The sequence below is a fragment of the Aspergillus ochraceoroseus genome (assembly GCF_002846915.1).
Source record: "Aspergillus ochraceoroseus IBT 24754 chromosome Unknown P175scaffold_2, whole genome shotgun sequence".
In the NCBI taxonomy this organism is placed as follows: Eukaryota; Fungi; Ascomycota; class Eurotiomycetes; order Eurotiales; family Aspergillaceae; genus Aspergillus; species Aspergillus ochraceoroseus.
In genome coordinates, this window is record NW_024468477.1 from 125,731 (window position 1) to 397,003 (window position 271,273).

Below are 271,273 nucleotides of genomic sequence, written 5' to 3' on the forward strand. Positions count from 1 at the left end.
TAAATTTATTAAGATTATAGTAAACTTAAGCTATAATATATTATTAAATAAATTAAATATAATAAGCTAATTAAAGAGCCTGCTAAATATTTAAAGAATATTTATTAACTAGTAAATAATTATTACTTCTATTATTTTAAGAAACTCTAGCTAATTCCTTTCTAGTCTTAATAAAGCTTAACTCTAAGGAAGGGGGTATTATTATAATATAAAGCTATAATATTTATCTAGTTAGATTTTATCTTAATTATCTACTCTTATTTCTATATTTAAGCTATATTATTCTTAATCTTATTATAGCTCTTTAAGCTATATCCTATCTATTATCTAATACTTACTATTCTACTATTCTGTCTGGTTAGCTCCTAGTCAATGAATATCTAAATCCAACTCTGTCCCCTGACATATTTTCTCTCTACCTATTTATATAACTTATATTATATATTAGGTTATATACTATAATTTATTATCTTTTATTAATTTAATAAGTTAATATAGAAGAGTTACTAGTATTATTAAATCTTTCTTAATAATAGTTTCTAGAACTATAATTATAAATTTTATAAAATTTAGATTTATTATTTCTTAAAAGAAGGAATAAATAATCTTTCTTATATTTATTATATTACTTTACTTAGTTAAAGAAGTACTTTAAATTATAAGTATCTTACTAGTAAGATGCTTGAGTATAAGTAATATTAATAAAGAAAGTAAAGCTATATAAAATATAAAAATAATAAAAAGATATTAAAAATAATAAAATAAAATACTTATCTTTTAATATTTTAAGAAATTATTATATTATTATTTATATTACTTAATTAAATTACTAGTATAGTATAAGTAAGTCAATTATTACTACTCTCCTGAGTATCCTTAGTTACTTGGCATGTGGTTTAGTATGTGGTTGCGTGTCACGTGGTCACCATGACAAGAATAAAAAATTAAAAAAGTTCTTAATTCTTATTAAGTTTATTAAGGCTATAATAAATTTAAGCTATAATATATTATTAAGTAAATTAAATATAATAATCTAATTAAAGAATTTACTAAATATCTAGAAAATATTTACTAATTAATAAATAATTATTACTTTTATTATCTTAAAAAACCCTAGCTACTTCTTCTCTAGTCTTAATAGAGCTTAACCTTAAGAAGAGGGATATTATTATAGTATAAAGCTATAATACCTATCTAGTTAGATTCTATCTTAATTATCTACCCTTATTCCTATATTTAAACTATATTATTCCTAATTCTATTATAGCTTTTTAAGCTATATCTTATCTATTATCTAATACCTACTATTCTGCTATTCTATCTGGTTAGCTCCTAGTCAATAAATATCTGAATCCGACTCTGCACCCTGACAATTTAATATAATATATTTTTTATAGTATAATATAGTACATTATTTCTAATTAAGATTAATTAAGACTAGTACTTACTTAAATAAAATATATATTTAGATTAGATTATTATAATTATTTTTTAAAAAAAACTAATCTTATTAATAATTACTAGTAATTACTAGAATTTCTAATAATTACTAGATATTACTAGTAATAACTAGAATTTCTAATTTTATTAGTATTTACTAGTAATTACTAGAATCTTTAGTTACTAGTATCTAGATAATAAGATATAGATTACTAGAAAAGATTAATATATATTTATTTTTATTAATTATAATTAAAGATTCTAGTAATTACTAGTAATTACTAATAAAATTAGAAATTCTAGTTATTACTAGTAATATCTAGTAATTATTAGAATCTCTAGTTACTACTATTTAGATAAAAAATATAGATTATTAGAAAATATTAGTATATATTTATTTTTATTAATTATAATTAAAAGTTCTAGTACTACTAGTAATTACTAGTAAAATTAGAAATTCTAGTTATTACTAGTAATATCTAGAAGTTCTAGTATTACTAGCCCTACTAGTAATTACTAATAAAATTAAAAATTCTAGTTATTACTAGTAATATCTAGATATAAATAAATATATTTTTTACTATAATATATTATAAAAAATATATTATACTAAATCTTATCTTATTAGATAGTATTTTACTACTTAAATTAGGTATGACTAGTTATAATTAATATTATTAGATAAATAATTTTAAATTCTATAACTTTATAAAATATATTACTAACTTACTACTAGTATTATTATATATAATAATAGAATTTGGTTATTACTAGTCCTAACTAGTTAAATTTGGTAGCCACCTGGCGACCTGGCGACCTGGCGAGCCGCAACCTCACCAAATACTCCTCCGCTCTCCAGTCTTGCGGTGTGACAGCTGCTCCTTTGGTCCAACCCCAGTGTTCCTCACTGACCCCAAGTATATATTTTCAAGCGAGCCACAGTTTTTCCTGTTCTTTGTCTTTGTCCTCTTCTTTCTTTGTTCCTTTGTTGCTATCTGATTTCTGAGACGATAGAACTAATATAGCACCGCTGTAGCAAACTATTCCGCAAGTCTGACATGCACAGGGTCCTATGTTTCAATCCCTATAGGCAGCACATGTGACAACTTGGGCGAGTCAAACTCAATTGCTACAGATCAGCTCTTGCAGTTAAATGGGTTGATCAGAGGTTGCATGAACTGGGGGGTAAATGTGACCCATACATCGTGCAGCAAAACAATACCTGTCTCAGTATGGCTGCCGCTCACGATATTACCTTGAGAGGTTGCGGCTCGCCAGGTCACCAGGTTGCCAGGTAGCTACCAAATTTGACTAGTTAGGACTAGTAATAACCAAATTTTATTACTATATATAATAATACTAGTAGTAAATTAGTAATATATTCTATAAAATTATAAGATTTAAAATTATCTATCTAGTAATATTAATTATAATTAGTTATACCTAATTTAAGTAGTAAAATACTACCTAGTAAGACAAGATTTAGTATAATATACTTTTTATAGTATATTATAGTAGAATATATATCTAGTTATTACTAGTAATATCTAGAAGTTCTAGTACTACTAGTAATTACTAGTAAAATTAGAATTTCTAGTTATTACTAGTAGGGCTAGTAGTACTAGAACTTCTAATTATAATTAATAAAAATAAATATATACTAATCTTTTCTAATAATCTATATCTTTTATCTAGATAGTAGTAACTAGAGTGTCACAGCGCGAAGCTGTAGTACCTATCTAGTTAGATTCTGCCTTGACTGTCTGCCCTTATTCCTATATTTAAGCCATATTATCCTTGATCTTGTTATAGCTCTTTAAGCTATATCTTATTTATTACCTAATACTTACTATTCTATTATTCTATCTAATTAGCTCCTAGTTAATAAATATCTAAATCTAATTTTATTCCCTAATATTATATAGCTCTACTCTATTAGAAGTTAATTATTACTATTATACCTGCCTTACTACTTATATTACCTAAAGATATAAAAATCCTCCTATATAATATTCTTAATAAATTAAGATAATATATTATTAAAATATATTAGTTCTTTATTACTATTATAGAAAAACTTTATAAATTATCTATCTTATATTCTATTATTACTAATTTTTTTAATTATATTTAATAAAAAGATAGTATAATTAAGTATTAGAAAATATAAATTAAAAAAATTTAATAAAAGTTATTTAAAATACTTATTTAGAATAATATATCTTTTTAATTATTATTTTTTTTTAAAAAAGATACTAATATTACTATCTCTCTTATTATTATTATTACTTTTATTATATTTATTTTTATTATTTAAATCTTTAAATAATTTCTTAATTCTAATAAATTTAATAATTAATAAAGTAATTTAAAATACTTTACTTTTTAAATTTACTAGAAAATAATTATAAATCTTAATTATTTCCTAATTTTAAATAGTAGAATAACTTATATAACTAGTTATCTTAAAGGAATCTTATATATTTAAATCTTATTATATATCTAAGATAGAATCTATAAACTAAGTAATTATATTAAAATTTTAAAAATTTTAGAGAAAGCTTTTAAAAATCTAAATTTAAAAATTAATATTTATACTAACCTATTTTATCTCTAATAAATTTATTATAAATTTAATATTTTTTTTACTAAATTTTAATATCTTATATTAGAAGAAAATATAAATAAAAATATTTTATTTATAATTTTAAAATAAATTATTAGCTAAAAATTTTAAGAAATATTAATATACTTTAAAATCTTATTATAATATTATAATTTTATTAATTATTTATAAAATTTAGAAAATTATTATTATTATTATATAAGTATTATCTTATCCTTATTTATAAAGAATTCCTAGCCTTCTTAATCTATCTTAAAATTAACTCTTACTATCTAAATTTTTATAATCCCTATTAATCCTATTATTACTATTACTCCTACTAAAGACCTAATAGATCTATCTACTATCTATTATCTTAATTATTAAACTTAATACCTATATTACTACTATAGTAGTACTAATTATCTAGTAAGTAGCTATCTATATCCTAACTAAAGACTAACTAGCTATACTTCTATATTTATTACTAAACTAGATCTATACTCCCTATTAACTAAAATCTTACTTATTAAATACCCTATATTCTCTAAATTAGAAAATAAAGTATTCCTAACTTAAATTATAATTAGAAATACTTCTAGTACTTCCTTTATTTATTAAAAGCTATAATAACTAGAATAATAATAAAGAAAGAAAGTTACTAATCTAAATTAATAATCTTATTTATTAATTTAAAAATTTTTAATAAAATTTTACTAATCTTTACTATAATTAACTCTAGAGCTAAGAATAAATATTTTATAGATTATAATTAAGCTATAAATAATTAATTAAAAATATTATTATTAAAGAATCTTATCTTATTAAAAAGATTTAATAATACTTTAGTAAAATCTAATTATATTATTTATTTTATTTATTTAATTTAAAGAATTTATAATTATACTAAAAAAAATATTACTTTTCTTATAATCTAACTTATATATTTTTTTATTATTTTTAGTTTATCTTAATTAAAGATTTATAATTTTTAAATTAGATTTACTAATTATATTATTTTATTTAAAAGCTTTTATTATAGAAAATACTATAATATATTTTTAAAATTTATAAAGATTTTAATATTATATAATATATTATTAAAAGCTTCTTTCTAATATCTTAATTCTTACCTTAAATCTCTAAAGAACTAAGATATTACTAGAGTTTTAGTTACTTATTACTAATATTAAAGCTACTTTAAATCCTATTATTATTATTAAATCTAAGTTATAAGAATAATTATTTCTTAAATTTATTAAATTCTATAATATATTTTTATTAAAGAAGGCTAAGTACCTACTACCTTACTAATCTAATAATTATAAGATTAAATTACTACCTAAAAAAATTCTATTTTTTAGAAGCCTATATAGTATATTTTAAAATAAATTAAAAATTCTAAAGAAATAGATTAAAGAGAATCTAAAAAAAGATTTTATTTATTTTAATTTCTTCCCTACTATATTCTTTATTTTATTTATAAAGAAACCTAGAGGAGGCTTATAATTCTATATAAATTACTAAGCCCTAAATATAATTACTATAAAAGATTATTATCTATTATTACTAATAAAAAAGATATTAAATAACCTAAAAAGAATAAAATATTTCTTAAAAATTAATATTATCTTTACTTTTAATAATCTATAGATTAAGAAAGAATAAAAATATCTTACTATTTTTTAAACTTAATTAGATTTATTTAAATTCTTAATAATATTATTTAAACTTACTAGAGCTCTAGTATTATTCTAGAGATTTATTAATAAAGTTTTATATAATTATTTAGATATTTTTTATATTATATATTTAGATAATATTCTAATTTATAGCTAAACTTATACTAAATATACTTATTATATCTAATGAATATTAGAATATCTATAAGTAGTAAGATTTTATACTAAATTTAGTAAATATAAATTCTTTATATATAAGATAAAGTTCCTAAAATTAATTATAAATAAAGATAGCTTCTAAATAAATCTTAATAAAATAAAAATAATTATTAAATAAAAAATACTAACCTATCTAATTAATATTTAAGCTTTTATTAGCTTTAGAAACTTTTATTACTAATTTATTTATAATTTTTTAAAAATTATTAGACTATTAATTAACCTGACTAAAAAAATATTAACTTTAACTAGATACCTGCCTGCTAAGAAGTATTTAAATAATTAAAAACTATTTTTATAAATATTTTAATACTAAAATTTTTTAACTAGTTAAAAAATATAATTTTAGAAATTAATATTTCTAATTATATATTTATTAAAGTATTATTATAATATAATAATAAAAATATATTATATTTTATTATATTTTTCTCTAAGAAATATTTTATAATAAAATATAATTATAAGATTTATAATAAAGAATTATTAATTATTATTTATTATTTTAAAGAATAATATTTTAAATTAAAAAAAAATTTATTACTTATAAAAATTATTATAAATTACTAGAATTTAGAATATTTTATATTAATTAAATTATTAAATTATTAATAAGCCTATTAATCTAAATTTTTATTAAGATTTAATTTCTAAATATATTATTATTCTAGGAAGTTAGGTATTAAGTCTAATATACTAACTAGGAGGTTAGAGAACCTATTTAAGAAAGGGAATAAATAACTTCTTTATTAGAGCTAGACTATCCTAAAATCTAAAAATCTACTACCTGAGACTATTACTAATTTAAGATTAAATATTAATAGTTAATATTAAGTATACTTTACTAAATAACCTATTACTAATAAATTAATCTTCCTGCTACTAATACTATAACTACTATTTAATAAAGCTTATTTATAAGATAAGAAGCTCTAGTTTATTCTAAATATTTTAAAGAATAATTTATTAAGATACTCTAATATTATACTAGCTAATTATAGATATACTAGTCTATATTTAAAATATTAAGACTAATTTTATATACTTAATTATAATAAAATAAAAATTAAAATACTAAGACTTTATTGTCACGGCGACCACGTGACATGCAACCACATGCTGAACCACATGCCAAGTAACCAAGGGTAATTAGGAGAATAGTAATATTCAAGTTACCTATACTATACTAGTAACTTAATTAGATAATATAAATAATAATATAATAACTCTTAAAGTACTAAAAGATAAGTACTTTATTTTATTACTTTTAATATCTTCTTATTACTCTTATACTCTATATAACTTTACTTCCTTTACTAATACTACCTATACTTAAGTACCTTACTAATAAAATACTTATAATTTAAAATACTTCCTTAACTAAGTAAAGTAATATAATAAGTATAAAAAGGATTACTTACTCCTCCTCTTAAGAAATAATAAATCTAAATTTTATAAAATCTATAATTATAGTTCTAAAAATTATTATTAAGAAAGATTTAATAGTACTAGTAATTCTCTAATACTAACTTATTAAATTAATAGAAGATAATAAACTATAATATATAATCTAATATATAATACAAGCTATATAAATAGGTAGAAAGAAAGTACCTAAACCTGAATTCTTTAAGATATAAAATCTAAAGAAATTTAGTATCTTTCTAGAAGATTTCTAAGATTATTTTAAGTTATAAGAAAAACTTTATAAGAATAATATAATTAAAATTTACTATATTATAGATTACTTAAAAAATAATATAAAGTAAGTATAATACTTTAAATATAAAGTAAATTTTAAAGAACTTATTTATATAAAATTTACTAAATTCTTATAAAATTTTCTAGAACTAGAGAGAGATTATAAATAAATAGTAGCTTACTAGCTTCTATATATAAAATAAAAACTATAATAAAGTATATAAATCCTAATAATCTAGATAGAAAAGTTTATCCTAATAATTAAAGCTAATCTTAAAGGATTCCTCTATTAACTAGTTATTTAAATAGCCTAGCCTAAATTATGCAAGAAAATTTAGCAGGATATAATAATATTATAAAATCTAGCTAAAGTTACTAAACTAGGAGCAAGATATAAGAAACTTTAAAAATAAGAAAAGTAAGAAAAGTTAAATAAAATATAATTAAACTAACTTCTAGGATCTTATATATTAAAGGATAATTTAAAAAAAAGAAAGAAAGATAATAGTAAAGTAATAAATTTTTAATTAAATAAATTTTAATAAAAAGAATTAAAGAAAAAGTAGTAGAATTATTAAAATTAATAAAAGAAAGACTAATACTATTAGTATAATTAAACTAGTTATATTATAAGGAAATGCCCCTAATATAGAGAAGATATTAAAGAAATAGAAGAATTAAAGAACTAGAACTAATAATAGTTAAATATTCTAGAATCTCTAGTACTCTAATAAGATAAAGAGGTACTAGTAGGATCTCTCCTAACTATTATAGCTATCTTAATAGGCAAGAAATAGATTATAATAAGGGTACTTATAGATATTAGAGTAAATAAGGACTTTATTTCTTATTATTTCTTAATTAAAAAAGAAATAAACTTTAATAAGATAAAGATAGAATAACTTATATATTTTACTAATAATTTAATAATATTATACTATATAAGATTCTAGATAAAGAACTAGATTATAGATAGCCTTAATAAAATTAGAAAATTTAATATAGAATATTATATAGTAGATTTAGAAGAAAAAAAATATTAACTAATTTTAAAATATAGCTAGTTAAGTCTAATTAACTCTAATATCTCCTTAATAGTAAATACCTGGCACTATTAAAAAAAAAAGTTAAAAATTAAAATTAAATTACCTAAGTAATTTAAGAGCATGATAAGATAAGGACTTATTATACTAGTCTTGAGCTAATTATATAATAATAGTAATATAATAGAGGCTCTCCCTAAATATTATAAAAAATAGAAATTAGTATTCTTAAAGAAAAAGATAAAGGTACTTTTCTTTAAAAAAGCTAGTTATAATATATTATTAGTTATTAATATAATATTACTAATAGGCTAGCTATATAATATATTAAGAATAAAGCTAGTAATTTTAAGGGAGTATATTAATTAAATATTAAAAAAAAAATAAATCTAGCCTTTAATAAGTATAATAGGCATGCTAGTACTTTTTATATAAAAGACTAATAAATTATTATAGCTTTATATAAATTATAAGGGCCTAAATATAATTATTATTAAGAATTAATATTCTTTCCTATAAATTAATAAACTAATAAACTAATTAGTTAGAGCTAAATAATTTATTAAACTAGATTTATAAAATATTTATTACTAGATTTATATTTATTAGAATAATAAGTAAAAAATAGTATTTTATATAAAATATAAATATTATAAATATTTAATTATATTTTTTAAATTATATAATACCCTAGCTACTTTTTAAGTATATATTAATAAAGTAATAAAGGAGATTCTAAATAAATTTTATATAATATATCTAGATAATATTCTAATTTATTTATAAATAAAAAAAAAATATAAATACTATATTAATAAAGTACTATTATATTTCTAGAAATATAATCTCTATATAAAACTTTTAAAATATAATTTTTACTAGAAAAAAGTATATTTCCTTAACTTTATTATAGGAATTAAAAAAATCTAAATAAATCTTAAATAAGTATATATTATAAGTAACTAGCTAGAACTATACTTATTCTATAATATTTAAGTATTCTTAGGATTTATAGAATATTTTTAAAAATTTATTTACTAGTACTTTAAAATTACTACCCTATTAAGTAACATGCTAAAGAAGATAATAAAGGGGAGAAAAAGTAGCTCCTTTAAAATAATAAAGAATAATTAAAGTACTTTTAAGGTACTAAAGTAAATATTTTCTAGACCTTTAATATTATAATATTTTAACCTAGAATAAAAGATACTTCTAATAACTAATATATTAAATTTTATAATTATAAGAATTTTAATATAATATAATAATATCTAGTCTATAAAGATATAATATATTACTTAATAACTTATAGCCTTCTACTTAAAAAAGTTAATTAAAATAAAGAAAAAATATAAAACTTATAATTAAAAATTACTAGTTATAATAAAATACTTTAAAATATAATATTATTATCTTAAAGATAATTTATATATAATATATATATAAATAGATTATATAAATCTAAAATATTTCTATATTACTAAGACTTTAAATTAATACTAGACTAGATAGGTCAAGCTTCTAGTAATATATAATTTCTAGATTAAATATTAGCTTAATAGCCTTAACCTAGCTAATATACCTTTAAAGTAAAAGAATTATAAACCTGCCTAATAAGATATAGCTAAGGAACTCTTACCTATACTTTAGGTAAAATTAGGAGATTTATAGAATAATTAAGATAAAAGTAAGATAGTAACTCTCTAAGAAATCCTAATTATATAGTTAAAAAATCTAGAATTTTTAATTTAAAGAATACTAGTATAAAGAGTAGCTAGTAATAAATAAGTCTATAGAATATTATTAATTATTTTATAAGACTTATTTTAAGAAATATAATATAAGGATACTTATATAAATTAAATTTAGAATAATATTAATAAGGAATATCTAGTATACTAGAAATATATTTAAATAGTAGGGAAATTACTTAAATAAAAAATAATAAAATAGCTTAGAAATAATATTAAATAAAAGTAAATTTATAAGAATAAATAATATATTAATAATAATAAGCTAGTATAATATAATAAGGCTATTTATATCCCTTTTAATTAAGTAATATATTAAAAATTATTAAGAATATATTATAATAATCTATATATAGATTATTTTAGTTAAGAGAAAATATTAGATTTTATTAAATAAAAGTTTTACTAGAATATCTTATAATATAATATTAAGAAGTATATAAAGAGCTATCTAATTTATTAAAAGATAAAAATATCTAGATAACTTTTACTAGGCTAGCTTATAAAGCTCCTAGTATTAGAATATTCTTAATAAAACCTAACTCTAGACTTTATTATAAGCTTATTACTATTAATATAAAAAGGGTATATATATAATATTATCTTAATAATTATAAACTAATATATTAAGAAAGTTAAATATCTCCTAATAATAAGGAATATTAATATTAAGGAGCTAGTTAATATATTTATAGAAGAGATTATACTTAAAATAGGAGTATTAAGGAGCCTAGTAAGTAACTATAGCTTATTCTTTATTAGTAAATATTAGACCTAGCTATACTAAGAGCTTTAAGTTAAAGAATAATTAAGTATTATATTTTATTTATAAATAAATAATTAAATAGAATATTAGAACTAGATATTAGAAACTTATTTAAAAACTTATATTAATTATTAATAAATTAATTAAATAAACTAGCTAGATATAATAGAATTTATATATAATAATATAAAAAATATATTATTAGGAATATCTCCTTATAAGGTATAATATAGTTACTAGCTAGTACTATTTAAGCTTGCTAATATTAAGGACTCTAGCATGATTATAATAGTAGAAGAATAACTTAACTAATTATAAATAAAATATTATTAATTAGAAGAGAGCCTATACTATATTACTAAATAATAAATAAGAAGTTATAATAAGAGGTATTATCTAATTAAATATTATATAGGCTAATAGATACTACTATCTATAAAAAATATCTATATATAGAGGCTTAGTAAGAAGCTAGATACTAAATATAAAGGATTATTTAAAATAATTAAAGTAATAGGCTAATAAATATACTATTTATAATTATCTAAATTATATAAAAAAATCTACCTAGTCTTCTATATATTATTCCTTAAGAAATAAAATATAAGAGATAGTAACTTACTAATACTACCCTAACTAGTTATTATTAATAATAAGAAAGAATAGGAGGTAGAATAAATTATTATATAATAAAAACTATATAATAAAGATTAATACCTAATTAAATAAAAAGGATAACTAATATATAAGAATACTTAATAATTAGTAAAAAATTTAGAAAATATATAAGATATCTTAAATAAGTTTTATTATATAAATAAGATATAGGTAAGGTACTAGTAAAATATTATAAAATAATAAAATATAAAAATAATAAATTAATAAAGTTAAAAAATTAAAAAAATTATAAAAATATATTAATAATACTATTCTTTCTTTTTTTCTTACTAGATTTTAAGATTTAATAAGAATATATTATAGATATTAAAAAATTTTAAAAAAATAACTTAATTTTATTATATAAAAATAAAAATAATAAAATATCTATATTATAATATTAGTAAACTTTTAATTATTATAACTATTTTAAATCTTCTTATTATTATTCTTTAATTTTATTATACTACTCCTAATATACTATATATTAAGTAGGTAAAATATATTATAATTAATAGATTAAAATAATCTTTCTATCTAGTTCTTAATCTTAAGATAATAAATAAAAATCTTAGTAATATAAGCCTATTAGGTACAGGCTATCATGCCTGCTACTCTACTAAATATTACCTAAATTTTCCTAAGACTAACCTATATAAGCAGGATAATAGAGAAGTATTTTTTATATAAATAAATATACTAAATATACTATTATTCTAGATTTAGGTATATATAGGAATAGGCTTTTATAGAATTATTATCTATATATTACTAAGACTTAGTATAATATAGGTAATATGGCATCCACATGATAGTAGCTAGGCCAGCAAAGATAACTAGAATAGTTAGAGTAGCTAGAGCTATAGTAATAATAAGAATAATAAGAGCCAGTACAATAATAGAAGCTAGTATAATAATAGTAGTAGAAGTAGCTAGAGTTATTATAGTAAAAAAAGTAAAGGAAGAGATAGTAGGAGTTACTATAATACTAGAAGTAATTATAGAGGATAAGGGAGATATAATCTTACTAGATAATAAAGTAATAATAGCAGGAATTATAAAAAATATACTAGTAATAATAGAAATTATAAGTATTATAATTAATATAAATATAAGGGGGTTTACTATAAGAGTTTATAAATAATTAGTATAATAAACTTATATTACTAGAATAAAGACTTTTATAAAAAAAAAAATAATAGCTATTAAATAAGCTCTTTTCTATAGAGATATAGCTAGTATAATACTTAATAAAGAATACTTAGAAAGAGTTATAAGATTTATAATATAGTTAGCTATTATTATAATACTTAAGTAATAATAACCTACCTAGTATAATATATTAATCTATTAGGAGAAACTTTTTAAAATATAGATTAGACTAGAAAGAATATATATAAAAAAGTATTTTCTTATAATATTTATATTATAATAATATCTTTACTTATTACTAGTATATTTAGTAAATTATCTACTCCTATCTATTATTTTATTTAAAGTAAAATATAATATTATTTATATTTTATTTAATAAAGTATAATTAATAAAAATAATATTATATATACTATTATTATCTCTAGTATTAAATAAAAAAATAAGTTATATTATACTAACTAAGACTAGCTCCTCCTTAATAGAGTACTAAGCTAGATCAGGTATAGTACACGCAGTGCGTGGACATGCTGCTAAGAAAAGAGAAAGTAATTATTATAGTAACTATATAATATATAACCACATGCTAAACTATATATTAAATAATTAAGGGTAATTAAAAGAATAGTAATATTTAAGTTACCTATACTATACTAGTAACTTAACTAGGTAATATAAATAGTAATATAATAACCTCTAAAGTATTAAGAGGCAAGCACTTTATTTTATTACTTCTAATACCTTTCTACTGCCCTTGTACTCTATATAGCTTTACTTCCTTTACCAACACTACCTATACCCAAGCGCCTCACCAGCGAGACGCTTACATTTATTATAAAAATCCTATTACTAGATATTCTAAAAAAATTAAAATATATAAATTAATATTATATAAATACTTCTAGTCTAAGATTTATAAATATATTAATTAATAAATCTAGAATTATTATCTTTACTATTAAATTATCTCTTTCTAAGAAATAAAATAAGAAATACTAAGGCCTTTACTAATTTCTAAATATACTTAATAAGATATAAGTATAGACTTTATTATATATTTATTATTAAGTAATAGTTATAATACTATCTTAATTATAATTAATTATTTAATAAAGATAAAATACTTTCTCTCCTATACTAAAATAATTAATACTAAAAAAATAACTAATCTATACTTTAAATATATCTAGAAACTCTATAGTATCCCTAAAATAATTATATTAAATTATAGAGTCTAATTTATTACTATTTTCTAGAAATACTTAATATTCTATTTAAAGATTTATAATTTACTATCTATTACTTATTATTTTAAGACTAATAGCTAAATTAAATATACTAATATTATTTTAAGATAATACTTATAAATATATATATTATACTTATAAGATAATTAGTCTAAATAATTATTAATAATTAAGTTTATTATTAACTCTATTTATTCTAAGTTTATAAGAATATTATTATTTATAACTAATTATAGATTCTACTTAATATTAGAATTTAAATTAAGTTACCTTACTATCTATCTTATTAAGAAAAATATTAAGAAATTTATTAATATTATATATAAAATTTATAAGTTTATTTATATTAAAATCTTATTTACTTAAGCTTATTATAAAATATAAGCTAATTATTAAAAATAACCTATATATTACTATACTATAGGATAAGAAGTCTAGCTAGATACCTATAATATTTAAATACTCTACCTATAAAAAAAATTAGATTAAAAAAACTTTAGATTATATTATATTAAGAAAATTATTAATTTATATATTTATAAATTTAAATTATCTAAAAATATAAGAATCTATTTTATATTTAATATATTTTTATTTTATTTTACTATTAATAATCTTCTACCTAATTAATATCTTAATTTACTATTATTTATTAAAGTAAAAGGATTAAAAAAATAAAAAATTAAAGAAATTTTTAATTTTTAATAGATTTATTAAAATTATAGTAAACTTAAGCTATAATATATTATTAAGTAAATTAGATATAATAAACTAATTAAAGAGCCTACTAAGTATCTAAAGAATACTTACTAACTAGTAAATAATTATTATTTTTATTATTCTAAGAAACCCTAGCTAATTCCTCCCTAATTTTAATAGAGCTTAACCTTAAGAAGGGAAATATTATTATAATATAAAGTTATAATATTTATCTAGTTAAATTCTACCTTAATTATCTACTCTTATTCCTATATTTAAGCTATATTATTCTTAATCTTATTATAGCTCTTTAAATTATATCCTATCTATTATCTAATACCTACTATTCTGCTGTTCTGTCTGGTTAGCTCCTAGTCAATGAATATCTGAATCCGACTCTGTCCCCTGATATAGAGATTCTAATAATTACTAGATATTACTAGTAATAACTAGAATTTCTAATTTTATTAGTAGTTACTAGTAATTACTAGAACCTCTAGTTATAATTAATAAAAATAAATATATACTAATCTTTTCTAGTAATCTATATCTTATTATCTAGATAGTAGTAACTAAAGATTCTAGTAATTACTAGTAACTACTAATAAAATTAGAAATTCTAATTATTACTAGTAATATCTAATAATTATTAGAATCTCTAGTTCTTTTTTAAAAATAATTATAATAATATAATCTAGATATATATTTTACTTAAGTAAGTACTAGTCTTGACTAGTCTTAACTAAAAATAATATACTATATTATACTATAAAAAATATACTATACTAAATCTTGTCTTGCTAGGTAGTATTTTACTACTTAAATTAGGCATGACTAGTCATAACTAATACTACTAGATAGGTGATTTTAAATCCTGCAGCTTTATAGAATATATTACTAACTTACTACTAGTATTGTCACATATGGTAATAGAATTTGGTTATTACCAGTCCTACCTGGTCCCAACTCGTCAAATTTGGTAGCCACCTGGCGACCTGGCGACCTGGCGAGCTGTACATTCTTACCTTGACCCAGTTACTATCTTGGAATCCCAGTATCGATCGGATTTGCGGCAACTGGGCGTCTCAAGTAGGTCATGTCGTTTGTGTAGGGAATCCTGTGGGTTACGTACAACTAACCGACGCGTCGACTACTTTAACAACAGCGACGGCCGTAGCCATACCTACCAATGTAATGCCCGGATCTAACACAAATTGTGCTCAATGGTATAATGTCAGCGCGGGAGACTGTAGGCTTCTCGTTTCTTCCTTTGTTGCACTGAACTGTAGAGATATACTATGAGGAAGGTAATGTTCTCTCTCTGACACATTGCTCGCTTATTACTGTAACGAACAGGATCACACTGACTGATTTCGATTTCCTGAATCCTGAAATCGACTCCAACTGTCCCAATCTCTGGGCCGGTAAGTACCTCCTTACCGGCGGTCATCAGTTGATCTCGAACGGAGTCCTCATTGCGCGGTTCTACAGGTCAATCCTACTGCGTTGAGGCCGTCGGAGACATTTCCACCTACTCGGGGTATGTCACCGGTACAAGCACCACAACTACCTCTATTTGGTACGTCACAAGCACCAGCATCGCCTGGACCGACTTTGCCACTGCAACCCCAGTAACATACAATATCACATCCACGACTTCCTCGTATCCCCTTACTAGCGGATCCCTGGAAAAATGTTTCAAAGTATTCGATAACACGTACGGAAATATTCGCTGCTACGACGCTGCATCCTTGTTTCGAGTCAGTATTGCCAATTTTGTGCTGTGGAATCCAAGCGTCCTCAACGGCCAGAACTACAGCATCACTGGCTGTACCCTGCAGAATGAAACGCAATATTGTGGTTCCTACTACAAAACTGGTCTTCCATAGACAAGGTCCGCAGGAGGAAAATTCTCATTCTGGGGGGCTTGTTATAAAAGGTAAGATCAAATCTCTGTGCTGATGATGGCCAAAGATGGAATGAGTTGGCCAATCCTATAACACGCCCAGATCAGATATTAACACAGAAAAAAAAAAGGGGGGGAGGAACCTTACCATCCTGATTATGCCTATGTAGCTCCCAGTTTCACTTTTCAGTATCATTAAGAGTAAGTTTTACGTTCTGTACCTGAAGTATTTTTGATGAAATAGTAGCAGATGCTGAGGGTCTGACGAGCCGCTGAGACCCAGTGATAACTAGTGTAGTTACTACTCTAACAGGCTGACGACCTTCCTGCATACACGGTCCCCATAGTCACTGGTGGACTGTTGCTGGAATTGCTGTCTCAATTGGCTCAAGCTTGGTCCTGCGTGCCAAGATATTCCCCGGAGCTTATACATATATCTTCCCGTCTCCTTGGCTGTTGCTATAGAGGTGGCATGTGTCTCTCTGCAAGTGGGTGAAATAGCTGCTGGCGATGTTTTTACAAACTTTTTCTTTAGGGAACATAGTCGCCCCAGGCTCTGGGAATTGAATGATTACAAAGCCACAATTCTGGAATACTATGTAGATTATTATGCTGAAATACCCAGCGTTTGGATCTCCCAACCCCACGGGGACCCCTTTTGGTGCTTCACGATGAAGTGTCTGATCGCCCGAAGAGCTGTAATATTTTGAGTCTGTTGCCAGGCAACATTATCACACGACATGCATGGGTTCATATTTTTTATGGATTGTGTTTGATGCACTAATGTAGCGGCAAGATATAAAGTTTTGTGTGGCTCACAGAGCAGGTACTCCGTAGTTGGGTAGGAGAGGAATCTAAAAGTGCCGGCTCGCTGAAGTAGGGTCTTATTATAATAAGATTAAATTAGATCTAACCATCGAGTAGGCACTGAGGTATGGAGTACTTGACTCCTATAGGTAACGAACTAGTCAACTAAAATGTTCAAGTTGGCTAATCTATTGCTAAGCTAAGTTTAGCGTCCTATAGTTATAACTAGTCACAGGCAACGCCTGTGTATTCTTTTCAATCAGGGGAATCCAATCTGTCCCATAAAAGCATGTAGTATATAGAAAGACTAAGTATAAATATACTAAATATCATCTCTAAATAGAAACATTTATCCCCAAGTTCAGCTTTCATCTTATAACAAACACATATCCATCTTCCAGTTGATCCTACTAATATCTCCCCAACATACCCTCAAGCCATATATCCGCCCAAATAAATCAAAAGGGCCAAGTCCTATAGCCTAGGATTCCGCAAACGCAAGGACCAAATATCTAGGCCCAGGTAAATTTGCAGTCCGCCTCTGTACTAAAGGATGTGAAGTTATTCACAATATTGTTGTAAGTGCCTTTGAACTCGTGGGAAGGCTTGTCTGCGAGTCTCGTACTACGCTTTTGGGACGATGTCATAGACACAGTCTCGGAGTTGATCAGATGGCGATCACAAGTTCCACCAGGGATGATGTGATCCCCTGCCTTCCACTCCAGTGTCGCGTACTGATGGAAGATTTTGCTCCAATTGGGCTGAACAGAGCCTAAGCCACCAGGAACCACTTTATCATAAACACTAACAACGGTATTTTGGGCAACGTTCTAAAGTTATATTAGCAAGGTAACATGTGTTTCGGGGGTTATAGACAGCTTTCTTTACCTCAACCTGATTAGTACGTGCATAGTTATCAGGCACATTCGAATCCTGGTTATAGTTGTCTAGCCAGGTTTGGCTTGCTTTAAATCTCTGTTAGTATTGGTTTTCCATGTTAGGAGAGCACAGTGCAAGGAGGAATAACATACAGGACAAAACTTCCCCATATGCACCAAGTAAATCAAGGCTGTGGCCTGACTCATGGATTGCAACATCAATATTGCCGGCTGTTTTGCCAGAAAAGGCAATATTGCCATTAGAGTTAAAGGCCCAGTCATTCCCTGGAATAGTCATAACATGTCGGACCTATTTCCTTGAATTAGTTACGATAATACCGTTAGACTTCCTGTACATACCCAACTACGAGTCCTGACAGGGAGTCTGCCAAAGATGTCAATAGTTGACACAAGATCAATTGACGAGCTTGTATGGCGGCAGAAAACCCAGGCATCGCCACACTGTTCGTAGCAAAGATTAGAATACCATTGACCTCTAAATAATACAAGTGCAGGTAGTCATCTTACATCAGTATAGTGCACATTGTACACCTCAAAGTCGCTGGGGCTGAGCCCCTGGCTCTCGGCAATACTCTTACAATCAGCAGGGATCCAACCGGAACCCCACTGATCCCAGGTGCTCTGAGTCGGATTCAGATTATTGATGTTTCCTTGCCACAAGTAGTCCAGGTTATCTGTCAGAGCTGGCTTGTCCAGAGTGGCCTGGCCCAAGGCACAGAGTGTAGAGACAAGGTACAAGTACTTCATGCTGAAGATAGTCGGCAAAGGGAAACAACAAGGCGCGAGTTATATAAAGACAGGTAGAGGTTGTACAGAATCTGCTGTTGTCTTGCTGCTTAATGTGATGGTATTACTACGCCTTTATATACCCTCGCCGGCAAGCGGCTTTCTTTTTCAGGTAATCCAAACGAGAGGCATTGCCTCATTGCAGATACCCACAAGCCACGAAGACAAACCGGTATATTCCAATTAAAAGCAGATATCTATACCATGTGGATGTTCCTTCTCACAGGATGCAAGCCCCAATGGGTATGGCACAATGGTCCAGTTCAAATGGTATGGCACAATGCTCCGGTATAAGGGTCCGGCACAATGCTCCGGCAAGTATCCATATCCTCAAAGCCCTGATTTCTGGCCCCCACAGTCGAGTACCCCATGCCAAGCGATCTAGATTCACGATGTAACTGTAATCAAGGGTCTGCTCAAATCATGTCCTCGCATCTAAGACAAAATCAGGGCGCAGCGCATATTCCATTATACTATACATATCTCCTTGGTTTATAACCACATACTGCGAATAATACAATATTCTATAAGCATATGACTATTTCTTTACAGTTTAAGATGCAACTAATTTTGAATCGGCCAGGTAACTTGAGAATATCATTACAATCTATAGAAAAGCACTCTGATATTCATACAGTGTATATAACTGTATACTCACAAACTGAAGAAAGAGTATCCCCCCCACACCCGAGTATCCACACACCAGATCGACCAGACCCGTGCAAAAACAAGATGTATCTTATCGATTGATCGGCTAAATCGGCAGCAGTAGTAGGCGCTTTCCAATTACGGTAAATGCACAATCTAGTACAGTCGCACTGGAGTAGTAGTGGACATCTTAGAGGCTGACTCCAAAACTCGAGGATCAATACCAGGTAAACAATGCCAAATAGATCATACCAGATACAATTAGTAGTTCCAAAACGTGCTTCTATATCATTCTGTACAGTAACTCGGGTTTTTTAATAAAGGGAAAAGCAGATGTAACCATGCTGGGGCGTATACAATGTCAGAGCGTTAGGTTAGTGGACTTCAAATTAGATCCATATGCACAATCAGGCTGTGTTTATTACCCTGCATTTCCTCAACGAAATTGCTTTTTTTGCTAAGGAGCAGACACTAGTCTCAGCTGTCGTATATTTCTCTCAATCGAGTGAGCGTGGATGAGCCGGAGATCCGCGTACACCTCCCGTCATTGAATATTTAAGTTGTTGATGAAACCCTTTTATACAACACTTGTATTTTTCTCACAAGCCAGAAACACTTGCCAACAGAGGAAAACTGAAGACAGGTCAGAAATACTGACTAGAATACCATGAAGTTCCCACTGAGCCTTGTTGCAAGCCTTGCACTGCTCGAGCACGCAACAAGCGCGGTTGTCGAACAGAAACGAGGAACAGAGGCTTCAGCGTACTGCTCCAACTCAGGCGGAAACTACAAACTATCCTCTGTAGCTGCACCAGTTCAGGGGTCAGGCAATCCTGGGTCAGAATCTACCTGGAAATTGAGTGTTGACGATACAGCTACCGGCCACAAACAGACCATTGTAGGATTTGGCGCTGCTGTTACTGATGCAACTGTTACTTCCTTCAACACACTTTCCAGCTCTTCTCTCCAAGAATTGCTCAATGAGCTGATGACGTCCAATGGCGCGAACTTTGCTTTAATGCGCCACACTATTGGGGCATCGGACCTTTCTGGTGACCCAGCATATACCTATGATGACAATGGGGGCACAGTTGACGAGGCGTTTACGGGTTTCAATCTAGGGGACCGAGGTACAGCCATGGCATCCTTACTAGCCACTATGAAGTCCCTCCAGCCAAAGCTGAAAATCCTTGGGTCCCCTTGGAGTGCACCTGGGTGGATGAAGATCAATGGTGTGCTTAGTGGAAATACTGCCAACAACAACTTGAACGATGGATACCTCACCAGCGCAGGTTTAGGGAGTGTTGGATATGCAAGTGCATTTGCTCGGTACTTCGTCAAATATATCCAGGCGTACAAGCAGCTTGGTGCGCAAATTGACGCGATAACTATCCAAAACGAGCCGCTCAATAGTCAATCGGGATATCCAACAATGTATGTCTACGACTATGAAGCTGGGCAGTTGATTCGGGACTATATTGGTCCGGAGATTAGCAAGGCAGGACTGAGTACCGAGATTTGGGCTTATGACCATAATACTGGTATTGTCTTCCCCTACTATACTCCACGGTTCCTGCTAATCACCCTATTTGGCAAGATGTTCCATCCTATCCCCAAACGGTGATAAACGAGGCCGGCCAGTACGTCAGCTCCGTGGCCTGGCATTGCTATGCATCAAATGTGGATTGGGGTGTGCTTTCAGAATTCCATACCACCAATCCTAATGTAAAGCAGTACATGACCGAGTGCTGGACCCCAGCATCGGCGGCTTGGAATCAGGCAGCAGACTTTACCATGGGGCCATTGCAGAACTGGGCCTCGGGAGTCGCAGCCTGGACTCTAGGCACAAATGCTCAAGATGGACCTCATCTCACAAGCGGGGGGTGTGATGCCTGCCAGGGCTTGGTGACTGTGGAAAACGGGAGTTACAGATTTAATATGGCTTATTATATGATGGCCCAATTCAGCAAATTCATGCCATCAGGTGCCATTGTGCTTAATGGCAGTGGCAGTTATACTTATTCCAGCGGTGGTGGAATTCAATCAGTTGCTTCGATCAATCCCGATGGCACGCGGACTGTGGTTATTACCAATACATTTGGAAATGACATTTACCTCAGTGTGTCCATGAAGAGTGGTGATGAATGGAGCGGTAATATTCCTAGCGAATCAGTCACCACATGGGTGCTACCAGCGGCCGAGTAACTTGGGCAATTCAATCCAAGCTGATGTCTCCTAAATCTGGGTACCTTCCATCTTTTTATTCAACTCAATTCGACTTCCTCTGCTACCCCTTCGTCTTCCACTTCCCGCACCGTCGCCACTAGTGCACTTGTCCGCTTGTTCGTTCTCATCGAGGCCAATGCGCAACGGCACCCAGGGGATGTCAAGGTCTATCACTGCGCGCTAGGGCCTCTTATTAGTTTAGCTTGCTTGGGTCCTGATATATGGGACCTTAGCAGCTTCCATGATGGTAGATCTGTACCTATCTAACTAGATATGTCAAAACATGGTTACAACCCACTCCGCATACATGACCCCAGTAATTCAAACTTTTTCTCCATAGTCTCATCCTTAGGATCCACACTCTTCGAGAAAATGACCTTGCACTTCCCAGCTTCCCAGCTTCCGCGCTCCACTGTTCATGCTCCTGCGACCAAAAGCTAAGAGCATATTTGTCCAACTCTATTTGGCAGGTTGCGGTCTAGCCCTGGTCCAGATAAACCTTGTTAGATGCCTCGAGTTTCTTTCTAAGACTCGGCCATCATTGTCGAAGAATATATCAGGGTCGACTCCGTGGAAGTCGAAGAAAATGGGCTCACTCCAGCGACCCATACACATATCTGAGGTAGAATGTGTCTTTGATATAAACGATTGATGGGTCCACGAAGCCGGGGATTATGGGATTCTTGTCATCTATGGTTGTTTTGGCTCTGTTGGTCTTATCTCAACACTGCCCGTTCCCTTCTCCCTTGCTGGATAGTTACGGGACGAGCGCTTAGAAATACCGCAAGGGTTTCCATTCCTGGCGATCAATCTTTCGAAAAGTTCGGCTAAACCCTAACCAATTCAGCCTAAAGAATGCAGGGATATTCGGTGTAAAAACGCCCGATTATGACTTGTTTAACATAGACCTCGGTAGAGTTTTACTATATGCTTTATCTTCGTAAAACCACCCATATTCTATACTATCATTTGGAGTAATTGGCGATTTTTGGGCCGAAATCCTATGTATTACTCAATTTTGTAATACAAAACTCCACCCCTGAATGTATGTGACTGAATCAAAGTTTATATGGTCCGAATACGACAATAATATCCTACCGAGGAAAGTGGTCCCCGAGGCGAGGATTTTGAGGTTGCTGGGGCTGGGGCTGGGGTTTCTTCTCTGGAGCTCGCTTCCTCGAGTATTCTTCGTATCAGTAGGAACATTAAACCTCGACGTTGACCTCCTCCGGTTTATTATTGATGGGTGCAGGAAACAAGGTGGTGGAGTTTGGTTGGAGTTGGCATTGGCTTGCACAATCATCGTGATGTCAAGATATATAATTACCTGGGACCAGGTCGAAGATAGAATCAAAACACCAGCTTAATACCCTCTCCAATGCTCATGTTAATTTGCATAGGGACTGATTAATAGGCAACTTTCTGCACAGTTATCAAGTCTTGCGCATTCGGAGGAAAGGGGATCAGTATATCTAATCTGTGGGTTAAACACGGTGCAGCATAAACAGTCAATGGGGCACTCACCAATAACGTTCCCCTTTCCCTTCTTCCGTACGTAGATTGAGTCAGTGACTTCATTTGCTACTCTCTCGACCTGGAGCTCGTAGCGATCGGTATTGCTCCAGGGCAAGCCGGCCACATGGAGATGGTATGCTTGACTAGTGTTATTGCGCACTGTAGCCTGGGGAAATGTCATGCATGCTATCATGATCATCAGTTTGGAGAGCCTAGAGACAGGTCCTTTTTTTTGGAAATCCTACCTCCAGTAACAAAACAGGTCGACTCCCCATTCAAAACTATATACGACGTTTGACTTAGCATAGGCGTAAAGGTTAGACACTCCGTGGTTACTTACGTCCATTATCCTGGAGAAGTGGATAAGCCGAGGCAGAGGTATTCAAAAGGGAAGCCTATTATATTGCGCAGGATTAAGCATAAGAAAACAAACTCACAATGAACATGTATTAACTCACCATCTGGGCTGTAATTTGCTTTGCAATATCATAATCGAGCTGGTAATTATTCAACAATATCTGCAATTTTTTGTCCTTAGTCGAGACCCCAGCAAGAGCCGCAAATCCATCCTCAGAACTTCCATCAACTTTGACTCGATGAGATGTCTCGGTAACCAGCTTTCCCTGCAGAAACCATGCCTTTGCCGCGTTGAGTGGGATGGGGCCGGATGAGCTTCGATTAAAGAAGCCCTGGAATGGCTGTTTACCGGCTCCGGTACCGTTGTAGCCGAGCCCGGGCCATGGGAGGACTTGGTCAATAGTTGTATCCTGGGCGTACATTGACTAGATGAATTATTAGTACCCTTGCATATGTTTTGGGGAAAGGAATAACTTTACCACCCCGAGAGTAAAACTTGCAAACCAAGCTGGGTCGTTGAAGGACGCAAGGGCACTTGCAGATCTTAATTGAGTCACAGTCAGTGTCTCCCACTTCCATGTATTGGAGAGCATTTTCTTTACGTGGGTAGAGCTGGAAACGGAGCTGGTTCGTATTCAGTGGCCCATATGGAGAGATTTGGCAACCCGGCAGGGACCAGAATCTCTGCGCGGAATTTGTCCGTTACCCGCTTGATATCGTATGCTGAGAATTTTTAGTATTCTGCAAGATCTGATACCTTGCACGAGAACATACGATCAAAGGAAAATTGTGTGTTTATAAAATGGAATGATGCAGCCCTGATAGGAACATTACGGTCGTGGCAGTCCTTGTAGAATCGAGAGACGTATGGATTGAAAACCTAGAAATTCAGTTCCTTGCATTGTGAATTCTTACGTGGATCTTACCGAATAGTTTGTTTTCACAGGATCTGGATATCATCAGGAATATGGTCTCGGGATGGGGACTTGGTGGCTTACATATCTGGTTGCCGCCCCATGCAGCGCTGGCAATTTATTTAGTCGAAATATTGGCAAAGAAAGGTAATCATATACATACACCCCAACCGCGGGACTTTGTATGATCAGTTAGGATTCAACTACAGAGAAAGAAAACCGACCTTGCGTTCGTGACAGCGCGGCTGAACGCAGCAAAATAAGAAAAGTACCCTTCGTACACATCATTAGAAAAGTAGCTCCTCAACTATCTCGATATTAGTTGTCAGGGCAAATAGGCATATGGGACGGAATACCTACCAAGTCCGTCTCTGGCAGAAACTCGAACAGCTCAAGCGCATCATAGAAGCCGGAATCATAGGCACCATTCCTTGGACCTATGATTAATCATTCTGCGGATAACTATTTCTTGTAGCGAGCACCTTACATGTAGCGATCTGTGACCATATAGCCAATCTCGCCCAGTACTTCCGGGGAGGAGACGTTGCTGTTAGTCCCGTTTGTCGGCTGAGCAGATGTCAGGAAAGTTTTTGGGCCACATTGGGAAGATAGACAAAAACTGTACCTGAAACTGGATCGTGGCCTGGAATTTGTTTAGTCTTTCGTTTTATAATGTTTGGACTGAAGGCTTGTACCTTGGCCCCGTTGCTAGTGACAAATCGCATGTAGTCATCGGCCTAGGATGGTTTCAATGCCAACTTCGTAAGGGTCATATTGGAAATAGGAAAAATCCTACCCCAGTCCAGTTATAATTGTCATTCACCATAGGATCCCCATCCACGCCCGTTTTCCCCCAGCCTAGGAAGATATCCGGAAAGTTGTCTTTCATCCAGGATAGTCAGGGCGCAGTATTCCGGCAGACAGGGGTGGAGACTCACATATAAGAACATTTTTGATTGCATACTCAGGGAATAGAGCTCCTATGGCAGGGTCCTTATTGTAGAAGGTGTCCTGGTTCCAGGGTCCGGGGGGGATATATGCTGGTAATGCCCGTAAGCACACTCTGCTATTTGGTGTGGTGGTTCATTTACCTACCGCTATCTGCACTGTTGACCCCTAGTCTACTGTTAGGTCCATTGTGTACGGAGTAATTCTATCCATCGGCAGTTAAGTGGGTCTTGCCTTGTAGGTTCTTTAGGGTACCGACGATCTTTGACGCGTCAACAATGATCTGCCGGGTACTTTGCGTCGCAGCGGCGACAGTAAGGACGGCCTGGGTGGAACCAATAATATTCATTATCTTCTTTACCGTGCAATAGTAATGAACCCGATCAGACCCTGCTACCTAGAAATGATAGATTTCCCCGCCTAGAAAGCGGGTGGGTGCCATAATATATATTCTGGAACCACAATGACGGTCAAGCATAAAATTCAAACCAAATTATATATCCACTTGCCTTTGCTACCAACCGCACAAATGCATACTCGGGGGCCCAACTGCCAATGCGTAACTATCTGGGGTAATTTGGTCCTGGAAGGTCATCAGGGTACAATTTAGCCAACCCGGTGATGGACATTTTTGGAGGAGAGGGGGGGAGATTTTTCAGAAAACCGTTGAAAAAGACGGTGAAAATTAAAATGAATCATCTTTGTACCTCCATCCTGGCATAGAAATCCAATAAGGAATAATTATCTGTCACCCGCTACCTGCTGTGGGAAATTGCAGGCTAATTGGGGTTAGGGTTAGGAGGTGGGCTCCAGTCTTGGATATTTTGGCGTGTTCGTATTGGGGTTTTCTTTCCACGAGACTATCCTCTGGGGTCTAATATTTTAGTACAACTGGTAGTGTACAAGGAAATAACTAATAATATACTCTGCTTTCTCACCCAGGCTACATTAGTTGAGGTAGCCCCTAGGGAGAGCAACGCAATGCAGCCCCCCCGAGTCTTTCGCATCGCCATCGAGCCCGATGACGCCCAGTCACTGGTCCGATTCCTGATATGGGGAAATGATTTCGATATCAAAGGTCCAGTAGCTTGCCCCTCGGTGCATCCGGAGGAAATGGAAGAAAAAAATCATCCACGCCTATGCATCTGTCGGCTCGAACCTGAACCCCCACGTCCACCCGAAAAATGAATCCCTACCCGCGCAGGATCTCCTCAATATCCCACGGACCGGGCTATCCGTGCCTTGGGCTCAGCTGTGCGGAACTTCTAATTGAATAAATTTCTGACTCCAAAGATCCCCTCTGGGCCCTTTCCTGGGGCGGAACAATTCAACAAACGTTCTTGCAACAAGCCCTACTTCGTATAATACCTCTACAAAACCGAATCTCAGTCAGACTGCTCCACTCGCCGCTCCCCACTAAGAGTCTACACCATCTCTGACCAAGACGACACATCTTTTGGTTGTTGATATGGTTGACACCAATACAGCACATAACCAAGATCCTGGAACCAATATGCGAGAACAACCCCCAATACCTAGGTAAGACAGGGGCTGGAATTTAGCCAAAAGAGGCCAGCTGTCGGATAAGACTCGGGACAAAGACAACCGACCTGTTGCGGGGGTGTAGATCATATATCCCCGTTATAATATGTTCCGTGAACCCCAGGAAATATCCTGTAATCACCCATTTCTATTAGTTAGGTTTATTTTTATTTGGTAATTCATTTCACTATGACCGAGGAAAACCCCCATTTAACGCCACCCTCCTTCGAGCAACATCCCACCGGATTTGGCATTGAGGTCGCTGCACCGCGCATTTCATGGCGTTTCCTCTCATCACCATCCACGACTCAAAATTGGGAACAGTCTGCGTATGATGTTGAATTAATTCATCTCCCCGGTTCCAAGGTCGAAACGTACCACATTTCCAGTGGGAACTCGGTACTAGTTCCCTGGCCTAGCCGGCCCTTGCTCTCTCGAGAACGGGCTCGTGTGCGAGTTCGTGCTTATGGGAGAACAAAAACCAGTGAGCATACAAAGGATTCAGGAGAAACCGACTGGTCCCCATGGGCGATGGTGGAGTGTGCTCTCCTGAACCGTTCGGACTGGATCGGACGGCCAATTACTATCGCGGAAGAACGCGAAGTAAACGGACCCCAGCGCCCACTGCGATTTCGAAAGACATTTACAATTCCATTGACGGAAGGTATCAGCAAAGCCAGACTGTATATGACGAGTTTAGGTAGCTACACGGCATATATCAATGGGCGGAGAGTCGGGGATGAATGCCTTGCGCCGGGGTGGACGAGTTACCATCATCGGATCAACTACCAGGTGTTTGATATCGCGACCCTGGTTGAACCAGCCCGAGTGAACGTCATTGCTGTAGAAGTCGGGGAAGGGTGGTATGCGACCCGGTTGGGGTTCCTGGGGGGGAAGCGCTGTATCTGGGGGAAGGATTTGGCGGTGCTGGCCCAGATAGAGATGGTTTCAGAGGATGGAGAAGAGTTCAGGCTTGTTTCCAATGATTCTTGGAAGTGCAAGTTGAGTGCTATTATCCGGTCCGAGCTCTACGACGGAGAGCTGTATGATGCGCGAGAGGAGGAAGAAGGGTGGAATGGGGGCGAGGCTTTTGATGACAGCTCGTGGCTGCGAACAAGGAGCCTTGCATTGCCCTCTGCCCAGTTAGTTATTCCCGATGCTCCCCCAGTTCGAGTTATCGAAGTGATCAAACCGGTTGAGATCTTCACTACGCCGCTGGGGAAGACGGTTATTGATTTTGGTCAAAATATGGTTGGAAAACTGTGTATCCATCATCTGAAGAAGCCATCAGGAACTAAACTGACGTTTGCGCATGCAGAGGTGATGGAGACTGGAGAGCTTGGAGTACGTCCTCTTCGTGACGCAAAATGTACTGATCAAATCATCACATCCGATGAAGACCTGGTGGATTGGTCCCCCAAGTACACCTACCATGGCTTTCGCTACGTGCAGGTGGACGGGTGGTCAACAGCAGACAAGATCTGCCCTCTAACAACATTGAGCGTGAGTGCCTTGGTGATGCATACAGATATGGTTCGCTCGGGTCATTTTTCCTGTTCCCACCCGATGGTGAACAAACTACATGAGAATGCTGTGTGGAGCATGCGTGGAAACTTCTTCTCAGTCCCTACTGATTGTCCCCAACGAGACGAGAGGTTAGGGTGGACTGGTGACATTCAGATTTTCTGTCCGTCTGCCAATTTTCTCTACAACACGGCCGGGATACTAGGGGATTGGCTAAAGGATGTAGCACTGGAGCATCTCTCCCTGGAGCACGCTATCCCCCCCCTTGTTATCCCGAATGCCCTTGAAGACCGCTGGGATGGGGATCCCCACGCAGTATGGGATGACGCGACTGTTCTAACACCCTGGGCACTCTATCAGTCATATGGTGACGTGGAGATCTTGCGCCGGCAATATCAAAGCATGATCACATGGGTTGACAGGGGCATTCCTCGCGGACCAGACGGGCTTTGGAACATTGAGCGCTGGCAACTAGGTGACTGGCTCGATCCCACTGCGCCACCAGACCAGCCAGGAAATTCCAGAACCAACGCGACCCTTGTAGCTGATGCATACCTGATCCGGGTTACCCTGATTATTGCGCAAGTCTCTGAGATCCTTCATGAAGAGTCCAACGCCACCCGCTATCACGATGACTATCTCCGTCTGAAAGCGATATTTCAACAGAAATATATCGCCCCTTCAGGTCTTATTATTGGCGATTCCCAAACAGCCCTTAGTCTCGCCCTAATGTTCGCCCTCTACGACACGGACAAGCAGAAGGCCACAGCAGGAGAACGGCTAGCATACCTCGTCCGTCTCGCAGCTTTCCGTGTATCGACTGGCTTCGTTGGCACCCCAATTATCACACACGCACTGACCAGTGCAGGGTACTCACAGCTGGCCTATCGAATGCTCCTTGAAAAAGGTTGCCCTTCCTGGCTGTACCCGATTACCATGGGGGCCACCACTGTTTGGGAACGCTGGGATAGCATGACACCAGACGGCTCTATCAATAGCGGCGAGATGACTAGCTTCAATCATTATGCTCTCGGGTCAGTAATTAACTGGCTGCACACCACTGTTGCGGGTATATCTCCAATTGATCCCGGCTGGAAGAAGATCAGGGTCCAGCCCATTCCGGGGGGTACGATAACCTCTGCACGGGCGACTTACGAAACTTCGTACGGCAGGGTAGAGTGTGCTTGGAAGGTGCAGGACAACGATATATTTGTTCTAGACCTCGCTGTACCACCGAATAGCAGCGCCCTCGTTATCCTTCCTGGTCGTGATGAGGAACAATGGGTGGGATCAGGTCGGCATTCGTTTTGTGGGGGATATGCCCCGGGGCCATGGCCACCAGAGCCGATTCGGGACTTTCTCGGTCAGCCCAGTGTTGAATTTATTGCTTAACTGTGGTGCGTATCATTGGAATAGGGCCGGGTACATGGCCAAGTATATTACTTGCGTTTCCTGCTGTTTGTTTGCTCTGCTCTTCGCTTCCAACTTCATCTGTTTCCTATTTACTCTTTGTAGTGTACCACAACACAGACATAAGTGATTGGTGGGCGCAAGAGATTAGGGGACTGAACAACCATGCTCCATACAGTAGTATCAGAACACCACGAATCAAATACTACTATGTCAATACAACTCCCTTTCCCGCCAGATTGGCCAGAAAGTGGTCTGTTCTGCCTTGTACACCGCTCAGCATTACCTAGGTAGGAGTCATTGTCTCCCGTTCTTGGTGGAGTTGACTTCTTGCTTTCTATTGTCTTCACCCTCTTACCTTTTCTTTCCTATCCAAACGGCATAAGTAGCATCTTTTGACAGCTGCCTCCTTCCTCGGCCTTATTATAGAAGAATATGACGCTTCCCCCATACCTCCAGGCCTCAGTGAATGCTTCTTGCGCAAATCCGTTGCCATGCAATGTTGTCAGCCAGTACGGAAAGCGCATTATCAGAATATCTGATCATCAAGTGGTCAAGTCGGGTCCAGATGTAACAAAAGAAAAAGCCGAAAATTAACAGATAGCCTATGAACTTGTGGACAGCTGCATAGTTTGTATTCCATGGATATATGGCTTTTTTCGGATAAACGAGGCTGGGGTTATAGTGTGATGGAGTTTCTAAAGGGGAAAGTCATTGACCTACTATAGTTGGTGATCACCTGATGCCCAGTCCCACCTGACGCCTGATTTCCCCTTACTAACTGTTTTTTTAATAATTTTTAATAACTTATATCTTAACTAATATAGGTTTAATTAAAGCCATAATAGAAGTAATTAACTTGTTAAAAATTAGTAATTTAATTAATTATACTAAGATTATAAAAGAGTTTAGTATTAATTAGATAATATTATTAAAATACTATTATAGAGTATAGCATCCTAAAAATTATTAATATAAGTAATAGTAAATTCTTACTAATTAATATAAAAAAAAATTAATAAGCTATATTAATAAGTTTATTAAGTAAAGCCTCTTTATATCTTATAAGATACTTTAGAATTTTATAAAAAAAATTACTAGTAAGAAGTCTAGAAAATACTAGTTTAGGTATTTTATAAAATATTATTAAGATAATCTTATTTTAATTTATATAATAGTTATTAATATTATATAAAAATAAGTTAATTCTATATATAAATATACTCTATATTTTAAGTTATTAAGCTAGAAAATATAATAATATAAGTTATAGCTAGAGAATATCTATAATATAAATAAGAAAGAATTTTTTATTAAAATACTAGTTAAAGATCTTAAGATTTTCTTAAAGTAGAAATATATAATTAAAGAAGAGTTTAAATAATATTTATAAAATAAAAATTATAAATAAATAATTTTAATTACTTATATTTATACTAATAGAATCTTTTTTTTACTAGATTTTATTTACTAGGCTTTTACTAATAATATATAAGATTTCTAGCTTTAAGACTTTAATCTTAAGCTTTATTCTTACTTCTTTACCTTCTCTATAAGTAATTAGACTAATAATAAGCTAGAATATACCTAGTTAACTAATATATTTAACTATAAAATTAAAAATAAGATATATAAGTAATAAAAGTTTCTTATTTTTAATAATTATAGATCTTACCTTATTATAAAGTTTATTAATTATTATAATACTAATAAGATCTTATTAATAATATATTTACTTTATTTAACTTATTTATTATAATTATTTAATATTAGGATCTTTAGCTCTCTTTTTATTACTTATAATAAGAATTTTAAAGACTTTCTATATAAATTAATAGGCCTTAATTATATTATTAAATAGGACTTTTTTTATTTTTTCTAGCTAGTTTAAAAATAAATCTTATTAATAAAAAATATTCTTTCTTTATAGTAAATTATAGGAATATAGCTACTAAATCTAGAAATAATTTTAATTTAATTTAATAAGTAGAATAACTCTAGATCCTTCTTAAGTAATTTCTTATATTCTATTCTATAGATAGAGGACTAGTAGAAAATTAAGAAGTTTTTAAATTAAGTTATTACTAATATATATAATAAAAATATTAAAAAGTTAAGCTTAATAATATATTATTTTTTTATAGAGAATATTATTCTAAAACTATATTATTAAAGCCTTAAATTAGCTCTCTAGAATAAAAAAAAGAAATTGTCATGGCACGAAGCCATAGTACCTATCTAGTTAGATTCTGCCTTAACTGTCCGCCCTTATCCCTATATTTAAGTCATGTTGTCCTTAATCCTATTATAGCTCTTCAAGCTATGTTCTATCTATTACCTAATACTTATTATTCTACTATTCTATCTAGTTAGCTCCTAATTAATAAATATCTAAATCTAATTCTATCCCTTAATATTATATAGCTCCTGTTTATTAGAAGTTAATTACTACTATCATGCCTGCCTTACTACCTATACTACCTAAAGATATAAAAACCCTCCTATATAATACTTCTAATAAATTAAGATAGTATATTACTAAGATATACTAGTTTTTTATTACTATTATAGAAAAACTTTATAAATTATTTATCTTATATTTTATTATTACTAATCTTTTTAACTATATTTAATAAAAAGATAGTATAATTAAATACTAGAAGATATAAATTAAAAAAACTTAATAAAAATTATTTAAAGTATTTATTTAGAATAATATATTTTTTTAATTATTATTTTCTTTTAAAAAAGATATTAATATTACTATCCTTCCTATTACTATTACTACTTTTACTATACCTATTTTTATTATCTAAACCTCTAAATAACTTCCTAACCCTAATAAGTTTAATAATTAATAAAGTAACTTAAAATACTTTACTTCTTAAATTTACTAGAAAATAATTATAAACCTTAACTATTTTTTAACCCTAAATAATAGAATAACTTATATAACTAGTTACCTTAAAGAAATCTTATATACTTAAATCTTATTATATATTTAAGATAGAATCTATAAATTAAATAATTATATTAAAATTTTAAAAATTTTAAAGAAAGTTTTTAAAAATCTAAATTTAAAAGTTAATATTTATATTAATTTATTTTATTTTTAATAAATTTATTATAAATTTAATATTTTTTTTACTAAATTCTAATATCTTATATTAAAAAAAAATATAAATAAAGATATTTTACTTATAATTCTAGAATAAATTATTAGCTAAAAATTTTAAAAAATATTAATATACTTTAAAGCCTTATTATAATATTATAATTTTATTAATTACTTATAAAATCTAGAAAATTATTATTATTATTATATAAGTACTACTCTATCCCTATTTATAAAGAATTCCTAGCCTTCCTAATCTATTTTAAAGCTAACTCCTGCTACCTAAATTCCTATAGTCCCTATTAATCCTATTATTACTACTACTTCTACTAAAGATCTAATAAACCTATCTATTACTTATTATCTTAATTATTAAACTTAATACCTATATTATTACTATAGTAGTACTAACTATCTAGTAAGTAGCTACTTATACTCTAATTAAAGACTAACTAGCTATATCTTTATATTTATTACTAAACTAGATCTATATCCCCTATTAACTAGAATCTTACCTACTAAATACCTTATATTCCCTAAATTAGAAAATAAAGTATTTCTAACCTAAGCTATAATTAGGAATACCCCTAGTACTCTTTCTATCTATTAAAGGCTATAATAGCTAAAATAATAATAAAGAAAGAAAATTATTAATTTAAACTAATAATCTTATTTATTAATCTAAAAATCTCTAATAAGACTTTATTAATCTTTATAATAATTAACTCTAAAGTTAAGAATAAATATTTTATAAATTATAATTAAATTATAAATAATTAATTAGAAATATTATTATTAAAGAACCTTATCTTACTAAGAGAATTTAATAATATTTTAATAAAATTTAATTATATTATTTATTTTATTTATTTAATTTAAAAAATTTATAACTATATTAAAAAGAATATTATTTTTTTTATAATTTAATTTATATATTTTTTTATTATTCTTAACTTATTTTAGTTAAAGACTTATAATTTCTAGATTAGATTTATTAATTATATTATTTTATTTAAAAGCCCCTATTATAAGAAGTACTATAATATATCTTTAAAATTTATAAAAATTTTAATATTATATAATATATTATTAAAAATTTCTTTCTAATATCTTAATTCCCACCCTAAATCTCTAAAAAATTAAGATATTACTAGAATCTTAATTACTACTTATACTATATATACCTACTATAGATACTAGATATTTACTATTATTATTACTAATATTAAAGTTACTCTAAACCCTATTATTATTACTAAATCTAAGCTATAAGAGTAACTACTCCCTAAGTTTACTAAATTTTATAATATATTCTTACTAAAGAAGGCCAAGTACCTACTATTCTATTAATCTAATAATTATAAGATTAAACTATTACTTAAAAAAACCCTATCTTTTAGGAGCCTATATAGTATGTCCTAAAATAAATTAAAAATTTTAAAAAAATAGATTAAAGAGAATTTAAAAAAAGATTTTATTTATTTTAGTTTTTTTCCTACTATATTCCCTATTCTATTTATAAAAAAATCTAGAGAAAGCCTATAATTCTATATAGATTACTAAGCCCTAAATATAATTATTATAAAAGATTATTACTTATTATTATTAATAAAAGAGATACTAAATAATTTAAAAGAGATAAAATATTTCTTAAAAATTAATATTATCTTTACTTTTAATAATCTATAAATTAAGAAAGGATAAGAATATCTTATTACTTTTTAAATTTAATTAAGCTTATTTAAATCCTTAATAATATTATTTAGACTTACTAGAGCCCTAATATTATTCTAGAGATTTATTAATAAAATCTTATATAATTATTTAGATATCTTTTATACTATATATTTAGATAATATTCTAATTTATAACTAAACCTATACTAAATATACTTATTATATTTAATAAGTATTAGAATACTTATAAATAATAGGACTTTATATTAAATTTAGTAAATATAAATTCTTTATATATAAGATAAAGTTTCTAGAATTAATTATAGGTAAAGATAGCTTCTAAATAAACTTTAATAAAGTAAAAATAATTACTAAATAAAAAATATTAATTTATTTAACTAATATTTAAGCCTTTATTAACTTTAGAAACTTTTATTACTAATTTATTTATAATTTTTTAAAAATTATTAGATTATTAGTTAATCTAATTAAAAAGAATATTAATTTTAACTAAATATTTATTTATTAAAAAATATTTAAATAATTAAAAGCTACTTTTATAAATATCCTAATATTAAAATCTTTTAACTAGTTAAAAAATATAATTCTAGAAATTAATATCTCTAATTATATATTTACTAGAGTACTATTATAATATAATAATAAAAATATATTATATTTTATTATATTTTTCTTTAAGAAATATTCTATAATAAAATATAATTATAAGATTTATAATAAAGAATTATTAGTTATTATTTATTATTTTAAAAAATAATACTCTAAATTAGAAGAGATTCTATTATTTATAAAGATTATTATAAATTACTAGAATCTAAAATATTTTATATTAATTAAGTTATTAAACTATTAATAAGCCTACTAGTCTAAATTTTTATTAAAATTTAATTTCTAAATATATTATTACTTTAAGAAGTTAGATATTAAGCCTAATATATTAACTAGGAAGTTAGAAAACTTACTTAAAGAGGGGAATAAATAATTTCTTTACTAGAGCTAGATTATTCTAAAATCTAAAAATCTACTATCTAAGATTACTATTAATTTAAGACTAAATATTAATAATTAATATTAAATATACTTTATTAAATAATCTATTACTAATAAATTAATCTCTTTATTACTAATACTATAATTATTATTTAATAAAACTTATCTATAAAATAAAAAGCTCTAATCTATTTTAAATATCTTAAAAAATAATCTACTAAAATATTCTAATATTATACTAGCTAATTATAAATATACTAATTTATATTTAAAATATTAAGATTAATTTTATATGCCTAATTATAATAAGATAAAAGTTAAAATACTAAAACTTTATTATAAAAATCCTATTACTAAATATTCTAAAAAAACTAAAATATATAAATTAATATTATATAAATATTTCTAGCTTAGGATTTATAAATATATTAATTAATAAATTTAGAATTATTATCTTTATTACTAAATTATTTTTTTTTAAAAAATAAAATAAGAAGTATTAAGATCTTTATTAATTTCTAAATATATTTAATAAAATATAAGTATAGACTTTATTATATACTTATTATTAAATAATAGTTATAATACTATCTTAATTATAATTAATTATTTAATAAAGATAAAATACTTTCTTCCTTATATTAGAATAATTAATATTAAAAAAATAACTAATCTATATTTTAAGTATATTTAAAAGCTTTATAATATCTCTAAAATAATTATATTAAATTATAGAGTCTAATTTATTATTATTTTTTAAAAATATCTAATATCTTACTTAAAAATCTATAACTTATTATTTATTACTTATTATCTTAAGATTAATAGCTAAACTAAATATATTAATACTATTCTAGAATAATACTTATAAGTATATATATTATATTTATAAGATAATTAATTTAAATAATTATTAATAATTAAATTTATTATTAATTTTATTTACTCTAAATTTATAAAAATATTATTATTTATAGCTAATTATAAATTTTATTTAATATTAAGATTTAAATTAAGCTACTTTATTATTTACCTTATTAAGAAAGATATTAAAAAATTTACTAATACTATATATAAGATTTATAAGTTTATTTATATTAAGATCTTATTTATTTAAGCTTATTATAAAGTATAAGCTAATTATTAAAGATAATCTATATATTATTATATTATAAAGTAAGAAGTCTAGCTAGATATCTATAATATTTAAATATTTTATTTATAAAAAAAATTAGATTAAAAGAACTTTAGACTATATTATATTAAAAAAATTATTAATTTATATACTTATAAATTTAAATTATTTAAAAATATAAAAATTTATTTTATATTTAATATATTTTTATTCTATTCTATTATTAATAACTCTTTATTTAGTTAATACTCTAATTTACTACTACCTATTAAAGTAAAAGAATTAAAAAAATAAAAAATTAAAAAAATTCTTAATTTCTAATAGATTTATTAAGATTATAGTAAATTTAAGTTATAATATATTATTAAATAAATTAGATATAATAAGTTAATTAAAGAGCCTGCTAAATATCTAGAAAATACTTACTAACTAGTAAATAATTACTATCTTTATTATTTTAAGAAACTCTAGCTAATTCCTTCCTAATCTTAATAAAGCTTAATCCTAAGAGGGGGGGTACTATCATAGTATAAAGCTATAATACCTATCTAGTTAGATTCTACCTTAACTATCTACCCTTATTCCTATATTTAAACTATATTATCCTTAATCCTATTATAGCTCTTCAAGCTATATCCTATCTATTACCTGACACCTACTATTCTGCTATTCTGTCTGGTTAGCTCCTAGTCAATGAATATCTGAATCCGACTCTGCCCCCTGACAGAAATATTAATATAAAAAATTCTTATAATTTAAGTTTATAATTTTTAAAAATAGTAATATAATTTTTTACTCTTTTTAAAAGATTTAACAGGCTTATAATCTTTAAATATAGAAGAATAAAAGTATATAACTTACTAAGATATTAAAGAAGTAAGAAAAGATTTATTAATAATTTATTAAAAAAAAGAAATAATACTTATTTAAAGAGTAAAAGAGAAATTAAGTATTTTAGTAAGAATTATAACTACTAGAGATAGAGTAAAAAAAATAATAAAAGAAGAATACTTATCTAGTAAAGGAGATAAATTACTAGCTTTAAAATAATTTCTAGTAAATAAAGAAGTTTCTAAAGAAGGTTTCTAAAATTTTATACTAGTAAAAATTTATAGAAATTAGACTAATAATATTTATAAAAGTTCTAGAAGCTCCTTTAATAATAAATTATTAAGATTATAAAATCTAGCTCCTATAATATTTTTAAACTAATTAAAAACTATATATAGAATCTTAATAATAATTATATTTATTTACTAAAAGATTATATAATAATAATAATTATATATAGTTAAATTACTTTATATTTAATATTGCTGGTAGTAGTGAAATCGGGCGTCAGGTGGGATTGGGCGTCAGGTGATCACCGACTGTAGAGGACGTTGCGGCCATCAAGAAGGTTGCGGGCGTGCTTGATCACTTCGCAACATTGAGACACACTATCCCTGGGTCTCTCTGCAGGGGCTTTTGCCGAGGCCTTCTGTTTCCCGAGACTGAAGATCTTATTTTCGACAATCTTGACGAGATGGAGAAGTGGTTTAATAGCCGACTTTTCGAGTACAACCCGAAACTGAGTTTCAATAATTGCAAGCTTGTCCTCTACCACTTAGATATAGCACCTCGAAATATCTTGTGGCAGGAAGACAGCTCGCTGTGCCTTATTAATTAGGCATCTGCAGGCTACTATCCTAGGTTGTTCGAGTTCTGCGCACAGTACAGTAGGTTATTGAAGGAAAAGACGGCAGCTTTAATTTAGTCCTCTTGAACTTGATGAATCCCCTCTTAGATAAAGAGATAGGACAGAAAGAGGCTATCTTGAGTGCTTGTAGAAATATCCAAAAGTATCCTTTGTAAGTGCACGCAGCTGCAGCTGGTTTTGATTAAAACTGATCCGACTAGTCAATACAAAAGGTTAAAGGCGTGTCGAATGGCATCAAGGAATTCGACGGATTTTATCCCTGTACCTCCGCCGCAAGCAAAATTAGCCCATATTTTATGGCCTGATGGGAACCAATATTCTTTAGTGTTATTCGTCAGGGTCCTCAAAGGAAGTATATCACCATACCCACGCGTGTGGATTCTCAGAATAGTTACTCATCGTCAAGGGTACGAAGATGACCTGTTGCTTAACTGTTCCTTGTGGCCTACAGTTTGACCTGCCCCTTCTGCCAGTCTTTCACCACCCTTTGGTCTCCTATACACGGATATATCTAGCCCCTTAGAAAAGTACATTGCTCATCCAACTGACTCGAAAGTAGGGTCCTCAAATATATGAGCTCATCAAAGGATCAAGACGAGCAGCTAGTCAACCTCAGTCGCACTTATTTCCACGAGCATCGTCCTAAATTAACCCGATTTTACAGATTAAATATCACACATCCCTTGTTCCATTTGCCAATATTTCTCTTGTTTCCCTGCCTCTCGGCACCATTGATTAAATAACGGGGTACCAGACCCGAGAAGGAGGAGTTTGAAGAGAGGCGGTATTATCCCTTGAGCACCGAGGTTGATGTCGTGTGATCGAGTCCGAGGACCGTTTCGCATCTCCCAGTAGTCTTAGTGATTAAGTTAGGATCGGTGGTGAGTTCGTCCGTTTTCCTGTATACTCCGGTAGGCGCTTTTTGACAGATAGTCTAGAGAAAAGCGCTTATCCTTATTTGCAGACCAGTAGCTAGGCAAAGAAAGAAAGCCATGGACAACATCCACATATCACGGTGCACCTTTACAACACTCAGCGACCCAGGGGTACCTTTGAAGAAGGGCCCAAATCGCTATAAAACCCAGTAATATACACATTTCAGACTTACTATTACGCATTCTGCCCCTCCCCCCCTCCTCTAATTATGTTTCAACGCGTGGCAAGCCAAGATAGAGGTACTGACCCCTAATCACCTACCTGGAGGTATAGACATAGCTAATTTTACATAGCTATAGGAACCCTTATCCTCCTCTAACCTATACACTATAAAGAAATAGTAAGGAAAGAGTATTCTCTATATACCTCCTCCAGTCTATAAAGGTACTAGTATCTTAACTACCAACCCAGGCTCTACCATAAGGACCCTTTAGGGTTACCTTGATAAGGAGGAATACCAGGCAAAGATATATTATAAGGTACTAGCTGAGCTAGCTACCATAATAGACAAGTTTATTAATATTTAGAAGAGTTAGAATAAGAGGGCCTATATAATAATAATTTATAATAAATTTATCTAGTTTATTATTATCAAGAACTATACTACTATAGATAATTATATGCCCATGTATATATACAGTCAGCCCATAACTATAATAGTATTAGTAACCTCAGGCAAGACCTCTAGCAAGTTTATAGCCTGGGGGGCCGCGCAGACCCTAAAAAACTTAGGGGGAGAACCCGCACCAGCCAGGGCACATAATACTAGGTAGCTTATACCTAATTTAGATAGGACTGCCCCCACTACCATAACAAAGTTAGCCTGGAGTAGGTCGACCATATTAATAAATACTAGAAATAACCACAGGGTTCTAATTACCCTACCAGGGAGGCTCCTCCTTACACACCCTAAAGCTTATATAGTATGTTAAGCCCTAGTAAAGTATATTCTAGGGCTCACAACCCTTAGTATAATACCCAGGATCAACCTAACCAGGACTAGGTAGGTAGTTATCCCAAATAACCTTACTACCTAGAATTTTCTAGTAATAAAGGAGGTAATAAATATTATAAAGAGTATACTAGATATGACTAATATCTATATTCTATAGAAATAGTATAACTATATAGTATCTAGAGTGCCTAGCATGGTAGTATCCTATAATAGCACGTGCCTGGAGACAGGCATACTAATAGTAGATAAAGTACTAGTATAAATAGGTATAAAGCCAGTTAACTACCACCTATTAAGGCATGGGCTGGACATGTAGATCAGGTATATAATCTAGATAGTCTCCTTCCTAATACCTGCCAGGAACTTTACTCTATTTAATAATAGCTAGTAGTCCTAACTTATTAAGAAGCAAGCCTCTATAGAGTAATATAACCCAGGCTGCTAAAAATACTACTACCCCCCAAGGTATATAAAACAGCCCTACTATGCCTGGTACAGCACACTAACCAAGAACCATGCTAGGCCTACAGGGCCAAACTATAGCAACCCTCCCTACTATACCAACTACTTTAGACTATTTAAGGTAGGGCATGAGAGCTACCTTATAGCCCTGTGCAGGATTAATAGTTCCCTTATTAAACTATCTAAATAGGACCTAGTATATATTAGGTGTTATAGGATACATACCTTCTAAGATATCTATAACTAGATAATAGTAATAGCCTAGCTATATATAGAGATAGGCAGGGCCTAATCTTTAAACCCTTGCAAGCATGCGGCAGAAGCGCCCCTATAGCTAGATATAAACGCAGAGGGCTTCTAGGTTATAGAATAATATTTAGCCTAGGCTATTATATATATAGGTAATATAAACCTAAAGGAGCTCTCTATCTAGAGCCTCTATACCTTCCCAAGCTTTAAGCAGGCAGTGAGTGTGCGGACTCTAGGAATAGAGACTAATACTAATAAATTATCTAGTATCTAATATTAGGGAGACCTAGAACAAGATATAGCAGGAATTATATAAAACAGGTCTAGTACTAGTAGGATTTTATAATTTACTAGGCTAATATTAGTAGATTAATACTAAACTATACTATAATTCTGCAGCTAGCCTATAAATAGGGCTGCGCTATAGCCTATATACAGGAGCCATGGACAGGCCTAGGAACTAAAATATAAAATTATCTAGTATTTAAATACTACTCTCTAGTCAATAGCTAGGGGGACTAGAAAAAATAGATAGAGAAATAACCCAGGGTACTTATATATATGTACCAGGACCCTAGCCTGGGGGTAGAGTAATATAGGCTAATTAAGAGCTAGGATCTACTCTAAATAATAGTAAATAGTACCTGGGTACTAAATATATATTAAGAACCTATTATATATAAAGTAATAGATTATATAGTAATACTAGTCTTTACCCCTAACTATATTATAGGGGGTGACTTTAATATTATATATAATATCTTTAAGCTAGGGGCATAAAACCTTTATAGGGGAGGAGAGCTCGTGTAGTAAATAATTAATAGTAAAATAAATTATATAAGAGAGCTAGGGGTAGCTACTTATATAATAAGATATATCCTAGACCTGACCTTTTCTAATATAGCTTTTGTACGCATGAAGGTCTATCTAGACCTATATTATAGCTTAAACTACCAGATATTAATTACTATAGTCCTAGGGCATACACCCGCGCCCCTAGAAAGATAATAACTCAGGATCCTAGATAGGGACCTAAAATAACTAGTAGGACTAGTATAGAATAGGATAATAGGTCTTCTAGACTTAGAAGGCCTGCTAAATAGCCTAGTACTAGACTAGTATATGGGGAACCTAGGGAAAATACTTTAAGAAGCTATTAAAATAGTTAGGAAACTTTCTAACCCAGGCTAAAGGGCTACCTCCTAGTAGATAATAGAGTGCGCAGACTCCTATAGTAGATAGCTAGTAAAATTAAACTTAGAGGGGAGAAAATACTTCTAGAATATAGTTTATAAAATTAAATACTAATATTAGATGGGTATTATTAATAGGGTTAGTAGTAATAAGAAGCTCTACTAGGTTATAGTCTAGTATAAATTAGGGCTAAGGATAAAGATACTACCTCTTTAGGTAGACAGCCACATAATTAAGAATATCTAGGAGAAAGTTAAGGTACTCTAGTAGGTTATTCTTAGATAATTTAATTTAGTAGATAACTTAAGATTTAACCCTGTGATAGAGGCCTACTAGATTAGAGATAAGTACCTCCCCTGGGGAGGGAGAATATTAGAAGAGGAGATAGAGAAAAATATAATTAGGGTAAGTAGTACTTTCTCTAGAATAAATATAATTATAGTGCAGGTCCTTAAAGCCTGCTAGGAGTATATAAGTAAGGTAATATATAAATTATATAATAGGTACCTATAGTTAAGCTACTTCCTAGTACTATAAAAAGTAGTAGAGGTAATTATACTTCTTAAAATAAGTAAGTAGAATAGAATCTTTTCTAGATCCTAGAAATTAATTACCCTATTATTAGTAATTAGTAAAGGCCTGGAAAGAATAGTTATCTAGAGAATTATATATATAGTACTTATATATAGAGTCTTGAGCCTATAATAGTATAGCATGCTTCCCTAATACTCTACTATAGATCTAGTTATAACCTATATATATAATATTAAAATAGCTCTTATCTAGAATAAAAAAGTAACTATAATTATAATAAATATACTAGGGGCCTTTAATACTCTCCTATAATATAGGCTACTAAAATAAATAGTAGAGTAGGGATAGCCCCAGGCCCTGGTCACCCTTATTAATAGCTTCCTGACCAGCAGGCTAGCTAGGGTCTAGCTAGAGATAATACTAACTAAAGCAGACCTAATACTCTATAGAATATTATAGGGCTTGCCTTTATTCCTAATTCTCTTCCTACTTTATATAGTAGAACTACTCCTGCAAGATATAATCCTTTATTTTAGGTATATAAATAATCTTTACCTGAGCCATACTACCTAAATACTAGAGAATAACTATAAGTAACTAGAGGCAGATATCTAGGGAATACTAGCTTAGAGTAACTAGAATAAGATGGCCTTCATACTAGAAAAGCTAGAGATAATCTATATTATAAGAAAATAATATAGTAAGGTACCTAGCCTGAGAATTAGTAACTATCTAATAATATAGCCTATTATGGAGGCACCAGGATAGAAGTAACCAGTACTTAGATAGCTAAGAGTCTACTTTAATAGGTAGCTCTCCTGGAGGAGGCATGTAATAGAAAAGGTAGCTAAGGTAAGGGTGGTAGTATAGTATATATAGGATCTAGTAAGGATAGTTTATAACCTACTAGCAGCCTTACTATAAAAGATAATTATTACTTATATCTTGCCTAGCGCACTCTATAATATAGAAGTATAGTATAGGGGCCGCATAAAGCTAGAATAGTATACTTAAGATATAGAGATTAGTACCTGCCTGGGCTAGTATATAAATATACTAGAGAAGATCTTGGTCCTAATTATTAGGGGGGTTTTCCTAGTTTTTAAGACTATACTAATAGCAACCCTCTTTAGAGATGCTAGCCTACTATTAGTAATAGTAGCCCTAGAAAAAGCATGCCTGTAGTTTATACTCTATCTTTAACTAGTAAATAAGAATAATCTCCTAGTTAAGAGAATTAAGCCCCCGCGTATATAGAGAGGTCGCGAGACAAGATTACTTTAAAGACTAAAGATTAAGCTCTAGATAATAAGGGCCCTCCTCCTAGCTATTCTCTAGCTAACCCTAAACTAACTATATTATATCCTAAGATATATGACAAATCCTACAGGGGAGATTAGAAAGAAGGAGGTAATAGAGGCCTTTAAGATATAGTAAGGAATACTACTAGTAGAAGATATAATTATTTTTAGTAATAGATTTAAGAAAAGCTACCAGGGCCAGTACTATATAGACTATAAATATATAGTATATACTAGATATAAGAAAATTATACATGGAAGAGTAGCTATTAACCTGTAATTATATATATTTAATATAAAGATTATAGGGGCTCTCTAGGATCTAAAGATAGTTATTAGGAAGTTACTAGGTACTAGTTATTACTAGCTATATATAGATAGTATCTTAGTAATATAGTATAATAGGGGAGAGACTATAATCTCCTCCTACTAGGCCTTCTAAGTACTATACTACCTAGTTAGGTAATATAGGGTAGAGCTCTGCTGGGCCCCAGGCCATAAAGGGATTAAAGGTAATAAGAGGGTAGACTAACTAGCTAATTAAGGGGCCTCCCCCAAGATCAGGGGCCCAGAATAGGGCTCCCTAGAGGCCATGCCTATTACTAGTAAGATTAGAATAATAGGCTACTAACTTTACTAAAAGGTATAGGCTAACTAGTAGGTAAAGATATTTCTAAAACTATTAAGCTAGTACTAGTAATAATAAATAAATAAGGTAAAGATATATAAGATAACTCTATTCTTAAAATTATATTTCTAGTATCTAAATCTCTACTACTAGCTAGTAATTAGATTCTTATATAAGGACTTTAACTAGTACTATAAATATTTCTAGTATAAGAATACCTAGCTTATATACTCCTATAGCAGGAATAAGAGCCCTAAGTACCTAATCCTTTACTACTATAGTAAGTAGCTCTTTACCTAGTAGCCCTAATAACCTCTATAGCCCCTAATAATCAAGTACAAGATAATTAGGTATTTAAAGTAACTAGAACTTAAGAACTTTACTTTACTTCTAGCTACTATAGGATTCTATAAAAATATATACCCATGCTAGAATAACCTAAGGCTAAGATATCTTAAGCTAGAGGCTAACTTAGGGTAAAATAAAATATAGGGCCTGGAGCCCTGTAACCCCCCCTAGTAAATACTAAATTAATACCTACACTCCCTAACCCTCTCTTTTATTTCTATTATACTAAGTCCCTCTTTCTAGATTAACTAGTCTTACCCCACACTCTTATATATAAAGAAGGGCCCGGCGCCTAAAGATACCTGGGACAGCCCTGGTAGCCCCCAACAGAGATTTCCCCATAGCAGCGGCCACATATCAGGATAATACAGGGACAAAGGCCTCCCCCCCCCTACATAAAGGTAGAGGCCCCCGCTCATGCTAGAATTATCTTCTAGAATGGCAAAAATATATACTATATCTGCTTAGATAGATAGGTAGATAGATGCACCTACCAGCTTGGCACGCCCCTATACCCCTAGGGAGGTCAGGAGCCTCGGGCTCACGCCCGAGGATGCCACGTGGCGTTAAGCAATACAACAACAACAACAACACATATCACGGTGTGGGGTATTCCCCAAGAATCGACCCGCTTGGCCAACAGATGCTTTATTGAGAATATGGATTTCTAGAGTAGTGAATGAAGCACTTTGAATTGGGAGCTATATGAGATGAGGTCTCTGGAAAGGTAACATGTATTAGAATGGATAGGATTGCTTGTACTATCCGCGCTGTTTTAGAGTAGCCATACCATGCTCCCTGACTCTATAGGATTTGTACCTCTTGTGTTCAGGCGTTTATCATAATATAAAAGCATTAGTGGTCAGTTTTCTTAATTGATGGGAGTTACCAGTAGGGAGTAGATATAAAGTATTCAGTGACAATCTCCAACACAAAAATATATTTCCATACCTATATAAATTATACTACCCTTAGATATGACCCTAATATGAAGTATCTAATCAAGGTTACCGACAATAAATAATATATGCTTGTATTCTACAGGAAGCTATCAGGACAAGCCGAAAATATAAAGAATATACAGGTGCCTTTACTGCCTATATTTTACCTATTATAAATCTTTAACTACTTATATTAAGGTAGTTTTATATCTTTAAACCACGCCAGAGGAATAAATTTTTGTACCGGAAAGACTGATATTGTCTAATTTAGATATTGTTTTCTATATATTCAAGAGGCTAAAATCTTAGGTACATTCTGAACATCGTCCAGGTCGAATTCTATTTCCAGCTTTCTCCTAATGGCTTACCGGAGACGGGAGCCCGGAAACCTACGCAGTGCATGCGTCTTTCAATAGGTGTCTGAAGGCACGCCCGGCCCAAGTAGTAACACAAGAGCTAGAGCGTCACTGTATAAGATTGGTTTCTAAATCATACACCATTTGGGAGATTGATTGGGAGTGGAGGCAAAGGAGACCCAACAAGCTTTTTAGCCCTAAGATTCGGAGGATCTTGGTCTGGTAGGTTTTTGGTACAGATGGCCTGATTTACGGAACTCATACTGGTTAATATACAGCTAAATGCTACTTTTCTTACACTAAATTCACCAAAGCTTTACTCCGTATAGCAATGCTAATTATATCAGTAAGAACTAAGCAAATATGTTGATTAGAGGCGTACACGAGTGGAGAAGACATCAGCACGTGGGTGCATCCAACATCATCAACAGACACACGAAATAACCCCATATCAAGGCCCCTCAAATTATAAATATCAATTCTTTCTTGCCGGATCGAAACATATATCAAATTGGGATGCCTCCAGACTCTTCGCAACCATGAAATCTGCCATAATTCCTGTGCTTTTGCTTGTGGCCACCACAGCATTTGGCTCATCCACTCGCGGCATTGAGAATCTAATCCAACGCCGCCTTCCAAAACATGCACATGAATTTCGCTTCTCCCTGGTTAATGACACGCGAGGCGAAACCGTCAATGATAGTTATGTTGTTTCTCCAATGCACGATGGGAAGATCCTAGTCGAGGGTAACTCCTTGAGTGCCTTGTCTAGAGGGTTAGTAGCGGTGAACAAAGTGTTTTCAACGTGAGGGCTAACAATCCACGATTAGTCTTCACCGGTTCTTCACCGATATCGCCGAGGTCGACTTTTACTGGTTCATTGGCAATCGTCTAGATGCCCTTTCTTCTTTCCCAAGACTTTCCGAGACATTGGTGGGCGAGAGTGTCGTTCCTTGGAGATACCATTTTAACACCGGTACGATCGCATCTCCTGATGTCTGTACCGTCCTGCCGGAATCTGGCTAACTAGGCAGTGACATTCTCCTATACAACGGCATTCTGGTCATGGGAAGAATGGGAAGATCAACTGGATTGGATGGCCCTTCACGGCATCAATCTCCCCCTCGCTTGGGTGGGCGTAGAGAAAGTTATTGTTGAGGTTTTCCGTGAACTTGGACTCACTGACAAGGAGATTGCAACTTTCCTGAGTGGTCCAGCATTCCAAAGTTGGAACCGTTTAGGAAACATTCAGGGCTCCTGGGGCGGCGATCTCCCCTACAGTTGGATTGAAAGCCAGTTTCAGCTACAGAAAAAAATCATTGCTCGCATGGTTGAACTAGGAATGATGCCTATCCTGCCGGCCTTTACTGGATTTGTGCCCCAAGCAATCACTCGTGTTCTCCCAAACTCTACAGTGGTTGCCGGGTCCCGATGGAATGGCTTCCAGTCCGAGTATACCAACGACACGTTCCTAGAACCATTTGACACAGCCTTTGCGGATTTACAAACACGGTTTATCTCGAAGCAGAGAGATCTATATGGCAACATCACTCGCTTCTACACGCTCGATCAGTACAACGAGAATGATCCTTATTCTGGCGACGTGGACTATCTCGAGAGCATCGGTCGGAGTACCTGGGAGAGTCTGAAGACTGCTGATCCTGAGGCCATCTGGGTGATGCAAGGATGGCTCTTCACTTCCAACTCTCGTTTTTGGACAAACGAACGTATAGAGGCCTATCTTTCGGGCGTCAAAGTGGACACCGATATGCTCATCCTGGACCTCTTCTCTGAGAGCTCACCACAGTGGCAGCGTACGAACTCATATTATGGAAAGTCGTGGGTTTGGTGCCAGCTTCATGGTTACGGTGGTAACATGGGTCTATACGGCCAAATTATGAATATCACGCAGAACCCAATTGAGGCTCTAGCGAATTCATCCTCGCTTGTTGGGTTTGGATTGACAATGGAAGGCCAAGAAGGGAACGAAATAGTTTATGACCTTCTTCTCGACCAGGCCTGGTCCTCGACTCCCATTGACACCGAAACCTATTTTGAAAACTGGGTGACGCGTCGCTATGCGGGTGTTCATTCCCTCCCGAAAGGATTGTATCAGGCGTGGGAGACTCTGCGCTCAACCGTCTATAACAACACTCACTTGAGTATTACTGCGGTGACCAAGTCAATTCTCGAACTGAAACCGAGTACCTCTGGGCTCGTGAATCGAACCGGTCACCACGCAACAACTATGACATACGACCCCTCCGTCGTAGTCAGCGCATGGGATCTCCTGTGCCAGGCAGCTACGACCGAGCCATCTCTCTGGGGCAATCCATCCTTCCAGTATGACATGGTGGATGTGACCCGCCAGGTTCTTTCAAACGAGTTCATTACCCGCTACAATAGCCTTGTGGCTCTTTACCTCGACACAAATGCGACAAGCGGCGAAATCAATGCGGTCGGTGGGAAGCTGATCGAACTCCTCTCCACGCTTGACGCTGCCCTGTCTACGAACGACAACTTCTTGCTTTCTCGGTGGACCCAATCTGCCCGCTCCCGGGCCCCAGCAACGCAAGAGAAAGTTGCAGATTTCTATGAATACAATGCGCGCAATCAGATTACGCTATGGGGCCCCCGGGGTGAGATTAGTGATTACGCCTCGAAGACATGGAGTGGCCTGGTCTCGTCGTATTACATCCCTCGATGGGCGATGTTCGTCTCCTACTTGGCCTCTACGCCAACCGAGAGCTACAACCAAACTGTGTTTGATACTATGCTGCTTGACTTTGAACTTGAGTGGCAATATGCAAAGTTAACCACACCGCGCACTCAAGGCAACCTGCAGACCGTCTTGGGAAAGGTTTCTCGAATTCTCTCTATTGAGGAGTAATATGTATAGTTGTGGATTGAAGGCACTATGAACAACTCAAAACATATAACGAGTTGATCGATAGGTGTTTACCATTATTTCTACGTTATCAGCAGTTAACGAGGTCGTGTGCAAGATAACTCTGGCTAAGACAACTATCATATTAATAAGATATGTGCAACATAGTGCTGTTTTGCTGAGTAAACTACCTAATGTAGAAGTGACAATAATTTTACACATCCGCTGCTGGTTTATTTGGACATAAAGGATATTATTGGAAATTTCTAATAGAGTAGACCATTATAGTCCTTCTGTACATGGTAGCAAGGGACATAAATGTTATCGCACGTAGACCGTGCGATGCCAGATATACGCCCGCTACATCGCTTATTCAAGCTGAAATTCGAATTGGATACTCGGAATATGCGAGCTATTCGCCGGCATGGAAAAGGTAAGATTCCAGAATTCAAAATTGCTAATGTTTGTTAGTAGAATTCTGGTAAATAGAAAGAAAGTGATAATCTTACTGGATGATGCTGCAGCTTCCACCAGTCAAGCCACAGAATGAAATTTCGGGGACTGGATTGACAGTGCCACCGGTGACCTTGATATCCAAACCGTCCACGTCATCTAACCCAGTGATATCACGCTTTGCTCCAAGCGGGTTCGAAGCGAGCACAAAGGTGAAAGTGCTCGAGGCGTCGCCTAATGGATAGGTCAGATTTAGCGAGTATGGAGCTACCTCAGCCTTTAAAGCTGGCTGCTTGGAGTATAAGTTAAAGTAGCCGATCGACTCGTCAGAGCGTGTCCACTGGACGACTGAAGGGCTAAAGGAGGTTGAGTCCTTGGAGTAACCACCCACGACGCTTTGGTTAAACGAATCTGTGCCAATGGTCAGATTCGCCGAAAGCCAGGTGGTGATGTTTCGCGGCTCATAGTCCGCGGGGGGAGCGTAGGAGTGTCCGCTGTATGTGCGCTCGCCGGAGAATGAGGTCAGCCTTGAGATGGCTGCTTTTGGGACAAGTGTCTTGTGGAATTTGGAAAGAACGGCAATAACCGGCGCAATCTCAAAGTCATCGGCATGGGCCATGGTCCAGATTGGATAGCTGTGCTTCCACACATTCTCTTTTCCTACCAAGGTCCAGATCCAGATGGACATAATTGCGACATATTGGTTCATGTCGTATCCATAGGAGCGGTCCCAGGGGCCTGCAAAGTTCCTCATATTGGGATTCCATAGTAGTGACTCGTACTCCCAGATCTGCTGGACCGCGCGTGCAGCGTTCTGGCCAATAACAGAGGTGGTGGTTCCGAGGTACTTCGCCGCAATCGTGAGGGCGTAGATAGAGACACCAGCATAGGTGGGTCCATTGAACTCGGATAGAGTGTGGTTACGATCAAAGAGCTCGAGAAATTCACGAGCTTCGTTGTCGGCTGCGGCGGTCATATTGGCCTCGTTCAATTTCCGGCCGGTCCATGAGCCGACTACAGTCCTCATCAACCAAGCGTTGGAGTAGGCTGGGTACAGGTTGTCCTCATCAACGCCACCAACCCGGTAGCTATCGCCCTTGGTATTGTTGTACAGGCTGTCCAAGATTAGTTCCTGCACATCTGTAGGCAATAGCTTCCCGAATTCCTCGTAGATGATGATTAACGCAGTACCGATAAAGCCTCTCCAGTTGGGATCCCAAGAGTTATAGATCTATTATGCCTCCGTTAGGCTTTGTTTAACCGATGTTGGCAGCAGGGGAGAACATACCACGGGGGGATAAGCCTCACTTCCGACAGTAGGCTGCTCAGGGTAGACTGTGTAGTCACCATACCACTGGACAGACGTGTCCTTCTCTTGCCCACCGATTACACTCTTGAGGATTTTGACCGCTTCATGAACATCATTTCCATGATTGCGCTGGAGAAGTCCAACGGAATACCAAACTGTGGACCGGGTCTCGTGAGGCCCTGCGGCAAGGGGATAATAAAAGTAGCGCAAATATGAAGCCGCTGGGTCATAGAGGTCATCTTGGATCGCCATGGACTGGTCGAAGAGCGCCTTTGTGTCCTTGCTCAGCTCCGCAGAGCGGACAATATTGGCACCTAGCAGGCTAATGCCCAAGGCCCGAAGCCAGTTCGTATTGAATAGCATGTTGGTGTCTGTGAACTGCGCTGGTATAACCAGGATTCATGATTACCTTGGGGCTCTTATACACCAACAAGCAGGTATTAACCAAATGCTACTATCTCCGCAGCCAGTAGATAACCCCAGCTCAGTGACCGGGGCTTTGTGGGTCAGAAGATGAAGAACCATGGGCTAATCGATGAAGATACTTCCCCTGGAACCGGCATCGGCAGATAGTCACCGGTGAAGCCCGGTATACATCGGCACAGGGACCTCCCCGCTGATATCTGGGGAGACTCATGGCCACGCGACCGATCGATAAGCGTTTTCCCGCACTTGACATTATCCGTGGTATGGAGGCCGGATTGGGTACTGGCTGTTTAAGATCAACTGCCAGCTATAATAAATATGACCGGTGCCACCCCTAGCATAGTGAATGTGAATTCTGCAACTTGTATCTGTGTTCATCTCGCTCCCAACATCAGAAAATGGATGACCTAGCTGCGAAGGAATCGATTATCCCGGGGAAGGATGGGATTGAGATGGATGCAGATGAGATGCGGCTGGCTCAGATGGGTATGTTCTGTGTCGCCTTTCCAGCATGCGGATAACTGCAGTGTTAACTATGTACCAGGTCACAATCAGGAGCTGGAGCGTCACTTCAGCACTTTGTCTCTGATTGGCCTGGCGTCCACGACGACGATATCATGGACTGGCTTGGGGCTCGGTATCGTTACGGAAATCAACGCTGGTGGACCAGGTGCAATCATCTACGGCTTCATCCTCGTAACGATCATGCAGTCGTTTCTCGGCGCATCTCTGGCTGAGTTTGTCTCAAGCTACCCGACCGAGGGCGGCATGTATCATTGGATTGCTGCCGTTGCCCCGAAGAAATCGAGTGCCTTCTTGAGCTTTATCACGGGGTGGTTGACTGTCGCTGGCTGTAAGTTGTTACGAATGGATCGTCTAAGTAATCAGAGACCGGCTCTAACAGATCGACTCTCAGGGATCTTTACCACAGCGTCGACCAACTTAATCTTCTCCCAGGTCGGTATGTATTTAGAATCGGGTCCAGGACATGGTAGCGGGTTCGTCTCTAACAGCAATATAGTCCAAGCACTTTATGCGCTCTACCATCCAGACCTTGTCATTCAAACCTGGCAAACGTTCATCATCTACCAGATTCTGAATATCCTCACTGCCGGGGTAGTTTTATTTGGAAACAAAATCATTCCCGCCCTGAACAAATTCTCTTTGTTTTACCTTCAGATTGGCTGGCTAGTTGTCCTAGTTACCGTCGTGGCGTGTGCACCTACTTATCAAAGCACCGAATTCGTCTTCAGGACATGGATCAACAATACCGGGTGGAATAATAATGTCATCTGTTTCATCACTGGCCTGGTCAATCCGCTGTACAGTTTGGGAGGACTTGATGGTGTTAGCCATATCACTGAAGAGATGCCTAATGTAGGCAGTCCCCCGAACCCATCAATCTATACAGATACTAAGCTAACATATATGTGCAGCCCTCGCGTAATGCGCCGTTGGCAATTGCCATCACCTTGACTGTCGCATTTGCTACCGGTCTTACTTATCTGATCGGCCTCATGTTTAGTGTGCAGGACTATGCTTCCTTGTCCACAACAAGCACTGGGTTGCCTTTGGCCGAGCTTTTCCACCAGGTCACGCAATCCGCAGGCGGCGCCTTCGGACTAACATTCATTCTTTTCGTTGCCCTTGGGCCCTGCGTTATCTCTTCGCAACTCTCCACCTCCCGGGTCCTGTGGGCCTTTGCGCGGGACGGCGCCATGCCATTCTCGGGAGTATGGGCCCATGTCAGCAAGCGATTCAAGATTCCCTTCAACGCGCAGCTGTTCGTTGCCGGCGCCAATGCCGCTCTGGGCTGCCTGTACCTTGGTAGTAGCACTGCGTTCAACAGCATGTTGGGTGCTGCAGTCACAATCAATAATGTCTCATACTTGATCCCGATTGCCACCAATATGCTCACAGGTCGGGCCAACATGCACAAGGGGGTGTTTCACATGGGTCGATGGGGTTGGGTTGTTAACAGCGTTACTGTGGCCTGGCTCCTGTTTGCGATTACCTTCTTCAGCTTTCCATACAGCATGCCAGTCACGGTTCAGAACATGAACTACACTTGTGTCGTTGTGGGGGGCTTGTGTATCCTGATTCTTGGATGGTGGTTTGTCGGCAGCCAGCAGTATAAGGATCGGATTACTCGGGTGAAGGAGGAGTAGGGACGCAAGAGATTTTATACGAGATGGATGAATCCTGTTTTATATATAATAATGACGGTGATGATGGAAGTGAAACTGGCCAGGTCTTCTTGCCCGTGACTTGTACCAGCTGGGTGAATATAACAAAATTGAACCGATATCCCATACCTACTTTACCTACTTTCCCAGTCTTAACCCGAGGAGCTTCCACTTCCACTACCCTGGAGAAATGGGCAAGCTGTCTTCACATTTTAGAGTAATAGCACTTATTAGTACAATAGCATGATTCGTCAATAATCTATCTATACTGTTCCCCGCTACGAGGCCCGGAAATTCCTGCCGATATCAGAATTGCCTCGAGTGACAGCATAGGGTTTGTCAGAGATAATTTTCGGAGACCCCTGAATAAACTCGACTAGACTTACTTGGTAGTTAGTACTGAAATTGCTGATGAAGATTCCCACTCCGTACTATGTGGATGGACTCCAGGATGGAGTATATTTACTCCCGTGATTCTTCATATTTCCTCCTGTTGTTCCGAAAATCAGACGAGTAGCAATCCTACTATTACCTATCCTATCAATGGTACTACTTGGGAGGATATATTTTATCAGGATCAGATCCTAAGCATCTACGGAGTACCGAGAAATAGCTAGGGAGTACTCCGTACGAGTATCTTTAATATAATTAGGTTACATTAGTCTACCCACTTTTAATTCCCACTTTCTTTCTATTAGTTGGAAAAACCCAGAGTAATTAATATAGTTAAAGATAGTTATAGTCATAAATTCACGAGGTACGGTAGCTTTATCTCTGACTAACACTGTGCTGTAAGCCCAAATTTCCATCGCCGGGTTCACCGAATTGCCGGACTTGCCCGGTTCGGAGTCTGGTATACGGAGGAAGATGGCAATGAAGAAGATGGCCATGAGCCCTTACTACTAAGATGAGAATGAACGGCATATCTTATATTACTATGCTGTCAGGATTCCACAAAAAGTCCGGCGGCTGTCCCAAAATCAACATCTCGTATGAAATCGAACGCCTTTTAAACGCGCCGCTCAACTTGCACGGACTTCAAATTAAAAAAAAAACAAAGTCGCGGGAATATATACAGCCAGAATATATTTCTCAATTTTTACCTAGGCCTTCTTGTACTGGTGTTTCAATCGAAATCTGCCGAATATGCGTCTCATCATCCGCAAAAGTCCGGATCAGGCAGCGCAGCACATCACTGGCTATATAATTAGTAAGTCTCAGTCGGCTCACCACATAAACAGAGACTTGAACTTGTCATAGAACGCATTAATGCCTTTGCTCCGACAGCTGCACGCCCGTTTGTATTAGGGCTACCGACGGGCGGCAGCCCTCTACCTATTTATCGCGCCTTGATCGCAGCGTACATCCAGGGGAAGGTCTCATTTAAGCATGTCGTGACGTTCAACATGGATGAGTACGTTGGTCTGGCTCGAGATCACCCAGAGTCATATCATTCCTTTATGTACAAGAACTTTTTCAACCACGTGGATATTGACCCGCAAAACGTCAATATTCTGGACGGAACCGCTGCTAGTTTAACTGAGGAGTGTCTAGCATACGAGGCTAAGATTAGGGCGGTTGGTGGCATTGATATTTTCCTCGGTGGTGTTGGCAGCGACGGCCATATTGCCTTCAACGAACCGGGCTCCAGCCTTGCCAGCCGCACTAGAATCAAGTCCCTCGCGTATGAGACTATGATCGCAAATGCGCGGTTTTTCAATGGTAACCTGGACTTGGTACCGCGGATGGCACTCACCGTTGGGGTCCAGACCATCATGGAGGCGAGAGAGGTGATTATCATTGCCACAGGAAGTGCAAAGGCCCTTGCTATCCAACAAGCAATCGAGGGAGGGGTGAGCCATCTGTGCACTCTATCCTGTTTGCAGCTGCACCCCTGCAGCATGGTGGTTGTGGACGATGACGCAACCCTAGAGCTCAAAGTCAAGACGGTCAAAGTGAGTGATATGCCCCGGCTGCGTAAGGGAAATGAGCATTAACACCCTTGCAGTACTTCGCGGGGGTGGAGAGGACCATCCTGCAAAAAGGCCTAAGTGACGACGTTCCAACAACACCGATTGACCCCATTTCGACCACAACTCCATCCAGGCGACCACAGGATGGCGAACTGACCCCGGATAGCATGTCGTCACGGATTGACACACCAAAACCTTTGTCTGTACGATCGGCGACGATCCCGTTCGCGCTTGCTTCCCCAATTTCGTGAAGAACGATCCCATTTCTACACCGTCCAATCCGAATACATCATGTGTTGCAGGCTGGACTGGTCAAATATTTGCCATGACTGGTCCATGGGTGCAATTGCAGGGGGATCCTCATAGGCATTCTGTTGTAGGTCCACAGAAGTAGGTGTGTGGACAGTAGCCAGACTGGCTTCCAGACGGGTGATAAGTTTGTCACAGAGATTTGGTTTCAGCCCTGTAATCTGTTTGAGCATTTGAAGATGAATTCTTATGTTAGGGAGGTCTACGTCGTTGTTAGTCCGAAGAATTTCGCAATGTAGTTGCATAGAATTTACCATCTGCTTCGCCGGCCCCGCCTTCAATTCCTTGGATAACGATAAGTGCAGCCCAGGTGATCATGATCTGGTCCCAATTGGACCATATAGTGCTATCGTGGGAATGTAGCTTCAGGGTGGCTCGGGCTGACAGGAGCAGCTCATGTTGTTCTTGAGGCGTGATACTGTTGGACCAGAGATCGCATCCCCTGGCTGGATGATAGATGGACAACACGACCAGTCTATGCAACACGTATTGCCGAAAAACCAGCTTGACATCTTGCTCCGAATTATCCGAACTCTGACTGAACTCGACGAGCCACTCATCCAGCTGCCTTGCCCAGTCTCTGATCACAGCCGCATCAACCGGTGTGAAATTGCTATGTAGGTTTATAGTGGGTTGTGTCTGACTGGTAAAACATGACCAGATGGTTGGTAGGCCTCTTCCAGTAAAATGCGTTAGCCCAGTATGCATCATGCGGGACAACCGATAAAGCTGGTCGCGATGGGACGTTTGCAGGCCCAGGAGCGGGGACTCTATCGGTATGACAGGACAGGATAGATGGAGGGATGCATGCTCCAGATCAATGATTTGCACACCGCTGAATAGCTTTCGCCATTCTCGAGAAGTGTCGTCGATATGGGCCGGGCAGTGTTCTAGGATAAGACGATAGGCTATCGATATCCAGACACCCGTCTCGCGAACAACAGCCTCCGTAAGAAGCCCCGCAAGTACAATGCCCAGCACAGTCTGGAACGCCCATTCCTCAGTATCCTCTGGTGTTTGGCTCACTTCACTCGTGGGAATGCATAACTGGGCGATGGCATTGCATAACACGTCAAAGTAGTGCGTTGCAATCTCCGCCACATCCGGCGGACCACGTACACTCGAGAAGAATAGAATTGAAGCCACGAGCAAGGGTTGTGGCGAAGAGAAAGTCTGTTTGCGGGGCATAAAATGTAACCCTGGCATTCGATTGTGAAACCTGCCATGATTAGATCGGGCTTGTTTTGAAATACAAACGTGGACTTACGATAGCCAAAGGTCTTTGACGGTCCTCTTGTGCCATATGACTGTGGGGATAGAGCTAGGAGAACTCCTCTGAAGCACTAGTACTGCATCCCACAGTGCACTTAGGCTGCTGAACTCTTCTTCTCCATCCTCTGATCCGCCATGAGCAGCTGGGGACTCCACGCAGGGGCCAAGCACGCCAGATATACCAAGTCTATCTTCAATGAAATCTAGTCTACGAAGGACATCTTTTTTGAAATCGTCCTCCTGCAAACCGATTATACTATGGGGCAGTGTAGCTGCGTTTGCACGCGGCACAAATATACAAGGGAGACTGGAGCGACGACATCGACGGCACACACCGTTAGGTTCGATGATACATTTCATTTTCTGCCTGCGGCAGTTGACTGTGACTGGTTAGAGAATCCCAACTTTTTTCCCCATTCCACGCTTAGGTTAGGGTATGCAGCTAGGGGGTACTGACTGCACGCCTTCCGCGGCTTCTGTTGAAGGGGTTGATCCGCTCCTCCACTGATCTGGCCATAGCGGGTTTCTGCATTAGACCTCTGGCTGGTGGCCATATTCTCCAGACGAGTGAGCTCTGTACCAAATCGTAGAACCGGCGTCGCCAGGAGTTAGTCGGGAATCCGGGAAGATGGCCGGTTTTATGGAGCGGACCTCAGTGGGGCAACCCGGCGGATATCGGAGGCATAAACGACATCGCGTAAGCATCAGGCCAGAAGTTGATTGCATGGAACTGTAACAGGGGTTTACTTTAGTTGGGTGGTACTCGAATCGGGGCGTACTAACGGCCATCTCCGGCCTATTTGGCCGAGTTAGCCATAAGATCTTTGGGCCCACGCGTTTACGGATCCAAAAGTCGCATCGAGCACGGTCTCTAGAGAACAACGAGGATCTCGGTACATGAGAAGACGGCCCCTAATCCTTCAGTCACTAGAAATGTCTGATTTACAGATAATCCCACGGCTTACCGAGTTCCATCACCGTGGCTGTTGCCGTTGTCGACCATGGAAAACGCGGTAGATGGGCAGCAATCCAACCTGCTAGCTCAGGCGCAGCAGATTGCTGACGACTTCGAGATCGGCTCCGAACATATTCAACAAGTGACAAGGCATTTTGTAAAGCAGATGAGTGAGGATACTCCCGATAACTTGGCTTTACGCATAGTGCTGACAGGAGTTCAGGGGATGGTCTCGCAAACCACCGTGTTTGGCAATTACTTGCCTACGTGAGAGCCGTGCCAAATGGGAGCGAGAAGGGCGAATTCTTAGCCGTGGATCTCGGTGGTAGCAATTGCAGAATATGCCTTGTCCAATTGCACGGTGATTCCACTTTTACGGTAACGCAGAACAAGCACAGTGTCCCGCCAGGCGTCATGGTCAACCGCAGTTATACACCTCTTTTCGACTTCATCGCAGAGAGGATATCGGAGTTTTTCAATACACACTTAGATATCTGTTGTACGCCGGCCACGGACGGTACAGCTAAGTACCAGTACAAGTTGGGCTTCACGTTCAGTTTCACTTGCGAGCAAACGTCGCTGGCTAGTGGACGACTCCTTCATTGGGATAAAGGTTGGGATATTCCCGATGCCATCGGTCGAGATCCCTGTAGCATGCTGCAAGAGGCAATTGATAGATTTGGATTACCAATCCAAGTAACAGTTCTGGCGAACGATAGCGTTGGTACGCTCTTGACAAGATCATATTGCTCCGGGCAGAGGTCATCAACACTTGGGGCGATCATTCTTGGGACAGGAACCAATGCCGCATATGTCGAACGCATGTCTAATATCGGAAAGCTGAGCATGCCGGCTAATGAAGACGATGTCATGGTAATTAACACTGAGTGGGGTTGCTTCGATGACAAGATGGAGGTCTTACCCAGCACAACCTTCGACGACGAGCTTAATGAAGCGTCAACGGATCGTGGCTCTCAGATGCTGGAAAAGAGAGTTTCGGGACTCTATCTTGGGGAGCTCCTTCGATTGGTAATCCTGCGACTATTACGAGCCGGCGCTTTTAACATGAAGGTGGATGTGGAGTCACCATTATTCCGTCGAGACGGTATTGATAGTTCCTTCCTCTCACAACTTGCCCTGGCAGGCACGCAGGACATCAACAACACCATCAAGCTGATTCAAGATACACTGTCTGCGCTAGACGTCAGCGGTTCTGATGCCCAGGCCGTACATTTACTAGCCAATTCCATTGCCCGACGGGCTGCACGCTTAGCAGGAGCCTCACTAGCCGCTATGATCATTCAAAGTGGGCGGCTCCAGGCGACTCCCAAGGGCTCAAAAGGCCCCAATCCTTCTCCAGGAAAACAATATCAAGGACGCACAAGATTCAATCGATCGATAGGTGGCATTGGACGGTTCCGGTATCATCTGACCCTCTTATGCCACCGGCTTCTTAGTTTGGTCGGAATGGGTTCACTGATTCGCAAGTCGTCATCTCAAATGCCATCGCAATATACACCAAACCAATCCGAATCCTATGCTGAGGAGGATATAATTGACATCGGAGCGGATGGGTCTCTCATAGAGTTGTACCCGACATTCGAGGAGGACATGCGTCGCGCTATGAGGGAAGTACCTCAGATTGGACATGCTGGCGAGCAAAGAGTTCGCATAGGTCTCGCAAAGGATGGGTCTGGCGTAGGTGCTGCTCTGATGGCACAGGTTGCAAGCCAGACAGAAATGGAATCTCTGATGGGTGGCCAGTAGCCCTGCCGGCCCAGGCAAGTGAAAAGAATATTCTTGTCCCCTGCCTTGCTCAATAACACCCCAGTGAATAACTGGCGCTATGGCTTCGCCCGGGATAATTGAGTGACGATTTTCTCTCCACTCGGCTACAGATACTCAGTTTAAAAAAGCACAGATTATTATCTGAGTGTCGTCAAAAACCATGGTGGGAGGAGAAAAAGGCTTGCATTCAATCAATGTATTCTGAGGCATGTACGCATTTTGCTTGACTAATTCCAGAAGAGAAAAGCTACATGTGAGTTGGGCTGCCTGAATGTACTGTATATCGTGTTTGACTGGCTTTTTGAATCTTTACTTAGGGGATCATAGTTTGAACATGCGAGTGTGAGGCGATGCTTTGATTATGGTGAGATCTAGTCAGCAATATTCTGGCTATAGGAGTAGCTCGAGACTTTTCGTGCGACTATATGCAATCAATATCTGGTGTACTGCTGCTATTTCACTTTTCTTAGACAGGAGCCATCCCTTCCTCCCGTTGATACTTCTCAACTTAACTAAATATTCAATATTCAGACCGAAGAGTCGCCTATGATACTTGTTGAAGGATAAAGACTCTGTTCCAGAGGCTAGAAAGAACCTTTAGGCCCACGATGAAATATGTGGCCAAACAGTGATATAGTGACAATTATCCGCATTGCCATAGAGTGCAGTTACTCTGAACCAAGAGCATGCCCTAAATACGTTGCAGAATGGATGCCAGAGACAAAGGCATCCTAAATGCGAGTGTGAAACCTAGAGTTCAAGTATAAAAGCTCCGCGCGAGGAATGCAGGAGAATTTGTTACCTGAAAGGTCATCGAATAGTATATATAGGGCTTCATGTCCCAAATGATATACTCTACATTCATATATCTAGAGCTAGCTTCGCTACATATATTTTTCTGGATAATATACCATCTCCTTCCCAATACCCTGTACCTTGGGAGTCTGGACCCCGAGATTAGGGCTTGGGCACTATTACAAGGGGAAGTTAAAAAGCCAATCCAGCTTCCTCACACTGGGGGCGAAAGTTTGAAATACAGGACCAATATAAAAAAAATCATAGCCTGTGTTATTTTTAACCCAGGCCTCCCATTCCGATATGTCTCAATGTTATGGTATGTAAGCGGCAGATCTCAAAGTTTTGATATGTGCTAAGTAGGTATACTCGGATGGCTCGCTTCAACTGGAACATTTGTCTGGATGGGGAAACGAATTGACGTTATACTCGAGCTAAATTAATGCGTTGAGTGATGCTCCTTCACTGACTGTGCCCTCGCCTACAAATAGAAAGTGGATACCGCAATTCCAGCGATCATTGCGACTTAGAAGCTGAGCCACCAGGCGTGGATTACATACCGTAATGGGGTTGCTACAGCGCACATAAAGCCCCATAACGTTTCGCTGGTTGATCCCATAATGCTTTATGTTACCCAAGGAGAGCAAATTATGCATATATTGGCCTTTTACAAGTTTAAAATCAAAACTGGCTCTACCCTTCATGTAAATCGGAAGCCCATGTTGCAATTAAAGCTTGCATTGAGTTTGTGTATATAATGAGAATTTGTGGGGTTCAATATAGCATAGGATAGGCCTGGTTTCAAGGCAGCTATCGACTGTGAGGCTCGGCTTACTGTATAGACTACTGAGCCAGGGATTCGATTAGAAATGAGTGTAGAGCGTTAGCTGCCCCTTCCTATAGTAACATCGTCCACCCAACGCATATAGCACCAAGATTCACGGCAGGAGATTGGATAGTAGATCAGACGCCGGGTTCGCCAAGAATGGGGGCCAGAAAGCTTGCGAGTGAGTCGAGAATTGCAAAGCTGGAAATATCCGGGATCACGAAGGCTTAGACAGACAGGTTGCTGGGCATGCCGTATAAGCTAAACCTTCTAGGCACCCTGAACGGTATCTGCAGGAAGATCAACACTTTTCATTTAACTATTCTTTCTTGTAGCAGACTTGGCGAAATCCACTCAAGGGCTGTGAAGATGTCTTCCACAGCCGGTTAACATCACATGGTTCCTGAGCGAGAGCATATAAATGTACTGCATAGTACTCGCTGGAGGTCTGAAGGAATATAATGAATACAGATTAAACTCGCTGTTCCTTCGTCATTGTCTACTACTTCCGATTTATCCTTCCATACCGGCAAGAATGCCTTCCATGTCGACTATGAAATTTTTGTCTGCAATGGCTATACTTTGCACCGTTGTTCAGGCACAAACGCTGGACAAGCCAGCCCTAACACCCAATCTAGACTACCTTTTGCAGGGAAATACGGATAATCTTCAGCCAGCCGCAAGCCATTACGGTAAATGGGAGGATGGTTGGATTCCGGCCGACTGCAAAAGTATTGCCGAGGACCAGCAGCTCAACCCCACTGATTTTGAGGTGTATGATGTATTCTATGGCGATGTGAGATGATCACTACCTAGAGTATACGAGGAATTGAACATGATCTCTAACAAATGATAGTGTGGTGATGCGTGGTCTTTTTGCCGCCACAAGAGCTCGTCGGATAGCATAGATACCATCATTGATACTTTTGGAAGGGTTCCCGTGAGGATGCGCAGTTGGGTGCGATGCAATAATCCTGAATCTTATTCTAATTGCCGAAACTAATGCAATAGATAATAACTAGGTTCGACATGTTCTGACTATTCCTGGCGATAATTGGGCCTTCAACTCTAACGGAAACATTGCCTTCTCTGGTACAACAAGTCAGAATTTGGATGTTGCACTTCATGAAACGGGCCATAGTCTCGATCTACTGGGGGCGTATGGTGAGACTCTATCATGTATGTTCTATACTTCCCAGTTATCAAACATGATCTCTAGTAGGCAGCAGGAAAACAATGGCATCTATTAACCGACATATTAGCCAGCCAAACCTGGTTAGATAACTACAACCAGGATCCAAATGTGCCCGATGAATACGCGCGCTCAAACCAGGTTGAGGTAAACAGGTCGATGAAGCTAGGAAATAAGAAGGGCTCCCTGCTAACACTAGTTTAGAATGTGGCTCAAAATACCGTCGTCGGAATCTATGACAAAGTTGTTCCCGGCGGCTTCGGGTCAGTTCAGCCAAACTGGGGAAATATCTTCCATCAGTATTCGACCTTGCAGTCCATGGCCAAAGACACTATCATCCCTGGTGGTACCTGTGATCGTCATCTGGCAAATTCAGAGACTGTTTCTATGGCATCCACCCAATCCAACGCCACTAGAATGGCCAGAATCAGGAGAGTCAAGCCCAGCCACTCCTTTAGACAAACCTATAACAATATTGTGGAAGGTTTCACTCCATTTAGTACGAAAGATACTTGCCATTTCTCTTGGGCCTAAGTTCGTGATCTTAGGGGCTTATGGGCGGTCTTTTATATACTGCGTCTGAAACCAGGGTACCTTGAAATTGGGAAACAGAATATAGAATAATTTACAAGATTGGGAGGTTTCTTTTAAGTTTTAAGATTCTATTCACAGGAAATGCTTATCAGTCTTAAATGATAAATTACATTGTCTCTGCTGGCTATAGTATATTGTTGACCGAATTATGTATAGTTAGGGTGACTTCCACAATTCCTTTTAACAGTAATGTATGTACATTCAAAGTGTATGTAATAGGCTCATAGTTACATTCTAAACCGCAGTGCAGCGTTCTTCAATCCTGCTCTCTTGGACTTTCTGCTTGTCGGGTTGGGCGCATTTGTGGTGGTATTATAGGTTGCCAACGAGTTTGTCACTTCCCATTGCAGGGTACTATTCCCTTCTCGATAAGTGCTTTTTGGGGTTCCAATTGTTTGATATCCAGGTCGCACGGAGAGTTTACCGGTAGCAACATCTTTCCCATAAATAACGCGCTCAAGGAGCTCCAGGGCAAGAACTGGCTGGTAGAATGGCACTTCATGGCCACTTTCGTACACTCTGACGAACGCAAACCGGCCGGATTGTCGAACCTGCCCATGTACGATGCCATCGGAGGTGATGATGTCCGTATAACCCGCGCTGCTGAAGTGTGGCGCCCCGACTTCGATGGACACGGCCTCACCACCAAGCCAATTACAATTGTAATCGGCATCTCCCGCGTACATGACGACGGTTACACCTTGATCAACAAGCTTGGCAATGTCTTCCGTAGTACGCATGAGGCGGCCATCATCGCCAGTGGACGAGAAAGCCAGGTATACGGCATTGTTGCTTTCGGTGTAGTTAACATAGGCGCCGATTGCAGCCTGTACTGAGGGTTGATTGAGATAGTTAATGTAAAATGAGTAAGGGAATGGGTCCGGAGTGAGCTCGCGGAAGTCATATTCATCCCGGCCAAGGTAGGTGTCATAGACGTTCTCGACCAGGTTAGCACAGAACGAGTCGGCCGTGCTGCAGATTTCATTAGTTCCTCGAGCTGCGCAGTCCAGCAGCTGAGAAACGCAGTTTCCGGGGCCATATAAGTTGTTATACAGCATGGAGCTTATAGACTCGTTAAAAGGCAGGTAGTCGTACGTATTCCCCGGGTAGACCTGTGAGCCCTAGGGTTAGTGGTACATCTCCCTTCGTTGTTGTATTATCACCAGATACTGACCGTGAAATTATAATACGCCTGGTATTGAATAAGCGGGTCATACCAGCCATTGCCAATCATCACGCTTCTCAACTTGACCTTTTTAGCGCCATGAGGGAGGTTTGCATTCTGCTGCTCGATATACTCGTCAAAAACCGGACCATAATGTCCCCCGTAACTCTCAGTGGTAAAGTGAAATTCCTCTCTGGAGTACTGCGGGAAGGCCCCCATAAAGCCCTGTAGGGTACGGTAGAAATTGGGCGCTGCGTTATCAGTCGAATTAGCCGTCAGACTGACATTAGGATACGAGTACGTCCCGCACGAGAGGTCAGACGCGTAGTCGGGGCAGGTTGTTGACGGTAAAGTAATAACATCGTCCGTGGAGGAATCAACATAGCCCGGGACAGGAATGCTATACGAGAAGCCGGTTTGGACGGGCTGATCAATGTAAAGCATGTTACTCACATTGGACCAGGAGTGAGGATTGTTGTATATGGAACCATTGGAGTCGATTCCACAAGGGCCATTTTCTTGAAACAGGCCAATCATGGAGGAAGAACCAGGACCTAAGGAGTTTCAGAGCAGGTTCTATAGATCGACGCTCAGCTGTGATTTGACTCACCTCCATTAATCCAGACAGTCAATGGGGCATGCTTTGGATCCTGATTCCGCGCCTCGAAGAACCAGAAGAAAATATGCTCGTGCTCGGCGACGTCAACGTAGCCGGAGAAGCTCTTCACGCTAGGATCCGTCTCACAAATTCCAGTAGGAACTTCCTTGTAGCGAACGGGGATATCGAGGTATCCCTTGGTATTGGTGAAATTGGTTGGGATCTCGACGAATTGCCCCCATGTTGTTGCTGAGAAGCACCCGAACAACGAGACAAGCACGAAAGACCGCATGCTGAGGACAGTGAAATCACAGTTAACAAAAGAAATCCACAAGGCTTGTTGCTATCGATCCGAGGCTTGTCTTTTAGCTTAGCCATGTTATCTTTACTCCCCCACTTCTTCATGAAAGGGGGTTGTTGGGTTTGATTACATTTTAGCGGGTGTAACATCGGGCTGGTTCTGGCAAATCAGGACACTACTGATATCAGAAGATTCGCTCTTTGGCAACAGACTGCAATCCGGACACCCACTTTGTACGTGGCTTACTGTCAATCATGTCAGAATAGCAGATAAGACCAGCAGGCAGCATGGTTTGATTTTAGACATCCTGTGAGTATCCTCAAGATACGAGTAAGCTAGTTGGCGAGCTATTCCTGTCTAAAGTTCATTCCCGGATGGAGTGATTATATTGGCACCAGGACGCGATGATCCGGGTAGCCATATTCAACGGCTAGCTCAGTCACACTTCCTACTTGATTCACGTTATTATATATGTGGTCTGTTGCTTACATGGCGGTGGTGGCCATGACTTACACACCAGGCGTGACACCAGATATACTTGTAAAGTCTCTTCACAACTATATACATCTATAGTCTCTGGGGTTAAACATATCTTGCTCGATTTTATATGCGATAATATGTAGCTAAATTATAATACATTGATGAATGAACTATCTTGGTATAGAGGTAAATCATGGCGGAAATTCGTCACACATCGCCTGAATCCATCCGAAATGTCGGCCGCATTTGGACCTGGCTGTCAGGTGCTCCAGTTGCCAGAGTCATGCTGGACGGCTCTGTCTCGTGAGGCAAAATATCCTCCGCTAGCTGTTCCAAAGACTTGATGTGGCCATCAGAGTCCTTAATATCTGGGATAAGGAAGTAGGTGATTAGAAGTCCCAGGAGCATGAATGCAGATAGACTACACAATTGATTAGATCGCAAATCCATGAAAAGCAGCCACTTGAGGACCGGGTCCTCACCATAAAAGGGCATATCCCAGCCAGTCGGGGACGTCGTTATAATTTCTACCGTGGCCAAAGTTCACATAAGCCAGAAAGCACTGTGCAATGACGGACCCAAGCTTTCCAAATGCTGCAGATAGTCCGTGGCATGTGCAACGAAATCTAGTCGGGAAAACTTCCGCCGGAATCTAAGACACATGCTATTAGTGAGGATACCGGAATCTAGAGGTTGGTGAGACACTTACAATATAGGTCGTCGTGTTTGGTCCTGACCACATTCAACCCTAAATGTTAGTCTCCCATCATTTCGGGTGTTGACGAAGGGGAGGCGTAGTAGGATCACCATGAAACGTACCGAAGTTGAAAAATACTTGAGACAGTATGTACAACACAATTAAGGCGGAGGAGTCACCACTCTTTACCAGAGGGCGAAAAGTAGCCCCGATCACGACATTCAGAATGAAGAGCCAGAAAAAGCCGCTAAGTTGGATATTGCGTCGTCCCAGTCGGTCAATTGTTAGGATGCATAATAAATTGCCAACGACCGCTCCAGAGGAGACAACGACTATACTTTGATAAGAGTTTTGGAAAAGGTACTGGAAAACATTACTCGCCGGGATATCATCACCATACCAGATGGTATTGATAACACGAGGACTAATTAAACCCAGGCCATAGAAAGGAAGGTCCAAGCAGAACCAACAGAGGCAAGTCGCAAATAGGACCCGAAATGCTCTTGGATTGCCGACAAAGCTCTTGAAAGCTGTCAAAAAAGTCCGTAAGTCAACCGGAGGAGATCCTTCTTCGCTTCCGAGACGAACTGAGCGAATACTTGGTGCCGTAAAATCAGAAGCTGTATGAGTGGGGGATAAAGCGACAGAATCAACACGGGACATTTCACCCTGGTTTAGCATAGGGACGGATGCATCCGTGGACTGGAAGAAATAAGAAACATCTGCTGCGGCCTGCAAGCTGTCATGGGTCACTTCAGCTGTGTAACGCGGAGACTCGATGATAGTGAGTCGAAACCAGAGGGCGATGAACGCGGGGACCGCTCCGAGTCCAACAATCAGGCGCCAGATCGAGTCCACATCGCGAATGCAGGACCCTGTGCAACCATTCTCTGTGCCGTCTGCAAGAAGTCTATGGCGAAATCCGGCTACTGCGATGAGCGCAACGAGGTTTGCCGCTAATTGGCCGAGAGACTGGCAGAAGAAAACGGCTGCAAGCATCCGGCCACGGATGGGCGTAGGGGCGAACCTATCCAGAAGGTCAATAGGCTGATGACACTTGTTGTGGGTGGGATTGGTACATACTCTGAACATATCACTGCCGAGAGAGGATAATCACCACCCAGTCCCAGGCCCATAAAGAACCTCCAGAAGATCAAGAGGCCGATGACGGACATGGACGATTCCGCACCCGACGAAGCCAGAGCTACTCCGATGGTTGTAAAGATTAAGATGACCAGCTCCAGTCCGTACATCTTCCGTCGGCCCCAGATATCGGCGGCAATGCCAAACATAACCTGTCCGACCAATGCGCCGCCGAGGGTAGTGACACTAAGCGCGACTTCATAGCTATGTGGCATATTATTGGCACCACCCCAGTACACAATCCCCAGCATGGGGTTGACCATATTGACCGAGAAAATCTACTCCATTAGCAATTCATCCGGTAATATGATCCACAGAAGCCTGAATATACCGCGTATGCATCTGTAAAAAACCCGATCCCTGCTACGATTCCCACCCAGAGCCTTTCTCGCCGTCTGGCATTCTCTAAACGGTCGATCATGTACTTGCGCCGCTGCGCTAGCTGTGCGGTGAAACCAATGAGCCTGATTCAGATCTTATCATGACATTCTAGAGTCTCTACTTACTGTATGGTGTTGAAAACTATCATAGTCGCGCCACGGATTGAGATGCAATGTAATAAACGGAAACAACGACATTTTCCGAGACGGAGGAGGGTAGACACCACAACACACAGTTCTTCTCGCATAGACCGGTTTATAACGACCACTATTTGATCAGAAACATGACGGTCTCTGATAAACCCTTGACCTTTCAGGGGAAGTTTGCCCGATACGGGGCGGAATACTACATGGCTCCGGGAACCTGGCGGTGGTTTTTAGCCCTGCCCAGATTTGAGCTGCTGCCGAGAGACATCTAGTACTTGTCAGTAGTCATGGGTTAATATAAAAGCCAAACCTATTAGAGAGGACGGAGTATGAATACGTGATTTTTGCCGCCATTTCAGTGGCCCAAACGTCTGTGTTGCTGCGCCCCCAGGAACTCTGCTATCTCCTAGCCCAGCACCTTGCAGAAAATGGCTGCCCATGCTCCTCGTATATGACCAATGTGAGGTCAATGCGATTCGTTGGCGCGCAGTAACTAGTAGTTAGGGTTAGCCGTATACGGATTGGACCCCTCACTCACACGGAGGAACTTCAAATGTACACGAGGAAACCCTCATTTGTTTCCGAGAATCCCCACCGTCTCCTTCCAGCACGTTCCCGCCCTGCTTAGTTCCATTGGATCGGAATAGACCCTAAGCTGTGCGTGGCCACGCGCTGAGCCTCGTCCGGAAGAAAGAAAACAAGTTAGCTGCGTCTTCTAGGAGATATAAATGTTATTAATGACGTCCTAAGAGCCGCAACAGGCGAATAATCCCGCTCGCTGCTTGCTAGACTCGATCTGAATGAAAACCCATGGAGGATTGAGGCCCCGGTGCAACACAGATCGCATGTTGATGCAGAAAAGAAACAGGCTGAAGGGAATATTGTGGGAGGACACAGTCGCGTGCCTCTTGCTGGCCCCTTAACAAGGTAACTTACTATATCTTAAAAGTACTAAGGATGGCAATTTGCATATATGTACTGGCCAGAGAAGCTTACTTGTCGGGCATTAGGCTGAACTAAATGTCATTTGTCCAAGGCGTCCTGGACAAGAGCGGAGAAACAGTGGGAGCCATTTGCAATATATCATGATTCGTTGGTCTTTCTCTCCTCCCGTTTTTATTATTGTATTGTACTCCAATTTCTATCTCCTTTCTTGCCTCCTTCAAGAACCTTTACAGAACCACGCCTGCTACCGGCCCTCATATCAACCAACCGCTTACATCGGGGGTAGGACTGAAACAATACTGCCACCTCCCCCAAAACGCAGACGTCGTTCCAAATCATTATCGGAAAGGCCCAGTATACTGAACTAGACTCCATTTTTTCTTTTCTCAGTGCCCCTCCCTATCATGAGCTTTGGATGGGGGGTGGGGGACCTTGTGCAAGCCGCGACCATCGCTTGGTCGATCTACGAGAGCTTTGGTTGGGGCTCGAAGTCGGCAAAGAGCGAGTTTGCATATTTCCAAGCAGAATTTGGCCTGGTTAAAGTTGCGTTAGAGAAGCTACAGAACGTTTCCGCGGCTGCTCCAGAAGACGACTTGGAACTCGGGTCTTCCTATGAACACACGATAGCGCGATGTACGGAGTTTATTAGGAGGCACCAATCCCTCGCCTGTGATGCGTCTAAATTGATGAATGGCCGGCGGCCTAGTTTCCATACAAAAGTCTTGACCGTATGGGATCAGGTCTCCTGGCCGCTTGAGCGCGAAGAGGCGGAGCGCCTTCGACGACTTTTAGAACGCTACACGCAGATTGCAATTCTCAAGGTTACGGCGAACACAAGAGATGTGACCAAGCAACTAGTGCGGGAATCAGAGCAAGCGAGGCTGGATCACTTGGAACTGCTGAAGGCGATTAAGTTCGTTGTCCCTACCGGTCTTTTTTGCCCCCCCTGAGAACCTGTGCTGATGTTCTTGATGCGGATGGCAGAACTATGAGCGTACAGGTTACCTCGATCCTCCGACGATGTCTCCTCGATGGATCTACCGATGACCCGGCTTTGGATGTCCAGTATCTGGCCGGGCTGCAGCGCCGGCATCTACCCTCTTTGCTTGATCCCTGGCCCGGTCTCGGTTCCATTCCCGAAAACGACGTGTTGTACCCGCCGAGCAGCGAGGGAAGCCAGTCTAGTCAAGAAGCGTTGGATCGCATCCAGGAGATTACAGAGAAACTGGGCCATCTTGTAATGCGCCTAGATACCAATGGAGGTCACGTCACGGCTTCAGACCGGGCGCATCCAGTTAAACGCAGCCAAAAATCCAGCCACACCGGCACGGGGACAGCAATAGTTGACCCGGTACTTGGGTTACTCAATCGTATTAGTGACAACGTTCGGGAAGCCTTGGATAAAGTCGGATACGAGCACGTCTCGGTGCCGACTCGACCATTATCCGTAGTATATGATGACACCACCAAACCCACCAAGGTCCTGAATAACGCAGCAGAAGAATGGGAGCAATTTCACGAGTGGTTACAGTTCCAACTCGTACACTCTTTCCGCATACATCCTGGAGACGCGACGCTCGTCCCTCCAACCTGGCATCGATCATCTCCAGAGCCCACGTACAGCCCTACCCAAGCCTCATCGCCCCCGACAGATTGTCCTCAAATCACCGTATCTCCAACTGAGATACCAATAATGTGCGATACAGGGACCCCTCTGACCCCCAGCCTTTCCTCGGAATCATACTATCTTGGTTCCAGATCGCCATCTTCAATTGGGTCCGACCGCACATCGAGCGTCCAACCTTTGTCCCTCACCAACCAACCCGTGCAAGTGTATGTACCTCTTCCTATTGAGAGTGAACAAAAGACAACAGGGTAGCTGACGTGCCATAATAAGAATTTTCCCAGACCCTCGCCACCAGAACCGTCAAATCCATCGCCCTGTGGCATGCCAGGTGACGGTTTATTTCAACCAACGCAGCAGCGAACCGGAGTGGATTGAGGGCGTGAACCTTGAGAGCGGGATCCGGGTGACCCATTTGGTCGATAGAGAACACTTATCGAAGACCGTGGAGAGCACCATGATCCCATACGTGCCACATACCGGGTACTCGACTTCGTTTGGATCGCGACTTTGCATCCGTTTTGTTGGCTCTCATCGCGTCAAAATCGAGGAAAACGGGTCGGTGAAACGAGCCCACATTTCGCCCATTTATATATGTCAAGACAAGCAAGGTATGGAAACAACCCCCGCATTCCCTTATTGGAAGACAGTTGGTAATCAATCATCTAACGCCCTCATTAAGACTTCGACATGTTCCAAAGCGTGATCTTGAGACGCGAGGTCCTGTTCTGCGGCGACGTCAAACGCATCCATTCGAGCACCGTCGGGGACCATTGTTCCCTGGAAACCGTTCGTGTGCTAAGAGACCGGCTCACTGGCGAAACTTATATTCTCTATTTTGCGTCCAATCGAGGATCAAACGCGCTGGCAGGATTCCTTGAATGGCCAGGTCTGTTTCTCCCCCGGCCATGCGCTCCGCTGATTTAAGCTCTGAATTGCTAACTGAACCTGCTACAGTGGGAGGATTTGAGGTTCCTCGAAAATCCGGAAAACGCGATGTAAAGCTGCAAAGGGCGCGAGATGCTCTTCAACGACGGGACTCGGTGGAAAGCACCGGCACGAGCTTTTCCCACGACTCCTACACATCGGGCGCCTCGCGTTCGGGGACTGTGCGGAAGGTGAAGTCCCTGCAATTCGATTTCCAACAGGAGAAAGGTACGTGAGGGTGTGTAGTCTTGAATTGACCAGACTAGCTGACCAAATGTACAGAGTGCGATGCTTTCATTCAATCACTACTCCATCGCCATCCATAGCAACGGGGAATGCCCTGACCGTGGGTGATTTACAAAGGGACGTTGCTGAATTTATACTTCGATACCTTGTCTTATTCCAAAATATTTGAAAGATCCGTGAAATAACTAATATTTATATACCAACAAATGTCGAAAATGAAGGGTGGAAGCTCCATGGGTTGAGAACCCAGTAGTACTAAAAACACCGCGACGATTAATTCTATGCAAAGACTAGACCAGGATATTCACTGCGTAGCAAGACTTCCCAATCCACAATGTCGCCGCGGTTGGCACGTCGCCAGATATCATCAAGCAATTTGAGCGTCACAAATACGTTTCCGAGCCCTTTGGTCGCCATCATATTCAACCGGTACTCGACGGTTAGCCGGTTCGACTTTTTCATACTCCCCACCCCAGCCATGAATATGGGGAACAGAATACGCGCCTCCAGAGGTGAACCCGGTCTGATTTGCGACAAAGCCACCAGTATATCGCTGGCCATCTTTCTCATCATAGGATCATCGTTAGCTAATCGTTCCCGTCGTTGCTGTAGAAGCATCAACAACGCCGTCTGCATTGCAATAGCAGCTGCTTGCTCCTCGGATGATTCCGACAGATCACGCCCGGGCTTCCAGCGCTTGACCATGCGCTCGATCTCCCGGATCTCCTCCATATCACATCCATCGTGTCGGCCTTTGGCAGCTAGGAAATTCGCGCGGTTCAGCAACCGATACAATTCTTCGGGAATCCCAAACACGAGGGGTTGGGCTTCATCATTATTTTCGCTGACTCCGCCCCTTTCGTTTAGTGATTCTCTTTCGATAGTGGCAGGCACATCATCGGATGTCGTTGATGCCGCACAGCAAAGGTAGTTGTACACGTCTATGATATTCATCAGGGCCGCATTTAGGCCAAGGGAGTAGTCGTCGACGCTGTCTAGCAATGCCTTGGCCCCATGAAGATGCAGGAGCCATTTCTGCGAGGTGCCCTGGCAGATCTGGGCATGTCAGCATCCCGTCAAGCATTGGGTATCCGGCGACCTAGAATAAATCGGCTTCCTACCTCGGTGAGACAAAGAAGAAGGGTCGCGACCAGAGCGTAAGAGAGCCTACTAGGGCTCTGCAGCTCGGCTTTCAGTCCCTCCAGGGCTAGACCTTGCAGCATCATGACATCCCGTTGCCACTCCGGGTAGACATTTGAAATATGGCAGGCTGAAAGAGTAGTAAGAGAGAATCTCACGGCGCGATTTGTAAGGGCCATGGGTACCAGGGTGCGGAGGAAAATATTTCGATCGTCTGGAACCGCGACCAATGCTCGAGAAACGGTTTGGACGAAATGGTTCAACAGGTGCCTTTGCGCAATGTCCCAGTCCTGTAGAGCTAGCGGCGTGATGCACGTTAGCTTGCAGAGAGCCGCGGACGGTAGAACTACCCCTTGCTCCAACCCGTCGCCGCCTAGATGGGAGGATGTAAGGTTCTTTGACGCAGTGCTATTCGCTAGATTCGCCATCTTCACCATCCCGACATCATTGTCGCTGCAAATCAGATTAACCCACTCCGCGAAGGGCTTTGGCAGTACCGAAAATGAGGAACTAGGGTCCCTCATGGCATCCCATGATGTTAGAGATATGCGGTTGAAAGTCGGGTCTAGAATCAGCCCCGTGGCAATATCGGCGGAGGGAGTAATCGTGTATTCCGCTTGTGCAAGCTCTGTTGGTGAAGCCGAGTGTGTTGGCTCTACACAAACGGGGGGAGAGCAGCGTAAGCTTAACCTTGAGCAGTCACCGCAGATAGGCCAGTTCTCGTCACACTTTTTTCGACGTCGACGGCAGTTAGAGCACCCCATAGCGGATCTCGTATGGCTGACCTTTTTTCTGGATTTGAGGACGGGCATACTCGCTGCAGTGGCCCTATTCGCTTGGGCGTCGGTGCAGGGCAGGTTGAGTCTCCGACAGCGAGAGCAAGGGCGGCCGTCGAGGCACTGGGTCTTCAGTGATGCGCATATCGCGCACGCTGTCCGGCGCCGTCCCATGACGGGATAGATTTCTCATCCCGGCCTTGAAATGGTAGTCTGCAGAATTTGTTTTCCGAGTGGAAAACTGCCGATGCGGATTTGGTACAGGCTCGGTCTCTAATAGCACTTCGACGAATATCCCAAGATCATCATCTCTCACAGTCACGAGTTGGGGAAACCCCAAAATATGAGAATGAATCTCTACGCTTTACTTTCATACCTTGGGTCCCCTGCTGAGGACCCAGTAACCAGCGGAGAGCAGCTTATTACGCGGTAGCACCCATCCATGGCGCTCATGTACGAACTCGAACTCTACCGGGTAGTTGGGAAAGAGAAATGATGGACACTAGAATTAGCAAAGACTATTGGCCCAGCCAAGATCGCTGTGGAGCGTTTGTTATCTACACTGGCCGTTATACGACGTTTTTCCCGCTCTAGACGACGGGATTCCGGAAGAGAGCTCTATGATTAGACAGCCAGGCCTTAACCCAGGCGAAAGAAGTAGACTGGCTGTTCCTAGGATTCTGGCTTATACATTTAGGTATTTGGATAACTATGTAAAAAGGTCGATCAATAAGCATTAATTTGGTTATCTTTATCTTTATATACATAAAACATTTGGGAAAAAGAACAAAAAAAACTTCAACAAATTCAGGGTCTCAATAACGACAAAACTTAATACGACTTCGCTCCAGCAAGTTTGAGTAACCTATCCGAGAATTCCGGTATTTCGAGTGGCTGATCTCGGTCGCGGGGGTCTCGTGTGCCATCAGGGAGCATAACGTGTGGATTGCGGACTGCGATATGGCTATGGGGCCAGTGAGTTGTACCACCGTACTTCTCGAAAACTTGTTTTTTCAAAGCCAACTGCTCAGGGGTAGCCATCGAAGCCGGCGTGTATGCTGCGTATATGGCTGTCCTGGTTTGATTGCTCTTCTCAGTTGGCTCTGAACCGTAGTGGATCACACGGCTGTCCCAGAGGATCAGGTCGCCGGGCTCTGCGCAGACCTTGTGCGGGCCCATCCCGCGCGCCGTAAACCAGTCCAACTCGGTCTGAGGAAGCATATAGATGTCTTTGAATGGTAGCCAGGATTTCTTGTCGGACTGTGAGCCGAAGAACTCGTCATTGAACTTGTGGGATTTGGGATACACAACAAGACCTCCATCGTCGGGTCCGGAGGGAGAGAGGGCAATAATTCCCTGGACGCAGTGAAGGCCACGTCGCATCGGAGATTGATCAATGTGCTCCCAGGCTTTGCGCCTTGGAATGTCCTTGCGGTTGGGGAAAGTGATGTTCAAGCTATCAAAACTGACAAGAAGCTCATCGGTCTCCCAGACTTTAGCAAACGCGTCCACAACGCCCGGCTCCAGCCTAGCATCCCACATAAATTTCTCGTGGTTGACGCAGTAGTCGGCATATGTTCGAATTTGATTCGCGTGCGGCAGATTCTCCGAAACCCATGTATCTGGGTTGTCGAAGTCAAGGTCGGTACCGAATGAACGTAACCAGTCGTGGGCCTTTTCGCAATACTTCTCCGCGCGATCCAGTGGAATGGCCCCTTTGATTACAGCAAATCCATTCTCATAGAGCTCGGCCCTGAAGTCTTGGTAGTCTCCTTTGCTATTTGTTGTTAGGATATTTGAAGCTTCAAGTATCTTCCAGGGGGGACGCCTTACCTTAAGATATGAGGCATCGGGGCGGGAATCAGCTCGATTTTCGCGGACGAGGCATCTTCCTGCTTGTTCATCAGGTTGATCGCCTGGGGGAAGGTTTGAGTGGCTGCCATGGTAACTGCAAAAGTAGACAGGAGACTGATAGGAAGGTAAAGTTGAGATATGAGTATCTGAGAAAGGCTTTGAAGTCTGATGAAGATGATAATTGAGATTCAACGCGAGGAGATCTATGCCACTTATATATCCCGCAGCATAGAAAAGCCGTCGTTAACTAGGTACGACAATAGACCGCATCTTTCGAGACCATTGCACGGTTATGGAATGAGGTTATGGGTAACTGATAGTATACGATATAGATATGCGTTTAATCCGGTCCAGTGGCAATGCTCCTGCGTTCCTGTGGTACGCGAAAGGGCCGAAGGGAAAAGTCCCGTCGTTTGGGCAGCCACTTCCTGTTCTTGAACCAATACGGTGGAGAACATACATAGTACTCCGTAGTTTCGCTATCATGACATTGTTACAGGCGTTAGCCCCCGCTGGAGATTCAAACCCCGTCGTTAAGAATTTAAGCCGTCGCTCAGAACCAAAACACGGGGTCATTAGGGTTAGGGTACATCCTCACATTACGATTCATTTGTCGTCTTTGGAAATCTATGAACGGGATCCATACGTAACTCAAAGATATTAGGAGAGGAGTACTCCGTAGTAGCAGCGACCACAACTAGCTCCCAGTTCCTAATGATCGAGCTCTTCCAACTCGTACGGCTACGTAGCCATCCATGCCGGAAACATAAAAGCTCTTTCAAGCCCTAAACGTTTTGTACATAAGCATCATAATATCAATTCCTTTTATAGACCGTAAGCTAGATACAAGATCCTAGAATTAGACCCCTCAAACAGTAAAGTGTCAATTTCTCTTTTATGTGCGTGATCCATTGTCGAGTTGAAATGAGCCTCAAAGTTGGATGGAATTAGAAGACGCGGGGCGGGCTATTTATCTCCAAAGACTACTCGGAATGTTTCCTCAAATGACCTGTAAATAACTATTTTTAGCCTAAGTGCTATATCGACGGAATCACTTCGTGAAACCTAGTAATCTACTGTTTAGCGATGAAGGTCTGATTCTCCTAATCCTAGTTAAAATAGGTATTAGATGCATCAAAATCCCGCCCACAGTCTAACTAGGAGAAAGAGTTAGAGCGAATACCAGTGGGATCCAAAGGTCGACGGAATTAAAATTCCATCTGCTGGAGGCCGTAATCGTACACTGAAATAGCTCTTCTAGTTTGCGGGAATGGCCTGCTATAGAATTAAGCTAAGAACTAAACCCCCCCGACATCAACAAGCATCGACATGCCATTTGCTAAATGCCACAAAATATGACAGTGGAATAGCCAAATGCCGGGGTTGTCGGCTCGGAAGCGCAGAACTGCATACGCACGGCTGGGGATGTAGACTGTATCTCGGAGCATGGCACGGGATAGATCGTACCCTTTCGTTTCCGGGAACCTCTCGGGGTCGAGACCAGGCGGAGAAGGGTCGACGAAAGGGTTATAAGAACCCCAGCCAATGGCGGCTTTGTAGACGGCAAGAATGTAGAAATGATGACCGTGCTGCATATTCCATAGTTAGATGTAAAGGCTCCTTGACTGGCAGGTTTCTGAGACTCGGCTGGGTTCGAAATAGAAGACAACGGACGGGTAGAACGTACCAGGTGGAAGGGATGACCACCTTCATCGAGATTATTCACTACCAAATCAACCCATATGCCTTGTTCCCCTTCATCTCTCTGGTGTAGCGATGGTGGACTAGGAATCGTAATACCAAACTGATTCTTATCCCATCTCTCCCGCTCCAGTTCATTTAACGGGATCGCCGGGTCCATTTGTGGTACCCAGGATGTCCTGTTAAAAAACCCGTACGGGACATTATGTCGGATTGAGAGCTTTTGGATCTTAGTGTAGACGACCTCTGTCCTTTGCACAGCGGCGCTGGGCGGGATTTGGGATAGGATCTGCTCTGTAGAAGGAAGATCCTGGACATCAATCAAGCTGGAGATCTGCTGCTCATTCGAGGGGGGTTCTGCAGCAATATGTGTCGGTTCGGTTTCATCTTGACCTTCAGACATGAAAAATGTTTGAGTAGATTTAAGGGCAGGATTCGGGTATTTGAAGCATCTATCATTCCTCGTTAGAATCGACCATGCACATAGAGGATATGAGGGGACCAGGGTAGAGAGAAATACTCTTCATCGAGATGAATCTTCAATGTACTCGATTTATCATCTGTAGACCGACGAATAAGGAGGTCCATTCGCTGGCCCGGATACAGTATGCCGACCGAATGCATACTACGAGTTCCTTGTTGTGCCTGGACTGGAGCACTATCCACTTCGAGGACAGTAACATCATGGTTATCGAAGGTCAGGGTAAACCCAGCAAGCGATCTAAGCTAATTTATCAGAAAGTGCGCAGAGAGACAGAAGGACCACCATGTTGCTACTCACCCTGTGTTCACTACTCTTACCCTGCAGACGGCATCTGTGGGTAAAACGCGAGATAGATTGATGGGACTATCAATGCAGTCTAGCGGCCTCGCGGGGACAGCCATGGAACAATTAAAGTATCCAATTCCATTAAGAACCAAGGAGTCTGGAACGGGCTGTTTGTTGTTCATGTCCGCCATTAGTCTTGTGGTCCGGCACAGAAAGACGCAAAGTCGACTTATCATACCTCGTTCCCAAAAGAACCGGCGCGCATATACCACGCCATTACCTCTGCAGCTGGTCGGTGGTACCAATCACCGATCATGAGAAGCACGTCTTTTTCATCTGCCCCACGGTTGAGGGAAACGTCTCCCTCTCTGCTCATCAATCCACGCACTGTGGATTTGGGGGCGGGCTTATGCACCACAAATCCACCATAGAGGCCGTCTGCCCGGGCTAATCCCGCATGCCCATGATACCAAAAGGTTCCACTTTGATCAGATGGGATATCAATGTGGTAGAGGAAGGATGCTCCTGGCAGGATTGGACGTTGTGTAACGGCGGCAACACCATCCATTGAGTCTGTTCGGTAGTTAGTGGCATTGATCATGGCACTCTTATAGGGAGACAATGGGAACGATTAGTTAACCGGTGAACACTTGCTTTGAATATGAAGACCATGCCAGTGAACAGTGAAGGACTCATCCTGCAAGGCGTTGGTGACATTGACTATGACGGTATCTCCAGAGCGTGCCTCGATAGTTGGGCCCGGGAAGAGACCTGGAAGCAGGTTAAGTCAAGCTTTGTGGAGAATATTTAGCAGAAACCGACCATTGATCAGGTGCACGTCCTTCAGCACCCCGTCCGGTCTCAGGTTGCCAGCCGTTACGGTCCAGTCTAGATAATGCGTCGCTGGGTCCCGGTAAATGTGATGCTTGGGATGCAACTCGATCTGGGGACGTGAATCATCAGGGCTTTTCATCAGAACATCATGTTCTTCGAGGTTGGGTTCATGATGGATTCGGGTAGGAGAGAAGAAAGAGGACGGCAAAACAAGCCGAGTGGTGTACTGGTTCCAGAGGAGTAGGACAACTACAAGACATAAAGCCAGGGGATATAAAACCAATCCGCATGGCCAGTCTCTGCTTGACGCCTCCTTCTTATGCTTCTGGGGTGTATCAGACCGGGCAGAGTCTATAGGTTCCTCCAGCTTGTCCGCAGGGCGAGGTTTTCGTCGACGACTGGAGTCTCGCTGCATGGTCGCAGCTGGACAAGGGAAAATCAAGAAACAATTTACACTTCTCCTTTTATCGAATGCCTTTGGATTCTGCTTGCATTTCCGTCCCTGTCCGCCTCATGCATACAATTGGAGAATGGGAGTGAGGGGTAGGAACTGAATCGCACGAGGCAACGCATGAAACCGAACTTGCAAAGATGAAGATCCATATTATCGGGGGTTAGAACGTCCACTAAGTCCTCAGTGCACCCACTACACACCAAGGACTCGGGTCTTTTAAATTAACCCATGTAAACTCGCCATTCATTGTCAATCTCGCCTTCCAATCCCTTCCAATGGGTTTGGGGGCTTTTAGCACGTTCGGATACGGTCATCCCACCGAACGAAATGCATCTCCACTGTGCTTCTAGCCGCTGGGACCGACTCCTCAATCGCGCTGACAAAATGGCTGCTTCTGACCGGTTAGTTAAGGGATGGCGGCGCTTCTTCAACACCCCATGTGCAGATTCAGGCATGGCCAGGACGATCATTATTCGTTAGTTAGTTGCTGACCGGGTAAAACACACAACTTAGCTTGAATGCTTGACCTGCGTTGCGCGAAACGGGCGGGTCGGAAATGAAGACTATCAGGACTTCCGGCCAAGCACTTGTCGAATCTGATATCACACGGTCAGCACGTTTCCTGCTGGTATCGGATGCATCCTGATGCCGTATGCAGAATGGGATTGCGCTTGATCAAGGCGGGGGCTTCGGGCGGGCGGTTCCCTAAAATCCCATCGATAATTCCGGGCATATAAGGAGGGTTGTTGACCCTTCGTTTTGCCATCTTTCCCTGACATTGCAGAGTACCGCCGACTGCTTTCCTCTCTCTGTCGTTCCAAAATGAGCGCACTTTTGGGTTCAGCCCTACTATTGCTCTTGGGAGCGAGCACACCTGTTGCCGCAGGCTCTCTCAAAGATATCGAGCATGTTGTCATATTCATGCAAGAAAACCGATCATGGAACAATGTAGGCCTCTAGGAAGATCTTCACTTGTGAGATGGGCAATTAACCATGTACTAGTACTTTGGCACCATGGCCGGCGTGAGAGGCTTCAATGACCCCAACGTCCAGGTCAACTCGGATGGCAAACCTGTTTGGTACCAGTACGATACTTGAAAAATCTACTCGCAGCGTTTTAGTCGGGGGAGACTAATAATGCTATAATGTAGAACCGTAACCTCTGAGATGTCTACGTCCGCCGATACGCTGCTCCCATGGTATCTAGGTTACAAGAACAGCACCTACTGGACCAACGCGATCCAGTGCATGGTAGCCGGAGACAACGGCTACACAGACAATCAGGCAGCTCTCAACCACGAACTGAACAACATGTGGGCGCGCAATAACACCCCATGGAGCTGGGGATACTTTAAGCGCAACGATATCCCAGTGCATTTTGCCATTGCCGAAGGTTGGACCGCCGGCGACATGTACCAGGTGAGTGCCGTGATTTCGAGCATGGTCCTGAGGCTAATTGTCGAACAGGAGGGACAAATTACTTCCACGAACCCCAATCGAGTCACCTTGGTGAGTGGCTCCGTCAACGTTCCCGGCGGCCCGCAGAGCGCCGATCAAGGCGGACCTTACCTCGATAACAACGAAACCCCAGGTTCGATCCCTCAGTGACCAGAATGATTGGATTTGGTTTATGCTAAGAGATGATATGCAGGATGTGAGGACAATGACATCAGCTGCTATCCTATCAAATGGAAAACCATCTACGAGATCTATGAGGAAGCAGGTGTCTCCTGGCAGGTTTATCAAGATACGGACAACTTTGATGACAACCCATTGGCATGGTTCGAACAGTACCAGAATGCTTCCAGCGATTCCCCTCTGGCCAAGAAGGGGTTGGCATACCTGGGGCTAGAGGGATTCTACGAAGCCGCTGCCAACGGCACCCTACCTGAAGTCAGTTTCATCGTTGGTCCCGCTGAGCTCTCGGAGCATCCCCCCTATATGCCCAAGGACGGCGCATGGCTGCAGAAGAAGGTCGTCGATGCCGTTACCAGCAGTCCTAAATACTCATCCACCCTCCTCATCGTCAGCTACGATGAGACCGGAGGTTGGGGTGACCATGTCACTCCTTTCCACTCCCCCGAAGATACTGCAGGCGAATGGATGGAGGATCCGTACGGCCTTTTCGGCAAGATCTTCGTGGGGCCTGGCTTCCGCGTGCCTTTCTACATGGTCTCCCCTTGGACGCGGGGTGGCCGTGTGTTCACCGAGCGGGCCGACCACAACTCCCAGATCCTCTTCCTCGAACAATGGCTCGAGGCCCGTGGCTATAAGGATGTTCGCACCCCGGAAATGGTTCATTGGCGTCGCGAGCACATGTCGAACCTCGTGAATGCTCTCGACCTCGACCATCCTGATACCAGCCTGCCGGTGATCCCTGCGGCCGAGCAGCCTGACACCGCCGGTGGTAAATGGACCGGTACCTCCAACTGCGAGGCGACCTACGCCGTGCGACGACCTCCCGTGCCTTACGGTCAACAAGACGAAACCGACGCCCTGTTCTTCGAGGAGGGATACAAGGAGGTTGTCGGCGATTTGACCGAGGGTCGCTACCTTGTCTTTGAGCACAAGAACAAGGCCCTTGCAAATACTGGCAAAAAGACCAAGATCAGCAGGACCCCAGCAACCGCTGGTCACCGCGACAAGCAACAGCGGTGGGTGATCCACTACACCAAGGATGAAGAGAGCCAGATTTTCCAAATCTCAAGTGCCCTCGATGGCAAGTGGATTGGCCCCCGCGAAACCCTCGTCTCCTCTCGCGCGGAGGCAGCCAACATCAAGATTACCTTCCGGGGCAACGGTAAGGGATATCGTCTCCAGTATGTTGACGGGCCTAATGTGGGTGCCACGGAGGAATACACGGTCTGGAGTGTGAGTTATCATAATTAATCGGGTGGAGTTGGCACCCCTGACAATGTTTGTATCTCCATAACGTGTCTCGATGCCTGGATGCTTGAAGAGCCCACAATGATTTAATGCCTCAGGCTGCAATTACTCAGATTTGTCATCATGTGATATATCTGACATAATCATGGCGACTGCTGATGTAATCTCTTCCTATTCCGGAACATGCAAACATGTCAAACACTCCAGATTTTATATAAAACATCCATTCAGTGATCAAGTCAACCAGGGCCTCTCAAGCTCCTTTTCTCTTCTTCTTTGTAGATTCATGTCAATATAGATCTGGGATTCCGTTTGTACACTACTTTTTGATAGTATTTTCCCAATTCCTCCTAGACATTGTTCATGTGGCCTCGATATATAGATATATATATATTGGCTGCCGGTTCCCTCTCAACCCTGGGCTCGAGGAACCTTTCAGTTACATGTTGTCGCTCCATACAGACCAGTACCACGAAGTTAATTATTGTATTGCCCAAATCCACCTGATACATGATTGATTCTGGTAATCTAAAAGTAACTTGTCGTGCAAACTAGCCCAATTCCTGCTCGCATTGTTTCATAGCTCAGCTTCACCTAACTTGATATCGTTACCAGATAACACGCAACTGAAAAAAAAAATTAATAACAGACCGAGCAGAGGAATAATAATGAGATGATTTGATCTGCATCAGAAGATACATCCAAGGGGCAGAGTTGAAACCGATGTTAACCGGTCTTCCTGGGACAGCCATAATCTACTCTGGAAGGATATCACGCGAGACATTTCGAGACAAGCTGTGGATGTTAACGAGTCTCTTGCTATCTTTGCTTTTCTTTCACAATACAGAGTATACTACTAATGCTGAATAACGCCCACTTTCCCCTATGAAGCTTCCCAAATCAGTTAATGAGTGGCCCACTTGGCTACAGAGGTTACATGAGCTAGTGACTGACGACATGAATCTACGAAACAGCCTCCCACTGCGGGTTGGCGAGATCGACATAAATTAAGTGGCAATGTAAGCACAGCAGCTGGTGAGATTCGCCTTCCCCGCTCAGAGGCTGTAGTGCAACGTTGGCAGCGAGTCAACGGAGTATGGCAGGTGGTTTGACCGTTGATTGTTTTCCTGTCGGTCCACCAAGATGATTAGGTTGTAACTTCAAGTCTTATCTCGAGCAATTTCATGGGCCCTTGCGTGTTATCCACCAATCATTGTCATATTGAAGCTAAAAAAAAGCTTGCAGGGCTTTGCTTGAGCACTGACAAGACCCCCAAGCCCCGGCAGCATATGCGTTGTGTGTTGAACATTTAAATTGGCCAGACCGCATAACAAAGCTATTGCAAGGACATGGGTTTTCTCAATTCTTCACCATGTATCTCGTAAGGTCTGCTCTTTTGTTTATGTCCATCGGGACCTCTTTTGGACTGGAGAATCCCCATGCAAAAGCAGCTAGGCCAATTCAAAAGAGGAATATTCTTGCTGCCCGAACGACACAGGTTCGGGATCATGTGGATCATAAATACTTGACTGATAAAACCAAGAGTAATTTCTGCTAATATGGCTATCTCAGAGTAAGATCTCACGTCAACTAACGTCGAACAGAGTTTTTGGTCCATGAGATTCCAGAGGTAGATTTCCAGCTGGAATCATACGCCGGCCTTTTGCCCAATACTCCTGCGGGCAATTCCAGCCTTTTCTTCTGGTACTTTCCCTCCGAAAACCCCAAGGCCACGGATGAGGTAAGATGGGCTGGAATTGGATTTATTTCGATACCTGTATTAACGGCCCTTCTAGATCACCATCTGGCTGAATGGTGGCCCTGGTTGTAGCTCGTTGGATGGCCTGTTGCAGGAAAACGGCCCTTTCCTATGGCAATCTGGCACCTACAAGCCCATTCGAAACCCTTACTCGTGGACAAATCTGACGAATGTGGTCTACGTGGACCAACCTGCGGGCACCGGTTTCTCTCCTGGTCCTTCAACGGTAAATGACGAAGTTGACGTTGCCAACCAATTTAAGAGCTGGTTCAAGAACTTCGTCGACACTTTCGATCTGCACGGACGGAAGGTTTATATCACTGGTGAGAGTTATGCTGGACAGTATATTCCGTATATTGCGTCAGGCATGCTGGACGAGGAGGATCCCGAGTATTTAAACGTCAAGGGGATCCAAATTAACGATCCCTCAATCAATGAAGACTCGGTCATGATCTACGGTCCGTCTACCTTGCAGATTTAGGAGCTCAACCCAGATACAGGATGCTAACATCCAACCACTAGCACCGGCCGTGAGACATCTCAACCATTACTTGAACGTCTTTGCCCTGAACGATTCCTTCGTTCACAATATCAATGACCGCGCCGAGAAATGTGGTTACAACACATTCCTGGACGAGGCTCTCACCTTCCCACCCCCTAAGACTTTCCCCACTGCCCCCGACCCGTCTCAGGGCGATTGTGCAATTTGGGACGACATTGTTGAAGCGGCATATTACGTGAACCCCTGCTTCAACTTCTATCATTTGATCGACTTTTGCCCGTATCTCTGGGATGAGATGGGCTTCCCATCCCTCGCCGGCGGGCCCAGCAATTACTTCAACCGATCCGATGTGCAAAGAGCCATCCACGTTCCTCGTACTAACTACGCTGTCTGCGGTGAAACCGATATTTTTGCCCACGGCGATCAATCGGTTCCTAGCGCGTTAGGCCCTCTCCCAAGTGTTATCGAGCGTACTAACAACACCATTATCGGTCACGGTTGGCTCGACTTCCTGCTCTTCATGAATGGATCCCTTGTTACGATTCAGAACATGACCTGGAACGGCGCCCAGGGCTTCCAGAAGCCCCCTGTCGAGCCGCTCTTCGTTCCCTATCACTACGGTCTCGCTGAGCTTTCGGGAGGTACTCAGCCGACACCATATACCTTGGATGCTGGTGCTGGATACTTGGGCACCGCACACACCGAGCGAGGACTTACCTTCAGCACCGTGTATTTTGCTGGTCATGGTAAGTCGAGGCCCCAGTAGTAAACGACAACCAAATACTGACCGGTTTCGCGTAGAAATCCCTCAGTACACTCCAGGTGCCGCATATCGACAGCTAGAGTTCCTGCTTGGTCGCATAGATAGCTTGTCTGCAGAAGGAAGCTACACCGCTTAGATTGCAGATGTAGATTGCCGTGAAGTGTAGCAGAGACGGCATCTTGCTTGCCGATGGTACTTGAGTTCCTTGATTATGTTGCGAATCAGCAAATAAAGTACATTCTAGCCCACTAATGATACCGGTTCAAAATACCAAATTACCCAAGTCAATGTATAACCATACATATAAAGATCGTTAAATACACCCGGACCCTTAAAAGGCCAAAGAAAATCTCTCAAAGTCGAGCGGTGTTGGACAATTTGGCCCTTATCAGCTGTCCAATCTCAGGATCTACTTTGCTAAACATGCCAATGACGTCCTCTTTCAGGTTTGGCAATACACCCGCCAGGGAGTCGGAGACATTGGCGACGAAAACTTGCCGTTCGGAGTGGTCAAAAACCCGCTTCCACAGATCCCTCGGCTGCAAAAAGTCGTCTTCGGTGACGGCAATTTCATTCAGTCCCAGCACGCCGCCTGCTCCGAGCCACTCTGTGTGACGCACTTGTTGCACAGTCTGGCTTTGTACGCCGGGTGTGAGTGTGCTCCTCACGTAGCTCGGTTCGCCCCCGTAGTTTGCCGTTATTGTCGCGGCGCCATCTCGCTCATAGGGGGTATAGACAGGCACTATGGGCCTGTTAGGTGGGAGGTGCGTATAATTTGTCCCAAGACGATATCGTTGGGCATCTGGATAAGCGAACATGCGAGCCTGAAGCACTAATGAACGGGGAAGATGAAGATGATTAATATCTCACTAGCTTTGGAACCCATCATAGGCAGAAGAAAGGAACTCACTGGGATCAGGGGATGCCGCGATGCCAGGCACCATATTAGATGGGGAGAAGGCGGCCTGTTCAATTTCTGCGAAATAGTTGCCGGGCTTTTACATAAGTTTCAGCACAGCTTCTCTTCCGAGGGTATACACTTCGCTTACATTTTTGTTCAGGGTCATTCTCCCGACTTCGATCAGTGGAAACTCCTTATGGGGCCAGACCTTGGTGATATCAAACACTGTCAAGCCGTACAGCTTGGCCTGGTTTGGCTGCATAACCTGAATGTAGAGCTTCCAGGTTGGAAAATCGCCTCGTTGGATGGCATTCCAGAGGTCCATGTTGTGAAAGTCGCCATTCGAGCCGGCAAGGAGCTGGGCCTCACGGGGCGAGAGGTTGGAGACGCCCTGTTCGGGGCGGAAATGGAACTTGCAGTAATTCCACGATCCATCAGGGGCGATAAGCTTAAACGTGTGAACTCCAAAGCCAGTAACCCGCCGAACGGATGCAGGCAGCCCCCGGGACCCAAATAGATGCATCAGCGCATGCACACTTTCTGGCTGGTTGGTATGAAAGTCCCAAAACTAGCTCGAGAATCAGCATACTGCCTAACTGACGGGGGCATGATATGATGACACAGACCATGTTCATATCCACCTGGTTAGTGGATGGGTGTTTCTTGTGGCTCCGATTCAACGACGGAAATCTCACGGGGTCTCGAACGAAGAATACGGGCTAGTGATGGTAAGTGTCTGGACCATGTACTGGTGAAGGGAGCCTACAATATGGTTTCCCACGATATCATGGTTTCCTTCTTCAGTATAAAACTTGACGGAAAAGCCGCGAACGTCTCGGACAGTATCCGCACTGCCCTTTTCACCTCCAGTGGTACTAAGCCTGAAGAGCAACGGGGTTTTCTTCCCAATGCCATTGAGAAATTTGGCAGTCGTGAGGTGAGAGATATCATTCGTCACCTCGAACTCACCCCAAGCCCCAGCAGCCTTCGCGTGAACGACTCTGTCTATGGTTAACAAAGTAATGCAGGGGTTTTTTTGTGTCGCACTCTATTACCTCTCCGGGATTCGCTCTCGATTAAAGTGGGCTAGGGTTTCCAGGAGCAGAGTGTCCCCAAGGGTGACCAGCCCTCCTCCACCGATAGTGGGAAGGGTCATGCTCACAGCAGGGTCGGGAACGGGTTGCCCTAAGCATAACACAAGCATTGTGAGTTTAGGGCTTGAATATAAAAAGGGACCATGCCTCGCCGATGTAGCTTACCCTCCGCCAAAGTGAATATCGGTTTTGTCATAGTGTTTGATGATTTGGATGTCGTTGCTTGTTAAGTATATTGTAAACTGGGTGTTTTTGTTCTCCTAACCAACAACAGAGATACTCCAGGGAATACTAGGGACTATACCGATATTTATCTTCTACTTCTTCTTCTTCTTCTTTTTTTCCCCAATCCGCTGTCATCCCCAATTCTCCCTTCATGCACCACATTGTACCCCCCCCCCCCCCCCCGTGCGGTACCAATTCCCCCTACTACTACGAGCTCCTTCAGAGGCAGGAAATGCGCCCATTACGTAGCAATGCATTCTAGAACAACCAACGTTTCTAGGCTATCACATTAGTGATCTGAGACTTTCCCCTCATGCTGTGTTGCGGTGAGATTAGTGAGGTGCCTGAGGAATATTATGGCGTCGACACTTTTCCTAAACGGGAGGCCAGTTTCTCCGCACCCCGCATGAGGGGTAAAGCCGAGTTGATCCCGAGACAGTCCGAGAGTATTCCGGGCGAATTCCGAGTCCAGGCTCTCGTGTTGTATGAGGGAAAAAACCACAACAGTCATGCATTACCGCATCTTACCTCAGCCCTCAAACCATGTAGATAAGAATGCAAAGAGGGTGACTGAGGTGATTCAACATGCGGGGATGGTTCTACAATGACTTCATACGCAGTCTATACTCACTCCGTGCTCACTCCATGCTTAATTCCTTACTCAAGACTTGAATATATATAGAGCTTCGAATTTAGCAGGTTGGTCGAAATGTATTCTCCAGCACTCTCATAGCATCAGAAGCCTCAAAAACACAAAAACATCCTTTTGATTTACTTGTCATACATTTTACTTTGTTCTTTCAATTTAAGACACTACAAATAGACGCTCTTATCATCACAATGGCTCAAGTTTCCAACGGGTCCCAGTACGACTTCATCGTCGTTGGCGGTGGCACGGCCGGAAATACCATCGCAGGTCGCCTGGCTGAGAACCCCAATGTGCGAGTCCTGGTCGTTGAAGCCGGTATTGCCAAACCGTACGAAGTTGAGGACATTACCACCCCTTCCAAAGCCTTTGGGCTTCGTGGAAGTCAGTATGACTGGGCTTATAAGACGACGATGATCAAGCGCGAGGACTACGAGCGCGTCGAGAAGCCTAATACCCGTGGAAAGGCCCTTGGAGGTAGCTCCTGTGCGAACTACTTTACTTGGATTCCCGGATCCAAGGCGACCTTCGATGATTGGGAGGAATTCGGTGGCCACGAGTGGAAGTGGGATGGCTGTGTGGACTATCTCCGCAAGTGTGCCACCTACCATGACGACGAGAAGCTCTATCCCGCCGAGCTGAGCAAGATCGGGACGGGAGGTCCTTTGCAGATCTCTCACGCCGAGTTGGTCCCCGAGATGCAGCCTTTCCGCGATGCGCTCACCCAAGCGTGGGTCTCCAAGGGCCAGCTCCTCAGCGAAGATATCTACTCCGGTGAAATGCATGGTCTGACCCATTGTGTTGACACCATCTACAAGGGCCAGCGCCAGGGAAGTTATCTCTATGTCAAGGACAAGCCCAACGTCACCATTCTCTCCGGAGTCCAGTCACGCAAACTGATTATCGACAAATCTACCCGCATTTGCTCTGGAGTGGTGACCGTCAACCCGGTCACCGGCGAAGAGATCAGTGTGTATGCCAAGCGAGAGGTGATTGTTTCGCAGGGGGTGTTTGAAACCCCTAAGCTGTTGATGCTTAGCGGTATCGGCCCTGCGAAGGAGTTGGCCAAGCATGGCATTGATGTCGTGCTGGACTCTCCCCATGTTGGCCAGCATCTGCTGGACCACCCCATTGTTCCGTTTGTGCTGCAGATCCAGGATGGATATGGCTTGGACGACCATCTACTCCGCGCGGGTCCGCTGAACGAAGCTGCCGTATCTGCCTACCGCCGTGACAAGACCGGCCCCGTTGGCTCTGGATTGCTCGAGCTCGTGGGCTTCCCTCGCATTGACGAGAGACTGGAGAGATATCCCGCCTACCGCGAAGCCAAGGCTGCGAACGGCGGCCTTGACCCCTTCGGTCCCGCTGGCCAGCCTCACTTTGAGCTCGACTTTGTGGGCATGTTCAGCTCGGCATTCCAATGGCACTACCCCGTCCCTTCCCAGGGCAACTACATGACCGTGATCGTTGATTTGCTGCGACCTCTGTCGGAGGGCGAGGTTACTTTGAACAGCAACAACGCCCTGGTCCAACCAAACATCAACCTGAACTTCTTCGGCAGCGACCTGGACATCCTGGCCATGCGCGAGGGAGTTCGCTGGACTTACGATGTCCTGACCAACGGTGCCGGCTTTAAGGACATTGTTGTGGCTGAGTATCCTTGGACCATGCCTCTCAACTCGGACGAGGCCATGAACAAGGCCGTCTTGGAACGCAGCCAGACCGGATTCCGTCAGTTTACCTTGACCTAACCTATGATCGTAGTAGTACTGACTGTATTCTCCCAGACCCCTGCGGTACGGCCCGTCTCTCCAAGAGCATCAACCAGGGCGTTGTGGACTCCAAGCTCCGCGTCCATGGAATTCAAAACCTGCGCATTGCAGATGCTTCGGTTATCCCTGTTATCCCCGACTGCCGTATTCAGAACTCTGTTTATATGATTGGCGAGAAGGTAATTATTCAATTGATCCCGCATGTGACATACATGGGCTAACTTTTGGATTGCAGGGAGCCGATATTATCAAGTCTCAACACAAGGATCTCTACGAGGCACAGAACATTCCCTACTTTGTTCCCAGCAAGCTGTGATAGAAATTTGCTTTCATTTTTATTGGCATCTTTTGGATTTTTTTTTTTGGTGATATGAACCAACCATCAGCGCGATCCCAATGGACCCTCGCATCATGTCAATTGAATCCCGAAGCGGGAACGCCGGTTGGCGCTTGAGAATGTTATTTAGAAGCAGCAGCGCGTTTGAACTTTGTACTATATATACTGCCTGAGATAATGAACTGTTTTTGAAATGGGTTGATACATGACTTATATAAAGGTCCGGTAGTGAGTGCAGCTCACAATAAAGTTGAAGTAGGTAGATTTTAAGTAAATTTCAGGCATCTATACATAGATTACAAACTGGCTTGTGGTGCTGCACTTACAACATAAGATGCGTTCAGTTCCGCAACGGAGGTGACTCCCAATAATGCTAAAGTGGTTTCGACCTCGCTCTGGAGAATTCGAATTGCTCTGCGCACACCTTCTTGACCGAGAACCAATGAGTAAAGGAACGCACGACCAAGACCAACGGCCTTTGCCCCAAGTGCAAGGGCTTTCACGATGTCTGTCCCCCTTGTCACGCCTCCGTCCACGATCACCTCGCACTTGTCAAACACCTCGGGGCAATGTTTCCGCATCTCAATTAGAGTATCGATTGCCGAGGGTGCCCCGTCTAGCTGCCGGCCGCCATGATTCGAGAGCCAGGGATGGACGCCGTGCTCCATGCACAGCACGCTGTCCTCCCAGCACTGAATGCCTTTGATGGCAATGGGAAGGTCAGTGAGCCCCCGGAGCCACTTTATTGCCTGAACCCAATCGAAAGTGGTTGTAACGGGACTGCCCATGGTTAGGGCATTTGTCTTGACTGAATAGTTCGGGAAGAGAGAAACTCACGCGCGTCTTGATAGCCCAATGTCGAACCTCTCAGCATCATCATCGTCCTGGAAATAATTCCTAGTTAGCTGCTGCACTTTACTCATTTCTCCCGAGGAGATTCATCTGGGTGTAGATACCTCGATTTCGTCTAAGCCCAACCGCATATCTCGTTCCCGTTTTCCAGGCCGTATGGCGTCAACGGTCAGGGCAAAGCCCTTGTATCCCAGTGCGACGGCCTGTTTGACCTCCTTTTCTGTTACAGCCAAGTCCCGCATAGCGTAGATTTGCCAATATGTGGTCTGAGAAGGGCTCCGAGCCCGCGCCATTTCCTCCTTAGAGCAGCCAGCCATATTGCACACCCAGTGAAGGACACCAGTTTGCGCCGCCGCCTTGGTCAGTAGTACCTCTCCCTCCGGATGAGCCAATTTCCCCCCACCCGCTGGACATATAAAAAACGGCATAGAGAACCGAGTACCGAAAATAGTCGTCGATAGGTCAATTGATTCGACGGGTCGCAAAACCCGAGGACGAAAGCGGACGATCTGCCAGCTACGCTTATTCCATCGCACGGTATTTTCACTGTCGGCCCCGGTTTTTAGGACTTTGCAGCGGGTTAGCCGATATGCCTATTTGATTCGGTGGATTTTGCTTACATGCAAATGACTTTGCAGGCAAGAGATCTTTCGCCGCATATTCGAAGTCCTCAAGGTTGATAATGGATCTTAATCTTTTTTTCGTCTCTACTGGCGTCAAACCCTCGCTCGAATCTTCCTGGGCTGAGTCTCCCTCGGCCGGGCCCAGGTGATATCTGCGATACGTATAAGATTCCACACAGCCATGGCGATGTCCTTGAAAGAGCCTACTCTGGTTTGAGGTTTTTCTGCAAAACATCAGGCGAATGGAATTGTTCAAATGCCTTTGTCGCATCCTTTCCAGCGTACTTGAGAATTATCCCGGCGCCACCAGGGTGCGCGTCCAAAAATGTACTTGCATCGTAAGCCTCGCCACGTATCACAATCCAGCAGCTCTCCCGTGAAGCGTGCTCTGCAACCTCGGACCTGTGCACTATATCGTCAGGGCACCCTGTATAGAGACGAAAAATTGAAGCCGTACCTAGTTAACATTGCGGAGGAATTGAAAAGTTGTCGCTACCCGATACGAGTCGCACTCAGTAGCGTAGGAACAATTGCTAGATTATAAGGTCGTTCCCCAACCGCACATTTTCTCGACAAGCTTATCAGCGGGTATGTTCCATTAATGCGGGTAGCGATTGAGATTGAGCTATCTTGGAGTAAATGCGGGTCGATTTGAAACTACTCCGGACCCATTGCCGCCACTAAGCTCCACCTTGGAGAGAAGTCTGGACAAGTCTGGACAGTCTCGTTGCCGCAAAGCCTATGATAACAGTTCCAGCCGATTCCTCTGCTGTGGTCTATTTGTTACATACCTCCATTGGCAAGGACAACATGACGATCACTATGCTGTGAACCTTGCACACGTTATCCGCTTAAAAGCATGTCTAGATATCTTTTAGCTGAGCGGTCAATTGACCAGCTAGCCTCACTGAATGTAGGTTATCAATGTACTACGGGATGGGCGGGAACAGAACAGATTGTGGCTACGTTACTGTATCCCACTATAGAGTACTCTGTAGATACCAAGTTCGAGATGACGATTTTCGTGAACCAAATTTATTATTGCTAAGTATTGAGTAACAAAAGTCTGGCAACCCCTTCTTAGGAGCAGGAGATTCAGTATTAATATCCATTGGCAGATGGATATGGCTGCTTTCCAAGGAATGCATAACCGGGGATATAATTAAACTGGATAACGGAATGATCGTTGCTGGAAATCGGTCAAATCCATAAACTCCTCGTTCTCCGCTTGTTCGTGCTTAGTGCCCTCTAAAGAATGGTTAATGGTTTTCGATTCCATCATAATATGCAAAGACTTACGCTGAGCATCCAGGGTATCCATTCGGTCCCTCTTAATATTCCAGTACTTGTGTAAACTGCCGGTGACCGCAATCAAAATGATTGACATCACTATGAAAGCAAGCATGGTATACTTGGCGATCTATACACAATGTCAGCACTGCATAGATCTGCAGATGAACGGACGGCATGGTTGGCGTACATAGTAGTTTGGGGCATCGCTTTCTCGATAGGTTTGTGGGCCGACAATATTACCCACGGTGTATCCGAGTTGGTACGACGCTCCAAAGGCCAGCTTTTTTGTGGAACCACCCACTCCTGCCGTCATGTATGTGATTATGAAGAGAACACAGATAGGAACTACTCCTGTCAGCTTTGGTTTGATAAGTAGGAGAAGAAGAACAAGAAAAGCCTCACATTGCATGGTTAGAACATAGCCTCCGTACCGTGCCGAGTAGTTCTCACTAGGGATGGTGAACATCATGATAATTCCAATGCATGATAGAACCAAGGGGAAGATGCCTGCTATGGTTCGATTGGTGTATTTGGCCACAACACAAGCGACCCCTGTACCGAGAACAGCAGCAGCCCCAGGAGCCATGTACAAAAGAGTACTCTGCGAGGTTGTAAATCCAAACCCAGTTATGATTGATGGGCCTGATCATGTTGCAGTTAGCGTCACCCGGATATGGGGCCTGTAACAATATCACATACCAAACACTGTTAATCCGCCATTCGGAAGCCCTGTGCAGACCAAAAGAACAAATATAATATAGAACCGTGGGTCGCAGAATGCCTCAATGAGCTGGGACTGGTTGAATCGCCAAATCTCAGTACCGGTCTTGTTGGAACGAACCCGTTCCAGGGCAATGGTTTTCTCTTCATCAGTGAGCCACTGAGCATCTGTCGGCGAGGCTGCTAGGAGGAAATATAGAATAGCCCCAATCAGGAATGTCATGCAGCCGTAAAAAATAAAAAGCGCTTGCCATCTGAAAGTGCCGGCTTGATAGATTGCCCACGCGAAAAACCCTCCTCCGACGTTCGCCCACCCCGAGCTAGTATACCAGATAGCCACGCGAGAGACCTGTTCCTCTTTCGTATACCAAGCACCCAGGACTTGGATCACGATAGGGGCCGTGCAGGTCTCGATTGCTCCTAGAAGGAAACGCACTGTCGCAAGCCCCGCGAAGTTGTGGCACACAGCATGCATAGCAACAACAATCCCCCAGAGCATACACATACAGCCAAAATACTGCCTCAAAGGCACGCGTTGCATCAGAAATGCTGCAGGTATCTCACCGCATAGATAGCCAATACTATACAAGCATTAGCAATGAAAGGAAACGAGTAATCCAGCCAAATGAACAACCACGTACTAGACAATCGAGCCAAGCCATGAGTATTGTCCGGGAGTGAGGTTATTGTCCTGCTTTATGCCCATAAGAGCTGAAAACGACAGACTATTCTTATCCTATAGCACGTTTAACTTCACTTTCTGAAGCTGCAAGGGATGGAGCTCACCATCAACATAAAAGTATAAATCGCGATGGTCATGGGAAGAATTCTCATGTCAATCTTCCGAAGCACACGTTTGGCTTCGGAGCTATTGGGATCAAAATCCACATGGTGCTCTGCCAGTAGATTGAGCGCTTTGTCCTGTGCGGCTCGCTTTTGGTCTACTCCAGAATCGTGATGTGTGCCAGGAGCAACAGTAATCACATCACCCTATCACTTGGAGTGAACATCCATCTCTGGATCTTCCCCAGGGAGGGTGTGAACTCACCCGCTCTACACTTGCCTGGCTGCGAGCATCGGATTTCTTCTTGGTTGGCATGGTGACGGTATGTGTGGATATCGAAGCCTACCCTATGGCAAGGCGTTAGGGGTTTATATACTCTACATTCTACATGGATTAGGGCACAATGGTGTTTTCTTATCACAGCAGGGACAAACTTACCTTTATCTACCTCGTCTTTGATGTATTTCCCCACTCTACCCCCGATCTTCTGAGGTCCACGAACCTTCTCTAAGATACTGACTGTATAGCTCCATGTTACTGTACAGTTCTTCTCCGCAGTACCCCGGCCCGAACTCCCTGCTGATAAGCTATCGAGATATCATCGGGGTCAGCGGCCCGCAATATAGCTAGCTGACCTCTAGGTCGTAGATATAGGTGCGAGTCGCTTGACACTGGAAAACATATAATGTCGAAGTATCAGCATTTCTGGCTCCAGTCATCTGTTCGGACATAACCACAACCCAACAAGCAAAACGCATTTAACCATGGCCAAACTAATCGAAAGACTTGTGCCAACCATTTCACTGAAGGGTATTGTCGATTTTACTATGAGAAGTAACGGAAACCTCCGCTAACCAAGGCTAGACTATGAAAGTCGCCAGGCGGAAATCGAGGCGCAGCTGGTTGCAGCCGCGGAAAACACGGGGTTTTTCAGTCTAGTTGACCACGGAATCACAGTCGAAGAGATCGAGGGCATGTTTGCACTCTCCAAGCGATTTTTCGACCTGCCCAAGGAGGTCAAGGCTAAGACTTCTTATGATGTGTCAACGAACAATGGCTGGGAGTACAAGGTGGCTATCTTCGACCTCCCCAAATTAGGACGGTTCAATTAACAGTAGCAGGCCCAAGTTCGTGCGAGTACTGGCCAAGCTGACGAGAAAGAGTCGCTTTGGATGCAGCGTAACTCTAACTGGCCCAGTGACGAAGACGTCGCCGGCTTCCACGCGACTCTGTCCTCATTCATCGCGAAGTGCGAGGTAATTTCCGACAGAGTTTGTAAGCAATCCTGCTAAGGGAATCTCATATGAAGCACCATCTAATAACGAGGCACAGTAAGGTGCTTTTCCGTAGCCCTCGGCTTCCCGGAAGACTTCTTCAAGCAAGCGCACGATGTTACCAAGCCAGACTGCCTCACACAATTCCGCTTTTTGCACTACCCTGCGTCGACTGATGCTGTAGGGACATGGCGTGCCGGTACTCATACCGATATCGGATGTCTTACTCTACTCTTCCAACGTGATGGCGAGGACGGTCTAGAGATGTGCCCGGGTCGCGAGTCACACCACAGCATGGCAGCAGGCGATGAGTTCTCCCCCGTTCCCGCCAAAACCGGTCCAATTCTCGTCAATATTGGCGATATGCTAAGTATGGAATATATTCCGGCGGTATTGTAAAGGCTGTGCTAATCTATACCTCAGTGGCCTGGTCCGACGATCGCTTCAAGGCGAACTTCCACAGGGTGCGGGCGAAGGACGCTGGCTTTTCGCCAGACAGGTATTCCATTGCATACTTTAATACTCCCCGAAAGGACTTTATTCTTCAGGGACCTTTGAAGAAATAGTAAGCACTCTCTGCAATGACTAAGTAAATGAATGTGTATTAACGATGCCATCATCAGTCCTGCCATGACGGTCTATGAGTATTTCAGATCCCAAGTGGAACGACAATTTGGGTACGTCCAGTCTCCATTTCCTTTCCATTCTTTTTATCCATACTTATTCCGGAACAGACACAATAGGGAAAAGAAGGCGGAAGTCCCTGCAGAGAGCATTAAAACCCCAATCTCGGCAGCCGCATGAGTGTTATCTCTTTGTTTTGTCTCTTAGTCTCGTTCAATGCAATCCTTTTACTGTGATGGCAGTGGTATACTAGCAGCCAGTTCGTGATTCATAATTTAAGAGATGCCATAATGAATATTTTAGCTATGAGTGACTCGAGCGTTCTCAGGTTTAAAACAATGCTAGTTCAACTATTGAGTCCTCACTCCTTCGCCATATCGAAGGTAAAAGATATACTTCACATAATATGGTGTGATTCAGACTGTATGAATACATACTAAGAAATCTGCGAGTACATTTGTAAACTGCCATTTACTTCCATAGTTTCCATATTGTTGTCTATGCTGTATAAGCTGTATCCATAACAGCGACTATGTATATCTTTCTCTCGTGAGGACGGCAGACTTCAACAACTAATCATGTCTCTTTATCTTGTATGTTCCTAAATCTTGGATTTGGACTCGGCTTCCAGTCGGGCTACATTGCTCAAACATGACTGAATAAAGTCCAAAATCATCTTACTCTGTGAATCATCCTCGGTTCCAATAGATAGGATGTTACTGGGATATGGGTGAGCTTGATAAAGACATCCTTATCGGTCAAAACGTACCTAATATGATTGTGCTTGTCAAGTATATGCACAACGGGCAGGCTGTGGGCAGGTTTGCTTCGTTCTCGGTAGGCGTTTAGAAATGCAATTGTAGCATCTGCTGTCTCGGGTCTAGGACACTATTTAGAATCTCGCTTCCAGCAACAAAGAATAAGATTGCACATACACCTCCCACTTGACTGATCCCAGATAAACTGGGTATTTATTAACATCTCTAAGTGGGCGTCAGCAACCGCATACAGTATAAGGACAACTGGCAATTCTCACAGCAGGGGAGAATCGTCAGGGAGCCCTCTAAAGAGGCCCAAAGCGCATTTTGGCTGTTGAATAATTAGCTGGTTAGCACTCCAAGAGAGAGTTGATGGCACCTACACCCCACACCTCCTCTTCATCCGATCCAAAGTAGCTTCGGATGGTCTTCTGTCGCAAAGGCTTCCTGCGGTCAAACCAGAAAGGAACGCTGAAGTACATGATTCCCGCAACTGGGGGGAAAACGGCATTTTGTGATTTTCTGCCTGGGTCCCCTGGATTTTATCTCGTGTTAGCGCTCTGAGGGGACACTATTTAGTGCACTTCTTCGTCTTCTTCTTCTTCTCACCTGCTGCGTAGAGATTAGATGCTATATGCGCTCCTCCGGAGGAATGGCCCAGGAGGATGACTTTATTCACCGAGCCTTTGCCAAATTTCTCATGGAAGATATTGTTATAAATCCACTCCCGCACTAACTGTATGTCGTCCGCGCCTCCAGGGTATTGGACGTGGGGGACAAGTTGATGGTTGGCCAGGACAGTGATGATTCCGTGACGCGCGAAGAAATTCCCAATGTTCGCATAACACTGATTGCGGTTGGCGATGCAATGAGTATACCATTCAAGAAGGAGCCTAGGGCGCAGGGCTTCTCACCTTCTCACTCCACGCCTTGTCTCCAGAGAAGAACCCGCCGCCATGAACGTAGAGAAGAACGGGCTTATCCGCGGCCTCGTCTTTGGGGATATAAACGTCAAGTCTGTTTCGCTCCGCCGGTCCGTAACGCTCATCTCTGATAATCTCAACATTCGGGGAGAGAGGCTCATACAGAGGTTCGTACAGCTCGCGCCATGCCTAACAAATACAATGTTAGTCTGACTATATGCGGGGAACTCCGCTTACTCTCTCACATCCTCGTCTCCCAAGTTAAACTTGGTAGTATCTTGTGCAATTTTCCGAAAAACTGCTTCCATGACTAGAAATTCTCTAAATTGCAGTTTTCTCACACCTCTCCCAATCACTATTCATACCCGAAGTACCAGTGATTTATGGTGTACTTCAATTCCCTTTTCCCTGCAATACGATCAATGCCGTCGTATGGAATGTCGGGTATGTCCTGGCGGTCAATCAAGCTGCATATTAACACACGGCTTTCATGGACCTGGCACGCGGCAAGGATCCTGATTTGCAGGCAAAACCAGAGAGGAATCGAATCCCGACTAACTTCTCCATTTCTTATCGGCTGTCCCACGTACTAGGAAAGGGGCTGGTGCTTTGAAATGCGTTGATCTGGGAGGGACACTTTGTGCTTACCTGGTGCCGGTCCTGAAGCGGTCTCTGGCGATATACCCCAACTTCCATATCTGTAATCTACGGAGTACCACTAGATTATCACTCAGATATAGATAGCTTTATTATTATCTGATAAGAAACATGGGGGTGCTTGATATTGCCCCCCTTTGCAAGGTAATACGAGAGCTCCCATGGCGAACTAATGAGAAAATCCAACAGGATCATCTGTGCCGGGTCTAATGGCCAGCTATTATCAATGTTTAGAACGATCGTCCAGATAAGTCGATTCTGTTATCTTTATTTCGAGCCAACCGGGCAACGCCAGGGAGTGTCGTGAGGCTCGCTCCCCTTCCAGTCTTTCGATAGCTTTCAAAGTATTCTTTCTCCCGTTGATCATGAATCAATATGCCGCGACCTAAAGTCCTACCTGAAAATCGATTGCGTGCTGTGAAAGCCTGCAGGCAATGCAGAGCATCTAAGAAACGATGTACTGGAACGGCCCCATGCCCTAACTGCGTTCGTAGAGGATGTGCTGGAAAATGTATTGTCTCGGATAGTGAGCCCGACTCCAGTTCTCACGATGCCGCCAGCTTTCCATCGGATGCTGCGTTCTCTGCGATGGCAACATCTCCCCCGCTGATACAACATCCGCCCATTGTTTCACCCGCAGTGACTGCTTCCTCCAGTGATCATGGCTCCTGCATTCACGCGAATGATCCTCAATCATATTCCCCTAATGCCCCCCATCATACCTATCCGAGGCTCTTGCGCAGTGTTTGTGGTGAACAAGGTATGCCAGGCTCGCAGTGCGCTGTCAGATATGGGGGTTTATTGACCAAGTACTTGACAGTCTATATCGGTAATGAGGCGTCGTTGTCATTCCTGCAATTGCTCCGCGATCTTGTAACACAATATATGGGCCCCTCGAGCTTTTCGAATAATTCAAAACGCGACACCATGCTAGAAGAAGAAAGGAAACCACAAGAAATATTTGTAGATGATCCCTTGAATCTCGACCAGAAAGCTGTTCTAGTTCAGGTATATCTGATTGCGGTGAGTGACATTCTGGCCCGGAATTTAACTAGTTTCAAGGAAAGAAGGAAAGTTCTGATTGCGAAGTGAAAAGACTAGCGGAATCCTTCATGTAGTTTCTAGTTCTGAGGCGCTCCGAATTCTGAAAGACTCAGCCTCGCCTACAGAGCATCATAATCCATGCCGCGCAGCAACAGGTGATCTAATGATTGCCATCGGAGCACAGTGTACGACAAATGATGAGCCTGGTGTAGGGGTGGAGAGATTCTACTTCCTTAGAGGGCAACGACGGGCATTTGAGGGTTCTTTGGAGCACCCAAGTGTAGATCTTGTGAGAGCATTTGTCCTGTTAGCGTTTTACATGATGGGTGCTTGCCAACGAAACGCAGCTTCAATGTATCTTGGGGTAGCAGCCCGGGCGGCAGCAATCTTGGGTCTTCATAGCTGCGAATATCATGGCATGCTGGGAGAACCAGAAAGGCAGAGAAGGTAGGTGGTTCTAGTTGATGATAACCTGAGACTATGCCCTAACCGATGATTGCGAAGGCTTCGTGTATGGGCAAGCCTTCGGACACTGGACCTAATATCCAGTTCCATTCTAGGCCGTCCAGCAGCAACTTCTACGCCTCGTTCTCACTCTCAGGACCAAATTGCAAGCCAAATTGAACAGGCCGGATTTATTGATATCTTTTTACTGGCATCCTATCAAGGGTCTCAGATAATTGAAGAAATTGTGGGCACCATATATGGCGAGAAGTCAGTCTCCACGGACACGGCCCAAGCCCTTCTTCAACGACTACGAAACTGGACAGACGAATTCTATCATGCACTCCAAAAGATATCGGTCACCGATTCCAGTTCTCGAGAACAGGGCTATGCGCTAGGCAAACTTCATGTTGCCTGTCTGTACTACTGGGCAGTAACACTGGTTACTCGCCCCTTCCTCGTTTCCGTTCTGACCTCCCGTCTCTCTCGTTCAGCAAGGCCGGATTCCATCATAGAAGATCCCATGTATCTTACGTTAGCTTTCTCGTGTGTTGACTCGGCGGTTTACCTTCTACAGGGGTGTCGAGAAATGCTAGACGCGGGACTAATGCTTGCGAATGTTTCTTTACTGAAGTAAGCTTCCCGCCAGAAAACTCTGCAAAACCCAGATCCCCGCCTTACTTTCTTCGCAGAGCATTCATATTTGCAGCTTCATTAGTCGTGGGCTTCCTGATGTTTTCGGGCAGGGATGTAAGCCTCGAAGTGGAAGAAGCATTCGCCTCTGCCCAGGAACTTCTCCAAATGCTCGCCCGTCGATCTCCTCAGGCTGCACATTATAACGAGATTCTCTGCCTTCTCGCAACGGTCATCGCGGAACAACGGCAACGGCTGAATGAACAAGCTGCCCGCAGCCGCAGCCAGTACGTAAATCGAATCTTCATCTTTGACCAAGACAGGCCTTCAACTTCAACAGCCATGCACCGAGACCCGGTGGATGACTGGATGAGGGAGACCCTGTTTGATCCACCTACATCCGGAGCGTTCCTTGGCTGGGATAGTTTAGATTTACCCCTGTGGGATAATTTTCCTTTCAACCCGAACTGTGCAGGGTAGGAAGAATTGTGAGCTGCGGAACGGTTTACAATCTCAATTCCCCGGAAATCCTATCACAATAATGATGAAGTTTTATACACGTGTATATATATCTTTTTGCCTCAGAATTACCCAGCTGTATGCATATAACTTCTACCCATTGACTTTTCTCGCTGTGCTCGCACTTCAAAGATCGCTGTAGGCGAATCTATATCTATCGGATGAATCGCTTCGGGAAATGCCCAGTACTCTACCGTTGAGAGAGGAAGGTTAGATCCTCCTAATCCTCGTCAAAACATGTGTTTATATCCATCAAAATCCTGCCCATAGTCTAACTAAACTAGGAGAAATAAACCATACCGGGTTGACCGGGTACAGGAGAGGGCATATTACTAACACGGAACGCAACTGGAGGAGACGGCGAGGGATAAGTGAAACCGCGATAATAAATGTGGAGGAGTTCGGAGCTTAAGAGGCTATCTAGAGTAAAGAACATTTGCTATTATGGAATGTACGCATTATCACTAAACATTACACGGTATATAACACTTCACTCAACGTGACAAGGGTCTTGCGGAGTACGGAGGAAGGGCCTCTCCATCTCCATTTACGTTCCGGCTAGCTGACGGGATCGCTTCATGCAGCTCGACCGAGGAAGTCGACTTCAGTTGCTTTGCCCGTCTCCTCCGTCTGAAAACGTACAGCCCACCGAGCACGGCTCCAGCCAGCGCGCCAACAACTACTCCAATAGCGACTTTCACCCCGGCCTTCAGCCCCGAGGATGGCTCATAGGTTGACCGGCAGGATACAATGCGGCTGTCTTCTGTCACGTTCAAATTTCTCCTCAACTCCTCCTCGATCGGACCGCAGTCTATGGCAAGATCAGAGAGAATAGCAACCTTTGTGGCATTTCGGAGGTTTGGAAACCGAGCACTATGAGTAAGATAAACATTTTAGCTCTTTCAGTCATGGGTATCTAGAAGTCTTGGGTCCAGACCTCGAAATATTTCCAGCTATAAGCATATCCTGTGCTGTAACAAAGGGGAAGGTAACGTTGAGCTCTGGGGCGGTATTAACCCTGAGATCTGCGCTCATGTTGCGCACGGAGGGCATTTCAAGACTGCATATCGTCAGTACCAGTATATTCCAACTACGGTGTGAAGGATTACCTCGCGATATCGCCATTCAATCTGAGCCAGCCACCTACAATACTCAACTGGGGAAAGCTGAGGTTTAACGGGAGTCCGCCAGAGGCGCTAATAGTCATTCCTTGGCTGGTGGAAACCCGATGAGGTCCTCCAACGCTGGCAAGTTCAGGTACGAACAGCCTAGTCCAGACATTAGTTACCTCTCTTCCCTTCGACAGGATTATCGCGTTTATGCAAGGCAAACCTTGAAACTTTGCCTCTCACACTCAGCCCGCCCACTTCCCTGAGAGATGGGAAGGATAAGTCCAGCTCAGTTGTTAGAGGCAGACTTTCATTGCAGTACGGGGTACCACAGATAGAAAGATGGTCTTTGACTCTTTCCAGCGACTTGAATGTGATACTTGACTAGTTTCAGTGACATGTGCTGTGCAGGCAGACACAGGCCAAACCTACCTGGAAAAGTTCCCCGCAAGTGATATCCCCCCCGCTTCAGTTAATGACCTAAAGTCCATAGCGGTGGGATACGCCATGCGCAAATATTGTAGGCTAGTGAGTTTTGGCATGGACAAGTTAGTCAAAGTTGTCAGGCTTTGAAATGCCATGTTTCCTCCTAGGGATTCCAAATCGGGAAGCTCGATGGATGTTGGCCGAGGCGTGGGTTTGAAATCCCACCAGTCCAGGAATACATCGCTTGTGATGTTTTTGATATTGGGAAGGATGAATGGCCCTGTATAGTTGGTGGCAATCATGAGCCGGCCAACAAGCGTCGTACACCTTTGTGAGATGTCGTCCAGCGCCCATTGACTACTTAGATTAAAGTATCCGGATTCTGACACACATTCTTGTCCCATAGAAACTAACGGGATCGATCAGTAAGGCCAACAGAGCCATCAGATGGGCTATCTTCGCTAGCTGAATGATAGATTCCAAACATATAATGAAGTACTTACTGGTGGGAAATACCCCAGCCACGAGAACAATACCACACAGCCATATTTGAGGAAAGGTCATCTTGGTGGCAAGCCAACTATATCTCGACCACATCGAGGATGCGCAAAAGATATTGAAACGTTTGAGCAGCTCCGACTTGGGAGGCTCACTTCATATTTCACCCCCCGCGTCGTGTTGGCTGGTCGGGCCAGACAATACGGCTTAAAATGCAGCAGCCCCTTTGCCAAATAGACGCTCATTCTGGGCAGAAATAATAGCCAACCGCAGGAAGCCAAGACCAACAACGCTAGAGTCTCCGTAACTCTTCCGCCTATCATCCAGCACCCGAAAGTCCAAGTGTCGCCCCGCGCATCTTGGCCGTCCGAATACCAAGGCTCACTTAATTAAAACCCCCTTGTCAATAGGAAAGATGATAGATAGGAAATGGTGCCTAAGATGCGGAACACGGGTGTAGCTTGGACTGTAATGATTGGTGTCTGTGTTTCGTGTAAATGAGTTCCTCGTATATAGCAGGCAGCAAGCAGATGCTTTGGCATTCTTACCGCACTATGTCTGTGTCTTTACCGGCTACAGCTGATGTACAATGGTGGTATGAGGGTGAATTAGAACCGAGATGCTGCTTCTTGGGAGTACTCTGATGCAATTTGTTCGAAAGGTAGCTGGGTTAGGGTCCTTTACTTATCAATACCTGATTCGCTAGCCTTATATTTACTATATGTTGGAGTGCTGCACTCAGTGAATGCAACCAGCACCACCATAAAGCAGCATCACCATAAAGAAGAAGATAGCGACATGTAACTACCTAGTATATTTAAGCCATTATTTCCTTCTAGATCTTCATACTTCTTCCAAGCATCTCTCCTTCTCTCTATTTCCTAGTTAGACCTAATTAAATCTATTTCAGTTAACTCTTTACTATCATAGTTTGATAACCTTTATTAGGTTATAAGCTCTCCCTAAGGTTCTATTTTATACTTTATAGATCTCTAAAACTCTTATTATATTCCTATATCCCTATATAGTAATCTACTCCCTAATTAAAAAGAGATCCTGATAGAAATATTACCTACTATTATTATATTATACTACCTATATTACTATTATGTTACTTTACCTAGGTAATAGTATATAGAAAATCTTTATAATTTAACTAAAATAATAACTAAATCTATCCCTAGTAGATATCCTAATATCCCTGACTTATTATACCTACCTTTAATAGCTACTACTCTATTTACTAATAGCTAAAATCAAGTAATAAAGCTAAAGAATAATATATTTAATTTAAGCCTAATAATAATATTAGAAAATAATTTAAAATTTAAAATTTAAACTTTATTTATATAAATAAAGCTAAGACTTTATAAGATAAATAAGCTTCTTAAAAATAATATTTCTAGATTATAATTTAATAATTTTAAGTATAAATTATAGGAACTTCTTTTATAAATAGTAACTAGTTAGATACTATATTTAATAAATAAGAAACTAGTAAAGAAATTATTAATAAATATTATTTTATATATTTTTATAAATAATTTTATATAAAAATTATAAAGAATAATTATTAATAATAATTAAAGATATATATACTAGATATAAAAAAAAATTATTAAAATTAAGTATAAAAATTATATAATTATTAATAAGTTTATATTAGATTTTATCTAGAAAATAAATACTTTTAATAAATTAAAAATAATTATTATACTTTATTAAGTAATTATTATAATACTTTAAAAATTTAAAAAAAATAATATAAGTTTTATAAATTTAATCTTAAATAATTTAGATAATAATCTTATTAAAATAATTATATAAAAGTATTTTTATACTATATATAATATAATAAAGAATAAAGTTTAAAAAAATCTATTATCTAATATTATATTTAATATTATAATACTAGCTATAAATATACTAAATTCTTAATTAATAATAAATAATATGTCAGGGGGCAGAGTCGGATTCAGATATTCATTAACTAGGAGCTAACCAGACAGAACAGCAGAATAATAAGTATTAGGTAATAGACAGGATATAGCTTAAAGAGCTATAATAGGATTAAGAATAATATGGCTTAAATATAGAAATAAGAGTAGATAGTTAAGGTAGAATCTAACTAGATAGATACTATAATTTCATACTATAATAGTACCCCCCCCCTTAAGGTTAAGCTTTATTAAGATTAAGGAGGAATTAGCTAGGATTTCTTAGGATAATAAAAATAGTAATTATTTACTAGTTAATAGGTATTCTCTAGATACTTAGTAGGCTCTTTAATTAGCTTATTATACTTAATCTACTTAATAGTATATTATAACTTAGATTTACTATAGTTTTAATAAACTTATTAGAAATTAAAGATTTCTTTAATTTCTTATTCTTTTAATTCTTCTACTTTAATAAGTAATAGTAGATTAGGATATTAATTAAATAAAGAATTATTAATAGTAAGGTAGAGTAAAGATATATTAAATATAAAATAAATTCTTATATTTTTAAGTAATTTAAATTTATAAGTATATAGGCTAATAATTCTCTTAATATAGTATAATTTAAAATTCTTCTAGTTTAATTTCTTCTATAAGTAGAGTATTTAGATATTATAAGTATCTAGCTAGATTTCTTATCTTATAATATAGTAATATATAGATTACTTTTAATAATTAACTTATATTTTATAATAGGCTTAAGTAAATAAGATCTTAATATAGATAAATTTATAAATTTTATATATAATATTAATAAACTTCTTAATATTTTTTTTAGTAAGGTAAATAATAAAGTAACTTAGTTTAAATCCTAATATTAGATAAAATTTATAATTAGCTATAAATAATAATACTCTTATAAACTTAAAGTAAATAAAATTAGTAATAAATTTAATTATTAATAATTATTTAGATTAATTATTTTATAAATATAATATATATACTTATAAGTATTATTCTAGAATAGTATTAATATATTTAATTTAATTATTAATTTTAAAGTAATAAATAATAAATAATAAATTATAAATTTTTAGATAAAATATTAAGTATTTTTAAAAGATAGTAATAAATTAGACTTTATAATCTAATATAATTATTTTAGGGATATTATAGAGCTTCTAAATATACTTAAGGTATAGATTAATTATTTTTTTAGTATTAATTATCCTAATATAGGGAAGAAAGTATTTTATTTTTATTAAATAATTAATTATAACTAGAATAATATTATAACTATTATTTAGTAATAAATATATAATAAAATCTATATTTATATCTTATTAAATATATTTAAAAATTAGTAGAGACTTTAATACTCCTTACTTTATTTTTTAGAAAGGAGTAATTTAATAGTAAAGGTAATAATTCTAGATTTATTAATTAATATATTTATAAATTCTAGGCTAGAAATATTTATATAATATTAATTTATATATCTTAATTTTTCTAGAATATCTAGTAATAAGGTTTTTATAATAGAATTTTAGTATTTTAGTTTTTATCTTATTATAATTAGGTATATAAAGTTAATTTTAGTATTTTAAGTATAGACTAGTATATCTATAGTTAGCTAGTATAATATTAGAGTATCTTAATAGACTATCTTTTAGAATATTTAGAATAGATTAGAGTTTCTTATCTTATAAATAAGTTTTATTAAATAATAATTATAATATTAGTAGTAGGGAGATTAATTTATTAGTAGTAGGTTATTTAATAAAGTATACTTAGTATTAGCTATTAATATTTAGTTTTAGATTAGTAGTAGTCTTAGGTAGTAGATTTTTAGATTTTAAGATAGTCTAGCTCTAATAAAGGAATTATTTATTCTCCTTCTTAAATAGATTCTTTAACCTCCTAATTAGTATATTAGGCTTAGTACCCAACTTCCTAAGATAGTAATATATTTAGAAGTTAAATCTTAATAAAAATTTAGACTAGCAGGCTTATTAATAGTTTAGTAGCTTAATTAATATAAAATACTCTAGATTCTAGTAATCTATAATAATCTTTATAAGTAATAAAGTTCTTTCTAATTTAAAATATTATTTTTTAAAGTAATAAATAATAATTAATAATTCTTTATTATAAATCTTATAATTATATTCTATTATAGAATATTTTTTAAAAAAAAATATAATAAAGTATAATATATCTTTATTATTATATTATAATAGTATTCTAGTAAATATATAATTAAAGATATTAATTTCTAGAATTATATTTTTTAACTAGTTAAAAGATTTTAGTATTAGGATATTTATAAAAATAGCTTTTAATTATTTAAATATTTCTTAATAAGTAAGTATCTAGTTAAAGTTAATATTCTTCTTAGTTAGGTTAACTAATAGTCTAATAATTTTTAAAAAATTATAAATAAATTAGTAGTAAAAGTTCCTAAAATTAATAAAGACTTAATGTCAGGGGGCAGAGTTGGATTCAGATATTCATTGACTAGGAGCTAACCAGACAGAACAGCAGAATAGTAGGTATCAGGTAATAGACAGGATATAGCTTGAAGAGCTATAACAGGATCAAGAATAATATGGCTTAAATATAGGAATAAGGGTAGATAATTAAGGTAGAATCTAACTAGATAAGTATTATAATTTCATGCTATAATAGTACTCCCCTTCTTAGGATTAAGCTTTATTAAGACTAGGAAGGAATTAGCCAGGGTTTCTTAAAATAATAAAGATAGTAATTATTTACTAGTTAGTAAGTATTCTCTAGATATTTAGCAGGCTCTTTAATTAGCTTATTATATTTAATTTACTTAATAATATATTATAGCTTAGATTTATTATAATCTTAATAAATTTATTAGAAATTAAGAACTTTCTTAATTTCTTATTTTTCTAATTCTTTTACTTTAATAAGTAATAGTAGATTAGGATATTAATTAAATAAAGGATTATTAGTAATAAAGTAGAGTAAAAATATATTAAATATAAAATAAATTTTTATATTTTTAAGTAATTTAAATTTATAAGTATATAAGCTAATAATTTTTTTAATATAATATAGCCTAAAATTTTTCTAATTTAATTTCTTTTATAGGTAGAGTATTTAAATATTATAAGTATCTAGCTAGATTTCTTACTCTATAGTATAGTAATATATAAGTTACCTTTAATAATTAGCTTATACTTTATAATAGGCTTGAGTAAATAAAATCTTAATATAAATAAATTTATAAATTTTATATATAATATTAGTAAATTTCTTAATATCTTTCTTAATAAAATAAATAATAAAGTAACTTAGTTTAAACTTTAATATTAGATAGAATTTATAATTAGCTATAAATAGTAATACTTCTATAAACTTAAAGTAGATAAAATTAATAGTAAACTTAGTTATTAATAGTTATTTAAACTAATTATCTTATAGATATAATATATATACTTATAAATATTATCTTAAGATAATATTAATATATTTAATTTAGCTATTAATTTTAGAATAATAAATAATAAATAATAAGTTATAAATTTTTAGGCAAGATATCAGGTATTTCTAAAAAATAATAATAAATTAGATTTTATAATTTAATATAATTATTTTAAGAATACTATAAAGCTTTTAAATATACTTAAAGTATAGATTAGCTATTCTTTTAATATTAATTATTCTAGTATAGAGGAGAAAGTACTTTATCTTTATTAAATAATTAACTATAACTAGAATAGTATTATAATTATTATTTAATAGTAAGTATATAATAAAGTTTATACTTATATCTTACTAAATATATTTAGAAATTAGTAAAGATTTTAGTACTTCTTACTTTACTTTTTAGGAAGGAGTAATTTAGTAATAGAAGTAATAATTTTAAACTTATTAACTAATATACTTATAGATCCTAAGCTAGAAATATTTATATAATATTAGTTTATATATCTTAATTCTTCTAGAATATCTAGTAACAGGATTTTTATAATAGAGTCTTAGTATTTTAGCTTTTATCTTATTATAGTTAGGCATGTAAAATTAGTCTTAGTATCTTAAGTATAGACTAGTATATCTATAGTTAGCTAGTATAATATTAGGATATTTTAGTAAACTATTCTTTAAGATATTTAGAATAGACTAGAGCTTCTTATCTTATAAATAAGCTTTATTAAATAATAGTTATAGTATTAGTAGCAGGGAGATTAATTTATTAGTAGTAGGTTATTTAGTAAAGTATACTTAGTATTAGCTATTAATATTTAGTCTTAGATTAATAATAGTCTTAGATAGTAGATTTTTAGATTTTAGGATAGTCTAGCTCTAATAAAAGAGTTATTTATCCCTTTTTTTAGGCAGGTCCTCTAACCTCCTAATTAATATATTAAGCTTAATACCTAACTTCCTAAAGTAGTAATATATTTAGAAGTTAAATCTTAATAGAAATTTAGACTAGCAGGCTTATTAATAATTTAGTAACTTAATTAATATAAAATACTCTAAATTCTAGTAATCTATAATAACTTTTATAAATAATAGAGTTCCTTCTAGTTTAGGGTACTATTCTTTAAAGTAATAAATAATAACTAATAGTTCTTTATTATAAATCTTATAATTATATTTTATTATAAAATATTTCTTAAAGAAAAATATAATAGAGTATAATATATTTTTATTATTATATTATAATAGTACTCTAGTAAATATATAATTAAAGATATTAGTTTCTAGAATTATATTTTTTAATTAATTAAAAGGTTTTAGTATTAGGGTATTTATAAAAGTAATTTTTAATTATTTAAATACTTCTTAATAGGCAGGTATCTAGTTAAAGTTAATATCTTTCTTAATTAGGTTAACTAATAGTCTAATAATTTTTAAAAAATTATAAATAAATTAGTAGTAAAAGTTCCTAAAGCTAATAAAAACTTAAATATTAATTAGATAGATTAATATTTTTTATTTAATAATTATTTTTACTTTATTAAGATTTATTTAGAAGCTATCTTTATTTATAATTAGTTCTAGAAACTTTATCTTATACATGAAAAATTTATATTTACTAAATTTAGTATAAAGTTCTACTACTTATAAGCATTCTAATACTTATTAAATATAATAGGTATATTTAGTATAGATTTAGCTATAAATTAGAATATTATCTAGATATATAATATAGAAGATATCTAGATAATTATATAGAGCTTTATTAATAAATCTCTAGAATAATACTAGGGCTCTAGTAAGTCTAAATAATATTACTAAGAATTTAAATAGGCCTAATTAAGTTTAAAAAGTAGTAAGATATTCTTATTCTTTTTTAATTTATAGATTATTAAAAGTAAAGATAATATTAATTTTTAAGAAATATCTTATTTTTTTTAAATTATTTAATATCTCTTTTATTAGTAGTAATAAATAATAATCTTTTATAATAATTATATTTAGGGCTTAATAATCTATATAAAATTATAAGCTTTTTTTAAATTTCTTTATAAATAAGATAGGGAATATAGTAGGGAAAAAACTAGAATAAATAAAATCTTTTTTTAGATTTTTTTTAATCTATTTCTTTAAAACTTTTAGTTTATCTTAAGACATGCTATATAAGCTTCTAAAAGGTAGGATTTTTCTAGGTAATAATTTAATCTTATAATTATTAAATTAATAGAGTAGCAGGTACTTAGCCTCCTTTAGTAAGAATATATTATAGAATTTAGTAAACTTAGGGGGTAGTTACTCTTATAGCTTAAATTTAGTAATAATAATAGGATTTAAAATAGCTTTAATATTAATAATAATAGTAGTAAATATCTAGTATTTATAGTAAGTATATATAATATAGGTAGTAATCAAGACTCTAATAATATCTTAATTCTTTAAAAATTTAGGGCAGGAATTAAGGCATTAAAGAGAAACTTTTAATAATATATTATATAATACTAAAATCTTTATAAGCTTTAGAAATATATTATAGTACTTCCTATAATAAGGGCTTTTAAATAGAATAGTATAATTAATAAATCTAATCTAAAAATTATAGATCTTTAACTAAGATAAGCTAAGAATAATAGGAAAGTATATAAATTAAATTATAAAAAAAATAATATTCTTTTTAATATAATTATAAATTTTTTAAATTAAATAAATAAAATAAATAATATTACTAGATTCTACTAGAATACTATTAAATCCTCTTAGTAAGATAAGATTTCTTAATAATAGTATTTTTAATTAATTATTTATAATCTAATTATAATCTATAAAATATTTATCCTTAACTCTAGAATTAATTATAGTAAAGATTAATAGAATCTTATTAAGAATTTCTAAATTAATAAATAGAATTATTAATTTAGATTAGTAACTTTTCTTCTCTATTATTATTCTAGTTATTATAGCCTTTAATAGGTAAAGGAAGTACTAGAGGTATCCCTAATTATAGCTTAGATTAGGAATACTTTATTTTCTAATTTAGGGGATGCAGGGTATTTAATAGGCAGGATTCTAGTTAATAGGGGGTACAGGTCTAGTTTAGTAGTAGATATAAAGATATAGCTAGTTAGTCTTTAATTAAGATATAGGTAGCTACTTACTAGGTAGTTAGCACTACTATAGTAGTAATATAGGTATTAGGTTTAATAATTAAGATAATAAGTAGTAAACAGGTCTATTAAGTCTTTAGTAGGAATAATAGTAATAACAGGATTAATAAGAATTATAGGAATTTAGGTAGTAAGAATTAGCTTTAAGATAAGTTAGGGAAGCTAGAAATTCTTTATAAATAGGGATAGAATAGTACTTATATAATAATAGTAATAATTTTTTAAATTTTATAGATAATTAATAAAGTTATAATATTATAATAAGGTCTTAAAATATATTAATATCTCTTAAAATTTTTAATTAATAGTCTATTTTAGAATTATAAATAAGATATCTTTATTTATATTTTTTTTTAATATAAGGTATTAAAATTTAGTAAAAAAAATATTAAACTTATAATAAATTTATTAAAAATAAAATAAATTAGTATAAGTATTAGCTTCTAAATTTAGATTTCTAAAAGCTTTCTCTAGAATTTCTAAAATCTTAATATAATTACTTAATTTATAGATTTTATCTTAAATATATAATAAGATTTAGGTATATAAGATTTCTTCAAGGTAACTAGTTATATAAGCTATTTTATTATTTAAAGTTAGAAAATAATCAAGATTTATAATTATTTTTTAGTAAATTTAAGAAATAAAGTATCTTAAGTTACTTTATTAGCTATTAAACTTATTAAGATTAGAAAGTTATTTAAAGATTTAAGTAGTAGAAATAGATATAGTAAGAGTAGTAGTAATAATAGAAGAGATAGTAATATTAATATCTTTTTTAGAAAGAGATAATAATTAAGAAGATATACTATTTTAAATAAATATTTTAAATAACTCTTATTAGATTTCTTTAATTTATATCTTTTAATACTTAATTATATTATCTTTTTATTAAATATAATTAAGAAGATTAATAATAGTAAAGTATAAAATAAATAATTTATAGAATTCTTCTATAATAATAATAGAGAACTAGTATATCTTAATAATATATTATCTTAATTTATCAGGAGTATTATACAGGAGGGTTTCTATATCTTTAGATAGCATGAGTAGCAAGGCAGGCATGATAGTAGTAATTAACTCCTAGTAAAGAGGAGCTATATAATATCAGGAAGTAGAGTTAGATTTAGATATTTATTAACTAGGAGCTAACTAGACAGAATAATAGAATAGTAGGTATCAGGTAATAGATAGGACATAGCTTAAAAAGCTATAACAGGATTAAGGACAACATGGCTTAAATACAGGAATAAGGGCAGACAGTCAAGGCAGAATCTAACTAGATAGGTACTACGGCTTCGCGCCGTGACACTTAAATATTAATTAGATAGGTTAGTATTTTTTATTTAGTAATTATTTTTACTTTATTAAAGTCTATTTAGAAACTATTTTTACTTATAATTAGTTCTAGAAACTTTATCTTATATATAAAGAATTTATATTTATTAAATTTAATATAAAGTCCTACTATTTATAAGTATTTTAATACTTATTAGATATAATAAGTATATTTAGTATAGATTTAGCTATAAATTAGAATATTATTTAAATATATAATATAAAAGATATCTAAATAATTATATAGGGCTTTATTAATAAATCTCTAGAATAATATTAAGACTCTAGTAAGTCTAAATAGTATTATTAAGAATTTAAATAAGCTTAACTAAATTTAAAAAATAGTAAGGTATTTTTATCCTTTCTTAATCTATAGATTATTAAAAGTAAAAATAATATTAATTTTTAAGAAATATCTTATTTTTTTTAAATTATTTAGTATCTTTTTTATTAGTAATAGTAAGTAATAATCTTTTATAATAATTATATTTAGGGCTTAATAATCTATATAAAATTATAAGCCTCCTCTAGATTTTTTTATAAATAAAATAGGGAATATAATAGGAAAGAAATTAAGATAAATAAAATCTTTTTTTAAATTTTTTTTAATCTATTTCTTTAGAATTTTTAATTTATCTTAGGACATGCTATATAGGCTCCTAAAAAATAAGATTTTTCTAGATAGTAATTTAATCTTATAATTATTAGATTAATAGGATAGTAGGTACTTAGCCTTCTTTAGTAAGAATATATTATAAAATTTAGTAAACTTAAGGGGTAGTTACTCTTGTAATTTAAATTTAATAATAGTAATAAGGTTTAGAGTAGCTTTAATATTAATAATAATAATAGTAAATATCTAGTATCTATAGTAAGTATATATAGTATAGGTAGTAATTAAGACTCTAGTAATATCTTAATTCTTTAGAAATTTAGAGTAGGAATTAAGATATTAAAAAAAAGCTTTTAATAATATATTATATAATATTAAAATTTTTATAGGCTTTAAAAATATATTATAGTATTTTTTATAATAGGAGCTTTTAAATAGAATAATATAATTAGTAAATCTAATCTAGGAATTATAAATCTTTAATTAAGATAAATTAAGAATAATAGGAAAGTATATAAGTTAGATTATAAGGAAAATAATATTTTTTTTAATATAATTATAAATTTTTTAAATTAAATAAATAAAATAAATAATATAATTAAACTTTACTAAAGTACTATTAAATCTCTTTAATAAGATAGAATTCCTTAATAATAATATCTTTAATTAGTTATCTATAGCTTAATTATAATCTATAAAATATTTATTCTTAATTCTAGAATTAATTATTATAAAGATTAGTAGAATCTTATTAGAAGTTTCTAGGTTAATAAGTAAGATTATTAATTTAGATTAGTAATTTTTTTTCTTTACTATTATTCTAGTTATTATAGCCTTTAATAAGTAAAAGGAGTACTAGGGGTGTCTTTAATTATAACTTAGATTAGGAATATTCTATTTTCTAATTTAGGAAATATAAGGTATTTAACAGGCAGGGTTCTAGTTAATAGGGAGTATAGGTCTAGTTTAGTAGTAGATATAGAGATATGGCTAGTTAGTCTTTAGTTAAAGTACAGGTAGCTACCTACTAGGTAGTTAATACTACTGTAGTAGTAATATAGGTATTAGATTTAATAATTAAGGTAATAGATAATAGACAGGTCTATTAAGTCTTTAGTAGGAGTAGTAGTAATAATAGGATTAATAGAGATTATAAGAATTTAAGTAGTAAAAATTAGCTTTAAAATAAGTTAGGGAGACTAGAAATTCTTTATAAATAAAGGTAGAGTAGTACTTATATAATAATAATAATAATTTTCTAGATTTTATAGATAATTAGTAAAATTATAATATTATAATAAGGTTTTAAAATATATTAATATCTCTTAAAATTCTTAATTAATAGCCTATTCTAGAATTATAAATAAGATATTTTTATTTATATTTTTTTTTAATATAAGATATTAGAATTTAGTAAAAAAAATATTAAATTTATAGTAAGTTTATTAGAGATAAAATAGATTAGTATAAGTATTAATTTCTAGATTTAGATCTCTAAAAACTTTCTCTAAGATTTTTAAAATTTTAATATAATTATTTAATTTATAGATTTTATCTTAAATATATAATAAAATTTAGATATATAAAGTTTCTTTAAAGTAACTAGTTATATAAGTTATTCTATTATTTAAAGTTAGAAAATAATTAAGGTTTATAATTATTTTCTAGTAAATTTAAGAAGTAAAGTATCTTAAGTTACTTTATTAGTTATTAAACTTATTAGGGTTAGAAAGTTATTTAGAGGTTTAGATAGTAAGAATAAGTATAATAAGAGTAGTAATAGTAGTAGGAAGGGTAGTAATATTAATATCTTTTTTAGAAGGAGATAGTAATTAAGAAGGCATGCTATTCTAAGTAAGTACTTTAAATAGCTTCTATTAAATTTCTTTAACTTATATTTTCTAGTATTTAATTATATTATTTTTCTATTAAATATAATTAAGAAGATTAGTAATAATAAAGTATAAAATAAATAATTTATAAAGTTTTTTTATAATAATAGTAGAAAACTAGTATATTTTAGTAATATACTATCTTAATTTATTAGGGGTATTATATAGGAGGGTTTCCATGCCTTTAGATAGCATGGGTAGTAAGGCAGGTATGATAGTAGTAATTAACTCCTAATAGAGAGAAGTTATGTAATATTAGGGGGTAGAGTTAGATTTAGATATTTATTAACTAGAAGCTAATTAGATAGAATAGTAGAATAGTAGGTATTAGGTAATAGATAGGATGTAGCTTGAAGAGCTATAATAGAATCAAGGATAATATGGCTTAAATATAGGGATAAGGGTAGATAGTCAAGGCAGAATCTAACTAGATAGGTACTACGGCTTCGCGCCGTGACATAATAGAAGGAGATAATAATAATAGTAGAAATATATATTATTATAAAATATAATAATTACTAGCTATATTAATTATTAGTTAAAATAATCTAGAAAGTCTAGAATACTATATCTATTTTATAAGGAAGAAAAATATAATACTAAGAACTACTTATATTTAATAATTAATAAGTAGAAGAAAGAATAGAGACTAATTTTAATACTTTAATACTTTAAGCTATATAAGTTAAAGAATAGGAATAATTTAATCTAAAATTAAGTTATTATTCTAATTATATAAGCTAATACTATTCTAGATACTAATAATTTTATATTATCTAAAGTTAATATATTAATAGTTTTAATATTAACTATCTTTAGGAATAAGTAGCTATATAACTCTAGAGTAAGTTATATAATATATAATAATTATAATCTCTTTAATAACCTAATTAAAGATCTAAATAGCTTTAAGAATTATAGTTTTATTATCTCTAATAATAAGGTAGTATATTCCTAAGATTATAGAAAAGTAATAATTTAATTTAAATTAGATAATAGTACTTTAATATTATATTAAATAAAATATTTTTAAAATCTAAATATATTATATAACTTGATACTAGTAAAAAGAATAAAGGTAAAATTAAGAATTTATTTTAATTTAAAAAATTAATATATTTATAAAATAGTAATAGATAAGATAATTAGATATACTATCTTAAATAATAATATTCTATTTTTAGTTCTAAATAAGATAGTAATCATGCCTACTATACTAATAGACTTATTATATTAATAATTAGATTATCTATCTATTAAATAATTAAAGTATAATAAGGTAATACTTTATAATAAAAGTAATAACTTAGCTACTAATAACTTACTTACTATTAATTAGAATATTAAGCTATATTATAAAGTATATTAATTATTAAAATTAAAAAAAAGGATATCCTGAAAACCATAACTATATATAATAAAATTATTATAATTTATATATATAGATCTTTAAGAAATTAAATTAATTAGAAAAAATAGTATTAGATATATTCTACTAATTCTAGATAATTATTCTAGATACTTTTTTATATAATATTTAAAAGTAAAAAGTAAATCTTTAAAGGTATTAAAGAAAATATATAATAATTAGCTAAATATAACTAGTATTTATATTAAAAGGGTCAGATTTAATTCTACTCCTAAATTTAATAAGTATACTAGATAGAATAAGGATTTTAATATTATATATAAACTAATATTACTATAAATCTCTAAGGAAAATAATAGTATTAAATAATTTAGTAGCTATATAATCTAGACTACCTATATAATATATATATAAGTAAAAATAAAGCTAATTATATAATTATATAGTATAAATATAGTAGTTTATATTTTAAATAAGTTAGTTAAGAAAGATAATAATAAAGAAAAGCTACTTATATAATTTTTTTATAAAAAATTAAATATCTTAATTAAAGATATTAATTTATAATATATTTATATATAAAAATATAAGGTATTTATAAATATCTTATATAAGAATAGGATTAAAAGTATAAAAATATTACCTAGAATAAAAATTAATTAATTAATTAAATATAATAAAGATTATATCTATAAGGTATAATATCTAGATATAGAGAAAATAATTTAGTTAAGGAATATAATATTTAATAAAAATAATATTAATAAAATAGATAAAATATAATTATAATTTTCTAATAAATTAAAACTAAATAATAATAATTTATTTAAAGTAATTATATTTATTAATATTAAAAAAGAAAGAATAATCTATAATAAAGTATTTTAAAGTAATATTATTCCCTAAATCTTATTATTAGTAATTAATAATAAAGTTATTATAGGGAGAATTTAAATATTAATACCTAATCTAGCCCTACCTAAACCAAGCCTATTTAACCTAGAGGTAGGTACTGATTTAATATATCTATAGCTACCTATCTCTAGGGCTGTCTCTAAAACTACCCTACCTAATCTAGAGGCAGGTATCAAACTTATTATACCCAAGCAGCCACCTACCTCTAGGGCTACCCCTAGGGCTATCTCCAAAACTACTAAGCTTATTATACTAGAGCAGATACCTGCCTCTAGGCCTGCCTCCTAGGCTGTTTCTAAAATTATTACTAAGTAAAATAATTAAGTAATTAGCAAAAATATAAAGGAGATAGTAAGACCTAGTATAGAGGAATAATCTAAGTAGAGTAGATATAAAGAGATAATTAATTATTTTATTATAAATAATTTATATACTAGTTAACTTATTTTTAAAAAGATACTAGTATTATAACTAATATAAAGGCTTCTAGAGTTATTTTCCTAATATAGAGAGGTCTTACTAATTTTAGAATCTTTTAAAAATAATTATACTCTAATAACTCTAGATATATTAAAAAAGAAGTATTTAAAGATTAAAAAGTAGGTTAAATTTAATATTAGGAAGGTAGAAATAATTAATTTAGTAAAAATATAGAATTCTACTAGTAATAATACTAGTAATAGTATTACTACTCTATAGAGATCTTTAAGATCTATAAAGGGTTAATACTAAAATATTTACTTTAAAGATAAGTAGGTAAAGTAACTATAAGAAGAGGAGGTAAAATAAGAATAATAATCTTAATTCTAGTTTATATTATTTCTAAAAATACTTCTAGAAATACCTTATTTATTAGAATCCTATCTAAAGCTAGAAAAATTACTAAATATAATTATTATAATATTACTAGATCTTAATAATTTTATACTAGAGATTAAGCTTATAAAAACTTATAAAGTTAGAATCTTATAAACTTATATTTAAGTAATAAAGTTATTATAAAAGAATTACTAGATATAAGTAATATAAAGTTAAATTAGTAAGCTTAAAGTTATTTAGACTTATAAATTTATACTATTATTAAAAAATATAAAGATTTTATTAGGAAAATAAATATATAATTTAAAATTAAATATAAATAATAATATATTATAATTTTATATAAGATAGGTTATATATAGAAATTTTTAAAAATTAAATATAGACTTTAACTAAATCTACTCCCTAGTAATAATAGATACTTTAGTAAAGCTATTTTTAAGTATAATTACTTATTTTAATTTAAAATAAGTATAATTTAATATAATAACTACTTATCTTAATATAATAATTAAGGATTAAAAAATCTATATATACTAATTAACTAGTTTTAATAAATAAGATAATATAGTATATTTACTATTCTAAACTTTATATAAATTATAATAATTAGTATTTCTTTAGTATAAGGAATTTTATAATATTCTAGTAAAAATTAGTATAAAGGTAATTAATAAAGACTTATATTTTTATTATAATTTAAACTAGTAACTAATACTTATTATTTATATTAATAATATAATAGTTACTAGCCCTAATAAAGTAAATATTTAATAATTTATAGATAAGCTAGAAAAATATTTTAAATTAAAGTAATTAAATAAGCCTATATAATTCTTAAGATATAATATTTATAAATTACTTAGTAATCTAATATTAATATTCTAATATATATATATTCAAAAGATACTCTATAAATAGAATTTCTATAGTCTTTAGTCATGTTATATACTAATAACTCTGGAATAGAAATTAACTAGAGAGATGCTAGATACTAGCAGTATTATTCTAGATACTATATATGCCTCTATAGGTGAAGATGATATTACCTATTATTAGGAACTAACTAGATCTTTAAATTAGATTACTATTCAGATCTAACTAGATATTTAATATATAATAATATAACTACTATAAAGGAATTATAATTCTAGTAAGTTAAACTATAATATAATTAAATAAGTTTTCTAATATTTAAAGAAGACCTTAGACTATATAATAATCTTAAGCTATTTAAATAATTTATTACATATATATATTAATACCTCTTATATAGATTATAAAGATGTAAGCATCTCACTGGTGAGGCACTTGAGTATGGGTAGTGTTGGTAAAGGAAGCAAAGCTACACAGAGTACAAGGATAGTAGGAAGGTATTAGAAGTAATAAAATAAAGTACTTGCCTCTTAATACTTTAGAGATTATTATATTATTATTTATATTACCTAGTTAAGTTACTAGTATAATATAAGTAACTTAAATATTATTATTTTTTTAATTACTTTTAATTACTAGATATATAATTTAGTATATAGTTTAGTATATAATTATATATTATATAATTATTATAATAATTATCTTTTCTTCCCTTAGTAGCATGTCCGCGCGCTATATATACTATACCTAATCTAGCTTGGTACTCTATTAAGGAGGAGCTAGTCCTAGTTAGTATAATATAATTTATTTTTTTATTTAATACTAGAGATAATAATAATATATATAATATTATTTTTATTAATTATATTTTATTAAATAAAATATAAATAATATTATATTTTACTTTAAATAGGATAATAAATAAGAGTAAGTAATTTACTAAGTATACTAGTAATAAGTAAAGATATTATTATAATATAAATATTATAAGGAAATACTCTTTTATATATATTTTTTCTAATCTAATCTATATTTTAAAAAATCTCTTTTAATAAATTAATATATTATACTAGATAGGTTATTATTACTTAAGTATTATAATAATAGCTAATTATATTATAAACCTTATAGCTCTCTTAAAGTATTCTTTATCTAGTATTATACTAGTTATATCTCTATAAGAGAGAGCTTATTTAGCTATTATTATTTTTTTCTTTATAAATACTTTTATTCTAGTAGTATAGATTTATTATATTAATTATTTATAGACTTCTATAGTAAATCTCCCTATATTTATATTAATTATAGTATTTATAATTCTTATTATTACTAGTATATTTCTTATAATTCTTATTATTATTACTTTATTATTTAGTAGGATTATATCCCCCTTATTTTTTATAATTACTCCTAATATTATAGTAATTCCTGCTATCTCTTTTTTTACTTCTTTTACTATAGTAACTCTAGCTACTCCTACTACTATTATTATACTAGCTCCTATTATTATGCTGGCTCTTATTATTATACTAGCTTTTATTATTCCTATTATTACTGTGGCCCTAGCTACTCTAACTATTTTAGTTACCTTTACTAGCCTGGCTGCTATTATATGGATACTATATTACCTATATTATACTAAATCTTAGTAGTATATAAATAATAGTCTTATAAAAGCCTATTCCTATATATACCTAAATCTAGAATAGTAGTATATTTAATATACCTACTTATATAAAAAGTACTTTCCTATTATCTTATTTATATAGGTTAGTCTTAGGGAAATTTAGATAATATCTAGTAAGATAGTAAGTATGATAGCCTGTACCTGATAAGCCTATATTATTAAGATTTTTATTTATTATCTTAAGATTAAGGACTAGATAAAAAGATTATTTTAATTTATTAATTATAATATATTTTACTTACTTAATATATAGTATATTAGGAGTAATATAATAAAGTTAGAGAATAATAATAAAAAGATTTAAAATAATTATAATAATTAAGAGTTTACTAATATTATAATATAAGTATTTTATTATTTTTATTTTTATATAATAAAATTAAATTATTTTTTTAAAATTTCTTAATATCTATAATATGCCTCTATTAAATCTTAAAATCTAGTAAAAAAAAAGGAAGAGTAATATTATTAATATATTTTTATAATTTTTTTAATTTCTTAATTCTTATTAATTTATTATTTTTATATTTTATTATTTTATAATATTTTACTAATATCTTGCCTATATTTTATTTATATAATAAAACTTATTTAAGATATCTTATATATTTTTTAAGTCTTTTATTAATTATTAAGTATTCTTATATATTAGCTATTCTTTCTATTTAACTAGATATTAGTCTTTACTATATAGCTTTTATTATATAATAATCTATTCTACCTCCTATTCTTCCTTATTATTAATAATAACTAGCTAAAGTAATATTAATAAGTTATTATCTTTTATATTCTATTTCTTAAGAAATAATATATAAAAGACTAGGTAGATTTTTCTATATAATCTAGATAATTATAGATAATATATTTATTAACTTATTATCTTAACTATTTTAAATAGCCCTTTATATTTAATATCTAGCTTCTTACTAGGCCTCTATATATAGATATTCTTTATAAATAGTAGTACTTATTAGCCTATATAATATTTAATTAAGTAATACCTCCTATTATAATTTCTTACTTATTATTTAGTAGTATAGTATAGGCTCTCTTCTAGCTAATAATATTTTATTTATAGTTAGTTAAGTTATTCTTCTATTATTATAATTATACTAGAGTCCCTAATATTAGCAAGCTTAAATAATACTAGCTAGTAGCTATATTATATCTTATAAGAAAATATTTTTAATAATATATTTTTTATATTATTATATATAAATTCTATTATATCTAGCTAGTCTATTTAATTAATTTATTAGTAATTAATATAAGTCCTTAAATAAATTTTTAATATCTAGTTCTAATATTTTATTTAGCTATTTATTTATAAGTAGAATATAATATTTAGTTATTCTTTAATTTAAAGTCCTTAATATAGCTAGATCTAATATTTACTAGTAAAGAATAAGCTATAATTACTTACTAGACTTCTTAATACTCCTATTTTAAATATAATCTCTTTTATAAATATATTAGCTAGCTTCTTAATATTAATATTCTCTATTATTAAGAGATATTTAACTTCCTTAATATATTAATCTATAATTATTAAAATAGTATTATACACGCGCCCCTTTTATATTAATAATAGTAAGTTTATAATAAAGTCTAGAATTAGATCTTATTAAGAATATTCTAGTATTAGGAGTTTTATAAGCTAGTCTAGTAAAAATTATTTAAGTATTTTTATTTTTTAATAAATTAAATAACTCTTTATATACTTCTTAATATTATATTATAGAGTATTCTAGTAAAATTTTTATTTAATAAGATCTAATATCTTCTCTTAATTAAAGTAACTTATATATAAATTATTATAGTATATTCTTAGTAATTCTTAGTATATTACTTAATTAAAAGAAATATAGATAGTCTTACTATATTATACTAGTCTATTATTATTAATATACTATCTATTCTTATAAATTTACTTTTATTTAATATTATTCTTAAGTTACTTTATTATTTCTTATTTAGGTAATTTCCCTATTATTTAAATATATCTTTAGTATGTCAGGTATTCCTTACTAGTATTACTCTAAATTTAATTTATATAGATATCCCTATATTATATCTCCTAAAATAAATTTTATAAAGTAATTAATAGTATCTTATAGACTTATTTATTACTAATTACTTTTTATACTAGTATTCTTTAGGTTAAAAGTTCTAGATTTTTTAATTATATAATTAGAATCTTTTAAGAAATTACTATTCTATTTTTATTTTAATTATTTTATAAATCTTCTAACTTTATCTAAAGTATAAGTAAGAGTTTTTTAGCTATATTTTATTAAGTAGGTTTATAATTCTTTTGCCTTAAAAGTATATTAACTAGATTAAAGTTACTAGACTAATATTTAATCTAGAAATTATATATTACTAGGAGCTTAGCCTATCTAGTCTAATATTAATTTAGAATCTTAATAATATAGAAATATTTTAGATTTATATAATCTATTTATATATATATTATATATAAGTTATCTTTAAAATAGTAGTATTATACTTTAAAGTATTTTATTATAGCTAGTAATTTTTAATTATAAGTTTTATACTTTCTTTTTATTTTAATTAACTTTTTTAAATAGAAAATTATAGATTATTAAATAATATATTATATTTTTATAAACTAGATATTATTATATTATATTAGGATTCCTATAATTATAAAACCTAATATATTAGTTATTAGAAGTATCTCTTATTCTAGGTTAAAATATTATAATACTAGAGATCTAGAGAATACCTATTTTAGTATCTTAAAGATACTTTAATTATTCTTTATTATCTTAAAGGGGCTATTTTTTCTCCCCTTTATTATTCTCTTTAATATATTACTTAATAGGGTAGTAATCTTAGAGTACTAGTAAATAAATTTTTAAAAATATCTTATAAATTTTAGGAATACCTAAATATTATAGAATAAATATAATTCTAGTTAATTATTTATAATATATACTTACTTAAGATTTATTTAAATTCCTTTAATTCCTATAATAAAGTTAAGAAAATATACTTCCTTCTAATAAAAGTTATATTTTAAAAGTTTTATATAAAGATTATATTTCTAGAAATATAATAATACTTTATTAATATAGTATTTATATTCTTTCTTTATTTATAAGTAAATTAAGATATTATCTAGATATATTATATAAAATTTATCTAAAATCTTTTTTATTACTTTATTAATATATACTTAAAAGATAGCTAGGATATTATATAATCTAAAAAATATAATTAAATATTTATAATATCTATATCTTATATAAAATATTATCTTCTATTTATTACTCTAATAAATATAAATCTAGTAATAAATATCTTATAAATCTAGTTTAATAAATTATTTAACTTTAACTAGTTAATTTATTAGTTTATTAATTTATAGAAAGAAATATTAATTCTTAATAATAATTATATTTAGGCCCTTATAATCTATATAAAATTATAGTAATTTATTAATTTTTTATATAAAAAATACTAGCATACTTATTATACTTATTAAGAGCTAGATCTATTTTTTTTCTAATATTTAATTAATATACTTTCTTAAAGTTACTAACTTTATTCTTAATATATTATATAGCTAGCCTATTAATAGTACTATACTAGTAATTAATAGTATATTATAACTAGCTTTTTTAGAGGGGAGTACCTCTATTTTTTTCTTTAAAAATATTAATTTTTATTTCTTATAATATTTAGAGAGAGCCCTTATTATACTACTATTATTATATAGTTAGCTTAAGACTAGTATAATAAGTCCTTACCTTATTATATTCTTAAATTACTTAAGTAATTTAATTTTAATTTTTAATTTTTTTTCTTAGTAATACCAGGTATTTACTACTAAGAAGATATTAAGATTAATTAGGCTTAATTAATTATACTTTAGAATTAGTTAATATTTTTTTTCTTCTAAATTTACTATATAATATTCTATATTAAATTTTCTAATTTTATTAAAATTATCTATAATTTAATTCTTTATCTAGAATCTTATATAATATAGTATTATTAAGTTATTAATAAAATATATAGATTATTTTATTTTTATTTTATTAAGTTTTATTCCTTCTTTAGCTAAAAGGTAATAAAAAATAAAATTTTTATTTATTCTAGTATCTATAAGTACCTTTATTATAACCTATTTCTTGCTTATTAAGATAGCTATAGTAGCTAGAAGAGGTCCTACTAGTACCTCTTTATCTTATTAGAGTACTAGAAATTTTAGAATATTTAATTATTATTAGTTCTAGTTCTCTAATTTTCCTGCCCCCTTAGTACCTTCTTTATACTAGAGATATTTTCTTATAATATAACTAATTTAATTATACTAGTAATATTAGCCTTCTTTTTATTAATTCTAGTAATTTTATTACTTCTTTTTTAATTCTTTCTATTAGAATTTATTTAATTAAGAATTTATTATTTTATTATTATCTTTCTTTTTTTTTTTTAAGTTATTCTTTAATATATAAGACTCTAGAGATTAATTTAATTATACTTTATTTAGTTTTTCCTACTTCTTTTATTTCTAAAGTTTCTTATACCTTATCTTTAGTTTAATAACTTTAACTAGACTTTATAATATTATTATATCCTATTAGATTTCCTTATATAATTTAGGCCAGGCTATTTAAATAGCTAGCTAGTAGAAGAATTCTTTAAAATTAGCTTTAATTATTAGAATAAACTTCTTTATCTAGGTTATTAAGATTTATATACTCTATTATAGTTCTTATCTTATATATAAGAGCTAGTAAATTATTATCTACTTATAATTTTTTTCTAGTTCTAGGAAGTTTTATAGGAATTTAGTAAACTTTATATAGGTAAGTTTTTTAGAATTTACTTTATATTTAAAGTATTATATCTATTTTATATTATTTTTTAAGTAATCTATAATATAATAAATCTTAACTATATTACTCTTATAAAGTTTCTCTTATAATCTAAAATAGTTTTAAAGATCTTCTAGAAAAATATTAAGTTCCTTTAGATTTTATATTTTAAAGAATTTAGATTTAGGTATCTTTTTTTTACCTATTTATATAGCTTATACTATATATTAGATTATATACTATAACTTATTATCTTTTATTAATTTAATAGATTAGTACTAGAGAGTTACTAGTACTATTAAATCTTTCTTAATAATAATTTCTAGAACTATAATTATAGATTCTATAAAGTTTAGATTTATTATTTCTTAAAAAGAGGAGTAAGTAGTCCTTCTTATACTTACTATATTATTTTACTTAATTAAAAAAGTATTTTAAATTATAAGTATCTTACTAGTAAGGTACTTAAGTATAAATAGTATTAGTAAAGAAAGTAAAGTTATATAGAGTATAAGAATAGTAAAAAGATATTAGAAGTAATAAAATAAAATACTTACCTCTTAGTACTTTAAGGATTATTATATTATTATTTATATTATCTAGTTAAGTTACTAGCATGGTACAGGTAACTTAAATATTGCTATTCTCCTGATTACCCTCAGTTACTAGGTATGTGGTTTGGCATGTGGTTTAGCATGTGGTTGTTGAATTGAAGGGGTATCTCGTGATGTACTTAGTAAGCAAAGGGGGGGTTATTACCCTATATTAAGGCCTTAGGCAAGCACACAACCCCCTAACAGACATACACACATCAATATATCCAATCACCTACTTCTATTAAGCTACCCCTAGAATCATCATATATCCAATAATTAAGAGTCTTATATTTGCTCAAAGCATGTAAATTTATACTAATAACCCCTACTAAAACCTACTAATTATTAAAATACTAACAACCCCTATTAAACCTACTAATTAGTAAAATACTGAGTGTAATACCTCCAACTACTAATAACAAAGATAATATAGTAAGGCTCACCAAGTAGGAAGACTAGCTAATATAGCAATCCTTATTCAAAGCATGAGTGAGAGACAACAATCTGTAGGAAATAATAGAAGGTAGCAAGAGTTATCTATAATAACCTACTAGACTAATCAGGAATAGTAGAGAAACTCTACTAGTAAATAGTACTAGGAATTCTATAATATTATTATAAGACTTTAACTCTAAAGTAGTACTCTATAAAATAGAAATAGATAAGTATAACTATTAAGTTATAGAACTTAGGAAACTAAAAGATTAGGTCTAATATACTATTTCCCTAAAAATCTATTACTTTTACTACAAGCTAATAGAAATCTTAGAAGAGTAGTATCTCAAATTAAAAGAATATATAGCAGTTAACTAAAAATAAATTCAAAATATAGCTTATAATACCTATATAAAGGTAATCTAACCCCTAAAAGGCAACCTAGTTAATTAGTTAAATAACTAGGAATTTACTATTTAATAGATAATTAAAGTAAATCTTAGAGTTATAATATTATTACTAGACTAGGTAGAAGACTTCCTAAATATAATATATTACCTAGCTCTATCCTGGACCATATCTTATTAGTCAGATTATAAGAAGGAGATACTAGCAGGAATACTATTATTCTATACTATAGTAAATAACTTCCATAACACCATTAATATATTCCTGCAGTAGTATAGTAAGACTAGTAGAGGGGCTTTTAGACTAATATTTGCTACTAAAGATGCAATAAATATAACTAGTAATAAAGAAATATCCCTGTTATAGGATAAGGGAATAAAATATAAGTACAGGTATGATAGTATAGGAAGAATAAACTCTAAAAGGAGTATTTCTAAGAATTTATATTAATTATATAATATATATTCTTAAAGGCATGAATAGATATAATACTTTTATCTATTCCTGGAAAAGGCACCCAAGAACTTTAAGGAAAGGAATATAATAAGAAAGCTAGTTAATATATAACTCAAGATAAATAAGGCCCTAGCCAAAAAGGTAGTAAAGGAGCGAGAATAAAATAAATAAGATCTAGAATAACTAGAAGAAAGAAGTAACCAAGGAGTAGGTTAAATAAAAGGTAAGAATAGAGGTAAAGTTAAAGCTTTATTTAATATCTAATTTAAAACTATACTATACTTATTACAGCACTCTATTATTCTTGACTTAGGATTATTAATTTATATATTTAATAATTTATATTAATTTAAGTAATATATAGAATTAATATAAGATAACTATATATAGATAGGAGACTTAAAAGTACCTATTATAGGATATAGAGATATTAGTATATAGGTTATAATTTAAAAAGATAAAGATATAAAATATAGTTATATAATTCTTGAGAATATGGCTTATTATAAAGAAATAATATATAACCTAGTATTACTTATATTACTAAATTAAATAAGTATCTATTTTAAGAATAATCCTGACTCTAACCTATTCTATATCTCTAAAGGTATAGTAGTAGCCTATCTTGATAAGAAATATAGCTAATTTATAATAGAATATAATAATAAATTATATAGTATAACAGGCCAGGTAATATTCTAAACTATTACTAGTATTAGAGATACAAAATAGTGGTATTTATACTTTAGATATCTAGGACTATAGGTATTAGATTATCTAGTTAAGAATGCTAAGGGGGTAAGGATTAGAGGACCTACTATAGTAGAATATAATACCTATAATATAGTAAAAATAAAGTAAAGAATTAACTAAAAAAACTATATTACTATAGAAGGACTAGGTCTATAATTAGTAATTAATTTTTATAACTTTAAAATAGGGATAGATAACTATTAAGTCCTACTATTAATTATAGATAAGTAATTAGGTTTTATATAGGACTACTATCTCTTAGACTAATATATAGAGATAATTAAAAATACCCTACTTAATCTATTTACCCTCCTAGAGAGGTAATATAATATTAAACCCTAAGTAATTAAGTTAGATAGTAAAATAAAGGGACAGTTAAAAGACTTTATATAATTTAAAGGAGTAAGATTTAACTACTCTACTCTATATATACCAGCCCAAAATAGAGATATAGAGTATTCAGGGAGTATAATAAAAGAGAAGGCATGTATAATAAGATAAAGAGTAAAATTACCTATATTTCTATAGCCTAAATACATCTATATAGTAGTATACCTATATAACTAAATACCTAAATATCAGGTAGGATAGAAAATACTAATTAACTAATTCTATACCTATATTACTTACTAAGATAGAATAATAATAGAATACAAGAAACCTTAAAGAGCTTACCTAAAGATATATAGTTACAAGATATTTATAATAATTAAACTATAAGTAACCATAATAGTAAAGCATGAAAAGTAGTTTAACCTAAGAATATTTATAGGATATATAGTAGGATATAAATCTATTAATATCTATTAAATATAAAACTTAAGGAAGGAAAGAAAGATTATTTATATAAGAGATATTATATTTAATAAGGAAGAATTTTTCTCAGGAGATAGAGATATATTTATTTAAATAATAAAGGATAACTTCCTAATAATTAAAATTAATAAATTTAAATAAATAATTAAGAATATTAAAGTTAAAACCTATATTTTAATCTAAAGAGTATCAAATATAGATTATCCTATAATAAGGGATATTCTAGAAGGCAATTTTAACTTACTTAATTATCTAGTTTAAATATTAAGATTAGTACTTAAAGCCGCGGATAAGGATAAGGATACTAATATAAACAAGCAAACAGCCTATCTAATACTACCAGGTAGTAGCCTAGAATAGTTAGTAGTAATATTGGCAGATACTTACTAACATGAGACAGCCAAAATTAAAGAAGAAACTAAACTAAATAGAAGCCACTAAATTACATAGAAATTAGTATTCATGGCAGGGAGGTTAATATAACCAACCTAATAAGATAGAATACTAGCCTCTAAGGTAGAAATATAAAGATAGAATAGGTAATTAGAGAGTCTAATTAGGACCTATCTAGATTAACTACTAATCCTTCTAAAGATATACTACTAAGTTAAAAATTACTTATTATCTAAAGAATTTATAAAGGTAGAGTAGGACTACCTAGCTAGCTATAAAATAATAAAAATATAGGTAGAGGTAGATAGACCTAAGTATATAAAAGTACTAGAATATAAATAGGTATATATATATAAAAGTAATTAAAGTAGCAACTTAACTAAATATAAAGTATACCTAGTAGTAAGAGGAGATTAATAAGAGGATTTAATAAAGGATCTATATACTATAACTCTAGTAATAAGATTTTTTTAAACCTTCCTGGTAATAATAGCCTAATTTAATCTAGAATTAAAGTAATATAATATTATAAATATATTTATTAATATAGATAATAATAAGGAAATATATATAGAAATACTTCTAGAATATTAAAAACTAGGCAAAGTATTAAAGTTAAAGAAAGTATTATATAGACTTAAATAGTCCCCTTATCTATAGTAGATAACTCTCTAAAAAGTCCTAAAGTTACTAGGATATGAACTTATCCTATATAAATTATATTATATTACTAGAGGTAGGATCCTAATATTCTTTTATATAGATAATATTATATTTATTTATTACTAAAAATTATTAGTATAAATACAGGCTATTATATAAGAGCTTCAGGACTAGTTTAAGATAATAGGAGGAAATAACCTGTAATAGTTCCTAGAAATAGAGATTACTCAGGATAGAGAGAATAAGCTTATCTAGCTAGATTAGTTAATATATATTAATAAGATTGCTAATCTAGTAGATAGAAAGGAAGGTCCAGATACTACTCCTATATTAGTAAAAATAGTGCCCTAGAAAGATTAAGATAGAGTATCTTACCTATATACCTAATAATATTAATAGAAGGTAGGATCTATAATATATATAATAATTATAACTTAACTAGATATTATATTTATAGTATTCTAGCTATCCTAGTATGTAAGCGTCTCACTGGCGAGGCGCTTGGGTATGGGTAGTGTTGGTAAAGGAAGCAAAGCTACACGGAGTACGAGGATAGTAGGAAGGTACTGGAAGTAACAAAACGAAGTGCTTGTCTCTCAGCACTTCGGGGGTTATTGCGTTGCTATTTATGTTGCCTAGTCGAGTCGCCGGCGCGGCGCAGGCGACTCGAATGTTGCCGTTCTCCCGATTACCCTCGGTTACTGGGTATGTGGTTCGGCATGTGGTTCGGCATGTGGTTGCATGTCACGTGGTCGCCGTGACAATTGCCTCCCCTCCCCTTGGCGGCGCGTCCGCGCGCCGCGTGCGCTACGCCCGATCCGGCTTGGCGCTCTGCCAAGGAGGAGCTAGCCCTAGTTGGTGTAACACAACCCGCTTTTTCATTCAACACTGGAGATAATAATAGTGCGCGTAACACTGCCTCCATTGATTGCGCTTTGTTGAATAGGATATGAATAGCATCATGTTTCGCTTTGAATAGGACAATGGATAGGAGTAGGCGGTTCGCTGGGTGCACTAGTAGTAGGCGAAGGTGTTGTTGTAGTATAAATATCGTAGGGGAACGCTCCTCCGCGCGTACTCCTCCTAGCCCGATCCACGTTCTGAAAAGTACCTCCTGATAGGTTGACACATTGTGCTAGGTGGGTTGTCGTCGCTTAGGCGTCGTGGCGATGGCTAACTGTGTTATAGACTTCATGGCTCCCTCGAAGCGTCCTCTATCCGGTGCCGCGCTGGCCGCGTCTCTGCGGAAGAGGGCCCGTTTGGCTGCTACCACTTCTTCCTCTGTAGGTGCCTTCGTTCTGGCGGCGCAGGTCTATCGTGCTGACTGTTTGTAGGCTTCCGCGGCGAACCCCCCCGCACCTATACCAACCGTGGCGCCCGCGACCCCTGTCGCTGCCGGTGCGTCCCTCGTGGTTCCCGCTGTCGCTGCTTCGTCGTCTGGCGGGACCGTATCCCCCTTGTCCTCCGTGGCCACTCCTAGCATTGTGGTGACTCCCGCCGTCTCCCCCTCCGCTTCTTCCGCTGCGGCGACTCCAGCTGCTCCAGCCGCCGTCGTCGCGCCAGCTCCCGCCGTCGCGCCAGCTCCCGTCGTTGCGCCGGCTCCCGTCGTTGTGCCGGCTCCGGTCGCTCCCGCTGCTGCTGTGGCTCCGGCTGCTCCGGCCGTTCCGGTTGCTCCCGCTGGCTCGTCCGCCGTCGCGTGGACGCCGTGTTGCCTGCGTTGCGCGAAGTCTTGGTGGCACACGGACAATGGCCCTGTGGAAGTTCGTTCCTGCGTGCGCCCGAACCCAGGACAGCGGTGTACTCGTTGTGCCCGCTTACATAAAAAGTGTTTCCCTGTGATCCCGCCTGTGCGCGCCAGTCTTGGCGAGATCCAGGCGATGTCTGGCGGGGCGGCGGGCGTGGCGGCTTGTGCTCGCTGGACCCACGCCACCCAGGTTTTTATTCGTCGCCTCAAGACTGAGGACCAGTCGGAGAGGTTGCTTCGGTCCATTAACCGCAACCTATTTCGCCTGCTCAACGTGCAGCGTGTTGGGGGCGGCATGATAGAGTTGGAGGACAGCGACGAGGAGGTTTGGGACGGTTATGACGATTAGGGGTTTACCGATGTCGCGGCGCAGGCGCTCGCTGTTTCTATTTTCGCATAGTGAAATCAAGTCGTTTTCTTTAAGGTTCCTTGACGCCCGTAGTGTGCCCCCGTTAAACCTCAAAACCCGGTGGGAAAAAGAGGAAGGGTAGCGCCGTTGGTGCGCCTCTGTAGTCTTTTTGGTTCCTTAACCCTTATTGACTTATTATTTTCGCGTTTCACTATTTCGTGGCGTTTCGCCGGCGCCTCGCCCGTGTCTCGTTTGCGTGGCGGAACTCGTTCAGGATATCTTGTGCGTTTTCCAAGTCTTCCGCTGATTGCCAAGTATTCTCATACGTTGGCCATCCTTTCCATTTGACCAGGTATTGGTCTTTGCCGTATAGCTTTCGTTGTGCGACGATCCGTTCCACCTCCCATTCTTCCTCGTCGTCGATGACGACTGGCTGGGGTGGCGCCGGTAAGTCGCCGTCTCTTGCATTCCATTCCTTGAGGAGTGATACATGGAAGACCGGGTGGATTTTCCCATATGACCTGGGTAGTCGCAGGCGGTACGCCTGTCGGCCTATTACCTCAACTATTTCGAATGGCCCTTCGTATTTGGTGTCCAGCTTCTTGCTGGGCCTCCACGTGCGGATATTCTTCGTAGACAGTAGCACCCGTTGGCCCACATGGTATTCGGTTGGGCGATGCCTCCTGTCGTAGCTCCTTGCTTGCTGTTCGGCGGCGTGGCGCAGGCTCTCTTCCAGCTGACGGCGTTTTGCTTGTAGTTGGTCGAGTCGTTCTCCCACTGCTGCGACCGTGCCGGAGTCCCCGACGTCGGCAAGCTCGGGTAGCGCCGGCTGGTAGCCATACCATGCCTCGTAAGGGGACATTCCTGACGACGCATTTTTCGCATTATTGTATGCGAATTCCGCCATGCCTAGCCAGTCCGCCCAGTCAGTTTGTTGGTAACCAATATAGGTCCTTAGATAGGTCTCCAACGTCTGGTTCTGACGTTCCGTTTGGCCATCTGTCTGTGGGTGGAATGCAGTGCTTAGTCGTCCTTTGACTCGTAGCCCTTGGCATAGCTGGGTCCAATATTCACTGGTGAAGAGCGAGCCGCGGTCGCTTACCAGGCTCCTCGGCGCTCCTGTTTTGAGCACTACCTCTTCTATGAACATGTCAGCTAGCTCCTCAGCATTAACATTCCCTGTTGTTGGGAGGTATTTGGCTCCCTTGGTATATCGGTCCACGACTACCAGGATGGCGTCGTACACGCGCCCCTTTCGCATCGACGGCGGTAAGCCTACGATGAAGTCTAGAGTCAGGTCCTGCCAAGGGCGTTCTGGCACCGGGAGCTTCGCGAGCTGGCCCGGTGGAAGCCGTCTAGGCACCTTCATCTTCTGGCAGATTGGACAGCTCTTTACGTACTCCTCGACGTCGCGTCGCAGGGTATCCCAGTAGAACTTTCGTTTAACAAGGTCCAATGTCTTCTCTCGACCAAAGTGGCCTGCGTACGGGTCGTCATGGTGCACCCTCAGCAATTCTTGGCGCACTGCTTGATCGGAAGGAACATAGATGGCCTCACCGCGTCGCACCAGCCCATCGCTGTCGACGCGCCATCTATCCTCACGAGTTTGCCTTTGTTCGGCGTCGTCCCTGAGCTGCTTCATCACTTCTTGTTCGGGTGGTTTCTCCGCCGTTTGAGTGTGCCTCCGGCGTGCCGGGCGTTCCTCGCTGGCGTTGCTCCGAATACGACTCGCGTGGGCGTCCCCACGTTGTGTCTCCCGAAGTAAGTCTCGCAGAGTGGTCGATGGCGTCCCGCAGGCTTGCTCGTTGCTAGCCGCCTTTCGCGCTAGCGTTCTTTGGGTCAAAAGTTCCGGACCTCTTGACCGCACGATCGGGGTCTCTCGGGGAGCCACCATCCTACTCCCACCTCGATCGTTCCGTGAACCTCCTAGCTTCACCCGAAGCGTAGGCAAGAGTCCCTCGGCTGTATCCCGTTGGGCAGGTTCGTAATCCTTTCGCCTCGAAGGCGCATCGGCTGGGTTGAGGCTGCCAGGCCGATATTCAATCTGGAAATCGTATGCCGCTAGGAGCTCGGCCCATCTGGCCTGGCGTTGATTCAGAGTCTTAGTGGTGTAGAAATATTTCAGATTCGCGTGATCTGTCTGCACGCGTATCGCGTGCGGGTTGCCTTCGAGGTAGTGGCGCCATACCTTGAAGCATTCTACTATGGCTAGTAGTTCTTGGTCATGAGTTTCGTACCTCCTCTCCGCCTCGATCAGCTTCCTCGAGTGGAAGGCCACGGGTTGCCAAGCGGCGCGCCGTGTCTTCGCGGACTGGGCGCCATCGCGTTGCATTAGGATTCCCGCAATTGCAAAACCTGATGCATCGGTTGCCAGGAGTATCTCTTGTTCCGGGTCAAAATGCCGCAGCGCTGGGGGTCCAGAGAACGCCTGCTTCAGCGCCTCAAAGGCGCTTCGACCGTTCTCTGTCATCTTGAAGGGGCCGCTCTTCCTCCCCTTTACCATCCCCTTTAGCATGTCGCTCAGTGGGGCGGTAATCTTGGAGTACTGGTAGATGAATCTTCGAAAATATCCCGTGAATCCCAGGAATACTTGAATGTCGTGGAACGAGCGTGGTTCCGGCCAGTCGCCCACGGTGCGCACCCGCTCGGGGTCTATTCGGATTCCTTTGATTCCCACAATGAAGCCAAGGAAATGTACTTCCTCCTGGTGAAAGTTGCACTTCGAAAGTTTTGCGTAGAGGTTATGCTTCCGGAGGCGCGACAGTACTTCGCCGACGTGGCGCTCGTGCTCTTCCTCCGTTTGTGAGTAGATCAGGATATCGTCCAGATATACTATGCAAAATTCATCCAGGATCCCCTTCATTGCTTCGTTGATGTATGCTTGAAAGGTAGCCGGGGCATTGCACAACCCAAAAGGCATGACTAGATATTCATAGTGTCCATACCTCGTGCGAAACGCCGTCTTCCACTCGTCGCCCCGACGGATGCGAATCCGGTGGTAGGCGTCTCGCAGATCCAGTTTAGTGAATCGTTTGGCTCCGACCAGTCGGTCCATTAGTTCGTCGATTCGTGGGAGGGGATATCGGTTCTTGATGGTAATTGCGTTCAGGCCCCTATAATCCACACAGAGCCGTAGCGACCCGTCGGCCTTTCGCACGAAAAGCACCGGCGCGCCCGCTGCGCTCGTTGAGGGCCGGATCCATCCTTTTTCCAACATTCGATCGATATACTCCCTCAAGGTCGCTAACTCCGTCCTTGACATACTATACAGCCGGCCCGTCGGTGGCGCTGCGCCGGCGACTAATGGTATGTCATGACTAGCTTTTTCAGAGGGGAGCGCCTCTGCCTCTTTCTCCGAGAATACCGATTTCCATTCTTCGTAGCATTTGGGGAGAGCCCCCGTCGCACCACTGTCGTCGCGTGGTTGGCTCAAGACCAGCATAGTGAGTCCTTGCCTCATCGTGCTCTTGAATCGCTTGGGCGATTCGATTTTGATCTTCAACTTTTTCCCTCGGTAGCGCCAGGTGTTCGCCGCCAAGGAGACGTCGGGGTCGACCGGGCTCAGCCAGCTGCGCCCTAGGATCAGTTGGTATTCTTTTTCTTCCAAATCTACTACATGGTATTCCATGTCGAATTCTCTAGTTTCGTCGAGGCTATCCGTGATTCGGCTCTTCGCCTGGAATCTCGCGTAGCACGGCGCCGTTGAGCCGTTAGCGAAACGCACGGGTTGCTCCATCTTTGTCTTGTCGAGGTTTATTCCTTCTTTAGCCAAGAAGCGGTAGGAGATAAAGTCCTCGTTCGCTCCAGTATCCATAAGCGCCCTTGTCGTGACCCATTTCTTGCCCACCAGGATGGCTACGGCGGCTAGGAGGGGTCCCGCCGGCGCCTCTTCGTCCTGTTGGAGCACTAGGGATTCTGGAGCATTCGACCGTCATTGGTCTTGGTCCTCTGATTCTCCTGCCCCCTCGGCGCCTTCTCTGCGCTGGGGGCATTTCCTTGCGATATGACCGGTTTGATTGCACTGGTAGCATCGGCCTTCCTTTCTTTGGTTCTGGCGGTTCCGCCACTCCTCCTTTGACTCTTTCCGCTGGAATTTGTTCGGTCGGGGGTTCGTTGCTTCGCCGTCATCTTTCTTTCTCTTCCTTGAGTCATCCTTCGACACACGAGACCCCAGGGGTTGGTTTGGTTGTATCCCATTTGGCTTTTCCTGCTTCTCTTGTTTCTGAAGTTTCTCGTACCTTGCCCCCAGTTCGGCGACTTCGGCTAGACTTCGCGGCGTCGTCGCGTCCCGCTGGATTTCCTTGCGCAATTCGGGCCGGGCCATTTGGATGGCTAGCTGGCAGAGGAATCCTTCAAGATCGGCTTCGATCATTGGGACGAACTCCTCCATCTGGGTTATCAGGGTTCGTATGCTCTGTTGTGGTCCTTGTCTCATGTGTAGGAGCCGGTGAGCCGCCGTCTGCCCGCGGTCTCTCTCTGGTTCTAGGAAGTTCCGCAGGAACTCAGTGAATTCTGAATAGGTGAGTCCTTCGGGGTTCGCTCCATGCTTAGAGCGCCACGCCTGCTTTACGTCGTCTTTCAGGCGACCCGTAGCGTAGCGGACCTTGGCCGCGTCGCTCTCATAGAGTTTCCCCTGCGACCCAAAGTAGTCTTGGAGGTCTTCCAGGAAGACACCAAGTTCCTTCAGGTTTCGTGCCTTGAAGAACTCGGGTTCGGGCACCTTCTCCCTACCCGTCTGCATGGCTTGCGCCATGTATTGGGCCATGCGCCACAGCTTATCGTCTTCCGTCAACTCGACGGGTTGGCGCTGGAGAGTCGCTGGTGCCGTTAAACCTTCCTCGATAATGGTTTCCGGAACCATGGTTGTAGATTCCATGGAGTTTGGATCCGCCACTCCTTGGGAGGAGGAGCGGGTAGTCCTTCTCGTACTCGCCATGTTGCTTCGCTTGGTAAAGAAGCACTTCGAATTGTAAGCGTCTCACTGGCGAGGCGCTTGGGTATGGGTAGTGTTGGTAAAGGAAGCAAAGCTACACGGAGTACGAGGATAGTAGGAAGGTACTGGAAGTAACAAAACGAAGTGCTTGTCTCTCAGCACTTCGGGGGTTATTGCGTTGCTATTTATGTTGCCTAGTCGAGTCGCCGGCGCGGCGCAGGCGACTCGAATGTTGCCGTTCTCCCGATTACCCTCGGTTACTGGGTATGTGGTTCGGCATGTGGTTCGGCATGTGGTTGCATGTCACGTGGTCGCCGTGACATAGTACCTTATAAACCCTAGTAAAGAATATTATACTAAAGTAGATTAATACCTATAATATTTGAAAAGAATAAATAAACTTGCCCTATAACTTAGAGATTTAGATAATTACCTGTTATATAATAATATCTTATTTATAGATAATTAGGACTAGAGAAGCTCACAAGGGTATATTATAAAGTTATTTAGAGGTATAATAGGGTAAAAAGCTAGTAAGTAAGTAACTATAATAATCTCTATAACTAAAGTAGAATTATTAGTATTATTATATATAGTAAAGAAAGGAATCTTTATTAAATATCTACTAGATAAAATTTAGGTAGAATTAGAGAATCTAACTATTAATATTTAATATAATAATATATAAACTATCTAATTAATAAATAAGGAAATTAACTACCTAAATATAAGGCTATGCCATATAGATATCTATAATTACTAGATTAGATAAAAAGTCTAGAAGGGAAGGATAAAAGTATTATATTATTCTATTACTAAGATAATTATAGATAGATTAACTAAGGTGCTATCCTACTAAAGCTTTAAGGTATTTATAAAGGATTTAGGGATAGTAGAAAGACTAAAGTTAATAGATAACCTACTACTAGATATAGTTTAAACCTATCTAGGATAAGGATGGCGTCTTAAATTATATAGTTATAGGTTCAAACTAGATGAAATCCTTTAAACCTGAGGGAGTATGTTAAATTAAAGGGGTATCTTGTGATGTACTTAGTAAGTAAAGGGGGGGTTATTACCCTATATTAAGGCCTTAGGCAAGCACACAACCCCCCAACAGACATACACACATCAATATATCCGATCACCTGCTTCCATTGAGCTACCCCTAGGATCATCATATATCCGACAGTGGTTGCATGTCACGTGGTCGCCGTGACAAAAGATAAGAAATTAATAAAAGGCTTTATATTTTTATATTTAAAATACTAATTATATAAAGATTAGTAAAGTAATTACTAGTTACTTTAAATTTAATTATTACTAAATTTATTATATAGAATATAGTAATAAAGCTAGTTATATAATTATAAAAGCTATATATAATTATTAAACTAGAATAATTTATAAAAAATATTATATCTTTATATATTAATTCTATAAATACTATTATATTAATAAAGAAGCTAAATTATATATTTATATTTTATTAAATAGATATTTACTATTTCTTTATTAAAGAAATAATTAAAAATAGTAGAATTTAATTATAAATAATTAATAGAGAGAATAATATTATTAATAAATTAATTAAGATACTACTAATTATAAAATTTAATAAATTTATTAAGAGGTTAGATTTTAGTAGGTTAGAGATAGACTCTAAATAGCTTTATAAAATAAATATATTACTAAGGAGGGTATATTAGAGTACTATACTTAATAAATATAACCAGCATTACTATAAAGTAGCATTACTATAAAGAAGAAGATAATAACATGTGACTATCTAGTATATTTAAGCCACTGTTTCCTTCTAGATCTCCATGCTTCTTCCAAGCATCTCTCCTTCTCTCTATTTCCTAGTTAGACCCAATTGAATCCATTTCGGTCAACTCTCTACCATCATAGTTTGACGACCTTCATCACTATATAAACGAGTCATGATTATAAGAAAAGAAAGAAATTTCACGGCATATTTTCTTGCTTTTATAAATTGGAAAATATTGTCCAGAAATAAAGCAAAGCAGATTGACCTGTGATCTTAATTTACTCTGCATGTACTGTACAGATGGCATACAGTCGCCATAACTTGTTAATCATAAGCGAATTCTCAGCCAAACACCACAGTACGCACTTCAATACTCTCCCTCGGCTTTGCATTCTGCGGCGAGCGAGGATCGTGAAATGCGGAATGTGGCACTCTTGCAGCAACCCCTTCCTTACTATCTGAGCATTTGATAAGAATCCGTTCATCATCATCCACCCCTGACCAGTACAACCACTTCTGTTCAGCGTTGAACTTAACTCCCATGGTTTCACCTGTGTAGTTAGGATATCGCCGCTGGATAGCAGAAAGATCCCCGGGCTTCACAGAGGTAGCAGTGGCAAAAGCCAGCGGCATCGATTCCACCTTGCCATTCAAGGGGCGCCACACATTAATGATCCTATATCGACCCTGGAGCAGCTTTTCCGTCTCCTCGGGATCGTTGATACTGTGGCGCACGCGCTGTTCCGCGGCGTACGGCGTTTGATCCACATGCGCAAAGCTCACAGGCTGTCGATGAGAATTGGGGTGATGTCTGCGAATTGTGTGGTCGAAAATGACGACCTTCTGTGCGCCGGCCACGTTTTCAAGGAGAAATTTCTCAATCTCCGCATAGTATGTTGTTCGTACTGTCTCGTCCGAGTCAAACGCCTCATACGACATAGCGGAAGGGACTTGCTGATACAGTTGAAACGCATCCTTGTCTAAGTTGTATTCGGCTTCGTGTCCGCGAACATCCTGCACGGAAACAGTATGGGTGACCTCTGTATAATTTTGTTGAGGCTGGCCTGCTGGGGGGTTCTCCACGTATGCAAAAGGCGCGGAACCATCTGCGGGGGGGGACAGGAAGTTGATTTGGGCGTTCACCTCGCCGTGGGGTTGTTGGAAAGTTGAATTAGCCATGACTGTGACTAGATGAGTAGTAGTTGAGTGATGAGTACTGTAGAAGAAATTGGTTCACTGCTATCGGTGTTTGTACCATTTTATAGGGCTGGAGTGTGTGCCTTGACAAATCCCGCATCCAGGGCATTAATAATCTTTGGTATTGCGATATCATGAGATGACAAATGAACCCTGTGGTGCATTAACTTTGAGATAATTCCGAAAGGAAAAATCTAGTAAATCCTTTTTGTATTGCTTAGGAGTCATATTCCACGTCATAGAATTTATTGTGCCGATGTAGGGTTAGAGATACTAAGTAAGACCAGACTCCCATGCCGATCTACTGTGGCAAATTGAGGGAGCGCATTACTGGACCTGGAAGTATGCTTTCACTGAGAAGGTTCTATGGAGGATCTTAATACTTTATTCTAATACCCAGCGCCGACGCAGTGGCCTCCATGTGAATGCGGTATATCATGCCTGTTACGATTCTGTCAACTTTACCGTTAAGCTAAAAAGGTGTCAAGACGGTCATTTCTAGCTGATACAGTATTATATTGGCCCACAGATTAGCTAGAAATGACCGTCTTGACACCTTTTTAGCTGAACGGTAAAGTTGACATATTATAACGTGGCTGTGGTATTCCTGATACAAGGCTAAGTGGGCAGCTGCTCATTTACATGAGATTAACCGTTCCATAATAATGATGCCCTCTTTCCCCTCTTCGATGGCCATGTTCGACAGATCGTACGCCGGATGTGGAAGATGCCCGGGCAGATTTCGTACAGTGCTTGCTGTGAGTTCAACTGACCTTGACGCCAGAGTTGAGGATACGCTGTGGAAGGAATTCCCCTTTTATGAAGTGGTATGCATAAATTCCCCAACCCATATTACTAGGCAATAATGCCGCTTGAGCTCCTCAGTGAAACCTCCCTTGATAGCTTTATAGTCTCCCTTGACAACGATTCCGAGGGGTACTCTTCCTTTGTGCCCTTATGCGCAGGCTCTGGTACACAGTAACAGTGCACTTCAACAGGTGAGCAGATGAGGACTAGTAAGTAACCGTTGTCGGAAAATTTGGGGCTTATTGAGTCCTCTGCCGGCCACTTGAATGAAAGTCGGTCCACCTATCGGCATTTATGGATTCTTCACACCACCCCGGGCGGATACAGCCCGCTGAATCAAGAGTTTCTCCAGGCCACCAATGATGGCGAAACAGCTTGCGAGGTTTATACTAGCTGTCATGCATATAGCTTGAAAGGAAGTGGCCCAGAACGCCACAGGGGTCAGGAAGGAGGCCCAGGTGTCCCAGTATCAGCCATGAGTTTCATGAAGACCTATAAAGCGGAGGACATGGCTCCCAACTGCTCCTCATATACCATTCCTAAGCTTGCATTTCGAAGGACGCCTGAGAATGCAGTCAGTTATGATGAAGCTCAAATTGTTGTTTGCAGCTGCGGCGCTGGTCTCCAACGTCCGTGCTGTGAGTGTCTCTGGAGCTGCAGAGGGCTTCGCCAAGGGGGTTACTGGAGGTGGCAGCGCAACACCTGTGTACCCTAGTACCACTGCTGAGCTGGTTTCTTACCTGGGAGACAGCTCGGCGCGTGTGATCGTTCTCACCAAGACGTATGTAGATGCCTGAGACGGTTTCTATACATGCTAACGCTACGATAGATTTGACTTTACTGGGACTGAAGGCACTACCACAGGCACTGGATGCGCACCGTGGGGGACTGCATCTGCTTGTCAGGTGGCGATCAACTTGAACAGTTGGTGCACGAACTATCAGTCGAGTGCGCCGTCGGTTTCGGTCAGCTAGTGAGAATTATCTGCCCCCGATTCATTTCAGCCCAAGCAAAGAAAGGCTGACCTCTATGGAGCGATAACGCCGGTATCCTCGGAATCACCGTGAACTCGGACAAGACCTTGCTTGGTTCAGGTTCTAGTGGTGTTATTAAAGGCAAGGGCCTGCGCATTGTCAGTGGAGCAAACAATATTATTATCCAGCAAGTACTTTCCTAGACATTTATTCTCTCGTTCGCGACTAATCCTCGCAATAGAAACGTCGCTATCACGGATATTAACCCGAAGTATGTGTGGGGCGGCGATGCAATCACTCTCAATGACGCAGATATGGTGTGGATTGATCATGTCACTGTATGTGGATACCTTTTGGAAGACCCCCTGGTGAAGTAAAGTGGATAGCTAAACTTTAGGCACCCCAGACTGCTCGCATTGGGCGTCAGCATCTTGTCCTCGGAACCAGTGCTTCAAACCGGGTTACTATCTCCAACTCATACTTCAATGGTGTCAGCTCATACTCCGCTACCTGTGACGGATACCACTATTGGGGCATCTACCTGGATGGATCGAGTGATCTGGTCACCATGAAAGGAAACTACATCTACCGCATGAGTGGCCGCAGCCCCAAGATCCAGGGAAATACCCTTCTCCATGCGGTGAGTTTCCTAGAATGAAAGGGATGTCACAGCTCTAACTGCGACTAGGTGAACAACTACTGGTATGACTCGTCGGGCCATGCCTTTGAGATCGGATCGGGTGGATACGTTCTGGCCGAGGGCAACGTGTTCCAGAATATCCCTACTATCGTGCAATCCCCGGTGGACGGCCAGCTCTTTACCTCTCCCGATTCGACCACTAATCAGGTTTGCTCGACGTATCTGGGCCATGTTTGCCAGGTAAACGGCTTTGGCACGTCTGGCACATTTAGTCAGAGCGACACCGGCTTCCTGTCAAACTTCCAGGGCAAGAACATTGCGTCTGCCTCGGCCTATAGCGTCGTCCAGACCAGCGTTCCATCGAATGCGGGCCAGGGCAAGCTGTAGGAGACTTAACTTCTGCTAGCAGAGTCTTCATCACTAAGGGGGGAACGGCTAGTCAAGGAATGTGAATTCTCAATGGTGGAAGAACTAGTTAGTTACCAATTGCTATCGGCTATTCTTCCCTTTAGGTCTTGCTTGTTTAGTTGAAGCAGGATAATCAATCAACGCGGGGAAGGTCTCCTAGCTGAAATGTATAGCAGAGTAGTTGTCTATTCCGTAATATCCCCGTTTCGTTTTGCAATTTATTCCTGGCATGTGGCGTTCCAGCCGGAAACTTGAACGGTAACGGCCAGAGCCTTCGAACTAGTATAATGAGGGTACGACGTTTACACTACGCTTAGAATGGCTTTTTCCAAGAGTCTCTTGGTGCGGAAAAGCCAAGGACTCCGGATATAATATCAACATTAAGAACGGCCGAAATTTGAAACTCGACGGGGTGTAAGAGGCGTTCAAACAAAGCCCTTGATCTCGGTTGACTTCGGATCTATCCTCTTTATTTAGCTTGCTCCCGGAGACGTTACAAGTAAGAGCTAAGCTGCCAAGGCACCGGCTTACAGTAGGGGACAAAGTCCGCGGGAGAAGTGTTTGAACCGGATTCGTGGCGTATAAATTTCCGTGATGGGTTTGGCAGTATAATTGCTATCCCCTAAGACAGTCGAATGAGAAGGCTGTAGAGAATAGATCTTTCAATGTCTGATGCCACCAAGGCTAATGTCATTTGCAGATCTATGGTGATCCCAGCGGCATCGATATACCATGCAAACCAAGGCATCAATGAGATATCTGTCTTGTTTCTCGAACATGCCAGAGTATGTCAAGTGTTATCTTATGAACCTCACCCCACGCGGAACGGTGCGAGGAAGTAATGCCCATGGCGCGAATGTTGGTGGGAAAAGTCTACCCATTGCGCGTAAGGATGTCTTGCCGGAAAGTTCATATGGCTATTCATGACTATTTCAAGTCGTACAAAAGATGACATTCAGTTCAGCGCAATTAAAAGACCACCACTCTGGGTACTTGACTTGCGGGAAGTTGCCGCTGTGGGGTGGGATGGATTTTTCACGAGTTTTATTCGACAACACCCGTGGAATCTCAAGATAAAACTGGATTCACTCGGAGCAATTGATCGTTGCAACCGCGGCCCTTGCGGGATATTTTCCGGACCTCCGAATTCACGTCTCTTGAACATTCCTTTTGCTTCCAATCTATGCGATTTTCCATCCGTCCCCACTGTGGATTCCGGAAACGCGGACACCTTATTGAAAGAACAAGTAGGACGGTGTAACTGGAGCACACCCCACATGAGGATTACAAATGATTACAAATGATTATAAATAGCAAGGTCTATCAGGATAATGTTATAACGATAAGGAACCGCTGTCATTTGCAAGATCAACGAAATCGTGTTTGTTGAAAGTCCTAATTGTCGTCACCATGGCTCCATTCGGTACCATCTATAGCTACCCCAACAACCCTAGGGTCGGGAAGGTAAGAACCTTACATTGCTTCAATGAATTGGGCTCATGCAGAAAGTACTAGGTCCTAGCGGTGGCCAATTTGAACAACCTCGAAATCGAGGTTCCGCCATTCCAAATGGGCGTAACAAACCGCACCCCGGAATTTCTCGCCAAGTTCCCCATGGGCAAGGTGCCGGCCTTTTCAGCGGCCGACGGTACCAATATCTTCGAATCTGACGCCATTGCGCAGTTTGTGGCAGAGAGCGGCCCGGCTGCTGGTCAGCTCGTTGGTTCCACGCCAGCTGAGCGCGCCGTCATCCGCCAGTGGATTGCTATGGCAGACAACGAAATTGGTTTGAATATCGTTCTGCTTGTCTTGCCTCGCATTGGAGTGTCCAAGTTCGACGAAGCCACGGAGGCTGCGGCTCTCGAGAGGCTGGAGCGCGGCTTAGCATGCCTGGATAAGCATCTCGCTGGCAGCACATGGATTGCACCACAGGAAAAGCTTAGTTTGGCTGATATCACTCTGGCCGCGGCACTTTCCTGGGGATATGCCATGATTATTGACGCAGAAATGAGGGCCAAGTACCCGGCCCTTCTAGCATGGTATAAGAAGACCATGGATAGCGAGGGTGTCAAGGGGGCTTTTGGAGAGCTGAAGTTCATTGAGAAACGCGAGATTCCTCAGTAAATGCAAGGGGTCAAAATGACACATACGAAGTCCTGTATATAGTTTATGAACATCAATTGATCAACCTTCAGTTCTTTGAGAGGCTGTGCATATCAGAAGGTTGTGGCGGCAATATAGTGCCATTTTTGGCTTTTTTGCTACCTGGAAAATGCTGGCCGGTGGTTATCAAAAGCTTCTTTTAAAAGGATCAACAGTGGAGTGGTTGATTTGCAAGGATTAAACCCTAGCCAGTGGGACCAACATGGAATACAGTCAGAATCTTAAACGGCTTTGCTACCCTATTATCGACCAAGACAATACTCGGGACCCTGACCTGCCAATTGCCCCTAGATCATGCACACCGATACGGGATGAAAGCTTGCAGTGGTAGACACAGTATCGTACCTGATCTATGACGACCACATTCAACGTCCGGCAGTCACAGATATTATTGAATGACTGCGAGCCCTCATGCCCTCAACGAAAGAGTAGATTTACAACCCTCGCAGTCTACTGCTCATCTGGATGCGTCATTATTCACGATTTAACAACGTTAGGGACGGAGATGTACTTCCTCTTGGATATGCTGCAGATGAACACCAGTGTGACCCATCCTCAGGATTATTAGAAATTTCTCCTAGGATCGGGAATATTTTCTGGTCATCACTAGCTGCAGTGTTTCTTATCTCCCTGCGGGGAATATTGCTGATTTTACGTGATGTGATGCCTTACAAAGTTCTGTATATCGAGATTTTCGGCTAAAATGAAGAAAAGTGCGTTTCAATAGCTTCATAGAATCCGGCGGGATGCGTTCAGTAGTAAAGGATGGACAATAGGACATGAGTCTCTGCGCTTGTGGTTGGGTTCACTGCAATGCCTCTCTTTTCGGCCCCCGCGAAGGGATTGAAAAGCGAGGATGAAGCCAAAATACTGCCAGTGTGGATATATGTATATATATCTACATGCGTTATGCCGGGTCCAGGCAACATAGTAGAGGAAAAATGAGAGCAGTGCTCGGAATCGACCATGTCGCAGCAGTGTCAAGTGGGAATATATCAGGGATGATACGTCTGAAGACACAACTAAGGATCATACATATGCAGCTGAAAAGCAAACCCCGCTTTATCGAAAAAATCCCACTCGGCATTTCGGATCTAGAGGAGGGGTAAATAACAGATAGGATTTCTCCTGCTGAAATTCCACCGTTGCTTCGACTACAATATTAGCACAGTGCACTATGGCTCTTTCCGGGTCAGCTATTCAAAGTCTCCGAGAGGCCCTTGTCTCCTCCACAGTATACACCCCCGGCCAGGATGGCTACCGGGAAGCCCTCGCGAGATGGTCTGACACTGGAATAAAGCAGGCAGTATGTTCTGTCGCCACGACAATTATTTTATTTTGATATAAGTAACCATTTCGCAGGGAATTGTTGTTCAGCCAGCGGATGCGAACGACGTCCGTACCTTGCTCTTGTGGGCTCAGCAACAGGACATTGACTTGGCTGTTAAGTGTGGAGGTCACTCGGTTAGCGGTACCAGCTCCAGCGAGGGCGGACTGGTTATCGATCTCTCCCGGATGAAAAATGTCCGCGTCAATTTAGCTGACAAGACAGTCACTGTGGGAGGTGGAGCTACGTGGAGGGACGTTGATGAAGCTGCAGCAGAGTATGGACTGGCCGCGGTTGGAGGTACCGTGAACCATACCGGGGTAGGTGGGCTCACGCTGGGAGGAGGCTACGGTTGGCTGAGTGGGATGTACGGCCTGACCATCGATAACCTGCTCGCTGCAACCGTGGTGCTGGCGAATGGCGATGTTGTTACCACTTCGGCCACCGAGAATCCAGATTTATTCTGGGGCCTCCGTGGTGCCGGGTACAACTTTGGCGTTGTCGTCGAGTTCACCTACCAAGCCTACGAACAGAAAGAGCCCGTGTACGCGGGTATTCTAGCATTTACCCCGGATAAAGTGGAAGCAGTAGTCGAGGTGCTTAACAAACTACTCCTGGATACCCCCGACCCACGCGCAGGAGCCATGTGCATCTTTGCCCAACCGCGCGGCGCACCCGTGCCCATGGCTAATCTGGTTATTTTCTTCAACGGAGCCCACGAAGAGGGCGAGAAACATTTTGCAGCATTACTTGCTCTGGGCCCGGTAGTGAATACTGCCGGAATGATGCCGTACTCCCAGGTCAACGCCCTCCAGAATCCGATGGCCACCTATGGCGACCGTAAGTCGTTCAAGGGTGTTTTCTTCCACCCACCGCTCTCCCCAGCGTTTGCACGTACCATGCTGGATGACTTCACAGCGAAGGTCCAGGAAGATCCAGATCTAGGTGCATCGGCGCTACTTTTGGAATTCTATGACATGGGAAAAGTCTGTGAAGTTCCTCGCAACTCAATGGCATTTGCCAGCCGCGGCAGCACGCAAAATGGAATTATAACACTCCGCTGGACTGACGCCAGCAAGGACCAACAGAATCGAGCTTGGGCGAGAGAGATGCAAGCACGTTGGAAACAGAATCTGGAAGGAAGCGTTACGCCAGAACTGAAGCCAGAAGTCCCACAGTACATCAATTACGCAGAGCGTAAGTTGACTTTTTCCCCTGCCTTTTTTGATCGGCGTGGGGATATTAATGCTGACGATCGTAGCTGGCGATTCAGTGGTGACAAATATCTATGGCGAGAATCTGGCTAAACTACAGGAGCTGAAGGCTAAGTATGATCCGAAGAATGTCTTTTGCAAGATGCATCCAATCAAATTCAGTGATTAGATAGGTTGGTAGAGAATATAAGTTAAATTATTCCCTATTTCAATACTGTTGGTACATGACTGCTAAAAGCGTAGCAGTGCCTGACCAGCGTCGTCTACTCCGTATAAACACCGGTGCTCTCTTTCTAGCCGGCAGTGAATAGAGGCGTTTAATACGGGCGCAATAATTATCCGCAGGAGGCCTGATCAGCGTGAGATCCATGTTATGATGAGTTCTCCCCGCTGGTAGGCTGAGCCAGGCTGCACAGCCCTATACTATTTGTCTCACTGGCAAACTATACATTGGCTGTCTTCGTGTCTTCTTCGAGATCTGTGGCGCGCCTAAGCTGGTTGATTATCATACTGGAATGTCACCCTTACATCTAGCCGTGAAACATATCCAGTCGATTTTACTGACATTCGATGTGAGTGCGCGACGTCAAAGCAGTATCCAATGGGCCAAATTTAGAATACAATATCCGCAGTGATTGAATTTCACTGGAAGTCGAGGATATATAAAGACAACTTTCAATAGCCCAAAATGTTCTTATCAATATAACAACCAAAGCGCAATACTAAAGCCTCAAACGCCGACTTGACAATACCACTACGCAAAACTTTTTTGTCCTTTCTTCCAACTTCAAATCAAAATGAAGGGCTCTATCTTTGCTACGGCTTGCACTACACTACTCATGGCTCTAGCCACCGCTACCCCGACTGAGAAGCGTGTCTTTGATGTATCCATCACCTTCCACGGTGCTGATAACCAGTCATACACCATGTTATTCCCGGCTGACATAAACTCTGTGAAAATTGGTATATCCCGAATCATGACAACTTAAATACGGAGAGGATTTGGCTCTGACTGATCATAGACAACCCCATGGTGGTCCACAGCATCTCCTCCCCTGGAGGTGGATTCTGCACTCTTACCGGAACTGAAGGAGAGACTGTTGTTATTTATGCCGAGGATGAACAGACTCTGAAGACTCCTCAGCCGATGGCTTGGGGAGCTTGTGACAACAACTAAGATTTGTGTGAATTAGCTGGATTATTAGATTGGACACGCGTGGGCATTATAAGGAGTTGTCGGAGGGAGAAGTATTGCTTCATCGCCCAGATCTCCTGGGGAATATTTCGCTTGAGTTGTATTATAGTAACTCAAATCGAGCCTCATTGTAAAATTTGCCATGCCCCCGGGATTTGCCCCGTATACGGAGTACGATATCCACTACAGGTAGAGGCAGGATTGGATCTGACTTCTAGGCAGCACTGCCACTTCCACATCGCTAGGGCTTGACTCACAAATACTCCATAACAATGATCTCTGCTACAAAGTAAAAGGGTGACTCATCTCGATGCTAAGCCTCAAAGAAATTCGGACTCACTTCCAATACTTAAACAGTGTGTTTGTGGTCTTGTAGTCTTCTTCTCCCGGTGCTGTTAAGTGTGCCCGAGAAACCCATCATGGAGGAATACGACCTGCTCATCGTCGCGGATGCGACATACTCGATGAACGACTATCTCGCCTCTCTGCATATTTCACTTCCGCAGATTATTTCTATCTCCGCTCTTACTGGGTGTTTCTCGAGAATAGGAATCATCGCCTACCGCGACTACTCCGACTCTAGGTACCTCGAATTCTCAGGGTGGATGAACCAAACTCCTAGAGTTAATCACAAGGCGCAACCCGACCTTGTGGCTTTCGCGCGGAGGATAGAGGCCAGGGGTGGTGGTGACTTTCCAGAGGCTGTTAAGACTGCTCTAGCCAAAGCATACTCTGAGATGCGACCGAATGCGCAGACATTGATTCTCTTATATACGGATGCACCTCCACATACTATAGACCTTGATGCTGATGCCTACGACAATGCTGCGAGGGAGAAGAACGCGCTTTCGGATCCTACTTCATATAAGGGGGCTGGTCCACTGTTTATGGATTGGGTATCCGCCACTGGTACTCTCGCTACTGGAGAAAAGCGTGCGCAGGTTTTCGCTGTCCTTGAATGTGGTATGAGGCCCCATACTGTGCCATACTATAACTTTCTTTGCACGCGAACAGGCGGGGCCTGTATCATGCTCGATAGCTCGGATCCAGAATCCATTTCTAAAACAACAGTAGAGCTCCTTCTATCATGGATGCAGGTTGAGAAAGCCACACTTGCAGACCCAGCTCAAACTTTGCGTGGACAGCTCTGTCGCTACAATTCTACTAAAGGTATAGAGGATCTCAAGGATGACGAGGACCCGAAATCGCGGGACTTTTTTCCTTTCCCATATTCCAAGCCTGCGCCCGCGTTGAATAACACAAGGAAGGTCAAGCTGAATATGGCTGTTGTAAAAGAAAGCCTGCCTAAGAAGCCGACTCCGGCGCTTGATCCTGCAGAACGTTGGTCTAAGGATGTAGCGTACCAGCAAAGTGCGTCACAACATTTGATGAGAATTATCGAGGAAGATATCGATGCAATTACAATCAATCCCGTGTTTGGCAGTCTCTGGAGAGCTGTCTCTAGCGACAGAAGCAACCCCCAGCGAGATATGTTGATTGAGGCGTTTGGCAAACAGGTGGAGCGCCTTCCCAATGGCGACAGGAAGGAAAAAATGAAGCAATGGTTGGAAGAGTCTTACAACTTCTCTGCAGAGATCCTGTCCATCATCGATCGTGTCCCGGCAACGGAGCGATTCCCGTGTGTATTCCGGGACCCAACAGTCAACTTCTCGCAGGTAGCGACTGGTTCAGGAGGCGAAGCAGACAATAAGACTGTTACTCAGTTGACTAGATCTGAGCTTCTAGAAATTGGCAGATCTTGTGACCCCCGAGTTTTGCGCCGTCTGGGGGGAATTCTCACTTGTCTTACTTATGTTGAAAATGCAAGCCAGATGCCCGAGCACATATCTAGAGCAAGCAAGGAGCAGGTTCCCATGATACCGCTCGCGCTGTCGACTGAAACTTATAATCGGCAGTTCTGGAAAATCCTCCTTCATACCATCGTGCCTGGCACAATGTTGACGGGCCGTGCTGCGGCCCTTCTCGCGGCTCTTGCCCTCCGCTTAGGAATCAAGCCGCTTGCTGAGGCGGCAGGGCGCGAGATGTCCAGCTTTAGGAACAAATGGAACACCGTGGACATTCCGGAAACCTGGGCAGTCAGCTGCTTGACACTGCTGCTGGAAGCCAATGCAGCATATCAGAAGGAACTAAATGAGCAGCAAGAAGAGCCAGGCAAACAACGATCTCTTTTGAATGACAAAGATATCCTTTTATTCAAGCAACTGGTAGCTTTCAAAACTCTTGAATACAATCTTGATACCCCTCTGATCGCTCGTGTTGCATGGACACCTGACAAGTCAGTTTCCACAATCGGACCTTTAGTGACATGTCAGAAGTGTCAATATCCCAGATCCGTGACCATAATGGGACCAGACGGGCAATGTGGAATCTGCCTCGCCCAATTCCAGACACCTGAGGAGTACGAGACAGCCGTCAATGCGCAGGTTGCTCGTGGAATAACTGCCGAGTCCAAGGCTACCTGGGTAGAATGTGCTATAACGTCATGCCGAGCGCAGTACGTTGTCTACAATGTTGAAGACCTCAGAGTTCGCCCAAAGTGCCACTACTGTAGGTTTGGGAAAGAGCTCGCCCCAGTTGTTGAGTGTAAGCTGTGTCTGAATCGTATGATTTGGCCAAGCATATATCGACCGCCGTCCTTCAACCGGTGTGAATTTGTTTGTCCCGCCTGCACCTCTGGCCCGGAGGCCGATGAAGATATTGAAACGACCGCGAGGAAACTCGCCCTAGAGAATACGATGTCCTGGCTGGTACGAGACCTCGAGGATCAAGAAACCTCTCCGTTCACAAATCGTTCTCCCTTCCATACCATATCCACCATGGGAACCGAAGGATTCATGCGTCGCATCCGCCTCTTCCCTGAGCTCGTTGCCCCCCTGACTCAAAGGAGAAAGCAGATTCGTAATTCTCATGCTTTAATATCCACCCTCAAGGGCCTTGTAGCCAGTCGAAAGACTGCCAAGACACACTGCTCTCTATGCTTTTCTGAATTCCGGCCCGCTGCTCTGGCTCTCGCGTGCGGCCGACGAGGCTGTCTCCAGCAAATTTGTGCTTCTTGCTCAGCTGCATGGTATGGGAGTAACGCGTGCGGGCGCATCATTAACACTGCGGCGCTTGGCTGTCCCTTCTGCCGACGACTACCAACCCCGCGCGTACTCACCAAGTACGGAAATGGAATCCACGCTGTCAGGGATCTCACTCGCGCTGTCCAGGACTCGGGTACTTGGATCCACGCATGGTGCTCGGAATGTTTCACGGCAAAGGAGTATATGGGACGAAGCTGTGCTCGTGGCATGCCACCCGAGATCACTGATTGGAAATGTGAGAGTTGTCTTGAGGAGTTGCGCAGGAGGGATGAACAACAAGCGCAGGACGCAGAAGCAGAGAGGATCAGCAAGATCAAGCCATGCCCGAAATGCGGAACTATGACGGAAAGGATCTCGGGGTGTGGTCATATCACCTGTGAAGTAGAAGAGTGCGGCGCTGAGTGGTGCTATTTTTGCGGAAAGGCATACTCGGAGGACCAGATTTACAATCACATGGACGAGGTTCATGGGGGGATCTATTGCGAGGATGATGAGGGTGGTGAGGATGGTGACTATGATGAGGATGAATGATTTGATACCCATAAATAGGACGCACATATCTCGTTATTGTTATTTTAACACTGCCAGTTTATTGTTACCTGAACTCCAGGTCAAAATTCCAGAAAAAGCCAGAGATTAAGATCACTTTTTCAATAATTCACGACTTTATCCATGCGTCTTGCAAGTAGTCTACCTGATGCATAGTAACAGTATAAGCTGCTCCGGTTCCCGGGAGATCTTCATGGTACAAGAGTAAGCGAATCAGTCTGGGATTGCTGGAAGCTTGGCGTCAAGCATTTTGATTCGTATTCTTATAGAGCCCACTTAGTATCGTATGTTAAACAGCAGCTGAAATGGATTGCGGGCTGGAAACCGGACTGTTTCAAGCTGCCCTCCTCTCCACATATTCATCGAGAGTCGTAATTTACAGATCAAGGAATTTCCACTAGCTAAATCCACCGGAGAAGGGCCATCCCTTGTCCAAAGTATCAAGAAGCAAATACACCTAAGCCTCCTTGAGTATTCTTGGTGAACCCCACATCATATCAGCTTGCAAACGAACGTCGGCAGTAGGGTACAGGTTTTGGCCTTTATCCACGGCACTGACTGCTACGAATTAGTGCTGGCGGAATCAGGTTTCACTCTCGAAGTATCATCCAAAAGACCATTCATCGATTTGTAGCAGGGAGTAAAAGCCCTAGTTGTGCATATCAGTGGATATTGCCGCTTCCGGGTTTCAGGGTTGTACTTGCATGTCAGAACTGTGGGCACTATAATGACGCAAGAAGACTCGGTTATTTCTCGGGTGTCGTGCTATCAATCAATCATACGAGATTTGGAACCCTTTTTTACATTCTATGATTGTATTCAATCTCAATCCATCCAAAACCACTCGATTGTTACCAATTCTACACTCAGTCTAGGCATTTGACAGGGCGCCCCGAAAATATTATATACAGATGTAATATATAAAAACAATTCTATCCCAATAAGAAACCCTCAAGGCACATTGTCTAAGCTCGAAACAACTAGTGTTCAAATATCAAAAGTGTGAGAGTGAATGTTGATAGTTGAAACTTTCCATGTCTTTCCGTTGTCGGGTGTGGAGAGACCAGTCGAGTCCGCCTCGTTGATAGATAAGGTATCTCCAAAGGACATATCCGCCGCATTCAAGACAAGGGTAGTCGATAGATACTCTGTTTATATTGATTAAACTCTGCGTCATTGGGCAAACCAGACTGGAAGACTTACTGTGGGCAGCTACTGTACTCTTACAGGCATCCGCTTGGCATTCGACTGCAGTTCCCCATCCCTGAGCTTGACCGGATTCTGCAGAGCGTCAGTTCAGGCTATTTCAATAATCAATGGGGTATTCGGGCGTATGCCTACTTGTGGATAAAGTAGAGATGACCTTTCCGTTGATGGAAACGCTTTGGTCATATTCGGCAGTGCTGTCGTTGTATACGTCTAATGTGAAGTCAATTTGAAGCTCAACCACCGTCCTCTCAACATAATATGATCTTACAGTGCATAACAAGCTCGTCTCCGGCAGATGCTGGAACCTGATCTCCGCCAAGTTGTGTGCCTACTTTCAAGTCAGCGATATTGAACAAGAGTCTTCTCTTGAAAGTGAAACCAGACCTTGGAGTGTACTAGCCCAGGTACACCATTGTCCTTGACTGGCGCCACAGTTTCTATATCATGGTTATTCACGAATCCTCACATTGCTTATGCCGATGTCAGAAGAAACATACGCTTTGGGATCTGCAAATGAAACCGCCAAGGCCTGGATGAGATCTCCTCCGCTAGTGCTCATTCCCGGCCACAATGCAAGACGGTCAAGTGCACCTGGAACCTCGGGCAGTACCAAGGTGGTTTTTGCTTCACGAATCCAAGACTTGGTAGGACCGAGGGAGAAGAACGGTCCGAAATTGATGGTGTCCCGCGCACTGACGGAGTCCAGAGTGGCTAGAAGGACAGGAATTGCAAAAGTACTGAACTGGCGCATGGTGGCGTGGATCACTTTGGAAGTTATGAGCTGGTTGAATGAAGTGAGAGTGTTGCAGAGTCATACGAATGGTCTTAGGGCAGGCTGGAAAACGCTGGGTTTATATAGTGTAAGAAGGCAGAAGGCGGGAAGGGAAGCCTTTCATGAAACCCCGGGTACTAGCTAATTTCCCTGCTGCTCTTTCTGAAACTATTCTGAATCAAAATACTACACTTACTAGGTAGTTGAGCAATCTTGTCTGAAAGTGGAAAATTCAGCGCAAACCCAAGACAGCGAGGTCCCGCAGGCCCGCGAGGTGAGCTCGCGGGACCCCGTGAAAGTTTTCGCAGAGAATATTGGCACTTGGAAGCTAGCTTTAGAGATCCAAAATGATCAGTGCAAGTGCCATGAATTGGACATCGGCATGGGAACAACCTCTTAGTCTGGATTAAGCATAAACCAAGACCTGCTGGTTTGGAGCTCCAGTTTCAACATCTATATCAGAGCATGCCTAAACCATTGGACCAAAAGGTCACTATGATCAGACCTGATGGTCTGATCCGCCCGAGTCCCGCCTTACATCTAAGTAACGCCGTGATAATCGATTGGTTTAACTTTCCGGAAACTCAAAATCAGACCCGCTATTATTTTTAGACCCTGGAGATTGAGCACTCATAATTGTTTAACTTGCGCAGAAATATCATACAAGACATATAGAGGTTTGTTGTAGCTCTAGTTGGCATATATATAAAGCTATAATTTGATATTTTACTTGCAACCTGTAACCTGGCTTGTCTCGTTAATAGGGTATACTTCGCTGCTGCCTGAATACATGTTTGTGCCTGGGGCATCTGCATGACTCATCAACATTCCGGAATAGGCATAGACCTCCCGTCATTCCGGCTTGGCATACCCCATCAAAATCTTCTCTCCGACTCTTCAACGCGGGGAAATGAGCTTAAGCCTAACTTCCTCTTTTATGTATCTTGATGCGGTTCAATTAAATATCAAAGATTCATCATAATAATTCAGACGAACTTCCCCAAGTGAACTTGTGGTGCGTTTCGAATGCTGGTGTTAGTAACTAATGGAAAGATAATATGAACTGCTCTTCATTTGATACAGAGAGGGCACAGAAATCCAATCATCTGTGTGTTCGTAGCTATTTCATGCGTGGGAGAAAAAAAGAAAAAAGAGACACTAGGCTGTCAATACCCGATATCGAGAGGTAGGGACCGACAGAATCATGTTTGCTGTTGGTCTTCCGCGGCATTTGTCCATGGGGGTTGAGAGTTTATCCCGCATTAAGAACCGCCAAGGTCTGTGAGTAGATCCTCTCAAGGGAGTATCCATGATGAGGCGGACACTATGGTCGACCAAGATCATGCCCAGAGCCTCAAGGAAGACCATCGACCATCTACAGCGCCGGAGATCAGCACTGTATGGATTAATGGAACTGGATCGAATCAACGAACGCTGATCAAAATGGCCAAACTGCTCCGTATCATCGGCCGAGCCGTGGCGTGAATGACCCCTTTCCACTGAAGCTGTTTGTGGCGTGGACTGGACCGGAAGTGGGATGACTGACTGAGGTTATTCGACCGGCTGGGTTTACATTTTGTGGTTCCGCGTATTCTAATATTGGCAGTCATACAAATGCACTATGAAAGTGATATAGTTAGTTTCTATCTCCGCCGCTTCAAACACCACGCCTATCTGCTGACCCTGCGAATGCGAATGCTAAACACAACCTTATTACATTCTGTAATATTTTGTGCATCAGAATGTGACAATATTCCAAGTTATAGACGAGTTGATTGCTACCTGAAGCTTGCGAAGCATGATATCATGGGCAGATCATGGAGATCCATGGAAAACCCTCCCATTCCCGTGCCCTCCACCAGTTAACCAAAGATCATCTTGGGAGTATCCAGTCCGTTCAAGCTTTTTTTTAAAAAAAAAACATCCACTGATTGTAGTGTTGATTCACAAACTTTTATGTCGGGAACTATTACGTCAATTGTCTAAGGTTGGTGCCCGAGAAGTCGCCGAAGTTGGGAGGTTGTGCTCATGCGTACCTAGGTATCAAGGAGCACACAACCGCCTTCGGCGCAAACAGCTATGTACTATATAAATTAAATCTGGAAGATTACTGAGGTTTGAATCTTCAAACTGATCTACCAATTCAAAACTATTTTGTATCATCATGGTGTTTATGGACTATGCACAAACAATGGACTTGAGGAGGGAGTTGGAAGGAACTAGGGCCGAGGTGATCTGTTTGGGCTCTGATACCTACGCTGAAAGTATCCGCAGATGGAGCGATACATGTGAAAAAGAAGCAGTACGCTATTTCACTCGTGAAGAATCAATTTGCCAGGGCTTGAGCTTATACCATCCAGGGCGCTGTTGTTAACGTCAGATCGACAGATGAAGTCGCGATTGTGGTCAACTTTGCGCGAAGGAACCATGTAGAATTTGTTGCAGAAGGAGGCGGCCACTCCACCACGGGGGCATCTGCCACCCATGGCGGGATTGTTATCAGCATGACCAAGATGAGAAAGGTATTGACGGATCCTGCTTCCAAGACAGTTTGTGTCCAGGGAGGTGCCACCTGGGACGAAGTCAACCAAGCGACAGCACCACATAGACTCGCCGTGGTAGGGGCCACCGCCAGCCGAACTGGAGTCGGAGGATCAACGTTGGGTGGAGGATATGGTTGGCTGACGGGACGATATGGTCTCATAATTGATAACCTGATCAGCGTGAAGATGGTCCTGGCGGACGGTAGCGTGGTCGAGGCGTCTGAAAATGCTCATAAGGATCTCTTCTGGGCAATTCGCGGTGCTGGACAAGCGTTCGGGGTCGTTACGGAGTTTGTTTTCCAAGCTCACGACCTCCCTGATGAAGTCTTTGGGGGTCTACTATACTTCACAGTGGACAAACTCCCGAATATTGTTGACTTTGCGAACTGGTTCCATGAGATGCAGGATGAAAACAGTGGGTTATTTTTCGGGTTCACGGCGCCTTCTGCTGTCGATCAGTCAGTTGTTATGGCAATACCGTTCTACAATGGGACTCGTCAAAAAGCCGAGATCTTCTTCGCACCGCTACTGGCGTTGCATCCGGTCCTGAACAAGACGGCGATGATGTCTTATGTTGACTTGAATCGAATTTCCAATGTCGATCCAAGCCCAGAGGGCCGCAAGTGCGTTAGTGGTGCTAATATAGTATTTCCCGTGGAGACTATGCTCGTTCACCAACTCTGGGGCCAGTTCGATAAGATCATGGAAAACCACCCAAGGATGGGACATAGCGTGCTTGCATTTGAGCTGATTCCTTATGGCAAGGTAATCAGCGTGCCGATTGAGACAACTGCTTGCGCCAATCGAGGACGGTTTTATAATGTGGGATTGTTGCTAGTTTGGTACGATCCGGAGCAGGATTCGATCATGCGTCTATATGAACGCTCTATTATATCCAAGATTGAACACGCACAATGCGAGGAGAGACTGGAAGATAATGTTGACGCATATCCTAACTATGCTGGTAAGTTCTATGACTCTTATAGAGATCATGGTGGGTGCGCTAAATATTTGCAGGGCATGAAGTTGGTGCAAAGTACCTGTTCGGTTCTAATTTACCGCGGCTTCAGGAGCTAAAGAAGATCTATGATCAACATAATGTATTCCACAAGTGGCATAACTTGCTGTCCCATACAGAAGTTCGCCCTGTATAACATGGGGTTTGATTGGGGTGGTTCGGGCTTCCAATCCAGTAAGAGGTTACCTGGTTCCTGAGTATCGGTACAGGTCTAAGCCTCAAAAGGAGAACAAGGTATGGATTCTAGGAACCTCACCAGAATATGTTTTCCATTCAAACTACGCACTAAAAGCTATACTTACTGAAGAAGTGGGTGTTTCGGAAGACAAAAGGCCAATTAATTCCGTGCACAGTGTAAAATGTGTTCTAGAAGAGATTTCATGTTCTACTAGTCATGCGTGAATAGTCAATATATGCAAAACTGACATCATTAACTGTAGTTCATCTCCAAGTTTGGTCACATTGCGCGAGGAGTAGCATAGCCACACCGTCCGTCTTCTCCATCACTGGTGTCATAGCGGCGAGAACTCTGGAGATCTAGATAGACTCGACGATTATTCTATCTGTGACATAAATGTCGTATGGGGGTCAAGCATGTGGATAGTGCCGCGTCACCGTTCATAGCTTTTCGTCTGTTTACGGGAACCGGGTTTGCATTCGTTGCTTAAAAATCTCAAGGAGTGGGCGTTTATACACACATCTCGCAAGCCCTTAGCAGCCTGTAGAATGATGCATTGTGCAATCGACTTATTAATTCAACTGCGACGCATTTATCTACTTATTCTATCTTCAAAGACACCCGACAAAAGTAAAAGAAAAGGTAAAGCAAGTAGACTAGTATACTAAGCATGTGTAGAGCTTGCACAGTATCCCCTAGCGATTCTGGAAGAGCCCCAGATGGGAGTTGTATTAGACGATAATGCAACCTCCGTACCTCCCCTGGAAATCTCCCGCTTAATTCTGGTATGATCTCGAGGCTCAGATAACGAACGCACTGATTGAGTCAGGGGCCCATTTCTGAATATAATCTTTCCATGCATGACGGCTGAATTTGGAGCCCTGCTTCTGTTTTTGAATTGCTCAGAAAATTTTGTTGAGGAAATGGCTTAGTCGGTCCCTCTTTAAAAACAAAAACCTTTTAACGGTTGGAAAACTTTTGGAATAGTAATTAGTGAATACTGACTCCTTCACCCATAAAATTTCTCCGAGTCGTAGCCCGCTGGCCAACCGGGTTGGTTGACTTCAAACCCACAGGCCGGATTAGGTAGAGGCTAGGAGATAGTTTCTGGAAAGTGAAGCCTTGCACTCCACCTGATACATACTCTTCTTGCTCTAGTCAAAAAAAAAAAAAAAAAAAAAAAACTCTTTTTTAAGGGCTAGATTTCTAGGCTTCAAGATGCAACAAGAGTCACTCTGGCTCGGGGAGTTTGAGATGAACTTCAAATACGTTTTTGATATCAACTTGCGGGATTAGAGGTTTTGTCAACATAGACCTGAGCCTTATATGCGCAGAGTTAATGTATAAATTGAGACCCAAAAAATTGGGACAGATATGTTGTCACCTAAAGTGTCGATGTGACCACCGGACAACAATTTTTATGATGGTCTGTGCTTTACCTGACCAATAGCACTATATGGACTACGCTGGCAGTAGGCGGAATTCAATTCTGCACCCTTTCGGTCTTGTTAGGAGTAATTTAGGAAAGCATCAGGGTATTAAGGTGGTGGATAACAACTGTGGCTGAGCTGGTTAGCGCTTTTAGGGTTGGTCATCGGGGACAAAAAAGACGACATTTCGCAAGGCAAGGCATGCATTTTCGCCTTTTCATTCCGAAGGGGGAATTTACGGAGTAGTACTCCGTATTTAGCTCCTCTTAGAGCCGCAGTAAGGGTTTTTGTACTCCGTAGGACAAGTCAAATCTTAACTGTTCGACGGGGCTTCTCACGGTTCCCTTTTAGGTAATCGTCGTATTCGCCCGCACAGGGTCCATCCATATGGTAACCATTTGTTTTCTTCTAGCCAATCATCTCAAGCGTAGGGCGGCGAGATAGATGCTGGTCAGCACAGCCCACGAGCAGAACAGACTATTACCTTTGGAATCAAATGTTCAGAATAACGTCAGGGTTACTAGCAGAGCAGCCATGGCTTGACCTTTTGACTACACTCGACATTTCATATAAATAATACTCCCCGCTCCTTGTGTTATGCTTGACGGTCAAAACATCCATCGTCTTGTACTACACCGCGAAAATACTTGTGCCAATGGCCTACTATCTATACAAGAAGATCAAGGCGTCCAGGGAAGCTTCTAAAGCTCAACCCTCCAACCCGCTCTCCAACGAAACGAAGCCAGCATGCCCCCATGTAGCCCAATCACGACATGCACAAGTCTTCAATCCAACAGAGGGTAACGAGCTGCGTGATTTGGCATCAATTTCATTGACAGGTGCTCCCCGAGAGAGCCAGCCCCCTAGGTCCAGCACGTCCGAATGTGCTTTTTGCAAAGAGGAGGTGCGCCGGAGACGAATCTATAGGTGGAAGGTTATCCTCGGGTTGTTTCTACCGTACATGCTTGCGACAATTGACTTGACAATTGTTGCCACTGCGGTTCCTTCCATCGCGTCGCATTTTGGTTTGTGACACTGCCTAAGGAGCGCCCAATAGAATATCACGTTAACTCAAAGATAGGCCAGCTTAACCAACTAAGCTGGATCATTACGGCATTTACCTTGACCTCCACCACGTTCATACCCACATTCGGTCAGCTTGCAGATGTTTTTGGTCGCCATGCTACCCTCCAGGTCGCCTTGTTCCTCATGCTCATCGGGAGTACGCTTTGCGCCGCTGCACAGACGTGGGGTATGCTTCTGTTTGGGCGAGCGCTTCAGGGTATGAGCTCCGCGGGCCTCATGAACATCATCATGATCATCCTGGCGGACAGGGTTTCACTGAACGAGAACGCAAAAAACAATTCAATTTTTGCTTTTGTCGGCGGCGTTGGATACTCGATCGGCCCAGTTGTCGGAGGGTAAGTTCACATTCATATCTACATATCTTTCAGAGCGAGTTCTAACCCTTATTTTTCTAGTTACTTGACTGATGTACGTACCGTGAATATTGACTTGGTGATCCCCAACTAACTCTCGCAGGCGAATTGGCGATATTGTTTCGTTATTTCTATTGCAGTACGCTCCCTTTGCTCCCTCAAATACAGAGATTCATAACTAATTAGGGTTAGATCGCGTTTGCCTCCCATATAATTATCCACATACTGCTCCGCAACGAACTCGTGGAAGGAACCTATTTCCGAAAGGGCTCGCGTCGCTCCTCTTTCTTACCGGCCCTTGCTACCCTTGACTTTGGTGGCGCCATTCTTTTCATTTTAGGTGTCGGATTGATTGTACTTGGGATATCATGGGGTGGCTCTACCTACCCTTGGAAATCGGCCAAGGTGCTGGCACCACTGGTTGTTGGAGGCATTTGCTTCGTTCTGTTTTTCGTTTACGAGTATCTCCTGGAACAGGGCAGGATGTTTGCTCGCATCTTCCCCAGCCAATCGCCAATGTTGCCGTACAGCTTGTTTAGCCGGTTGGACACCTTGTGGCTGGCCGTGCTCCAGTTCGCTACAGGCGCAGCCATGTACTCCGTTTTCTATTACGTCGGGGTATACTTTACAATTGTAGAGGACTACGCTACGTCCAAGTCTGGAGTCCAGCTGCTTTTTTATATCCCTGGACTTGGCGGTAAGACCCAGCTTGACCTGTCTGTTGAGAAAGTATCCCAATGCTAACTAACAATTCAATATCCACAGCTGGTGTGTATATCGCCATGTTCATGTGCAACATACGACCAGCACAGACCTTTTTCCCACTCACCCTGGGAACCTTCCTCGAAACTGCCGGCTTAGCTGTCATGACCTGGGGAATCCATGCCCAGAAAACCGGCGTAATCAATGCAATGATGGTCATCGCCGGAGCCGGGACAGGAATTCGTCTGATGCCAGGAAACTTGCACGCGGCAGGGGTGTGGCCGGACCGTATTGCAGCAGCATTGTCTCTGATGAGATTTGCTCAGCCGTTTGGCGGTACAGTCTCAATCAGCATCATGGGCTCGGTATATAACAACAAACTCGGAACATTCGGTGGATTGACCTCCGGCGATAGTACGGGCTCTAGCAGCACTGACTCTCTGTCTGCAATTGATAGTCTACCATCCTCAGTGCAGGTTATTATTCGGAGCTACGCACGCGAGGCTATCATGTGGGCATATATTTCTATCCTGCCTATCCTCGGAATCAGCGTGATTACGGGTCTCTTTTTGGGAAATGTCTGGATTAACAAGAGGAAGAAGTCTGAAGAGGTGGAAAGTAACAATGGCACCGTCGAGGATGATTCGTACAGTGAAGTAATTTACGTGCCCTATCTATATGCTCTGTTTACGGTATGTTGTCTCATTCAACATCTTGCTAGGAGGCAACCTTACTAACATTCTAGAAGGGATCGATTGAGAGGCACAAACATATCAGCAGGCCAGTGCAGCACAATACTCTGTCTCCTGATTCTTGAGATTCACAGGCCCTCTTGGTCCTTGGAGGCTTTTTGGTACCCAATCGTGCGCTGGAGCTGCAAAGCAACCACTTTTGCATTTTATGTATACTTATACTGCTTTTTGCCAATGTTATAATCAAATTTAATTTCTGTGTTCCTCAAAAATGTTCAGTATTTGAATTCAGGTTTTAGAACAGGCTATGTTGGAGTGCTGCACTCAGTGAATGCAACCAGCACCACCATAAAGCAGCATCACCATAAAGAAGAAGTGTCGGATATATGATGATCCTAGGGGTAGCTCAATGGAAGCAGGTGATTGGATATATTGATGTGTGTGTCTGTTGGGGGGTTGTGTGCTTGCCTAAGGCCTTAATATAGGGTAATAACCCCCCTTTACTTACTAAATACATCACAAGATATGCCTTTAATTTAATACACCCCCTTAGGTTTAAAGGATTTTATCTAGTTTAAATCTATAATTATATAATTTAAGACGCTATCCTTATCCTAGATAGGTTTAAACTATATCTAGTAATAGATTATCTATTAACTTTAGTCTCTCTACTATCCCTAAATCCTTTATAAATACCTTAAAACTTTAGTAGGGTAGTATCTTGGTTAACCTATTTATAATTATCTTAGTAATAGGATAATATAATACTTTTATCCTTCCCTTCTAGGCTTCCTGCCTAATCCAGTAGTTGTAGATATTTACATAGTATAATCTTATATTTAGGTAGTTAATTTCTTTATTTACTAGTTAGATAATTTGCATGTTATTATATTAAATATTAATAATTAGATTCTCTAACTCTACCTAGATTTTATTTAATAAATATTTAATAAAGATTCCTTCTTTTACTATATATAATAATACTAATAATTCTACTTTAGTTATAGAGATTATTATAGTTACCTACTTACTAGCTTTCTACCCTATTATACCTCTAAATAATTTTATAATATACCCCTACAAGCTTCTCTAGTCCTAATTATCTATAAATAAGGCATTACTATATAATAGGTAGTTATCTAAACCTCTAAGTTATAGGGTGAGTTTATTCATTCTTTTTAAATATTATAAATATTAATCTGCTTTAATATAATATTCTTTGCTAGGGTTTATAAGATACTGGGATAGCTAGGATACTATAAATATAATATCTAGTCAAGTCATGACTATTATATATATTATAGATCCTACCTTCTATTAATATTATTAGGTATATAGGTAAGATACTCTATCTTAATCTTTTTAAGGTACTATTTTTGCTAATATAGGAATAGTATCTAGACCTTCCTTTTTATCTACTAGATTAGTAATCTTATTAATATATACTAACTAACCTAGCTAGATAAGCCTATTCTCTTTATCTTAGGTAATCTCTATTCCTAGGAACCATTATAAGTCATTTCCTCTTATTATCTTAAACTAGTCCTGAAGCTCTTATATAGTAGCCTATATTTATACTAATAATTTTTAATAATAGGCAAATATAATATTATTTATATAAAAAAATATTAGGATCCTATCTCTAGTAATATAATATAGTTTATATAAGATAGGTTTATATCCTAGTAACTTTAGAATCTTTTAGAGAGTTATCTACTATAGGTAAGGGAATTATTTAAGTCTATATAATACTTTCTTTAACTTTAATATTTTACCTAATTTTTAATATTCTAAAAGTATTTCTATATATATTTCCTTATTATTATCTATATTAATAAATATATTTATAATATTATATTACTTTAATTCTAGATTAAATCAGGCTACTACTACTAGGAAGATTTAGAGAGATCTTACTACTAGAATTATAATATATAGGTTCTTTATTAAATTCTCTTATTAATCTCCTCTTACTACTAGGTATGCTTTACATTTAATTAGATTACTACCTTAATTACTTTTATATATATATACCTATTTATATTCTAGTACTTTTGCATACTTAAGTCTATCTACCTCTATCTATATTTTTATTATTTTATAGCTAGCTAGGTAGTCTTACTCTACCTTTATAAATTCTTTGGATAGTAAGTAGTTTTTAACTTGGTAGTGTATCTTTAGAAAGGTTAGTAGCTAATCTAGGTAGGTCTTAATTAGATTCTCTAATTATCTATTCTATCTTTGTATTTCTACCTTAGAGGCTAATATTCTATCTTATTAGGTTAGTTATATTAACCTCCCTGCCATGAATACTAATTTCCATATAATTTAGTAGCTTCCATTTAGCTCAGTTTCTTCTTTAGTTTTAGCTGTCTCATATTAGTAAGCACCTGCTAACATTACTGCTAACTATTCTAGGCTGCTGCCTAGTAGTATTAGATAGGCTGTTCACTTATTTATATTAGTATCCTTATCCTTATCCGCGGCTTCAAGTACTGATCTTGACATTTAAACTAGATAATCAAGTAAGTCAAAATTACCTTCCAGAATATCCTCTATTATAGAGTAATCTATATTTAATACTCCTTAGATTAGAATATAGATTTTAACTTTAATATCCTTAATTATTTATTTAAATTTATTAATTTTAATTATCAGGAAGTTATTCTTTATTACTTAGATAAATATATCTCTATTTCCTAAGAAAAATTCTTCCTTATTAAATATAATATCTCTTATATAGATAATCTTCCTTTCCTTTCTTAGGTTCTATATTTAATAGATATTAGTAAATTTATATCCTACTATATATTCTATAAATACTCTTAAGTTAAACTACTTTTTATACTTTACTATTATAATTACTTATAATTTAATTATTATAAATATCTTATAACTATATACCTTTAGATAAGCTCCTTAAGATTTCTTGTATTCTACTACTACTCTATCTTAGTAGGCAATATAGGTATAGAATTAATTAATTAGTATTTTCTATCTTACCTAATATTTAGGTATTTAATTATATAGGTATACTACTACACAAATATATTCAGGTTATAAAAATATAGGTAATTTTACTCCCTATCTTATTATATATATTTTTTTTTTTATCACACCCCCTAAGTACTTTATACCTCTATTTTAGGCTAGTATATATAGAGTAGAGCAATCAAGTCTTGCTCCTTTAGATTATATAAAGTCTTCTAATTATCTCTTTATCTCACTATCTAACTTAATTATTTAGGATTTGATATTATATTACCTCTCTAGAAGAGTAAATAAATTAAGTAGGGTATTTTCAATTATCTTTATATATTAGTCTAAGAGGTAGTAATCCTATATAAAACCTAACTACCTATCTATAACTAATAATAAGGCTTAATAGTTATCTATCCCTATTTTAAAGTTATAAAAGTTAATTACTAACTACAGACCTGGTCCTTCCATAATAATATAGTCCTTTTAATTAATTCTTTACTTTATTTTTACTATACCACAAGCATCATATTCTACTATAGTAGGTCCTCTAATCCTTACCCCCTTAGCATTCTTAACTAGGTAATCTAATACCTGTAGTCCTAGATATCTAAGGTATAAATACTACTATTTTATATCTCTAATACTAGTAATAATTTAAAATATTGCCTGGCCTGTTATACTATATAATTTATTATTATATTTTATTATAAATTAGTTATATTTCTTATCAAGATAGGCTGCTACTATACCTTTAGAGGTATAGAATAGGTTAAAGTTAGGATTATTCTTAAAATAAATACCTATTTAGTTTAGTAATATAAGTAATACTAGGTTATATACTATTTCTTTATAATAAGCTATATTCTTAAAAATTATATAGCTATATTTTATACCTTTATCTTTTTAAATTATAACCTATATACTAATATTTTTATATCTTATAATAGGCACTTTTAAGTCTCCTGCCTATATATAGTTATCTTATATTAATTTTATATACTACTTAAATTAATATAAATTATTAAATATATAAATTAATAATCCTAAGTTAAAAATAATAAAGTACTATAATAAATATAATATAGTTTTAAATTAGGTATTAAATAAAGCTTTAACTTTACCTCTATTCCTATCTTTTATTTAACCTACTCCTTAATTACTTCTTCCTTCTAGTTATTTTAAATCTTATTTATTTTATTCTTACTCCTTTACTACCTTTTTAATTAGGGCCTTATTTATCTTAAGTTATATATTAACTAGCTTCCTTATTATACTCCTTTCCTTAAAGTCCTTAAATACCTTTTCCAGGAATAAATAAAAGTATTATATCTATTTATATCTTTAAGAACATATATTATATAACTAATATAAGTCCTTAGAAGTGCTCCTTTTAGAGTCTATTCTTCCTATATTATTATATCTATACTTATATTTTATTTCCTTATCTTATAGCAGGGATATTTCTTTATCACTAGTTATATCTATTATATCTTTAGTAGCAAATATTAGTCTAAAAGCCCCTCTACTAGTCTTATTATACTGCTACAGGAATATATTAATAGTATCACGGAAGTTATTTACTACAGTATAGAATAATAATATTCCTGCTAGTATCTCCTTCTTATAGTCTAACCAATAAGATATAGTCTAGAATAGAGCTAGGTAATATATTATATTTAGGAAGTCTTTTACCCAGTCTAGTAATAATATTATAACTCTAAGGTTTACTTTAATTACCTGTTAAATAGCAAATTCCTAGTTATTTAACTAACTAACTAGATTACCTTTTAGGGGTTAGATTACTTTTATATAGGTATTATAGGCTATATTTTAAATTTATCTTTAATTAACTACTATATACTCTTTTAGTTTAAGGTACTACTTCTCTAGGGTTTTTATTAGCTTGCAGTAGAAATAGTAAATCTTTAGGAAAATAGTATATTAAACCTAATCTTTTAGTTTCCTAAATTCTATAATCTAATAATTATACTTATTTATTTCTATTTTATAGAGTACTACTTCAAAATTAAAGTCTTGTAATAATACTATAAAACTCCTAGTATTATTTACTAGTAGAGTTTCTCTACTATCCCTAATTAGTCTAGTAAATTATTATAGACAACTCTCACTACCTTCTATTATTTCCTACAGATTATTATCTCTTGCCCATGCTTTAAACAAGGATTACTATATTAGCCAGTCTTCCTGCTTAGTAAGCCTTACTACATTATCTTTATTATTAGTAGTTGGAGGCATTATGCTCAGTATTTTACCAATTAGTAAGTTTAGTAAGGGTTGTCGGTATTTCAATAATTAGTAGGTTTTGGTAGGGGTCATTAGTATAGATTCACATGCTTTGAGCAAATATAAGACTCTTAATTATTAGATATATAATGATCCTAGGGGTAGCTTAATAGAAGCAGGTGATCAGATATATTGATATATGTGTCTATTAAGGGGTTGTGTGCTTGCCTAAGGCCTTAATATAGGGTAATAACCCCCCTTTGCTTACTAAGTACATCACGAGATACGCCTTCAATTCAACAAGAAGATAGTGACACGTGACTACTCTGTACAGTCGGTGATCACCTGACGCCCGGTCCCACCTGACGCCCGATTTCACCACCACCAGTAATATTAAATATGAAGCAATTCAATCATATATAATTATTATTATCGCGTGATCTTTTGGTAGATAAATATAGTCATTATTAGGACTCTATATATAGTTTTTAATTAGTCTGAAAGTACTATAGGAGCCAGATCTCACAGCCTTGATAATTTACTATTAGAGGGGCCTCTAGGACTTCTATAGATATTATTAGCCTAGTTTCTATAGATTTTTACTAGTATAAAGCTTTAAAGACCTTCTTTAGAGATTTCTTTACCTACTAGAAGTTATTTTAAAGCTAGTAATCTATCTTCTTTACTAGGTAAGTATCCTTCTTTTATTATTTCTTTTACTCTACCTCTAGTAGCTATAATTCTTACTAGGATACTTGATTTCTCTTTTACTCTTTAAGTAAGTATTATTTCTTTTCTTTAGTAAGCTATTAATGGACCTTTTCTTACTTTTTTAATACTTTAGTAAGTTATATAACTTTATCCTTCTATATTTAAAGATTACAAGCCTATTAAATTTTTTAAGGAGAGTAAAAAACTGCATTACTATTTTTAGGAGCTATAAGCTCAAACTATAAGGATTTCTTATATTAATACTTTTTTTTCTTATTCTAGAGAGCTAATTCAAGGCTTTAATAATATAATTTTAAGATAATATTCTTTATAGAGAAGTAATATATTATTAAGCTTAATTTCTTAGTATTTTTATTATATATATTAGTAATAACTTAATTTAAAAGCTTCTTAATCTTCTACCAGTCCTCTACCTATAGGATAGAGTATAAGGAATTACTTAAGGAGGGCCTAAAGTTATTTTATTTATTAAATTAAACTAGAACTATTTCTAGATTTAGTGGCTATATTCCTATAGTTTACTATAAAGAAAGGATATTTTTTATTAATAAGGCCTATTCCTAGGCTAGCTAGAAGAGGTAGAAGAAGTCCTATTTAGTAATATAACTAAGGCCTATTAATTTATATAGAAAGTTCTTAAGATTCTTGCTATAAATAGTAGAGAGAGGGCTGAAGATCCTAATATTAAGTAACTATAGTAAATAAGTTAAATAAGATAGATATATTATTAATAAGATCTTATTAGTATTATAGTAATTAATAAACTTTATAGTAAGGTAAAATCTATAACTATTAAGGATAAGAAGCCTCTATTACCTATATATTTTATTCTTGATCTCGTGGTTAAATATATTAGTTAACTAGGTATATCCTAGCTTATTATTAGTCTAACTACTTACAGAGGAGGCAAAGAAGTAAGAATAAAGCTTAGGATTAAAATCTTGAAGCCAGGAATCTTATATATTACTAGTAGAAGCCTGGTAAATAAGATCTAGTAAGAAAGAGGTTCTATTAATATAAATATAAGTAATTAAAGTTATTTACTTGTAATTTCTATCTTATAGGTATTACTTAAGCCCTCCTCTAATTATATATTTCTACTTTAAGAAGATCCTGAGATCTTTAACTAGTATTCTAATAAGAAATTCTTTCTTATCTATATTATAGATATTCTCTAGTTATAGCTTATATTATTATATCTTCTAGCTTAATAACTTAAAATATAGAGTATATTTATATGCAGAATTAGCTTATTTTTATATAGTATTAATAGCTATTATATAGGTTAAGATAAGATTATCTTAGTAATATTTTATAAAATACCTAGGCTAGTATTTTCTAGACTTCTTGCTAGTAATTTCCTTTGCAAAATTCTAAAGTATCTTATAGGATATAAAGAGGCCTTACTTAGTAAGTTTATTAATATAATTTATTAGTTCTTTTTTATATTAATTAGTAAGAACTTACTATTACTTATATTAATAGTCTTTAGGGTGCTGTACCCTATAGTAATATCTTAATAATATTATCTAATTAACACCAAACTCTTTTGCAATCTTGGTATAATTAATTAAATTACCAATCTTCAATAAGTTGATTACTTCTATCATGGCTTTAATTAAACCTATATTAGTTAAGATATAAGTTATTAAAAATTATCAAAAAAACAGTCAGTGAGGGGAAATCAGGCGTCAGGTGGGACCAGGCATCAGGTGATCACCGACTGTATATTTAAGCCACCATTTCCTTCCAGATCTCCATACTTCTTCCAAGCATCTCTCCTTCTCTCTATTTCCTAGTTAGACCTAATTAAATCTATTTTGGTCAACTTTCTACTATTATAGTTTAATAACCTCTTATCAGGTTATAAGCTCTCCTTAAGATTCTATTTTATACTTTATAGACCTCTAAAACTCTTATTATACTCCTGTATCCCTGTATAGTAATCTACTCCCTAATTAGAAAGAGATCTTAGTAGAAATATTACCTACTACTATTATATTACACTACCTATACTGCTATTATATTACTCTACCTAGATAATAGTATGTAGAAAATCTCTATAATTTAATTAAAATAGTAACTAAACCTATCTCTAGTAGATATCCTAATATCTCTAACTTATTATACCTATTTTTGATAGCTACTATCCTATTTACTAATGGCTAAAATTAAGTAATAAAGCTAAAGAATAATATATTTAACTTAAGCCTAATAATAATATTAGAAAATAATTTAAAATTTAAAATTTAAGCTTTATTTATATAAATAGAATTAAAGCTTTATAAGATAAATAAGTTTTTTAAAAATAATATTTCTAGACTATAATTTAATAATCTTAAATATAAATTATAGGAACTTTTTTTATAAATAGTAGCTAGTTAAATATTATATTTAATAAGTAAGAAATTAGTAGAAAAACTACTAATAAATATTATCTTATATATCTTTATAAATAATTTTATATAGAAGTTATAAAGAATAATTATTAGTAATAATTAAAAATATATATACTAGATATAGAGAGAAATTATTAAGATTAAGTATAAAAATTATATAATTATTAATAAATTTATATTAAATTTTATTTAGAAAATAAATATTTCTAATAAATTAAAAATAATTATTATACTTTATTAAGTAGTTATTATAATACTTTAGGAACTTAAAAGGAATAATATAAGCTTTATAGATTTAATCTTAAATAATCTAGATAATAATTTTATTAAAATAATTATATAAAAGTATTTTTATATTATATATAATGTCACGGCGTAGCCATGTACCTATCTGGTTAGATTCTGCCCTAACTGTCCACCTCTACTCCTATATTTAAGCCATATTGCCCCTAATCCTATTATAGCTCTTCAAGCTATATCCTTATCCTAACCTAACCCCTATCTATTATACCTATATATAAATAGCCTGAATATATATCCTATTATTAGTTATACTTACTACCTACCTGCCCCCTATAATATTATATAGCTTCTACCTTAGGTATAGCTATTACTAGCATATTAAAATAACCTAAACTATTTCTAATTATAAACTTAATTAAGAAGTTTATAAGCTATATTACTAATAATTTTACTATTTAGATTATTTACCTTAAATCCTGTAATAAATATACTAATTCTCTAAAAAAGGAGATTCATGCCCTTTAAAACTAAGCTAATAAAGCTAGTCTAGAGCTAGCTAAGAAAGAAAAAATAGTACTATATTAGAAAGAAAAACTAGAAATAATTTAATAAAAATTAATTAAATTTAAATATATATTTATTATATTATAGGTTATTACTATCTCTATTATACTTATTCCTATTACTATCCCTATTCTTACTAAATATACTCCTCTTACTAAAGCTATAATAATTAATATAATAAGAGTATCTATACCTATTTCTACTAGCTCTTTCTCTAATACCTATTTTAGTAAGAAACTCTCTAACTTATAAAAGTTTAATAATACTTATTCTAATCTTTATTACTTTATATAATAAATCTATAATAAAATAAATATTAACTTAAATTATTTTCTAGCTACTAAAGCCTAATTAATCTATATAGTAGGATATCTAACTAAAAAGACTTATAAATTAATCTTATTTAAGATAAGATTTAATATCCCCTAATTCCTAGATTATCTTAATCTATTTAATTATTTAGAAATAATATTTAAAGATTCTAATTAAATTTAAAATATTTAGAATTACCTTTATAATTAGAAATAAAAAAACTTAAATTTTAATATTTATTTTATAGAATTCTATTATCTTATTTTAAAAAAAAAAATATTTAATAATTTTTTAATATTTTTTCTAATCTAAAATATTTTAATTAAACTTTAAGATATATTACTTTATAATCCTGCCCTATTTTAAAATTTCTAAAAATATACTAACTACCTCTAGTTACTAGAAAACTACTATTATTAATACTAGCTATAAATATCTTATTCTTGCCTAATATCTAGTTCCTACTATCCTAGTCTAATAGTACTAAGAAATCTCTCTAGTTCTATCTTACCTAGTTATCTAATTACATCTCCTACACCTAAAAAAGATTTAGATATTATAAATCTATTCCATGCCTGTTATATATTATACTCCCCTAGGAAAGAATAATATAAATATAAAAAATATTTTTATTATAAAAATAAAATATATTATATAAAGAATTATTTCTTATTTAACTAATATTTTATATAAATTTAAAAGTAAATAAATATATTAGTATATTATTCTAGCCTAATCTTTACTATAATATTACCTACTTTCTATATTATAATATAGAATAACTACCTTACTACTTTAGAGAAATCTAACTAATTATATTTTTCTAATATCTTACCTAATTTAAAAAATAGAGTCTACCTAGCTATAATTACTACCTAGTACTAGAATATATATAGAAGCTCTTATTACTAGATATATTATTCTACTTATTTTATATTATTACTAAATTAACTAACTTTTCTAATCCTTATTATATACACACTAATTTAATAGTATGGCAGGTATAATTATATTAAAAAAATTTAAAAATACTAACTTATACTATAATTAATTCTAGAGTTAAAGAAGTTAGCTTTATAAATTATTAATAAATAAAAATATATAAATTAAAGATTATTCTACTTCTTTATTTAATATCTCTATCTAGCTTCTATAGTAAGAAAGTAAAAGAAGGTATAGTAATTTATTATATAGAGGCTAACCTATTATTAAATAATTATTATAATTAAAAATCTATTTTTTATATTACTTATCTCTCTTATTATCTAATTATTCTAGGACTAGCCTAGCTTATTATATATAATTTAAAGATATATTTCTCTAATTAAATAACTATATTTAATAGCTAATACTATTATAAATATTATAATATACTTCTTAAGCTTATAAGAATAAGGGTTCTAATAGATATTTTCTAGAAGGATTAATCTAAGTAACTAAATTAATAAAAAGAATTACTAGAATTAAAACTTCTTATATTTATAAAAATATACTAAATATTCCTAAGAATACTAGCTATATATACCTACTATCTAGTATAAAAATTATATTAAATCTTATTAAATAAAATTAATAAAGAACTAAAGTATAGAAATACTAGTTTTAGATTATTATTTATACTTCTCCTAAAATTATAAGATTTCTAAGATATATTTAATCTTTAAGAAGTAGAGAAACTATTACTATACTAATTATATAATTATAATATTAAGATTTAAGAAGGAAAATAGCTCTTATTTAGTAAATTATATCTAATATTATAAGTATAATTAATTACTTTAAAGAAATAGCTAAAAAAGAATCTAAAAAAAGATTTTATATATTCTAGCTTATTTCTAGTTATTTCTTCTATTTTATTTATTAATAAACCTAAAGATAGCCTCTACTTATATATAGATTATTAAGGACTAAATATTATATTAGTTAAGGATTATTATTTATTATTCTTAATTAAAGAAATCCTAAATAATTTATAGGGAATATAGTATTTCTCTAAGATTAATTTAATAGCTATTTTTAATAATATCTATATTAAGAAGGGGTTAGAATACTTAACTACTTTTTAAATCTATTTTAAGCTATATAAGTTCTTAATTATATTATTTAGCTTAACTAGTACTCTAGCTATCTTCTAATATTTTATAAATAATATTTTATAATAATATATAAATATATTTTATAATATATTTCTAAATAATATCTTAATTTATAGTTATATAAGAAAAGAATATATTAAATACTTAAAATAAATATTATAAATTTTAAAAAATAATAATCTATATATAAAAATATTTAAGTATAAATTTTACTAGTTAAAAATTAAGTTTCTAGATATTATTATTAGAAAAGAAGATACTTATATAAATCTTAAGAAGATTAAGACTATAATAAATTAAAAATTATCTAAAATAATTATTAATATTAAGAGTTTTATAAAATTTACTAGATTTTATTAATATTTTATTAAAGGATTTTTATAGATTTTTATACCTATTACTATCTTAAAGAAAAAAGAAATTCTATTTTTATAAACTTTAACTTACTAGACTACTTTTAAAATATTAAAAGTAGAATTTATTAAAGAATTAATATTAAAATTTTTTAATTAAAATTAACTAGTTATTTTAGAAATTAATATCTTAAACTTTATATTTATTAGAGTATTATTATAATATAATAATAATAGAATTCTATACTTAGTAAGATTTACTTAAAAAAAATAATTTTAATTAAGTATAATTATAAAATATATAATAAAAAATTACTAGTAATTATTTATTATTTAGAAAAATAAATTCTAGAATTAAAAAAATACTAGTATTTAATTAAGATTATAATTAATTATAAAAATTTAAAATATTTTATAATAATTAAAATATTAAATTAATAATAAATCTAATAATCTAAATTCCTATCTTATTTTAACTTTATAATTAATTATTACCTGGGCAAGTATAGAGTAAAACTAGATAATTTAATTAGAAGGTTATAAGATCTTCCTAAGAAGGAGAATAAATATTTACTATATTAGAGTTAAATAATATTAAAAAGAGAAAATTTAGCAAGTTTCTTACCTAAATACTTAAAAGAGTTATAGAGCTAGTAAATACTATAATTAATCTAGCTTTAAGTTATTACTAGAAGGAAATTAGTATATTTCTAGCTACTTAAGCCTGAAGAAAAAGAGATTATCTAGCTTTCTAAATAATTAAGAGAGTACCTAAATAAAGATTATAAATAAAATCTAGCTCCTAATAATATTTTAAAAAGTCTAGAAAAAGACTATAATTACTATTTATTAATTATATTATTTAAATATACTTATTATTCTAAACTCTTATTTTATTATAATTAATTATATATTCCTAATATAAAAGAATTAAAGATAGAATTAATATATAAATATTATAAGAATATAATTATTAATTATTAAAATAAATTAAAAATTTATAAATTATTATTATAATTATATTACTAGCCTAGAATACTATAATTTATAAAATAATAAATTTATAACTATTATATTTATAAATAATCTATATCTTATTAAAATAAATATTAAAAAATACTTTATTCCTTACTTATACTTAAAAATTTTTAAAAAAATATATTTATTAATTTTATTATATATTTATTCTAAAGCTTAGGCTTTAATATTATTATAGTAATAATTAACTAGCTAATAAAATTTTAATATTATATTCCCTATAATAATACCTATAATATTAAGAAAGCTACTTATTTATTCTAAAACTATATTTAAAGATTTTATAAATTTCCTAAATTTATTATATTTAATTAAGAACCCTAATTTATATTAATATTTTAAATATATCTAAATTATACTTTAAAAATAAGATTACTTTTATTTATTACTTATTATCTTAAAACTAATAAATAAATTAAATATATAAATATTATTTTAGAATAATATCTATAAATTTATATTAATTATTTATAAAATAATTAGACTAAATAATTATTTATAGTAAAATTTACTACTAATAATATTAATTTTAAAATTACTAGATACTTTTTATTCTTTACTTTATATAATTTTAACCCCTATATAAGATTTAAGCCTATTCTATCTAATTACTATTTATAAACTTATAATACTTATTAATTTACTCTAATTATAAAGTAGATATAAAAATATTACTATATTATTATAATTATTACTTAAGCCTATTATAAATATTATACTAATTAAAAATATTATCTTACTAGATATTATATTAAGGGCTAATTAATCTAATTAAATACTAAGAATATTATAATTCTATACTTTTAAAAAAAATTAGATTAGAAAAATCTAGATCTTTTTTTTATTAAAAAGATTATTAATCCTTATATTTATAAATTAAACCTACCTAAGAATATAAAAATATATTTAATATTTTATATTAAATTATTATATTTAATTATTAAAAACTTATTATCTAGATAAGAAGAAATTAAACCCCTATATATTAAAATTAATAATATTAAGGAATAGGAGATTAAGAAAGTAGTTAACTTTTATTAAGACTATTATAGCTAAAATAGCTACCTATATTTAAAGTATATTATTAAGTAGGTTAGATATCTTACTATTATTAAAGTTCCTGCTAGCTACCTAAAAAATACTACTAAATATATTACTATCTATTATTACTACTACTCTAGAAAGCCTAGACCCTAGAAATACTTTACTAGAGCTTAGCCTAAAAGAGGGGATACTATTATAGTATAGTTATATACTTATCTAGTTAAATTCTACCTTAACTATCTATCTCTACTCCTATATTTAAGCTATATTATCTCTAATCCTATTATAGCTCTTCAAGCTATATCCTTATCTTAATCTAACCCCTACCTATTGTACCTGTACGCAGATAGCCTGAATATATACCCTGCTGTTAGCTACACCTACTGCCTGCCTGCCCCCCATGACATATAATATAGTAAAGAATAAGATTTAGAAGAATCTATTATCTAATATTATATCTAATATTATAATACCAGCCATGAATATATTAAATTCTTAACTAATAATAAATAATAGAAAGAGATAGTAGTAATAGTAGAAATATATATTATTATAAAATATAATAATTATTAATTATATTAATTATTAGTTAAAGTAATTTAAGAAATCTAGAATATTATATCTATTTTATAAGGAGGAAAAATATAATACTAAGGACTACCTATATTTAGTAATTAATAAGTAGAAGAAAGGGTAAAGACTAACTTTAATACTTTAGTATTTTAAGCTATATAAGTTAAAGAATAAGAATAATTTAACTTAAAATTAAGCTATTACTCTAATTATACAAGCTAATACTATTCTAGATATTAATAATTTTATATTATCTGGAGTTAATATATTAATAGCTTTAATATTAACTATCTTTAGGAATAGGTAATTATATAACTCTAGAGCAGGCTATATAGTATATAATAATTATAATCTCTTTAATAACCTAATTAAAGATTTAAATAGCTTTAAGAATTATAGCTTTATTACCTCTAATAATAAGGTAGTATATTCCTAAGATTATAGAAAAGTAATAATTTAATTTAAATTAGATAATAGTACTTTAATATTATATTAAATAGAATATCTTTAGAATCTAAATATACTATATAACCTAATACTAGTAGAAAGAATAAAGGTAGAATTAGAAATCTATTTTAACTTAAAAAATTAATATATTTATAAGATAGTAATAGATAAGGTAATTAAATATACTATCTTAAATAATAATATTTTATTTTTAGTTCTAAATAAAGTAGTAATCATGCCTACTATATTAATAGACTTATTATATTAATAATTAGATTATCTATCTATTAAATAATTAAAGTATAACAAGGTAATACTTTATAATAAAAGTAATAACTTAGCTACTAATAACTTGCCTGCTACTAATTAGAATACTAAGCTATACTATAAAGCATGTTAATTATCAAAATTAAAGAAAAGAATATCCCAAAAACCATAACTATATATAATAAAATTATTATAATTTATATATATAGATCTCTAAGAAATTAAACTAATTAGAAGAGATAGTATTAAGTATATCCTACTAGTTCTAGATAATTATTCTAGATACCTTTTTATATAATATTTAAAGGTAAAAAGTAAATTTTTAAAGATATTAAAGGAAATATATAATAATTAGCTAAATATAACTAGTATCTATATTAAAAGGATTAGATTTAACTTTACTCTTAAATTTAATAAGTATACTAGATAGAGTAAGGATTTTAGTACTATATATAAACTAATATTACTATAAACCCCTAAAGAAAATAATATTATTAAATAATTTAGTAACTATATAATCTAGATTACTTGTATAATATATATATAAGTAAAAATAGAACTAATTATATAGTTATATAATATAAATATAGTAGTCTATATTTTAAATAAATTAGTTAGAGAAAGTAATAATAAAGAAAAGCTACTTATATAATTTTTTTATAAAGAATTAAATATTTTAATTAAAGATATTAATCTATAATATATTTATATATAGGAATATAAGGTATTTATAAATATCTTATATAAGAATAGAATTAAAAGTATAAAAATATTACTTAAAGTAAAAATTAATTAACTAGTTAAATATAATAGAGATTATATCTATAAGATATAATATTTAGATATAGAAAAGATAATTTAGTTAAGGAATATAATATTTAATAAAAATAATATTAATAAAATAAATAAAATATAATTATAACTTTCTAATAAATTAAAATTAAAAAATAATAGTTTATCTAGAGTAATTATACCTATTAATATTAAAAGAAAAAGAATAATCTATAATATAATATCTTAAAGTAATATTATTCTCTAAATCTTATTATTAGTAATTAATAATAAAGTTATTATAGGGAGAATTTAAATATTAATATTTAATCTAGTCTTACCTAAACTAAGTCTATCTAACCTAGAGGTAGGTACTGACTTGATATATCTGTGGCTATCTACCTCTAGGGCTATTACTAAAACCACCCTACCTGACCTAGAGGCAGGTATTAAACTCATCATACCTAAGTAGCTACCTACTTCTAGGGCTGCCCCTAGGGCTATCTCTAAAACTACCAAGCTTATTATACTAGAGTAGATACTAGTCTCTAGGGCTGTTTCTAAAATCATTACTAAGTAAAATAATTAAGTAATTAGCAAGGATATAGAGGAGATAGTAAGACCTAGTATAGAGAAATAATCTAGATAGGATAAATATAAAAAAATAATTAACTATTTTATTATAAATAATTTATATACTAGTTAACCTATTTTTAAAAGAATATTAGTATTATAACTAATATAAAGGCTTCTAGAGTTATTTACTTAATATAAGGAGATCTTACTAGTTTTAGAAGCTTCTAAAGATAACTATACTCTAATAACTCTAGATATATTAAAAAGGAAGTATTCAAAGACTAGAAAGTAGGTTAAATTTAATATTAGAAATATAGAAATAATTAACCTAGTAAAGGTATAAAATCCTGCTAGTAATAATACTAGTAATAGTATTACTACTCTATAGAGATCTTTAAGATCTATAAAGAATTAATACTAAAATATTTGCTTTAAAGATAAGTAGGCAAAGTAACTATAGGAAGAGGAGGTAAAATAGAAATAATAATCTTAATTCTAGTTTATATTATCTCTAAAAATACTTCTAGAAATACCTTATCTACTAAGATCCTATCTAAAGCTAGGAGAATCATCTAATATAATTACTATAATATTACTAGATCCTAGTAATTTTATACTAGAGATCAAGCCTATAAAGACTTATAAATGTCACGGCGCAAAGCTGTAGTACCTATCTAGTTAGATTCTGCCTTGACTGTCCACCCTTATTCCTGTATTTAAGCCATATTACTCTTAATCCTATTATAGCTCTTTAAGCTATATCCTGTCTATTACCTGATACTTATTATTCTACTATTCTATCTAGATTAGCTCCTAATTAATAAATATCTAAATCTAACTTTATTCCCTAATATTATATAGCTCCTCTCTACTAGGAGTTAATTATTATTATTATGCTTGTTTTATTACCTATATTACCTAAAGATATAAAAATCCTCCTATATAATACTCCTAATAAATTAAGATAATATATTATTAAAATATACTAGTTCTCTATTACTATTATAGAAAAACTTTATAAATTATTTACTCTATACTCTATTATTACTAACTTTTTTAATTATATTTAATAAAAAGATAGTATAATTAAGTACTAGAAGATATAAGCTAAAGAAACCTAATAAGAGCTATTTAAAATATTTATTTAAAATAATATATTTTCTTAATTATTATTTCCTTCTAAAAGAGATACTAATATTACTACCCTCCTTATTATTATTACTATTTTTATTATATCTATTCTTACTATTTAAACTTCTAAATAACTTCCTAATCTTAATAAATTTAATAATTAATAAAATAATTTAAGATATTTTATTTCTTAAATTTATTAAAAAATAATTATAAACTTTAATTATTTTCTAACCTTAAATAGTAAAATAACTTATATAACTAGTTACCTTAAAAAAACCTTATATACCTAAATCTTACTATATATTTAAAATAAAATTTATAAATTAAATAATTATATTAAAATTTTAGAAATCTTAAAGAAAGTTTTTAAAAATCTAAATCTAGAAATTAATATTTATATTAATCTATTCTATCTTTAATAAATTTATTATAAATTTAATATCTTTTTTATTAAATTTTAATACCTTATATTAGAAGGAAATATAAATAAAGATATCTTATTTATAATTTTAGAATAGACTATTAATTAAAAACTTTAAAAAATATTAATATATTTTAAGATCTTATTATAATACTATAACTTTATTAATTACTTATAAAATCTAGAAAATTACTATTATTATTATATAAGTACTACCCTATCCTTATTTATAAAGAATTTCTAGTCTTCCTAACCTATCTTAAAGCTAACTCTTACTACCTAAATTCTTGTGGTCTTTATTAATCCTATTATTACTACTACTTCTATTAAAGACCTAATAGACTTGTCTATTACCTGTTACCTTAATTATTAAACCTAATACCTGTGTTACTACTATAGTAGTACTAACTATCTAGTAGGTAGCTATCTATACCCTAACTAAAGACTAACTAGCCATACCTCTATATCTATTACTAAACTAGACCTATACTTCTTATTAACTAGAATCCTGCCTACTAAATACCCTGCATTCCCTAAATTAGAAAATAAAATATTTTTAACTTAAATTATAATTAAGAATACTCTTAATACTCCCTCTACTTATTAAAGGTTATAATAATTAGAATAATAATAAAAAAAGAAAATTACTAATTTAAACTAATAATTTTATTTATTAATCTAGAAATCTTTAATAAGATTTTACTAATTTTTATTATAATTAATTCTAAAATTAAGAGTAAATATTTTATAAATTATAATTAGGTTATAAATAATTAATTAGAAATATTATTATTAAGGAATCCTATTTTATTAAAGGAATTTAATAATACTCTAGTAAAATCTAGTAATATTATTTATTTTATTTATTTAATTTAAAGAATTTATAATTATATTAAAAAAAATATTACTTTTTTTATAATCTAATTTATATATTTTTCTATTATTCTTAATTTATTTTAATTAAAAACTTATAATCTCTAAATTAGATTTATTAATTATATTATTCTATTTAAAAGCTCTTATTATAGGAAGTATTATAATATATCTTTAAAATTTATAAAGATTTTAATATTATATAATATATTATTAAAAATTTCTTTTTAATATCTTAATTCCTACCCTAAACTTTTAAAGAACTAAGATATTACTAGAGTTTTAATTACTACTTATATTATATATACCTACTATAGATACTAGATATTTATTATTTTTATTACTAATATTAAAGCTATTCTAAACTCTATTACTATTATTAAATCTAAGCTATAAGAATAATTACTCCCTAAATTTATTAAATTCTATAATATATTCTTACTAAAGAAGGTTAAGTACCTATTACCTTACTAATCTAATAATTATAAGATTAAATTATTACCTAGAAAAATCCTATTTTTTAAGAACCTATATAACATGTCCTAAGATAAACTAAAAGTTCTAAAAGAATAGATTAAAAAAAACTTAAAGAAAGGTTTTATTTACTTTAATTTTTTTTTTACTATATTTTTTATTCTATTTATAAAGAAATCTAGAGAAGGCCTATAATTCTATATAAATTATTAAGTCCTAAATATAATTACTATAAAAGATTATTATTTATTATTATTAATAAAAGAGATATTAAATAATCTAAAAAAAATAAAATATTTCTTAAAAATTAATATTATCTCTACTTTTAATAATCTATAAATTAAGAAAGGATAAGAATACTTTATTACCTTTTAAATTTAATTAGGCTTATTTAAATCCTTAATAATATTATTTAGGCTTACTAAAGTCCTAATATTATTCTAGAGATTTATTAATAAAGCCTTATATAATTATCTAGATATCTTTTATATTATATATCTAGATAATATTCTAATTTATAGCTAAATTTATACTAAATATATCTATTATATCTAATAAGTATTAAAATACTTATAAGTAATAAGACTTTATACTAAATTTAGTAAATATAAATTCTTTATATATAAGATAAAGTTCCTAAAACTAATTATAAGTAGAGATAGCTTCTAAATAAATCTTAATAAAGTAAAAATAATTATTAAGTAAAAAATATTAATTTATTTAATTAATATTTAAGTCTTTATTAACTTTAGGAACTTTTATTATTAATTTATTTATAATTTTTTAAAAATTATTAAATTATTAGTTAATCTAATTAAAAAAGATATTAATTTTAACTAGATACTTACTTACTAAAAAATATTTAAATAATTAAAAGCTACTTTTATAAATATTCTAATATTAAAATCTTTTAACTAGTTAAAAAATATAATTCTAGAAATTAATATCTTTAATTATATATTTACTAGAATATTATTATAATATAATAATAAAAATATATTATATTTTATTATATTTTTTCTAAAAAATATTTTATAATAAAATATAATTATAAGATTTATAATAAAAAATTATTAATTAGTATTTATTATTTTAAAAAATAATATTCTAAATTAAAAGAAACTTTATTACTTATAAAAGTTATTATAGATTATTAGAATCTAAAGTATTTTATATTAATTAAATTATTAAATTATTAATAAGCCTGCTAGTCTAAATTTCTATTAAGATTTAACTTCTAAATATATTACTACTCTAGAAAGTTAGGTACTAAGCTTAATATACTAATTAGGAGATTAGAGAACCTATCTAAAGAAAGAAATAAATAATTTCTTTATTAGAGCTAGATTATTCTAAAATCTAAAAATCTACTATCTAAGACTATTACTAATCTAAGATTAAATATTAATAGCTAATACTAAATATACTTTATTAAATAACTTACTACTAATAAATTAATCTCCCTACTACTAATATTATAACTACTATTTAATAGAGCTTATTTATAAGATAAGAAATTCTAATTTATTTTAAATATTTTAAAGAATAATCTACTAAGATATTCTAATATTATACTAGCTAATTATAGATATATTAATCTATATTTAAGATATTAAGACTAACTTTATATATTTAATTATAATAAAATAAAAGTTAAAATACTAAAATTCTATTATAAAAATCTTATTATTAGATATTTTAAAAGAATTAAAATATATAAATTAATATTATATAAATATTTCTAGTCTAGAATCTATAAATATATTAATTAATAAATCTAAAATTATTATCTTTACTATTAAATTACTTTTTTTTAAAAAATAAAGTAAAAAATATTAAGATCTTTACTAATTCCTAAATATATTTAGTAAAATATAAGCATAGACTTTATTATATATTTATTACTAAATAATAGCTATAATACTATCCTAGTTATAGTTAATTATTTAATAAAGATAAAGTATTTCCTCTCTTATACTAGAATAATTAATATTAAAAAAATAGCTAATCTATATTTTAAGTATATTTAAAAACTCTATAATATTCTTAAAATAATTATATTAGATTATAAAGTCTAATTTATTACTATTTTCTAAAAATATCTAATATTTTACTTAAAAATTTATAATCTATTATTTATTATTTATTATTCTAAGATTAATAATTAAATTAAATATATTAATATTATTTTAAAATAATACTTATAAGTATATATATTATACCTATAAGATAATTAGTTTAAATAATTATTAATAATTAAATTTATTATTAATTCTATTTACTCTAAATTTATAAGAATATTACTATTTATAATTAATTATAGATTCTATCTAATATTAAGATTTAAATTAAGCTATCCTACTATTTATCTTATTAAAAAAAATATTAAAAAATTTATTAATATTATATATAAGATTTATAAATTTATTTATATTAAGATTTTATTTACTTAAGCTTATTATAAAGTATAAGCTAATTATTAAAGATAATCTATATATTACTATATTATAGAATAAGAAATCTAACTAGATATCTATAATATTTAAATACTTTACTTATAAAAGAAATTAGACTAGAAGAATTTTAAGCTATATTATATTAAAAGAATTATTAATTTATATACTTATAAATTTAAATTACCTAAAAATATAAGAATTTATCTTATATTTAATATATTTTTACTCTATTCTACTATTAATAATCTTCTATCTAGTTAATATCCTAATCTATTATTATCTATTAAAGTAGAAAAATTAAAAAAATAAGAAGTTAAGGAAGTCCTTAATTCTTAATAAATTTATTAAGGCTATAGTAAATCTAAGCTATAATATACTATTAAATAAATTAAATATAATAAGCTAATTAAAGAGCCTGCTAAATATCTAGAGAATACTTACTAATTAATAAATAATTACTACCTTTATTATCTTAAGAAACCCTAGCCAATTCCTCCCTAGTCTTAATAAAGCTTAACCCTAAGGAGGGGGGTACTATCATAGCATGAAGCTATAGTACTTATCTAGTTAAATTCTGCCTTAACTATCTATTCTTATTCCTATATTTAAGCTATATTGCCCTTAATCCTATTATAGCTCTTCAAGCTATGTCCTGTCTATTACCTAATACCTACTGTTCTGCTGTTCTGTCTGGATTAGCTCCTAGTCAATGAATATCTGAATCCGACTCTGTCCCCTGACAATAAAGTTAGAATTCTATAAATCTATACCTAAGTAATAAAGTTATTATAAAAGAATTACTAGATATAAGTAATATAAAGTTAAATTAGCAAGCTTAAAGCTATTTAGACTTATAAATTTATATTATTACTAAAAAATATAAAGATCTTACTAGGAAAATAGGTATATAATTTAAAGTTAGATATAGATAATAATATATTATAATTTTATATAAGATAGGTTATATATAGAAATTTCTAAAAATTAAATATAGACTTTAATCAAGTCTACTCTCTAGTAATAGTAGATACTTTAGTAAAGCTATTTTTAAGTATAGTTACTTATTTTAATTTAAAATAAGTATAATTTAATATAGTAACTACCTATCTTAATATAATAATTAAGGATTAAAAGATCTATATATACTAATTAATTAGTTTTAATAAGTAAAATAATATAGTATATTTACTACTTTAAGCTCTATATAAATTATAATAATTAGTATTTCTTTAATATAAGAAATTCTATAATATTCTAGTAAAAATTAGTATAAAGGTAATTAATAAAGACCTATATTTCTATTATAATCTAGATTAGTAACTAATACTTATTATTTATATTAATAATATAATAATTACTAGCCTTAATAAAGTAAATATTTAATAATTTATAGATAAACTAAAAAAATATTTTAAATTAAAGTAACTAGGTAAATCTATATAATTCTTAGAATATAATATTTATAGATTATTTAATAATCTAATATTAATATCTTAATATATATATATTTAAAAGATACTCTATAAATAGAATTTTTATAATCTTTAGCTATATTATATACTAATAATTCTAGGATAGAAATTAACTAGAGAGATACTAGAAACTAGTAATATTATTTAAGATACTAGTAATATTATTATAAATACTATATATACTTCTGCAGGTAAAGATAATATTACTTATTACTAGAAATTAACTAGATCTTTAAATTAGATTATTATTTAGACCTAACTAGATATTTAATATATAATAATATAATTACTATAAAGAAATTATAATCTTAATAAGTTAAATTATAATATAATTAAATAAGTTTTTTAATATTTAAAAAAGATCTTAGACTATATAATAATTTTAGGCTATTTAAATAATTTATTATATATATATATTAATATCTCTTATATAGATTATAAAGATAAGAAATTAATAAAAGACTTTATATTTTTTATATTTAGAATATTAATTATATAAAGATTAATAAAGTAATTACTAGTTACTTTAAACTTAATTATTATTAAATTTATTATATAAAATATAATAATAAAGCTAGTTATATAATTATAAAAGCTATATATAATTATTAGATTAGAAAAATTTATAAAAGATACTATACTTTTATATACTAATTTTACTAATATTATTATTTTAATAAAGAAGTTAAATTATATATTTATATTTTACTAGATAGATATTTATTACTTCTTTATTAAAGAAGTAATTAAAAATAGTAGAATTTAATTATAAATAATTAGTAGAGAGGATAATATTACTAATAAGCTAATTAAGGTACTACTAATTATAAAATTTAATAAATTTATTAAGAGATTAGATTTTAGTAGATTAAAAATAGACTCTAAATAGTTTTATAAAATAGATATATTACTAAGGGGGGTATATTAGAGTGCTGTACTTAGTAAATATAACCAGCACTACTATAAAGCAGTATTACTATAAAGAAGAAGATAGCAACACGTGACTACTCTGTGTATTTAAGCCACTATTTCCTTCCAGATCTCCATACTTCTTCCAAGCATCTCTCCTTCTCTCTATTTCCTAGTTAGACCCAATTGAATCCATTTTGGTCAACTTTCTACCGTCATAGTTTGACGACCTCTCATCAGGCTACAATGAAGTCTGAACATATTGCCTAGCACAGCCACCCCCACTCGAAATGAGCATTTCGGTTACAAGACCCCCGGGAGTCGTCAGTAAAGGAACCAAAATCCAACAGCGACAGGTGAGATATATACACAAAAAAAAAAAAAATGGATCAGTCAGTTGGGTTAGAATTTTTGGACCTCCACCCATTTGTCCGTCAGACTGTCCTAGACCGGGTGCGGGGGACGATCTTTGGCGGTGCACTGGGAGATACAATTGGACTGTACACAGGTTGGTTGACTGCATTTCATTTGGAGACAAAGCATGGCTCTGACATCTCTAGAATTTTTATCAAAGGAATCCAGCCTAGCAGCGTACCCCGAGGGCAAGTTCCAGCTAGTTGAACCTGTCACAGAGCTAAAGAATGATGACCATCGAAGTAGCTCTCTCTTTCTTTCTTTCTTTGATATGTGGAGTATCACGTACTTACTTCTTCTAGATAAGTTTATTCAAGTGAGAACAGTGCGTGGATTGAACTTTGGCGGCGCTAATGGGATGTAGACCAGCTGGACAGACGACACTGATCATGCACTCCTCATTGTTCTATCTTATCTCCATGGTAGTGGTAAGAAGCTCGACCCATTGGATGTAGCTAAACGGCTACGCTTTTGGTGTGAGCAGGGGCTACGGTGCCTAGAGAGACCGCCTCTAGGCCTTGGACGAACCGTCGGAAGTGTCAGATTATCACATATGGCCCTTGGGGAGGTTGGTTTTGCTAACTATCGGCTAGGTTGTCTGCAATCGAGGGTTTCTTGAAGATCCAGTAGCAACTGCGTACGGTTACTGGAAGAACTCTGGTTTTACGGTTGCCCCAAATGGATCGTTGATGCGTACTTATCCTCTGGGCATTATATGTCTCGGGAAGACGCTGGATGAGACATTTCAGATCGCTGCCGATTTCTCTCGAATCACACACGCCGATCCAAGGTGTATCGTTTCTTGCTGTCTAGCAACTGCATTAATTCGAGGTCTCATCAGAGGAGAAGTTCGGAACGAAACAGGTGTCAACACGTTGATCGCCTTATCACTTGCGTGGATTGAGAGCTGGATTGAGGGGCAAAACCGGGACAAGGGAGGCGAAGACTCAGACAGGTATCCTCTATTCGAATGTGACGAATTCTACAAACATGTCCGAGTAGAGACCCTGGAGGAACTTCAGCTGGATGATTCACGAACGATGGGATATGTTTACAAAGCCCTGGGGGCCGGAATTTTGCTGCTAAGACTCGCGATACGACAAAAGGACTCACAAGCTTTCCGAGGAAATGCCTTTGAGGAACTCATCACAGCCCTCGTTCTTCAAGGAGGCGATGCGGATACCAATGCGTCTGTGGCCGGGCCTCTGCTGGGAGCTCTGGTTGGGTATAACATGTTGCCTGGAACATGGACATGCGAAATGATGCATGCAAAATGGCTTTTTCAAAAGTGCAATACCCTTGCACAGGTTTCTGGTATCTACTCTTCTTCTTTATTGTACGATGGGAGCAAAGACCCGGACACAGGAATAGAAGGTGGGAAGCCTCCGCTGACTCAAGAAGAGTTATACCAGCGGGATCGTCAGTTTATGGAACAGTACTTGACCAAATCTATGCAAAAGACAACGGGGAAGAAAGCTGCACCCGGGTGGGTGGATAAGCTGTTAGGCAAATGAATAAGTTGAATGCGTTGCAGTGTGAGATACAGAGTTCGCTGGGAATGAACAAATTAGGTCAGATAAGCTGTGGCCTAATTTCAATTATCTTAACCCATTTACTCTGATAATAGATTGTTTATCATTCGCTTAGATAGAGTATGTAATTGAGCGAGCCCCTGTTTTGTGTAAGTGTGAGAAAGCTGAAGATACCTGGTGAAGTGACTCTTGTGTCGGAGTGTGCCGAGGACAAAATCTACGTAGTTTAGAAGTAATGAGCTAGGGACATTGAACACCTTCCAGTAAGTGCTATTCCTCGAAATGCCTGCCAATTGTTCTACTCTTGGAACATGGAGGGCGTGTAAAATAAGGCAGGTGGCTACCGGAGTGATAAACGGCAAGGACAACTATCCATGTCTGAACGCATGAACCATCTACAGGTACCTATATCTTGGATACAAATTCTGAATTCAAAACAGCCACCCATACAAATCCCAATATCTCATCCACTGTCTCATCTAGGCCGTCCTGTGAGATCCTTTTCGGGAACTACAATTCGTCAGTCAGCTCAACTGACCCATCTTCTTTACCAGGCTTTTCTCTACCATATCCATATGCGAAAATACCCTATTTCATCTACAACTTAACAGTCCGGGGCGAGATAAAGAACAATCGTATCCCGCGTATTTTCGCAAAGCATGGGACAACGATACGAAATGGCCCGCATGGCCGGAGACACGATGACAGTCGAGATAGGCGCAACTGCAATCCTAATATTTGGTCTAGGACAACCTGATGCTATCGGATGTGATATATTCGCTTCTGGAATTGCGATTGCGTTTGTATCTTCGTGCGGTGCTATAATTAGAAACCTCCGACCTCTGCTCGCGGCAGAGAACAACGTCGCGGCTTTGGAATCCCTCAACCTACAGCTTAACACCGTGCTCGGGTATTGGCAAGATAATAGGGAGCTCTTCAGCGATATGACCCGCCTTATTGTTCTTGTGGTGTCGGTAGGCGTGCCAGTGGATATGCCCGACTGGGTCGGATGGATTCGGGGAAGACTTTCTACGTTTGGGATCCAAAAACCGATTATTTCATACGAGATACCTGTTGCAGACACTACTGGGGTCCAGTCTAGCCTATTCGTTGATGCAAGGTTAGGGATACCATGGATTTATATTGAGGGGACACCACACCCTTTTAAGATATACATGGGCGTATAAATTTGGACCATCGTGTTGTGTGAGGGCACTGGTCGAAAGCCTTACTCCGCAACCCTCAATAAAACCTACGCAAAGGACGATAACCCATGTCTTTCCTACTATTTTCTTGCTGTTTTCTTACTGTGAGAGCGATATGGATTAACAAGCCTTGGTCTGGGTACCTGTCACGCCTGGGGTAATGAAAGTTTAGAAAATGAGTGGTGCGCTTTCACAGGAGTTTAATACTAGACAAAAGCACAACGATCTATTTTTCGATATCATGAGTTGTAGGGAGTGTAGAGCCCAAAGTTTAGTCCCCCTTTCCAAGCTCGACATCTTCGCCTCCTCCATACCAGAGACGGCCCTTTCGAATGACCAGACCTTTCTCCTGGCCGACGAGCCACTCGCCAGCGTTCATAGTTCCACCATTATCCTGTGGCCAATACTCAGCCTCCAGTCTCTTGTTAATCTCCTCGATCTTATCAATCAGTAGCTTCACCCGAGAATGGCTAACGCTAACCTGAGGTTTTTCTTCCGTACTGTGGTCAGTAAACCCATCTTGGGTGATGAACCGGGCGATGGTGACATGGGCCGAAGGAACACTGTAACGTGAAGCAACTGGGATACCAGCGCTGCGCACCATCTCAAAAATATCTCGACGAAGATGGTGATAGCTATAACTATCCTCTTTGAGGCTCCGTTTCGCGCGGGAGTCCTCAGCCGCCGCTGGCACAAAACTGAGAGCCATTGCTGCAGAGTCGAAGCTGACCATCGGCTTGATGAGGCGCGCTCTGTGATTATAGGTATAATCAGCGATTTCTCCAGTGGATATCTCGGTTGACGAGTTGAGAGTGTCGACAAGAGTTTGGATTTGTTCTTGGGTTAGAGAATGGGCTGCTTCAAGGACCGTCATGTGGAGGTTGTCGAGTGGCATCAGCCACAGTGCTAGAGCAGTATATAAGTCTTCCAAGCTTCTCTGGGTTGAAAAAGGCGGGAAATAGAACAGATATCCTTACTGGGAGCCACGCTTTTCAATTCACTTTGCACAAATCCAATGAGTTCGCGAACGTGCGAAGGGGGTCTGGCCCAAATCACAAGACAGTTGCGAGGATCAACGAATCCCTCTTCTTTTCCAGGGCCTTCAAGACGAATAAGAATCTCGTCTAGGCTCCAACCGTCGAAATCTGCCGCGAGAATATTAGCGGCCTGTTGCGCATTCCGAGTTGCTCGGTGGTTTTCATAGCGAGACTGCAATTGGGCCTAAAAGGATCAGGATTTTCCTAGAACTACTCTTCTGGATTCGTTTACTCACTGGATCACTGTTTGTCTGGGAGATTAAGGGCTGAAATGGATTATCCTCAGATGCGGCGACTGAAGACATCTTGAGTAAGTCGGGAATGCTGCCAATAGCCGCGCTTCAGTTAGTAGCAAGAAAAGCATATCTGGGCAAGTCCGAAGGATTTAAAAGAAGCTGCCAGGGGCTCTTAGGGCCCGCACATCTTACCCGGGAGGAGTAACTTTGTAAAACACGCATAGACGGAGCAGAAATAGATCGTTGTTGACGATTTAATTGGACCAATCTACCTTGGCGCATGGCTGGATACTGGTTTGAGCCAACCGGCGGAGATTGTATGGAGTAACTATACCTAACTACCTAGGTACCTAAGTTGTGTCAGGTTGCTTCTGAATCGCGATTGTGGCACGCCTATTATTAGAATCAATGAATATACATAGCCCTGCGAAGTTCACCCTTAAACCAGGTTATGTTCTGTGTGGGATGCTTCAAGTAGATTATTGGATGATGAACTTACATATGGATAGAATTTGAAAAGATATCGTCACTATATGTGAAGGAGTGAGTGGTACTAGATAAAATAGAACCACTGCTATTGATTTAACACTATCATAAATAATAGGGAACAATATACAGTGATCTCAACAACTAGTAATACAAGGCAGATAATGGTAGAGAACAACACAGTGCCCGGAATAAGCTGCATCAATCAAGGCTAAGCTATAATTCAGACATGACCTAGGATACGTTAGAAGGCGTTCCAGCTCAATAATCGATAAACTTACGACCAAGTGGCTTTGCTCTCTTTGAGATGTCCTTCGCATGGTGCTGCTTGATTTTCGCAAGTCGAGCCCTAACCATACCCCAGCCAGTTAATATCGCATATGGGCATACATGGTCAAAGATACTCACTCTTCCCTCGCTTCCTTTTCCAACTTCTTAACATGATTTCTCGCTTCTTGAACGGCTTTGCGCGACTCATACAGCGCTTTGTCTGCGGCTTTCTCTGCGGCTTCGGCGCGATACACTCGGTCGCGCGCTGAAGTTATAGCCGGGTCTTCTGAGCGGCGACCGCGGAGTAGGCTACTATGGCGGCTGGGAGCACTACTAGCACTGCTAGAAGTGCCACTGTATGAGGAACGAGAGGAATGAGAGGCGCGGTGACCGAATAATCCGGTGCCGTGACGCTCGTTAGTGTCCGCGATGCTATTGCGGGACGAGCGAGAGAGGGAATCTCGATGGAAAAGAGGCATGATTAACAAGAGAGCCTGATAGTAAAGTATGGAAGATGTATAGGTTTGGTATATGGGAAGTGGCCGAAATATTTTCAACTTGAAGGACTACGAGATGCATCTCTTCCGCGGCCTAAACGCATACTATATAGATGGCGACGAACGCTGTGACGTCAGGCCACACCCTTAAAGTAGCGATAATCGAAAATTATCCAAAATATCATCCTGCGTGCTGCTTTCTCACCGTCAGTCTTTCGGAGGCGTCCATCATAGCGGCACAGAATACAGCTTTGGCAAGTCTCAGCCGAGTACTTGTCGAGATAATCCTCAATGAATGATATGACGCAACGAGATCATTGCAAGGCCACGCATGGGTAAAAAGATACCAGGCAAGGTGGCGAACAAGGGCTACGCGACGGAGTGATCTACACCATACAAAGCCGTGTTGATCACAACAGATGGCACTATTGGATGATCCGAGACCAAGTTTGCACCCTAAACACCACTATTTCTATCGTGGACCTATCAAGAAAAGCCTCTGGCGGGTTTGAGAAAGGTCTGTTTTCACTGATCAGTAACAGGTTGATCAACCTAATAATGCCATAGTTCAGCTTAGCTACAGAGGACTTATCCCGTCCATCAGGTCTATCCCTAGAAGAGACAAATATATTCAAATTTACCCATTGTTAAGGCTTTTGATGATGTAACTAAGTGCTTCAGCTTAGAAGGGAATTTGATACTTGTGCATATATCGTATTAACAAGAAAGTACATTGGATGTAGCGAGTACAATAGAAATAGCATATATCTACCGTGTCGAAGGCCCCCAGATTTCCCCAGATTTACCTGATCTGGGGAAAGGCTGGGTGGAGAAGGGATCCGACTGATTTTACTACGCTGACCTAGTTGGATTGTGTAAACATTACTGACGGCAAGCAGTGCAGGCTTTTATTACATTAATATTGCGGATAGCTATCATGAGCCAGGCCTATACCAAACATTTAATATGGCTAATTTGATCCTTCGTGGCAATGTAACATAGAATTCGGGCTAAGTCAGTTATGAGCTGCTATATCGAAGATACTGGAGTATACTGGATAGTACAATCTTATGTTTTAAGTCAGTAGTTTACTTCTCTAGTACCGTATCACTAAGCTACAAGCTGTTACTGTGTTTGAAAGACGTTTGGCATAATGTACATATTTACAGTAATGTTCTGATATGATGAACACTCTTCCAAAGCAAGTACTACATTGGTTTTCTTTGTTCTTACTGTAGGTAGTCTCTAGTAAGAGATAAATAGTCTGATCATTACCAAAAAGTTAATAGAGTAAGCTAGAGTAAAATACATATAGGTATCATAGATAGTCGATATATTATCATGCCTTTTTAGGGGGATTCCGGCACAGTAGCTACCATGTCATTTACAACAGTATACAGATAACACCCTTACTATATACGTAGATTGTAATTAATTAATTTTATTTCCTGTTGATTGCTGACCTATAGTTCCTGGTGATGGTCAGAAAGTGCCAACTTTTTATACTATGACCAGCCACTACATAGTAGCATCTATTTCGATTCACAAAGGATAGTCTAACTTTGACATCTTCCCTAGTAATGAATTCGAAGGACTTCCTGCAATCCTCTACGTTCAATGTTGGCACTAAGGTCTCCGGCTCTTCTAGCAAGCCGCTTTTGTAAAGCCCAATATATTTAAGCCCACCCTCCAGCAGATGTTCGGGCCTCCTCCCTTCTTATCCAGGAAGACATTTCTCTCCTCCATCTTAATAGCTGCTGAATGATTCTCCTACCTAAGTACTCGAGATCATTCCTTTTGTGATGCCATCAATACTGGAGTACATGGAGTGCAAATTTGAAGTACACATCAGATATCAACGATTCTTTCTTCGACGCCTGCGAAATTTAGTGGCCTCATGCTTGAGTTTATAGAATAATGTATTTGAAGTACTCCTACCCATGTATCGTGGAAATGCTTCATAAATTCCCTGCATAGTTGTTAACTAGTTAGATGGGAGGAATTTCTGACTAATGCCAGGCTGTAAGCCGACTAAAGTGGCGCTTGGTTTCCTGATTCTTAATCTCTTCCACATTTCTTGAATTGTGACTGTATTTTTTGGTGCAAATACATATATTCCCAATTCTATAATAGGTCGAAAGTGGTCAACTGTCACCACAGGCAATGGAAATCTCTACATTCTCAATCCGCCCCGCAGATTCCACAGCTAGGGCTTGTGTTCAATGTCGAGAGAGCAAGAAGAAATGCAACAAAAGCTTACCGAAATGTGCGCGGTGTGATAGGGAAGTCCACATACATATAATCTATCTCCACGCGCTCTGTATCGTTACTAACAGACCAAATGCAGACTGGCTTTGGATTGCCAATATAGTGAACAGAATGGAGACAGCCGCCTCCACGCGCCGGCTGAAAGCCTGGAGAGAGAGGATACTAGCTCAAAGCTAGACGAAATCCTTCGTCGCTTGGACAGAATAGAAAGTGCTTGTCAACCGCATGAAAAAGTAGCGACAATAAATCCGTCATTGTTCCAGGAACCAGCAGCATCGTGCCCCGTAGGATCAAGCCTGCCAGACACAGATCCTGCGTCGTCCTCAACGGGAACAAGGTCCCAAACACCTCCGAATTGTCAAATCAACCCTAATTTCTTACGTCCGTCGTATCTGAATCTGATCACTGATATGAATGTGCTCCAAACGCTTGAGAACGAGGGAATATTCCCCCGCCAGGTTACCCAGAAATATCTCTCGACGGTCCACACCTGGATGCCGATGCTGTCATCGGATGACCTCTTTAGGAGATTTGCTGACTTTGAGAATCTCAATTTCTCATCCGAATTCTCGATTTTGATCTTGAGTATGTATACGCTCATCCGGAAGAAGAGCGCCACCGGGACTGAGGCGGAGTCGCCCGTATATCTGATGTGCAAGCATCTGTTCGCAGTCACTTACTCGCTGGCCGGAGTATCTTGGGATCTGTTGCGTGCTGGGGTGTTGTTAGCGTTATATGAACATATCCACGGAATCTCGGAGAAATCAAAAATGACAATTGGGTTATGCATTACGATGTTGTCTTTACTGCTGGAAAAGGAGAACAGGGGGGATGGCACGCAGTTCCCCAAGGAGGAAATGACAAGGCTCTGGTGGAGTATTGCCATTGTTGACAGGTTAGTAGCTTTCTGGTCGTTATTTCGCCCTCCCAGCTGCATTTATCCAGTGCTAACCATAAGCGAATAGATACATCAATCCACTACCGCTCAGTCCCTCTGGAAGATTCCTGATCGACTATGCTGATCCGCTGAGATCGCTCAACACCACTGAATCCGGGACGATGCATTCGGACCCAAGTGCGCAAGCAATTCAATACTCGTCAATTCAAGCACCGTGGAAATCACTCCCAACCGACCATACACTCTCTGGAGAATCGAAAGCAGCTCAATTACTAGGCCAAGTCCAACAATTCATCCACCGCGCTGAGTTTTCTCTTAACATCGGATGCCACGAATACGCATTGTTTCATGAGAAGATATTGACAGTTCTTACGTGTCTGAAGACAGTCGAGTATTGCCCATTCCGCAACGACTCCCATCGGGGTTATTGGACTTCCCTCAGGTAAGATATCATCAGAGGTTTTGAAGCGAAATCTCTCAGAAATTTGTAGGCTGATATTGCTCTCCTTCACAGTGCTGTGCTCTTATTTTGTTGCTTCCTTTACCAGAAAGCGGTTGACGGTGGAGTTGAAGATATTCTCACGATTCTAACCCCATGCATAGTAGAAGCTGTCCAGGTTGCCGACGAGCGAGCCAAAAACTTCACAGAAGCCCGTCTGAATATGACGTTGGATTGTCATGAGGTGACTCCATCCATGATTACGTGCCTCTACCTAGGGGCACTAGGAGAATCTTTACTGGTCCAGAGGGGGTTATTGGATCCTGGAGTTCAGTACCATTGCAAGGGTTTCCTCATTGCATTGAGCGGAGAGTGGGGACTGGCTCGACATCGCGCAGCCTGTCTGAGTAGTCCCTCCCCATTACCAATCTACCAGATGCTACAGCGAGGCTGAGTCTCATTTATCGGTAAAGAGATGGCCGCGGAAATGGTGGTATAAGACGTGTAAGAATTACGTGCACGACCGAGTACCAGCCGTATAGCGCCTATAGCTAAAGCAAAAAAGAAATATTATATACATATGTAAAAAAAAAATATATATATATATATATATGGAGAAACAAGACACTCTCTCAACAAGGCCCTTCCTTAACCATACACGACGAGGAGGGGAATATTAATTAATAATAACCAAAGCCAATAAAAAGGAATCATGAACTAATACCAATCATTCCAGGTGCTCTCGAAATCATGAAATCTTTGCCCTTCATCATTGATACAAGCTTACCCCAGATAGTCCAGCCAAACGCTTGGCCTGTACCCGCGTTCTCACCCACCGGTACAGCCATCATGATACTACCTGCGGCGGCATTGTAAGTCTTCAGCTTTGGGCCGCCGTCAATATCGGCCTTGATGTTTGCTGCGACGACCGGAACTTGTTCGTTGGCTTTGATGAGAGTCCGAGGAGAATGGATGGTAATATCACCCACGGCATAAACCCCCTGTGGACGCTGAGACAGGTTACCGGGCGTGGCAACGCGCAGGTGGGGGTCAACATTCACCCAGCCGTTTACTAGGTATTCCGAGGGAATGAAGCTGCTATTTGGAACTACACCGGTGGTAGCAATGTACGCGTCCGCAGCCATTTCCTTGCCGGTGCTCAGCTTGACAATCCACTTGGTGCCATTCTGCGATGCCCCGATGACTGAAGCTCCCTTGACAATGTTGACGTTTTTCTTGGCGAGGAGCTTCTCCGCTGTCGAACTAGGGCCCTCTTTCAGCATGGGCAGAATGCGGGAGCTAGAGGCGATGACAGTGATGTTTTTGTGGTTGGAGGTATCGCTCAATTCCCCGGCTATCTCAACTCCAAGGGGTCCAGCACCGCCGATTATGATACTTTCTGCCGCGGCAACCGTGTCCTGAGCAGCTTTAATCTGAACCTGGAATGCTCTGGAATCAACCCCGGTGGGTTTAAAGGGCGCGAAGACACCATCTCCCTTGGTCGATTGAGAGGAGCTGCCGGACGCAATGACGAGATAATCATAGCTGATTATGCCGTTAGAGGTCGTGACGACTTTCGACGATGTATCGATTTGGCTAACGGTGTTTTGCACGAACTCAAAGGAGTCCTTCGAAGCCCCTCGAAAGATAGTGGTGATGGGGTAGAGGTATTTGTCGGGGCTAAAGGCTTCGGGTTTGGCAAGAATACGAGGGGCTGCAATATTAAAGTAAAACCTGTCTGATGGGTCGATTATAACAATCTTTACCCCTGGCGAGCTCTTCAGAAGGGCCTTAGCCACCCCAATGCCGGAGTACGAGCCGCCAATGATCACGACTGTCTTCGAGGGCATGGCGCTGTGTCCGTTGCGTGGTGCAAATGTAAAATGAAACTATGAGGTTACCTGCCACCGAGGATGATCAAGAAAGAGAGTCGAAGAAAGTGTTCTACTTTAAATGAACGTAGATTTTCTCCGTACTTTATACTCCAAGAGCTAGCTATACATTATGAGTGCAAGTACATATATAACAAGTGGAATTGTCGGCCGCCGTGTCCGACAGGTACTGGATCATTGCTAACACAACCACACACGGACTGAACCTACAGGAAAGCGTCAAACAATAATTACATATCTCGTAGTTAACTAGCTATAACTAACTAGTCAGATTCAACAAGGCTTACCAAAGGGCACATCTCCTAATCAAGTAATCTGCGGCCGCCAGCGCACGCCCATCCGAATTAGAAATTAAACCGCAATATTCGGAAATCCACTGGTATTTCGCAACTAGCCCTACCTGGATAGCGAATCGGATTCCAATGTCAATACCGACGCTACTCTACTGGGATGGGCCTATAAGATTGTTGCTTCTCTGTTGGCCTAGCATAGTAGTTATGGAGTAATTGTTCTCGTCCCACTTTAATTACTCATCGAGCAACATGGCAAGAACAGGATCGCCCGTCCGTCCGTCACAGCGTGATAAGGACCTCGGATGTATATCCAATGTGAACTCGAACGAGCAGCATTATCTATAAAGGTAATGGATTTCGACGTTCAGCTACCAAGCAATCCGACTGAACGTCGACGTATGCAGAATCGTCTGGCCCAGCGCAAGTTTCGTCGTAAGTGTATCGCACAATCCATAGCCCAAATAAGTTATGATATGATCAGGAAAGGTCCGGTGGCCATGGCTAACTGCTTATTCCACGATTGGAACAGAAAGAAAAAAGCACACCACTGCTAGTGCCCAAAATGGTGTGTCCTTCACCTCGCCAGTTCCTCCCGGCAACCCTCGAGACCACGCAGCCACAAATGCTGCATTTTCAGACATCAATCCAACCGCAATCGAGAGCCTTTTGAGCTCTAGTAGCGACCATAGACCTCAGCTAGATTCCCCAGACATAAATGCATTGGCAAATATCATATACGTGCCGGGCGATCTATCGTCATCGGCACTACATATTCCCTTACCGCAAACCACACATGGCCCCAGTACAAATTCCAGTGTCTCGAATGGAGTTGAGCAAATGCCGTTATCGCATATTTCAACTCCAGTTCCTAGTATACAGTTGGAGTCGTGCTTGACGCAACTACCGCCGGCCAAACCATCTCCAATACACGACACTCTATTCGACCTCATAACATCGGCTCAGAGCGACAAAGGATGGCTGAGCACACTACATATTGCAGCACAGAAGGGTCACGATAGAATTATTGCTGTGCTGCTGAAGCAGGGGAACATGGATCCAAACAAGCAGGATAGTGACGGACGTACACCCCTAGTGCACGCAGTGGTGGAAGGACACGAGCCCGTGGTAAAACTACTACTCGAACATGGAGCTCGGATCGGAATTCCAGACTGTGATGGGCGATCAGCAGTTCATTGGGCTGTGCTTCATCGCCGTGAAGATATTCTGCGAGTATTAATGACTCATCGAGCCGAGCATGAGCCCGATGTGGATATCAATGCCTACGATAATTACGACTGGACACCACTTCATATGGCAGTCAATCGGGGGGTAGAATCGGTTGTGGTGCTCTTGATAGAGTGCGGGGCGAATATGGATGCAATGGCAAAAAAGTGCCCTTTTTCAGGGACTGTGATGCCACTCATTGACCTCGGACCTTGATGGAGATCCAGGCTGAAGCAGGGTGAATATTGTGGAATAAATGTCATCCCCATCACTATCTCACATGTATAGTGCTCTCGAATAATATGTCTTGAAAGGGGTTATCTCGACCCTTGCTGATGGAATCACCAAGGTTCCTCTCTCCCATCATACAGCCACATCTTCCCGCTGTGAGTCTTCAGAGTGGAGGTATCAATCAGCTTCAATAATCCTTGTACACTCTCATCAATCGTGATAGCGGCCTTCTCCAAACCAAACTCTTCTGCTCCACGATTTCCAAGGTCGGTCTGTACCCACCTACTTGACGTTAGACAAGTAAGTCGCTATATTTGGCCTCAGCACTTACCCTGGATCAACAGGAAACGCAGTAAGCCATGGTTCCTCAACGGAAATTGCTTTGGTGTACCAGTGCTGCATGGTTTTTGTTGGCGCATATGCAGCATTTCTCATGGGAATGAAATTTCTGCCCTAGTCAATACGATTTTTTTTCTTTTGTTTCATGTGTAAGATCAGATTACATACTAAAGGACCATTAGCTCGGGATTATGCTTGGAATAAACGAAGTACTTGCCGTTAATAACCCAGCCCCAGACCCCATTGTGACCCATTTCGGATTTTGCGAGGCACGCAGTAACGGCAGAAAAGCCTGGTAAAGTCGAATAAGCCCGTACACATTTGTGTCTATGTGCCTCTGGATTTCTTCCACCAGGACATCAGACACCTTGGGGAAGCTAAACCCTACTGCCGCGTTGGCAATGAGGATATCAATATGATCAATACCCTCGGCAATTAGGCTCGTGACTGCATTGGCAGCGTCTGATGGCGAGAGGGCGTCGATCTTGACCACGCGGAGAGATGTTCCTGTCGCTGTGGGTAGCTTAGTTAGAGCCTGAGAGGTCTCATGAGTCGGGTCACGGTTAGCTGCAATGACTATATGGTTTGGCTTCGCAAGATACAGCTCGAGTAAACCTTTCCCGAGACCTCTATTTGCTCCGGTTATGAGGACGATAGTGGGTGACATGGTGAAATGTATCAATTGGAGAAGATTGAACTGAGTTGAGTGGTGTTGATTAAGTTAGGCCCAACGTCGACAGGAAGCTGTCTTTATAGTTTAGTTCTTAAATTCTTCTGTGCCTCAAATCCAAGAGAGTTGCGATTTGTAAAATGCTTACTTCGGATCATGTATTGTCAGATTCCACTTGCTTATGCTTATGCTTATGCTTATGCTTATTTGTTATCCGCACTAAAAGACGAGCTAGATATCTAGGGCAATCATCCTACTCTTCGTGGGAGAGATCATCAAGGGCACTGAATATTGCTCAAGAAGGGTATGCAAAGGATCGGAGGCATAAAATGGCACGCAGCAGTCGTAGATTTAGTTTCTGTGTCTGCATTTTTCTTCCTTGTAGGCTGCGGAGGATTTCAACGTAACGAAGAGCAAGAGGCTAACTATGCAATGATATTTTATTAGATTGACGGGTAGTTTGTATTCATCCAATAGACCCGTGGCGGGATGTATACGCCAGCCGCCTTAATCTAAGTATACTATTCATCTAGTTTGGAGGGCCATGCACAACTTAGCCTACTGTAGGAGGGTATGATCAGGATTAAACCCCTAATTCATAAAGGCCTTGAAGTGTAGTTTCGTAGTCCTCTGGCTCTCTTCCAAGAATCTCCCATAGAGTCGGCGTCACCACTGCTGTTTCCCCCAATCGAATAGCATCCCATGCTGTAGCCCACTCGCGAGATAGATCTACCCCATGGTGGGTAAGTTTCCCTTCATGCGGGAGCTTCACATATTCATCAACAGATATAGGTCGGATTCGCACCGGCCGACCCACAACCTTTCCGAGAATGTCTACCGTTTCCTGGAGGGAAAACGCGCGTGGCCCCGTAAGCAGCACTGTCTTGTTGATGTATGGAAATTCGGCTGGTACATTCCCCGATTCCACATTAGCATAGGACACAATCAACTTGGCGGTGGCTTCTCCAAGCTCATCCCGTTTCGCCCAAGACACCCCTGGACCTGATCCGTCATGAGGAATGGTGATCTCGTCTGTCGGCGCTTTCAGATCAAACCACGCCGTATAAATGGGGAAAGACTCCGAGTACAGGCCTTCGCGGACTATGGTGTATGTTGTTGGCTCGGGGAGCTGCGCGAGATACTTTTCAGTCGCGAGATGCGCGCCCATGACATGCGCAACACTAGTTTCTCCAAACTCTCCTGCGAAAGCGAGTGATGAATAGAAAATATGTTGGACGCCGCTTTGGCACGCTGCGTCAATGGCGATTCGATGTGCCTAATTTCCATCAGCCTGTCGGTATATATGGAATGGTGCAGGAGAATCTGGGGCATTACGTTCACGCGGTGCTCCATTTCGAAAGATGCATACGAAATCAACATCAGGATATCGACTCCATCAAAGGCATGAGCAAGAGGTGCAGCGTCATCATAGTCCGCATAGCGCACCACGGCTCCCTTCTGTTCTGCAAGAGCCAGCGACCCTGGGTTTCGCGCGATGAGAATCAGTTGCGAGGGAGGTACGAGCCGCAGGAGGTGGTTGACGATGCTGAAGCCGAGACCCCCTGCTGCCGGAAAGACACCTATCTTCGCCATTGCGTCTGGATTCAACCGCATTCGAGTAATCCGTATATTGCGTGACGAGCAGTTTACATATCAACTCTTATTGGCGACTTGTATCCGTCGTCGCTGCGGATTGCTTAGAATCAAGCTCGTTAGTAACTTTCCCTCACGTATTTGAATGGACCTATGATGGGGTTTATGCAATATCTCAGCCTGTACAGCTGTTATGGTTTCTTGGGCTGGAGGTAGTTAGTTAGTATCTTGGTGCATCTTAGAAACCGTTCTAGCATAACGGGCTAGTGATGTCATGGCATCAATACGTCAGAGAGCAATGAATTTCTAACTCAAAAGCTTCATGTGCAATACGCAAAAGTATCGGTCAGTAGTTCAACCAATGAGGTACTATGGCCCCTGAACTCATACAATGTCGTGATGTTCGATGTTCACCTCCTTTCTGGGATAAAGACTGAGAAATAAACCTTCGTATAACGGATGATTGGTCTATTTGAATGAGAGTATATTGGAGGACGTTTATACATCCATTTTAGAAACTTCAAGAAAAGCGCATGGCCTTGGTGTGTGTTCAGGTTCGGCAGAAGGCAGCCAGGGTCGAAACTTATCTGGTTATTTTAGTGATAGACCTAAGTAACCACTAGAATTTATGGCAACCTATTACATATAATTCTTTAAGAATAAGCGCAGGCGTCTCTTGCGTCAATAAGGGAGCATCGAAAGTTGATGCTAAACCTAAACCCTAAGCGGAGAGAACATACTACGCTACTTTGTAGAAATGCCATACTACAAACTGATCAGGGCCTCCACGAGTATAGATTAAGTCCATTCGCACATATCCTCATGGCTATCCACGATCAAAGGCGATGATTTCAGGTTCGGATGTGAGTGAGACCTTTGGGGTTGAAGTGAAGTACGGAGTAGACGACTACTACGCCAGCAAGATACTTTTGAGCCTCGTGGCTGGTCTAATAATGAAATAAAAAATGATAAAAAATCAAAAGACAATGGATACAATATAATTATAGAAGTCTTAACGTAAACGCATACTCTGTACTCCCATGCGTCCGAAATTGTTGTGGATCCCATCCACTGTAGTGACCAGGAGAGCCAGTATGAGGACAGAATTCCTCCCGGAAGCCCACACAAAAATTAACTATCAGGTTAGTTCCTCAACATTTTACACTGGATCCAGTCTGCCGAATAAAAATTTAGAACCAATTCTTGCGCCAGGAGGACGACGGCGTAGGAGTACAACAGATGTCAGAGTATGGCCATGGACTGCTTTGTACGGCGTCTTTTCAAGCTCTCTCATACCAATGAAAAGCAATCCCATATTTAGTCAAGCTAGATATCAGAATTTAGGATCAAGAACACCCTCTGGAGTTTCCTCTGAGGAATTACGCCAAGAATGTCCAAGCAGATCGAATCTTGTTGGGAACTCCTATCCTCATGCATGATTACGGATCAGTCAAGAAATTCATCCGAACGCCACATATGTATTTGTACATAGTACTACGGAGTATATGAAATATTCGGATGGCTGCCCCCTAATCTTGAGTGGATCGTTCAGCCTCAGCTTTTTCGTTCAATCTTTAAAATCTTATCACATATTCTTGATTATTCGGAATAAAACTTGCGGGGGCTGAAGGAAACCCGAATCGTTCGACTCCCTCAGTCGGCAAGTATACATAGTTCAATGGCTACAAAGCCAAGTTTTCCAGGGTTCACTGCACTCTCGGACCAAATTTTTGTTCGGGAAGGAGAACCTGCAGCCGGGGCACAGGCACCCAAAGATCCCAGAGTTATCATCATCTTCGGCTGGGGAGATGCCCAGCCTAAACATGTCACGAAATATGCAGACGGGTTCGGACAACTTTTCCCTGGTAGCAAGCAGATCGCAGTGCTAGCACCGATATACCAAGCATTATGGCGGAGCATGGAGCAGCGAGTAGAGGCGATGAAACCAATCCTCGACGCAACATTTCCGTCTACAAGCTTCCCCCGTGCCGAAGACCATGATGACTCCGTCCTTGTGCAAGTAATGTCGAATACGGGAGGCATTAATTATGCCGCTTTACTGCACGCCTATGAAATCACTTACGGGAAACCGTTCCCACACCGGCTTGTCACCTTCGACTCTACACCCGGAAGTACCGATCTGACGTTCGATAACTTGGGCCGCCTATCCCTTGCGATGGCGCTGGGAACCGCTTCCTGGTTCCCATGGCCCTTCGTGGTGACGCAGTGTATATGGGGTGTTTTCCTCTTCACGGTCAACATCATCGAAAAAATAGTCGGCCAGGAAAGTGCTGCTGTGCAGAGTATCAAAGCTGTTCAGAACCCGACGCTACAATCGAAACAAGCGAAACGACTGTACCTCTACGGCAAGCAAGATAGGATTATTCTCTGGTCTGATATAGAGAAGCATATCGCCGAATCTCGCGTACAGGGATATGAATCAGAATGTTGTTTGTTTGAAGGAAGTGGACATATAGAGCACATGCGAAAACACCCGGAGGCATACTGGGGAGCTATTCAGGTTGCATGGGCAAAGCTGTAGTGAGAATGCGCACTGTATTATAGCTGACAATTTTAGCTAAGATAAAGGAATATACTGTAATACAACTTGAGTCTTTTTGTTTCCAAGTTAGATCTCGACTTTGCCTCTACACATAGCGTTATTTTGGTCAATTCAGATTAATCTATGCGTTCCTAACCCGCAGCATAGTGCAAATTGAATGGTCTAAATCTATCTAGATTCTAATCTTATACTATCTTACAGTAAAGTAGTGTGTACATTATAACTTCCCGGCACCTTGTCTGCCCTTATAGTTACGAGAAGCATCCACCACCAATGCTACTTGCGAGCTCGTCGCCACCAGCTCTCCCTTCTGATCAAGAATCACTACCTCCAGGTCTGCCCGGCTGCCCCGGAGCGACCTGGTTACAATACGCGAGTATAGCCATTCCACCCCTTCGGATGGGATTTTGGTCTTAAGGTCGATGTTCATCGTAACAGTGGGATACCAGAATAGACCCTTCGTAGCCACAGACTCTGGAGCCTTTCCCTGTAGCTCCGGCATTTTTTTCATTCCGCTCAACTCCATTGCAGCCATCCTATCCAGTGCAGCCGGGAACATATCAATGAGAAACAAAAGCGCCTCATTAGACCATCGCGCCACGTTCCCGCCAGGTGTAAATCTCGCCCACTGCTCGACTACCTGCTTTGTGCGGCTTGCCAAAGTTGACGGTGACGGACGACGCGGTCCATAAATTTCCAGGTTTTTCGGCGCAGCCGACTGAGTAACACGCGGGTATCGTGCCCACTGGCCGTCTTCTCCATTCTTTGCCAACGCTTGCAAGTCAACCGATCCATGCGGTAACGAGCCAAAGCTCGGCGCAGGTTCAAGCCCCCAGCTTCCTTTGCAAGCAGGTCCCATCTCCGTCTCTGGCGGACTGATCGTCAGGTATGCGACCACTTTCACCTCGACTCCATCCTTCTTATCGATTCTATCGGACGCTACAGCTCCATCTGGTCGCTGGGAGAGAGTAACGTGAACTGTGCTAATCCTTGCGCCGATCTTCATATCTTGTACTGTGATGAGAGCTGGGCCAATGGCTGTTCGGCGCAAGTACGATATCTGCAATCCAATGGGTTCCGGAGTCGACTTAACGCGCGCCCCATGATGGTTCTTGAAGTGGATCGCCGCGGCTCGGTACAGGATACTTGCTGTGTATCCTCCATGTGGTACTGTCTGAAGATTAGCAATATTTTTTGCTTCTGGAAGAAATTCCGCATACCCTGTCCAATGCACCAGTTCGCGTCCAAATGCGCAGAATATGTCTGCGAGTCTATCGGAGTGACGTGGATCGCCTTTTCAAAGATATTTGAGTGGGAAGGGTCGGCCATGCTTATTGCTATTCCAAACCCCGTTATATCACTACAGCCATATGTAACAGGTGCAGGCAGATCTGTGCCTTAAATAACATTTCCCAGTAGATACACCCAAGTTCAGACTTCAGCCATTCACGGAGCTCTTCCTGTGTCGGGGATTTCACCCGGAGCCATTCCCATTCCCGCCTTAATCTACCAAAATGCCTCTAGATAGGTGGCTCCGCCTCGTTCCGTAGACATGGTTTCGCCTAGCTTCATTGTTCCTCCCAGCACATCCGTCGCACTGGAGATTATTTCGAAGTGGTTGTCCCGAGATACTAGAATTACAGACTGATATTAATATTCCATAGCCCATCCAGTTACGGGCATATTCTCATGATACATAAGCTTAATTCATCTACTGTTGTGAATATTCGTCATCTGCACTGTGTCACACCGCACCAAGCACGATAGTAAGAGCAGCCCATATCCCTCTCTTGACCAATCTATCCACAAATGTGTATAAACATTTGCAAGCGTGATATCTGGGAACCATATGGATTTTGCGGCAGATTTTGGAGCTGTTTCAGTGAGAGGAGGACTGATGCGCCAGTAGCATGGCTCATTGATATCAGCTATAGGACTCTGCTCCCAGCTTTCAAGTCGAGTGTGAATATCCAGAAGAGCCCGAAATATTGACAGTAGTTTGCGAGCACTGGCCTGATACGGATCGGTTACTATCATGTCCATATCTTGGAGCAGTGCCAGCATTTCTAAGACCTGGTTGAGAAGACTCTGCATGGGGGATGGCTTGAAAGCAGAGAAAGGAACTTGAATCCACGGCCTTCGTCTTTAAAAGGCTTGGATTACCTAGCAGTACATTAACCACATATTTTAATCCCATTCAAACAAAACTCACCAGCAGTGGTCGGAATCCAACAAACAGTTTATGAAGAGCACCAGAAGCGCACTCTTCCATCGCACTGGGATTTATCAGCCTTGAGATTCTATGGTAAAACGACATTGCACATACTCCTAACTTCCGTTTCCTACATGTCTGACAAGTTGATCTCTGCTTTACCTTCATTTGAGCCAATGAAAAGCATCGCGATTGACTGTAAAGAGGTGTTCAGCATGGAGAGGAGTTAAAGGCAGTGTTGGCCGAGGAGGGAGTTAATGAAAAAGTACAATGGTTGGTTCCTGGCGAGCCTTCCAAAATTCTATAGTCAAGTATATAATGCTTGCTCAACAGACTTGTCGAAGGAAATATTTCCCACTGTATCCTGATTCCGGAGGCGAGAAAGCTTCGATGCCAAAAACATGCCACATACCGTCTATATGTAGTTCATGGGACTTCAAGCCAAAGGACCCTTTCGTCTATCTATTAAAAAAAAAAAAAAAAAAACTAGCTTCCCAGGGCGGCTTTTAGCGAATCAAGTGTCATAGTATCATCACAAAGCGGCAGCTTGTGCTGAAGCTGATCAGGATCTAGCTCTGGGTAACTGTTCTTTATGGCTTTCATCACATGAATGAATTTGATCTTGTACGCTTTCCCAAGAAAGTGAAGTCCTGTTCATTGTTAGCTAGCGGTACTCAGCTGGGTAGAATAAAAGTGAGCAAAACGAGTGCGACCAACCATCATTAAAATAAGGGGTAAGGGGGTTCTCCGCTGGAAGCTCCTCAAGGCCATAGAGAGGATCTCCTTCCTTCCAGCCGGCGTCGGCCATGATGAGATACCACAGCGGGACTACAGGGACATTCAGTTCCTTTCCGAGCTCGATAGCGGCATCGCAGTGGCCACGAGCCCATCGGGTGTCACGGTCACAAAGCCAGCTGGCCTCCACCACCGATCTGAACTGGTGGTAATTGAAGGGGCCGGGGGCGACGATAACAACTCTAGCTCCAACACCCTGCGCAGTCTGTACGATTTGCCGCATGTTCTCCTTGTATCTTGGGATGGGGACGTGATTTTTTGACTCGGGAGCTATGGAGTCATTCGTCCCAAAGAAGACAATCTACCGTTTAATTAACATCCACGTCTCAGGTTACGCCGGGTCATCCATACCATCAGCTTGACTTTAGCATCTCCGGCATTCTCTTGTTTCATTAAGTGAGGGAGGATTTCCCGCGCATGGTCAGAGTTGTAGCCGCTGAAGCCGCGCTGTACCACATCCATTTTCCGGGCATAAACTGGCATCATATTAGATCATTGTACGAACTAAACATCATCCGAACCATGTTACCATGTTGCACTGCTGACCCAAACCCAAAACTGGACTCTGGGTCATAGGCCGCCTCGGTGATTGAGTCTCCGAAGAGAAGCACTTTGTCAAAAATGAGGGCCATGCTGTCGAGTGAGATATTCAACTAACAGGAAGTTAATATCAATTGACCCGGAGAATTGTCACTATTTATCCCGCTTGGTTCGAGGCGATCATGGCTTAACCGCATTTGACACGGAGCAAGCTTGGGCTTGAAATTAGGCGTGATGGAAGAGACCAGACTATGTAAAAGTAATCTATGTAATGGTGCAGGCAGCCATGCACATCTCCAAGATACCCCCAGCACAGACCGAAGGAAAACTAGAAATTAGCCGACGCCGTATGATACTTATGCCACCAACTCTATTGTTCTGAAGGGATGAAAGAGCTAATTATGCAGCCCACTGTGACCCTCTTGAAACAGTCGTCCCTGTTGGACCGTTCGAGCATGAGGACCCCGGTCATCGAGCCGATCCTTCTTTTCCCAACCTGCTCAAGGATGCAACCAAGGTTTCTGAGTGGAGTTCCGCATTGCGGAACAGAACTGCACGGCGTTCAGATTGTATGCTACTGGAACCTTATAATTGAAGTTCGGGGTGCTCAGTGCTGACAACAGTAGTCCGATCTGTCCAGTGAGGGTCTAGACGAGCTGGCTCTCATGGTAGCACAACGAGGATGTCTTGTTTTCCGCGGGTCGATATAGCGGGCGTAAAGCTGGACAAGATGCCAGGCTGCTGTTGGGCTCAGCATCGTCCAGAGTTCCATCCAGGCGCTTGCCGTGGCTTGCGCGTCGACTTTCGGCTTGGCCTTATGGATCAGGGCATGGTCGGTGCTGCCAAACATGGTATGTTCGGCGGGATCAAAGGAGGAAAGTGGTGAAGGGACGGCGTTCATGAGACGATATCGTATGCCGCTTACTCGGGGCTCGGAGAGTAGCTGTTCATGGTATTGTTCGCGAGTGAGGAGGTGAATATCTGCTACGCCTGTTGAGACAACAGGCACAGTGCCGGCTCCAGCGATAACTAGTCATGTTAGACGGAAACTATACTTCTACATGGCGAACGTACATTTCACATGTGCCTTGAATGATTCGAGGTCGACTCAATCAGCCCCAGTCCCCCGTAAATCGAGTAGGGCACTTACCAAGGTCTTCATTGTCCTTGAAGAAACAAGGAAGAGGCGTGTATATTCCTGTCGGCAAGGGTCTCATGGCGAAGATTCTGGTAACAGAAGTGAGAGATAGTATGAAGTAAATGACTTGTAATAAAGCAAGTCTTCCGATGGAAATTGTCCAAGTGGTTGGCAGAGTGCATTCTTCATAGGTATCTTGGTACAACAAGGAGGGCATATTCCACCGGCTTCGGATTCAGAACAGTGATAGTAGGAGGAAATGAAAATACATCTCCCTGCACCGGCGTAGAATTCCTGCTTCACATACGGGTTTTGACGAACAATCATCCAGCTTGCGTTCTGCCTGGCTATTTCGGCTATCTGGCGCATTCAGACATTTGAATCATCCCCAGGGAATAACTATTGCTCTACGGATGTGGCATCACACCCTGGAGAAAAAAGCTACGTTTATTTTTCAACAAAATAGAGGGAGTCCTACGTTGATGTATCCTAAAAATAATTCGAGCCGAGGGAAGTGCTGTCCTTTCCTTCGCGTCTCTGGTGGAGATGGACTTCAATAGTTTCCCGAGGTCCTCCGTAGATAAATATATGCATGCAGGAGCTCCACTATCACCAGGGGAACTCGGGAATTTATCGAGATCGGCATGGCATGTTCAATAGATGAATCACGAATATCCAAAAAAGCAACCAGTAGTACTATTGAATATATTCCAAATCCTGAATCCTGAACTGTAACCAGGGAGGTACAGGGACCACGCTCCTTGCTATAAATAAATACGTCGCCTACGGGTATATTTTCTGGACAATGGATGAGCCCCCGTCATGAGTCTCAAATTCCTTACTGCACTGGCAGTTCTGGGGTCTGTCAATGCCATTGCCCTTGCTCCCCGAGCCTCGGTTGGCACCGTCAGTGACCAGGACTGGGACACTTTCAACGCCAGTGTCTCCGGCCGCCTTTACAATGGTGAACCGATGTTAGCGCCTTGCTATACCAACTACAACGGCGAACCCCAGGTCCCGAATCTAGAAGAATGTATTGTCGTGCAGGGAAAGAAGGGGGATCCGACCTTTATCACGGGGCAATTTGGAGGCTACATGAATACCCAATGGGGTGGGTGTCAGGCTACTGGGCAGAGCTGCGTGGTGGGATCTCTGGGTCCGGACATTTTGAGCCCAATTCTCAAGCGCTGTGACCAAGGGAGCGTGCCTTACAAGTATGTTGAAGTTCAAAGCGTGGAAGACATACAGGAAACATTGCAGTTTGCCGACAAGAATCACCTACGGCTGGTGATCAAGAACACTGGGCATGATTACGAAGGCAGGAGCTCAGCGCCTGATTCTTTGGCTTTGTGGTAAGTTTCATTGAATCCGATATATATATATATATATATGTGGAGGGGGAAAAAAACTAATCATTCAGGATGCATAAAATGCAACCGCCTATCGAATTAGAAAAGCAATTTATCCCCGACTCATGCTCCGAGACTCGCGGGGATGCGATTACATTCGGAGCCGGCCAGCAATTCGAAGGGATCTACGAATTTACAGAAACGTATGGCTATCGGGTGGTAGGAGGAAGTTCAAGAACAGTGGGTGCAGCTGGAGGTTGGATCACTGGCGGCGGGCACAGCGTTCTCAGCAACGAGCTGGGTGAGTCCAATGCCGATTCAGTTCACAGGAAACATGCTAATGTTCTATCTAGGCCTTGGGGTGGACAATGTCCAACAACTGAAGGCGGTGCTTCCGAACGGAACATATATCACTGCCAACCGCTGCCAGAACCAGGACCTTTTCTTTGCCCTCCGCGGTGGTGGTGGAGGTACGTTCGGCGTGATAACTGAAATGACGACCCTAGTGCACCCAAAACGCCCTATGCAATTTGTTGAAATGGGATTCACGACCCTTGGCGCGGCAGCAACCTCCAAGCTGATGTCAATCCTCGTAGCCAATGCAGAGAAGTGGGCGTCTGAAGGCTGGGGAGGATTCGTTTCTTCCCTAAACCTCGGGACCAGTGTGTTTATGAGCACGGCTCTGCTAAGCCATGAGGAAGCTGTAGAAAGCATGAAGCCTCTCTCGGACTTTGCGACAGATTTCAACCTGGGGATCGTCAATATCACGACTTCGTCGGATTATCTTGCAGGAATGCAGAACTTCTTTGACATTGAGGAGCTCCAGGAAGCTTTGGTTTCGGCTTCGACAATCTCCAGCCGTATTGTCCGGAGGGAGTCATTTGTTGGTGAAGAGAACCAAAAGCAGCTGGCTTCTCTTCTGAATGACTTCGTCACTGTTGATCAGAAGATACTCGAGCCTTCCCTGCAAATTTCGGTGTTGTGTATCACGGCACCAACGCTATATTCCCAGAATATGCCCGAATCAGATCAACCGGGTGGCCCAGGTGCAGCGTCGGTCACACCCGCGTGGAGAGATGGAATCTGGCATGTTTTGCAATATAGATCGTTTGACAGTACCATCACCGATCCTAAGACCGTACAGAGCATTGTGCAGAATGCACATGAAGTGATGAACCCTCTCCGCGAGTTCACCCCTGGCTCTGGGGCTTACATCAACGAGGCGGATCCGTTTGAGCCAGACTCTATAAACTCCTTCTGGGGACAGGAAAATTATGCCAGACTATTGGAGATCAAGAAAGAAATCGATCCAACTAATCTACTTATGGTGCATAATGGGGTTGGTTGGGACGAAACCGACGGACGATTTGCCTGCTTTCCAGATATTGACACGGCAGCATAATCGCTACTGGTGCCAATTATCGTTCCACTAGCTATATATATCACATAACCTAGTGAGAATCTAGTGCCTTTTCTATTCAAGATTATATTTCAGGAGCAAAAGAATATTTCTTCATATGTTTCTTTATTAGACGTTAGCCCAACAGTGAACGTGGGGATATTATTATATTCACTATGTATCAGTTCATCACTTCCACATCCCTTACTCGGGCGATGCACCGTACTAGGCTAGGTACTCTCAAGAATGCACCTGCATAATCCTCAGGGATTTCGGGACACTTCCGTTGGAATCTAGGGATCATTCGCAAGGGGATGAAAAAAAAAAAAAATGAAAAATCGAATACGGATTCCATTTTCTTGAGGAGATCCTGGAATTGAACCTCGGACTCGACACAAGTCACCACCCAACTCCTCCATGAATATTGGTTAACAATGAAAATCCTCGCTTTTCTATTCCTCTCCTTTATCGCCGTCGCCTTCGCGGAAGAGCCAAAGTGCAGGGTGCAGGGCGAAGGCTGCAAGAACGACGTCGCCGGCTATCATTGTTGCGACGGTCTAGCGTGCCCTTCGAAAGAGCAATTCGGCGGCTGGGGTTTGGTGAGCTTGTGATGAGTGACATTGTTTCAGAACACGAGAACTAATATACATATAACTACCCATAGTGCACCTAAGCTGGGGCTGGAAAGGTACTCGACTCGGCCCAGTTCAAAAATGGGACGGATACCCGCCAATTCTTTAAGGGCGGTTACGGTGCCTTGGATAAGGATACTTGTCGGATATATGATGATCCTAGGGGTAGCTCAATGGAAGCAGGTGATCGGATATATTGATGTGTGTGTCTGTTGGGGGGTTGTGTGCTTGCCTAAGGCCTTAATATAGGGTAATAACCCCCCTTTACTTATTAAGTATATCATGAAATACCCCTTTAATTTAATATACCCTCTTAGGTTTAAAGGATTTTATCTAGTTTAAACCTATAACTATATAATTTAAGATACTATTCTTATTCTAGATAGGTTTAAATTATATCTAGTAATAGGTTATCTATTAACTTTAGTCTCTCTACTATCCCTAAATTCTTTATAAATGCCTTAAAGCTTTAGTAGGGTAGTACCTTAATTAACCTATCTATAATTATCTTAATAATAGAATAATATAATACTTTTATTCTTCTTTTCTAGGCTTCTTACTTAATCTAGTAATTATAAATATCTATATAGTATAGCCTTATATTTAGGTAATTAATTTCCTTATTTACTAGTTAAATAATTTATATATTATTATATTAAATATTAATAATTAGATTTTCTAACTTTACCTAGATTTTATCTAGTAAATATTTAATAAAGATTCTTTCTTTTATTATATATAATAATACTAATAATTCTACTTTAATTATAGAGATTATTATAGTTACCTACTTACTAATTTTCTACCTTATTATATTTCTAAATAACTTTATAATATATCCTTATAAGCTTCTCTAGTCCTAATTATCTATAAATAAGGTATTACTATATAATAGATAGTTATCTAAACCTTTAAGTTATAGGATAAGTTTATTTATTCTTTTTAAATATTATAGGTATTAATCTACTTTAATATAGTATTTTTTACTAGGGTTTATAAGATACTAGAATAGCTAGGATACTATAAATATAATATCTAGTTAAGTTATAATTATTATATATATTATAAATCCTATCTTTTATTAATATTATTAAATATATAAGTAAGATACTCTATCTTAATCTTTCTAGAGTACTATTTTTACTAATATAGGAGTAGTATCTAGACCTTTCTTTCTATCTACTAGGTTAGTAATCTTATTAATATATACTAACTAACCTAGCTAGATAAGCTTATTCTCTCTATCTTAAGTAATCTCTATTTCTAGAAATTATTATAGGTTATTTCCTTCTATTATTTTAAACTAGTCCTAAAGTTCTTATATAGTAGCCTATATTTATACTAATAATTTTTAATAATAAGTAAATATAATATTATTTATATAAAAGAATATTAGAATCCTGCCTCTAGTAATATAATATAATTTATATAAAATAGATTTATATCCTAGTAACTTTAAGATCTTTTAGAAAGTTATTTACTATAAATAAAGAAATTATTTAAGTTTATATAGTATTTTCTTTAACTTTAATACTTTACCTAATTTTTAATATTCTAGAAATATTTCTATATATATTTCTTTATTATTATTTATATTAATAAATATATTTATAATATTATATTACTTTAATTCTAGATTAAATCAGGCTACTACTACTAGGAAGATTTAGAGGGATCTTACTACTAGAGTTATAATATATAGGTTCTTTATTAAATCTTCTTATTAATCTTCTTTTACTACTAGGCATGCTTTATATTTAGTTAGGTTACTATTTTAATTACTTTTATATATATATACTTATTTATATTCTAGTACTTTTATATACTTAGGTCTATCTACTTTTACTTATATTTTTATTATTTTATAGCTAGTTAGATAGTCCTGCTCTGCCTTCATGAATTCTTTAGATAGTAAGTAGTTTTTAACTTGGCAGTATATCTTTAGAAGGGTTGATAGCTAATCTAGGTAGGTCCTAATTAGACTCTCTGGTCGCCTATTCTGTCTTTGCATTTCTACCTTGGAGGCTAGTATTCCATCTTGTTGGGTTGGTTGTATTAACCTCCCCGCCATGAATGCTGATTTCCATGCAATTTGGTGGCTTCCATTTGGCTCGGTTTCTTCTTTAGTTTTGGCCATCTCATGTTGGTATCCTTATCCTTATCCGCGGCTTCAAGTGCTGATCTTGACATTTGAACTAGATAATCAAGCGAGTTGAAATTACCTTCTGGAATATCCCCTATTATAGGGTGATTTATATTTGATACTCCCTAGATTAGAATATAAGTTTTAACTTTAATATCCTTAATTATTTATTTAAATTTATTAATTTTAATTATTAGAAAGTTATTCTTTATTACTTAGATAAATATATTTTTATTTTCTAAGAAGAATTCTTTCTTATTAAATATAATATCTCTTATATAGATAATCTTCTTTTTCTTTCTTAGGTTCTATATTTAATAGATATTAGTAGATTTATATCTTACTATATATCTTATAAATACTCTTAGGTTAAATTACTTTTTATACTTTATTATTATAGTTACTTATAATTTAATTATTATAAATACCTTATAATTATATGCTTTTAAGTAAGCTCCTTAGGGTTTCTTATATTCTATTACTACTCTATCTTGGTAGGTAATATAGATATAGAATTAGTTAATTAGTATTTTCTATCCTACCTAATATTTAGGTATTTAATTATATAGGTATATTATTATATAGATATATTTAGGCTATAAAAATATAAGTAATTTTACTCCCTATCTTATTATATATACTTTCTCTTTTATTATACCCCCTAAGTACTCTATACCTCTATTTTAGGCTAGTATATATAGAGTAGAGTAGTCAAGTCTTACTTCTTTAGATTATATAAAGTCTTCTAACTATTCCTTTATCTTACTATTTAACTTAATTATTTAGGGTTTAATATTATATTACCTCTCTAGGAGGGTAAATAGATTAAGTAGGGTATTTTTAATTATCTCTATATATTAGTCTAAGAAGTAATAGTCCTATATAAAACCTAACTACTTATTTATAACTAATAATAGGGCTTAATAATTATCTATTTCTATTTTAAAGTTATAAAAATTAATTACTAACTATAGATCTAGTCCTTCTATAGTAATATAGTCCTTTTAGTTAATTTTTTACTTTATTTTTGCTATACTATAAGTATTATATTCTATTATAGTAGGTCCTCTAATCTTTACCCCCTTAGTATTTTTAACTAGATAATCTAATATCTATAGTCCTGGATATTTAAAGTATAAATATTACTATTTTATATCTCTAATATTAGTAATAGTTTAGAATATTACCTGGCCTATTATATTATATAATTTACTATTATATTTTATTATAAATTAATTATATTTCTTATTAAGATAGGCTATTACTATACCTTTAGATATATAAAATAGATTAGAATTAGGATTATTCTTAAAATAGATACTTATTTAGTTTAGTAATATAAGTAATATTAGATTATATATTATTTCTTTATAATAAGCTATATTTTTAAGAATTATATAGCTATATTTTATATCTTTATTTCTTTAAGTTATAATTTATATATTAATATTTTTATATTTTATAATAAATACTTTTAAATCTCCTACCTATATATAATTATCTTATATTAATTTTATATATTACTTAAATTAATATAAATTATTAAATATATAAATTAATAATCCTAAGTTAAAAATAATAGAATATTATAATAAATATAGTATAATTTTAAATTAAATATTAAATAAAGCTTTAACTTTATTTTTATTTCTATCTTTTATTTAACCTACTTCTTAATTACTTCTTTTTTCTAGTTATTTTAAATTTTATTTATTTTATTCTTACTCCTTTACTACCTTTTTAGCTAGGGCCTTATTTATCTTGAGTTATATATTAACTAGCTTTCTTATTATACTTCTTTTTTTAAAGTCCTTAAGTACCTTTTCCAGGAATAAATAAAAATATTATATTTATTTATATCTTTAAAAATATATATTATATAATTAATATAAGTTCTTAAAAATACTTCTTTTAGAGTCTATTCTTCCTATATTATTATATTTATACTTATATTTTATTCCCTTATCCTATAATAGGAATATTTCTTTATTACTAGTTATATTTATTATATCTTTAGTAATAAATATTAGTCTAAAAGCCCTTCTACTAGTCTTATTATATTACTACAGGAATACATTAATAGTATCATAGAAGTTATTTATTATAATATAGAATAATAATATTCCTGCTAGTATCTCCTTCTTATAGTCTAACTAATAGGATATAGTCTAGAATAGAGCTAGATAATATATTATATTTAAGAAGTCTTCTATCTAGTCTAGTAATAATATTATAATTTTAAGATTTACTTTAATTATCTATTAAATAATAAATTCCTAGTTATTTAATTAACTAACTAGATTACCTTTTAGGGGTCAGATTATCTTTATATAGATATTATAGGCTATATTTTAAATTTATCTCTAATTAACTATTATATATTCTTTTAATTTAAGGTACTACTTCTCTAGAATTTTTATTAGCTTATAATAAAAATAGTAGATCTTTAGAAAAATAATATATTAAACTTAATCTTTTAGTTTCCTAAATTTTATAACCTAATAATTATACTTATCTATTTCTATTTTATAAAGTATTACTTTAGAGTTAAAGTCTTATAATAATATTATAGAATTCCTAGTACTATTTACTAGTAGAGTTTCTCTACTATCCCTAATTAATCTAGTAAGTTATTATAAATAACTCTTGCTACCTTTTATTATTTTCTATAGATTATTATCTCTTGCCTGTACTTTAAATAAGGATTGCTATATTAGCTAGTCTTCCTACTTAGTAAGCCTCACTATATTATCTTTATTATTAGTAGTTAGAGGCATTGCGCTCAGTATTTTACTAATTAATAGGTTTAGTAGGGGTTATTAGTATTTCAATAATTAGTAGGTTTTAATAGGGATTATTAGTATAGATTCACGTGCTTTAAGCAAATATAAGACTCTTAATTATTAGATATATAATGATCTTAAGGGTAGCTCAATAGAAGCAGGTGATCAGATATATTGATGTGTATGTCTATTAGGGGGTTGTGTGCTTGCCTAAGGCCTTAATATAGGGTAATAACCCCCCTTTGCTTACTAAGTACATCACGAGATACCCCTTCAATTCAACAATACTTCGCTGACTATATATATTCACCTGGAGCCATGGATCATCAAGTAAGTCTTTGGCGTTGCTTCGATGTTTCGGGTCCCATGTGAGCATCCGCTTAATAAACGCAATAAACATCTTCTTGTCTTCTCCACTAATTTGGCTTATGGCAGTCTCGAAGCTCAGTGTTGGTATCCTTAATGGCGGATCGAATTTTCCTACTAGAGGATAAGAAAATAAAAGTATTAGTTAAAAGAGTCCTCCGTACTTACCATTAATATCATAGAACATCGACGTTCTTCTACCCTGTGAAAGAAGATCCTTTGGAGGTGGTCCTTACAAAGCTGTAATATAACTAACTAGTTAACTATACAAGATAGCTTTAGTCATTATACTCCCTCAATAAATCAACTGCTGCAAAGAGTGAGCGATTCTCCAGTAGATCCCATAGCTAATCAATTATTAGTGAATGGAAAGAGTTGAGTTCTAATAAGTAAAGTAGCTAACCATCCCCCCTAAATTCCATATATCTGCGCGGTATGTCCAGCCAGCATCAAGAATTACTTCTGGAGCACAAAAGGATTCTACCTGGATAGCACCATAGTGCGGACCATCACTAGAAACAGCAAAACCAAAGTCAGTAATGGTGACGATGCCTTCGAGATCTGTAACTCAGACTCTGCATCTTGCCGTCCTTGCCTGTTGGCCGCATTGATCTTTATCGCAACATAGCGATCTAGTAACCATCGCCATCTAAATTAATTCCCTTGGAACACTCGTTATACCAAGGGGACTTGATCTTTACCTGTAGAGGTCCCTCGCGAGCCACACAGTAGAGCTCGTACCATACCCAAGCTTAGTAGTCAGTTGATACCTGGCATCAATGATCTCTCCTAATCGCGCCGGATAGAATCGCTTGGGGTCGTAGTAAGGGGTTTTCTCTTCTTCAACTAGAATGAGATCGGACGAGTTTCAGAAGATTCAAGATCCGCTGTCTCGAAGGATACATTTTGCTGATGGTTATTGAGAACTAACCATCTGAGCCTTTCATTATGCCCTAGACTAGTACTTGAAAGCAAGAGTAAAATGGAATAATCCTTTATAAACCACCAGAACATCAGTTAGGACATTGCTATTTATATTAGAGACTGTTGCCCCTATTTTACCCCCATTTCGATGTATTTAACCTTCATCCCTGAACGATAAATTATTACATAGTAGCTATTTCACTAGGCGATCTATAAGTCCGGCTGAGCGGACGGGAAGCCATGTTTTCCACTTCCTATAGTTGTATGTGAAAGATGCCTTGAGTCTGGATTCTCTACCAGGCAACTCATGACTTCCAGCACCGGAGAGACCAGAGATGTGACGGGATTCCTCTTCACACGCATTATCACTCCTCGTTCAACCAACCAGCGACCCTTGCGGTTGAATCCTCTCCTCATGCCTGCATGCTGAGATTAAGGTGACAAGGGACAGAGTCGTTAAAGGAAAGACTATTCCGCTGCATGTGCGGACAAACCAGGCGGCCCGCCTACAAATAAGCTTACGGTCACTATCAATCAAATTTAATCTATTATTAGCCACCAGAACGCTCAGTTATTGGTTCTTGGAGAAGCTCCGTGGCAAAGACTACTGATTCATCGACGCTACTTGCAGTTCAAGACTTCAAGTCCCAGGCGAGCTTTCGAGTTCGGGGATTTCCTTGCAAACACTGGGGAAATTCAGCCCAGCTGCCTCGGGTTACATAGTACATAGTCACACAGTCTTCCTGTCTGACACCGCGAGGAAATATCACGGTTCCTTGGTATATGACTGGTCAGAAAAGTGATTATGGTCATCGTCGCTTATTGGGATCGGCACGCATCAGCTTCCCCAGGCCGTGCTAGCAGTAGTTACACTCTACAGACCGCTGTTCGATCTGGAGCTGGCTGAACCCTCCGCAGTTGCGCTGGGTAACCGCCCAGTGGCCAACAGAATCGCCAGGATATTCATGCATCCATCTACAGCGTAACCAATCAGTCCTGTAGAATCAAAGACACCTCACAAACAGCTCGACCTCGCCCTCCGAGCCAGAGCAAACTGATTGGTGGGACATGGTACTCTGTATAGCCCTAATGATCATCACGACTAATAATAACTATCAGTCTCGTCGCCTATACAAGAGAGGCCCAACGCATCCCTAGTTGAACGGGATAATCATTCAAGGCTCTCCTTGCATGGACAGGGTGTAAGACGGCGCCAAATCAAGTCACCCTCTACTCCGCACTCCGTACAGGAATCAGGAAATCATCTTACCAAGCAAGCACCTTGGCCTCTTAGCTAGCAATATATAGCGCACACGTTCAATCTCCGCTTCACCACTTGGCAGTATTCTTTCTAAGCCCAAGGAACTTTCCCTGTGGTGTCGCTCATGCCCGTTCCTGCAGGGTTTGTCCCAATGACCTTTCCTTCCCAGGAATAATTGCCAGTTCTGGTCTGCGTTGCGTTGCATAAGTAGCTCTTCATCTGCATTCCATGAACACATGCTTTGCTGCTTGGATCGGATCCGGTATATAACATTCATTGTAGCAAGCCAACTGCGCCTCCCTCTTGCCTTACATAGTCCCTGATCAGTCTTTCCACGATGGCCTTTCAGGCTCTCAGTCTTGTTGGTCTCATCGGCCTCGCTAATGCCGTATGTCCCTATATGACCGGCGAGCTCTCAGCTCGTGACACCAATCTAGATGCCAGCGAAGATTTTCTGTCCCCGTATTACCTAAATGACCAAGATGCTTTCATGACAAGCGACGTGGGCGGCCCAATCGAAGACCAATTCAGTCTGAAAGCTGGCGAGCGTGGTTCAACTTTGCTTGAGGACTTTATCTTCCGTCAAAAGATCCAACGATTTGACCATGAACGAGTATAGTTCCTCGTTCCTCTAGGTCTTATTTACTGTTCTCCTTGCTGACTTTTTCAGGTTCCCGAACGTGCTGTACATGCTCGGGGTGCAGGAGCTCATGGTGTCTTTACTTCTTACGGTGATTTTTCGAACATCACAGCGGCTTCGTTCCTTGGTGCGAAAGACAAGCAAACTCCCATCTTCGTCCGTTTTTCCACTGTTGCGGGAAGTCGAGGGAGTTCCGATCTGGCTCGCGATGTGCACGGGTTTGCCACGCGGTTCTACACTGATGAGGGCAACTTTGATATTGTCGGCAACAACATCCCCGTCTTCTTCATCCAGGATGCAATCCGATTCCCCGACCTGATTCATGCCGTCAAACCCCGAGGTGATAATGAAATTCCACAGGCTGCCACCGCTCACGACTCCGCGTGGGATTTCTTCAGTCAGCAACCTAGCACAATGCATACCCTCTTCTGGGCCATGGCTGGCCACGGAATCCCTCGATCTTTCCGTCATATCGATGGCTTCGGAGTTCACACCTTCCGGTTCGTCACCGACGCTGGGGCTTCTAAGCTGGTCAAGTTTCACTGGAAGACTCTCCAGGGCAAGGCCAGCTTGGTTTGGGAAGAAGCTCAACAGGTCTCGGGGAAGAACGCAGATTACCAGCGCCAGGACCTTTACGAAGCTATTGAGGCAGAGCGCTACCCTGAGTGGGAGGTACGTGGCCCTGGTGCTAATGATTATGCTTCTAACGCTCATGAAAACAGCTTGCCGTGCAAATTATGGACGAAGAAGACCAGTTGCGCTTTGGTTTTGATCTTCTCGATCCAACTAAAATCGTACCCGAGGAGTATGTTCCTTTGACCAAGCTAGGCAAAATGACCCTCAACCGCAACCCTCGCAACTATTTCGCGGAGACCGAGCAGATCATGGTAGGCCCCTCGATATCTTCTTCCGTGGATGACCCTCTAACGAGGCGAGTGACAGTTTCAACCCGGCCATATTATCCGGGGTATAGATTTCACCGAAGATCCTTTGCTCCAAGGCCGTCTTTTCTCATATCTTGATACACAACTTAACCGCAATGGGGGTCCCAATTTCGAGCAACTCCCAATCAACCAGCCCCGTGTCCCTGTTCACAACAATAACCGTGACGGTGCTGGTATAGTTATCCATCTGTTGTTGCCAGTCTTCCCAGTCTGACGGATTGCACAGGCCAGATGTTTATACCACTTAACCCAAATGCTTACACTCCCAATACCCTCAACCAGGGCGCGCCGAAGCAGGCCAACCAGACTGTTGGCCGTGGTTTCTTCACTGCGCCTGATCGCGCCGCCAGCGGCCATCTCGTCCGTGCCCTCAGCTCTACCTTTGAAGATGTGTGGTCTCAGCCGCGCCTCTTCTTCAACTCCCTCGTGCCAGCTGAGCAACAATTCCTAATCAATGCGATCCGTTTCGAAACGTCCAATGTCGCCAGCTCCATTGTCCGTAGCAACGTTGTCCTGCAACTGAACCGTATCTCGAATGACCTAGCGCGCCGTGTTGCCCGCGTCATCGGGGTGGAAGAGCCTCAGCCAGATCCAACCTTCTACCACCACAACGTCACCACCGATGTTGGCGCCTTTGGCCACAAGTTGCAACGTTTGGATGGCCTCAAAGTCGGAGTCCTTGCCTCCGTCAATGTCTCAGCCTCCATTGAATCCGCGTCTTCGCTCGCAGACCAGATCTCCGATGACGGGGTCGATGTCATCGTTGTTGCTGAACGCCTCGTCAACGGCGTAGATCAAACCTATTCAGCCACCGACGCGATCCAGTTCGATGCTATCATTGTCGCCCCCGGTACAGAGTCCCTGTTTGGGCCTCACTCTGCGACAGCTCCTCCCAATGTCGGCAGTACACTCTACCCTGCTGGACGCCCGCTCCAGATTCTCATCGACGGATTCCGTTTCGGAAAACCTGTTGGTGCCCTGGGCAGTGGCTCCGTGGCTCTGGGAAATTCTGGTATTTCCGAATCCCGCGACGGCGTTTATGTAGCTCAATCCGTTACCGATGCTTTCGTGGGCGATATCAAAGATGGTCTGCGGACCTTCAAGTTCCTGGATCGCTTTCCCGTGGACCAGTAAATAATCAAACATCCCATTTTATTCATTTCCACCTAATCCCCCATTCATTCCTTCATTCATGGCGTTGCCAGCCGGTATAGCAGATAGTCTTCTGGCTTTCTTCGCCCGATGCTGGAATTCCATTCTCAATTCTCTAATAAAGCACTAGGTCCAGATTTTTATCCCATCACGTCACGTTTTCTGTGCAGTTGATGGTTTCTATTTTTACAGTCACACCCCCGAGGGAACTTGCTCAAATAAAATCTAATTCCATTCGCTATTCGGTTCCTTGGTGTTCCTGTCCTTATTGTTCCCTAGTAGTTTATCATAGCACCTCCACCTCTATTCAGTCTCTTCAAAGTAGCCGTATCCCGAGAACTCATTGTCCTTGTCGACTTGGTCTGATCGACTTGGGAACCAGGCCCAAGAATTGCCCATTCAGCCACTGTTGCACCGGTATCATCATGCGCCCCGGAGAGCGCCTGGTTCCCTGAGATCAACAAGGTCGCGTACCGGGAAACAGGGACAGGGACATCCAACTGAATGGTGGTCGTGTTTCCCACGGGAAGAGAAACTTGATTCGAGTCCACGGTCTGCTCAGAATACGGCAGAGATTGCTTGATATTCGTCAGGGATGCCACGATCCTAGCGCCGGGAGGCGTGGCAGTCAGCGCAAGAGCCGGGTTCTGCAGCGGCTGGTCGTGGAAAATCACAGTGGCGTTGACGGGCGGCGCCTGCGCCCACTCAAAGTGGAACCCGGACGCCATCGTCTGCAGATGCCGGCTAGCTGCGCTAAGTTGTACAGTGACAGAGCTCGGATTAGCCGATTTCGGCTGCCACCGGGTGGAAGTTGCGCCGTCAACAATAGAGAGGGGGAATTGGCCTGGTTCAAAATCATCGGGCGAGAAAACAGGGGTACATTGGACTAGATTGCCCGGGATGCTGTTGATCGTTCCAATTTGGCGGTTTTGAACGGTAAGAGGACGTCTGATGGGGAGGGTATATACGGTTGCGTTGGACTCGGGGCCAACGTATACCGGAATAGAAGCATTGGCAAAACGATGATCGGCTGTATCTAAGGGGGGAGCATGCGCCGCTCGTTGGATGACTGTGTGGGTGTAGTTTGACCTAGCCGAGATCGGCCATCCCCGCCAGTAAAAGATCCGATACGTGATATGCGGGATCTGTGGTGGAAGATTGGGTTCAATATGGATCGCCTCGTCAGGGAGGAGTCGGAGACCTAGATAGCCGAAGAGCACGACCTGGTTGGCGCCGCCATGGCCCGTCAAGAAGGGATAGGCTGGGTGAGTGCCACCGTTGATGCTGGCGTCATCGATCATCTGCTCTGAGAGCTGGAAAAAGGGTGCGCGTGCATATGGCGCAAACGAATACTGCTGGTAGGTGTATGCCGAGCATCCGGAAGGAGACACAGCTCCTGCCACAATGGAGAAGATCGCCCAGGTCATTGCGGGACCATCTGCAGACTGTTTATTGGCATACTGCACTTTACGTTAGTGTTGAGCTTTTGGATTTGCTTAGCATAGAAGCAAAACCTCACATAATCCAAGTCAGTTAGAGAGCTCTGAGAAGTATAGTTATCATACACCAGAGGATAAGTGGCAAGCACAACATCAGCCTGCTTCACTACGGCAGTCCCGTTCATTGTCGTATATTCCAGCGTAACCCCATTCTCTCGAAGAATCAAAACGTTGTCCGCAATTTCCGACCATGTCTCGTTCATCTCAAAGCCGAACTGCTGACGGAAAGCATTAGCGTACTCGAGCGTCTCGGAGATCATCGGCATTGTAAAGCCACCAGCATCAACATGGTTTGCATATTCGTCCTAAAGCAAACAGAGTCAGCAAATAGCATCGTTTTGAAAGCTGAAACTTACAGGATCTGTCATATTTGTCAGGGTCCATGAGGTTCCGTTGGGCTCTACAAGGTTGGAGTAGAGCGTGGCCACAGAATCATAGATGGGGAAGTGCTTTTCACGGAAAGTATCAGTGTCGCCGCTAGTCACCCACTGGTAGATCAACGACAGCCCAATATCACCATTAAGATGGTACTGGTAGTCCCAACAAGGACCAGTCCCTGTGCAATTTCCAACCCGGCCACTCGTCCAAGGATAAACAGCTGCAGAAGGCTCCACGTATGTCTTATTCTTTGACCCTGCGAATGTGGTCTTTGCGTTTGCCTTTGCTTGGGCGTATTTCTCAGTACGATAATTCGTAACTCTCTGGGCAGCCTCAGGGTGGGATGCAACCAGTCCTGGCTGCATCCAGACATCAGCATCCCAGAATACCAAACCAGCATACGAGTCGGATACGAGCCCCCCCACCGAGAGACTATCAACGTTAAGGGGTGCGTCAGAAGCCTCACGAATAGCCTTTTTTCCGACTGTATTCTGCAACAGATAATATGGGTTTGTAACCGAGATGATAGCCGAACTAATGATATTTTGATCATCTGGCAGCTTTCCCGTGGATGGGTTCACGAAACGATCAACAGAATTATCAGGCATGATGGAGGCCCACTCCGCAACATGCGATTGTAGACATCGAAGATACCCAGCCGTCAAGGCTTGTGATACTGCCTGTTTAGCTGTCTGCTGCGGGTCGGAAAATGCATCCGTCGAGGCAGCACCAACAAATTTGGTGATTCGAACTTTCTCACTGGCAGAGAACTTCACGTCTACAGCCTGTGCAATTGATGACTCATTTATATTCACATAAGCCTTACCGGTCACAATCCTGCGAGAAGACAAATGGACCGCATCCGAACCAGTGATGTTTGCATATATGTACGCAGTAACGTTCTCAATTCCCCAAGGACGTACTGCCGAATAAATGGCACCGTCGTCCTGCCCAGATGACACGAAATCCGTACGGACTGCGGCGTAGCCGTCTAACACATTGACAATTATCGCCTCCGAGTCTATAGAAGGGATAATCTCCATGTCGACAACCGCCTGGTTAACATTCAACTTATTTGCAAAAATTCGGTATGTGATTTTGTAGGAGCCCTTATCCCCCGCTGCAGGAGTCCATGTATAAGACCACGACAACATTCCTGCTTTGAAATCATAGGTGGAAGAAAAGCCTGTGATAGTTTGGTTGTCCACAGTTGAGTCAAGATACGTTTCGTCACCCAGGTCGATGATGAGGCCGCTCCAGTGAGGAACTCCACTGATAACGCTTTCGCCTCCATATTGATTTATCCAGGGAAAATTAGACCCATTCGTTGTAGGCTGATAGTCGTAAAATCCAGCAATAGTAGCAAATGATTGTCGTCGGGAAAATAATGGCCACCCACTTATCACATCACCATCCACAGGCATATCAAGTTCAAAGAAAGGTCCAATACTGGAAACGCTTATGCCAATATACCCATTGGCGACAGAGCCACGCGACTGATAATGACCAGGATCAGGGGTGGTAGTTGTGAGCAACCAATGATCATCATCCCAGGAGACTCCGGGAAACACAGTCTGATAAGTGTTATTAGAACCCACGAGGGTCTTTTCAATGCCATGGCCGCCACCATGCCGTCTCATGCAACCCGAAAGGCGGAGATTCTTGCTCTGCAAACCGCTTCCTTTCACCAGGAGCTGCTGCAGGAAGGATAGCCACAAAATTATGGTCTTCCTTTGCAATCAGTTACCCAGATAATTAAGACAAAGTTCAGACCACATAAATGGAATGCACACACCGTTACCCTCATTTTGCAATACCTTCTAGACAAATCAGGGACGGACGCAATCTAAGAGGTCAATTCTCCGGTAATAGTGTGTGTTGAAAGAGGTTTCATAAACACTTGCGTGCACGGTCAGATTGTCATTCCAGTTCCAATATATCTCCGTCCTCATATTCGAGATTACCAGGCTGAACGGCAATCCCTCTGGATGCTGGAGGAGGCCCAGACTTAACTAATAATTCCCCGCAAAGCTTAGGGAGTGCCGGAACGCACGATCAATTGAATGCGACCTACTCCGTACATTCCATGGAGTAGTAGTTTGACTCCGCCTCGACCACAATTTGATTGCGGGGTATTCAGCCACAAACAAAAGCAGCAACAATGATTGGAAGCAAGATATATAAATCCGGGCGGAACTACCCTTGTTCATCGCAATTTGATTGACCAAAGCCTATTGACGTCGAACAATGACGACTTTGACTCAAAACGGGTGGATTCAACGAGCAGCTAAAACTCAGAAAAGCCAACGGCGTTGCCTAGTGGTGTGGGGTTTGGTGGAAAGGCTAAAGCAGTTCGGGATTCCACGATTAGTTCGATAATTAAGCGATGAGGAAGTCTTGACTCTTGAGTGAAGGGTTACAAGCCGTGGTGGGCCTGTCCGGCAGCCCAACTGTTCTGCGGATAGGGACGATTGAAACATTGTCGAATTAAGAGGTCCGATACGGAGATGAAATCGGTAGATGAGCAGCTTAATAACCATAGCAATGGTGTTAGTTGGTCAACTAACTATTCTGCATAGTTGGGGATGAGTCTAAATTCGACATCGAGAATCAAGGGATTTGGAAAATTAAGGGAATTGAAGCCTCAGGCAATAACCCAAATCACGCTTCGATCGCCCAACAACCGCATCTCAACTACAATTCCGACAGTAATATCACAGCACCACTTCAAGGTATGCCCCTTCTTCAAATAAAGTCAGGAATATTTACTGACAGCTACATGCTCAGTATCCCTGCCACCAGAGGCTGATCCAATAATTTGTCTCCAAGCCGTCACAATGAGCAGACCATCTCTAGTCGTTGCAATCTCCAAGCCTCGCTGAGGGAACTTCCAACACTGGCTGACTCGGAAGACCTGACCTTCGAGGCAGATGGCGAACATCTCTCTTTTGCCAAAGTGACGTCCAAAGGGAAGCCTTCCGACTTGGATACCTTGATTGAGTCTATATTTGTCGGGAAAATTGGACAACCAGATATCCCCACAATAAGGTAAAATCGCGTGAGCAGGGTCACAGTAGACAACGAGACGCTATAATGGGACTGCCAGGACTATGTATTAGATATACTCGAGGAGTGTTTCTCGATCGGGATGACCGGATTACGCAGAGGCACAGAATTTCTGCGAAACAACTTTCAACAGGTTGAGGGGTAATCAGGTACTTTCTCGACGGGAATTAGCGATACCCCTCCCGAACTCGGGGCTATGAGCCGACAGCGACGCAAGGCTACCTGGGTAGGTTCAGAGATTAATAGTTGACGAGCTGAATTCTACAAAGTTGTCTGCACTTTTAATATATGCTGTCACGAGGTACCTGGCGCGGGGCCTCAGTGAGCTGAGCTGGCATGATGTGATTTGTAGGGGCGTTGCATAACAGCTTCGATTTTACCAAGGAACTGCCTGCCAATTATGTCCGTGCAGTAATATACTGGAGAAAATGTGGGGATAAATGCATCTATTGGTGCCATTAACCTTCTGTCACCATCGAAAACGTCTCCATGCTTCCTTTCTCAGCGCAACTGCTGTATGCCTCGTGCGTTCCATAGCTGACTGGTTTTCAACCGCTCTGCGCAGGAGGAAATGAAGGCACTCTTCCACCGACCCCCAGGCCAGACACTTGAACACCCCCGGCACTGCATCATATTTTCCTTGGCCCTGCTCAGTGGCCACATCTTCTGCTGAGTTGTGCGCCAGCAGTTCACAGCTCACCTCGTCCGCCATCCCTTGCAGTTGGCCCAGCTCAACCGGGATCGTGGGGAGGCCATTTTGGACACGATATCTCGATATAGAATACGCCTTCCGTACACTTTCTGCATTATGAGATGCGACGAATAATCTAACGTCGGGCCAAACGCGCAACGGCGGTGATTCCCCTACCGGAAATTGGCGAGTGAGCAGGCTTTGCGCGATATGGTTGTAATTGTTGTCAGTATCACTCTTGCTATCGTGAATTCGTGTTCTGTAGTCATGTGCAATGTATGCGCCTCGGACGAGCTTGATTCCTAGTGTCCATCCCTCTTTCTGAGCAAGTCGAAGGTGTCGACTCACATTCTCACTTGAGGTCTTAAGGTACGCTTGTATGGTGTTGAAGACCACCACGGTGCCGTGGCGATTGAACTCTCTCATGAGATCAATTGTCCAACTATCGATGGCTGGTTGGAATATCTGCTGCTCTGCATCAATCCAGAGTCGGGAACCTTGGGCTGCCGTCTCCGCACAGATCTCTTTTATGGCTTGCTGAATCCGTGGGGGTGGAGTTGTGTCACCTCGCGTGAGTGCTTCAACAGCCGCAGGACCTGCTCCAGTGAACCTAAGCCGGTTAGGTTTTTGCTCAATTTGCAGGCGATGTGAATTACTTGATCCCAAGATAGTCACCCTTTTCAATCATTCTTAGTGTGCGCAGATTCCCTTCCTTCCACTCATCAACCGCGCGATCGAGCACCTCGTGCTTCGTGGTTTCACATGCCACGTAAGGGTCAATATCCTCGACTTTTGCGATAGATTCTCTAGCGTACCCCAGAATAACGCCCTTGAATCCCAGACCCTTCATGTACTTTACTGACTGACGAACCTCTCTCTCATTTTCACCGGCACAAAAGTGATTATAGATTGTTGTTCGCAGAAGGTATTTCATGGTAGGGTTTTTCGATGGATGAAGCCACGAGGACTCGGATTCGATCACATACTTGAGCAATCCTAGGCAGGGCTTCAAGAGCGGCGACGACATGATTGATGTGAATAGAACCGAGTAAAGCAGGGTCTTGGTGGGGAGAACCGCCAGAGGAGGCTCCTTTGGGGCCGATTGTGGTTGTATAAGGGCATGTTGCGTAGTGGACGAGGTCGATGCATATGCTGAAAGCCTGAGTCCTGGATAAAATAGCAACCTAGCCCTCGTGGGCCAGGAGACTTTTGGATACATCCCTACCACCATTTGAATTCCTACCATTCGACTGACCCGGACAATACTGCCCCAGGCCTCTTATTTATCCTTGAGAGTGAGGGGGTTCCTCTGGCTAAGCCACGTAGGTTCACTGCGGTAGATAGTTACTACATGATTAGCTTCAATCAGACGATGTGGATCACATCCCATGGACCAGCCAGCTGCCTTTTTTTCTATTCCCTCAATCAAGTATTTCGAACAAATTGACTGTGAGCAAACCTCTCGGAGGTGCATCCGACTGCACTCGGGTTAGCCACCCGCGGATATAACAAAAGAACGATACAATCAAGTTCTGGAACTATATCAGCGGAAACAACCGATTATTCTATCTATACCCATGTCTCTTGAGGTATTTTAGCTATCCATGTCTACCTAGGTACGGAGTAGTCATATCTATATCTCTTCTTTACCAATCAGGAGTGAAGGGGGCGACGACTGCATAGAAATAGACATGGGTTCGGGATGTGATCCCGAGCGATAGGAACCAGTGCACCTTGTATTTTTCAGAAGTACAGCAGCAAATCAATGATGGAGTAAATTACATTATAGTAAGTAAGTAGTTAGTTAGTTAGTTAGTTAGTTAGTACTCCGTATAAAAAAAAGCATTCATTTGACCGTCAGCAAAAAAGAAAAAAGAAACAAGGCCCGAGCCGCGGATCGAACGCGGGACCTCTCGCAGATATGCTTGGGTTAAATCCCTAAGCGAGAATCATACCACTAGACCACCCGGGCTTGTGTGTTGGAACGGCTGGAAAATTACTTACATAACCCTAAACATATTACTTGCTTAATTGCTCCTAGGATAGGTTATATGTGCTCGTAAAATCAGTTGCTAGGTAAATCAAGAAATATCAGAGTTTATACTGGATTATCTCTTCGATCTCAAGTCGAGTAGCTTGGTATTCTAATTACTATATGTTGGGTGGGATAGAACACACAGGACAAAATTTCAAATTCTACTATATACCTATATATGTATATATATTGATGTTCGGATTGGGAATCAATGGGTCATCCATCCACATTCCCAGGCGCAAAGCCATGCTGAACACCCGACAATAACTGAAACTGGTACTTTTCCACCGGATTTTAAATTGAGGAAGATAATTATTAACATGAAATACATTTAGGTATTCAGGTAAGAACATTGGGACACTGGGTATACCTAGAATTGGCCTAGATCTCGGTCTCCATAACTAACTATTCTCTGCCCAATGTCTGACAATTTAAAATTTGTTGCGAGTATCTAATTCTGCTTCATGCAGGTATATTCAGACATGTCCAGTCCCAGGCTCAGGTGTTAAGACCGTAAGAAAGAGCATAATCGGTAATGTGGCCAGGTTCAACAGAGGTCGACCAGGTATGGATTTAAAATTATATACCAAGAGCTAATCAATCAACCAATATTATCTAGATACTGATACAGGCGAAGCTCATCTGCTTCGTGGTAGAAGGAGTATCCCAACTATTGACAGCCTGCGACAAGTCCCAGTCCATGTGGACGTAGGGCCAGCATAGTCGGCGAGTACCAATGTTGACCATGTCACCTGCGACATAAGTGTCCATGGCCTTCAGGGGGCTTCCGACTACCTGGCCGTCTCTGTTCACCTGCTGGAAGTACGAGCCTGCAAATGTTCCACGGCAGCCCATAGCATCGAAGTCACAGATGGGGTCCGAAATTTCCTCCCAAGTAAGAAGGGCATTGATCGGTCCGAAGGCTCCAACGTGAACATTAGAGCAATCATTTTCTCCCTTCTTGACCCACTGGACTTGGCTGTCGCCGTCTGCCGCGCCAACCTCGGAGCTAGCCTGTGCACCAACCTTTGTATACTTATCAGAGAGCAGAGCCATAGCGACATTGCGGTTGTTGGTGCGGTTCTTCGCCTGGGTGTATCCACTGCCCATCCAGGTGTTTTCGGTCAGGTCAATAGCGCCACGAGAAGTCCAAGCGAAGACATATTTTGCGGTTTTCCCAAAGCGAGCCAATGAACTGTAGCTACCGGACATGCCACCCATTGGTTCTCCAGAGGCCCCGTTGATTGTGTGCTCATTGGAGATTTTGACGCCGTCGTTCATCATACCCTGGGTCTTGGTATTGAGCCAAATAGCTCCTTGATCTTCGGCACAGATGCTGGCGAATGGAGCTTCATCAGCTGCTTCAAAAGCAATACCGGTGTTATGGCTGCAGCCCCAGGAGCTAGAGGCTCCGGCGATATCGACAAGCTTTCCGTCATTATTCACGTACTGGATGCTATCGCCAAAATGACCCGAGGCCCATCCGGCGTAATCAGTAACGACGAAGTAGGCTCCGTACATGCCAGCGGCCTCAGAGTACACTAGGTCACCATTCATATCAGGAGAGGCAGAAAGGCCATCCGCTGCGTGTACGTCAGGGCCACCTAGCCAAGTTTTCCAGGTCTTGCTTCCGTTCGTATAGCGATAGAGAACAGGGACTGGGGTGTTATCGGGGGGCGCGTTGGTGGTTCCAGAGGGCATAGCCTCATTCGTCAGGAGGGCAAACCCATCGTTGTGGGCAACCAGTCCACCAGCTGTATCGATTAGTTCAAGTTCGCCTTCAGTCTCCAACTAAAGGAGTATGCGGGCATAGCATATCATACCTTCTTTACCACCGGAGACGGTAACAGTAGCCCCAACCGCCTTGAAGGTACTTGGGTCCACCTTCTGAACGTGCACATCGGTCCCACTAGAATCGAGGTAGGCAAGGTACGCAGATTTCTCGTCCGGAGAAACAGCAAACGGGGTACGCCGATGGTGAGGGTAACCGGTCCAGTACGCGTCCTTGACAGGATTGAACGCATTGGTCAGCTGCAGCGTATTGACATGCTTTTCGAATCGAGAATCAGACAAGACAGCAGTAGCACTCTGCACCGCAGAGAGCAACGCAAAACCAAAATGCCAGAAGTGCATGGTGAAACGTCGGCCAGCCGTCAATTATGAAAGAAAGAAAATACACTGTCCGAAGAAAGAAGAAACAAACGCATAGCTGCCGAGTAGCTGGCGACCATCCTGCCGTAATATACGGAGTAGAAAGTTGTGTGACTTCTCCCACCGCAAGGCCAGCAGCTCCAGATTAATGGCATATATTGCGCCAAGCATAACAAACGGGTCTGAGCCTGCAATAATCGGCATATTTCCGCAGCATAATTTAAAAAAAAAAATAAACACGAGGAGGGTGTTTCGAGGGCTAAGAGTCTAGGGAATCAGGATGAAACCTCCAACCCTAACTAAATAGTGGACCGGGTGTTTCAGCAGCGAAATGAGGTGCAGGAGCGCCATGAGACAGGTTCTCCCTTTGCTTCAGATTTTTTTTCCCAAGTAGAATGTGTCTTGCAATAGCCGTAAATCTAGACCTCTGTATGCTATTGTTGGGGCGTTGCCTGACAGCAATTCTTATTTATGTGAAGCACAATCCTCGTCTTCGTTGGTCGTGAATTCGGTTAAAAGGCCCGGGGGTTCTATGTCGCGGAATTATTGTTCTGAAACTAGTAAGAGACTATCGATACACTGCGCTTTAGATACATGAAGTGGCGTATCCCACACGTTCAGTTTCTCGGCGCCTGGTCAAGGCTTTCTTTAATGCCCTTGATGAGTAGAATGTGAGGAAGGTATTGGGGTCAGCAGACGCGCGAAATGATATTGCAGCGAACCCGCAATTTGAATGCTCATTCTAGGCCGACCCCCAGTGGGAATGAATTGAAATGATCAACCCGATCTGATATCGTTCCAACAATGTGGCTGCCTAGGGAGCAGAGGCGAGTTCTGCGAAGCTGAACCCGTTATGTACCGGTTTCTGCCAGTACAGAAGAAACCAAAGAAGGGCTTGGCGGTTATCCAGGATTCACGATACTTTGGGTCGTTTGGAGTTGGGCATGCCGGAACCTCCACCGAGGCGCTTTCGTTGCATTGCTTCCATCTCCTGTTTCATAATTCTTTCTTGCTCCGTCATCTTCTTGGGGGCAGCCAGAACCGGTCCTTTCTTTCCGGCCAGCGGGTTCTTCTTTGCAGCGGAAGCAAAAACATTCTTGGGCTTATTAGCACCCCCTAGTGACATTGTCAACTTCGGGGCCGCCGGAGTTGCACCCTGGGCTGGAGCGGGGGATGCAGCAGCAGAGGATTCCGGTGTTGCCGAAGAAGCCTTCTTATCCTGTTCCTCAGTCGATTGCGTCTCGCCATTTGACTGATTACTTCCCTTCGAGACGAACCCGATATTTAACTTCACCTTCTCACCCTCCTTACGTTGTAGATTCCGGGCCTCGGGGTCGACTTCGTCCTCATTCTCTATGTTCATGCGCGCCCGTTCAACCTGTTCCTGGATCTGTCGTTGCTCACGTTCTTCATCTCCCCTGTCTTGCCGGTCCTTCTTCATGATAGCTTCGCGTCGCCTCATCGCATCCGGGCTCCGATCAATATACGAGACAAATAAACCCTTCTCTGTCTCCTCAACATGGCACAGCCCTTCGCGACCCAGATGCGCAGCAAATTGGGTAAGGCTCTTCCATTTCGTAGCGTTCATGTGAATGTGCTGCAATTCCCGGTATGTCAACATCACCCCTCATGGCCTCCCGGAAAAGAGCAGTAGCCGCCAAACTCACCTCCTTATCCGCAATAACCTGCTGGTAAAACTGATTGATATGGACCTTCTTCTCGCCATGCGTAGACCTCAACGTATTTAGAAAATTATCGATAAACTGCATGCTGTAATCTTCGATATATTTCTTCGGGTCCTCCCCAATAAGCAGCACCTGGCGTACATGACTCTCGCTCTGAACATGGCTGTTATCAGAATACCCCTTAGCTCATCGCATTCAGAACCAGAGGAAAAGAAACCACTCACCATTTAAATCCATTTTCATCGCGCATTTGGCGTTCACAGGCCTGACAGTACCATCGCAACCGACCTAGTCCTTTCTAGAACATGTCAGCATCTTGTCGCTTCAGCCTCCATCATATCCCATCGCCCTGAAAGAAACGCACAGCTTTGAGTTTGTTGCCGATCGCTTTAGTACTCCCTGCTTCAGCGCGTGGCATTGTGGCGATTAAGGTACAGCGACCGCTTCAAGGATATTGAAGCTACTTCGCAGTAAGCAGGCGCTGATGATTGAAGGAGGTGGTTGTTGTGGCGAAGAGGAGGTCAAGCCGAGGCCATCGTGGATTATATAAGCCGAGTCACGTGGTGTTACTCGTCCAGGTCTTAAAAAAAAAAGAAAACGTCAAGGAATTTTTATATGCAATGCCTTGCTATTGAACACCAAGATATCTACTAGTTAAACCAGACTCCATCAGTCCTACCTGCATAATGAAGCAGACTGCTTTTCTAATAAATAATAAAAAACGACGCTCCTCGTGTAGAATACAGAACCATTCAAAAGGAAGTGAGATAAAAAGAGACCAAGGAATTTGAGGAAAAGCACCAAGCTGGAAAGTCAAATATTCGTAGATAGTGACGGAATTAAGGCCTTATTCGTATCACGTTTGCTCCTTTTCAAACGCGGTTCGATATAACAATTACATAACATATTCGTGGATAGCTGAAGGTCCGTTTTCGTTATATTCCACGCGGCTCATGAAGCCCTTGCTGAGACCTTGATCAAGGACAAAAATGACTTTCGACGCAACTTGAGCTCCCAGGAAAGCAGCTTCTTCCATGCCATGGTGGCCACCCCCTGAGCCCGGAAGGCCAGGACTGGAGGCATTTTGCGCCTGGGAGTTGGCTCCGCTCTGTTCTTTCCATTCGGGGAAGTACTCGGGTGGTTTGAGGGTCTTAACCGATGTAGGGGTCTGAGAGTGACCGGTGGAGCGGTGGTGAGAAAGTGAGGGGTCCATTGAAGGAGTTCCTGGGGGCATGTTGGTGACAGCAGGGTTGTTCGAATGGGTAGCAGCAACAAGCAGAGGGTTCACGCCGTGGCCAGCAGGATGGTGCATTGGCCCAGGTTGACCTTGGGGTGCCGGAGTATTTGTGCCTCCGGTGGGAAGTGGTGTGGAGAAGTTGGAGGGGATCTCGGAGGTAAAGATGGTACCTGAAGGCGAGAGAACGAACTTCTGAGTGATGGTGTTAAGTAGGGCCTGGGTGAAACCTATTCAAAATTAGCGAAGAAATAGAACTGCGACTACACAATGGACAAACCCTTGATTTTGCTACCGTTGCCAACGACAATCAACGAATCCCACAGATCGCTTCGTTTTGTCGCGTCAGGCACCGCAAGAATAGTGTGGTGAATCTGCGTAGCGATATCCTCCAGAATACCGCTGGACAAACGATCCCCTGTGTTTTGTTTTGGTGTGGCAACAAGGAATCGCTCAACCCCGACTTCGATATCTCTCGTTCGGCGGATGAATCGCCTAGGTCCGTTGTTCACGTCCTTTTCTGGCTCCAGTCTTACAAACTCTTCAAACTGGAACGCTGCCCTTGCTTTCTTCGAATTCGGAAGACGGACAGGCTTTGCACCCTGATCTGCGGTGCCCTTTTTCGAGGAGGACTTTTCTGCTTTCTCCTTCTCCCGGTTTGCTAAGAATTCGCTGGTATTGCCGCTAATGATAGCGGCTACATCCAGCACATCCTCGTCCTCATCATCTGGGTTGCCACTCTCATTTTGGGATTGAGCACCTTCACCCGGGCCACGGGGAGCAGAGTTGGCTCCTTCCTGAGTTCCTGGAACCTGGCTGGCGCCCTGTCGCGCGGTAGCGGCAGTACCCGGTAAAGGTGTGCCTGGGGGTAAAATCTCGGTGATATTGCTACGCTTAAGCTGCTCGCACATGTCCTTGGTGAATCCTTTTGAACCCAAAAGTTCAATCAACCTCTCGGTCATATAATCGCCACCGCATCCTTCCAATGCAGTGCCTCTCCCATGCTCATTGACGATGAAATCTGCGACCGCGGTCACGTCGACTTTGTCTTTCCCGACATCGATAACAGTCGCAGTAGATATGCCATATCCATAGCAGACAGCGAGTGCGGAGTCCATGAGACAAAATGCGGGTGTCTTGAATTTTTCAAACACAAACTGGGTGATAGTTTCCCGATCGCGCGCAGACCAGACGGGTTGGGAAATCAGCATGATTGGCGTGTGGAATGGTGGGCTAAGTGTGTTGTAGACATGTGTTAGAAGAGCAAAGAAGCAGGGCCAGTCGATAACACGTCCATTCTCCATGGGATAGACCGCTCCTTCATCAGACGCCACATCTTCCTCGTAGAAAATCTCCTCCACCTTGTGCTCCTCGTTTCCTTCCTTAGCTTCCCCGTTCTCTCCATCTCCCGAGGCATCCACCCTCTTGTCTTGTTCCGGATTCTCCTCTTTCAAACCGTTCCCTGTTTTGGCTGTCGCCTCCTGCGTGGTCGGCTCCGCGTCTTTCATGTCCACATCCTCCTTGGGCGCGGTAACACCGTTGGTGGATTTGACCTCCTGCCGCCTCTCGCGGATCTTGTACGGCTCATATTCGCCCTTTTTTTCAGCCGGGAACATTCGTGTGGGGAAACGATATCGAGCGGGCGTGAATGACTCTGGGAGACCCAGTTGCGCCAGGGTCACTTGCGATCCTGGCGCAATTATCTGAACCAAGGCAATTAGCACGGGGAGGCATTCAGGGCGAGGCGCGGGGAATCGGAAGAAATCAGACATACCAGAATATGTTCATCTTTGAACGGTGGCATTCTCGACGACTCAGGATAAAGAGGCGAGGAGACAATAGCACGGTTGCAACGAGAGACTGAGTAGCTCCTCTGTCCCGCGGTGTTTCCAGCCTGCGACCTTTGCGCGCTGGGAGGTTGGGCGGAAGCTCAATCGGGTTAAGCGCCGTCACGATTCGACTCATCCCAGAGTTTTTTTTTTTTTTTTTTTTTTTGGTTGATCGGAGGACTCGTAAAGAAAAATGTTAAGGTGGTCAAAATAATTATCTCGATTGTCCTATTACGACTTAATATTTTACATATATTTAGATATCCATGCGAGGCCTGTAACTGAAGATTGCTTGTTTCATAATCAATATCTAGAGGCGTTCACGGCCGAAAAAATATACATCGATCGACCATACGGCTATAGCTACTCACTCATCCACTGAGCGGAAATCGAAATAGTAATTTACAACTATATAAACTATTTGAATGTTCCTGAGAAATGGAAATTCTAGTCTTCAACATATTCACTACTACTAGAGTTATTCCAAGACACGGTTGAAAAATGTCTAATGTGTAGAATTAAGCCACCAACGGACGACCCATTTTTATATTGATATTAAATATCAGAACCTCCTAAACTCCATTTGTCTCTCCTGAAAGGTAAACTCCGAATCCTAATTGCTCTATGTCCAGCACGAGTCCATTCATATTAACTTTCTTATGCCTGTACCATCACACCTCATTCCGGGGCAGCATGGTACTTCTCCGTAGCAGAGCGGAATAACTCTTGTTGTTGACGAAGCAATTCTTCTTCAGACAGCCCGCTCTGTTCCATCTTGCTCTGCTTCTTTTCTCGTGACTATTGTCCAAGACGTCAGTTTCTGCTTGACTAGCAAGCTACGCCTGGGTAACACACCTTCAGCTGTTCCTTGTGTTCCTCTGCTACTGCAAGGACGTCAGGGATATAATCCCCAAAACCAAGGTCACGTAGAGCCCGCTCCACATGCTCACAGGCAATGGTTTTCTTCGCTTCCTTCTCGCTGATATCATTGGCTTCGGAGGAGATCAAGGTGATAAATTCGACACAGCATTCCATGAGAAGATCTCGCGCATCTTTGGAAAATGTCTGACCAGAGGAAGGGGGTAGAATCTCAGTGATGATTTTCTGGACCGTCGCTAAAGATCAGTCAGCACCTGAAGCGCAAACTACCAGTCCGGGTGTTCGAAATCGAAGCGTAGGGGAAACACAGCAGTCCGGCTCGGGGAAAGGGTAGACAGTCATAGGAACAGTAGCCACGCGACCGCGTTACACACCTTTAGGAAGCGACAGGTCGTCGTTTGCTATCCAAAAATCAAGGTTAGCATGTTGAATGTGCCAAGACATACGCGACAGACTTACAACTGAATTCTCGGTCTGACATGGTGGAATGTGAAGTATTGGCCCGCGGTACACGGTAGCTGGTAGCGAGAGTTGAAGGATAAGATGAGAATCGTATTTATTTCACTGTATCTTGGGTCGTGTTGGGCATCCCCTCCTTTGTTCTGCGGCGGTTCTTCTCTGATCGCAAATAAATCCCGATGCGGACTCGACGCGGAACGGAACAACCAAGGGGCAGAATCCTACCGCCTACGTTCCCTTTTCTTCGGCTGTGATTTTTTTTCAGCTTTGTTTTTCTTCATCCTCGCACAACGTTGCAAAAATCTCGAATGAAAGTTGTCTTGGATGGCACATTGAATGATTTCTTCACTACTTCTGCAACTAACTTCCATGGTATGTGCAATTATATCCCCTACAATTCCTTCCTTACCATGATGAACATCGTTGTCGCCCCTATCAGACCATTCTATGGTGACGTACACTGTCCAAGCCAAACGGACTACTGATATTACCTCCAACTGGAAATTTGTTATTCAATGACTCCTTTGTTCATTGCTGACTTCTGAAGCTTTAGTGAATTTCCAGGAAACTTGTGCTTCGCGGACTTGAGAATGCTGTAGTAGATCAGACCCTCGTTGGAACCGTTCCCTCGTGATAGGTATGATGATAATTTTTCTTTTTGTTTCCCTTTTTTTGTGATGAACAAACTACATTCCATGCTAAGTATGAAGGTGCTATGCACCTAATGCTTCTAAAATGTACCTGCTTTTCATCTTTCGGCTGATCAATTATTTTATCTTGCATTCCATTATATGGGTTTTCTTGCTTCGTCTGTATACTGACTTGACTATACAGTAACTCTTAGTTGTATATTTATGCCTGGAAGGCTTCGAGGAGCGGATCATTCCATCTGTTTCTGTTAGCTTGACCCTAGATATGAAGAATAAGAAATACTTACGAGATAAATTTTCCCGTTAATGAGTTCGGGGCGTCTAGCACCAGCTTGGCCATGACATGGCCCGGCTGCTCGGGCTTAAGAAGCTTTCCGTCTTTATGAACAGTAGTGAACTTGGCATGGACCTGGGGCTCCAGCGTTGTAGAATGATCTTCTCGTAGTTCACGCTGCATTTCCGTATCGACCATGCCCGGCCGAATAGATATGCTGGTGACCTCAGGCTCTTCCTCTCCCAAGCTCAGAGCAAGATGGTTCATCGCAGCTTTCGTGGACCCGTAGAGGCCCCAACCTCGGTAGGCCGACACCGACGCACCGGACGAAGTGAAGATTATCTTTCCCTTGGACTCACGGAGGGCAGGTAGGCCGGCAGTAACCTAGATATGATAGAATCCCTGTTAACACCTAGCCCCCCCCCCAACTTCCTCGGATCTCACGTAGAGAGATAGTAAACGGGAACAGCTAACTTACAAAAGCAACCAGGCTGAAAAAGTTCACGTCGAACCCCTGTTTCCATTGTTGTACATCTGCCTGCGCAACCTTGCCAACTTGGCCTAGAATACCATGATTGAGGACCATTCCATCTAGACGTCCAAAGGACTTGAGGGCTAGATCGACAGCCTTCTGGCCGAGGGAAAAGTCCGATAGATCGCCATTCAGCACGGCAACTTGGCTGCTGTATTGCTCCTTGAGTTTCTGGAGGGGTTCAACGCTGCGGGCAATGACGACAACATTGTGGGATTGTGGTGCAGTGAGGAGGTATTTTGCGATGGCTAGACCGATTCCTATTTATTGAATGCTTTGCTTTAGGATCTTTTAATTGAATTGGTGAAATTGAGGGGGTTAGGTTGGCACGCTACCTCTTGAGGCGCCAGTGACGATGATCGTTTTGCTCGACATGGTCGGCGATTTGAACTGAGTGATTTTGTATCAAGTAGAAAAGAGAGGAGCGGAAAGAGGCGAGCTACTGGTAGGGCGGATTATTCTGCAAGAGCTGTATGGGCGATCAATTGATTGATGCAAAGGCGGGATGGTGAACTTCCCCGCCAACTTCCGGTTACATATTCAGTAGGCGGACTCTGTTCTTTTAGCACATTTTTGTGCATCTTATCACCGCTGGTCCGGCCCCGCCAAACCCCCAACAAGGTCAAAGAATCCGAGTCTGATCATGCGAAGGGCGCGGTACCGGCTTTCTTTACAGGGTTCTGAGGGTTCCAGTCTAGACTCTATCCACAAATGATCGTTTAATAGCACTAATTCTGAAGGGTATATAAACGGTATGGCTCCCTGCATCATTAGGCATTGGCAGCAAGAAACATCTATCCATTAGCGCGGGGCAAGCTCCTTATCCGCGAAAATGCCTACTGTAATTCTGGGAGGAGGCATTATCGGCGCCTCGATCGCCTACCAACTCACTGAAAAGCGGAAATCAAATGAAGAAATCCATATTGTCGAATCCGCATCCACGTTATTCAGCTCTGCGTCTGGATATGCAGCTGGTTTTCTTGCTAAGGACTAGTTTGCGCCATCTCTCCTACCCCTCGGAAAGCTGTCGTTTGATATGCATGGATTGCTGGCTGCTGAACATGGCGGCGACAAGAAATGGGGATATATGAAAGGTACAGCACTGAGTTTGGGATCGACTAACGCAAGCTCCGGAGAGCCTTGTGGTCATGACTGGTTGTTCTCTGGCACAAGCCGCGCAGAGACGGCCACAAGCGAACCTATCCTCACAGAGGGTCCTGGGTGGTTGACAACACAAAAAGAGACTGCATATGAGCAGGTTGGTGACGAAACAACTGTTGCTCAGACGTACGCACTCTCCTGTTTTGACTTGGTGAACTACAAAAAGTGGACTGACATGAACTAGTGACCCATTACGACTATCCCAATTTCTCCTGGACCAGAGTCTCGCTCGTGGTGCTAAACTGCATCAGCCTAGCAAAGCCCTTTCTCTCGTCACAGATAAACAAGGGATTATCACAGGCATCACAATCCTGAATATAAACACTAATGTGCAGTCAACTCTTCCATGTACAAACCTTGTCATTTCTGGCGGTGTTTGGTCTCCTCGTATCTTCCAGAATCTTTTCCCCTCATCTGATTTCTCGCTCCCCATCTATCCCTTGTCAGGGTACTCTCTGGTCCTCCGGTCACCACGTTACACTCTCGAACACGAACGACAGATCCAGAGCCGCAGCCATGCTTTCTTCACCACCCAACCTCCATCCTGCGGCTTCAGCCCCGAGATATTTTCTCGTGAAGGTGGAGAAATCTATATCGCGGGTCTTAATAGCCGCGAGATTCCCGTGCCAGATCGTGTGGACGATGTGCGCAAGTTCATGGACAAGGATGAAATGGACAAGCTGAAGGCTGTGATGGTTCGATTGATGGGAAAACTTCCTCATGGCGTTACGGAATCTACCGATGAATTGACCAATATTGATGACCTAGAAATTCTCCGGGAGGGATTGTGTCACCGTCCTGTCACTGAACGCGGCGTCCCTTTGGTCACTCGGTTGGACGACAAGCTTCTGGGAGCTGGGCTGAAGACAGCTGCGAAGGGTGGTGTGTTCATTGCAGCTGGACATGGACCTTGGGGGATTTCGTTGTCCTTGGGCACAGGCAAGGTGGTTGCGGATATGATCCAAGGGCTGAAACCTGCAGTTGATATCAGTGGATTGGGGATTCAGAGCACAATAGGCTCTAAGCTGTGATCAGTCCCTGGTAATTGCTCTTTGTATATAGAATACGATGTCTCCTTTTTTTTTAATATCATAATTCTGCGTTTGATTTAGCTAATGCATCATAGAACCCTAAATATAGCACTTGAGAGTTATATATCAAAGAATACATAGTTGTTCAGCGATATCCATGTTGTTGGAGCAGAGCCATAGAAACCAATTTGACAAAGAACATCAAAAAAAGGCCTTAAATTGTGGATGAAATCTTGTAACACTGAGTTTCCTATTAGTAAAATGCAAGAGAATCTGCTTGTTTCTTGAAGCTTCGATGTGTTCGTTCCATGGGCGGCGTTGCCTCAGGCCCCAATTATGATAGGGTTAGTCAGCAAATCGCCGCTCGAGCTCTCCAGAATCTTCATCAATTCAAGAAGAGCTGGAGAATCTCCGCCGGAGCAACGATATCTGCTTCTTGCTTATGCATTAGGCCTTTTCTCCTTTTTCACATCCCTTCCATCACCTTTCGAAGAGTGTTTTGCACATTTACATCACACCATCCGAACTTTTCTCTCGACACAATGGCTAACTACCTTGCTTCGATTTTCGGTACGGAGCAGGACAAGGTCAACTGCTCCTTCTACTACAAGATTGGCGCCTGCAGACACGGCGATCGATGCTCGCGCAAACATGTCAAACCTTCATATTCGCAGACTATCCTGATGCCGAACATGTACCAAAATCCCGCCTATGACCCGAAGAGCAAGATGAACCCCAGCCAGCTACAAAACCACTTCGATGCATTCTACGAGGATGTCTGGTGCGAGATGTGCAAATACGGCGAGATAGAGGAGCTCGTTGTTTGCGATAATAATAATGACCGTGAGTGTTGTCTCTTTCTTCTAGCCGAGGTCATGTGTGTTATTTTATTTTGTTCATCCCAGCTAACATGAATGATACCGCTAGACCTGATTGGCAACGTCTACGCCCGATTCAAGTACGAAGAAGATGCACAAGCCGCCTGCGATGCGCTGAACTCGCGATGGTACGCTGCGCGACCCATTTACTGTGAATTATCCCCTGTCACCGATTTCCGGGAAGCCTGCTGTCGGTTAAACAGCGGCGAAGGTTGTGTTCGCGGCGGATTCTGCAACTTCATTCACCGAAAGGATCCCAGCAATGAGCTTGACAGGGAGCTTCGACTGAGCACAAAGAAGTGGTTGAAGGAGCGAGGTAGAGATGCAAGGAGTGTCAGCCGCAGCCCTAGCCCAGAGCCGACGCGGAGGAGGTATTAGACTCTGGTCAATCTGTACTTGGGGATTCCATATGTGTGGCGTTGGGAGAATGTCCTATTTGTATTTTTTTTTTTTTTTTCTACTGTTGTTATGATATCAAAGCTTTACAGTAATGACATTCCTGGATTGTGATAGATTAAGCCTATTGAACTTTCCTCCAAAATTAAATAGAGTGAGAGGAGCAGGAGGAGTACATTTGTGCTGTTTTCCTTTTTGGGCGATTATGACGGTTTGTCTTGGCGTTGGTGGTTTCGCGTCTTGTCGCGTTCTTTGTTCCCCGCAGTCTTTAGTATCCTGCTGCAACTCCTCTGGTATCTGCTCGGAGAAATCAACTACGGCAGCATGGCGAACCGAATTGGCAGGCGTGGCTATAATGATAGCAACCGGGCGTTTCTTCAAGCATTTATGGCCCGGTCAACATTGACTTTTGAAGAATCGAAGCCTATTCTGGCAGCCATTCTTTCAGTGCAAAGTACGAATTTTCACTTGCGCATCTGCCCTAAGCCTTTCTAACCATGTGATGTCTTTATAGATGGCGAAATTGTCTCCCCAGACGATATCACGGAAGACCAGCTTTCCTCCTATGTCGACGCTGCGAACGCCGCAATTTCTCCGTTCGACCTTGAAATTAGAAGTACTGCGCGCCAGATTCCGCTTGACCCCGAAGGTTCCAACAACGGGCTACCTGAACGAGTTTATGCCCTTGTGAACACCACGAGCGATGGCCTCACCCAGCTGGCAACTACATACACCGCGGATGAGATTTCTTTCGTCAAGCGGATTCTTGACCGGATGTTTGACACCAACAACACCAGGATAACGGAATCAATTGTTCTTAGCTCAATCGAGGCGATGCAGCTGGCTAAAGCTCCGAGTGAAGGTAACCGTCGGGAGTCAGGAGCTGCCACGCAGCAGACGCAGGGTGGGGCTGCGCAGTCGCTCACTATGACACAAGCGGAGACTGTGATGAAGCAGCTTGTAGAAGATGGTTGGATGGAAAAAAGCGTGAAGGGATATTATAGTTTGAGCCCGCGCGGCTTGATGGAGCTACGCGGGTGGTTGGTTGCGACATATAATGACGATGATGGCGAGGGCCGGAGGATCAAGAAGATCAAATTCTGCGCTGCCTGCAGAGACATGATCACAGTTGTAAGTCTACCGTCCCCCAGTTACTTGAGTAGTCGCTGTTACTGACTGGTTAGGGACAACGCTGCGGCAACCGCGAATGCTTAGGTCGCCTTCACGATCACTGTACCCGCAATATCTTTCGAATACAAAAGGCTGAGCAATGTCCTGTATGCAGCGCAGCGTGGCCGGGGGATAAATTTGTTGGAGAGCGCGCCATCACATCGACTCAAAATAAACGGCAAAGTGCCGTCCAACGCAGCAGTGGAGCTGGGCCAAGCACGCAATTATCGGAACAGCTTGATGAGGAGGACAGTGATTGAGACGCCACCTGGTCTGGTCCTGATTTCTTATTATGCTATACCACCACTCTATTGAGTACTTGGACAGATATCTGGTCAGTAGCGGAATGCTGCTGTTGAGGGTTGTTGTCTACATTTACTCGGACCACTAGAGGGATCAATTCTTCTCCTGACACAGGATATGTGTGGTCCATCATTTTTTTTTTCTTCTGCCACTTAGAGCACAGCTGAGATACCCCAGGGCTGTGGGAAGCGCAGAATAACTTGCCACTTCCAGCTCAGACGAGCGCCGTTAGTTGAGGAATGGGGTTCTTTGTGTCTCGATCCACCCCTAACATAGAACTATACCTTTTCTATGTTGAGTTGGCGGGAGGATCAAGAGCGAGATGCTCAACACATTACAGATTGAGTATATGAATCGCATGGTAGTTAATTTAGTTACTTTCCATGCGATTTGATCCGATTTGATCCGATTTGATATCCGAAATTGGGTTCCCTGGTTGATCCTTAGTTTGCATCTTAGTTATAGAGTATAGCTATTAGGTTTCATGAAGAGCATTAATTATTAAGTAAAGATTTCTCAGACTCAGAATGAACTACCAGTTCATAGATTATTACTTCCCCATTACTCCATTCCTGCTGTCTCATGCGAAACTCCGAGCCGAAGTTTACGTGGGATGACTATGTACCCTGGTAAAAAAAAAAAAAAAAAAAAAAAAAAAAAAAACTATTAGGGTGCCTCCGAACCCAACCACCGATATCCCAAGCGCGAAGTACTGTTCACAGTATAAGCGTTGTTTTTGCTCTCCAGTACCGCACTTGACGACTCCCCGTTCTGTTCCAATTGCTCCACACACTGGCGGTATACCCTGAAGTCCGCTCCAGTGATCGAGTATTGTCTTGTGATTTGGCGCGCGAAGCCAAATTGGGCCTCGATCCCACTGACATACCCACATAGTCGGAGCGAAATACAGCGGAGCCGGGGGAAGCCAACCAGGAACTCTCGCAGGAGGACCTCCCATCTGCCATGAGAGAGCCGAACATGGGAAAAGAGAACGACTTCCAGGGTTTCTCTGCATTCTATGATGGTCAACAGGGCCGATAGCGGGAGGATGGTGTCGTAGATGTACAAGGAACGCAGGGGGGCTCGGGGGTGTACGAGACCTAGAGGTTTGTGGTTGACGGGGATAGGGTCCATGATGCGACCAAGGCTCTCGAGCACGGCGCTTTCTAGGTGGACTGCATGTCTCAACGCCCAGAGAGCCTGGGGGATGCATGGTTTCTCTGCCATGCACCGAAACTCGAGGTGGAAATGCCGAAGCATGGGCGTGACGTAGAACAGAATAGACCGGTTCAGACCCAACAGGGGAGACGAGCTTATGTGCTTCCGCATGATGAGGGCATCGACGCTGAAGAATGGGAGAAATGGCACGCCTTCCGGCACGTCGTCGTCGGGAACGAGATTGCCGATGGCCTCGAGCGTGCCCTGGCCGGCAGAACGGACCATGATATGGACACGGCGCAGGGACGGGAAATGCTTGAGGACTCGGGGTGGGTTTTGGAGCACCTGAATCAAGATGGATTCCGGACTCGGCAACAGGTGAGTGTAGCTGTCATAGTGGTAGAGGCAGAGGTCAAAAACAAAATGTCGGTTGTCGGACGCAGACAGGTTAGCCAGGCCTGCCGAAATCTGGTTTGGCGTTTGGTTGTCATATCTTATGCAGGCACGAACACTGCGGAAGAGCAAGCGAGAAGCAACCTGGCAAAACGCCTTGTTGACCAGGCGAAGAGTCTTCAGTGTCTCGCAGCCGGATTTGTCAATTTGATGGTCGATGGCATAAATCGTGATCTGGCTCGTTAGGTATCAATCAGAAGGAATCCCTCCTTTCTCACCCCTTACCTGATCTAATATCTCTGTTGGGATCATATTGACCTTCCCATCCTGGTCCTGGCTGGCCATTTTTGCTCTCCTTGTATACAGGAAATAGAAACACAATGGAGCAATGACTAAAAGGATGTGCATGAAAGACACACACACAGTAGCAGTAATTAGAATGAGGACAAATATAAGACAGTGCAAGTCTAAGCGATATCAGACCTAAACCGCGCAAACCCTAACTTCTTTGTGAATAGCATACTAGTCGCAGCAAAGAGAAATTGCATGCCAATCACCAGTGACTTGAAGTTGATTCACCTATTTAATATCATGGATTTTCTGAGTGTTCTTCACTCTTGATATGAAGTATCAACCACCGCAGCTTAGTAGGATGCTACTCGTGTCAGGATATGTGCCGTGATTGACCAAGCTGGCTCTGCAGGATGGTTCGAGACATCATCTAGATCTGTGGACTTGGCTTTGACGGCCTTTTTGATTCTTCGCTCTCGAAGTGCATCGGCTGGAGAGTTATGGGAGTCATTATATGACATCTATAAGAATGGTGCTAGAATACGGACTTAGGGCACGAGTACTTTTATACGCTGTTGGCCAACAAACAATACTAACGGAAATCCCTGATGATATTGCAATTTGACCGACTTTCTCAGGTACATATGCATGTATAGATTTACTAGTCGTCAGATAAGCTCAGGTTTGGATAATTGGCTGGAGACGTGCTGGTTTACATATGTGGTAGGAAACGAGGTGACCGACCACAGGTTTCACAACATACACTATCGAATTTAAATGCATTATTCTATCCTGGGATCTCAATCTCAGCTGCGGATTCTAGCTAGCCCTATGTCAAGCTTACTAGAGCAATGAAGCGGTGGCGCATTATTGGCATGGAGGAAGAGCAACTCTTTACACAGCGCACTTGCGAAGTAGTTAACCTGTGGTATCAGTGACAGTAAAAAATAGTCGAGATCTACGTGGGTGACTATATGATGTCGTCTAGTGGACGTGTATACCCTACATATTCAGGACGTGAAGAAACCCCGGGATAGGATCGGAAACCCCCAAGCAAGGGCGTCTGGACTTCATCCGTGGATCAACCATAGATACTCCGCGGACATCGGCCAGATAAAATCTCCTTCATGAATTAGTCTCGGTTCGTGTGGATCCGCCCAATACATAAATATCTTACGCTAGAAGATCCTCCTCGATTTTCGCATCATTGATCTCTCAATTCAACCCCCAGCGTTGGGGAATCATCATGGACAGCGACGAGGAACAACGCGCAGAGAAGGGGGAAAAGCGGGCAAATCTCGAGCTTGTTCCCTCCAGGCACTCGATTGCGGATACATTCTCTCGGCCGCGTGAAGTCGCCTTCGTCATCACGGTATGCATGTCGCAGTTCATCACGCAGGCCAACATCGGAGCCTGCTTGTCTTCGCTGGACATTGTCGGCGATAGCTTCGGGCTCCATGAACCAGGCCAGCTGTCGTGGTTTTTGGCAGGGTACTCTCTCACCGTAGGAACATTCATCCTCGTCTTCGGCCGCTGCGGAGACACGTTTGGATACCACCGAATGTACCTCATCGGGTTCGTGTGGCTGGCCGGGTGGTCGCTCGTTGCCGGCCTCAGCGTGTACTCCAACTACATGTTGTTCATCGTCGCGCGGGTCCTGCAGGGTCTCGGACCGGCGATGCTCCTCCCCAACGGCCTCGCCCTCCTGGGAGCAACCTACGCCCCCGGGAAAAAGAAAGACATGATCTTCGCCTTGTTTGGTGCAACGGCACCCAACGGCTCCATCATCGGCGCGGTCTTTGCGGCGCTCTTCTCCCAGCTGGCCTGGTGGCCCTGGACATACTGGACCATGACGATCGTCTGCCTCGTCTGCGCGGTGCTGGGCCACTTTGTCATCGCGCCAGTCCGCCACCCGCAATCCACCGACCCCCTCTTCCAGACACTCGACATCCCCGGCGCATTCACCGGCATCACGGGGCTCATCCTCGTCAACATCGCCTGGAACCAGGCGCCCACGGTCTCCTGGGCCGAGCCCTACGTGATTGTGCTCCTCATCCTCGGCACGCTGTTCATCGCTCTGTTCTTCGTCATCGAATTCCGCTACGCCAAGCACCCCCTGATCCCCTTCCATGCATTCTCCGTCGACGTCTCCTTCGTGCTCGCCTGCGTCGCAACCGGCTGGGCCAGCTTCGGCATCTGGATCTTCTACGCCTGGCGCTTCCTCCTCGACACCCGCTCCCTGACGCCGCTGCTTGCCGCCGCGCAGTTCCTCCCGCCGGGGGTGACGGGGCTCATGGCCGCCTTTGTCACGGGGTACTACCTGATGAGCCGCATCCGGCCGGCGTGGATCATGCTGATGGCCCTGACGGCGTTCACGCTGGGGAACATCTTCGTTGCCATCGCGCCCGTGCACCAAACCTACTGGGGGTTGATCTTTGTTTCGTTCCTGGTCACGCCCTGGGGCATGGACATGTCGTTCCCCGCGGCGACGCTGATGCTGTCCAACGCCGTGAAGAGGGAACACCAGGGGCTGGCGGCGTCGCTGGTGACCACCGTGGTGAACTATAGCATCTCGCTGAGCCTGGGGTTTGCAGGCACGATCGAAAGCCAGATCACCTCGGGGGAGGACACGCCGGCGGAACGACTGCGGGGGTACAGGGCCGCGATGTATTTTTCGGTTGGGTTGGGCGGGTTGGGGATGTGTTTGAGCGGGTTGTATATCCTCCGCAGTTATCGGTCGTCTGGTCTTAGTAGCAGTAAGTAGGTAACTAACTCTTGAAATATGCATGATGCGCACAGGGAGGATTTATCCCTGCTTTGGGCAAAGCTGTAGACCAGCAGGGCGAGGACTGCAGTTATAGGAAGAAAGGATGTCCGTTGGTGATTCGATCAGGTCGGTTCATAAACGAAGCCACTGCATCGCCCGTCGTTAAAATAGGCGATTGCATTCGCACTACTTTGATATCAAATCATTAGATCATGAGCATCTTGGAGCTGGTACTTCTCGACAAAGGGTCGAAACGGGAGCAACAGTCTTCAGGTATCAGGCCCGGGAGGAGGAGGAGGAGGAGGAGGCTTGTGATTAAGGGCTGCAGTAACAAACCACTATATATATAGTAGTAGGTAGTTAGTTGACTTCCACATCGTCTTGAAGTACCATCTCCAACTTCCCAAAAATATCCTGTATCTGAAACCTCTCCTTCTCCCAGAAACAAGCCCCCCCATGTAATCCCAAATCCTCCCCTCGCGTCGCAGACCCCAGAAGCTGCTTCGACGGAAACGTCAACGCCACCATCTCCTCCAACGGCTTCATCCGCACCCCCTGCAGAACCTCCCGCAGCTGCGCCGCTGCCTTCCCTCCGCCGTGACCGCCATAGCTCACAATCATCGCTGGCTTGCCCACCCACTCATGGTAGAGATAGTCGATTGCATTTTTCAGACTAGCCGGGTACCCCCAGTTATACTGGGGCGTGACGAAGATAAACGCCGCGAAGGAGGCGATCTCGCGCGACCAGGTTCTGGTGTGGTCGTGGACGTAGTCGTCGGCCGGAGAGCGGATCTGCGATGGAATCCCGGGCTCGTTGTACAGCGGGAGATTCCATTCTGCGAGATCAATCAGGTGGATGTTTGCCCGGGGAGATGTCTGGTGGATGGTGGATTGCACGAAGTGGCTGATTTGGAGGCCAGCGCGGGGAGTGCGTTGGCTGCAGACAACGAGGCCGATTTTGGCGTGCTCCATGACAGCTAAGGCTGTTTGTTGCTTCTGTTTTTCATGTATATATATATGCAGGGGTATCTTCATGGTGGTTCGGGGGGGGGGGGGGGGGGGTTTATAGATTGTCCGCAACCAGGGTCCAGGCTTCGGATATGTCGAATTCGGGGAAATCCCGAGAAGAATCCCGAGCCCTGAAGCCGAAGCCGAAGCCGAAGCACTTTTTGTGCATAATTTCCAGTTCAGGAATGCAGGTGGTTTTCCAGTTGAGATCTTTATAGACTACGAAGTTTCGCCTTCTTAAATGGGACACAGCCTACCGCATACGTTGTGCCTTGACAATATCAAAAACATTGCGTAATTTGCACTCTGCAGTATATGTTGAATGGTCCTCACATTAAAGCTGTATTTGAATCGAAGACAAAGACGAAGACAAAGACGAAAACGGACAAACAAAAGAAAAGAAAAGAAACGACTTGCTAACGCTCAAGAACCGTTGAATTGCTCTGGATCCAGTCATATCGAGTCCGAATCGTCGTGGGCCTCTAAACAGGCATCCGCCATTTTGTCGATCGCATCAGCGCGCTGCTCGACCGTGATCCATCCACGATGCACCAGCCGGTTGAGCGCATCGCCGACCCAATTCTGACAGTTCCAATCGAGGTCCAGGCGGCCGTTGCGGATCGGGGTCCGCGAGACCGTCTCCCGAATCGAGTCCTCGCCGATGGAAGTCGGGATGTCAGTCACCGGCACGACTTGGACTAAATTCCCCAGCGTGGACGGATCGCAGTTCACGTTGTTTGAGAATTGAAAAAGCCCCTGGCATCCAATGATGTGCATGATGCTGCGGGACTGCGACGCGAACTGGAAGTACAGTGCGGTGTGGCGGTATTCGATATAGTCGAGCGGTTCGCCTTTGTAGATAAGGATGAAGAGCTTCTGGGTCATTTTGCATTCATTTTATCGGGGCTGCAGCCGGCGAGTTGCCTGCGCGCTTTGCGGAGGCGGTTTTGGTTAAAGGGGGGGGGGGGGGAGTGAGGATGCGTGCGTCACTGATGATTTGTAACTATTTGTGGTGGCTCGCCTAGTTAGTTAGTGTCTCACTCGGGTTCTCCTTTGACCAGGTGGTCTATAATGGGAGTATTAAAGTTAGATTTCAGAAGATTTAATTATATGTGTTCGGCTAGAAAATAGAAGAAAAATAAACTATGATCGTATCTGCGAAATCTGGGGTATATTTCCCCCGCATCTGGTCACGGACCTCGCCTGGATCGTCGGCTAATCAGTACATGTTGGAAATGCATACCATGAGTCATTCGAATGCCGACAGTCCAGCCGACCGCAACAAGATCAAGTTGAATCCTCGTTATAAATTCCCCTCATCTTCTGGCCATAATTCAATCAGATTGCGATCAACACGAGCTGCAAGTTCAATATGACTACTACTACTACTACTACTACTACTACTACTACTACTACTACTACTACTACTACTACCGCCCCCTTCTTGTCTGCGTTTCCTGATGGTCTCAAGACCTCAGGACAGCATGCACCAGACTACTCTCTTGTCCGTGTCTACAAGGATTTTCCGAAACAGATGACCGGCCCTACAGTTTGGGATGCTGCGGATTACCGCGACCATCCTGAACGTTGGACTCACTCGTTTACCTCCGATGAAGTTGCTGAGATCGGTGCTTCGGCAGATCGCTTCATCGAGGACGGAACGCCCTTGACCGGTATCACAAAGGAGAAATTTCCCCTTCCCAAGCTCTCAGAAAGAATGAACGCTTTACGCAAGGATTTGCTGGAAGGCAAGGGCTTCTTCCGGTTCAGAAACCTCCCCGTCACGGAATGGGGTCTGCACAAATCTGCAGTCGCCTACATGGGTCTAGGCACATACCTAGGATACTTCCTCAGTCAGAACGGAAGGGGACACGTCCTTGGGCACGTCAAAGACCTAGGTGAAGACCCTACCCAAACCCACAGAGTTCGTATCTACCGAACAAACGCCAGGTGAGTACCAGCAGCTCTCTTTCGGGAAATTGCAAACTAACGACTAGCAGACAATACTTTCACACAGACGCCGGTGATATTGTCGGCCTACTGTGTATCGCCAAGTCGCTTTCGGGCGGAGAGTCCGACATCGTCTCAACTCACCATATTTACAACATCCTTCAGAGAGACCACCCTGATGTGGTAAAAACCTTGGTTGAACCGAACTGGTACTTCGACCGCAAGGGCGAGGTGTCCGCCGGACAAGAGCAGTGGATCCGAGGCGCCGTGATGTATCTTGAAAATGAAGCAGAGCGTCCACCACGGGTGTCTGCAAAATTCGACCCCAATAACGTCACATCGCTTTCGCGATTCAACTCCGGTCCAGATGCACGCATCCCACCCCTCTCGGAGAAACAGAAATATGCCATGGAGGTATTAGAGCGTACATGCAAGGAAAACTCTCTTCACATGACCCTAGCTCCTGGGGATATCCAGTTCCTGAGTAATCCACATGTCTTCCACGCGCGAACTGCTTATACAGATTACCCCCGCGGGGCGATGGACGAGAATGGAAAGCCACGCCCACAGAGGCATCTCATGCGATTATGGCTTGCTGTTCCTCAGGGTGAAGGTGGCTGGAAGCTTCCATTTCCTGATGCCGCTAATAAGAAGAGAGGTGGTATCCAAGTAGATGACCGGCCCCCAACTTGCCCACTCGATGCAGAGTAATTACTGCGCAACCCATGTTATATTATTCTATGAAATGAACGGAAAATTTTGTCCCCAACTAACTTGCTCTGGATCAGTATCCTGTAACTGTGTTCCACCTACCCACGGGTGTAGCCCCGTACGTTCCATTCCGGACCCTAGGGCGGTCTCGGCTGGTTGCCAAGCCCAACCCAGATCCGACGTAAAAAACATTAGTTCGTCAGCTCCTGGATTCAGCGTAGGTGGAGACACATCGCTGGGCTGGTGAACGCCGCTAGTTGCGGACGAGGCAATGCGTTCTGGGGCGTGCCTTTCGGGTATCGTCTTTCGAGCCATGCGGTAAATCGAGAGCGGGTTGAGGACGTAGTCTGGGGCACTTTGAGCCGGAATACCCGGGGGACTTTGCCTATTAGCATCCTCCGGGTCTGGAAGATAAGGGTCGTCTGGAATTATGTTTCTGCTAGGACCAACGATTTCGGCTTCGGCACCTAATCGCCGCAACATCGTTTCTGCAGCATTACACTGAGACCGTTAGTGGTAATACACCCCCGCTGTAGGAGAGGTACGAACAAGAGGCTCGGAGACTGCGTTCAAGGCTTGCATGGCTTTTAGTGCCCTAATGTTACTTTGCAAGTAAGGAATTGTCTGCAAAACTAAATCTTTGCTGTCTTGTTCCCGAGGATCGATGAGCTGTGTGAGATAATAGAGCATGATACGAGAGCTGTCATATGTGATGCTTGGAAGCCAGGTATCCGATAAAATATATGAGCCATGTCGCTCTGCTTCTCCTAATATTGCGGCCAAAGCCTTGGCTGCTTCATAGAGATCCCATTGTAGCTTTCGAAGGAATTCGCTCTGTTCCGGGGGAAATTCAATAGCTGAGCGAAGTTTGAACAATGCCGGGGCTCCTAGGCGATAAAGATCACAGAGGGTCTGATGGTGAGCGCAATGAAGGAGCACCAAGGCCCCTAATTGGGAAGAAGCTTTGCGTGCGTAGATGGTCGATGCTGTGAACTGCAAGTTTATCGGGAGTGAGTCATACCAGTCGTTGCATGCTTTATCGAGTATAGCAAACTCGGAATCTGCTAGCCATGGAGATCTAGCGGTATCAAGGTGCTTAATATAGCGCAGCACTTGTTTTCTGACGCGTATGTGTTGGATAAAATACGCCATGAGACCCATATTCTCATCGGGGTTTGGAGGGATGGCCTCTGACGGAAGAAACCCCAAAACCGTACCATTCAAGGTTCTTGTAATACAGGATGTTCCTTCAAGAAACTTACGCTCATTGCAAGGAAGCTGGATCTTCACATCGCTCTCGTCAACCAGCATAAGCTGATCAACTCCACTCCCAAGAAGCGCATCTGTCACAAAGCAACTCCACATGAGCCGACGACGCCCTTCCCTTGCAGTTACAGAAAGGTTATGGCCCGGTTCTTGGCAAAGCACGTCAGTGGAATATTCGAGATTGATTTGCAAAGCTTGAGCCATGCGCGCGGTAAGTCCTCCAAGCATAAATGCCTGCGCAAAATTCCCAACACGTAATGCATAGTCGTAGATTAGCTGTGCTGACATAAGGTTCTCAATCGAGATTTTATCCAGGCTCTCAAGAAGCATCTTGTATGCTGTGTCCGCCCAGTGAGAACCGGCCCGCAAGATAAATTTTCGAGAAAGAGCTTGAGTCATGGTACTGTACTCCAGGGTATAGAATCTAGAATCACGTCAGCAAACCCAAGAAAATGGGGGAGGGCTATTTTACTGGGCACCCAATGCACAGACTATGTGCAAGAGCGTGGTTGGTCTTGAGTTTTGGCTTAATTCCTCATCTACCCTGCGTAAAAATGATGGTCTGTGAATAAACGCAAAGCAACGAATCGGATGGATATGAGTGAAATACTGGTCAACCAGCGCGTTCACCTTGATCTTATCGGGAAGATGGGAAGATGTTATCCTAACCAAACTACCTATCAGTTTCAGGTTCTGTAAGCAAAGGCAATACGATATTTACCAAGATAAATGGGTATGTTCTAGTTCTGGCTCATGTTGTGGTGTGGAACTCGGTTCATCAGGGGTAGGCGTATCAGCTCGCGCTACAGCCGATGCCAGTCGCTGGGTCCATTCAGGTTCGGTATTTTCCCCATACCGACATTGCAGGTGCTTCTCTTGACATCGTGAGCAAGAGGGCCGTTCACCGGAGCATTTGGCTCTAGCTAGGCGACATTCTGGACAGGACTTATAAGTTCGCCTCGCCCGAGTACGGGGATCCGAATGTCGACTAGTAGGGTGTCCATTGTACCCTAAACACGGAAGCTGGAGCCTTTCACAATTCGCACATCCATCTGGGCGCTCATCACATTTGACCTATCACCCAAAATTGGTTAGATATCAACGCGCTCCGCGTGTGTTGGGAGTCGAGGTTACCTTGCGTGCACGACAGGTATTGCATCCTTAGTACGCTGGTCAGAATAATAGCCCATCTCATGTCTCACAGCACTCACCCGACCTCGACCTCCTGTTTCGAAGCTCTGCCCTCTGTGGTGGCTGGTTAGTCTCCATCCCCGAAAGTTATGAAGGTTGTAGGAAAGTTATTTGCGGATCGTCGGCTGCGGGGTCGCTTCACGTGCATGTTTCGCATACCACAGCTTTTGCTCGTTCCAACATCTAACATCTACGAATCGTGTCTTTATTTCTATCTATAATATTTGACGAGATATACGGTCTATCCTTGCAGCCTGCATAGGCGCACAAAAACACAGAGCCTCTACCCAAATAGCCAAGAGTGATGGCGCACCCGTCTCGATCCAAAGGTCAGCATGGTCAGATCACCACCAGGGAAGCTGGAAACGGGGTTTGCAGTGTGAGTGGCATGAACCATTACCGGGGCTTTGCTAACGGCCATATGATTTATGATGTCACATAGCTCTGGCCACTGGATATCGTTCTGGATCTTAATTACGCGACGTAGACTTTTCGATGGCGATTTTGATTTCCACTATCTTGCATGATCGATTGAGTAATCTGTCAAGCTCGCGTTGGTCCTGCATGAGGAAGCCAGGTTCAATTGGCAACGGTTAATCCCGCAGCGACCCCCGTACGCTTCAGTGGATGGGCGATTGGCCTCGAAAATTACCTCATGTCAGGAAATGAACACCCAACGGCGCGGATCCTGCACAACTAGAGATAAGGGTTTTTGTATTCTAGGCCTCGTTTTGAGCTGGTGAATGGTTCCTTTGCAAAATTTAAGATGTAGCGTTGCGACCTAGAGGCGGTTCGACAGGGCGAATCTTACCAGGATTGTCTTGGTGAGCGGGATTAGATCTAATAAGGTTCCTTCGTGGCCATTACCGATTAACGCGGAAGTAGGCTGATCAAGGAACTCTACGCCCTTGCAAGATATTTTCTGATAAAATGCTGATGTGTCCCAAGGCCCTGGGGTAAGCGTTTTGTACTCTCCCAGGTTTCTGCTATACTCGCGCCATCTTGCCTGGGATGAACTCGATTGCGGCGGAGCAAGTGCCAGCCATATATGAGCGCAACCCCCGGTCATCAAGCGATGACTTGAATACTCAATCTCGGCTCTCGTCTTCCCAGCATGATGTCGACGAAGATGATGACCCAGGTTTACGCAAACCTGGCGACTTCAGGAAGAAGCAGGTATGATATGATGATGTAAACCTGGAGAAATGCCCGATGATGGCTGACGTATATAGGTTTTCAAAGGGAAAATGCTTCTTTGGCTTGCCTACCAATCTATTGGAGTTATCTATGGTGACATAGGAACTAGTCCGCTTTATGTGTACTCCTCTACCTTTACTGAACCTCCCTCACGTGAAGACCTCGTCGGGGTGCTCTCGATCATCATCTGGACTTTATTTATGATGGTCACGGTTAAATACATCATCATCATCCTGCACGCAGATAACGAAGGGGAGGGGGGCACATTTAGCACCTATTCTCTGCTCAGTCGCTACGTAAGCGGGGTTTCATGCTTCCTTCAAGGCCTACGCTGACTATCTTTGCCTAGATGAATATCACCAATCGCGATCCTAGAGAAGCATCTTTTATCCTGATGAAGAGATATCCTACTCTCGATCTCGAACGGGCCAGCAAATATGCGCGCCACCGACTAGAGTCAAGCAAGTTTGCAAAGTTTTTGCTGAAGGTGATGGGAATCTTGGCAGTGACTATGGTCATCTCAGATGGAGTCCTCACCCCAGCCCAATCGGTGCTGGGTGCTGTGCAAGGTATCGAGGTGGTCTCTCCACACATATCGAAAGGCACGGTGATTGGGGTAACGGACGCCATACTAGTGGTGCTATTCCTGATCCAGCCCTTGGGGATTACAAAGATCACCTTGGCTTTCTCACCAATTGTTATAGTATGGCTGGGATTCAATGCTGTCTTTGGGATCTACAATCTTGCCAAATACGATGCTGGAGTATTCATTGCTTTCAACCCCGGGTTGGCTTTCGAGTTTCTTTCTCGCCACGGTACACAAGGTTGGAAGACACTTAGCGGCACATTGCTAGCTTTTACTGGTGTTGAAGCTCTCTTTGCGGATCTTGGAGCTTTCAGCAGGAGAGCCATTCAGATCAGCTGGCTTTGCTACACGTTCCCCTGCCTGCTGCTAGCGTATATCGGACAGGCAGCCTATATCAGTGTTCATCCAGAGGCGTACTCAAATCCTTTTTTTAATGCGGCGCCACCAGGCACCATATATCCTTCTTTAGTTATTGCAATTTTGGCGGCCATTGTCGCCTCGCAGGCTATCATAACCGCAACTTTCCAGGTAAGTTTCTTTGAATATAGGTTGAAACATCTCTTTAACTGCTTCCAGCTCCTGAACCAAGTTATGAAGCTTTCGTATTTCCCCCAAATGAAAGTCGTTCACACGTCCAAAATATTCCATAACCAGCTGTATATCCCTCTTGTGAACTGGCTTCTCATGATCGCGACGATCCTTGTGGCTTCAATCTACAATAATGTGCGGCTTCTCCATCAACCGCGAAAACCATTACTAACTTGCAAAGACTACATCCCTCGGAAATGCATACGGTGTCTGCGTCATGTTTGTGACATTCTTCGATACGTGCATGGTCAGCCTCGCAGCGATCTTCGTCTGGCGCATCAACCCCCTCTTCGTCGTGCTGCCTTTCCTCATAATTGGTTCTTTGGACGGTGCATATCTATCCTCGGCGTTGACGAAAGTCCCCCACGGCGCATGGTTTACCCTTGCTCTTGCGACGTTACTAGCCTTGATCTTCCTCCTCTGGCGCTATGGGAAGGAGCAGCAATGGTTCGCAGAAGCAGAGGATCGCTTCCCGACATCACATATCGTCGTCAAGGGCGCAGAAGGGCAGCTCCATCTGACAGATCGCTTCGGAGGAACTACACTAAGCACCACCAAGGGATTAAGCGTCTTCTTTGATAAAGCTGGGGAGACCACGCCCACGGTTTTTAGCCAGTTCGTCCTTAAGCTCACCTCCATCCCCGAGGCGATTGTTTTCTTCCACCTGCGACCACTCGAAAGGCCCTGTGTGCCGTCTGAAGAAAGGTACACGGTCTCTCGACTGGCCATCCCGGATAGTTACCGTCTGGTAGTACGCTACGGCTACAACGACGAGATCATCCCTTCGGATATGGCGGAGGTGATCACGGCACAGATCCGCGAGTATATAGTGCAGCGGGGCGACGACAGAAGAGGTACGATGGAAGGTATCCCTGAAGTTGTCGCAGAAGGCAGTCAGTCTAGCCAACTCAGCCGGAGTAGTCGGTCCCAGAATCGTCTGGAAAGGCTCGACAACGCGTACTCGCGCCGGGTGATATATATCATGGGCAAGGAGGAGATGAAGATCAAACAGGGCACAAACATATTCCGCCGTCTGATTCTCGGCATTTTCCTCTGGCTAAGGGAAAATACGAGGGCGAAGATGGCTTCTCTGGGACTTCCGATTGATAGGATTGTCGAGGTTGGATTTTTGAAGGAGATTTAAGTCTATTCTATAATACTTATCCACACATCGGAATTATTCATAAATAATCAGTATCTTAATAATAATAAAATAAAATAAAATAAACAAGGAAACGAGAAATCCTCAATTCCAAAGTAGGAAATTCTAACGAGCGAGAACTTTACGATTAATATAATCATAGACCAAACTCAAAGAAACTTCACCATCGCCACTTGGGAAACCTTGAAAATCTCTGGCACAAGATTCCTTATGAGCTCACGATCGATCGGACAGGTTTCAGGATACATATGTATATCAATTCTACCCTGTTGAATGAGATGTTGGCCTGGCCCGTAGTTCCTCCAATAAATGCGGCAATCCATTGATCTACCTAGGGAACTAAGACGACGATACTTCTTCGCCGTATAAAACCACTAGGGTCAATTGTTCAATTATGGATGACGATCTAATCATCTCTCGTATCCTCTCCCAGATGCAGTCACTAACTTTCTACCTGTACTCCGTAGAGAACCACTCAGCGGGTCTCAAGGGTAAGCGAGTGCCCACTGACCTAGGGCTTCGATCTTACTGCGAAGGTTACGGTAACTCGCGGAAAGCAGTCAATTGGGGCCTTTTGACTTCAAAGAAAGTATGAGTAGGCGATACATAGTTGGTTATTTAACAGTGGAGCCGGATTCTGTATACGTACGCATCAACCAGCGGCGACGGCAATGGATAGTAGTAGGGTTTATGCGTGGCTACTCTGTCAACCGCGTGGCCAAATTTCATTTTTTTTTATTATTATTATTATTATTTTATTTACTTTATTTATTTTGTTTTTCTTTCACTTACCAGCTCCTTTCCCAATTGCGTGAAGTGTGTGGTGGCTGCGGTTCAGGTACAGATGGGAAAACTCGGACGCTCAAGAACGCCTCACCACTGGCCTTGACCAGAGCAATCAACCATCCACGGTTCTGACTTCGGAAAGCAAAAGGATTTGACAATTCTTGGAGAATTCAGTTGTGGAAAGCAGTCACATTGGCTGCGTCTGGGATTAGTCAGGGGGCTTTTTGTTTTTTTTTTTTTTTCAGAGAACCACATGGCGAAGTCTGGTTTTTGCCCCTGGTCTAGACTTTGCGATCCACGGCTCGGAATCTAGAGTTTTTGTTCTCGGAGTTTTCTTCACATGGTGGACTTGTATGGGATACATTATATTATCCATGAGTGTTGTTAAGAGTCAAAGCACCGTTGAGAGAGAGACTCGGGGTGTCTTGTTAGGGCTTCAGGGTTAGGGCAACAAGACATGTGCAATACGACGTCCGGTTCAGAAGATAGCTCACCACTCTGGATTAACGGATGGTTTCTATGGAATAAAGAATGTATCAGGAAATAATGCGGCGGTGGGTCTATGATATCCATTCCCATTGATTCGTGTAGCAACTTGATACTCCAAACCAATGGTATACTACTTTCTTCGATCCTGCTAATGCCGGTTCTCGATTCAGGTACAGACAGTCCATTGGTGCCAATGTGACGATCCAGAAGTCCACATCAATGGGTCCAATCGTGTTACTCTTTGCTGGCTTTCCAGCTTCTGATTCACTACGGTTCCTACCATTCAATCCATTGATCACAATGCCCACAGAGCTACCATCTCTTCCGCATGTTCGTCCCAGGAGGCCACTCTCGGCCCAAGGGTCATTCATCGCACCTCCATGGATTCAAGACTCGAGTGAAGAATCGGATGACAGCGGCGCAGGATGAAAGTTCGTTCCAAAGGGCTATATATTGGGTAAGAAACCCTCGGGTTGATTCTAGACTTCCAGCATCCCTTTTTCTCTTTCCTGTCCAAACTCAACTCTCTTTTTAGTTGTCGTTGATAGTGCCAACTATACCACATTCTTTTAACCAAGTCTGCTGTCCTGTTACCCAGTGTAACAGATCAAACTTATCCCATTCCTATCGCTTGACGCGACGTTCCATTCCTTTCCTTTTCACATCCCCCCTTCACACACACACACACACACACACACACACACACACACAAAATGCAATTCACCATCTCTCTCCTGCTGCTGGCAGCTCTCACCACCAGCTGCCTCGCTCGGGTGCAGGGCCACGCGAGACGCCAGACGTCCTCATACTCCACCGCTGGCTTTGGTGGCTCTACCTCCGGCTCCGGCTCCGGCAACACCTACGAGGGCAACGTCGGAAACCCCTGGGGCAGCAACATCATCGAAGTCTCCGCCTCCGAGGCGTCGAGCTACCAGTACGTGGCCCAGATCACGGGCCAGAACTCCGAGGACTGGACCATCGTCTTCTTCAACAAGTACGGCCCCGATAACCAGATGGACGGCTGGTACGGCCACTCGGCCCTCACCCTCACCCTGAGCCCCGGCCAGACCCGATACGTTGCCTTTGACGGCAACAGCAACGGCGGCTTCGCTGCGGCGCCGGGCTCGTCGATCCCTACCGACGCCAATGGCGGATACTCCAGCACCTGGGGGGAATTCGACTTCGGCAGCACCGTCAACAACGGCTGGTCGGGCTTCGATGTGTCCGCGATCATGGCCCAGAACGCCGGCCTGACCGTGCAGGGCATGCAGATCTGCGAGTCGGTCAGCGCGGTCTGCTCGAGCATTACTCCCAACGCGGCCTCTGTGAACAACGCCTATACGAGCGCCGAAACGGCTGTGGGGGGGATCGGGGGGAATATCTCTGAGAACCGCGCCATCACGCTCAACGTCGTTATCGACTACCAGGGTTAAATATCTTTTCTCTAGGGAGGAGTCCTTTATTAAAAAAGCTTAAATACTGGTCTTTTTACACATTTCTGTATATGTATCGAATCCTTCGTAAGCCTGCTGCTACCTAAGCTACCTAAGTAAGGATTAACTATCTCAGAAGGCCTCACTATTAGACAATATACTTCTAAATACTCTAAATACTAGTCCTGTTGCCCAATGGAATCAAGCATTTCCTCGCCCGAAAGTTTTCGGACCTGAATCCAGCCTCAGCAACCATTTCCGATCAGGCGCTATACCTAAAACCTGAGAACAGTCTCCGATTGTTTTCGGGGGAGTATACAGATAGTTGATTGATGGCGTCGGGCTGGGAACGGGAATTGACAACAGCTATAAATCACGGCTCGCCTTGGGATGACTTGTCTCTCTCTCTCTCTACAAATCTCAATCTCAAATCTCACAACAACTCAGGGAAAAAAAAAATGGCACTCGTCTGGCTCATTACCGGAACTTCCTCCGGCTTCGGAACCGAGTTCGTCAAAGAGGCTCTAGCCCGCGGCGACAAGGTAATAGCAACCGCTCGCAACGTTGCCAGAATCTCCCACCTCGCAGAGCTCGGGGCCAGTACCCTGGCGCTGGACATCACGGCTCCGCAGCGAGACCTGGACGCCAAAGCAGCGGAAGCGATTGCAATCCACGGCCGGGTGGACGTGCTGGTGAACAACGCGGGCTACGGACACTTTGGCACGCTGGAGGACATGCGGTGAGCAGAGCTTTTTTTTTTTTTTTTTTTTTTTGAACAGGACTGATGGATGGTCCTTAAGAGACGACGAGTATGCGACCCAGTTCGCGACGAACCTGTTCGGCACCCTCAACACCACCCGGGCGTTCTTGCCTCATTTCCGAGCCCGCGCGTCGGCCACGATCGTGACCATGGGCTCCATGGCTTCGTGGCAGACCTGGCCGACGATCGGAGCGTACTCTGCTTCCAAAGCCGCGCTGCGCCGTAAGTAGTCCCCCACCCTACCCTACCCTACCCTAGAAACTTATTCCCGCTTCACGCAATCCCGGGCTTACCGGCTCTATGTCTAGTTGCGACAGACGCCCTGCGCCTGGAAGTGTCGTCGCTGGGCATCCGAACCCTGCTGGTGGAACCGGGCCAATTCCGCACGGAGATCCTCACCGCGCGGAACTCCGTGTTCATGCAGACCGGCGTGCCCGCGTACGAGGCGATCACGCGCGGGGTGTTCGATACGTTTCAAAACGCGGCCGGGAAGGAGAGGGGCGATGCCCGCAAGGGAGCGGCGCGGATCGTTGATATTGTTCGAGGGGAGAACGGGGCCGCTGGGCGCGAGTGGCCGAGGACGGCGGCGGTGCCCCTGGGACAGGATGCAGTGGACCGTATCCGCACAAGCTGCGAGGAGACATTGAGGATGCTGAGCGAGTGGGAGGATGTTGTTACGGGGACGGATCTGGACTCTTGGACCCCGTGATCGATATCTGTCTGTCGTTCAATAGTTAGTTATTATGGAATGGACTCTGTAAGCTCTTAGGCATGGATTGGTTCATCATGCAGACCCGCCCAAGTCCAGTCCATAATCGCAAATCAGAATCAGAATGCCTACCCAGCAGAAATTCACGGACAAAACAGTTGATACAATCATTATTCATTAAAGAAATGGAGATTATACTACAATTTAATGCCGCAGGCTAACCTTCGTTCCGTTCCACGAGCACAGTGTTAATGTGAGGTTCTCCTCCCACGGACCGGGGTCCCGACTCTCCAAAACAGAAAACTGCTGGACAAGACGCGTCGTCACGTAACCGGCCTCCGTGAGTGCATATTGCTGGCCCACACAGATGCGCGGTCCGCCGTTGAATGGGAGATACTCCCATCCCGGACGCAAATCTTCCCATCGCTCCGGTCGGTATTCCTCCACATCGGGGCCAAAGTAGTCGTGGCGACGGTGCATGGCCCACGGGCTATATGCGGCGATCGTGCCCTTAGGGACGAATACGGGAGAGCGCCCATCCGGACCGCCGCCAACGGGGAGAATAGTGTCCCTAATGGCGGTGCGGGAATTCAGAGGGACAACCGGGTGCATGCGGAGTGCTAAATGGGTTAGTTTAGTTTTTTTTTTTTTTTTTTTTTTTTTTTATCAAGAATTAAAGGAAAGAGAGAAGCAAAGAAAACTGAACTCAGACGTACATTCGTTCATGCAGTACTTAAGATAGGTCAGATTGCGGAGTTGCTCGTATGTCGGCGCACGGCCTTCCAAGGTGGCGATTTCCTCGCGCAGTTTGGCCCAGATTCTCGGGTTCTTGGCCAGCATGAAAAACATGTTACTCAGGAGCGAGGCCGTTGTGTCCCGGCCGGCAAGGAGCACGTTCATCAACTCGTCACGGATTCGCTTGCGGTCACCCGTTTGCTGCGCCAACCTATTCAGGAACAGATACTTCTTGCCAGCCTTGGATTCGTCGTCCAGCACTTGCTCCTCGTCGTACTTTTCGCGTACTTTCAGGGCCTTGTCCACGAACTGCTCGACCATCTCGTGGCAGATGCGGTTCGATTCCACATATTTGCGGTCACGGTTGAATATCCTCAGGAGACCAAGACGAGAATTGGTGACGATAGCGTCCTGTGCGTAGTTGAAAGCCGCGGCGAAGTCGGGCTCATGGTGCACAACCGCTGCGGAGAGTCGCTTCTTCAAAGTTTTCACGCTGTGTCCGAAAAGAAATTCCGTGGCCGAGTCGATGGTGAAGCAAAAGAACAGGTCCTGAAGATCAACCGTGGTGCCATCCGTTGGGATCAGCGCGAATAGGTCGGCCATAAGGTCCTCAAAGATTTCGAGATGAGCGACTTGCTCCTTAACAAAGTTGGGCCGGATCATCTGGCGCGATTGGGCCCAGTGCTCGCCATCGCTGGTAAAGATGCCGTGGCCCAGCAGAGGCCCGAAAACGTCAAGACGGTCTCCCATGCTGTAGTCCTTGAACTTGAGAGAGAGAATGGTCTTGACATTCTGCGGCTCGCAGGTAATGATGACAGGAGTTCTGAGTCGCTGGGCGACCAAGGTATTGCCATACTTCCGAAAGCGGCGTTCATTATTCTCGAGGATTTTGCGTTGTTTCGCTATCTTCAAGTTGAGATAGAGGCGATCGAGGGACAAGAAAGGGTCGTATGTCTTCAGATGCGGGGGTGGTTGGCAGCCGTTTGCCTTGGCCAAACGGTAGTGATTCCATTTCCGATAGAGGGATGAGAGGAGGTACCAGGTTATGACAACAACAACACCAGCCAACGCGACGACAGCGCTGCGAAAGGTATCCAGGAGAGCCATGTTGAAATAAAACCGTCGAGCCACGCAAGACCTATGTGGTGCTTACTGGCTATATATACTTGCGTCGCACGCTAAATTCCCAGACAAGATACTAGCGATGCTAAACCATGTGTGGATCAGTCAATCGGATTCGCCGGCGGCCGTATTGTCTATTGAATATTCCATAAGAAAACCTGCCTGTGGCTGGAGCTGGAGCTGAAGTGGAGATGAAGGAAAGGATGTACTCCGACGGCATAGTGATGGGTCTCGTGTTGATGAAACCGAACCAAGGTTAGTTTTTGGTTTCCCCCTACCATCCACCCCTTTCCCTCCTTCTCTTTTTCCTTTATGTTCATCCGAGAAGTGAAAACGATGGATGGTTGGATTCTCGGATGAACTCGAGGAGCCGTACAAATGACGCAGGTGACGGATTCGATCAGCTGGATGACATCAAGGGTACGGATACAAACAGCAACAACCGTGCATGAGGGGAGAGAATTCCTGACGCAACAGCGTCCTCCGATTTGTGAGTTGATGCTATACATTATTTTCCCCCCAGACCCGGCGCTGGCGATTGTGCATCACGTGAGACACCACCCTTAACCGCATCGGGTAATCCAAAGCCGCGGTCGGATCCACGCAGCCGGTGCGGCGGCCTCAGGCATTGGGCTGGATGGATTGTTGCTCCGATTCTCCGATCGATGCCGTACCTCACCATCACCTTGAGTGATCCATCGCTCTTTCAATTATTTGCAATCCTGAAGACAAGGTATATATGCTCTCTGGCTCGCACTGTGTGTGGCCGCAATTGCAGGGGAGCGGATCGAGGGGTCTATTTCTTCCAAGCAGGGAAGTTTCTAGGAAATTCGGGATCTTCCTCCCGACGCCTTCCTACCAGGTGGCAGGTTCATTACCGGGATCGATTCCTGACGAAATCGGAAATCCATCCCATCCTTGCTCCGAGCGCTGGTCGGCCACGCTAAGGATTGGTCTCCTTGTGACTTTCTCCCTCCTCCCAGCTCAAGAGAGCTACGCTGGTTGAGGTCATATGAGGGTGGCTGCGGCCTCAAAGATAGACCTTGAAACAAGGATCATGGCAACGAGAGGTTCGTGGAGGGCTGAAGGCGCTAGAGCCCAAAAGTACTCGCAGGGTTGAGGATTAACCGCGTAATACGGAGTACTCCGTAGTCCGCACGCACAGCACAGCTACCAAATTCACCACTGACCACTTGAAATATGGTTAATTGCGATCTCCAGATTCTATACTATGTACGGAGTACGGAGTAATCTATTATTAAAAACTTACGGCATCTTCTCTACTACTGTGGTTTGTTCTAATACTGCCTGTTCCTCGATTGGGACCCCAGCTGTCTCCAATTCAATCTGGCGCATCGGCCCTTGGAACCAGCGATGAGCCCAGAGAAACCACGTACCCAACGTGCCGACAAGGACGATTCCGACCGCCACAGGTGTATAGTTAAGCGTTTGGTCGGTGACGGGATTCGCAGTCGGAAGGCAAAACACCACCGTAATAAACAGAACCTATAACTTGTGAGTAAACCGCTGCGCCTCGAAGCGTCCAAGCAAGTCAACTCACCCACAGACAAGCAATCACGCCCACGGGCCACGAAAATCGTCCCAGATCAAACGGCCCCTTGGTTAGATTCGCGGGCCAAATCACCGCAATGAGAATCGGCATCGCATAACTGAGATATAATCCGATTGTCGCGATACTGGTCGCTGCCGAGAATGCGACCGAACTTCCTAGCGACGGCAGGGCCAGGCAAAACGCCAGAAATGCAGCCAGCCATACCGTGCGGATGGGGCTTTTGAAGCGCTCGTCGACGTGGTCAAAGAACCGGGGGAGAGCGCCATCGCGCGAAAAGGCAAACATCATGCGGCTGTTACTAGTCAGGCTGAAGAGTCCGCAATGCCAAACGCAGAGAATGATCAAGCTGATCAACGCCAGAGCGCCGGACTCGCCAAAGACATCGACGAAGATCTTAAAGACTGGTTGGCCGTAGTTCTGGTCGGGGTCAATGGTGGCCGCGAAATCTTGTATAGAGAAGAGGAGGCAGAGGAGTAGGAAGAACCCGAAAATCGCGGAGACACCGATAGACATCAGGACGCCAATGGGGGCGTTCCAGTCGGCGCGGTGAGTTTCCTCCGACAGATGTGCAGAAGCATCGAATCCTGTATATATTATTATTATATTTCAATCCACATGTGTGCGTGCATATCTCGCTTCGTGTGAAATGAGTGAGGGTAAGCTACCTGTGATAGTGTATTGACTGAGAAGGATTCCGCAAATAGCGACATACGCTGGAGAGGCTCGATCCGACCAGCCTGGGTCACCGGTGCCCTGAACCGAGGGGTTAGAAAGTCCTCAAAGCCGCCATGCCATACGTGCGAATCCCTTCCTTACATCATAAAAGTGCTGGAACACCTCCGCCGCGGAGCGATGTGTTGGTGCCTTTGCGACGACCGCAATTGCCAAACTACCCACTCCCAAACTGTGCAGCACAATCGACGTATTATTGAGATATCGCAATACATGGACCCCGAATGTATTGACCAACCCGTGACTGGCCAGAATTGCCGCGTAGATCCCGAGAGTCTTGCCTGCTGTGGGTTCGAAATCTGTCTTGATCGTCGCCGCTGTTGCGATGAGGCCTGCGCACCCGAAGCTGATTCCAGTTGTGACCGCAAACTACAAGAAAAAGAAACACCCCCCCCGGATGGTAAGCACTGCAAAAATGAAATACTGTCACTGTGAATGGGGAAAGTACCTGTCCGACAAAATTGAACCACCCTGTTAACCACGATAAAAAGGGACCATACTTGGCTGGAGCTAGCATGGCCGACCAAAAATAGGGACCACCTGAAGTCGGAATCGCCGAGACAATCTCAGCCATACTCAGGCCAACAGAAAAGGTCATTAACGATACAACAATCCAGCCATAAATCATGGTACTGGGTCCGCCTGTGGTGAGTCCATAACTATAGGGGAAAAGGGAGGAGGGGATTAAAATGAATTCGACATCACATGAATTATCAACAGTAGAGGGAAAGCAGACACGCATGCATACCTGAATAACGTCGTGATACCCGTGATGACACTCTTGTTGCATTTTGAAATATTAGAAAATCCCCAGACTCTCGATATGCACGTTTTACCGCGGGGCAATCAATCTCACAATAATCGAAAAAGACACGCCAAAATTGTGCATCAAAGTCCAGTCCCGTTTCAACTCTTGCTTGTATCCTAGCTGGGCCAGGCGGCTCTCATCCTGGATATCGACTGCGGTTTTTGCCTCCGACATGGTTGGGCGTTCGGATGCGAAACTGGAGACGAGATTTCTCCCACGGTCGCTCTGGGGAACAGGGATCAGAAAGAGAGCCCATGCAGCTCTTAAATACATGTCGGACACTGGGCCCGGGATCCAAAAGAGGTATGGGGATGCGAAAAGACCAAGACAACCATCCGAGAAAACACTCGTAAAGTGATAACTGAGCTGATCTTGCAGACCAAACATATCCTTGTATTTGTTATGTGGCGCACATCATAATCTGGGATCCTACAAGGCAATTACCTGAATGGGACCGCGTGAGGAAGAGACACTGGGCAATAAGGGTTAAAAGGGCTGATCTTGATAGCAGAGAGAGACTTATCTGATAACTGTGCTGTATACTATAGGTTGTTGGTGCAGGGGTCTTCCGCCGTCATTTTACACCACCTCAAAGGTAGGTATGTAGGTACATATACAGCCTGGAAGAAACTATAACTAAGAAATTATGCGCATGTACTACTCCAGACTTATATTCACCTGCAAGAGCTATGTAGTGCCTAAATAATCAAATCTACCTAATCTTTATCCTGAATAATTCCAGAATCTTATAGGTAACTCTTATCATAGCGCGGTTATTAAGTTCACCTAGAAAATGGATTGACCGCGGTTACATAC

At 39.5% G+C, this 271,273-nt stretch overlaps 79 protein-coding genes and 1 non-coding gene across 80 annotated transcripts; 38 read left to right on the forward strand and 42 right to left on the reverse strand.

Annotated features, from left to right (window-relative positions):
* Nucleotides 1–16,156: 16,156 nt before the first annotated feature.
* P175DRAFT_0554941 (uncharacterized protein) lies at nucleotides 16,157–17,005 on the forward strand (the record flags this gene model as incomplete). Its single annotated transcript, XM_040900597.1, has 3 exons — nucleotides 16,157–16,188; nucleotides 16,319–16,386; nucleotides 16,454–17,005. 3 exons carry the CDS (start codon nucleotides 16,157–16,159, stop codon nucleotides 16,849–16,851), a joined length of 498 nt encoding a protein of 165 aa, XP_040753647.1. The 3' UTR covers nucleotides 16,852–17,005.
* Nucleotides 17,006–17,760: 755 nt separating this feature from the next.
* On the reverse strand, nucleotides 17,761–19,628 carry P175DRAFT_0521442 (uncharacterized protein). Its single transcript, XM_040899203.1, has 5 exons — nucleotides 19,082–19,628; nucleotides 18,914–19,015; nucleotides 18,707–18,863; nucleotides 18,564–18,640; nucleotides 17,761–18,505 (listed from the first exon to the last, which is right to left on the reverse strand). Exons 1-5 carry the CDS (start codon nucleotides 19,319–19,321, stop codon nucleotides 18,188–18,190), a joined length of 894 nt encoding a protein of 297 aa, XP_040753648.1. The 5' UTR covers nucleotides 19,322–19,628; the 3' UTR covers nucleotides 17,761–18,187.
* A 1,047-nt stretch (nucleotides 19,629–20,675) lies between these two features.
* On the forward strand, nucleotides 20,676–22,213 carry P175DRAFT_0507125 (glycoside hydrolase family 30 protein; the record flags this gene model as incomplete). The annotated part of the gene is made up of 3 exons (XM_040898244.1): nucleotides 20,676–20,735; nucleotides 20,763–21,549; nucleotides 21,606–22,213. The coding sequence occupies 3 exons, from the start codon at nucleotides 20,676–20,678 to the stop codon at nucleotides 22,211–22,213; spliced, it is 1,455 nt and encodes a 484-aa protein (XP_040753649.1).
* Nucleotides 22,214–22,243: 30 nt separating this feature from the next.
* Nucleotides 22,244–23,537, reverse strand: P175DRAFT_0529296 (uncharacterized protein; the record flags this gene model as incomplete). The annotated part of the gene is made up of 3 exons (XM_040899678.1): nucleotides 22,244–22,414; nucleotides 22,542–22,693; nucleotides 23,333–23,537. 3 exons carry the CDS (start codon nucleotides 23,535–23,537, stop codon nucleotides 22,244–22,246), a joined length of 528 nt encoding a protein of 175 aa, XP_040753650.1.
* A 104-nt stretch (nucleotides 23,538–23,641) lies between these two features.
* P175DRAFT_0529297 (uncharacterized protein) lies at nucleotides 23,642–26,317 on the reverse strand (the record flags this gene model as incomplete). The annotated part of the gene is made up of 20 exons (XM_040899679.1): nucleotides 23,642–23,706; nucleotides 23,759–23,935; nucleotides 23,995–24,030; nucleotides 24,090–24,144; nucleotides 24,208–24,531; nucleotides 24,586–24,649; nucleotides 24,709–24,829; nucleotides 24,881–24,986; nucleotides 25,033–25,055; nucleotides 25,105–25,130; nucleotides 25,184–25,198; nucleotides 25,245–25,327; nucleotides 25,381–25,450; nucleotides 25,508–25,587; nucleotides 25,646–25,663; nucleotides 25,716–25,757; nucleotides 25,817–25,902; nucleotides 25,959–26,060; nucleotides 26,116–26,136; nucleotides 26,224–26,317. 20 exons carry the CDS (start codon nucleotides 26,315–26,317, stop codon nucleotides 23,642–23,644), a joined length of 1,608 nt encoding a protein of 535 aa, XP_040753651.1.
* A 580-nt stretch (nucleotides 26,318–26,897) lies between these two features.
* P175DRAFT_0126892 (uncharacterized protein) lies at nucleotides 26,898–27,192 on the forward strand. Its single transcript, XM_040892391.1, has one exon. The coding sequence runs from the start codon at nucleotides 26,950–26,952 to the stop codon at nucleotides 27,154–27,156; it is 207 nt and encodes a 68-aa protein (XP_040753652.1). The 5' UTR covers nucleotides 26,898–26,949; the 3' UTR covers nucleotides 27,157–27,192.
* A 507-nt stretch (nucleotides 27,193–27,699) lies between these two features.
* On the forward strand, nucleotides 27,700–30,426 carry P175DRAFT_0433833 (alpha-L-rhamnosidase; the record flags this gene model as incomplete). Its single annotated transcript, XM_040893622.1, has 1 exon — nucleotides 27,700–30,426. One exon carries the CDS (start codon nucleotides 27,700–27,702, stop codon nucleotides 30,424–30,426), a length of 2,727 nt encoding a protein of 908 aa, XP_040753653.1.
* Nucleotides 30,427–47,384: 16,958 nt separating this feature from the next.
* On the forward strand, nucleotides 47,385–50,060 carry P175DRAFT_0554948 (alpha-N-acetylglucosaminidase). Its single transcript, XM_040900598.1, has 3 exons — nucleotides 47,385–47,759; nucleotides 47,815–47,960; nucleotides 48,019–50,060. Exons 1-3 carry the CDS (start codon nucleotides 47,524–47,526, stop codon nucleotides 49,872–49,874), a joined length of 2,238 nt encoding a protein of 745 aa, XP_040753654.1. The 5' UTR covers nucleotides 47,385–47,523; the 3' UTR covers nucleotides 49,875–50,060.
* On the reverse strand, nucleotides 50,051–51,996 carry P175DRAFT_0452455 (uncharacterized protein; the record flags this gene model as incomplete). The annotated part of the gene is made up of 3 exons (XM_040894518.1): nucleotides 50,051–50,328; nucleotides 50,381–51,555; nucleotides 51,613–51,996. 3 exons carry the CDS (start codon nucleotides 51,994–51,996, stop codon nucleotides 50,241–50,243), a joined length of 1,647 nt encoding a protein of 548 aa, XP_040753655.1. The 3' UTR covers nucleotides 50,051–50,240.
* Nucleotides 51,997–52,344: 348 nt separating this feature from the next.
* On the forward strand, nucleotides 52,345–54,374 carry P175DRAFT_0452457 (putative choline transporter Hnm1). The gene is made up of 5 exons (XM_040894519.1): nucleotides 52,345–52,545; nucleotides 52,604–52,912; nucleotides 52,976–53,020; nucleotides 53,081–53,436; nucleotides 53,496–54,374. Exons 1-5 carry the CDS (start codon nucleotides 52,458–52,460, stop codon nucleotides 54,225–54,227), a joined length of 1,530 nt encoding a protein of 509 aa, XP_040753656.1. The 5' UTR covers nucleotides 52,345–52,457; the 3' UTR covers nucleotides 54,228–54,374.
* A 1,017-nt stretch (nucleotides 54,375–55,391) lies between these two features.
* On the forward strand, nucleotides 55,392–56,469 carry P175DRAFT_0431256 (uncharacterized protein; the record flags this gene model as incomplete). The annotated part of the gene is made up of 3 exons (XM_040893474.1): nucleotides 55,392–55,455; nucleotides 55,506–56,200; nucleotides 56,254–56,469. The coding sequence occupies 3 exons, from the start codon at nucleotides 55,392–55,394 to the stop codon at nucleotides 56,467–56,469; spliced, it is 975 nt and encodes a 324-aa protein (XP_040753657.1).
* Nucleotides 56,470–56,484: 15 nt separating this feature from the next.
* Nucleotides 56,485–58,353, reverse strand: P175DRAFT_0507131 (Zn(II)2Cys6 transcription factor domain-containing protein; the record flags this gene model as incomplete). The annotated part of the gene is made up of 4 exons (XM_040898245.1): nucleotides 56,485–56,729; nucleotides 56,782–57,746; nucleotides 57,795–58,179; nucleotides 58,257–58,353. The coding sequence occupies 4 exons, from the start codon at nucleotides 58,351–58,353 to the stop codon at nucleotides 56,485–56,487; spliced, it is 1,692 nt and encodes a 563-aa protein (XP_040753658.1).
* A 309-nt stretch (nucleotides 58,354–58,662) lies between these two features.
* On the forward strand, nucleotides 58,663–60,952 carry P175DRAFT_0514379 (putative glucokinase). Its single transcript, XM_040898803.1, has 3 exons — nucleotides 58,663–58,924; nucleotides 58,978–59,253; nucleotides 59,278–60,952. Exons 1-3 carry the CDS (start codon nucleotides 58,801–58,803, stop codon nucleotides 60,519–60,521), a joined length of 1,644 nt encoding a protein of 547 aa, XP_040753659.1. The 5' UTR covers nucleotides 58,663–58,800; the 3' UTR covers nucleotides 60,522–60,952.
* A 1,764-nt stretch (nucleotides 60,953–62,716) lies between these two features.
* On the forward strand, nucleotides 62,717–63,889 carry P175DRAFT_0431936 (uncharacterized protein; the record flags this gene model as incomplete). The annotated part of the gene is made up of 5 exons (XM_040893513.1): nucleotides 62,717–62,959; nucleotides 63,020–63,121; nucleotides 63,186–63,342; nucleotides 63,426–63,502; nucleotides 63,560–63,889. 5 exons carry the CDS (start codon nucleotides 62,717–62,719, stop codon nucleotides 63,887–63,889), a joined length of 909 nt encoding a protein of 302 aa, XP_040753660.1.
* Nucleotides 63,890–64,176: 287 nt separating this feature from the next.
* Nucleotides 64,177–66,004, reverse strand: P175DRAFT_0521452 (uncharacterized protein; the record flags this gene model as incomplete). Its single annotated transcript, XM_040899204.1, has 4 exons — nucleotides 64,177–65,070; nucleotides 65,124–65,540; nucleotides 65,568–65,668; nucleotides 65,725–66,004. 4 exons carry the CDS (start codon nucleotides 66,002–66,004, stop codon nucleotides 64,177–64,179), a joined length of 1,692 nt encoding a protein of 563 aa, XP_040753661.1.
* Nucleotides 66,005–66,598: 594 nt separating this feature from the next.
* On the reverse strand, nucleotides 66,599–69,240 carry P175DRAFT_0514382 (uncharacterized protein). The gene is made up of 7 exons (XM_040898804.1): nucleotides 68,840–69,240; nucleotides 68,665–68,775; nucleotides 68,274–68,611; nucleotides 67,313–68,217; nucleotides 67,203–67,225; nucleotides 66,976–67,145; nucleotides 66,599–66,914 (listed from the first exon to the last, which is right to left on the reverse strand). The coding sequence occupies exons 1-7, from the start codon at nucleotides 68,909–68,911 to the stop codon at nucleotides 66,701–66,703; spliced, it is 1,833 nt and encodes a 610-aa protein (XP_040753662.1). The 5' UTR covers nucleotides 68,912–69,240; the 3' UTR covers nucleotides 66,599–66,700.
* A 969-nt stretch (nucleotides 69,241–70,209) lies between these two features.
* On the forward strand, nucleotides 70,210–72,682 carry P175DRAFT_0529312 (uncharacterized protein; the record flags this gene model as incomplete). The annotated part of the gene is made up of 6 exons (XM_040899680.1): nucleotides 70,210–70,718; nucleotides 70,790–71,638; nucleotides 71,703–72,040; nucleotides 72,112–72,318; nucleotides 72,387–72,584; nucleotides 72,639–72,682. 6 exons carry the CDS (start codon nucleotides 70,210–70,212, stop codon nucleotides 72,680–72,682), a joined length of 2,145 nt encoding a protein of 714 aa, XP_040753663.1.
* A 136-nt stretch (nucleotides 72,683–72,818) lies between these two features.
* P175DRAFT_0521456 (uncharacterized protein) lies at nucleotides 72,819–74,692 on the reverse strand (the record flags this gene model as incomplete). The annotated part of the gene is made up of 2 exons (XM_040899205.1): nucleotides 72,819–73,658; nucleotides 73,724–74,692. 2 exons carry the CDS (start codon nucleotides 74,690–74,692, stop codon nucleotides 72,882–72,884), a joined length of 1,746 nt encoding a protein of 581 aa, XP_040753664.1. The 3' UTR covers nucleotides 72,819–72,881.
* Nucleotides 74,693–74,900: 208 nt separating this feature from the next.
* P175DRAFT_0541963 (phytanoyl-CoA dioxygenase family protein) lies at nucleotides 74,901–76,461 on the reverse strand (the record flags this gene model as incomplete). Its single annotated transcript, XM_040900356.1, has 2 exons — nucleotides 74,901–76,295; nucleotides 76,352–76,461. 2 exons carry the CDS (start codon nucleotides 76,459–76,461, stop codon nucleotides 75,350–75,352), a joined length of 1,056 nt encoding a protein of 351 aa, XP_040753665.1. The 3' UTR covers nucleotides 74,901–75,349.
* Nucleotides 76,462–77,670: 1,209 nt separating this feature from the next.
* Nucleotides 77,671–80,091, reverse strand: P175DRAFT_0507138 (uncharacterized protein; the record flags this gene model as incomplete). Its single annotated transcript, XM_040898246.1, has 7 exons — nucleotides 77,671–77,961; nucleotides 78,060–78,525; nucleotides 78,594–78,794; nucleotides 78,855–79,009; nucleotides 79,081–79,415; nucleotides 79,497–79,613; nucleotides 79,665–80,091. 7 exons carry the CDS (start codon nucleotides 80,089–80,091, stop codon nucleotides 77,671–77,673), a joined length of 1,992 nt encoding a protein of 663 aa, XP_040753666.1.
* Nucleotides 80,092–80,776: 685 nt separating this feature from the next.
* On the forward strand, nucleotides 80,777–83,259 carry P175DRAFT_0127130 (nonhemolytic phospholipases C family protein). The gene is made up of 5 exons (XM_040892392.1): nucleotides 80,777–81,078; nucleotides 81,133–81,215; nucleotides 81,282–81,549; nucleotides 81,598–81,721; nucleotides 81,782–83,259. The coding sequence occupies exons 1-5, from the start codon at nucleotides 80,953–80,955 to the stop codon at nucleotides 83,017–83,019; spliced, it is 1,839 nt and encodes a 612-aa protein (XP_040753667.1). The 5' UTR covers nucleotides 80,777–80,952; the 3' UTR covers nucleotides 83,020–83,259.
* Nucleotides 83,260–84,388: 1,129 nt separating this feature from the next.
* On the forward strand, nucleotides 84,389–86,176 carry cpdS (putative serine carboxypeptidase (CpdS); the record flags this gene model as incomplete). Its single annotated transcript, XM_040899681.1, has 5 exons — nucleotides 84,389–84,560; nucleotides 84,621–84,757; nucleotides 84,813–85,233; nucleotides 85,298–86,023; nucleotides 86,079–86,176. The coding sequence occupies 5 exons, from the start codon at nucleotides 84,389–84,391 to the stop codon at nucleotides 86,174–86,176; spliced, it is 1,554 nt and encodes a 517-aa protein (XP_040753668.1).
* Nucleotides 86,177–86,291: 115 nt separating this feature from the next.
* P175DRAFT_0521459 (catalase) lies at nucleotides 86,292–88,257 on the reverse strand. Its single transcript, XM_040899206.1, has 7 exons — nucleotides 88,201–88,257; nucleotides 87,997–88,126; nucleotides 87,708–87,942; nucleotides 87,568–87,660; nucleotides 87,090–87,509; nucleotides 86,951–87,035; nucleotides 86,292–86,872 (listed from the first exon to the last, which is right to left on the reverse strand). Exons 1-7 carry the CDS (start codon nucleotides 88,229–88,231, stop codon nucleotides 86,394–86,396), a joined length of 1,473 nt encoding a protein of 490 aa, XP_040753669.1. The 5' UTR covers nucleotides 88,232–88,257; the 3' UTR covers nucleotides 86,292–86,393.
* A 567-nt stretch (nucleotides 88,258–88,824) lies between these two features.
* P175DRAFT_0473028 (GMC family oxidoreductase) lies at nucleotides 88,825–91,211 on the forward strand. The gene is made up of 3 exons (XM_040895150.1): nucleotides 88,825–90,637; nucleotides 90,694–90,857; nucleotides 90,914–91,211. Exons 1-3 carry the CDS (start codon nucleotides 89,101–89,103, stop codon nucleotides 90,992–90,994), a joined length of 1,782 nt encoding a protein of 593 aa, XP_040753670.1. The 5' UTR covers nucleotides 88,825–89,100; the 3' UTR covers nucleotides 90,995–91,211.
* Nucleotides 91,212–91,311: 100 nt separating this feature from the next.
* Nucleotides 91,312–92,996, reverse strand: P175DRAFT_0541984 (FMN-dependent alpha-hydroxy acid dehydrogenase; the record flags this gene model as incomplete). Its single annotated transcript, XM_040900357.1, has 6 exons — nucleotides 92,948–92,996; nucleotides 92,698–92,892; nucleotides 92,488–92,642; nucleotides 91,972–92,435; nucleotides 91,853–91,923; nucleotides 91,312–91,795 (listed from the first exon to the last, which is right to left on the reverse strand). Exons 1-6 carry the CDS (start codon nucleotides 92,956–92,958, stop codon nucleotides 91,312–91,314), a joined length of 1,380 nt encoding a protein of 459 aa, XP_040753671.1. The 5' UTR covers nucleotides 92,959–92,996.
* Nucleotides 92,997–93,652: 656 nt separating this feature from the next.
* On the reverse strand, nucleotides 93,653–95,602 carry P175DRAFT_0529322 (uncharacterized protein; the record flags this gene model as incomplete). Its single annotated transcript, XM_040899682.1, has 8 exons — nucleotides 93,653–93,738; nucleotides 93,790–93,910; nucleotides 93,971–94,128; nucleotides 94,186–94,425; nucleotides 94,483–95,084; nucleotides 95,145–95,239; nucleotides 95,290–95,493; nucleotides 95,552–95,602. The coding sequence occupies 8 exons, from the start codon at nucleotides 95,600–95,602 to the stop codon at nucleotides 93,653–93,655; spliced, it is 1,557 nt and encodes a 518-aa protein (XP_040753672.1).
* Nucleotides 95,603–96,051: 449 nt separating this feature from the next.
* Nucleotides 96,052–97,127, forward strand: P175DRAFT_0432486 (uncharacterized protein; the record flags this gene model as incomplete). Its single annotated transcript, XM_040893542.1, has 5 exons — nucleotides 96,052–96,097; nucleotides 96,152–96,357; nucleotides 96,409–96,562; nucleotides 96,620–96,931; nucleotides 96,985–97,127. The coding sequence occupies 5 exons, from the start codon at nucleotides 96,052–96,054 to the stop codon at nucleotides 97,125–97,127; spliced, it is 861 nt and encodes a 286-aa protein (XP_040753673.1).
* A 592-nt stretch (nucleotides 97,128–97,719) lies between these two features.
* Nucleotides 97,720–99,233, reverse strand: P175DRAFT_0514389 (alpha/beta hydrolase). Its single transcript, XM_040898805.1, has 8 exons — nucleotides 99,112–99,233; nucleotides 98,858–99,055; nucleotides 98,553–98,790; nucleotides 98,327–98,478; nucleotides 98,222–98,274; nucleotides 98,121–98,168; nucleotides 97,955–98,065; nucleotides 97,720–97,904 (listed from the first exon to the last, which is right to left on the reverse strand). Exons 1-8 carry the CDS (start codon nucleotides 99,172–99,174, stop codon nucleotides 97,787–97,789), a joined length of 981 nt encoding a protein of 326 aa, XP_040753674.1. The 5' UTR covers nucleotides 99,175–99,233; the 3' UTR covers nucleotides 97,720–97,786.
* Nucleotides 99,234–99,898: 665 nt separating this feature from the next.
* Nucleotides 99,899–102,198, forward strand: P175DRAFT_0473035 (uncharacterized protein; the record flags this gene model as incomplete). The annotated part of the gene is made up of 6 exons (XM_040895151.1): nucleotides 99,899–100,101; nucleotides 100,180–100,283; nucleotides 100,344–100,546; nucleotides 100,620–101,014; nucleotides 101,072–101,644; nucleotides 101,704–102,198. The coding sequence occupies 6 exons, from the start codon at nucleotides 99,899–99,901 to the stop codon at nucleotides 102,122–102,124; spliced, it is 1,899 nt and encodes a 632-aa protein (XP_040753675.1). The 3' UTR covers nucleotides 102,125–102,198.
* Nucleotides 102,199–102,657: 459 nt separating this feature from the next.
* P175DRAFT_0529326 (uncharacterized protein) lies at nucleotides 102,658–104,262 on the reverse strand (the record flags this gene model as incomplete). Its single annotated transcript, XM_040899683.1, has 6 exons — nucleotides 102,658–103,036; nucleotides 103,101–103,223; nucleotides 103,273–103,431; nucleotides 103,496–103,651; nucleotides 103,705–104,107; nucleotides 104,202–104,262. The coding sequence occupies 6 exons, from the start codon at nucleotides 104,260–104,262 to the stop codon at nucleotides 102,658–102,660; spliced, it is 1,281 nt and encodes a 426-aa protein (XP_040753676.1).
* A 36,135-nt stretch (nucleotides 104,263–140,397) lies between these two features.
* P175DRAFT_0498821 (uncharacterized protein) lies at nucleotides 140,398–141,656 on the reverse strand. The gene has a single exon (XM_040896588.1). The coding sequence runs from the start codon at nucleotides 141,612–141,614 to the stop codon at nucleotides 140,778–140,780; it is 837 nt and encodes a 278-aa protein (XP_040753677.1). The 5' UTR covers nucleotides 141,615–141,656; the 3' UTR covers nucleotides 140,398–140,777.
* Nucleotides 141,657–142,753: 1,097 nt separating this feature from the next.
* On the forward strand, nucleotides 142,754–144,912 carry P175DRAFT_0127887 (polysaccharide lyase family 1 protein). Its single transcript, XM_040892393.1, has 6 exons — nucleotides 142,754–143,220; nucleotides 143,269–143,412; nucleotides 143,475–143,600; nucleotides 143,655–143,751; nucleotides 143,820–144,053; nucleotides 144,102–144,912. The coding sequence occupies exons 1-6, from the start codon at nucleotides 143,009–143,011 to the stop codon at nucleotides 144,438–144,440; spliced, it is 1,152 nt and encodes a 383-aa protein (XP_040753678.1). The 5' UTR covers nucleotides 142,754–143,008; the 3' UTR covers nucleotides 144,441–144,912.
* A 959-nt stretch (nucleotides 144,913–145,871) lies between these two features.
* P175DRAFT_0431584 (glutathione S-transferase family protein) lies at nucleotides 145,872–146,585 on the forward strand (the record flags this gene model as incomplete). The annotated part of the gene is made up of 2 exons (XM_040893494.1): nucleotides 145,872–145,925; nucleotides 145,977–146,585. The coding sequence occupies 2 exons, from the start codon at nucleotides 145,872–145,874 to the stop codon at nucleotides 146,583–146,585; spliced, it is 663 nt and encodes a 220-aa protein (XP_040753679.1).
* A 1,216-nt stretch (nucleotides 146,586–147,801) lies between these two features.
* Nucleotides 147,802–149,334, forward strand: P175DRAFT_0433853 (FAD-binding oxidoreductase; the record flags this gene model as incomplete). Its single annotated transcript, XM_040893623.1, has 3 exons — nucleotides 147,802–147,930; nucleotides 147,987–149,148; nucleotides 149,213–149,334. The coding sequence occupies 3 exons, from the start codon at nucleotides 147,802–147,804 to the stop codon at nucleotides 149,332–149,334; spliced, it is 1,413 nt and encodes a 470-aa protein (XP_040753680.1).
* Nucleotides 149,335–149,562: 228 nt separating this feature from the next.
* P175DRAFT_0498825 (uncharacterized protein) lies at nucleotides 149,563–150,626 on the forward strand. Its single transcript, XM_040896589.1, has 2 exons — nucleotides 149,563–150,128; nucleotides 150,188–150,626. Exons 1-2 carry the CDS (start codon nucleotides 149,963–149,965, stop codon nucleotides 150,340–150,342), a joined length of 321 nt encoding a protein of 106 aa, XP_040753681.1. The 5' UTR covers nucleotides 149,563–149,962; the 3' UTR covers nucleotides 150,343–150,626.
* A 59-nt stretch (nucleotides 150,627–150,685) lies between these two features.
* On the forward strand, nucleotides 150,686–154,099 carry P175DRAFT_0554973 (uncharacterized protein). Its single transcript, XM_040900599.1, has one exon. It carries the CDS (start codon nucleotides 150,780–150,782, stop codon nucleotides 153,993–153,995), a length of 3,216 nt encoding a protein of 1,071 aa, XP_040753682.1. The 5' UTR covers nucleotides 150,686–150,779; the 3' UTR covers nucleotides 153,996–154,099.
* A 779-nt stretch (nucleotides 154,100–154,878) lies between these two features.
* Nucleotides 154,879–156,320, reverse strand: P175DRAFT_0521471 (uncharacterized protein). Its single transcript, XM_040899207.1, has 6 exons — nucleotides 155,720–156,320; nucleotides 155,607–155,659; nucleotides 155,491–155,550; nucleotides 155,355–155,432; nucleotides 155,217–155,294; nucleotides 154,879–155,161 (listed from the first exon to the last, which is right to left on the reverse strand). The coding sequence occupies exons 1-6, from the start codon at nucleotides 155,971–155,973 to the stop codon at nucleotides 155,001–155,003; spliced, it is 684 nt and encodes a 227-aa protein (XP_040753683.1). The 5' UTR covers nucleotides 155,974–156,320; the 3' UTR covers nucleotides 154,879–155,000.
* A 1,838-nt stretch (nucleotides 156,321–158,158) lies between these two features.
* Nucleotides 158,159–159,981, forward strand: P175DRAFT_0542011 (uncharacterized protein; the record flags this gene model as incomplete). Its single annotated transcript, XM_040900358.1, has 3 exons — nucleotides 158,159–158,296; nucleotides 158,355–159,501; nucleotides 159,555–159,981. 3 exons carry the CDS (start codon nucleotides 158,159–158,161, stop codon nucleotides 159,689–159,691), a joined length of 1,422 nt encoding a protein of 473 aa, XP_040753684.1. The 3' UTR covers nucleotides 159,692–159,981.
* A 1,559-nt stretch (nucleotides 159,982–161,540) lies between these two features.
* mfs56 (putative MFS multidrug transporter) lies at nucleotides 161,541–164,255 on the forward strand. Its single transcript, XM_040895152.1, has 7 exons — nucleotides 161,541–162,188; nucleotides 162,245–162,584; nucleotides 162,645–162,657; nucleotides 162,706–162,741; nucleotides 162,795–163,299; nucleotides 163,368–163,996; nucleotides 164,053–164,255. Exons 1-7 carry the CDS (start codon nucleotides 161,819–161,821, stop codon nucleotides 164,119–164,121), a joined length of 1,962 nt encoding a protein of 653 aa, XP_040753685.1. The 5' UTR covers nucleotides 161,541–161,818; the 3' UTR covers nucleotides 164,122–164,255.
* A 24,272-nt stretch (nucleotides 164,256–188,527) lies between these two features.
* On the forward strand, nucleotides 188,528–190,466 carry P175DRAFT_0514400 (ADP-ribosylglycohydrolase family protein). Its single transcript, XM_040898806.1, has 5 exons — nucleotides 188,528–188,884; nucleotides 188,937–189,032; nucleotides 189,093–189,106; nucleotides 189,155–189,328; nucleotides 189,384–190,466. Exons 1-5 carry the CDS (start codon nucleotides 188,761–188,763, stop codon nucleotides 190,302–190,304), a joined length of 1,329 nt encoding a protein of 442 aa, XP_040753686.1. The 5' UTR covers nucleotides 188,528–188,760; the 3' UTR covers nucleotides 190,305–190,466.
* Nucleotides 190,467–190,715: 249 nt separating this feature from the next.
* On the forward strand, nucleotides 190,716–191,655 carry P175DRAFT_0128191 (uncharacterized protein). The gene has a single exon (XM_040892394.1). The coding sequence runs from the start codon at nucleotides 190,982–190,984 to the stop codon at nucleotides 191,507–191,509; it is 528 nt and encodes a 175-aa protein (XP_040753687.1). The 5' UTR covers nucleotides 190,716–190,981; the 3' UTR covers nucleotides 191,510–191,655.
* A 42-nt stretch (nucleotides 191,656–191,697) lies between these two features.
* P175DRAFT_0473069 (uncharacterized protein) lies at nucleotides 191,698–192,901 on the reverse strand. Its single transcript, XM_040895153.1, has 3 exons — nucleotides 192,801–192,901; nucleotides 192,505–192,748; nucleotides 191,698–192,433 (listed from the first exon to the last, which is right to left on the reverse strand). Exons 1-3 carry the CDS (start codon nucleotides 192,867–192,869, stop codon nucleotides 191,799–191,801), a joined length of 948 nt encoding a protein of 315 aa, XP_040753688.1. The 5' UTR covers nucleotides 192,870–192,901; the 3' UTR covers nucleotides 191,698–191,798.
* Nucleotides 192,902–193,347: 446 nt separating this feature from the next.
* Nucleotides 193,348–194,101, reverse strand: P175DRAFT_0473073 (uncharacterized protein). The gene is made up of 3 exons (XM_040895154.1): nucleotides 193,695–194,101; nucleotides 193,568–193,635; nucleotides 193,348–193,520 (listed from the first exon to the last, which is right to left on the reverse strand). The coding sequence occupies exons 1-3, from the start codon at nucleotides 194,033–194,035 to the stop codon at nucleotides 193,510–193,512; spliced, it is 420 nt and encodes a 139-aa protein (XP_040753689.1). The 5' UTR covers nucleotides 194,036–194,101; the 3' UTR covers nucleotides 193,348–193,509.
* A 2,034-nt stretch (nucleotides 194,102–196,135) lies between these two features.
* Nucleotides 196,136–198,232, forward strand: P175DRAFT_0521477 (uncharacterized protein). The gene is made up of 4 exons (XM_040899208.1): nucleotides 196,136–196,335; nucleotides 196,401–197,216; nucleotides 197,287–197,661; nucleotides 197,734–198,232. The coding sequence occupies exons 1-4, from the start codon at nucleotides 196,217–196,219 to the stop codon at nucleotides 198,110–198,112; spliced, it is 1,689 nt and encodes a 562-aa protein (XP_040753690.1). The 5' UTR covers nucleotides 196,136–196,216; the 3' UTR covers nucleotides 198,113–198,232.
* P175DRAFT_0498833 (NAD(P)/FAD-dependent oxidoreductase) lies at nucleotides 198,203–199,712 on the reverse strand. The gene has a single exon (XM_040896590.1). The coding sequence runs from the start codon at nucleotides 199,506–199,508 to the stop codon at nucleotides 198,369–198,371; it is 1,140 nt and encodes a 379-aa protein (XP_040753691.1). The 5' UTR covers nucleotides 199,509–199,712; the 3' UTR covers nucleotides 198,203–198,368.
* Nucleotides 199,713–200,156: 444 nt separating this feature from the next.
* On the forward strand, nucleotides 200,157–201,536 carry P175DRAFT_0498835 (uncharacterized protein). Its single transcript, XM_040896591.1, has 3 exons — nucleotides 200,157–200,275; nucleotides 200,373–201,349; nucleotides 201,417–201,536. The coding sequence occupies exons 1-2, from the start codon at nucleotides 200,194–200,196 to the stop codon at nucleotides 201,281–201,283; spliced, it is 993 nt and encodes a 330-aa protein (XP_040753692.1). The 5' UTR covers nucleotides 200,157–200,193; the 3' UTR covers nucleotides 201,284–201,349; nucleotides 201,417–201,536.
* Nucleotides 201,409–201,700, reverse strand: P175DRAFT_0433493 (uncharacterized protein; the record flags this gene model as incomplete). The annotated part of the gene is made up of 2 exons (XM_040893601.1): nucleotides 201,409–201,580; nucleotides 201,630–201,700. The coding sequence occupies 2 exons, from the start codon at nucleotides 201,698–201,700 to the stop codon at nucleotides 201,409–201,411; spliced, it is 243 nt and encodes an 80-aa protein (XP_040753693.1).
* Nucleotides 201,474–202,418, reverse strand: P175DRAFT_0498836 (uncharacterized protein). Its single transcript, XM_040896592.1, has 2 exons — nucleotides 201,643–202,418; nucleotides 201,474–201,564 (listed from the first exon to the last, which is right to left on the reverse strand). Exon 1 carries the CDS (start codon nucleotides 202,302–202,304, stop codon nucleotides 201,816–201,818), a length of 489 nt encoding a protein of 162 aa, XP_040753694.1. The 5' UTR covers nucleotides 202,305–202,418; the 3' UTR covers nucleotides 201,474–201,564; nucleotides 201,643–201,815.
* Nucleotides 202,419–202,890: 472 nt separating this feature from the next.
* Nucleotides 202,891–203,900, reverse strand: P175DRAFT_0433108 (uncharacterized protein; the record flags this gene model as incomplete). Its single annotated transcript, XM_040893580.1, has 2 exons — nucleotides 202,891–203,583; nucleotides 203,643–203,900. The coding sequence occupies 2 exons, from the start codon at nucleotides 203,898–203,900 to the stop codon at nucleotides 202,891–202,893; spliced, it is 951 nt and encodes a 316-aa protein (XP_040753695.1).
* A 1,678-nt stretch (nucleotides 203,901–205,578) lies between these two features.
* P175DRAFT_0452540 (TMEM53 family protein) lies at nucleotides 205,579–206,450 on the forward strand (the record flags this gene model as incomplete). The annotated part of the gene is made up of 1 exon (XM_040894520.1): nucleotides 205,579–206,450. The coding sequence occupies one exon, from the start codon at nucleotides 205,579–205,581 to the stop codon at nucleotides 206,440–206,442; it is 864 nt and encodes a 287-aa protein (XP_040753696.1). The 3' UTR covers nucleotides 206,443–206,450.
* A 230-nt stretch (nucleotides 206,451–206,680) lies between these two features.
* Nucleotides 206,681–207,792, reverse strand: P175DRAFT_0554987 (thioesterase family protein; the record flags this gene model as incomplete). The annotated part of the gene is made up of 2 exons (XM_040900600.1): nucleotides 206,681–207,633; nucleotides 207,684–207,792. The coding sequence occupies 2 exons, from the start codon at nucleotides 207,790–207,792 to the stop codon at nucleotides 206,681–206,683; spliced, it is 1,062 nt and encodes a 353-aa protein (XP_040753697.1).
* A 474-nt stretch (nucleotides 207,793–208,266) lies between these two features.
* On the reverse strand, nucleotides 208,267–208,596 carry P175DRAFT_0419815 (uncharacterized protein; the record flags this gene model as incomplete). Its single annotated transcript, XM_040893098.1, has 1 exon — nucleotides 208,267–208,596. A coding segment is annotated over one exon (330 nt), but the record flags the coding sequence as incomplete, so codon positions are not given.
* A 565-nt stretch (nucleotides 208,597–209,161) lies between these two features.
* Nucleotides 209,162–210,102, reverse strand: P175DRAFT_0433657 (SGNH/GDSL hydrolase family protein; the record flags this gene model as incomplete). Its single annotated transcript, XM_040893614.1, has 4 exons — nucleotides 209,162–209,325; nucleotides 209,393–209,771; nucleotides 209,822–209,946; nucleotides 210,000–210,102. The coding sequence occupies 4 exons, from the start codon at nucleotides 210,100–210,102 to the stop codon at nucleotides 209,162–209,164; spliced, it is 771 nt and encodes a 256-aa protein (XP_040753699.1).
* A 1,868-nt stretch (nucleotides 210,103–211,970) lies between these two features.
* On the forward strand, nucleotides 211,971–213,899 carry P175DRAFT_0507165 (FAD-dependent oxidoreductase; the record flags this gene model as incomplete). The annotated part of the gene is made up of 3 exons (XM_040898247.1): nucleotides 211,971–212,500; nucleotides 212,569–212,798; nucleotides 212,851–213,899. The coding sequence occupies 3 exons, from the start codon at nucleotides 211,971–211,973 to the stop codon at nucleotides 213,897–213,899; spliced, it is 1,809 nt and encodes a 602-aa protein (XP_040753700.1).
* A 6,618-nt stretch (nucleotides 213,900–220,517) lies between these two features.
* P175DRAFT_0431225 (uncharacterized protein) lies at nucleotides 220,518–220,670 on the reverse strand (the record flags this gene model as incomplete). The annotated part of the gene is made up of 1 exon (XM_040893473.1): nucleotides 220,518–220,670. A coding segment is annotated over one exon (153 nt), but the record flags the coding sequence as incomplete, so codon positions are not given.
* A 139-nt stretch (nucleotides 220,671–220,809) lies between these two features.
* On the reverse strand, nucleotides 220,810–221,211 carry P175DRAFT_0498838 (uncharacterized protein). The gene has a single exon (XM_040896593.1). It carries the CDS (start codon nucleotides 221,159–221,161, stop codon nucleotides 220,955–220,957), a length of 207 nt encoding a protein of 68 aa, XP_040753702.1. The 5' UTR covers nucleotides 221,162–221,211; the 3' UTR covers nucleotides 220,810–220,954.
* Nucleotides 221,212–222,342: 1,131 nt separating this feature from the next.
* On the forward strand, nucleotides 222,343–224,723 carry cat1 (catalase catB; the record flags this gene model as incomplete). Its single annotated transcript, XM_040895155.1, has 5 exons — nucleotides 222,343–222,618; nucleotides 222,676–223,317; nucleotides 223,368–223,532; nucleotides 223,588–223,762; nucleotides 223,816–224,723. The coding sequence occupies 5 exons, from the start codon at nucleotides 222,343–222,345 to the stop codon at nucleotides 224,721–224,723; spliced, it is 2,166 nt and encodes a 721-aa protein (XP_040753703.1).
* Nucleotides 224,724–224,762: 39 nt separating this feature from the next.
* treA (alpha,alpha-trehalase treA) lies at nucleotides 224,763–228,258 on the reverse strand (the record flags this gene model as incomplete). Its single annotated transcript, XM_040895156.1, has 3 exons — nucleotides 224,763–226,201; nucleotides 226,261–226,545; nucleotides 226,597–228,258. The coding sequence occupies 3 exons, from the start codon at nucleotides 228,256–228,258 to the stop codon at nucleotides 225,017–225,019; spliced, it is 3,132 nt and encodes a 1,043-aa protein (XP_040753704.1). The 3' UTR covers nucleotides 224,763–225,016.
* Nucleotides 228,259–230,153: 1,895 nt separating this feature from the next.
* On the reverse strand, nucleotides 230,154–231,594 carry P175DRAFT_0473093 (putative proline oxidase Put1; the record flags this gene model as incomplete). Its single annotated transcript, XM_040895157.1, has 2 exons — nucleotides 230,154–230,985; nucleotides 231,032–231,594. The coding sequence occupies 2 exons, from the start codon at nucleotides 231,592–231,594 to the stop codon at nucleotides 230,154–230,156; spliced, it is 1,395 nt and encodes a 464-aa protein (XP_040753705.1).
* Nucleotides 231,595–232,257: 663 nt separating this feature from the next.
* P175DRAFT_0t51 lies at nucleotides 232,258–232,347 on the reverse strand. Its single transcript has one exon. It is a non-coding gene; the product is annotated as a tRNA-Pro (tRNA).
* A 678-nt stretch (nucleotides 232,348–233,025) lies between these two features.
* Nucleotides 233,026–234,543, reverse strand: P175DRAFT_0431144 (uncharacterized protein; the record flags this gene model as incomplete). Its single annotated transcript, XM_040893467.1, has 2 exons — nucleotides 233,026–234,164; nucleotides 234,234–234,543. 2 exons carry the CDS (start codon nucleotides 234,541–234,543, stop codon nucleotides 233,026–233,028), a joined length of 1,449 nt encoding a protein of 482 aa, XP_040753706.1.
* Nucleotides 234,544–235,474: 931 nt separating this feature from the next.
* On the reverse strand, nucleotides 235,475–236,664 carry P175DRAFT_0490787 (putative C2H2 finger domain protein (Kin17); the record flags this gene model as incomplete). The annotated part of the gene is made up of 4 exons (XM_040895807.1): nucleotides 235,475–236,158; nucleotides 236,229–236,409; nucleotides 236,471–236,544; nucleotides 236,611–236,664. 4 exons carry the CDS (start codon nucleotides 236,662–236,664, stop codon nucleotides 235,475–235,477), a joined length of 993 nt encoding a protein of 330 aa, XP_040753707.1.
* Nucleotides 236,665–236,839: 175 nt separating this feature from the next.
* P175DRAFT_0498845 (putative chromatin remodeling complex subunit (Arp9)) lies at nucleotides 236,840–239,346 on the reverse strand. The gene is made up of 3 exons (XM_040896594.1): nucleotides 239,255–239,346; nucleotides 237,761–239,183; nucleotides 236,840–237,710 (listed from the first exon to the last, which is right to left on the reverse strand). Exons 2-3 carry the CDS (start codon nucleotides 239,094–239,096, stop codon nucleotides 237,142–237,144), a joined length of 1,905 nt encoding a protein of 634 aa, XP_040753708.1. The 5' UTR covers nucleotides 239,097–239,183; nucleotides 239,255–239,346; the 3' UTR covers nucleotides 236,840–237,141.
* A 484-nt stretch (nucleotides 239,347–239,830) lies between these two features.
* Nucleotides 239,831–240,798, reverse strand: nctB (negative cofactor 2 transcription regulator complex subunit NCB2). The gene is made up of 4 exons (XM_040896595.1): nucleotides 240,648–240,798; nucleotides 240,563–240,589; nucleotides 240,165–240,424; nucleotides 239,831–240,107 (listed from the first exon to the last, which is right to left on the reverse strand). The coding sequence occupies exons 1-4, from the start codon at nucleotides 240,667–240,669 to the stop codon at nucleotides 239,988–239,990; spliced, it is 429 nt and encodes a 142-aa protein (XP_040753709.1). The 5' UTR covers nucleotides 240,670–240,798; the 3' UTR covers nucleotides 239,831–239,987.
* A 701-nt stretch (nucleotides 240,799–241,499) lies between these two features.
* Nucleotides 241,500–242,478, reverse strand: P175DRAFT_0433228 (SDR family oxidoreductase; the record flags this gene model as incomplete). Its single annotated transcript, XM_040893589.1, has 4 exons — nucleotides 241,500–241,536; nucleotides 241,585–241,955; nucleotides 242,050–242,363; nucleotides 242,439–242,478. 4 exons carry the CDS (start codon nucleotides 242,476–242,478, stop codon nucleotides 241,500–241,502), a joined length of 762 nt encoding a protein of 253 aa, XP_040753710.1.
* Nucleotides 242,479–242,858: 380 nt separating this feature from the next.
* Nucleotides 242,859–244,542, forward strand: P175DRAFT_0498851 (NAD(P)/FAD-dependent oxidoreductase). The gene is made up of 2 exons (XM_040896596.1): nucleotides 242,859–243,390; nucleotides 243,449–244,542. Exons 1-2 carry the CDS (start codon nucleotides 243,140–243,142, stop codon nucleotides 244,293–244,295), a joined length of 1,098 nt encoding a protein of 365 aa, XP_040753711.1. The 5' UTR covers nucleotides 242,859–243,139; the 3' UTR covers nucleotides 244,296–244,542.
* A 295-nt stretch (nucleotides 244,543–244,837) lies between these two features.
* On the forward strand, nucleotides 244,838–245,551 carry P175DRAFT_0431160 (zinc finger CCCH domain-containing RNA-binding protein; the record flags this gene model as incomplete). Its single annotated transcript, XM_040893468.1, has 2 exons — nucleotides 244,838–245,138; nucleotides 245,223–245,551. 2 exons carry the CDS (start codon nucleotides 244,838–244,840, stop codon nucleotides 245,549–245,551), a joined length of 630 nt encoding a protein of 209 aa, XP_040753712.1.
* Nucleotides 245,552–245,722: 171 nt separating this feature from the next.
* On the forward strand, nucleotides 245,723–247,268 carry P175DRAFT_0128507 (non-structural maintenance of chromosomes element 1 family protein). Its single transcript, XM_040892395.1, has 3 exons — nucleotides 245,723–246,023; nucleotides 246,084–246,700; nucleotides 246,754–247,268. Exons 1-3 carry the CDS (start codon nucleotides 245,894–245,896, stop codon nucleotides 246,997–246,999), a joined length of 993 nt encoding a protein of 330 aa, XP_040753713.1. The 5' UTR covers nucleotides 245,723–245,893; the 3' UTR covers nucleotides 247,000–247,268.
* Nucleotides 247,269–247,708: 440 nt separating this feature from the next.
* On the reverse strand, nucleotides 247,709–248,938 carry P175DRAFT_0490794 (uncharacterized protein; the record flags this gene model as incomplete). Its single annotated transcript, XM_040895808.1, has 2 exons — nucleotides 247,709–248,827; nucleotides 248,879–248,938. 2 exons carry the CDS (start codon nucleotides 248,936–248,938, stop codon nucleotides 247,709–247,711), a joined length of 1,179 nt encoding a protein of 392 aa, XP_040753714.1.
* A 1,192-nt stretch (nucleotides 248,939–250,130) lies between these two features.
* Nucleotides 250,131–251,648, forward strand: P175DRAFT_0507175 (MDR family MFS transporter; the record flags this gene model as incomplete). Its single annotated transcript, XM_040898248.1, has 1 exon — nucleotides 250,131–251,648. The coding sequence occupies one exon, from the start codon at nucleotides 250,131–250,133 to the stop codon at nucleotides 251,646–251,648; it is 1,518 nt and encodes a 505-aa protein (XP_040753715.1).
* P175DRAFT_0498853 (flavin-dependent quinone reductase) lies at nucleotides 251,592–252,695 on the reverse strand. The gene has a single exon (XM_040896597.1). The coding sequence runs from the start codon at nucleotides 252,621–252,623 to the stop codon at nucleotides 252,012–252,014; it is 612 nt and encodes a 203-aa protein (XP_040753716.1). The 5' UTR covers nucleotides 252,624–252,695; the 3' UTR covers nucleotides 251,592–252,011.
* A 245-nt stretch (nucleotides 252,696–252,940) lies between these two features.
* Nucleotides 252,941–253,629, reverse strand: P175DRAFT_0498854 (uncharacterized protein). The gene has a single exon (XM_040896598.1). It carries the CDS (start codon nucleotides 253,542–253,544, stop codon nucleotides 253,113–253,115), a length of 432 nt encoding a protein of 143 aa, XP_040753717.1. The 5' UTR covers nucleotides 253,545–253,629; the 3' UTR covers nucleotides 252,941–253,112.
* Nucleotides 253,630–253,946: 317 nt separating this feature from the next.
* Nucleotides 253,947–255,320, forward strand: P175DRAFT_0473126 (TauD/TfdA family dioxygenase; the record flags this gene model as incomplete). Its single annotated transcript, XM_040895158.1, has 2 exons — nucleotides 253,947–254,609; nucleotides 254,657–255,320. The coding sequence occupies exons 1-2, from the start codon at nucleotides 254,032–254,034 to the stop codon at nucleotides 255,318–255,320; spliced, it is 1,242 nt and encodes a 413-aa protein (XP_040753718.1). The 5' UTR covers nucleotides 253,947–254,031.
* A 531-nt stretch (nucleotides 255,321–255,851) lies between these two features.
* Nucleotides 255,852–257,872, reverse strand: P175DRAFT_0452587 (Zn(II)2Cys6 transcription factor; the record flags this gene model as incomplete). Its single annotated transcript, XM_040894521.1, has 5 exons — nucleotides 257,798–257,872; nucleotides 257,721–257,746; nucleotides 257,308–257,660; nucleotides 257,059–257,130; nucleotides 255,852–256,989 (listed from the first exon to the last, which is right to left on the reverse strand). Coding segments are annotated over exons 1-5 (1,647 nt in total), but the record flags the coding sequence as incomplete, so codon positions are not given.
* A 916-nt stretch (nucleotides 257,873–258,788) lies between these two features.
* Nucleotides 258,789–261,292, forward strand: P175DRAFT_0529378 (uncharacterized protein; the record flags this gene model as incomplete). The annotated part of the gene is made up of 5 exons (XM_040899684.1): nucleotides 258,789–258,953; nucleotides 259,010–259,270; nucleotides 259,324–260,088; nucleotides 260,137–260,283; nucleotides 260,330–261,292. 5 exons carry the CDS (start codon nucleotides 258,789–258,791, stop codon nucleotides 261,290–261,292), a joined length of 2,301 nt encoding a protein of 766 aa, XP_040753720.1.
* A 412-nt stretch (nucleotides 261,293–261,704) lies between these two features.
* Nucleotides 261,705–263,014, forward strand: P175DRAFT_0529379 (uncharacterized protein; the record flags this gene model as incomplete). The annotated part of the gene is made up of 2 exons (XM_040899685.1): nucleotides 261,705–261,899; nucleotides 262,688–263,014. The coding sequence occupies 2 exons, from the start codon at nucleotides 261,705–261,707 to the stop codon at nucleotides 263,012–263,014; spliced, it is 522 nt and encodes a 173-aa protein (XP_040753721.1).
* A 284-nt stretch (nucleotides 263,015–263,298) lies between these two features.
* Nucleotides 263,299–264,018, forward strand: P175DRAFT_0555007 (putative allergen; the record flags this gene model as incomplete). The annotated part of the gene is made up of 1 exon (XM_040900601.1): nucleotides 263,299–264,018. One exon carries the CDS (start codon nucleotides 263,299–263,301, stop codon nucleotides 264,016–264,018), a length of 720 nt encoding a protein of 239 aa, XP_040753722.1.
* Nucleotides 264,019–264,476: 458 nt separating this feature from the next.
* On the forward strand, nucleotides 264,477–265,487 carry P175DRAFT_0529381 (putative short-chain oxidoreductase; the record flags this gene model as incomplete). The annotated part of the gene is made up of 3 exons (XM_040899686.1): nucleotides 264,477–264,757; nucleotides 264,819–265,000; nucleotides 265,087–265,487. The coding sequence occupies 3 exons, from the start codon at nucleotides 264,477–264,479 to the stop codon at nucleotides 265,485–265,487; spliced, it is 864 nt and encodes a 287-aa protein (XP_040753723.1).
* Nucleotides 265,488–265,691: 204 nt separating this feature from the next.
* Nucleotides 265,692–267,329, reverse strand: P175DRAFT_0432646 (cytochrome P450; the record flags this gene model as incomplete). The annotated part of the gene is made up of 2 exons (XM_040893552.1): nucleotides 265,692–266,107; nucleotides 266,204–267,329. The coding sequence occupies 2 exons, from the start codon at nucleotides 267,327–267,329 to the stop codon at nucleotides 265,692–265,694; spliced, it is 1,542 nt and encodes a 513-aa protein (XP_040753724.1).
* Nucleotides 267,330–268,610: 1,281 nt separating this feature from the next.
* P175DRAFT_0432296 (uncharacterized protein) lies at nucleotides 268,611–270,631 on the reverse strand (the record flags this gene model as incomplete). The annotated part of the gene is made up of 7 exons (XM_040893533.1): nucleotides 268,611–268,850; nucleotides 268,906–269,501; nucleotides 269,583–269,670; nucleotides 269,734–270,018; nucleotides 270,098–270,308; nucleotides 270,398–270,429; nucleotides 270,506–270,631. 7 exons carry the CDS (start codon nucleotides 270,629–270,631, stop codon nucleotides 268,611–268,613), a joined length of 1,578 nt encoding a protein of 525 aa, XP_040753725.1.
* Between the last annotated feature and the right edge of the window lie 642 nt (nucleotides 270,632–271,273).

Coding starts and splice junctions, on each gene's coding strand:
- P175DRAFT_0521442 (XM_040899203.1), bottom strand. CDS start 19,321: ATGAAGTACTTGTACCTTGTCTCTACACTCTGTGCCTTGGGCCAGGCC. Junction 19,016..19,081: donor ACAATGTGCACTATACTGAT/GTAAGATGACTA, acceptor TGCTACGAACAG/TGTGGCGATGCCTGGGTTTT. Junction 18,864..18,913: donor CTGTCAGGACTCGTAGTTGG/GTATGTACAGGA, acceptor TCAAGGAAATAG/GTCCGACATGTTATGACTAT.
- P175DRAFT_0126892 (XM_040892391.1), top strand. CDS start 26,950: ATGCAGCCCCCCCGAGTCTTTCGCATCGCCATCGAGCCCGATGACGCC.
- P175DRAFT_0554948 (XM_040900598.1), top strand. CDS start 47,524: ATGAAATCTGCCATAATTCCTGTGCTTTTGCTTGTGGCCACCACAGCA. Junction 47,760..47,814: donor TTGAGTGCCTTGTCTAGAGG/GTTAGTAGCGGT, acceptor ATCCACGATTAG/TCTTCACCGGTTCTTCACCG. Junction 47,961..48,018: donor GAGATACCATTTTAACACCG/GTACGATCGCAT, acceptor CTAACTAGGCAG/TGACATTCTCCTATACAACG.
- P175DRAFT_0452457 (XM_040894519.1), top strand. CDS start 52,458: ATGGATGACCTAGCTGCGAAGGAATCGATTATCCCGGGGAAGGATGGG. Junction 52,913..52,975: donor GTGGTTGACTGTCGCTGGCT/GTAAGTTGTTAC, acceptor ATCGACTCTCAG/GGATCTTTACCACAGCGTCG. Junction 53,437..53,495: donor TCACTGAAGAGATGCCTAAT/GTAGGCAGTCCC, acceptor ATATATGTGCAG/CCCTCGCGTAATGCGCCGTT.
- P175DRAFT_0514379 (XM_040898803.1), top strand. CDS start 58,801: ATGGAAAACGCGGTAGATGGGCAGCAATCCAACCTGCTAGCTCAGGCG. Junction 58,925..58,977: donor GCATTTTGTAAAGCAGATGA/GTGAGGATACTC, acceptor ACAGGAGTTCAG/GGGATGGTCTCGCAAACCAC. Junction 59,254..59,277: donor TACACACTTAGATATCTGTT/GTACGCCGGCCA, acceptor CGGACGGTACAG/CTAAGTACCAGTACAAGTTG.
- P175DRAFT_0514382 (XM_040898804.1), bottom strand. CDS start 68,911: ATGTCGTTGTTTCCGTTTATTACATTGCATCTCAATCCGTGGCGCGAC. Junction 68,218..68,273: donor TCGGCAGTGATATGTTCAGA/GTATGTACCAAT, acceptor CCTTCTGGATAG/GTTCGCCCCTACGCCCATCC. Junction 67,146..67,202: donor CAAACACGACGACCTATATT/GTAAGTGTCTCA, acceptor CATGTGTCTTAG/ATTCCGGCGGAAGTTTTCCC.
- P175DRAFT_0127130 (XM_040892392.1), top strand. CDS start 80,953: ATGAGCGCACTTTTGGGTTCAGCCCTACTATTGCTCTTGGGAGCGAGC. Junction 81,216..81,281: donor GGCAAACCTGTTTGGTACCA/GTACGATACTTG, acceptor GCTATAATGTAG/AACCGTAACCTCTGAGATGT. Junction 81,550..81,597: donor CCGCCGGCGACATGTACCAG/GTGAGTGCCGTG, acceptor ATTGTCGAACAG/GAGGGACAAATTACTTCCAC.
- P175DRAFT_0521459 (XM_040899206.1), bottom strand. CDS start 88,231: ATGACAAAACCGATATTCACTTTGGCGGAGG. Junction 88,127..88,200: donor GATATTCACTTTGGCGGAGG/GTAAGCTACATC, acceptor TGTTATGCTTAG/GGCAACCCGTTCCCGACCCT. Junction 87,943..87,996: donor CGAGAGCGAATCCCGGAGAG/GTAATAGAGTGC, acceptor AACCATAGACAG/AGTCGTTCACGCGAAGGCTG.
- P175DRAFT_0473028 (XM_040895150.1), top strand. CDS start 89,101: ATGGCTCAAGTTTCCAACGGGTCCCAGTACGACTTCATCGTCGTTGGC. Junction 90,638..90,693: donor ACGCAGCCAGACCGGATTCC/GTCAGTTTACCT, acceptor GTATTCTCCCAG/ACCCCTGCGGTACGGCCCGT. Junction 90,858..90,913: donor TTTATATGATTGGCGAGAAG/GTAATTATTCAA, acceptor TTTGGATTGCAG/GGAGCCGATATTATCAAGTC.
- P175DRAFT_0514389 (XM_040898805.1), bottom strand. CDS start 99,174: ATGGAAGCAGTTTTTCGGAAAATTGCACAAGATACTACCAAGTTTAAC. Junction 98,791..98,857: donor ACAAGGCGTGGAGTGAGAAG/GTGAGAAGCCCT, acceptor AACCGCAATCAG/TGTTATGCGAACATTGGGAA. Junction 98,169..98,221: donor CCTGACGATTCTCCCCTGCT/GTGAGAATTGCC, acceptor ACGCCCACTTAG/AGATGTTAATAAATACCCAG.
- P175DRAFT_0498821 (XM_040896588.1), bottom strand. CDS start 141,614: ATGGCTAATTCAACTTTCCAACAACCCCACGGCGAGGTGAACGCCCAA.
- P175DRAFT_0127887 (XM_040892393.1), top strand. CDS start 143,009: ATGCAGTCAGTTATGATGAAGCTCAAATTGTTGTTTGCAGCTGCGGCG. Junction 143,752..143,819: donor TGTGGATTGATCATGTCACT/GTATGTGGATAC, acceptor TAGGCACCCCAG/ACTGCTCGCATTGGGCGTCA. Junction 144,054..144,101: donor GAAATACCCTTCTCCATGCG/GTGAGTTTCCTA, acceptor AACTGCGACTAG/GTGAACAACTACTGGTATGA.
- P175DRAFT_0498825 (XM_040896589.1), top strand. CDS start 149,963: ATGAAGGGCTCTATCTTTGCTACGGCTTGCACTACACTACTCATGGCT. Junction 150,129..150,187: donor CATAAACTCTGTGAAAATTG/GTATATCCCGAA, acceptor GACTGATCATAG/ACAACCCCATGGTGGTCCAC.
- P175DRAFT_0554973 (XM_040900599.1), top strand. CDS start 150,780: ATGGAGGAATACGACCTGCTCATCGTCGCGGATGCGACATACTCGATG.
- P175DRAFT_0521471 (XM_040899207.1), bottom strand. CDS start 155,973: ATGCGCCAGTTCAGTACTTTTGCAATTCCTGTCCTTCTAGCCACTCTG. Junction 155,433..155,490: donor AGACGAGCTTGTTATGCACT/GTAAGATCATAT, acceptor ACTTCACATTAG/ACGTATACAACGACAGCACT. Junction 155,295..155,354: donor CATCTCTACTTTATCCACAA/GTAGGCATACGC, acceptor GACGCTCTGCAG/AATCCGGTCAAGCTCAGGGA.
- mfs56 (XM_040895152.1), top strand. CDS start 161,819: ATGGCCTACTATCTATACAAGAAGATCAAGGCGTCCAGGGAAGCTTCT. Junction 162,189..162,244: donor TTCCATCGCGTCGCATTTTG/GTTTGTGACACT, acceptor ACTCAAAGATAG/GCCAGCTTAACCAACTAAGC. Junction 163,300..163,367: donor TTATATCCCTGGACTTGGCG/GTAAGACCCAGC, acceptor CAATATCCACAG/CTGGTGTGTATATCGCCATG.
- P175DRAFT_0514400 (XM_040898806.1), top strand. CDS start 188,761: ATGGATCAGTCAGTTGGGTTAGAATTTTTGGACCTCCACCCATTTGTC. Junction 188,885..188,936: donor TACAATTGGACTGTACACAG/GTTGGTTGACTG, acceptor TGACATCTCTAG/AATTTTTATCAAAGGAATCC. Junction 189,329..189,383: donor TTGGACGAACCGTCGGAAGT/GTCAGATTATCA, acceptor ACTATCGGCTAG/GTTGTCTGCAATCGAGGGTT.
- P175DRAFT_0128191 (XM_040892394.1), top strand. CDS start 190,982: ATGGGACAACGATACGAAATGGCCCGCATGGCCGGAGACACGATGACA.
- P175DRAFT_0473069 (XM_040895153.1), bottom strand. CDS start 192,869: ATGTCTTCAGTCGCCGCATCTGAGGATAATCCATTTCAGCCCTTAATC. Junction 192,749..192,800: donor CCCAGACAAACAGTGATCCA/GTGAGTAAACGA, acceptor TGATCCTTTTAG/GCCCAATTGCAGTCTCGCTA. Junction 192,434..192,504: donor ATTGAAAAGCGTGGCTCCCA/GTAAGGATATCT, acceptor ATACTGCTCTAG/CACTGTGGCTGATGCCACTC.
- P175DRAFT_0473073 (XM_040895154.1), bottom strand. CDS start 194,035: ATGCCTCTTTTCCATCGAGATTCCCTCTCTCGCTCGTCCCGCAATAGC. Junction 193,636..193,694: donor GAAAAGGAAGCGAGGGAAGA/GTGAGTATCTTT, acceptor GGGTATGGTTAG/GGCTCGACTTGCGAAAATCA.
- P175DRAFT_0521477 (XM_040899208.1), top strand. CDS start 196,217: ATGGAAATCTCTACATTCTCAATCCGCCCCGCAGATTCCACAGCTAGG. Junction 196,336..196,400: donor AAATGTGCGCGGTGTGATAG/GGAAGTCCACAT, acceptor GACCAAATGCAG/ACTGGCTTTGGATTGCCAAT. Junction 197,217..197,286: donor AGTATTGCCATTGTTGACAG/GTTAGTAGCTTT, acceptor ATAAGCGAATAG/ATACATCAATCCACTACCGC.
- P175DRAFT_0498833 (XM_040896590.1), bottom strand. CDS start 199,508: ATGCCCTCGAAGACAGTCGTGATCATTGGCGGCTCGTACTCCGGCATT.
- P175DRAFT_0498835 (XM_040896591.1), top strand. CDS start 200,194: ATGGATTTCGACGTTCAGCTACCAAGCAATCCGACTGAACGTCGACGT. Junction 200,276..200,372: donor GGCCCAGCGCAAGTTTCGTC/GTAAGTGTATCG, acceptor CGATTGGAACAG/AAAGAAAAAAGCACACCACT.
- P175DRAFT_0498836 (XM_040896592.1), bottom strand. CDS start 202,304: ATGTCACCCACTATCGTCCTCATAACCGGAGCAAATAGAGGTCTCGGG.
- P175DRAFT_0498838 (XM_040896593.1), bottom strand. CDS start 221,161: ATGAGGAGAGGATTCAACCGCAAGGGTCGCTGGTTGGTTGAACGAGGA.
- P175DRAFT_0498845 (XM_040896594.1), bottom strand. CDS start 239,096: ATGTTCCCGGCTGAAAAAAAGGGCGAATATGAGCCGTACAAGATCCGC. Junction 237,711..237,760: donor CAACGGTAGCAAAATCAAGG/GTTTGTCCATTG, acceptor AATTTTGAATAG/GTTTCACCCAGGCCCTACTT.
- nctB (XM_040896595.1), bottom strand. CDS start 240,669: ATGTCAGACCGAGAATTCAGTT. Junction 240,425..240,562: donor CGACCTGTCGCTTCCTAAAG/GTGTGTAACGCG, acceptor ACTGATCTTTAG/CGACGGTCCAGAAAATCATC. Junction 240,108..240,164: donor AACACAAGGAACAGCTGAAG/GTGTGTTACCCA, acceptor CTTGGACAATAG/TCACGAGAAAAGAAGCAGAG.
- P175DRAFT_0498851 (XM_040896596.1), top strand. CDS start 243,140: ATGCATGGATTGCTGGCTGCTGAACATGGCGGCGACAAGAAATGGGGA. Junction 243,391..243,448: donor GAAACAACTGTTGCTCAGAC/GTACGCACTCTC, acceptor GACATGAACTAG/TGACCCATTACGACTATCCC.
- P175DRAFT_0128507 (XM_040892395.1), top strand. CDS start 245,894: ATGGCGAACCGAATTGGCAGGCGTGGCTATAATGATAGCAACCGGGCG. Junction 246,024..246,083: donor AGCCATTCTTTCAGTGCAAA/GTACGAATTTTC, acceptor ATGTCTTTATAG/ATGGCGAAATTGTCTCCCCA. Junction 246,701..246,753: donor GCAGAGACATGATCACAGTT/GTAAGTCTACCG, acceptor CTGACTGGTTAG/GGACAACGCTGCGGCAACCG.
- P175DRAFT_0498853 (XM_040896597.1), bottom strand. CDS start 252,623: ATGGAGCACGCCAAAATCGGCCTCGTTGTCTGCAGCCAACGCACTCCC.
- P175DRAFT_0498854 (XM_040896598.1), bottom strand. CDS start 253,544: ATGACCCAGAAGCTCTTCATCCTTATCTACAAAGGCGAACCGCTCGAC.